The following is a 288,358-nucleotide window of genomic DNA, read 5'->3' as shown; positions in this document are numbered from 1 at the left end:
ACAGTAACCAGTTAACTTTAACCCTTTAACAGTAACTGGGCCCACCTTACAGTGACTCTGGGGGCAGGAATTTCCTGCACCCCAGGGGACAGAAGATCTGATCTCTTTTTTAGCCTAGCTCCATAAAAGAAAATTCTAGATATCGATCATTAGCATTTTTTCTGGAGCAAACTACTGACATTTGAACCCCACTAATCTTGAACACAAAATAATACATGCTAAGCGACTAATCAACCAACAGACGTGTGAGATAGTCTATATATATATTCTAGACAAGTGAAACAAAGAATTCGACTTGTCTCCAGAAATAGGGCTAATTAAGTAATTTCCTATATTATTTTCTTGGATATACACGCAACTTTCTTCTCTATATATACTGAGAGACCATCAGAAGCAACCAATTAAACATCCCCAAACCCTATAACGAACACCAGCAATTCAATCATTTATTTAAGTGAGAGAGCTACGTATGTACTCCTTCCTTTCCATGGGTGTACAATCCACAAAAGATGTGGAGATTTATTATCAATCTAGATGCTTCGACCTCTGCAGCGATGCGCTCGAAGCGGTGGTTTCGAAGATGCCAACCATTGACCTGATTCCTGCTTCAAAGGTTTCTCGTGAATGGTACCTGGCCGTGCACTCCTCCCTCCGTCGCTACCCTCGTCACCTCCCATGGCTCCTTCTCTGCCATTACCATCCCCGCAACTCTCTCAACTTCTCCATCCACGCTTTCGACCCCTTGTCTCACTCTTGGCTGTCGATCCCGGATCAGCCTTCCTCAAACAAACCCGCAAACCAGGTGACCACACGCTTCCTCAGTGGATCCAGTGGGGACAGATTACACACACTCTCGATGTCCAAGATGGTAATTTCTGAAGACCCGTTCGGTACTAGGTGGGGTTTAGATTCCGAGGCACCTAAGGTGTGGAGACAGGATTCTGTACTGGCAGAGGTGGGTCGGTGGGTGGTCGTCGCCGGTGGCGGGTGCTTGGTTCCGTTATATGATGGAGAAGAGGTCAGGTCAGTGGAGGTCTATGATAAGGCAACCGCCACTTGGCAATTAACCGAGCCAATGCCGGTGCAGTTCGATGGATCCACATCCGCCACATGGCTCTCGGTTGCGGCTTCTAACGAGAAACTTTACGTGATGGAGAGGAAAACCGGTTTGGTTACTTGGTTCGATCCGGATTGTAAGAAATGGGGACCCATGTGTCGACTACCATCCTGCCACAATGTGTCAGAATGGGCTGTCACAGTGGGGCCGGGTAAGAGGCTTCTAGTGGTGGGTGTGGGGACCACAATTCAGTCGAAGCTAAATGTTAGAATTTGGGAGGTGGATGGGGAGAACCTCCAGGTGGTGAATAACAAATGTGAGGAAATGCCTACGGAGATGGTAAAGAGGTTGTTTCTCAGTAATGTAGGCGATGATGACACGTGGCACGGTTGCGCGGTGGAGGTGTGTGGCACAGAGCGGGGAGGGTATGTGTACAATGCGTCGGAGATGAGGAACGGCGCCGTATTTTACGAGTTGGAACATGATGAGAAAGGCAAAATAGTGATGAGGTGGGAGTGGGTCCCAGTACCAGAGAGAGTTGGAGATAGTTCAATGGCCGGTAAGATTGAGTTTGGGTGTAGCAAAGTTGGTTTGGGCGATCTCTCTAATCTCATCTTTTGAAGTGCATCAATAGTTCAAATACGCATATTGCATTGTTTATCATGTAATTGCTTATTGACATGAAAAAAAGAAAAAAAAAAAAACAATTGTAATATTGTCCCTAAAAGACATGTTTAGTTGTTACGGGATTGTGCAGAATGAAATTGTTTGATTCAGAAATTCACAAATTAACAGGAACTCATATCCATGAGCATACATGGAAAGAGTTGTGAGAATGTGCCAAAATGATTGTTCAATCCGTTGTACTGTGAAAATAGTTATGGAATATCCTATTTTGCTTATAAAATGCTTGATATCAACATAATTATTCCTACTAATAATTATTAATATGATTAAATAAAATGATTAAACAATACTATAACAATAGTTATTAATTATCATTTTCTAGCGATGTTTTTGATCATAAACTTGTTTATCCAATCACTAAATTAAAGATTAAATTAGTAAATTGATGATTAATCATTTTTAATTTTCTTGAAATAAAATATAGATATGTATTTTTTTTTATAATTTTTTTATAGTGATCTTTTTCTTATTTATCAAAAAATTTGGATTCATTTTTGTATAACAAATATTATAAATTAAAATACAATTTAAAATAATTTAATTTAATGTAATAAAATTCAGAAACTGAAATTAAGAGGAGTCAACACAAAGAAATAAACTTAAATTAGAAGAGAGAGATAACACAAGAGTTTCCATCGTAAAAGAAAAAATATTTTTGTTTTTTTTCTCATCAATTTATACTAGAATAAAAAAAGATAAAAAAAAACTCAGTCCCATTTCATACAAACTGTCATACGAACGGATTATAATAAATCCCCCTTATTTCTATGAAATTTCGGACAAGCAAACCGTCCTAGACTCCTAGTTTATGACTCTGCCAAACCCGTCGAAATTTTTATTTATAAAATATTAAAAAAAATCAAATAAAACACCACAAATTATGAAATTTTTTAAAAACACCCAAACCACCAAATGATTTGGCAGCCTCATTATTGAAAGGTGCAGATTGGTTTGAAAGCCTTTCAAAATCTAAATATATTGAATAGCATAGTGTATTTTTTTAGTTTTTGGGAGTATATTGAATCAATATTTAATATTTGTATGTAATTTCCAGATACGAATTTTGATATGGACGGATATTATCTGATCCGTTTGAACCCCTAGTGTCGGGGACTCGGGTCTAAATAAAATCAGTGTCGTTTGTTATTTTAAATATTAAATATATATTTTCCAGTACAATTTAAATTAAACATGCGTCTTTTGAATCCCTACTCCATTTTCTATTTATTTTTGAAGTAATTACCTACTAATTATTTTATTAAAATAAAAGAAAAGGTTTTAAAGTGCAGGGGTTTGTGACAATATTACTCAATATATATTTTTCCAGATTCGATCTGGGTCCGGACAGGATTGGAAATTTGGAATAAGCTTGTCAGCATAGCACCTTTAATTTGACGTCAGTAGCTAATTAGAGATAAGCTATATATCTGAATTACAATTTACAAAATACACATAATAATTACCTAAGTTTGTTGGGTTAAACAGCCTAACAATATTAGGATTTAGAAAACCACAAGAATTTTAATAATTTGAAAATTACATGCCACGTAATGTACCTAGATATGGCAAAGTATATATGATATAATCCGAACTCTTAAGCTGCCTAACAAGAATTCTCTGTAAGGTGTAACAGAAAAGCTTTCTGAACTCTTTCCTGGAAGTAATTAGAACCACGGAAGGCGCATGGTACGATGATTGACTTATTGTTGTTCTATCCTTAGTATAACTAATTACTTAACAATGCGTGTCTGTCACAAACAACGAAGGGGTGTGTGATCATGGTGTGATGTGATTGGCCTGGGCTGTTTTTAATTGTAAAGAGTTTATTGGAAGGCCCAAGCAAATATCGATCTTTCTTTTACGCCTTTGTTTGGATGGAGAGCAGAGGAGGGGAGGGGAAGTGAAGAATAGGAGATAATTGAATGGAATATAAGGAAAGATTAATGGGAAAATTTCCTCCATGCCACTTCAAAACTTGGAAAATATCAAATTGCCACCCCAAAACTCAAAATTTCTTATTTGCCACTCTAAAATCATCAAATTTACCAAATTGCCACATTTATACATTTAATATACATATTTGATTAAGTTTATTCTGAAAAACATTGTATTAAAAACGTATTTTGATATTTCCAATTTTATCCCTCAATTCAACAGACTGCAAACCAAATTAACCCCTCTTCGTCTCCTCTCCTCTCCTCTCCTTTCCAATCTTTCTTCCACGGGGCCTCTGCCTTCCCGTTTGCTTCGAGAAGCGTCTCTTCAAGCACCTCGTGTCGCTCCTCTCCACCTTTTCTGTCTTTGCCGCTGCATCTCCGCCTCTTCAAGCAACACTTTAAAGTCAGCAACATTTAACCAGTTCTTGCTCCACCAGCACTGCTCTTCGCCGAACCTGCTGCCTCTAGAGCCATAGAGGCATAGAGCTCTCTTTTGTATATTTTGATAGATATAGGCATATATAGAGCTCTTTTTTTGTGTATTTTGATAGATAGAAGCATAAAGCACTCTTTTTTTGTATACAACTTTCAATACTATCTTTCGATATATGCTGGTGGTAGTACTTTGCTGGAAATTTCATGTACTTACAAATGTGTAATTGTTATTGCATAATTATAATTAGTTGAAGTTTGTTTTGATTATTTTTTTATATTGGAAACATTATCATTGTTTTTTATGTGATAATTAATACTAAATTGAGGCTTTCTGTCTTACTGTCTTAATCCATTGACATCTAGGCTTGATCAAAGCTAAAGTCTGATAAAAAAAAACCAGTAAATCATGATTTTGTATGTAACAACAAGCTTACATGGCAAAGAAATGAAATTAAGCAACTTTTAAGGCTCCTTACATAAAACCATGAAAATATGCAAGAAGAATCATTAAAATCAAGCTTAATACACTTGCTGGTAAAGAAAAATGTAGAAGGAAGGATTCTGGTACTAATCTCAGTGCTCAATCACTAGCACAGTCATACTGGCATGATGTGCAGTGCATTGATTGCATGGGATCAGTAGTTGAGCCTTTGCAAACCTCTGTTGTCATAAAAAAATGCTCAAAATGCCCTTCTGCTGAAAACTGGCAAATCAGAGGGCAAAAACTCTGATTCTGTCAAAATAAATATGACAGGCAGATAGAGGACTTCATTCCATACTGTTTAGGCCCAAATTTTGATCAAAAAGGATTTTTCTACTATTTTTAATGAATTTTTGAAGTTCAAATTTCCAAATATCTGAATTTTTTTTTTTTTATTTCTGTTGCTGGTACACTGGAAAAATGGTACTAAACCCCTTACCCACGCGATGTAGGAAAACCAGAAAAATATGAAATAAAACACACAAGTAATATGGACTAATATGGACATTTTCATGAAAAGAAATCCAAATTTCATGTAGCCAATTGCTCAAAATAAATTAATAAGTAAATGACTGAGAAAAGGACTGCTGATCCCCTTCTGTCACTAAATAAGGCGTTAAAAATATAAATAAAATTACTAAAAATGTGAAATTTGTCCCAGAAGTGCCTAACATGTCTAAGAAAGTAATTATATAATAAAAATACATGATCATATTCAAAAATTAGGATTTAAGGATCAAATCATGAACTGTCAGCATATGAACTATGCAATAAAAATTGCTAAAGTCTCTTACTTGATAATTCAATAAAGAGAAATGTACATATGCACTCCAGAACCAATATGGATGATCATGACTACATAATAAATCATTCTCTGTGTTTTAATTTGACAAAATCGAAGTTTCACATGAAGAAAATTATGTTTTAATCGAGTTCCTGTCTTCAAGTAGAGTGTGATAGTGAAGATTGCATCCAAAACCATGAAAAAAATCAGTCAAATTGTGAGGAAAAAACTCGGTACCGATATCAACATGGTTCAAACCAAAACTGGCTAGCAATCTTAAAACCCCTTCATATTTCTATAGCTTAGAGAAGAGACAACAGGGAACAAAATGAAATTAAGAGAGCGATGAGAGAAATTAAAAGAGGCGAAGGGAAGGGTATGAAGTGCGTCAGTGGAGGCGAAGGGATGAAGTGCATCAGTGGAGACCTCCATTTCTAATTTTATCTGTGTTCTTGAAGGGTAAAATGGGAAATATGAAAATACGTTTTTTATACAACACTTTTCAGAATTATTTTAATCAAATAAGTATATTAGATGTATAAATGTGGCAATTTGGTAAATTTGATGATTTTAGGGTGGCAAATAAGAAATTTTGAGTTTTGGGGTGGCAATTTGGTATTTTCCAAGTTTTGGAGTGGCATGGAGGAAATTTTCCCAAGATTAATATATTTAAGATTTTTTATGTTTAGATGATTAACGAGAGAAAATAAATTTAATTTCTTTTTGTTTTATTTTTATTTAGTTGATTAAAATTTAGAAGGTTAGAAATTTGGTGGTTGTTATAGATTTGTGATGAAGAAATTTGAATGTGAATTATATATATAAAACATAGGTTGGACATTTGTATTATTTTTTTTTAAATATTTTGCAATAAAATTTATTTTCATCCGTTACACTTCTGATTAGGTAAATCTTTTACCTCACATATAATTTTGTCAATCAAATACGATTTGAGGAAAAACAATTCTTTGTTGACTTTAGAAATGTAACATTAAATTCAGGCTTGGTATATAAAAAAGGCAACTCTAAGAAGGCATGGGTAAACCGTGTGATCTAAATTAGATGGTCCGGATCTGAATGAAACTTTTCCAATAAATTGTGTACGGTTGTTGTATCGATAACACGTACTCTCCAAATTGAACGAATCGGATGGTTATCCTATTAAATCACCGGAATCCTTGCCAACATTGAATTTGTTGGAACTGACGCTCTCTGACCATTTTTTTTTTTGTTGAAATCTCCTAGGCGATTGCATTAATCCAACGATATACAAGATAGCTATTACATAGATTTTTTTTTTGATTAAAATAGAAAAATATGAAAACCTATACATTGAGTTACTTGTAAAATCATCTAATTTGCTATGTCAGAAAATAACAGATATGTGAAGTCAAAGAATGCAAATTAGTCTATTCGCGCCCGATAAGCAAGTATGTGGGCCTTCCGACTTTCTTCTCTGAGAATGTAGACACAGCAGTAATTTTTTGAGTTGCATGGTTGGCGGAATACGCCGTATTGAGTCCTTCCTTGAGGACAAAATGTCTTCTTCTTTCCAAAATCGACGTCGTCCAGAGGAATGCACACCCGAGAGGCACTGAATCAAACTGGACCGAGACAGTCACCACTTAGAGAGGAGGAAGAGAAGGGCACTGAATCTGATCGGACCGGGACAGTCACCACTCAATCGAAAAGGCACTGAATCAAACCGGACCGGGAACTGAATCAACGGTCCAGGACAGTCACCACTCAGAGAAGTGGAAGAAGAAGAGGAAAGAAGAAGAAGAAGAGAGGAAGAAGGAAACAACTATTTGCAATATTGTCATCAGCAACAACCATAAAAACACGTACCTTATTCATATATATAGTTATAGTAGATACTACGAGATGGAAACGAATATACAAAACCCTCAGTCGAACCCAAAAAATAGAGACGAACGGACAAGGCGACGAGCGACAAAACTCTTAAACAGAGTCATATGCTCGAATGAAGCGAGACGAGATGGACTGGGCAGACAAGAAGGGATGGAGGCGAGGCGGAGCAGAGCGGCCGAACTAGTGTTGCGACTCTCAAAACGACAAATCTTGATCGCCTTCTGCGGAGCTAACAAAGTGACCTGCGGAGTTTACGAAGTTTTTAATATTCTATATTATCTCTCTGACAATTTATCTGAAAAAAACTTGAATTTTTTTTTTGGTGAACAAATTACAAACGCGATAAATCTGGTAAGAAATGTGACTAAAGCGTAAGGCTCATCCAGTACAGGCCCCTCTTTCTTGGGCCAGTATATTGTTCATTCCTTTTGGACAAGTGGATTCCCATTTTGGGCCCACATGCCCTTACTGTTAAGGAAAACAAAAACGCAGACGAAATCGCTTACCTGCCTGATATTACTGCAAAATCATCCTCTACCAGTAAAATTATAACAACCAGTACGTCAATATGACAATGAGTTGAAGCATTTATTTCTTACCATTACCTAGTAGCTAGTACTAACAAAGTACAAAGCGCGCGTACATATGCACTTATTATTTTACAACAAGAGAGGGTTGCTACTAGAATAAATAAATCCCAACCCCGATCACACTAACCAAATACGACTTATTACATCATATCACCACATAAACTGGACACAAGACACAGAATTCCAACATAAAGACACTACGAGATTAAAATGTAGATCCAACCAAATATGAGTAAACTGCCCCCATTGATCACTTGGTTGCTATGAAAAGTCCCCAGCGCTGCTCACCAAGTGAGCTCCTCTTCAGCTTTGCATTCCACCCATTAACTATGTCATCATAATCTTTCTGCAGTTTCATCAACTTTAGTAAATAAAGGTTCTACCAGACATGAACAATGGTAACCACAACAATTTCATGGTGTTGCGCGGATTTTCACTTGGTGTGCAGATAGGATTGAGAAAATTACCTCTGAGAAATCCTGAAGAAACTCATCTTTGTTCTTCGCAGTCGTATCCAGTTCCCTCTGCAATACTTCCAGAAACTGTAAGAACAATAGAAACATACCCCCTTTAGAACCATAATCCAAGAGAGTGAGTGAGCAAGAGAAAGAATACAGAGAGAAAAAAAAAAACCTGATTAGTACGGTCTTCGGCAACTACATCATGGAAACCAGCAGCCTCTATCATCTACAATTCATTTTAATAATATTAAGTATAGAAGTCCTGATTTGTAAAGTATATCAAATTGTACATATAAGATAGAATAAACATCTTATACAAGAACCCTTTCTTGAATTCTAAAATTCTTAATGTGTTTCAAAAGGGTAGAAATGTATTGGACATGTGACTATAGAACCGATTTGACCCCCTTCTATATACGTCTAGAACTAATGTCTACCAGCGAACCATCAGAAGGGTAAAACATGAACCTTTCCGTAAGTCTTGACATCATGAAGATCATAACCCCTCTGTTTAATGTAAGACACAAATTCCTCTGACGGTGTGCCCTCATTCTTGCAATAGTCACTTATCAGAAGCTTACCCCCAGGCTTCAGCCAGTTATAGAAGCTCTTGAACAATGCGGGCTTATCCTACAATTAACAAAACGCAAAGGGCTCGTCAGCATAAGTCGCACTCAGGTTTTAGCATTACAAATTAAAAAAACCAGCATACTTTTCTAAATGAAAAGGAAAAAGAAAAAGGAAATTATAAGTACCATAATATGGAGGATGGTATCACGGCTATAAATGACGTCAAAGGAATTATCAGGATAAACTTTCTTGGTACAATCAGCGACCTCAAACTCTACAGTGCAACTGCGGCCAATTGCACGCTCAAGGGCAAAAGAGACCATGTTTATGGAGAGATCTATACCGACCACATGTACATCAAAATTGTCAGCCATGTAAAAGTCACCTCCTCCAATCCCGCATCCAACATCTAGAACCTTCTGCCCTGGCTTCAGATCAAGTTTCCCCACAAACTCCTTTGTAGTTTCTGATTTAATAGGGAATGCAAGCATTGATAACAATAATCATGGCTGGTTCTTCACTTGTTCAATATGGAACTAAAGTGTGAAACACGTACCAATTCCACCAGTGCTGACATAGCCTTCACCAAAGACACGCTCGTACCGCAAAATCCCATTGGTCTTGTACTGCACATTGTCCAAGAACTGTTGGAACCCTCTGTCATTATCTGATTTCACCTTTTCCAAAAGCCAGCATATCTATGGTATTAAAACATGCGAGTGAGACTTTTTACCGCCTGCCATTCCCTCTGAATGTAGATGTCAAAGAAGGTAAAAGCAGAATCAAATGGACAGAAGTTGAAAGAAGGCGACTTACCTGGTTTTGGTTTTTCTTGTTCTTGACATATGCTCCGATGCACTTGCAAGTGTGTAAGGATAGTTCATAAGAGTTACCTTGTTCATCATAGGTGTGACATTCCTTAAAAACCTGTTATTATTAACATAAACCTATACTAGTTAGAATAATGAATTTGACAGAAAAATTGAAATTCTATAACAAGCTCATTATAGAAATAAAATATCAGGTGTATGGTCCAAAGAACTTTCAGTTACTTTATTTGTTACAAAATGTATATATGGGAAGAAGGCATGGTCCTTTTTATAGCTCCTACTATTTGGTTTCCCACAAAATTGCTAGTTGTTATTTTTTTTAAGGTCCATTGGCCAGTAGATACTGACAATTGTATTAAATAAAAAATAATAAAAACGTTTTTGTTTTTAGATCCTACTCACAGAACTAAATCACATATTACATCATTTTGATTGCTAGTTGTTGATCAATACTTGCACATTAACTTAAAATGTTTCCCTATACAGAACCACTATTTAATGAATACCAGTCCTTTCTAGTATTGAAATTAGCAAGGCTATATTTCTACCTGCAGATTGCGAGAGTAAAGGAAAGAAAACGCATCTGACCTTGGTATAAAACCTGGGCTCTCTGTAATGAGTGGGGTTAAGCTTCCTTTTGGAGTCCCCTGATTGGTGGAAGCACGACTCTCTGAAGAATAAGTAACCTCCAGGTTTTAGCCATTTTACCATCCTCTCTGCCAATTTCTCAACCTATATCACAACAATGATTTAACAAACCTGTAAGTTTTGCAACTGGAAAATTGCCAAAGTGCACGAAACATTTTATTTCTAGATTGGCAAATTTAGCTAATTATAGATCCAAGCATAAAGCTTATCACAAAAAGAATTTAACCTCAGGTGTATTTTGCGAGATTCAGGTTTATTCTGATTCACTTTATACCAAAGCCTTAAACATATTATAGAATACCACATTAACCTTACATGCATAAGCACACAGAAAGAATTGAGTATAGACGTACTATAACAATCACTTTATGGTTATACCTCTTTATCAGAAAGATACATGAGCAACCAGTTGGAGAAAATTAGATCAATTGACTCATCATCGATAGCAAGGTCAGGAGAGGTGACATCAGCACACATGAAGCTTGCATTTTTATAATGGCCATTGATGCTTTCATTCTACACAAATTCTCATAATTAGTTAAATCAGAGGAGACATCAAATCAGATGAAATAAAAAAAAATAGCAACAACATTCTACAAGCAAAAAATTGAGACTAACGGAGAAACCCTGAGGTGACCATAAACTGAAGAAAAAATCTCAGTTTCCTACAGTCCGCAGGGATGGAGCTTAGTAAGGACCAAAGTGGACCCTCCACACCCCCGCCCCGGGCTCCTTTTCATTTTTAGCAGCAATACATGTGTCAGGAAGGATCCAAAGACTAATAATGCATTATATGCTGAAAATCTATTAATTTGACTCCTCTAAGCCTTTAATTTTAGATAAAGTGCTTGGTAGATTTTGAACCTCCGGTACCATACACCGGTCACCTCTAAGAATTTACTCAAGCTCCGCTACTGCCAGCCATGTCTATAAACAATATTTTCTAGGTTTAGTCTCTCATTTTTTCCAGATTCTAATCATATTTGGAGGGTAAACTTTGTACCACTCTGTACCTCCAAATTTTTGCCATAAAAGGGGAAATCCTCAGGACTGTTTGTTGGTTATAAAAGTACACAGTTCGTCAGCAAAATCAAGGGTACTGCAGTTTTTTCAACTTCATTTCAAATTAAAAACATTCTTCAAGGAAAAAACAAACCTTCTTAATTACGCTTTCAATGAAATCTAGAGCAAGGACATGACCAGCTTCTTGAGCCAATTCTCCAGTGAAACGGCCGATTCCTGCACCCAGCTCTAAAACAGATTTCCCTTTGTAGCATGGAAGCAAGGAGAGAATCTGCATCATTTATTAACAAAATGATTATTATGCTGAATACATGCAGCCAATAAATCAAGCATGCTGTTTTGGCCCAACATCAACTCCAAGCTGATCACATCCATGTGAGAAAGGATAGTTTACCGTACCAGTCATGGCCTATCTAGCAAACAAAAATACTAAATTCTTAAAGAAGTTGTTCAAACAGCTTCTTCCCTGATTACTCGATTCACTAGTTCACTACTTCATTCCGATATAAACTTTGCAATGATTTCTTAAGCTATGGTAGGGTTAAATATACCTCTGGTCTCTCCTCCTTGTCAAGATCAGAAGCACGTGAATCAAGCATCATAGCCTCAACAGTGAGGTCTTTTGAGTGCTCCAGCCAGTAGCTCTTTTGTACCTCCCTTTCTTCTACCCCTGATTTAAATGAGTTGTTATATTAATGTTTTCCAACGAATCAAAGAGAAGAAAAAGTAAGTTAAGCTCACACATCATTTTTAAGGATATCTTTTCGCATTCTGAAAATAACAAAACTTATACTTTTCAAAGATTTTTTTTTTTCCTAAAGGTTTGTAAAATTGGATAAAAACAGCTAATTAGCACTAGAATGTGATATTTCATTGTTAGAGGTAAACCAACAGAAGAAAAAAAAAAACAGATAAGCATGAACATCATCTGTTTGACAAAATTTCTCATAAGGAAATTTCTTAATGTAGGTATAGATCTTACCAGAGTTCTTTCAGTTATAGTGTAATACCAATTGTTGGAGCGCGCCAGAGGAATCTGGGCCATCAATTAAAGATTGGATAGTCCAGAGCACACCTAAAAGATGACCAACCTGACTTGTGGATCAAGCATGATCTACACCATCCAATCGGGCAAGAACAATCCAGATTCTAGTAGCGTGCTCCAGTAATGTCATTACAATAGGGGAGGGGATATACCAGTTCGGATCAATTTAGGCTAGTAGCTCCAGAGCCACGAAAACCAAATGTCACACGTAATTTGTAACCAAAAAAAAGCAAAAATTGATCTAGCATTGGTTGCCAGTCCTCATGTTGGATAGACTTAAAATTTGGAGGATTATTAAATCAAAGTCCTCTGAGTAGAGGATACAGTAAAAAAAAGGGCGTGAACGGAAATTGTGCCAACTGCTAGGTGATTAATCATACTCAGATCAACATGAAAATGTCCAGAATCTCATTTAAACAGATAAATCAACATTATGATTGCTGTAATTTGTAGTATAATAAATGCCAGAATTAAATTGAACAATTTTGCTATAAATCTAATTTGAGGTCCATCTTACCATTGATTGCAGATGCCATTATTGTCCTTCGAGAAATTTCCTTTTTATTCTAGTTTATTGTTATTCAGTTAAAAGATTTGATGAATCTGAGGGACTAAATCACTAAGATCCCTCAATTGCAAGCCGAGCTCTAGAGAAGCTCCGAGATCTACGATTGCAAGCCCGACCTCTCTGCTGCATATACCAGTATACCTATTCTCACTTAATATATCTAAAAGAGAAACAGGCTCTAAAAGAAACGGGGGAAGAGAACTGGTTTGTAAAAGCAATGGAGGATATGAAATGAAGAATGGGTTTTGGCAGGGGTTTTCTTGGTGTTTTATAGAGGAGGGGAGAGAGGAACTGCTGAGATTTGAAAATGTTGATTACACCCGGCCTCCGTTCATCCCCTTTACACCTCTATCTTTGTGCTATTTATTTATTTTTTTCTATTTTTGATGCTCTTACTACTGTAACCAAAATAAGAGAAAATAATAGTTGTCCTGCCTGGATGGTAGATTGGTAATGGTAGGAATCTCAGGATGACCGTTGACACTTTTTTCACTTTTTGTAAATTAATTATTTGTAGATTTTAATGGTGGAGAGCCACTAAATTATAAATACAAATTTTATACTCACTCAATCTTGGTATATAGCTAATAAATTACAGGGAGAATTTCATTTATATCGCTCAAAAACTGTGTAATTACGTATTTACCATCCAAATTTCTATAATTACATATTTATCATCTAAAAATTTAATAACTCACATATTTATTCAATTAATAAAAAATAAGATTAATTAAGTTTACAATTATATAAAATATAATTAATAAGTTATTTAGTCTCTTCTCCTTCTCTACCCTTCCTCTTTTGCGCACAGATTTTCCTCTCGTCTTTTTTGACGTAACTTCTCATTTTCGCTTAAACTCTTCTCATCTTTTTCCCGCTTAAACTCAGAAAGAAGGGGTAGCAGACTAGATTTAAGAATTCAAACTCCAGCTTGATCGTCTAAAAATAAGGTAATTACTTCAACTTTTCCAACAAAATAATTCATACTAAATTCGACGATGATATCGCAACCTGTTATGAAAGTAGTAAATGAGTTTGAGAATCTGTGTTTTATTACTAACTCAGTTTGGAATATCTATTTTTTAATCTTTTATATTGAGTATAAAGAAGAACGGTTCTAAGGAAATAAAAAAAGGTGCTAAGTTAATCCTTGATTAATTATATAGTTTTAAGAGAATTAAACATAATCAATTTGAGTTTTTGATATACTTGATATATACTGAAGTTATATTGGGTAAATATGTGAGTTATGAGACTTTTAAATGGTAAATATGTAATTTTACAGTTTTTATGTGGTATATATGAAATTCTCCCTAAATTATAAGGATCCTGATAACAATCCCCGCAAAAAACCTCGCACAAACTGCCAAAAATATCATGGAGGGACCGCTCAATAATTAATACTCCGCAGAAACTGTTAGTATTTAACTTGAAGCATCAAAGTATTTATCGTGAATTTGCAAAGTGTTAATCCCTATGCAATGATCTCTATTTAAGAAAGAATAAATCAATCCATTAGTTGTCCCCGCACAAAATTTTCTTTTTTTTTGAATCATTCCCGCACAACTGGGGACCATTAAATAAACAATCCCCTCATAAATACTTGTCATTTATCCCCGCACAATTTTTCCTTTTTTTTCTGGATTGTCCCCGCACAACTGGGGACCATTAAATAAACTATCCCCTCACCCAATGATAAATACTTTATGATACATTGATAAAAACTTTATGTTACATGGATAAAAACTTATCAGACATAATTGCAACTTTCAGTACAATATCAATGATAAATATTTCTCAGACATAAGGATAAATACTTTATGATACATTGATAAATACTATATGTTACATGGATAAATACTTATCAGACATAATTGCAACTTTCAGTAAAATATCAATTATAAATATTTCTCAGACATAATGATAAATACTTTATGTTACATGAATAAATACTTAATGTTACGTGGATAAATACTTCTCAGACATAATTGCAACTTACAGTAAAACATCTGTGACAATGATAAATACTTCCCATATATAATCGTAAATACTTGTCAGAACAACGATAAATACTTTCTTGAACTTGCCAATAAGTAATGTTTAATCAAATCAAAGTATTATCATGTCAGGGACAATGATAAATATTTCTCAGACATAAGGATAAATACTTGTCAGAACAATGATAAATAATTTCTTGAACATCAATAAACAGATAAATATTTATTAGCGGGAATTGTTATTAAATGATAGTATAATTAATGCGGGGATTGTTATTAGAGGACAGTATAATTAATGCGGGGATTGTTATTAAATGGCAGTAATTAATGCGGGGATAAATGGAAATTCTTAGAGGAATTAATGCGGGGATAAAAGACAGTTAAGGGAGTTAATTTGGAGAGAGAGAGTGCGGGGTTAAATGGGGGGACAGGGGTGAGGGGATCAATATAATTATTCAAATTATAATACAAGCCGAACGTTGTGCTTAGACGGTAATAACAGAAACTAATAATTCTCTCCGTTATAACTCATGTCAGACTGTCATGGAAGGAAAAATATAAAGTACCATTAATTAAATTTAAATTATAAAGTATTTTACGAGTGATAATTTAAATAAATTTAAACTTATCACTATATAGAATCTCTAATCATTTTTGTTGTGTCAAAGTACCATAACGTACTCAATTGCTATTCCGAATAGCGTTGTTCTGATCCATCCAAACGTACTCAATTGCTATTCGGAATAGCGAGAATAGCGTTGTTCTCGTTATTCTCGCTGTTCCAACAAAAAGTAGGAATAGCATTTGTTGCAAAGAATGCATCTAAAGAATAGCGGCTCTATTCCAAAGAGTGCATCCAAACAACATTTTAGCTATTCCGAATAGCTTGAGTTAGCACTATTCTCTTTACCATGCTATTCTTATTTGCTATTCTCAACAGTAGCTATTCTATAGTGCATTCAAACGCACTCTTAAATTGACTAGAAATGATAGTATTCATGATCAAACTTGTTATAAACTTAATATACGATATGATGTCAATATTTTTAAAATTGTTGTTGTGTCATTCAAACAATGACATGTATAAAAATACTAAAGTTGAGTCATCTATTTATTATTATCTAATCTGAATGCATTTGTGTAATGGAAATCAAAATTCTTTCTTCTTTATTAAAGAAAAAAAAAACCAAGAACCGTGGGCCTAGTGCAGTGGTACAAACTTTCATCTCTCTACAAAGAGATACAGATTCAATTTTCCAGAATAAAATTTAAAAAATGTTATGATTTACAAGGGCCCTTCAATAAAAAAAAACACTATAACAGTTTTCATGCATTATTTTCAATTTTTCAATACTAGATTATTTTTCATGCGCTTTTAAACTAAGTATTTTGTTATCTTTAATATATATATATATATATATATATATATATATATTTTAAACTCTTAGCGGTGGCTTGCCAAGTATAATTTTGTTATCCTTAATATAATAAATAGAAATTTAGCGCGCTCCGCTCCTGATGAGGCAAATCCAAAGCCTAAGAGGAGACAATTAGGCCTATGGGCTTTCATAAATGTGAAGAAAAGAAAAGAAAAGAAAAAACAGAGACCAATTAGAACTTTTCGGTCGTGTGCAGTGTAGACCGGGTGCAGGAAATAAAAGTTGTCGACGAAGGGGCGTGTTTGGTGTTCATCATTAGTGGGACCTGGAAACTTAGAGTGGGTATATGGTACTATGCATATTACGATTTGACACCGTGTTACGACTCTATATTTGAGTTTTCAAATTCTAACGGTCGATCCGAACCGTTCATCTTGTTCTCCATATTAATATGTGTTTGGAGACCAAATTTTACATTTTTTTGAAATTTTTTTACTATTTTTTTTAAATTTATTGAAAATCACTGTTTTTGGATGGTCCAGAATTTTCAGATCAAGTGATTTTCTAAATATCTAAAAAAATAGTAAAAAAATTAAAAAAAATGTAAAATTTGGTCTCCAAACACATATTAATATAGAGAACAAGATGAACAGTTCGGATCGACCGTTAGGATTTGAAAACTCAAATATAGAGCCGTAGAACGGTGCCAAATCGTAATATGCATAGTACCATAGACTCACTCGGAAACTTAACAGCACCTGCCAAGCATTAAAAAGGAAAAATGTACTACAGGACTACAGCAGCGTCACTGACCCGTCATATATTAGGAAACACAAGAAAATACAGAAATGTGACTAGAAACTGATTGGGCGGCAGATCCCATGGACCCGCTCCGTATATTTCTGACAGTGATGGCACTAAAAATCGAAAGATCCAATAAAAGGGCCAGGCTTTAAATTCAGGTATCGATACGTGTCTCCTGTCAAATTCTCTGCTGGGTTTGATGGGTTTAATGTTACATAATAACACGAAGGTCCAATAATTTTTTTTCCTTTTGTTCAAAAAATTCAATGAGTTTATTGTAGATATTAAATAATTTTAAGTTCCTTTCTTTTTATTGTTACTTTGTGACATGTACAGATGTACTTTCATATTCGGTTTAATTAATAAAAACAGGACGTAACATTTAAAAATTAGAACCGGAGTTATGAAACTAAATTAGATGTCTGAATTAGTGAATTTAGTTTTTAGTTTTATTTTATGAGGAGGGTAAAATTATAAAAGACATGTAACTAAGATATTTATTTACTAGTTAGTGATATTATAAATTAGTTTACATTTTGCAATATTGTCAGGTTGATTTATTTTTCTACTATTTTTTCTATTGATAATAAGTTTTCAAGTTAAAATGTTAAATAGATTTCAGATAATTAAATTATGTGTATTCATCTAGCAAAAATATATAAAAGACCAACTAAATATTTGTTTTTAATTTAACATTGCCCCAAAAGTATTCATAAATATCCTCCCATGGCACACCTAAAATCTTCAAAGCTACCACAGATTTTAGACAAGACTATCACTAATTTGTGAAATCTTACACTCAAAGCTATTGATGAAAAGTTTGAATTATTCAACTTAATCTTTTTTTAACTATAGTCTATCAAACAAAATGGAAAAAAAATGATTAGTAAATAGTATATATAATTGTTAGCTTATGCTGAATTACGCGATAAAATGTCAAATTATTTAACACATTAAAATAATTTGTGGATTTTATTGAAGATAAATGGTACAATAATATTGGTAGTTTAAAAATGATAAGATATTAAAGTAAAGTTTACCTGACTGAAATAATGTAGAACCATTTCACACGATTTTCTCTGTGCAACGAGTGTTTTTAACTATTAACTTGTAACATTATTTATATAATATAATGCACATAATAGTCATTTTAGACAATAAGTGTGTGCTTGATTGTTAAAATAATAGTTCTATACAGATTAGTGTATGAAAACAGTGTGAAAAAAATATTAATATAAATATTGTGGAACGATGTTATTTTTTATTCAAAATGGTGTAAATATTCTTTTGAACTGTACAATTCAAAATGATACTAATTTAAATAGTGCTAATATATAATTGTAATGTATTGGGTTAGCGAAATAATACTGACTGAACATTATCTCTGACAAAGAAAAATATGTTTGAATTATATACAAATGAAAATAACAACACTAATTTGGGGTTGGGCTATTTACATATATTCAAATATACGCTAAGTAACTATTATAATCGTGTTTGATATAGTGTACTAATTATGTATACTATAAAAACATATATTTTTATTTATTACAATGATTTTTTATTCATTAAAAATTAGCTATCTAACAATTACATATTATTCTCTCACATACTAAATATGGACAATTTTTTTTTATAAAAACAAAGGAGTTAAATAATTTAATTTTAAAAAATAGATTGATTGTTTGCAATGCAATCCATATTGCTGGTAATTATTCAATAAAACAATTACATGTTTCTATGATATTTCAAATACAAAGTTTATTCATTGATATTGTACGACAAACATCTTTACTATTATCAATAATATATATGCTTCTAGTAAATTTTTGTTCTAAATACCAGCTTGTACACACACATCTTGTGCACGCACTGTTATTAATAAATGTTCTAATCCGGAACATTGTTTCTAATTTTCTTGTCCAAATTGAAACTCAAACAATGCGTTATCTTAAAAAGATCTGTACTATTTTATGACTGGGGATGTTTTAGTGCGAAAGATTTGGAGAAGGATATCATCGTAGAAAGTGGAACAAGCCGACATCACCTCCACGTGGGACTGTTCCACGAGTGAGCAGTAGGCTACGGTAGCACTCACCAAGCAAGTGGTGGTAAATTGTAAAACAATAAATTTAAATAGATTCTAAAGTTGATTGACAAAATAGAAAAGAAAAAAAATGAAGATTCTATTTTACATTCACTCCATTTAGAAGTACTGGAGAAGTTCTGATCAAAGAAAAATCTTCGGGCCTAGGTTAAAAACATCTCTATTTTTATAATTATAAAAATTAAATTTATATGTCGTATCAGTAATTTAGCAGTTTCTTTCACAATAATTACAAAATATCTTCGTCCCTACAATTTTAATTTTCCTGACATGGAAAAGTGTGTGTGTGTTTTTTTTTTTTTTTTGCAATCACAGAGAAATTCTCATACCACTAGCAAAATTATTTCAAAACTTACATGACATTTTCGTACTATTACTAAATTAAAGAGCAATCTACACTCCTATAATTAAATTTCAAGTGCAATATCAATTTTTACAATTTATTTACAAATGAGACGGAGATGTAAGAGTAAGGCTTAGGGTTTATGAATAGCATAAGGTCTTTCATGCTACGGTTTAAAAAATATATTATATAAACTTCAAATTTCAATATAAATAGTTTAGTAAATTTGTTATATAATGAACTTGTAGAATACAATTTTTTTTTATTTACTATTTTTTACGATTTATGAAAGATGATAAAAAAATATCTTAAAAATAAAATAAAATGGTCAATGTTTTAGGTCATTTTTTGTCATCTTTCATAAATAATAAAAAATAGTAAAAATTTATATTTTACAAGTTCATTATATAAACAATTTACTGAGCTACTTAAATCGAAATTTGAAGTTTATACAATAAATTATGAGTGAGTCTATGGTACTATGCATATCACGGGTTGTTACCGTGCTACGGCTCTATATTCGAGTTTTCAAATCCTAACGGTCGATCCGAACCGTTCATCTTGTTCTCCATATTAATATGTGTTTGGAGACCAAATTTTACATTTTTTGAAAAAAATTTACTATTTTTTTAGATATTTAGAAAATCACTTGATCTGAAAATTCTGGACCATCCAAAAACAGTGATTTTCAATAAATCTAAAAAAATAGTAAAAAAATTTCAAAAAATGTAAAATTTGGTCTCCAAACACATATTAATATGGAGAACAAGATGAACGATTCGGATCGACCGTTAGGATTTTAAAACTCGAATATAGAGCCGTAGCACGGTAACAAATCGTAATATGCATAGTACCATAGACTCACTCATAAATTATTGAGGCTATAGCACGAAAGGTCTTATGTTATCCATAGCATCTAAGGTTTACTCGAGATGTTATATAGAATTATGTATTGATGATACATTGTGAAATTAGAAAAAGTTTCTTCTAGATAAAATCACGAACAAGACTTTTAAAAAGGAAAATCATACGAAAGAGCTTCTATTATTTTAACTAAATAGAATGCAGAGAAGTAAGATGGTCAAGTGTAAATTTATTGCTGTTACTGATATTTTTTTATTTTATTTTACACTTTTAACAGAGTCATATGTAATATCATCCTGCACAAGTTTGGGATTCAACAAAAATAGATTTTTTTTTATTATCTCGTTTTCAATCGGAATCTTTAATTATAAATCGAGTACAATAAAGAAGATAGGGTCTAAAATTTGATGTGGATTGAAATTTCACAGAATTAAAGCTATGGCAAGTGTTGAATATTGTTCACAAAATATCACAATCGTCTAGCAATCAAGTTGAAACATTGGTTGAATTTTTTTATTATTGTTTTAAATTACAATAAAACAATGTCACTCTCATGTATTGTTTTGAATTTTTGTTGGACATGCCAAGTAATCTAGCAAGGAAGTAAGGTAAATTTGATAAAGTTTCAAATTTTCAAAATTTCTTAGTTTTTTTCTCTTATTTTTTTTTATCAAGTCTAGTTACTATGACATTCGTGTTATTTCCAGTCTCTAGTGGTGACACTGACTCCAAAATTCATCAAATAGACTTCAAGCGAGAAATTTAAACTGATTTACCTTACGAGTGATGAACTTATATGCAAAATTTATAAATCTTCGAATTGTCAATGTCACTAATAGCATCCTAATCATACAAAATTCAAACCAATCTATGGCTGAAGTAACATCATTCTCATAGTTGTTAGTGTTATAATCTAGAAGACAATCATATAATAATTGTTTTCGAAGTTTTGTTTATATAATTGAATGATCATTTTTATCATTTTGTTCCTTAAATATTTTATTACTATAGATCATTCAGGTTGAAGACTTGAAATTGTGGAACTCTATAAATGAGTTAATAAATACTCTAAAGTGTCTTTAGTCTTGGTAATTAACATGGAACATTAATTGCCGGCATAAGATTAGCATTTGGATTAGATGGTGATCATGTTCTATAGATCATATGAAAAATAGATGTCAATATAATCAAATGAATACCCGATAGAGATCAGGGGATTGGACGTGACCAAAGTAAAACATTTAATATGAATTGTATTTGTGTCTGAAATTCTAAGGTTTGAGATGATTGTTTGTCCCACATGAGAATACATATTTCTGGGTATTATCCAACACTAGCAATCATACATATTTTATCTCAGTATATGTCTCTCATGTGGAGAGATATTAATTGTCAAGAATGCCAATGTCTCTCATGTAAATGAGTGATGATATCACTCGGCTCCTCGATGAAATAATACAAGCACATACACATATAATTAAGGAGTCAATCATAATTACTAAATTATTTGGAAATCAAGAAATGAATTAATTTGCAAGGATGACACATTTCTACCTTGGATCTATTGATGATATCATGAGACATGGAACTGACACAAGGCAATTGTTGCTTAGAAATCATGATAAAGCAGGTACTTATCATCTGTGTATTTTAGGTAATTACAACGTATATTGCTAGATGTCGCTTGTAATTTATAGAATCAAAAGGATTTTCATATTACATTATCAAATGACATAGATCCCACATGGTCACTGATCGCGTGAAAGCGCAACGCAAGTTTCGGTACGCTTGGGAGCGTACCTTTTAAAACCGCGGTTACACCTTCCGATTAGGGTTGCAAGTGCACAACCCTATCGAGGAGTATAATCGGGTGTCGATCCACAGGGACGGTTTCTTTATCTAGAATCTACTTATCTCGACTAAAGACTAGAAGTGAGAAAGAAGGAGTTTTGGTACTTAATCTTCCTAAAGAATCAACTCAGGCAATCAAACAATGCGATAGAATAGTGACTGTGGAAGGAAAGGTATAAACTGTGTTTTGATTTAGGATAAAAGATGTTTCAAGGGTTTCAAACTTCATCTCTGATTTGCCTCTAGTGGTACGGGTCTTACCAAGTTGGTACGGCTAGGCCACACCAACCTTGTTCCACCAAGCCGTGTGGGCTTGGTACGGGTAGGCCGCACCACTCTTGTAAGACCCGTACTGATTTACCAGAACAGAGCTTACAAGTTCGAGTTGATGCATTTCTTGCTGGTACCTCGTATTAAACTCTTGAGAAATGTTCAATTGACCATACCTAAGGTTCCTAAACCTCAACTCTCGTTTGTTGGTTCAAGATCTAGGTTTTGGAGTCAATTCTTCACCTTCTAGGGTTTCTAAACCTCAACTCTCGTGTTTTGGTCCAGATCCTCTAGTTGATTGATTGGAGATCTAAGGTATCCTCTAATCTGTCAATTAGGGGAGAATTCAACCTTTCGGCTTCAATTCGAACAAGTCTACCTAAAGGGATTGGTTTGGTTGAGAGAAGGCAATGGTCACATGACCTTGTTAGGGTTGATCTACCACTATAGGCACACCACATGCAATCACAGAAAGACAAAACAATCAAGACAAGCAAATACACAATCAATACAATCCAAAGAGTTCATACAAGATCCAAATCAAGAAAAGCAACACAAATCAAGAAAATCCATCTACAAACCCTAGAAACAATGATCTACTACTCACAAGTCATAGATCTGTCCAGAAATACAAGTAAAGAGATAAAGAGAGGCATGATAGAACTAGATCGAAGATCGGGAGTGGAGAAGGGGTTGATCCGTCGATTTTCTCCTCTTCCTCTTCCTTCTTCTTCTCTCCTTGCTCCTTTGCTCTCTTTCTCTCTTTCTCTGAGCTCTCAATCTGGAATGGAATGGAATCGAATCCCCGAAAATGGAGAGATCCCCCGCTTTAAATAGCCTCTGCCAAGATTTGAATTATGTCAGGCGGCATCTATGTACGGCCCGTACCAAGGTGGTACGGCTAGGCCATACAAGATGGGAAAGAGCTAGATCGGCTAAGTCTGGTACGGCCCATACCAAGCCTGGTAAGGGTCGTACCAGGGAGTCCAAAAACGCCGTTTCTTCGTGTATTTTGCTCCAATCCTGCAGAAAACAAACAAACTCTCAGCAGTACCAAATTCTAAGGATATATCAATGAAATACACATGATTTTGACAATTTAGAACGTGAATTTGGTACGAAATCAAGTCAAATATAGGCTAAATATGCGAGGTATCAAATTCCCCCAAGCTTAACCTTTGCTTGTCCTCAAGCAGAGATCTAAACATTGGTACCGGTTTGGACTCTAAATGCAAGTTTAGTTCCTAAATGTGAAAATTTACATGAGTTGCTTAAATCAAGAACCTCGAGAATCTTTATGGTATGATTTGGACTTTCCTTGATCAATTTTGATTCACCCCACAAATTGACTAATCAAACTTCAAGTTCTAGAATGTTTTAATACTTGCAAAGCTGAATACTCGAATTGATCAATCTATCATTCTTTTACTAAAATCAAGCTCTCATTTGTGGAGATTTTCCCTTTTTCTCCCCCAAGCTTGGAACAAGCTTATGTTAGTAAGTCACGGACTTCGTGTGTTGATATATGCAAAAGTTATTTTTCTTTTCTAAATTTGGGAGACGAGCTCAAAGGCGTCCAATAGGACTTATTGTTAGTACTCTTATTTTCTCCATCCTTTCTTTCTTTCTTTCTTTCTTTCTTTTTTTTCTAAATTTGGGAGACGAGCTCAAAGGCGCCCAATAGGACTTATTGCCAGTACTCTTATTTTCTCCATCTTTTTATTTTTTTTATTCTTTTGCTTTTGCACATACCATGAATACACACATCCATTGGTATTCATTCATACCAATGAATATCCAAATCCTTCTTTATTTAAAATCCCCATTTTCCTATTTAAAAGGCACAGTTCAGTTTCAAAAAAAAAAAAATTGATTTTTGATACAATTCAAGTTTTCATCCTTTCAAGTTCTCAAAACATCCCTTCCTAATCAGTTCTTTGATCAATTATGAGGTTAGTTCTAATTTTTTAAAGTCATCCAAATCACAACCAAAATTGTTCAAACAAGTCCTTAACCCAAGCAATAACACAAATTTATCACCTAAAAGTGCAAATTTTGGAAAAATAGACATGACCTAAATGCAAATACAGTTTTCTTCTATTCACCCCCCCAAGCTTGAATGAAGCATTGTCCTCAATGCTTGAATTCACACAAGAAAAAGTAAATAGAAGAAAATATGGAAACTAACCAGACATGGAGTGAGGGGTGAGGCGGGGGCGCCTCACTGGTTGGTGGAAGGTGGATCAGGCGGTTCTGGGCGGAGCTCCCACTTCAGAGGTGTACAGACCGTGTGCTGGTTTGCTGGTAAAGTCCTGAGCTTGCATGTGGCTGGATGAGTGCCTATCACCTTCTCGATCAAGTCTTCAATCACAGTTTGCTGAGCTTTCAAATCCTCCAAGAATCTGAGGTTAGCTGGAAGAAGCTTGAGCTCTGGAGTCAGCGGCTCTATGTGGACCTTGACGCGGTCCGCGTCAGGTTCACTCGGGTCGCGTGAAGACCTCGCGTCAGCTTCATCAGATCCTCGTTCTCTGTTTTCTAGGCCTTCGAACTGTGGCACGCGACCCGCGTGGGATTCATCCGGTCTATATTGCCTACGAGATTGTTCTTTGGCCAATTGATCGACCACATCAAGCCAGCAGCATGTTTCTGTTTCAGAGGGGCACTTCATAGCTCGGTTGAGATTAAACTCCACTTTCTCATCTCCAATTCGCAGAGTCAGAGTTCAGTTCTCCACATCAATGAGTGTTCGAGTCGTCTTCAAGAATGGCCGTCCCAGAATGATGGGAATTTCTTTGTCCTCCTCCATCTCCATCACCACAAAATCAGCAGGGACATAGAACTTTCCGACTAGAACTGGCACATCCTCCACTATGCCGAGTGGTACCCTGACAGAAGAATCAGCAAGCTGTAGAGTCATGCGCGTGGGTTTGAGCTCGCCTACTCCCATGCGCTCAAAGATGGTGCGTGGCATGAGACTCACGCTGGCCCCTAGGTCACACAGGGCTCGCTTGATGGTAGTTTTCCCAATTTTGCAAGGAATTGAGAATTTACCTGGGTCTCCCAGTTTGGGTGGTAGCTCGCTGTTCAGAATGGCGCTGCACTGCTCCGTTAGTTTCACAGTCTCATGCCCCCCCAAGCTTCGCTTGTTGGATAGAATGTCCTTCAAGAACTTGGCATAAGTAGGCATTTGAGTCAAGGCATCGGTGAACGGGATTGTGATATGCAGTCCTTTGATCACCTCAGTGAATTTCGCGAATTGTGCGTTCAACTTGTTCTCAGCTAATCGTTGGGGAAAGGGCATAGGTGGTCTGTAAGGTGCAGGTTTCTCAACCCCTTTCCCTTTCTCCTTGTCAGATTCTTTTGATGCAGGATGCATGGTACCATTGCGGGTCGCGTTCACAGGTTCTTCAGGTGGCGTTGCTGGTTGCATTGGCTCGATGCGACCAGGTTTCACAGGTTCCTCCAAGGTTGATGCGGGTCGCATGGTTATGGTGCGGGTCGCATCAGTTGGAATCTGATCAGTTGGGAAGGCTGGTCCTTCATACTGGGTCCCACTTCGCAGTTGGATTGATTTGACCTCTCCTCTATGGTTGACCTCCGGTTGGCTAGGTAGCCTTCCAGGTAGTGGTTGGCTTGGTGCGGCTTGGTGACCCATTTGCTCCATCATCAACTTGTTTTGGGCATCTATTTGCTCCATCAGCAACTTATTCTGAGCAGCCATTTGATTCATTTGCTCAAACATCATCTGGTTCATCTTTCCTTGCTCATATATGAAATTACTCACAGCGGGAGCAATATATGGCTCAGAAGGACCGGATTGAGGTGCTCGATGGTTATGATTGGGGAAGGAAGCATTCTGGTAGAAGTTCCTGTTGTTGTTGCTAGAAGGGTTGTTGAAGGAGGGATTGTTGAATTGGGGTCTCAGAAAGTGGGATGATTCATTATTGAGATAGTTTACTTGCTCGAGTTCCTCATCCCTTTGCACTAGTGGGCAATGCTCATAAGGGTGCCTTTCATCTCCACACATGACGCATGCTTGGGGCTGCTGTTCGGCTGCTTTCACACTCAGCTTGTCCATTGTCCTCAGCATGGCGTCCATCTTGGCGGTGAGAGCCGTGATGTGGTCCACCTCGTACTTGCCACCTCCTTGGCCTCCTCTTCGTCGTGAGTTGTCACGGCCGGACCACTGCTGGTTCTGCGCCATGCTGTCTATCAAGTTCATAGCCTCTAAAGGCTCCCTTAACATCAGCGCGCCTCCCGCAACAGCGTCGACGTAAGCACGAGTGCTCTCGTTCAAGCCGTCATAAAACGTTTGGATCAAGAGCCAGTCTGGTATACCGTGGTGTGGACAAGAGTACTGCAGTTCTCTAAACCTTTCCCATGCCTCATTCAGGGGTTCATCAAAAATTTAACTAAAGCTGGTCAGGTCATGTCTTACCTTGGCAGTTCATTTATGAGGGAAAAATCTGGTCAGAAACAATTTGGACAATTCCCTCCAAGTCAAAACCGAGTCCCTAGGTAAAGATCCTAACCATTTCTTTGCTTTGTCCCTAAGAGTGAAAGGAAATAGAGCAAGCTTGGTGTAATCAGAATTCTCACCGTTGGTTTTGATGGTCGTGATGCACTCGAGGAAAGTTTGGAGATGGGAGTGCGGGTCCTCGTGGTCGAGTCCATGGAAGGTGTTCTGCTGCACCATGTTGACAACCCCTGGATTGAAGTTGGGTTGTTGTCCTGGAATGCGTGGCAGCCGGATTGCACCTCTCACATCTTCAGCCCTCGGCACATTGAACTCTCGCAAGGTTCGGGGCATGAAGTCGTCCATCTCGTGGTCAGACTGATCGGTCAGCTCTGCTTCTCTGTCTTTGTCCTCCTCTCGCTCACGCCTGTCCTCTCTGCTCGGATGTTTAGACATCTTCTCTTCAATGCGGGTCGCGTCTGATGTGACTCGAGTCGCGTCGAGGGAGGTCTGAGCAGGGACAGTGTCGTCTGGAGGAGTGTCGTCAAAGAGTGGCCCTCTGCTCCTCAGTTGGTATTTCAATCTGAACTTTCCTGCAGGAGGTTATTCGAGAGCCAGTTTTTAGTAATAAGAAAGAGTAACGTAAAGGAAAAGATACAAGTTAAAATTTATATTAGCTAAGATAAGCAAAAATCCAGAAAATGGTAGCCGTCCCCGGCAACGGCGCCAAAAACTTAATCGCGTGAAAGCGCAATGCAAGTTTCGGTACGCTTGGGAGCGTACCTTTTAAAACCGCGGTTACACCTTCCGATTAGGGTTGCAAGTGCACAACCCTATCGAGGAGTATAATCGGGTGTCGATCCACAGGGACGGTTTCTTTATCTAGAATCTACTTATCTCGACTAAAGACTAGAAGTGAGAAAGAAGGAGTTTTGGTACTTAATCTTCCTAAAGAATCAACTCAAGCAATCAAACAATGCGATAGAATAGTGACTGTGCAAGGAAATGTATAAACTGTGTTTTGATTTAGGATAAAAGATGTTTCAAGGGTTTCAGACTTCATCTCTGATTTGCCTCTAGTGGTACGGGTCTTACCAAGTTGGTACGGCTAGGCCGCACCAACCTTGTTCCACCAAGCCGTGTGGGCTTGGTACGGGTAGGCTGCACCACTCTTGTAAGACCCGTACTGATTTACCAGAACAGAGCTTACAAGTTCGAGTTGATGCATTTCTTGCTGGTACCTCGTATTAAACTCTTGAGAAAGGTTCAATTGACCATACCTAAGGTTCCTAAACCTCAACTCTCGTTTGTTGGTTCAAGATCTAGGTTTTGGAGTCAATTCTTCACCTTCTTGGGTTTCTAAACCTCAACTCTCGTGTTTTGGTCCAGATCCTCTAGTTGATTGATTGGAGATCTAAGGTATCCTCTAATCTGTCAATTAGGGGAGAATTCAACCTTTCGGCTTCAATTCGAACAAGTCTACCTAAAGGGATTGGTTTGGTTGAGAGAAGGCAATGGTCACATGACCTTGTTAGGGTTGATCTACCACTATAGGCACACCACATGCAATCACAGAAAGACAAAGCAATCAAGACAAGCAAATACACAATCAATACAATCCAAAGAGTTCATACAAGATCCAAATCAAGAAAAGCAACACAAATCAAGAAAATCCATCTACAAACCCTAGAAACAATGATCTACTACTCACAAGTCATAGATCTGTCCAGAAATACAAGTAAAGAGATAAAGAGAGGCATGATAGAACTAGATCGAAGATCGGGAGTGGAGAAGGGGTTGATCCGTCGATTTTCTCCTCTTCCTTCTTCTTCTCTCCTTGCTCCTTTACTCTCTTTCTCTCTTTCTCTGAGCTCTCAATCTGGAATGGAATGGAATCGAATCCCCGAAAATGGAGAGATCCCCCGCTTTAAATAGCCTCTGCCAAGATTTGAATTATGTCAGGCGGCATCTATGTACGGCCCGTACCAAGGTGGTACGGCTAGGCCATACAAGATGGGAAAGAGCTGGATCGGCTAAGTCTGGTACGGCCCATACCAAGCCTGGTAAGGGTCGTACCAGGGAGTCCAAAAACGCCGTTTCTTCGTGTATTTTGCTCCAATCCTGCAGAAAACAAACAAACTCTCAGCAGTACCAAATTCTAAGGATATATCAATGAAATACACATGATTTTGACAATTTAGAACGTGAATTTGGTACGAAATCAAGTCAAATATAGGCTAAATATGCGAGGTATCAGTCACATTAATAAGGAATTAATTAGAAAGTGTTACATTCCGAAATTTTAAAACTTGATTAAAATTGATAAATCGATCAATTTTGCTTAAATAAAAAGTTTAATTAACTTAACGATCGTTCAGAAATTTTCTGACCGACTAAAACGAAACTAAAATTTTGAAATAGAAATTAAAAAAATTATGTACATTAAAATTTAGAGGGTTAAAACATAAAATAAATAGTTGTATTGAGTTCTAATTAAGAGAATAAATATACAAAATTATTGTACCAGTAAGATTAATATAAAACTTACAATTTCATTCAATTATGAATTTTAGATATTCGATTTGATATTTATATATATACACTATTTGATATCAAATTTTTCGGGTTCTAAAATTGAATTATCAACACTTGAAAATATTCGTACGACATTATGGAAATTTTATGAAGCCTCGATTCGAGTCATGAAATGAAGGAATGATTTGTGGATAATTACATGATATGAATTATTAAACTTTAGAACTCATTTAGAAGAAAAAAATAAAACTTATAACAAAGGTAATTGAAAATTTATAACTTCTGATTTTCGTCAGATTTAATTCGCACCCTATAGGTATCAATTAATTTAAACTTTGTTTCTTTTGGAAAGTCTCAACCATTCAAACCTTGTAGCACGAATCTTGAAGCATCAATTAAGAAAACCTCCCTATTTCTTTTCCTCTCCTCCTCTGTCTCTGTCCGTGACCCATCCCCAACCCCCCCCTTTCCTTTCCTCTTGCTACGCCAAAGAAACAGAGGGGCTCCGCCCCCTCTTCCCTCCTCCGTCGCCGGCGAGCCGCGCCGCGCCACAGCCCCATCTCCCTCTCCTCTTCTTCTTGGTCCGACCCGCACTGGAGTCTCAGTGCGTCCGCACTGGGCTCGGACTTTTTCTGAAATTCTGTCAAAAATCTACTAAGTTCTCACTGCGGGTGAAGTGACCCGCACTGCGGGTGAAGCCACCCGCACTGCGGGTGATTTCTGTGTTAAAATTCATGCTGAAAACTGACTAAGTGCTGAGTGCGGGTGAAGTGACCCGCACTGCGGGTGGAGGACCCGCACTGCGGGTGGAGGACCCGCACCGACACCGATTTTTGCACTGGAAAGTGCTGGAAGGACCTACAAACTGCCGAGTGCGTCCGCACTCAGATCCAGTGCGGGTGAGTGATCCGCACTGGGTGATTCCAAGGGCTTATTTGCATAATTCCTGCTCTCTCTCTCTCTCCCACTTCATTCCTTTACCATTTTAAGTGAAATTTCTGCCAAGAGAGAAGAAAAAGAGCGAGAGAGTTTCCCGTTCCTCTCAAACCCCCGATTGTTGCGAGAAATCGAAACCGGAACCGAGTAAACGCCCGTGGATCTCTTCTAACTCTCCTATTCGGTATTCTTTTTTCTTTTTGTTTCTCTCTAAAATCTACGATTTCTCGATTTCTCTGGTTTTCGTTTTAAACTCGAGATTTGTGTTCGAATTGCTCGAGGACTAGTTCCTCTACACTCCTTGCTTGTTTATTTGTCAATCTTTTTCCCGATTTCCTCCGATTTGTGAATTCTGATTTCTAGGGTTTCGTGCCAAAACCCAAATTGAGTATAATCGTGAATTGACTAGTTTAATCCAACTGATTAGACTTATAATCGGTAAGGTTACCTTTTGATCTTGAATTTTTAGAACGTTTAACGGTTAATTTGAGGTTTTGACCAAATTAGGGTTTAACCAATCGGTAAATTGAATTGATCCGAGAACCAAAGTAGTGAAACGGTGATTGATTGTTACCAAAGTGAAATGGTATATGGCTAGAGGGCCTAGATGCAATTGTGCACCGCTATATGAGATTTTTAATAAGAAAGAAGGAACCGAAAAGAATTGATTTGGGACTGTACAAACCCTAAGTAAACGTATAGACCACTTAAACCGAATTAAACCAAGTATACGTATAATATAGGTGTAGGGTCAGTCGAGCAAGATATCGCGAGGCAATTCGAGACGCCTGATCTTTAAATTAAGCGGTACGCTCGTCATACTAAGGTGCGGGATTCTTGGACTTGTTTGATACTTTATTTTCAGGAATTAAACTGTGTTTTCGTTTGTCTTGTTGAATATCATTGATTGCATCATTGAATTGTGTATAGCATTTGCATAGCCCAATCAAATTAAACTCGAATTGATGTGACTTGAGTGATTTGCATGCTGGTATGGTTGTAGGTTGTGTCGATCTATTATGATCTAATTTGATTGAAAGTCACCACGATTTGATTTGATATGTATGTGAATGGATTTACGAAGTTAAGCACTTGGATCCAATGAATTTGCCAAGTCGGGCTGTATGCTGACTTGGATTCCCAGGATCCTAATGGCCTTAGGTGAACGGCCCTCGATGTTCCCAGTACCGGTTGGGACGAGGGAGGGTGATTATGTTATGAGATGTGATTGGAAATCGTGGGTGACTTGTGTAACGTCTGTGGCTCGGTGGCATTTTCCTACGTGTTAATGCATTTGAAAGGTCAATTGAATATTACGACTATTGGAATGATTCCAGAGAGGATTTTCTTTATATGATTCAAACCAGACCTTAATAAACTGTTAAGCCAAGCGATTGCAGATGGGTGTCAGATAAAGGGTCCAGCGGTTGGCCATCTGTAGGTGTCAGTAACCCTACAGATGTGGGTTTGATAATGGTTCAGCTCGAAAGAACATCTGTAATTGCTACAAGCCCTATTGAATTGAGTTATTGAATTGAGTTAAGCCAAAATATATGTTGTGTTTGAAATTCATCTTGGAAATTCCGTAAACTGTGTTTCAGGAATAATTTAAACTGTTGTCGTGCATTGGCATTATGTTATTTATGATTATATGTATCTGTTTGCATTGTTTATTGTTTGGGTTTCATTTTTGAATATAGAGTTTGATTGCAAGTCCAATAGTCTGAACTGTGGCAAATTCGCACTGAGAATTTATTCTCACCCCCACCCTCCCGATTATTTTCAGGTTTGTTACTCGGACGCAGCAGATGAGGATATTGGCAATGCATATAAAAGATCCACTGCCTTGCGTGTATATGTGACGCTTGATTTATACACGCGGCAGGCTGTCAGACCCGGTGGATTTGGGGTGTGACAGAAAGGCTTATTGATTTATTTGACATGTGTGACATTACTGACAAATTGAGTTTTCTAACTAAACATGAGATAAATAATTATGAGAATAATTATATAATGTTATGGATTTAAATAAATAGTTTAACAAAATTCAAATATCCGAAAAGATCAAAATGAAAGAAGTTTTGTGAGCCACAAAAAAAAAGTTTTTGTTGGCAGCAAAGAATTATGTATTTTCACCAAAATTTCTGTGAACACAATTTAAAACAGACATATCTCATCAACCGTAGTCCGTTTTCAGTCTTTTACGTCATTTCAGAAAGCTTGCGAGAAGATATACATGTTGTTCGTACAATAATCTTTTACGTCTATTTGACTAATTTGCAAAAACATACAATTATTGAATTTTACGATTTCTTCTATTTTTTAGAATATGTAGGTCCAAGAAGAGTAAGAACTGCTGTATAATATGCTTGGACTGAAGAAATCAGGAAGACTTTTATCAAGAATACTAATTGTAAAATCAAAAGCTTGGTAAAGTATATATGAGGTTGATTAAATTGAGATAAAACGTTATGAACGTTTTCAAAACGTTGGTAACGTTTTATAATGATCAGAAGCTTCAAAAGAATCAAGTTATAACGTTATAACGATTATACAACCGTTGTAACGTTTTTACAAACGTTATAACGGTTCACAAACGTTGTAACGTTTAACAGATACAGAACAACTGAAGAACTGCTGTTCAGTTCAAGTTATAACGTTATAACGATTATACAACCGTTGTAACGTTTTACAAACGTTATAACGGTTCACAAACGTTGTAACGTTTAACAGATACAGAACAACTGAAGAACTGCTGTTCAGTACAAACTATAAACGTTGTAACGTTTATAAATCGTTATAACGTTTTGGAAACGTTGTAACGATTATAAAACGTTATGTAACGTTTTACTAAGCTGTCAGAGAATTAAAACCCTAAAACGCATTTGAATAAAACGTTAGTAACGTTTTACAAAACGTTGGTAACGTTTTATATCAAACAGCTCATTTTTGAGCTGCCACTATAAATAGACTGAGGGGATCACTTTTCAAACCACCTCAGCCGACCCTAATTAATTCAAAAGTGATTTTCTGAGAGCTTAGCATACTCCATTGTTGTGAGAGCCTAAAACTTCAAAATCTCTCAAGCAACCTCAAACCTACTTCTCTAATCTTGATATAGATTAGGTTAGAGTGATCTATTGAGTGTTTCTCTTGTGTTCCTAGACAATCGAGACCTTGTTCTCACCTTTTTGAGTTGGCCGTTTGATTTCCCGCTTGGTGTGTAAGGGCTCAACGGTTCACAAGTTGTAATCCTTTCGTATTGGGTAATAGGAAGGCGCACCTCACAAGGTTGCGAAGCCCCGGAGACGTAGGCCTTTGTTTTGCCGAACTCCGTTATCACCCCGCGTGTCAAATTTCTCTAAACTCATCTCTTTACTTTCAATTGCAATTTAATTTCAGTTTTTGAGTAATTAAAGGTGCCCCTAAGTGCAACAAAGTGGTATCAGAGCAAGTTACTCGAATTAAGACACACTTAATTGGAGATTATATCAACTTGACAAATGACACCTTATAGATCCGTGAAAGAACCCCTAATTTTTGGTACTACTACCAAAAATTTCATGCATTGGAAGAAAACCATGATTAATTACTTGAATATCCTTGAGGTATGGTATGTGGTTGAAAAATGGTATACACCAACATACTCAAGTGTAGCTACCGATAGTTCAACCGATGTCAAAATTGAGACCGTTGATTCCAAACAAACCAAGAAAGACAATGACCTAGCAACCAATGCCATATTCAATTTGGTTAGTGAATCGGTAGCCTCACTCTTTGGTAGTGCATCAAGTGCGAAAGAAATGTTGGATGCTCTTGTAAACCGGTATGAAGGCAATACCCAAATCAAACGAACCAAAATAACCGGTTTAGAAACAAAATTTGAAACCTTTAAGGTTGAAGATGGTGAAAGCATTGAGGATATGTATAATAGACTTATGCATATCCAAAATGAGTTTACCGAATTGGGAGAACCACTTTCTAACAATAAACTTGTAGGAAAGCTATTGAGGGTGATGCTCATGAGGGATAAATGGTCCGGGTTGGTGAGTGCTCTAGAGGCAATCCAAGGCACGCACGACACATTCACACCGGATGACCTCTATGCTCATTTTAGGAGTTTTGAAGAAAAACTTCGACAATCCGGTGATTTGAAGCAAAGCTCAAAGTCCAAAACCGTAGCTTTTCCGGCACAAAACCGAAACTTTCCAAGCTCCTCAAACACCCGTCTTTCAAATGATCAATTTATCAACAAAATTGATCATGAAACATCCAAGGATGCCCTTCTCTTATCCAAAATGTTTCAAGGAATGCTTGACTTTGAAAGAAAATACAACAAAGAACGAGAAGAGAAGAACAAAAGGCTAATGTGTTTCGCTTGCCATAGAGAGGGGCATTCCATTCAAACATGCTTCAAGCTATTTCCACAATTGAAGAACACGGATGGGGAAGCACAACAAGATCGAAAACCAAGACAAAAGTATGATGGGTACAAGAAGAAGAAAGCCAAAGCTATGCAAGCTTTGTTCTCGGATAGTGAGACGGAACAATCCGATACGGAATCGGAGAATGAAGAGGAGATCAACCTTGCATTGATGGCAAGTGTAGATGAAGGTCCCTCGAAAATTGACATAGACTCAATTATAGCTAGCAAAAACATCACCGATGAAACAACCATCAACTTTCTCATGGAGCTTGTTAAATCAAGGAATGCCAAGGAGAGAGTTGATGGAGTCAACACCTCAACAAACTTCGCTAGTGAGGTACACTCAACACTTAGTCTTGATGGTTATGAGACCGAACTTGAATGTATAAATGAAGGTGGTGAAGAATATAGTGGTGAAATTGATATTGAAAATTGCATAATCACAAATGAGACCAACAATGATTTGTGTACCAATAGATTAGACACCAATGATGCAAGCACTTTCAAAAATGAAATTCTAACGCATGATGATCATGAATCTAGGTTGAAATCACTCCTTGATGAGTCCAATAGAACCTTGGTTGAGAAGGAAGGTATCATTCAAAAATTAATTGCTAAAAATGACATGTTAGAACTTGAAAATAAAAAGGTAAAAGCATCACACTTAGGTGAAATAGGCATTTTAAAAGTTAAAGTTCAAACCTTAGAAACCAAAATTCGGGCATTGAGATCTCCTAGTGAATTATCAAAAGTCACTAGTCTAGATCCCTATTATGTGAGCAAGTTGATACACGATCAATCCTATTATAAAAATGATAGAGTTGGTCTTGGATTTGAGAAGGGTAAATCCTCACTTAAATCTAATCACATGCAAGGCCCTAAAGGAAAAGGGGAACATTCTCAAACTTCAAGTATTCCAAATGCCAAACTAAAGTTTAATTGTGAACAATATTCAACTTATCAATTTTTTACTAAAAAGGGTTTAACTCCTTTGAACAAGGAGTCATCTAAATTGAAGTCTTCTCATGTTTCAAATGCTAAACAAGATCAAAAGTCACCAAATTATGCATTTAGGTATAAGTACAATAAAAGAATATCTAAGAACAAAAATGCTTCTAAAGATAGTGATAGGAACACTCTTAATCCAAAAGGGTCAAACAAAATATATTTTAAAGGACCCGATGGATGGTTTTATGAATTCAAAAATAAAATTGCTTTACAAAACCAAACTCAAAGAAATGGTTTAGCTAGAGATGTTCCCCAACATCACAATAGATTTGATTCTAATAAAACCAAGAGCATTGCATCTAAAGTTGCAAATAGGTCACATGGTAGTCATAAGAGGAGTTTGCATGAAGTGAAGTACCAACCCATTCTCAAACAAGGCTCTACTACTCAAAAGCAATCAACTACAATATGCAACTATTGTTGCAAACTTGGCCACACTTCCTTAGAATGTAGCTTTAGGAATGTAAACAACAAACATAATGTTGTTTGGGTTCCTAAAGCTATACTAGCTTAGGTTCACACTTAATCTCTCCTAAAAAGAATTATAATTGCCAAACATAAAGGGGGAGATTAAAGACAAGGTATATGTTAGTTACTAACTCAATAATAACTAATATATACTTTGTAGGTATGTTTGATTTCATCTCAAAAGGAAAGTGCTTGGATCATTGATAGTGGATGCTCACACCATATGACCGGTGACAAATCTAATTTCAAACTCTTAGAACCATATGATGGAGGTACGGTTACCTTTGGAAATAATCAAAGAAAGAGCTCTATTATTGGTATAGGCTCAATTGGTAACCAACACTTGACCATATCTAATGTATATCTTGTTGATGGATTAGATTATAACTTACTTAGTGTGAGTAAGCTATGTGATTCGGGATATTATACCAAATTTGATACTAATGCTTGTCACATAGTTAGGTCTTCGGATGATGCTCTAATTTATTCGGGTAAACGAAAGAAAAATGTTTATTACTTATATTTTACTCACTTTGATTCCGGTGAAACATGCCTAAGTGCCATATCTAATGGATCATGGTTATGGCATCGTAGATTAGGTCATGTTTCAATTGATACCATTAGGAAATTAGTGAAATTAGATCTTGTGCGTGGTTTACCAACACATAAACTAGAACTTGACGGATTATGTGAGGCATGTGTTCAAGGTAAACAAACCAAAAGTAGCTTTAAATCCAAGGATATGGTTTCAACCGATCAACCTTTGCAATTATTACATATGAACTTATTTGGACCAATAAGTGTACCAAGTTTAGCAAAGAAGAAATATGCATATGTAATTGTAGATGACTATAGTCGCTTTACTTGGGTTTTGTTCCTACAACACAAGGATGAAACAATTAGCAACTTCATTGAATTTTGCAAACGTGTTGAAAATGAAAAGGGATCAAAAATCATTAGGATTAGAAGCGACCATGGGGGGGAATTTGAAAATGCAAAATTTGACCAACTATGCTCTAAAAGGGGATATAAACGTGAATATTCGGCTCCTCACACACCTCAACAAAATGGGGTGGTTGAGAGAAAGAACCGAACCTTAGTTGAGCTTGCCCGAACCATGCTAAATGAATACTCCTTACCCAAACACTTGTGGGCCGAGGCGGTAAATACGGCATGCTACGTGGTAAATCGCGTAAGCATAAGGACCATATTGAATAAAACACCATATGAGCTATGGAAAGGGTACAAGCCTAAGATATCTCATTTTAAAGTATTTGGTTCAAAATGTTTTGTTCTTGATGAATCTCCCAAAGTAACCAAATTTGATTCTAAATCAATTGAGGGAATGTTTGTAGGATACTCAAACTCAAGTAAAGCCTATAGAATTTACATTCCATCTCAAAGAATCGTAATTGAATCCGTACATGTTAAATTTGATGAAAATGCTAATCAAAAGATCGAGAAAGGTATTGAAATTGTAGGTGTTGAAGTGCCAATTCTCGATCAAGATGAAGTTGAGATTCTCGATCAAGATGAAGTTGAGACAAGAACCGACATAATTGAGAATCAACCCGAGCAAACTCAACCCGAAATGGATACAACCAAAAATATTGAGACGGATCAACAAATTGAAGATGAAACCAATAAGGAGATGGATCCAATAGTTGAAGGAATGCAAACCGAAGAGATACAACCTACAAGAATTGAGTACCAAATCCCTCAAGACCTAAGGGAAGTACCATCTCATCCTCTTTCTAATGTTATTGGTGATCCTAGGGAAAGAGTTAAAACAAGATCCAAATTAACTCAAATGATAGGTCATTGTGCGTTTGTATCTCATATCGAACCTAAAAATTTCAAAGATGCAAATGTAGATCCTAATTGGATTTGTGCCATGCAAGAAGAACTTGCTCAATTTGAAAGGAACAAAGTTTGGGAACTCGTACCTAAGCCAAATGATAGAATGATTAATGGAACCAAATGGGTCTTTAGAAATAAAAAGGATGAAGATGGAAATGTAATTCGCAACAAAGCTAGGTTGGTAGCTCAAGGGTACAAACAACAAGAAGGTATTGACTTTGAAGAAACCTTTGCACCCGTAGCTCGTCTTGAATCCATTAGAATGCTTTTAGCATATGCCTCAAACAAAAATTTCAAATTATTTCAAATGGGTGTTAAAAGTGCATTTTTGAATGGATTCATAGATGAGGAGGTGTATGTCAATCAACCTCAAGGCTTTGCTGATCCAACATTTCCTAATCATGTGTATAGACTCACCAAAGCACTCTATGGACTCAAACAAGCCCCTAGGGCATGGTATGGTAGATTAAGTTCCTTTCTAATTGACAATGAATTCATTAGAGGCAATAATGATACAACTCTTTTCACCAAGAAGAGAGATGGATCACTTTTGGTGGTGCAAATTTATGTAGATGATATAATTTTTGGTTCACCTAATGCGGCACTTGCCGAGGAATTTTCTTCTCTTATGAGTAGTGAATTCGAGATGAGCATGATGGGTGAATTGAATTTCTTCTTGGGACTCCAAATCAAGCAACTCATGGATGGCACCTTCGTTAGTCAAACCAAGTATGCGAAGGAGTTGATCAAGAAATTTGGAATGACCGAAAGCAATACAAGCAAGACACCAATGGCTACGAATGCAAATCTTGACTCGGATCCAAATGGCACATCGGTGGACATCACTCAATACCGAGCTATGATAGGTAGCCTACTCTATTTAACTGCTAGTAGACCCGATATAATGTTTGCGGTATGTCTATGTGCTAGGTATCAAACAAATCCCAAAGAATTGCACTTGAAAGCCGTTAAAAGAATTCTTAAATATGTCAAGGGTAGTTTAAATTTGGGATTATGGTATGGCAAACAATCGGATTTAGACTTGATAGGATATGCCGATGCCGATTTTGCCGGAGACCGTATGGATAGAAAAAGCACAAGTGGTACATGCCAATTTCTTGGTGGTTCACTTGTATCTTGGTCAAGTCGCAAACAAACCTCGGTTGCCCTTTCCACAATGGAAGCCGAGTATGTAGCGGCCGGTAGTTGTTGCACACAAATTCTTTGGATGATTCAATCCCTAAATGATTATGAAATTCGCTTCCGCAACGTACCAATTATGTGTGACAATACTAGTGCCATTATGATATCCAAAAATCCGGTTCTTCATTCTAGAACCAAGCACATAGAGATAAGGCATCATTTTATTAGGGATCATATAGAAAAAGGTGAAATTGAGCTCATACATATCGATACCAAATAACAAATTGCCGATATATTCACAAAACCCCTAAATACTCAACAACACAATGAATTGAGATTTAAATTAGGCATGCTTGTACTTAGAGAATAAACATATTCATAACTCATTTCAAAATAAACCTTTGCAATCAAAATAATTCATTCAATGAGTGTTTTACAGAAATAAAACGTTATAACGTTTTTGAAAACGTTGGTAACGTTTTAGGAAACTTCAAAAAGTCCGAAAGGAGAATTAAAACGTTGGACAAACGTTATAAAAACGTCATAACGTTTGAGAAACGTCACAACGTTTTTACAAACGTTGCAACGCTTGTCTGACAAGGAGCTAACATTGTAAAAGTTTCATTCAAAACGTTGGTAACGTTTGTAAAGCGTTATAACGGTTACCTGACAAGGGACCAAAACTGCAAAAATTACCTGTGAAAACGTTGGTAACGCTTTGTGAGATTTCAAAAGTCCGAAAGGAGAATTAAAACGTTGGACAAATGTTACAAAAACGTCATAACGTTTTAAGTAAAAACCATGTATTTTTAACAAACGTTGGTAACGTTTATAAATCGTTGGTAACGATTTATAGCGAAAAGGTGTTATATTGGCTCTAAACCCGTCCCTTCCTCTTACCTTCTTCATTCTCTCTTCATTTCTTCTCCTTCTTCCTCTATTCCGCCTCTTTCTTTCTCTCTCTCTCTCTCTCTACCCATTCTAGTCATTTTCTTCACCAAATCAAGAGATTCTTCTTGATTTCTCTTCTCCTCTCTTCTCTCTACTCTATTCACCTCTCCAAATCTCATTTCTCTCTCTATCTCTCTTTCTCTCAAAACCCTAGCCAAAACCCTAGGCGCAAATCCGGCGATCCGACCGTTAGATTGACGATCCGTCTTCACCACTGCACTTCTACGATCCTCCTCTTCTCGGTTTAGCGCTTCACTTCTTAATCGGTAAACTTTCTCTCTAAACCTAATCTAATGGCTCCAAAGAAAGATGCGGTGGCGAAGGGTAGTAAGAAAAGACGTATGGAATCGGAAACTGGTCAAGGAAGTGGGGTGAATCTAGAACCAAATTGGACCATTCACCGGTCAAATAGATACCTATTCCGGAATATTGTAGCCTATGAGAACTATGTGGGTTCTTTCATGAATAGGAAGATAACCGAATGCTACCGGTTTGACAAATCCGTAGTCACCTTCTCACAACCCGAGGATGACAAGGTAATTGCTTATGTGAATCATTGGGGTTGGGAACCTATTATGACATGTTTTGAACCCTACACTCAACTTCTTACCCGCACGTTTTATGCAAACATCAAAACTAGTGATGAACCATTCATGATTACCTCTTGGGTTGGCGGGAAAGAAATCGTGCTTTCTCTGAATAATGTGGCTCAATGGCTTGGGGTTGAGAATGACGGGGAGGAAACCTACCCCTTGAGGAGTTGGCCTCTTTATGCCGATGGAACCTCAACTGATTATAAGAAATGGTTTGACCGAAATTACATATCCGGGTCTTCAATCTATGTTTCTCACCTTCCGTCTCTACATCGGTTGCTTTTTCTTTTCATCAACAACATCCTCATGCCCAAAGCCACAATCAAAACCAATCTTGAGTGGGGACCCATGTACTTTCTTCGTCATCTCATTCAAATGGATGAAAAAAAGATCAACATACCCTACTTCTTCCTTCGACACATTAATGGTGCATTTTCAACCACAAACCACTCTCTACCTTATGCCCATCTCATTCACAAAATCATCCGCCTCAACGGTATCCAATTACCTGAAGATGCAGAAGTAACCTTCCCGACCAATTTGGTTGACCACTTGACAAGGATCGGGTGGGTTTATGGTCATTCAGACTCGGGTCTGAGGCGCTACGAACCCAATGCAAGACCCATCAACCAATGGATAAACTATCAAGAGGCCCTACCCAATCAATATTGGGATCCGGAAGAAGAAGTGGCACCGGCTCAACCTCAACCACAACCTCAACCACAATATGTGCCACAAGCGGGTGAGTTTGTTCCTCCTCAAGGCCAAGAAGCGCAAATGATGTGGCTTTGTCAACAAATGTATGCTCAAAGTCTTGAGATTCAACGGAATCATCAAGCCACGCAAAAGAGGTTCGATAATTTGGAAAAGGGGCAAATGAGTATAAGGAAACAAATGCGAGCACATGCTCGAGCTCTCAATATGCTTGATGAAGCACAATCCAGTCTCTCAAATCGCTTCATTAAGCAATATGGTCCCTCGGGAAGCCCGGCACGAGCACGTGAGAATCTGGTTGAGGAAGAGGATCTAGATGATGTGGAAGAGGAGCTTGAAGGTAATGGAGGCGAAGAAGTGCCCGACGCACCAAACGACCCCATGAATGACGAATAGACCGCACTAGTTTCAAAATTAAAAACTTGCTAATTTAAAATTGTGTGTTAATTGCATGAATTGTTTGTTGATTGCATGTTTAATTTTAATTGTTTGAATTGGTTCTAATTTAGTTGTATTAGTTGAATTGTTGCTTTGAAATGGTTTAAAATTGTTTTGAATTGTTAAATTGGTGAATTTCAACTAGTTTAATTTGTTTGAATTGCATAACTTGATTGAATTGTGTTATTTGGAATTTGGTGTGGATATGTATGAGATGTAGATGTTCTTAATTGTGATGTATGAATTGCTAACTTGTTAGGGGGTATATTACAAAATTGCAAAATTGGTTGAATATGTCCAATTGGATATATTGGAGCCTTGACAAGTTGTATTAAATTGCTTGGATTGTATGAATCGAAATGTCTTATATGCATGGTTTATGCATATTGATATATATAAGTTGATATGGTGAATTGAAATTGAATTGTATTGCATGTTAAAGCTATGCCCTCAACTTTATTTTTTTATTTTTTTTATTTTTTTTATTTTTTATTTTTCTAAATTATTGTTGCTATATTACTAAATTAAGGGGGAGTGCATAATTTGAGGGGGAGCACTTTAAATTAGTGCTAATTTTTCACCCTTTCGTCGATTTCCAAAAGGGGGAGAAATTGGTACAAATGGATTGAAATGCAAAATCAAAATTGGATTAACTAATCTTTGAAAATTTTCGATTTATGCACTTACTCACATTGTATGTTTTTGCAAATCGCCAAAAGGGGGAGATTGTTGTTCGTACAATAATCTTTTACGTCTATTTGACTAATTTGCAAAAACATACAATTATTGAATTTTACGATTTCTTCTATTTTTGAGAATATGTAGGTCCAAGAAGAGTAAGAACTGCTGTATAATATGCTTGGACTGAAGAAATCAGGAAGACTTTTATCAAGAATACTAATTGTAAAATCAAAAGCTTGGTAAAGTATATATGAGGTTGATTAAATTGAGATAAAACGTTATGAACGTTTTCAAAACGTTGGTAACGTTTTATAATGATCAGAAGCTTCAAAAGAATCAAGTTATAACGTTATAACGATTATACAACCGTTGTAACATTTTTACAAACGTTATAACGGTTCACAAACGTTGTAACGTTTAACAGATACAGAACAACTGAAGAACTGCTGTTCAGTTCAAGTTATAACGTTATAACGATTATACAACCGTTGTAACGTTTTACAAACGTTATAACGGTTCACAAACGTTGTAACGTTTAACAGATACAGAACAACTGAAGAACTACTGTTCAGTACAAACTATAAACGTTGTAACGTTTATAAATCGTTATAACGTTTTGGAAACGTTGTAACGATTATAAAACGTTATGTAACGTTTTACTAAGCTGTCAGAGAATTAAAACCCTAAAACGCATTTGAATAAAACGTTAGTAACGTTTTACAAAACGTTGGTAACGTTTTATATCAAACAGCTCATTTTTGAGCTGCCACTATAAATAGACTGAGGGGATCACTTTTCAAACCACCTCAGCCGACCCTAATTAATTCAAAAGTGATTTTCTGAGAGCTTAGCATACTCCATTGTTGTGAGAGCCTAAAACTTCAAAATCTCTCAAGCAACCTCAAACCTACTTCACTAATCTTGATATAGATTAGGTTAGAGTGATCTATTGAGTGTTTCTCTTGTGTTCCTAGACAATCGAGACCTTGTTCTCACCTTTTTGAGTTGGCCGTTTGATTTCCCGCTTGGTGTGTAAGGGCTCAACGGTTCACAAGTTGTAATCCTTTCGTATTGGGTAATAGGAAGGCGCACCTCACAAGGTTGCGAAGCCCCGGAGACGTAGGCCTTTGTTTTGCCGAACTCCGTTATCACCCCGCGTGTCAAATTTCTCTAAACTCATCTCTTTACTTTCAATTGCAATTTAATTTCAGTTTTTGAGCAATTAAAGGTGCCCCTAAGTGCAACAATACAATTTTATGTAAAATATGTTATAGGTCTATGACGCATACGATATTGCACAGAGATCTATTGGGCTAGAATCGACTATTTCTGGCCCAAATTAATTATGAAAATCGTGGAGAACGTGTGAATCATGTCTAGGTCAGTGGGGACTCTTCTAAACAACATGAAAGTTATTTAAAGAGGTCCGTACTATTTAGGGTTTCAATCTAATCATTACTCATCTTTCTTAGAGAGCCAAAACTTTGTTTATCTCTTATGTGTTGAGAACCCACAAACTCTAGAATCAAAATCTAGTTCTCTTAGAGAATATAGATTCAGGAGCGACTAAATTACTACTCTCTAATAAGAGGAGACTTTGATTTCTAATTAATTTATTGGTGAATACCATAGAGTGGTTCTAATTTGAAGTCTCAACTTGGTGCAAGGTGCTGTAAGGCATCAACCACCATTAGCATCAACAAAGAAGTGAATGATCTTCAACCCTATATCGGAAGAACTTTCATTTCTTATTTGGAGACAAGAAACAAAATGTAAATGATGTTTATTGATTTGAAAAATTAATTTCTTTTTTATTTGATTTCAGTTGTACATGATTATTCTTTTGATACTTTTCTTGTTAAAATTTTAAATTTTCGTTGTCTTAAGTACCATAAAACATAAAACCCAACAATAATAACCTGACTCTTTTCTATTTTTATCAGTTGCCATGCTTGATTGCTCTCATATTCATTCCCTCATTTTCCCCTTATATCATTACAGGTTTTTCGTTGCTCATTTTATCAATTATCCATTTTTTTTTCTTTTTTCATTATAAATGTCATGTAAAAAGTGTTATTGGACTAATATAGGTCGCCATCATAAATCACCTCACGTTGCAAAATTAAAGATTCATGAAGAGTTGGTTAACGGTCAATATCTCAAATAAATTACTCGCTTTTACTTTTCTCCAAATTGATCCGGTCTTTGTCTCGACAAAAATGGTCAGTTTTATTTACATCAGACAAATATTACAATATCATATCCAGATGACCTAAAATAAGAATTGGAGACCCCAATTCGTGAGCTCGTGGATCATATGTCAGATGCACAGTTTCAAATTGCATATTGTATATGAAGTGAGGCTACGGAATGTTACAATGTACACTTATTTCGGCTATTTTTATTAATACCTAAAAAAATAGATTTTTTAAAACTGCCCCGACCGCCAGGCTCAGGAGCGGCCCAGATTCTCTAGCAGACCGCTTGGATTAGGGACGGTCCGCTAGGGATCAGACTGCCTGGGGGCCGGGCACTCCTCTATTTTTTTTTTTTTTTTTTTTACAAATCTTAATATTTTGATTTAAATAATTTTGTGAAAAAAAAATTTTCTTGTATGCCAAAAAATAAGACATTTGATATATTTATGAGTGAGATATCGTAACTCTTTCTAACTTTGATTTGATTTGTCAGTTGGATATCACAAGTCTAAAGATAACACTAATTAAAGACTTGGCATTGATTCTTAATCATTTATTTTATTCAAATATACACAAGGAAATATGGTTAGATTGCATCAATGATGTCAACTTCTTTATTTTTTTTAGAGAATAATTGGAGAGTGAGAAAGAGAATAATTGAATTATTTGATTATTGTCAATATATAGTTATATACTATTTGCTCGGAGATAGGCAAACGAACACAATAAATATTAAATGCATTTTAAAATAATTATATGGATAATTTTCTAATAATCTCTTAGGCTTTTGACTAAACAAAATACCAATCGTTGTATGCCTACCATTGAACGAAAACTTAAATTGAATTTTTGAGGCACTAAACGACGTTTTTTTTGAAATTCTGATGCTTCGGATGCTTCGGATGCTTGGGGTTTCCCCCCGGAGCGATATTCGGATCTGTCTCGTCCTCCTCTTTCTGAAAAGTGGTCATACGCTAGGGGTGTAAATGGATCTGATAATATATGATTTCGTTCGAATCCGAAAAAGTACTTAAATTATCCTATATGTATTCGTATTGGAGACTATCCGTATCTGTATCTGAAAAATTATAACGGATACGGATACCATAAGACTTTTAACTATCTGTATCTGACCGTTTACATTTTTAAACCACAACAAATGTGATATATGTTCTTAAATTTATTTACTAAATTGCATATTGTACGTATATTTTATTAAATTGCATATAGATATATATTTTGATGAATAATATAACAATATAACATAATTAGTGACTAATATTTTAATAATGTAATAGATGTTTTCTAAATAACAAGCTAATTATGAAAAATATCTGTATCCGTCCGAAATCCGATCCGTATCCGTGACATTTAATATCCGATCTGTATCCGTATCCGAGACTATATGTATCCATATCTGAAAAATTATAACGGGTACGGATACGGTAAGAACACTATCTGATCCGTATCCGGCCATTTACACCCCAATCATACGTGCAACTATGATTTTCCTAGCCAAAGTTATGGAAATTCATAACTAAACTTTGGAAATTCATAACTAACTGTAGAAAAATCCAAATAAATTGAAATTTATGTCAATTATGTGTATTTTTGAATGCTGTACATGCTGGTATAATCACTTTTGTAGTTTGGTCCCTATATCAATCCATACTTGTTGATTTACCAGCAAAGGTCAAATTTGATGTTTTTAGTCCATTGTACTATACTAGTGGCCTTTGCCTAGTGCTTGGCTGCTGAGTTTGGACTTGATACCATACCAGAGGTCAGTCTAGGGTGCTTGTGCATGGATAGAGATCTAATTTGAGGTTTGAACATACTATAGTAGCTCTAAACTACTGTTTAGTACCAGAAATAAAGAGAAGAACATCAACAAACTGTCAGAGCTTGAAAATTTTGTAATCAAGGCCAAGTCCTTAATTAGTTTTATCTTTAGACTTGTGATATCCAACTGACAAATCAAATTAAAGTTATAAAGAGTTACGACATCACTTCATAAATATATCAAATGTCTTATTTTTTGGCATACAAGGAAACTTTTTCTTCACAAAATTATTTAAATCAAAATATTAAGATCTTTAAAAAAAAAAAAATAGAGGACCGCCCCTGGCCCGGGCAGTCTGCTAGAGGATCTGGGTCGCCCGTGGGCCTGGCGGTCGAGGCAGTTTTAAAAAAAAAAAAAAATTTAGGGTATTAATTTTTTTTTTTGATAAAAGTGGGTAACCCCCACCTGTTTCTTATTGAAACAAAGACAATTCTTTTACAATAATCAATGGAACGGCAATTTCATTGTACAAAAAGAATAGAAGTAGAGTTCTTACAACAAAACATAAGCAACTACATAACAACAAAAATAAAAGACATTTGACAGCTAGATAAAGGCAAAATAGTAGCTAAGTAATACAAAACAAAGTACCAAGTGTCATTAGAGCAATAATTATTGAATGTGTTTTCATTTTCATTCAGCACATATTTTGATACAAATTCAACACTTGTTATATCAAAATACATTAAAAAAAATGTACAATGTAAAGCACTACAACCTCGCTATTGTATAAGTATATATAATTAATCAATTATGTCTAGTGTTTGGTAGAAATTCAAGGCAGTGTCACCTATGGATGTGTGAAATATGTGCAGAAGTTTTATCGCAATATTTTTTTATTTATAGAGATTAATTAAATGGTTGGATGGATGGTGGTAATATTTTAAAATCTTATAAGTAATTGAATCATTAATTCGATTTATTTTATGCGTTGTCATCGTACATATTCTGCCACAAAAAATTCTTGCAAATTTCATATTTTCATTGTAGTTCTAAATAAATTAAATTATTTATAACCGAAGAAATAAATTAACTCAATGATTTGATTTCTTCTGTAGGATCAAAATTTTCAGAAAATTAATCTATGTTCGTATATATTTTTTAAAAATAAATTTCTATAAAAAATATGCTTTTATCATGCGGACTTATAGCTAAAAATCTGAATTTGCATCCTCTGAGATATCTCATATTTTGCGTGACATATTGGAAAATCTCAACCGTTCAAATACGTTCTGCATGAATCTCAAAGCTCGAATAATACTGGCTCCCTATGCTATCCCAGAATAGGCACCGGACACGGGACACCTCAGTCACGCAAAATATGAGATATCTCAGAGGATACGCACTCCTTCCACATTCTAAATTGTGAACGGTTCTAAAACTCATCTATCGACAATCAAACACGGTTTTTCTTCTCTATTCAATAAATCTAAAACCTCTAATTTTGAATCCACGATTTGGCCATTTTTTTTAAAGGTTTATTTTATTCTCTTTTCAACTTTTGAAAAAGTTCGTGGACATTGATATATCAATCTAGGAAAATTTTGTTTTATGCATTACGTTTTATTATGCAGGGAGAATTGTTAGTATACTCATTGAAACATTTGTAAAATGATTATTAACTTTATTAAAACAATTAATTTTTTTTCTCCTCGTTTTAAATTAAAATGCTCTCTTATTTCTTCATCAAAACATCCAAACCTCTTATTTCCCGTCAAGATACTCATATTTCATATTTCCCCATTATAAAATAAGTTATTTTTCTATTTCCCCTTATGTTCTTTAAGTCTGTAATTTTTTAAATATAATTAATCATTTGAGTGTATTAATTTAAAATAAAGAAATTTCTTATGTTTTGTTGGAAAATAGTAAAATATTTAAATTTTAAATACTTTTTTTGTGTTGTTGCGCATCCTGCTTTGTATCAACTTGTATATAAAGCATCTTTGATATTTTCTACATAAAGAAGATAAAAACTTTGATAATCCTTGGGGACCGTGCCATGATGAAATTCAAAATGTTTAAGACCTGAAGTTATGGATTAGGGTTTAGGGTCGCTGGTTTTATTATATAATTCACTTATTTTATTATATATAATTTTACTCAATTATCCAAAAAAAAAAATAGCCGCGCAGATTTTTTTTTATTGAGCAAATTTCTTATGGCTTGATGGGAAATAGGAATAAATTTTGATTAAAAATGGAAAAATAAGATATTTGAGTGCTTTGACGGAGAAATATGAAATATTTTAATTAAAATTGGGATAAGGAATTTTTATTAAATTGATGAGAAAATAAGCAATTTAGAACATTTCAATTGGGGATACCAACAATTCTATCTTTATTTTTTAATGAAAGTAAAATGTAGAAAAGTAAAAAATTATGGGTGTATGTTTTTGCCAAAAAAAAAAAAACACAAAAATACTTTTTGTTTGCATATTTTTTGCGTATTGCTGAATTATATTTTTTTTTCTAACATAAAGTTGAGGATGGTTCAAATGTCTCCATTTTTTGTGCCTCCACCATGTCTTCATTTTTAAAAACATTAATAAATTAAAATTTAAATCATAAACGTCAAAATAAAACCGTTAGATGTGATCTATGTTATTTTCTCTATGCGCTCATAAAAAATATCACATTTCAATTTTGTTTTTATGTGAATCAATCATTTGAAAAATCAACGTCCATAAATTATCTGTATTAGTATGTTTTTTACAAACTCTTGATGATAACCAAAACAAAGTTGAAATGTCACAAATGTCACAAAATGATATAGATCATATCCAATGCTTTTATTTTGACTTTTTAAGTTTTAATTTTTTTATTTATTAATGTTTTTAAAAATATAGACATACTCAAGACACAAAAAATCGAGTCCTTTGAACCCTCCATAAAAGTCAGAGCTGACTTTTATTTGCAAAATTCATATATTTTTTGCGTATTGTTTCAGTTTTCTTAAAAAAAATTACAATCAGAATATAATCAATCACTCGCAAAGTGCGAAAACCAAACTCTAGTCTTAATAAAATCAAAAGCATTCAATCTACCTTCCGCGCACACACATGGCAAGATCAATGGAATAACAATTCTCTGAGCTCGAATTCTCTGTTACAAAATTTAAAAGTGTATAATAAAGTTTTGGATTCTAATTTGCAGAGATAAGGGAATCAAACAACCTGCCTGCCTCATGTGGACAGAAAATTTCTACACATTAGTTTAAGAGGAGGATTTAAATGCCTTTATTTTTGGTGCCTCCGCCATGTTTCTATTTTTAAAAGCTTAAATAGCTCAAATTTTAAAACTTAAAAATCAAAATAAAACCATTGAATATGATTTATATCATTTTATCTATGCACTTGTAAAAAATTATGACATTTCAACTTTGTTTTGGTTATCATCAAGAGCTTGTAAAAACGTACTAATGTGGATAATTTCTAGACGTTGATTTTTCAACTAATTGATTCATATAAAAAAGAAAACCGAAATGTGATAAAAAAAATTGAGCACATAGATAAAATGACATAGATCGCATCTAACGGTTTTATTTTGAAATTTATAATTTAAATTTTGAGTTATTAACGTTTTGAAAATAGAGACATGGTGGAGGAACAAAAAATGAAGGCATTTTTTAAAACTCAAATACTTTTTATTCTTTAATTATAACCGTTCAAATTAGAACATATATAAAATGAATAGATGGATTTTCCTGGGACTGTAGTCCGGGGATTATACCTTTTCTCATTTATTTATTATATATTTAATTTAATTTGTCTGTTTGTACTGTATTGGCTCGCATAGGCATCTGTTAGGAATGACCACATATGTACTGCTTTAATTTTGGGTGATGTATGTTGAACAGAATTTGTTGATAACGTCTTTTAGCAAATAATATATATATTTTTTGGAATCCAGCAAATAATATTTTTAATAGAAGGTGTTTTGAGGATTATTACAGCAGAATTATTATTTATAAAAATTAATTAAAAATAGAGTGATTCTGTCATGGATTGGAATTATTTTTCAAATTTTTGTAAAATAATATAAAAACTAAATAATTTAGTTCCTTCGATGTACCGTCGCACTTCACATGATCTGCCAAAAAATTAAAAACTTAATATTATTATTTTATTTGTAAAGGAATTGAACTATTAATTCGGTAAATCAATTATACGGTTCCTTCAATGAGATTAAAATTCTCGAACAATCCATCTATTTAATTTATATATTATTTATAATAAATTTCTATAAATAAAAAATCTAATTACAGACCTCGGGAGAGCTGTAATTTAGTAAATCTCGTTGTTTAATCAATGTGCAGGGCAGGATCTCTTCACAAATGCTACATCATCAAAATTCCAATAAACAACCGTTCAATTGTTCCAGCGAATCTTGAAAATGGAAATAATAAATAAGGAAATCGCATGGGATGCAGTGCCCTTTGCAGATCCCCAATCGCCACCTCCAACTTGTCGATTTCACTAATGTCAAAAAAAAAAAAAAAAAACTTGTCGATTTCACTGTCTCTATTTTACTTTATTGCCTCAGATATAAAGACACGTTTCCACAACGCTTCCCAATAATATGATGCGTTGGATCACGGTTATAGCGCCATGACATGACAATCCCAATCATGATGAAAAGTGCCAAAGAACAATTTTTTTTTCTTTTTTTCTGTGAATATTAAGCAACAGCTGGTCAGGTATGGGGTAACAAGTGTATCAACCAGTGTTTGTAAATAACGGTATGCGATTCTCGAACAAATGAGATATCGTTAAACGATTAATTGAGAATAATTAAGAATAATTGGTTATAATTGACACTAATTGGTTGATTAGTCGAAAAAATCTATAACAGTTTGGTCGCCGCTAACAACTAATCAAACAATTAATCGGCCTAACAACACTGATATCAACATTGAATAGAAGAAGTATTTTAATTTAAATCTGGATTGGCAAATATGTATTAATTAGTAGTCCATTAATCAAATAATAACTAATGACAACATGATTGCAATTTGACAACTATCAACAAAGATAAATATTTATTGAGATTGAAAAAGTAAACTATTATATGTATTTTTTTATAATTTAATTGGATAAATTGTCTAAAAAAAGTTGATGCCATTTGAAAATAAATCGGTCACCTATAAAATGATTTGAAAACAAAATAAAAATCAATTTCGGTGATCAATGATCAAATAAGTTCAATTTCAATATCACCGTATAGCTTATGACACTCTTTATAAAGCAAAATTAAGAAAATTAACAATTATCATATGCCAACAGAAGAATCCACAATTCTCATCCAAACGATGAATTCACCCCCACGCCGAAAAAAAATAGAGAATTAAATATAAACTTTGCCTTATTAATTTTTTTTCCCTGAGGACTTCAACAACTATTTAAAGAAACTCCATAATTTGTTAAAACAATGATTACAATAAGCCATCGCTTAAAATAATTTATCACTTGAACTACTAATCTATTTATATAACCTAAATAGAATTGATGCCTAGCTAAGTAAATCTGATGTTGATATTTAACGATCTTTCTAAAAACCTCTAAGCCTCTTTGTTTCCGTTAATGGTCATCTAATTAATTTGTCTTTCTATATGCGCGACAGCTTTGTCGTATGTAACTGACCGCCTCTTAATTTGTCCCATAGGCCATAGAAATGAGTTTAATTTTATAGTGGAGCTCATATACTTTGGTTCCGTTGCAAATAAACGCACGTTGTGGCGAGTCACTGACATGTAAGGATTCACAATCAGCTTTGGTTGCAACACAGATTAACGATATCTGCTTGCACCAGAAAATCTTATCTCAGAGAACAGGCCCAACTACTCTAGATTCCTTTTCTTCGTAGGGCCTTTATACTATTCTTCACCTGCAGCCTGCAGTGGACCATATCGACCCATTTAGACGCCTTTCAGTGAAATAATAAATACCTGCTCCATCTATCTCGTTTTAAAAGTTAAATCAGGTCCAGACACCTAACCATTTAATATTTACAAAAACTGCAGCCTCCCACAACCTAACTAGTTATTAATATTTACATAAGTTAGGAAAGCTTGCTCTTTCTCTGTAAGAAAGTAGAACGGTGATTACGGACAGTGATAATATTCGGTGAAAAGAGAAACTGGGGTTTGGGAAAATGCAAGTATCCTATCTATGAAAAGCAGCTAATAGGTGCAGCAAAACACAATCTACTAAATAGATGGTCAGACATTAATTTTAGTACACAATGAGGCATGAGCTAACATATAAAAGAGAATTTCACCAGCTCAATATTACAACACACTGCACTTAAACTATAAAATTTGCTCAGATTCAGAATAAGTTATTCAAGAAAATTTGCTCAGGTTAAAAAATCACTCTGATTCAGTCTTTCTCTTCTTAACCTCTTTGTTTTGTTTGGCTTCGCGCCTCTCTCTCTTGAGTCCTTTGATGTTATTTGATAAAGGCATATCTCCAACCTTGATTGAACACAAAAATAAGTAAACAAATGAGGCTCTTAAATGGAAAAAAGGGAGTTTTGTGAAAAGAAAAACTAAGAAATAGGTTTGAAGCAAAACCTTCTGATCAGGCATGTAGATCCTTCCAGTTTTGCCCTGGATAACATCACTCGTGACATTCTTGATCTGAAAGGTAACATAAATTATAAGACCTAGTAGCATGTGATTAGGTGCTAATACCTACAAAAATTAGGGGAAAGGAAAAGCCACTGCACATTTCTGTAAATTGGTAAAAAAAAAAAAAAACTTTGTTTCAATATACACAGAAAATTCTGTTAGATATTCAAAAGAATGTTCCCTATTAATAATGGCTGCTAATTGATGAATACACAGCTAGTGTTGGTGTCCAATGTAAATGGATTATCATAGTAGTTTACCTTCTTCGCCTGATCAGGTGTTTTCATGGCCTCTTTCAACAAGCCTTCACTAGCCGGTGCCTTCTGACGACCAAGTCCATAGAGGGGCCCACCTCAACCAACTCCATTCTTGGTATGGTTGTGCCGGATTTCTTAAAACGAATTGCACAATGCATCAACAACACGGATTTTGAGGAGATAGCAGTGCATACAAACACGTGGTCCACCCCCGTTAGGTTTAGGTTTTCAACCACCTGAGAAGCAATAATGAACACTTGATATATATAAATAAATTTTCTAATAGAAGACTATGAATGTAGCCAAAATATAAGGACCAGAAAAAAGGGAATGATCTTTGCTGAAAAAATTATTACAGCCAGAGCAATGCAAAACACAGTATATGTTTTTAGTTTGACAATATAATCACCTCTTGTGACCAAATAAATATACAGTTTACAACTTTCTGCACTGCATAGAGTTTTCACTTTTCCAAAAGTACTTGGTGTTTTGCTGAATCCTCTTTGCAGTAGTAGTTAGCTACACAAGATATGAAAAGAACAAATTTGTGTGCGCAGAGTAAACAACATAACCCTAATATTTGACCATATAGTTTTGAAAGATTTTTCAATATTTCTCATATTTGCAACTAACACCAATCATAGTTTGACTTTGCAGAAGCAGCTTGTTGAAACAAAGGTACTTTCAAGTCTGAACACAGAACACCCAATATATAAACTAACACATTAATTTTCACATCTATTCAGCTGATTTACTTCCTGACATACTAATGCAATGTCCTACATCAAAATCTAAACTCAATTGCCATCATTCGAGTACATTTGGGCCTAAAAAAGAAAGAACAGTAACAAGACACAAGAACAAGACCATCGAAGTTTCATATATACACTGGCGGATCCACATAGGCCCAGGGGTAGGCACTTGCCTACCCCTGGATTTGAATTATTTTTAGACCCAGTGTATTTTTCAGACTATGCCCACCCCTGAATTTGAATTGTGCCTAATCCTGGCCTAGAAATAAATTAAACAAAAGCCCATCCGTGAAATTAATCGTTCTGCTTTTCGCTCCGCTTCTTCGCTCCGACAAAAGATAAAAAATTAATTGTTCCGACAAAGCCCAGACCTTTGTTTGTTTTCTACGCAGGAGTCATAACTTCCAAATAAAAAAGACTTTGACTCTTTGAGCATTAAAAAATATGACCTAAAGAGATCTTAACAAATAACAAGTCAGAGAGCACAACCCTGTCCCTCACGCGAGTTCAAAAGGAAAAAAAATTATCGCTGCTTAGCGAATCAGAGAGCATAGCACAACCCTCTCGCTGAATGGTTCAGAGAGCACAGCACAACCCTCAGCCCCTCACCCTGAACAAGTCAGAGAGCACAGCATAGCCCTCAAGCCAGCACGCACACTCTTCGCCCTAATTCGTTCTCCTCCTCTTTCGACTCTTTTCATAAACTCTTAAATTCTGATTTTAATTGTCACTTGAATCAAATTGTGAATTATATATAATTTGTTGCTTGAATTGTTGAAGGGCCTGAATTATTTCTTGAATTGTGCTTTAATTGATAATTGAAATGTTGAAACCCTTGAATTGTGCTTGAATTGAATTGTAAATTATAAATAGTTTGATGCTTGATTTCACATCTTTCTCTTGAATTGTGAATTGCTTGATTTGTTTGAGTGATTGTTTGAATTGCTCGACCTAATTAATGACATTGAATTCTACATTTTAGGGTATTAAAAATGGACAAGTTCTATAAGCCTGTGCCTAAGTTACTTATATTGAGAGGGATTTATTTAAGGGTGTTAGTAATGAAAGAATTATGCAAAGATTTCAACATATGAAGAACCGCAGAGGCAACCTTGGTTCATCGTCATCGACTTGATTTCACTAGATAGGTATTATTATATTTTTTTTTTATATGTAAAACAATACTAATTTTTTTTATTTTATAGTCTTGTTAGCATTTTGTACTTTAGCTCATGAGATTATATGGTAAAATTTTTTTTTGCACTTTTATTAGTATTTTGTGCCTACCCCTGACTAAAATCCTAGATCCGCCCCTGCATATATACAATGCTTTCTTTCATGACAGTCTCATAGGCAGGCATGATTACAGCATATGACTGTATCAGAAATCCCTGCTGTATGAGAAATATAGGGTGTGTTAAGAAAAAACCAGAAAACAACGACTACAAGTTCATTACCGACTTTAAAAAAACAAGTACCATGTATAGCGGTCCTGGCAATGGCCAAAAAGCATACCTCTCCCCTAAAAATATCAAGAAGCACCTCTTTCAAGTGCTTCAACTCATCAACAGCCTCAAATTCTTCTCCAATAAAAGCAAAGAACGGTTTCGACCCGATTTTTGGTGTCAACTTCTTGTCATATTTAAATGATTCCATGGACTTGAAATTCTCGACTCCAACTTCAACAAGGTCGTAGATGTGGTGGTCATATGTTCTGCCAAGAACTAAGTTATTCAGCCTTTTCTTTGAATGTGTACCAAACTGGAACATAGATAATGTAATATTAGTCAGATTACAATCTAAATTCACTTGATTAAATTAACCATAAAGGCACAATTAGGATTGGTACCATAACTAGTCATATACCAAATTATTAAAAGTATCGATCCAGTCCTACACATAATTATGCTTCATGTTCTCAGGAGAAGTTATTAAACTAAAAATGAAAAAGAAGAACAAATAGAATAAAATAGAGAACAAAATGAGGTGATAACTTGATGTCACTGAAAATTAAACAAATAAACAATTGATTAACAAACCACAAATAGGCTGCAATCTGTTTTAAGAGAGAAAAACTCCAGAGAGATCTCGCCGCCACTCTCAAAAGGTCTAATATTTTCATTCTTTTTCGAGAATTCCACTGCATTGCCCCTTTTCAAGTGGTATAGCTCAGTCAGAACTGAATTCAATACAGCGCTTGTCTTGGTGCCATGTAGGATCAGTGTTTTCTTCCCATTCTCAACCTAAATAAAATAAGAAGTTAGTCATATCCAATTCATTGAAGATATTATTATAAATAAAAACAACAACAAAATATAAAATAGTTTTTGGCTCTTGTTAATTATAACAACTCGTGCTTATTTGAGGACCTTCTCTAATAAAATTCATGAAAACATATAAGAGGATAAACAAATATTAACCCATGATGGATCAACCACAAAGTATCAAGGCTCTATTGCCATAGGAGTATGGTAATTTATATTCAGGTAAAAGAACAACAAATAACAAAAACAAACAAAAAGGAAAAAAGAAAAGAAAAAAGAAGTGGACCTACGAGTTTAGGAGCGCGTTTCTCAAGCTCCCGCTTGGCTCTTTTTGTTTTAGGTGTCTTTATTTGCATGATGGCGGAGCGGAGTTTGGGGGACGGAGACACGGGGGAAGGATCGGCGTCGGTGGGGCGGCGAGGGTTTTGGGTTTGGTTTGGCCGTTTGGGACTTGGAAAGAAAGGGGTCACGACTATTTGAGTTTAGATCCAAACCGTCCGATCAGAATCCGGGTCAATCCGGTTCGAAAAGAAATGCATGGTATCCCTTTAATATTTGTGCCAAAGCAGATCGAACGGTCCGGATCTAACTCAATATTTCTGTTACCTCAGCTGATATGAATTCGCCACGACGAATCCGCATCCACTCCGGTACCGAGTAGTTACCTAGAGTTTGGCAAAAACCCGGGTCGGGTATACCTGCCCGGGGTACCCGTGCCTGAGCCCGGGTATGGGTCGGGTACTCGGGTACGCGGGTACGGGCAAAAACCGGACCGGACCCGTTATTTTGGAACAATACCCGACCATACCCTACCCGAGTTTACCCGTACCCGACTACCCGAGTACTGTTCATCCATTTCAAAATTCAAAAAATCTGATTTTTTCCTCCCCAAACCGGTGTCATCCCATCCGGACCCACCCAGACCGGACCGGACCGACCGGATGGGATGGTTTTTTTTTTCTTTTCTTTTTCTTTTCTGTTTCTGTTTTTTGTTTCTGTTTTTTTCTGTTACTGTTACTGTTACTGTTATTCTTTAAAAATTAAAAATTTAAATTTTATCCCTCCAACCAAAATTTCTTTAAATACCCCTCTTCCTCCCTTCATTTTCACATCTCCTTCTCAATTCTCATTCTCTCATTCTCTTATTCACTTAATCTAAATTTCTATTATTCTCAAATTTTAAATTTATTGTTAAAAAAATATATAGTTGTACATTTAATTCCTTCTACAAATACGCAAACGGAATTACGAAGGTATCGAAATTACGAAGTTCAGGACCTTCCGCAAGATTTTTCCGCGAGATTTAAAGGTTATATTTATTTCATGTTAGATTAATTTATTTTTGTAGAGTAAATTTAGTTTATGTAGATTTATTGGATGTTAAGTAATTAGATATTTAGATTTGTTAGATTTATTTTATGTTAGATTTGTTAAGTAATTAGATTTATTAGATTTATTTAGTTTATGTTAGATTTGTTAGATGTAAAGTAATTAAATTTGTCTTGATGCTAGATTTTATTTTTGAAATTTGGATTTATTTTTCATAGGTTTAAAAAATGGGTTATATTTATTTTTGAAAATATGTGAAGTAATTAGATTTATTTTGAATAGGTTAGATTTATTTTTGAAAATGTTAGATTTATTTTGAATAGGTTAGATTTAATTTCTGTTTTTTTGTTTCTGTTTTTTAATTTCTGTTTTTTTATTTCTGTTTTTTAGATTTATTTTTGTAAATGTTAGATTTATTTTGAATAGGTTAGATTTATTTTTGAAAATGTTAGATTTATTTTGAATAGGTTAGATTTAATTTCTGTTTTTTTATTTCTGTTTTTTAAATTTATTTTTGTAAATGTTAGATTTATTTTGAATAGGTTAGATTTATTTTTAAAAATGTTAGATTTATTTTGAATAGGTTAGATTTATTTTTGAAAATGTTAGATTTATTTTGAATAGGTTAGATTTAATTTCTGTTTTTTAATTTCTGTTTTTTTGTTTCTGTTTTTTAATTTCTGTTTTTTAATTTCTGTTTTTTTATTTCTGCTTTTTAGATTTATTTTTGTAAATGTTAGATTTATTTTGAATAGGTTAGATTTATTTTTGAAAATGTTAGATTTATTTTGAATAGGTTAGATTTAATTTCTGTTTTTTAATTTCTGTTTTTTTGTTTCTGTTTTTTAATTTCTGTTTTTTAGATTTATTTTTGTAAATGTTAGATTTATTTTGAATAGGTTAGATTTATTTTTGAAAATGTTAAATTTATTTTGAATAGGATCAATTGGAACAAGCTGAAATCCACGATAAATCTCTCACACCAATCGTAGATGCCATGAAACAAAAGTTTCTCAAATATTGGGAAGATGTACCGCTCGTCGCGATTATTGCGAACTGCCTCAACCCGGCATACAAGAAGTTTTACACGATCAAAGTAGTTCAAATGTACAAAGATAATCTACGTTTAGACAGTACCAGGGTGGAGGCATACGTGGATTCGAAATTCGAAGAGATGTTTAACATGTACAACTCAGGAATGAGTGCCAACCAAAACCCGTCTTCGTCCCGTGCCACCCCTAGATATGAATATAATATACATGTATTTTTTAATCTTTATTATTTATAATATATACATTATTTGTCCACTAACTTTTTAAAAAAATTTAATAGTTTCACTTCCAGGAGCACTAGCAGTGGTGGTTTGTTAGCAAATTTTCAATCGGAGATCGAACCACAAACAACAAGCGAGCTAGTGACCTATGTATCGATGATGAACGAAAGTGAACATGGACTTGACGTCATGGCATGGTGGAGGAGGCATCAAAGGGCCTTTCCAACACTGGCGATGATGGCCCGCGATGTATTTGTCATGCCCGTGTCAACCGTCCCTTCCGAAAGTTGTTTCAGTTCGGCGAACAGGATCCTCTCCGATAAACGCAGTAAGTTGGGTCCACATGTCTTTGAAAGACTTGTGTGCTTGAAAGATTGGATTCAAGCTGAAGAGCGCAGGTAACATGTGCCTGAAGCATCATCATCCGAAGTCGACACTGAAGAAAGCGGTACCGAGGCGCAGCACCAGGCTAATTCGGATTCAGATGGTGCGGAAGAGAGCGAAGAATGATATAGGAATGAGAACTTCTAGATAGGTAGTGTCGGTATAAATTTCGAACCTCTTTTAGTCTTTATCATTATTTTTTAAATTATAAATTTCTAAATATTTCAATTAGTTTTTAAATTATTCATTTTAAAGAAGAATTACTAACAAAAAAAAAAGTTAGAACTCCGCCTATGTTATTTTACATAGCCGGTCCCAAGCCCGGAATAAAGGAGGAGGGTAACTTCTATTGTTTTAAAAATTTTGAGATATAAATAAATTATGAAACTATATAATTAGAACGAGAATTTAAAAATAAAATCAAATGACTCGTGTAAAGAAATAAATAAATACATTTGTACTTAGGCGACTAAACAAACAAATTTTGGCAAGAATAATTTATATATATAAGTTACAAATTTTAATTATTTAGGAATTATAAAGATGTGACTTGATAATTTTATGTATATATACACACTATTTGATATTGAATTATTCATATTTTAAAAGTCGAATTATAAACATGTAATAACATTTATACGACATTGTTAAAAAAAAATAAAAAAACCAACAAAAAAAAATAAAAAAAAAGCAAAAAAAAAATAAAAAATTAAATAAAATACCCGTACCCGCCTTACCCGTCAAGGGTATACGGGTAAGGGTATAGGACAGGTAGGGTATGGGTTTTGAAAATTATACCCGCCATACCCGTACCCGAATACCCTTGTACCCGAGTATACCCGTACCCGAGACGTACCCGTACCCGAGACGGGTATACCCGGGGTACCCGTACCCGCCCGAGTATAAATACACTAGTTACAATGAGCTCCAGCCCAGTGATTAGAATTTATCGCTGATTTAGTTATAAGGGGTCTCTTTTGAGATTTGTTTCAGATTAAAACTGACGACTGAGATCTCATTCTACTCCGTGCTAGAAGATTACATAATCATCACCTAAAAATAGCATTTAATTTTCCCTTGAAAGGAATATATATGAAGAACAAAATTGTCTATAAAATTTAAAAATTTAAAGTTAATGTGTTAATATAAAACATTATTGCGCTAATATCAGCACCCATCTATCAACCCAACCACTTAATTTGACTCTCCCAACGCTCCATGGAATTTCAGAACTCGGGTAGATTTATTTCCCTATTTTCCTAATATGAAAATGGATAAATTCTACAAACACCGCTTAACCAAAAACAATTGCTATGCACGGTATTGCACCGAACTTTTTTGTTAGCACTATAAAATAAATTAAAATCAAACAATCAATATCCATAACTTCAAATTTTAATTCTTACCACTCTTAGGATGCACATCAAATTTTATTTATTTTTTATTTTTTGGTGCACATCTCCATGAATTGCACCAAATATATATATTTTTTAGTTTTGTTATGTTGTGTTTGAAATTTTTGAACTAATTTTTTTTGTTCTATTCTATTCTATTTTGTTATGTGGTGTTTAGAATTATGTGTACACATCAAATTTGACAGTGAAATTGTAAAGAATGAAGTACACTTATTTACTATATAATTTATTTTATTAAATTTAAGTTAAAACTTGCTACAATAAATTATACGTACAATATGAGGAGCGTTTTGTACTAAGTTGATGCGCAATTTATTACAAATTATATACACAAATCTAATCAACATTTTATACTACAAATTATACACAACAATCTCCAGCTGGCGCACCAAAAGTTTTGGTGTCCCAAGATAAACTTTTAACTAATGGAAAAGGGAACACAACCCGGAACTAATTAATCAGATCTCACTCATCTCAGCGAGAATGGTGTTTGGTGTTGCGTAATCTCATAGTGAGAGACGTAATTACTAATTACATTACAAATAACATATAATGCTTTGGTCCTTTTACAAACCATTCTTTCTTGTTCATTTATCACCTCAAACACTACAAGAACAATGACCCATTCTTGCGCTAGAAAGAGAGATTGCATACATCATACCCTCTACAACCATTCACAACATACACTAGATCAACTGCTGATGCATAACTAATCTCACACGAAAAATCAATCTAATCTCCCTCTCCCTCTCTCTCTCCCTCTCTCTCTCTCTCTCTCTCTCTCCCTCCCTCCCTCCCCTCCTCCCTCTCTGAATTCTAGATCAACTGCTGATGCACACCACCATATGGGTTGTGGGTGTTGTTGTTGTTCACTGGAAATGGGCCAAAACCAGCATCTAAAAATGGGTTGTTTGTGGCTGGAGCCGCTGCTACAGGTGCTTGCATGAATGGGTTTGGTTGATGCATCATGGGGTTCATTGTCATGGCATTGGGCATTGCCATCGGCATATTGTACTGCTGATTTGCCATAGCAGCCATCTGAACAGATGGGGGTGGGGCCACATTGGTAGACATTGCAAATGGATCAGATGACATAAACGGGTTTGAAACAGCAGGGCCAAAATATTGATTCTGAGTCTGTTGTTGTTGTTGTCTATATGCAGCCTCATCATATAAACTGTCTAGTGTGAGTTTATCAAATCCACCAGCCTACACGTAAAGTGCAAAACGCGAGTACATAGCCATAAGTTAATCTCGAAGAACAAACTTTATGAGCAACTGAGCATAATTTAGATTTTTTTTTAAAATCGGAACATATCAGGCTCACATGTGGTATAGACCAAACATTAATGAAGCAAAAGACTTTTCTTTAGCTGTCCCGAGTGGTTTTAGTGAATCAAGGAAAAACAACAGGAGAGTGATGTGCAATAAACTCCACACTTGACTTTTAAGAGAATAACAGGCTAAATTAAAGAAAAAGAGAAGGAAAAAGGACAAACCATATGGCTCTCGACAGGGGTAGAGGAGGTAGAAGAACTCGGTATAGAAACAAGGGCAAGCTCCCATCCTGTTGGATCAAATCCTTTATCTTGCACTGTGGTACTGTTATTATCCATGCTCTCTGAATTTAGATGTAAATAATTAGTGTAGCATACAAAATGAAGAATATTAGATCAGAGTGCTTCAGAGTTTGACGATGCACTCATTGAGGTGAATAAGAGAACAAATAGAAGTATAACACCAGTAGAACTAATTCAGAGAAGAAAAATAATTATACCAGTAGGAACAATTGCCAAAGCCAAGGCATTGCTCTCCTCTATTGCTGATGCAGTTGGATGTGTATCATTCAATCCCTACAGAAGCAAAAACTTCGTCAATATCTGACCCCAAAACTTTTTAATTTATACAACATCCTGAAAAGACTGCTTACAAGAAGATCGCCAGTGTTATCAACAGTTTCAGTTTTAGCCAGAGGAGTTACTGAAACCATTTCAGTCACTGTAGCTTCTATTGGCTTGGGTGCTTCTTCTTCTTCAACAGGGGGCTCATGTTCTTCTTCGTCTGGAGGGGCTGGCTCTGCATCTACTTTATATGTGAGGAGAAGCCTCTCTGGCATTTCCTGTATAACAACCAAATGAATAGCTTCAATTTTCTAGAAATAACATGTCCAAAACTTATCAAAGCAGCAGCTGGGCAATTTTTAGGCAGAAGAGTTCGCCCTACCAAAATTTAACCAAAGCATCACTATAAGCAAGGTTCAAGATTTCAAAATCCAATATATTTCCAGAACTATCCATGCCAAAAAATTGTTTTGGCTATGTTTACCATAATTTTTTCTTTCTTGCTTCATTCCGTTTTCCTGGATGAATCAGGGTTTAATTTGGCATGGCATGTGACAACTGCAGCCCACTCTGTTCTTCTAGCATCTCCACAAAGTTGCGGGGCAATTATGGGATTAAGTACATTAAATACAAAGAAAACTGCACAACTTGGGCTTTACTGGAGCTTAATTACACAAGAATTAGCTGGACTCGTGTTTGGAATTGGGGATTGCAGTACAGAATGTACCAAGCACAATAACAGTAATTAGTATACAAGGACTGATACCAAATCCTAAGACAAAACAGGGAACTTCTTAAAATTACATGCAAATGGAAGGCTAAAATGAGAGATGACATGAAAGTCAAATTTGCAACTAACCAGTTGTTGTGTAGAAATTGGCATCATACGCGGGGCCTCCCTTATGTACTCTTCCATTGTATTAAGAAACGATTGTGGGGGCTACATCATCATAAAACAAAACAATAGAAGATATCAGAATGCATATTGAGTGATTAATAGTTTTCAAATAAATTGGTGAGACCTGACACCCATCTCTCACAAGAAAAGGTTCAGGTGCAAATGAAATAGCTTACAAAATGAAGCACCCTAATAAACTTGTACAGAAAGTGGAATAGCCTATACAAAATCAAATACTTATACAAAAGAGCTACTTATAAAAAGCCCCTCCGAAGTTCCAGTAGATTACTAATGACCCTTCAAAAATAAAATAAAGCATACCCAATAAGAATAAGTTATTATCAAAATTATATCCTAGAATAATATTCCCTAGTTAAACTGGGGAAAAAGAAAGCATAACACACTACATTGGCATTTCACATTCTCTAAAGGATCCATATGCATGCTTCTAGTTTTTGTACAGGTGCACATGATCCTATGAGATTCCACATTTACAGTGTTTGATCTGTAAACTTATAAATCGACAATACACGTTAGAGCTGTGTAATACCTCTCTCAAATTAGGGAACTGGAAATTACGAGCCAGCTCTAGTCCTCTACACTCTTCGTAAAAATCAGAAAGATTACCAGCCTAAAAGATTAGAATAAAGTAGCTTGTAATTAAATAAAGAGAAAAACAATATATTTGTAATTTACTTCATTAGGTGATACAAGTGATATTAGTAAAACCTGTTGACCAGCCCTTCTGTATATCTCAAGTGCTTTGATTGCTTCATGCCTTGGCATCTCGAAGAACTACAGCAAAGGACATAATAAGAAAGCAAGATCCATAGGAAAAGTGTAACAAATACATCAAAACTAGAGTTCTGTTAGGCCAAATTTGGCAGCATTCAGAATAAAAATCTGTCTTTTTAAAGGGAGCTTTGACAAAAGCAAAATTTACAAAAAGCAAAAACATTCTGATTCAAATTACATACATTTTATTGACAAAAATATCTATTCCATTGCTTTTTAGGAACCCACAAAAAAAAGGTTCTTGCAAAATTTGGCCCTATGATTTAGAAACAAATAGTCAACCTATATGTTCACCTTCTTAGAAAGAGAATGGATGATCTGGTTAAAGAAAAACACAAACCTTATCAACAAGGTTGATAATACCATCATTAATAGCACAGTATATCTTGAAGCTTTCCTTCAGAACCTGCATGGCAGTGAAAACATCTCATCAACAATTCATTGACATGATTTGTAAAATCCGAGACCAAACAAATACAAGGAAACAAAGCTTACCAATGCAAGTGCGTATTGTACCAGGTAGTTGCTATTAGCTGCTCCTTCAGGCTGGTATATTATACAGAAAAGTTTTATATTACCAGGGAATAAGCAAGAAAATGAAAAAGAGCAGGCTCAGTATAAATTTATAGGAAAACAGAACAAAATAATTTTGGTTGATATAATACAGGAGATCAGTTCCCTTGCTTTCTACATAAGTATCCAATTCTGGTCCAATACCTGCGTAGAATGTATTGCTGTACCAGTACAAACCACCAATTACCAATGCACACGGGCAGAGTCTAGAATGTATTAATACTACATATCCAAATCTCCCCTACTAATTAACCACATCATAGAACTGGCGATATTGTTAATTTATAATCAGGTTAAAACAAATAAAAGAGCTTAAACTAAGCACCCGACAGCCGACAAGCCGATACAATAGTTGTTGCAAAGCAGGCATATGCTCCAGCAATTCCTCACTCTCCAGCTCTCTCATCCTACTGTGCCCCTGATACAATATGAAAGAACATGAACTGCCACCATCAGATAACAAGAATTTTTAGCTTTTGCTACTGAACGAAAAATATTAAAATCCCCAATTTTATGGATCAGGGAGCGTTAATTATTATAGGTTATGTCAGGCAAAAGCCTCCCACCAGATCAACATCCTACTTGTCCTTGTTAACCCGCAGTTAAACCTGACCAATTTACAGTCAACCAGACCCAGCACAACACTAACTTCAACTCCTATTGAAAAACTGGCACTGGTCATCTTGCAATGCCCAAGCTTAAGGTACTTTCAAATGCCTTTCCCAGACCACCATTTTCATAATTCAAAAACCAAGCAGTGAATTATTAACACTTATTCTAACTCTACAAGAAACTACATTTCAGCTACTATTTAAAAAACGAACCTCATTTGAATTATGATGTGCAAAAACAAATCCTGATATTCTTATGATTTAAAAAGGGCTATCATTCCAGACAAAGCATCTTAAAAATGTTACTAAATTGCATTTGCGTCAATGATTGTTGCTAATTGATAACGTTAATTGTATAAAGGCAGATAACAGACCTCCCAACTGGTAGCCGCCAATTGGTCTGTGGCAAGGCAAAACAAAAAGAAAACATAGCATCACCTTTTCAGCCCCTGGAGAGGGTTTAGACAAGCGCTCAGCTTCCATATCATACTTCAAGACCCTGAAACACTCCAATCTCTCCTCCAAGAATAGTGCATAGGTACGTACCCATGCCGAACAGTCCCATGCTGAAACAGGAGTTATTTGGTTTAAAGACGTTAATAATATGAACTAGCACTGCACTACTAGGTGCTGGGGCAGTTTTATACAATTGTTACCACTTTTTCAACTTTTGCAGTTCTACATCAAAAAACAGCAAACAACAATATCAAGCTAACAAAAGAAAAACCAATAGCAATGAAAATATGATGCAAGGTAAAAATGTGACAGCTATTATTTGCTTAATGTTACTGATGAATGGAAATCTTTTTGAGTTCAGTCAAAATGCAATTGTCATTTTTATTGAATAGTACCAATTGGACTGGACTCATCCTTGAAATTGGCAAGCTGGAGAATGTGAGCCCTTTGGGAGAAGTTTAGCAGTTCCTCACGAAAAGTAGGGTCCCCTTCCCTCAAAAGCCGGTGGATCACAATCAGCGTCTTCAATGCCACCTGTACCACCCCACAACAATTTTAAGAATATAAAAAGTGTTGTTAAATTGTTTTGACATTTATAAGCAAGTAACTATAGATCAATTGGACTACTAACTTTGTAAATCTTCATCAGAGGGTTATTTAATTTGAGCCCACTACATAATTCTCAGCAATAGCTGAACTAATTAAAATTGTTACACAATTTTAGTTTTGTTTGACATTAACAACAAACAAAGAAACACAACCAAAAGAACAAAAAATAAAATAATTCTTGGTACCGAACACGGAGTCTCAATCAGTACAGGCACCTAACGAAACATAAGATGTAATTACGTATGAAATTACATACCGTCCAATTGCGGGTCTTAGCAAGCCGTCTTGCCAGTGCATGAATACAATATGCCACATCAGCACGAGGTCTTGCAATGGATGTGGCTCCCAAAATCTCTGAAAAGATACAACACATGAGAAATCTGAATGATAATAATAGCAAATTTAATAATTTGCCCTTATCAAATTCAACTATCATTACAAATTTGCATGCCTAATTTTCGAAAGATATTCAACAAACCAAAAAAATAGAGTGGGTGAACTAAACTTCAAAATAGTAAAAAAAAAATCACCAACAGATTTTGAGAAATTTATTAAGGACATCTACGAAACAAGAAAAAATGCCCCAAAATAACTGTCTAAAAATGAGCACCCTTCCCCCTTTTCTGTGGTCCGCAGAGAGAAAACCTAAAATAGGAACAGAAGTTCCAAATAAAAGATAGAGAAAAAAGCAGTGAAGCCTTACTCCTAAGATGACGCTCTTTAGGCGGGATCTCGAAATGATTAGTTGCCTTCACGATCGCTACATCCAAATCCTACCATATAAAAAAAATTCAAACATATTTAATAAGAAAACGAACAAATCGAGATCTAATCCAGTTAGTTAGCTCAGCAAACTCTACTGAACATATAGGTTATAATCGCTAATAAGATCAACCACAACCAAAGTAGTGAAGAATAATCGATAGATCCGGATTAAAAAAAAAGACCTTGAAATCGCTGTTGAGATTAGCAAGTCCGACAGAGGTGTGGTCTTTCATGGCGCCATACGCCTTCCTCCAACTCTGTAGCGCCGACATCTCCGCCCCCTTTCTTTCTCTCTGCAACTCTCTATCGCTATGTGACTTCTCTCTTTCTCTTTTTCTCGGCGAGAGTATCGTTCGCTTGGTCCGAGTGACAAAGGCGTTTTCCACTTGGGTCCTCTTTTATTTTTGATAGAAAGTTCTTCGTAGATTTTTCTTACGAAATATGTTGTGTGTCTAATAAATGAGAAAGTGACGCTTTTGCATATATATCCTTGTAGCCGTGACTTTCTTGCTTCGTCTTTGACATTATATATTTCTATACTTCTATTTTTATATTATGTTAATTTATAAAATAATTTTCTATAATGATATTATTATGTACAAGGTAATAGGAATTTTTCATTTTCTTATTTTTATTATCAGAGCATGTTATTGTTGCAATTAGTTTGTAAATGTAAAAAAAGTTTTTTAATATCACATTAATAAATTAACAATTATTTCTTGAATAATTTCAAACTATATTTATACTAATTTATTATGTTTTCAATTTATGAAATCAATGCAATATACAATAAAATTTACTAAATTTTATTATTTTACATCGGTACATTGATAATTACCACTTGTTTTTAGGACTTATTGGAGCAAGTTGCTAAAATTAAAAAAAAAAATACTATATTGATAACATTTTTACATTTTATACAACAAATGTTGCAACGGTCATATCACTAATAAAGTAATAATTATATGTTACAAGCAAGAATTTCGGCATTCACAATTAACATTTACAATTTAAATACAATTTCTATTATGTAAATATATTTTTTTGCAAGGGTGCATGTACAAGATTTATTATACTATTTCGACGAGGAACATACGACTCTGGAAAGTGTCTCCGCCAATCCTTTCAGTTGCTTTTCTGTAGTTTTTCTGATGCTTTCGATCTATTTATTTTTCCTGGTCTCTTATTTTATTTTTGTTTAAACTGTGGTCCAAATCGTATTTGATTTTATTAAATACATAATGATAAATGATTGAAGTATAATTTCGCTTTGGCCCCTCGTATTCAACTATTTGTGAAGACTGGAGAGCCGCCATCCAGTCTCTCTCTCTTTCTGTTGCTTTGCGCCTTTCCAGAATTGGTAGGAGCAATTGGTAAATAGCTGTCCTGAGACCCGGTCTTATACGTCATATTATAGACCGTGACATAGTCTTGCATTGTACTATCCGTCGCATAATTTTTACGAAGTCATCACAAGTTGCCACTTACCACCCTGGCTATTAAACAGTGTCTTCACTTCGCATGGACCGGGCCTATGTGGAAATTTGGCAATGTGGGCCCATTTGCTCCGCTGGCAGTCGCTGGATCACTTCCTCCTTTTAGTTCGCAATAAAAAGATTGATTCTCTTAACGTGCTCCACGCACCGGATCTATACATTTAATGCGGTAACCATTAATTAAATTTAATGGGGTGTCAATGGCACCATTTTTATTCGTTTATCCGATCCGTACAGTATTCGATAACGTACCGTATTCGATAAGACAGATCCAACTAACAACCAAGTCTTTAGTCCCAAACAAGTTGGGGTAGACTGAAAATGAAACTCAATCACAATCATAAAATAAAGATAAGTAATAATAACATAGTAAAAAAATAAAAATACTAGAATAAAAGCGAAAGTGAAAGTAATAGTGATAGTAATAATACTAATATTAACTATATTCTATCTAACCTATCAATCGTAGTGGTCAAAGTCCTAAGCTCATCCTCGACTCCAAATTCCTAATCCAATAATCTAAGACCTATAATACTATCCCTAAATAATCCCTAACTACTACTAGGTCATGGTTCTGGTACGTAAAAGCTTCCACGCACTCCTGTCCGAGACCCACTCCTTAGATACATTTCACTCCTTCAAGTCCCTTTTTACTGCTTCGTCCCATGTCAATCGTGACCGACTTTTGCCTCTCCTTTCATTTTTGATACGCCTTATAATTCCAATACGCACCGGTGCTTCAGGCAGCCTCCGTTGGAGATGTCCAAACCATCTCAAACGGTGTTGGATGATCTTTTCTTCAATCGGTGCTACTCCAAGTCTATCACGTATATTATTATTTCTAATGCGGTCTCATCTTGTATGACCACAACTCCACCGCAACATACGCATCTCTGCTACACTTATCTTCTGAACATGTTGTCTTTTACTAACCCAACATTCTGTACTATATAACATCGCAGGTCTGATAGTCATCCTGTAGAACTTGCCTTTGAGCTTGTGTGGGACTTTTCTGTCACATAGGATGCCAGATGTATGTTGCCATTTGACCTACCCCGCTCGTATCCTATGGCTAACATCTTCACCAATCTCACCATCACTCTACAACATCGACCCCAAATATCGAAATGTGTCCTTCATAGGCACAATTTGTCAGTGGGAACGATAAATACCTCATACTGTAGAACGTGACACTGAATGAAAACATAAATGACACGAACACAATTCTATTTAATGTCTCATTCGGGGTCTGTCAAATACCATGTTCCTAGAACATGTATCTATGTGATTAAAATGACATCTCGTGTCAGGTGGTTTGTAAAACTTAACCATCTTTTAATCCACATACTAACCTTATAGCGGTAATTAGTGTTCCTGCTAATTACCTTGGTCAGTGACCTTTTAAGAGTATATATCATCTATATTATGGAGTTTCACAATTTCAGTCATGAACTCGAAATGATCCATAAATGCAATAATACTCAAGGCAACAAAATGATATAAACATTCAATTCATGAACAAAGCTTTATGATAACTTATCGTATTATTGACTTCTAGATTATTACAAACTAACACTTATTGGTTACAGATACAGATAAAATATATTTCTTACCCGTTATCTAATCAGATAATTATATATATATATATAGTATGGCTAACGCGCTTCCTCTAGTATATTAACAATATGCTTCCGGTCTCTAAAATCTATCGAATCGGCTTCAAATGACAAATCTAAACCATTCAAACCCCTTAACGAGAGCTTCATTTCTATATAAAAAAATTTTAAGTTTCGAATTTATTTACTATCAAGTCAAGCGGTCAAAAGATGAAGGATTTTATGCGCATTTTAATGCACTATTTTGGTCATTTTTTTGACCGCTTGACTTGATAGTAAATAAATTCGAAACTTAAATTTTTTTATATGGAAACGAAGCTCTCGTTAAAGACATTGGTTTGAACGGTTTAGATTTGTCATTTGAAGCCGATTCGATAGATTTTAGAGACCGGAAGAATATTGTTAATATACTAGAGGAAGCGCATTAGCCGTACTCTATATATATATATATAGAGTTAGGCTGGGGTGCTATGGATAACATAGTGGCCTCTATGCTACGGCTCAATATTCGAGTTTTCAAAATCCAAACGGTCGATTCGAACCGTTCATCTTATTCTCCATATTAATATCTGCTTGGAGACCAAATTTTACATTTTTCTGAATTTTTTTACTATTTATTAAGTATTTTACAAAATTGTTGATCCAACGGTGGCTGCACAAAACAGTAAAACCGTTGGATTAGCGATTTTCAAAGTGGCTTAATAAATAGTAAAAAAATTCAGAAAATTATAAAATTTGGTCTCCAAGCAGATATTAATATGGAGAATAAGATGAACGGTTCGGATCGACCGTTTGGATTTTGAAAACTCGAATATTGAGCCGTAGCATAGAGGCCACTATGCTATCCATAGCACCCCAGCCTAACTCTATATATATATATATATATATATATATAGAGGAGGGATCAAGTTACAACAATTTTTGAGTTACAACAAGTTACAACAAGCATTTTCTACATTTTCAAAGTCCAAATCGTCGATCCAAACCGTTAGATGTGATCTCTACAATAAAATATGCTTGGAGACCAAATTTTACATTTTTTGGAATTTTTTTACTATTTATTAAGATAGGTACAAAATTTAATGGTTTGAATTTGACTAGTTTTTGTACCCATTTTAATAAATAGTAAAAAAATTCCCAAAAATGTAAAATTTGGTCTCCAAGCACATTTTATTGTAGAGATCACATTTAACGGTTTGGATCGACAATTTGAACTTTGAAAATGTAGAAAATGCTTGTTGTAACTTGTTGTAACTCAAAAATTGTTGTAACTTGATCTCTCCTCATATGTATATATAAAGTTACCACAACCTTTTTTACATTTTCAAAGTCCAAATCGTTTAACATGATCTCCACAATAAAATGTACTTCCAGATCAAATTTTATATTTTTTGAAATTTTTTTACTATTTATTAAGATGGGTACAAAATTCAATGGTCTAAAATTGACTAGTTTTTGTAAAATACGTAATAAATAGTAAAAAAATTTCAAAAAATATAAAATTTGATCTGCAAGCACATTTTATTGTGGAGATCATGTTGAACGGTTTGGATCGACGATTTGGATTTTGAAAATGTAAAAAATGGTTGTGGTAACTTTGTTGTAACTCGATCCCTCCTCTATATATATATAGAGAGAGAGAGAGTGACTAATGTGCATTCGTATGCATATGGCCCGATATGCATACGGTCCAAATTTACAATTTCAAAATCCAAAACGTCGATCCGAACCGTTCATCTTGTTCTCCATATTAATATGTGCTTGGAGACCAAATTTTACATTTTTCTAATTTTTTTTACTATTTATTAAGCCACTTTGAAAATTGTTGATCCCACGATGGCTAAACAAAACAGTAAAATCAGCAGCCACCGTTGGATCAGTAATTTTCAAAGTGGCTTAATAAATAGTAAAAAAATTCAAAAAAAATGTAAAATTTGGTCTCCAAGCACATATTAATATGGAGAACAAGATGAACGGTTCGGATCGACGTTTTGGATTTTGAAATTGTAAATTTGGACCGTATGCATATCGGGCCATATGCATACGAATGCACATTAGTCACTCTCTCTCTGTATATATATAATTATCTGATTAGATAACGGGTAACAAATAGATTTTATCTGTATCCGTAAATGAATATTTATTTTTTAAATTATTTTTAGTAGTTGTGTTGTGCTAAATTAATCATTAAAACAACTACCGAGAGTTTTAACACGTATATATATCTAAAATGAATTTTTTATATTTTAAATAATAAATAATAAAAATTATTATTATATTAGTATTATCTATTATTTATCAGCTACCGTTTTGTTAGCCGACAATTATAATTAATAAAGATAAGATACATATAAAATAATTTGTAATAAATAAAAGTAAAATGTAAATAAGAATAATTGTAACAGGTACATATATAAAAATACTTCCATCCGGCTCTTATCGTAGTTGTTGACATTTGACAACCTCTATTCTCTTTCTTTTATTTACTTGCGCAGTTGCGCTGGTGATGTTCTAGAAATGAAATTTAGACCGGGTGTAGCGTAATGCAGCAACGTGTACCTATATTTCTGGCATATACAGCAACGTGTACCTATAGGAATATATTATGAGTGGGAATCCTAGGAAAAGACCATGGTATTTTACAATATTTATTTATTATTCGAGAGGATGAATAATTAAATATATTAGATTTGCTTTCGTGCACCATAGGAAACGAATGAATGAAAAATCCAACAGTCACGCTATTTTTCAGACAAGAAGAATCTAGGCTTACGCTTTAAGATATGAATGTGATTTTAAGGAGCATCATCCTTGTAATTTACAATCATAGATGAATGTGATTTATAAGGAGTTTTAAATGAGTAAAAATTGAAGAAAAAAATAACAAAATTAGAGAAGAGATTAAAAAAAAACAAATAAAAATGGATTATTGATAATCTCTTCTCTTACATCAAGCACGTAGATGTCTTGATCCGTCAACAGTTGTGATTAAAAGATAAAATTTTCAGATTGATAGCAACCATCCGATCAAATAGTATGCCCTTTTTTTTATTATATGCATCTTTTTGATGTTTTGTTTACATATAGAATAAATCTATTTAGAGGTGCTACTTTTACCCGATTACCCGGATCCGACCCGGAACCTACTCGGATCCGATTAATTTGGATAGGGTATGGTTTAAAAAATATAACCGGTTAAATTATGGGTATGGTTACAAAATTAATAATTTAATATCCGACCCAGATGCGAACCGGAACCGATACTGTAATGGGTAGAATATGGGTTTCATTTAATTATCCGACCCATAACCGAACCCGATCCGATACCCATATAAATACCCGATAAAACATATATTAATAACTATTAATATATAAAAATACAACTTTGCATATTAATTTTTGCATAAGTCATGGTGAGCCCAGTACTTTTTTAAATATGAGAAAATAGAATGCAGTGACATATTCGCTATGTTTATACACATAGATGGATGCCAAATTTATTCCTTCTATAATAGTCTCATTAATTTTTTAAATAAAATTTATTACTATGGATATATCCTTCAATATTTGCCTTGATATCCTCTGCATAATAATGGAAATTTATTGCTCTCATTGATATGTCATTTCTACAAATTATTAGTATTTCATTCATAGATTTTTTAACCCATAGAAAATGAAATCGTCATCTCTAATATTTTACTTTTTTTAAATTATATCTCTTCTTCAATATTTTTTTTTCAAAAGTTATTTTCTCTCTATCCTCCTGATTTTTTTGTGACATATACCCGCTCTAGATCCAGAACCGCCCCGTATCCGAACCGGACCCGATAATCTACAAACAAGTTAAGGGTATATATCTACCCGGAACCGAAAGACTGGACCCAAAATATTTACGGGTAGATAGGTACCCGGATCTGGATCCTATCCGAATTGAAACAGATAAGTGTATGGATCAAAATTTGGACCCGAATACTTTTAGAGTACGGATCCAAATATAATAGTATCCGGACCCGACCGACCCGATAGCACCTCTAAATCTATTTAGGCACGTACTCACTACACGAACTTGTCGATGCCTCTCCAGCGCTCTCTATCTTACAAAATATATGCTTCCTCCTCTTTCCCTAATTTGTTTGAAAACTTTCTTAAACTCCCTTAATTTATTGTGAGATACTCGATTTTATGATTGGTCCTAATTCTTTTTCTATTTTTTAAATGTCACTTAAGAAATTTTGATTGATTGATAATTAATTGGTTATGTCTTCGTTTCTTGCCATTTTTTTATATCATTTAAAGAATGTTATTTGTCATTTAATGATATCATTCAAGTAAACATGATTATATTCTCTATTTTAGTAACACAAATGCATATAAATCTTAGGATGAAGAGGATAACCTTTATAACAGTAATAAGAGCCATAGTATGATAACAGAAGATGTCTTGATTGTTGATTTTAAATCTCATGTGAATGAAGATGTCACTGATAGAGGTGCTACTTTTACTCGATTACCCGGAATAGACCTGGATCCGATTAATTTGGATAGGGTATGATTTAAAAAATATAACCGGTTAAATTATGCGTACAATTACAAAATTAATAATTTAATATCCGACCTGGATCCGAACCGGAACCGATACTGTAATGGGTAGGATATGGATATCATTTAATTATCCGACCCATAATTGTGTTGGGGTTTTACGCGGTGCTAACCAAAACCCATTTTAGGCTTAAGTTGCGGAATGACCGTAGAACAAAAATTTCTACGGCCAACTTAAGCTCAGGATTAAACGGGGTATGTCAGGAAACTTTCCAAGGTGGTCCACCTTCAGTATTCCTTTGGCATCAAAACTCAATTTAATTCTTTTTACAGATCTACTCCATGATTGATTTCTAAAACTTTAATCTACTTACAAATTAAATAGATTAATATAACATATTTATACCTTGTTTCCAAATCACAGTTGGAATGCAGACCGAGCGAGTAGAGCCTCACCAGGGAAGGAATCGACTCGGAACGGAGCATCAGACGTCTGATGCCTCTATCGGTTATCCACCAGGACTAACCGGAGAGCGGTTTATTTCTTCTGCCAGAAATACCGTAAACCGCGGAATTCTGCAAAAACACTATTCATGGGGAAAAGACGAAAACCCGTAAACACGAATTTTCGGTTGCTCAGTTTCATCAATATGCAAAACTGACATACCGCTAAATTCGGTAAAACACTATTCATCAATCCCGTAAATATACTCTACAACAACCCGCAAGATTATACGTCAAGTACGTATAACTTTCTTTTCTCAACCAAAACACTATTTGGGAGAGAAACCGAGAAAGAGAGAAAATACCGATCCGTTTCGACACGAAACCGGTATGAGTGAATTAGCGATTTTCTCTCTACCCCTCCACCCCTATTTATAGGGTTTAGGGTCGGTTGCCAAATGACCAAAATGCCCTCTAAGTTCGGCCTATTTACAAGATATGCCATCGAATGGATAAGGATGATGACATGTGGATAAGATCGATGACGTGTCATCTGGATAGGATCGATGACATGTTATGCGGATAAGCACGAATCTGAAAAGACCCGAATGCCCTCGGCCCGAACACAAATAATGTTTGTATAATTATTCTGAACAATTATATATATTTTTCTGCGGTTGTTTGTTTCGGTATCGATGACGTGTCATCTGGATAGGATCGATGACATGTCATGCGGATAAGACGAATCTGAAAAGACCCGAATGCCCTCGGCCCGAACACAAATAATATTCGTATAATTATTCTGAACAATTATATATATATTTTTCTTGCGGTTTGTTGTTTCGGTAATTTATACAACGTGTCCTGCACATTTATAAATTAACCGGTTAACTTTTATACAACGTGTCACACACGTTTATAAATTAACCAATGTTTTTGCTTGTTATTTTTTACATAACATTTATAATTTAATTATAACACGTATAATTAATTATAACCATCTTACTAATGATCATAACCAATTTATAATCAATCACAATAAGATTCTCCGATTAACTCATATATGGTGTGACCCAATAGGATCTGTGTTATGTTGGTAAATAGAGTTAAAACTGTTTTAACTTCTATAATCATGGGTGGCATCTGGCAACACATCATGACCATCCAATTACACAGATGATGCTGTACTGTACAATATCACGATCCAGTAAACAATTTACTTGTGTCTGTTCTTCTGTCTCATAGCTATCAGATCAGTTTCAAGGTAAATGTGTGTCATCCTTGCTAACTGAATTTTTTCTTGATCTTGAGCAGATTATCAAATATAATTACTCTTGTAATTATACCGCTAGCAGATAATCTAACTCTACCAAGGGGCCCAGTGATGCTATAGCTCGTATAGAGATACGAGGGACAAATAGTATTCTTGGTAAACTATCACTTCCTCAGCTAAGCTATACATATGGAAAAGCTACCGTTATGATTGCTTTTTACGAACAGCGGTGGATAACAATCACACATACATATTTCTCAGTGGGAACGATAAATACCTCATACTGTAGAACGTGACACTGAATGAAAACATAAATGACACGAACACAATTCTATTTAATGTTTCATTCGGGATCTGTCAAATAGCATGTTTCTAGAACATGTATCTATATGATTAAAATGACATCTCGTGTCAGGTGGTTTGTAAAACTTAACCATCTTTTAATCCACATACTAACCTTATCGCGGTAATTAGTGTTCCTGCTAATTACCTTGGTCAGTGACCTTTTAAGAGTATATATTATCTATATTATGGAGTTTCACAATTTCAGTCATGAACTCGAAATGATCCATAAATTCAATAATACTCAAGGCAACAAAATGATATTAATCATCCAATTCATGAACAAAGTTTTATGATAAATTATCGTATTATTGACTTCTAGATTATTACACTAACAATCTCCCACTTAAGCTAGGAGTCAATCATCATAGGCCCTACTTATATACAAAACTCTATATTCTCTAAGATCTCGTAGATCCTGAGAAAATCTCACAGCCAATCTTCTATGTGTTCCAGACTCATAGAAGCATTAAGCATCTCGTGCTTGGCTTGAGGAAGAGATTTTGTGAGTGGATCAGATGTGTTGCTGACTGTGTCAACTCTACATATCTTTACATCACCTTTATATTAATTATATCTTTTATAATTAAATTATAAGCATCTTATGATGTTTACGATCTCTCGTATTAGGTGATAACGTTGTAGACGAGAAACATATCCTTAGTTCTCCTCAAGAACTTAAGGATATTATTTACAGCATTTCAGTGCTTGATGCCTGGATTAGCCTGATATCTACTCGTCACACTCAAAGCGTACGAGACATCAGGGCGAGTGCACAACATGGCATTTATGATAGAGCCAATAGCCGAAGCGTATGGTACTCTACTCATAGTGCTTTGCTCATCAGTTGTCGAAAGACACTGAGTCTTGCTAAGCTGTGTACCATGATTCATTGGCAGGAATCCTCTCTTAGAATCCTGCATGCTGAACCGATTCAGCACTTTGTCAATGTACGTGCTTTGACTTAATCCTATAAGTCTCTTTGATCTACCTCGGTAGATCTTTATGCCTAGTATATAGACATCCTCGCCCAAGTCCTTCATCGAGAAAACTTTTCTTTAATGAAGACTTGGCTAATTGTTATAGAGGAATATCGTTTCCTATTTAGAGTATGTCATCTACATATAAGATTAAGAAAGGCGATGGCACTCCCACTAGTTTTTCTGTACACATAAGATTCTTCTTCGCATCTGACGAAGTCAAGCTTTTTGACTTCTTTGCCAAATCGAAGATTCCAACTCCGTGATGCATGCTTCAATCCATAAATGGATTCAAGAAGCTTGCATACCTTCCCAGCATTCTCTGGATCTTCAAAACCCGTAGGCTGTGTCATGTACACATCCTCTTCTTAAATTTTCATTTAAGAATGCGGTTTTGACATCCATTTGCCATATTTCATCATCATGAAATGCGGCAATTGCTAGGAGTATCCGAATTGACTTAAACATAGCCACGGGTGAAAAAGTTTCATCAATTCCCAGAATTTGTTTGAAACTTTTTCGCTACTAGCCGTGCTTTGTAAATAGTCATATTGTCATCAATGTCTGTTTTCCTTTTGAAAACCCACTTGTTAGCTATGGGTTTCACCCCATCAAGTGGTACAACTAGGTTCCAGACCGTGTTGTCATATATGGACTATATTTCGGATCTCATGGCCTCCAGCCATTTATCAGAGTCAAGCCTATCCATTGCTTCCGCATAGGTCAGAGGATCTTCAGTGTCAAAAACTGAGACCTCGTGCAGTCCCAAGTACCTCTCGGGTGCATGGACTGTTCTCATTGACCTACGTAGCACTTGTTCTTCAGGCTGTCGAACTTGATCCACAACTGTCTGCGGATCCAGTTCTACTTCAACTTGCATTGAAGCACTTGAGCTCGAGACTAGAACCTCATCCACAACTACTTGTGGACTTGGTACTTCCAGATGCTCATCAGCCAAAAAATCAAGAGGTGGGTTAATCTGATCTAGTTCAGATATTGTATTGTGTGATGTATCTTGAATTTCTTCAAGTATTACATTACTCCCACTACTTCCTTTTGCAAGAAACTCGTTCTCCAAAAGTATACCATGACGAGCAACAACTAATTTGTTCTCGGACTGGTAATAGAAGTAATATCCTTTCGTTTCCTTAGGATACCCTACGAAAAAACACTTGTCAGATTTGGGATCAAGTTTGTCAGACGTCTGGCGTTTGACAAATACTTCGCAACCCTATTTTTAAGATAAGACATATTTGGGATTTCCTAAACCATAACTCGTATGGAGTCTTTTCAACTGACTTGGATGGAACCATATTTATCGTTAGTGCGGCAGTATCTAGTGCGTGTCCCCAAAATAATTTTGGAAGGATGGCGTCACTCATCATGGAACGAATCATGTCCAACATGGTTTGTTTCATTTTCTTGGCAACACTGTAACATTGCGGTGTTCCTAGAGGTGTGAGTTGTGAGACTATCTCACATTCCTTTAAGTACGTTTTGAAAACCATAACTCAAGTATTCGCCTCCACGGTCCTACCGTAATGCCTTAATACTTTTGTTCAGTTGATTTTCTACTTTGGTCTTAAATTCCTTGAACTCGTCAAAGGATTCAGACTTATGTCTCATGTAAGTCAATACTTTCATGAAACGTTTTGAGTCTTTTGTTATTGATGTTAAACACGGGGTTTTCCATTTCTAGCATATAGAGACCATTTAACAAGTAAGATGATCCATAATATGTCTCATATTTATAAATTGAACATCTATTGTCCTTTATAACAAACGAGAAACCATTCATCTCTAAACACGAGATTGATATGATATTTCTAGAAATGGTAGGAACAAAATAGACATTTTCTAGTTCCAGAATAAACCCTCTAGGCAAGTACAATTCTATCCTACCGACTGTAACGGCTGAAACTTGTGCTCCGTTTCCAACTCGGAGTTGTACTTCCTTATTGCGTAACTTTCTTTTAGTGCGTGCATATTCGTGCAAATATGAGCACATGATCCGGTATCCAGTACCCAATCATTAAGAGAGGTCGCAACATTAATTTCAATAACATAAATACTTGAGACTGAGACTTTTGAGACATTCTCAAACTTCATATCTCCAAGATACTCCGGGCAATTTCTCTTCCAGTGACCTTTGCTATTGCTAAAATAGCAGTCAGAGTTAGCAGAAACATTTATCTTGGGAGAGTTCGTTCCTGGACCAACTTCCCTTTGCCTTTGTACTTAATAACCATTTTTCTCTTTTGCTTTCTTGATCTTCCTCCCACCTTCTTGGATCATGAGGACATGAGAGCTATTCTCGATGTCTTTATCAGTGATCCTCAGCATCCCTTGGGGCTCCTGCAAGCTCTTATCCAACTCTTGCTTATGGGAGTTCACAATGAACTCCGAATAACTGAGAGGAAATGAGTTCAGGATAACTTCCGTGGCCAACTCGTGGCTCAACGGACAGTTAAGCTTCTCCAGTTTCTCATCATCACTTGTCATACGAAGTGTGTGAGTACTGACAGAGCTGCTCTCTATTATTTAAGCAGGGACCGGTGTATTTAGGATATATTCTCTTTTCTCATGTATGTCTACCTTTTTGAGTAGGGTGCGTAAAGAGAAAGACGTTTATTTAGCCATATTTCTACAACGTTTAATGTAAAGATTTTAGCTTTGTTCATGTAATGTTTTATTCCAGTAATAAAACTCCCACTGCAAATTTATTCTATTCCCGTTTTGCAGTAGGACCAAGATCCATGTTTTCACCAATAACCAAGGCAGTGTATGCATATCATGGCTATCAGTTATCTTAGGTAAGCAAACTTGCTAATCACATCTCTTTGTGATTCTTAGTTTCGTTAAAACATCACGTGTATTTAACGAAGACTTTGCCCCAAGCCTAAAACTCTTTTAGAAATCATCGGTAAGTAACCTCACTCTATTTTGTTTTGTTATGTCTCACATAACCCTCGACCACCAAAGGTAAAAGGCGATGCCTACTGAGTAGGTTTCAATCATCAACCAATGAACAACGATGTGAGGAGGATAGAGTAGGAAGGGCATACTACTTAATATTTAATGGGTTGGTGTTTATGCTTAATAGTGTTAGCAATCTCCAAAGGGGTATGTGAGAAAGAACGACTAATGTGATTCTATTCGTATCTTTATAACGACCTCTTTCATATGCTTCATTAAGCAGTCGTGGAAAGGAAGTCTTGAATACGAAATGTGATCTCCATTAGTTTCTGTTCTTATCAGTACCTCTTTGATACGCTTAGCTTTGTTAAGCAGCCAGTTCTTGTAACTGACTTTAGCTACCGTCTATCTTGTAGAGGTAGTTTATATGGTTTCTTATAAAAACGGTAAATCTAATCTATACATTTTTATATGATAGCAGTAAATCTGATTTACCTATATATGTGACCGAGTCGCGTATATTTCTTTCAGTTCGTAATTTTGACCTTGGTCAGCGTTACGGACACGTGAAAGTTGCTTGTCAGAAAAATACCGATTGTGATTCAATTTCTATGTTCCTGAGAGACCTCTTTCATATGCTTCAGTAAGCAGTCGTGGAAAGGAAGTCAGACAGAAAGAATAGTGAATATGATCGCATTTCCATTTTCTTAAAAGACCTCTTTCATATGCTTCAGCAAGCAGTCGTGGAAAGGAAGTCAGAAAGAAAACAATGCCAAATGTGATCCCACATTCGTATTTTTCTTCAAAGAAAATTTTCTTTCACGGTTCTTTGGAAAGACGGTAAATCTAGTTTTACTCATTTTCATTTTAAAGCAGTAAATCCAATTTACTATAAGCTGTAAATCTAATTTACTTATATACGGGACCAAGTCGGGTATATAATTTATCAGTTACCAATTCTTTATTTTGCAGCTATGCTCAGTTCTTATTTATACCATTTAAATCACATAAACAATTTATATGTTTTAAAATCAGATATTCTTTTCGGTCCATAAAGCAATTTGGTAACGTGACAAAGTTCCTTTTGGGCCAGTCATTAGGACACGTGAAAGGGGCTCCCAGGAAAGATCGGGGTCACAAGGACCGCTAGACTCAATCTTTCCTAGACAGAACCATCTCTTTCTTGTGTGGAAATGACAGTTCTTACTCAGGTACTTTATTGCTTCATCACATTCTTCGATAAACTTTACTTATCCGAAGGTTTTCGAAAAGGCGAAAAACTTACACTAAATTTTGCCATTTCAAAAGCATAGAGTAATTTGGTAACGTGACAAAGTTCCCTTTGGGCCAGCTATCAGGACACGTAAACGAGGGTTAGACGAAAAGTCAAGACTTTTCTTGTCATTAACCTTGTCGTTTACGGGTGGAGATTAGCAGTTCTTACTTGGGTACTTTATTGCTTCATCACATTCTTAGATATACTCAAACGTAGTTGAAAGTTTTGAAAACGAAAACATAAAGAAAGCATAAAATCCTATTTTATCTTTCTCGGTCGGAAAACCGATCCAAGAAATGTAAAAGTTTACATTTCATAAGAAAGCATAAAGAAAGCTTAAATCTAATTTAACTTTCTTAGTCGGTATAACCGATCCAAGAAAATCTCATTTCTAATCGGTTTTGGACTTAAGCTGCAAATGTAAGAATTAAACTGATATGCGGTATATGCATCTAATTTGCATAAGTTATAACTTTTAGAAAATCAATCAGCGGGAGAGCCTTGTGCTCTGATACCACTGTTGGGGTTTTACGCGGTGCTAACCAAAACCCTTTTTAGGCTTAAGTTGCGGAATGACCGTAGAACAAAAATTTCTACGGCCAACTTAAGCTCAGGATTAAACGGGGTATGTCAGGAAACTTTCCAAGGCGGTCCACCTTCAGTATTCCTTTGGCATCAAAACCCAATTTAATCCTTTTTACAGATCTACTCCATGATTGATTTCTAAAACTTTAATCTACTTACAAATTAAATAGATTAATATAACATATTTATACCTTGTTTCCAAATCACAGTTGGAATGCAGACCGAGCGAGTAGAGCCTCACCAGGGAAGGAATCGACTCGGAACGGAGCATCAGACGTCTGATGCCTCTATCGGTTATCCACCAGGACTAACCGGAGAGCGGTTTATTTCTTCTGCCAGAAATACCGTAAACCGCGGAATTCTGCAAAAACACTATTCATGGGGAAAAGACAAAAACCCGTAAACACGAATTTTCGGTTGCTCAGTTTCATCAATATGCAAAACTGACATACCGCTAAATTCGATAAAACACTATTCATCAATCCCGTAAATATACTCCACAACAACCCGCAAGATTATACGTCAAGTACGTATAACTTTCTTTTCTCAACCGAAATACTATTTGGGAGAGAAACCGAGAAAGAGAGAAAATACCGATCCGTTTCGACACGAAACCGGTATGAGTGAATTAGCGATTTTCTCTCTACCCCTCCACCCCTATTTATAGGGTTTAGGGTCGGTTGCCAAATGACCAAAATGCCCTCCAAGTTCGGCCTATTTACAAGATATGCCATCGAATGGATAAGGATGATGACATGTGGATAAGATCGATGACGTGTCATCTGGATAGGATCGATGACATGTTATGCGGATAAGCACGAATCTGAAAAGACCCGAATGCCCTCGGCCTGAACACAAATAATGTTTGTATAATTATTCTGAACAATTATATATATTTTTCTGCGGTTGTTTGTTTCGGTATCGATGACGTGTCATCTGGATAGGATCGATGACATGTCATGCGGATAAGACGAATCTGAAAAGACCCGAATGCCCTCGGCCCGAACACAAATAATATTCGTATAATTATTCTGAACAATTATATATATATTTTTCTTGCGGTTTGTTGTTTCGGTAATTTATACAACGTGTCCTGCACATTTATAAATTAACCGGTTAACTTTTATACAACGTGTCACACACGTTTATAAATTAACCAATGTTTTTGCTTGTTATTTTTTACATAACATTTATAATTTAATTATAACACGTATAATTAATTATAACCATCTTACTATTGATCATAACCAATTTATAATCAATCACAATAAGATTCTCCGATTAACTCCTATATGGTGTGACCCAATAGGATCTGTGTTATGTTGGTAAATAGAGTTAAAACTGTTTTAACTTCTATAATCATGGGTGGCATCTGGCAACACATCATGACCATCCAATTACACAGATGATGCTGTACTGTACAATATCACGATCCAGTAAACAATTTACTTGTGTCTGTTCTTCTGTCTCATAGCTATCAGATCAGTTTCAAGGTAGATGTGTGTCATCTTTGCTAACTGAATCTTTTCTTGATCTTGAGCAGATTATCAAATATAATTACTCTTGTAATTATACCGCTAGCAGATAATCTAACTCTACCAAGGGGCCCAGTGATGCTATAGCTCGTATAGAGATACGAGGGACAAATAGTATTCTTGGTAAACTATCACTTCCTCAGCTAAGCTATACATATGGAAAAGCTACCGTTATGACTGCTTTTTACGGACAGCGGTGGATAACAATCACACATACATATTTCTCAGTGGGAACGATAAATACCTCATACTGTAGAACGTGACACTGAATGAAAACATAAATGACACGAACACAATTCTATTTAATGTTTCATTCGAGGTCTGTCAAATACCATGTTTCTAGAACATGTATCTATGTGATTAAAATGACATCTCGTGTCAGGTGGTTTGTAAAACTTAACCATCTTTTAATCCACATACTAACCTTATCGCGGTAATTAGTGTTCCTGCTAATTACCTTGGTCAGTGACCTTTTAAGAGTATATATTATCTATATTATGGAGTTTCACAATTTCAGTCATGAACTCGAAATGATCCATAAATTCAATAATACTCAAGGCAACAAAATGATATTAATCATCCAATTCATGAACAAAGCTTTATGATAAATTATCGTATTATTGACTTCTAGATTATTACACTAACAAATTGAACCCGACCCGATACCCATATAAATACCCGATAAAATATATATTAATAACTCTGCATCAAGTTTTTGTGTTATATAATATATTTTAGTTGTGTTATAGCTTGGTAAAACTTAACCAGGTTTATGCTGTTGTTTTACACTAGCTTTTTAATTACAGCCTTAACAAGCTCGGTTCTTCTGTGCTATATTTTACTAATATAAAAAAAAAATCTGCTCATATGACTAATCTAATATGTGATACTTCCAATTCAATTTGTTATGTTTATACACACATGAGCTTTAGAATCCGCTTTTAGCACAAGTAACAGAGTAATTGATGACAAACGAGCAAGTTTGGAGGCATCAACAATTGAAGCTCTCATTTGTTACAACGATTGTCAAAATAGTAATTGAGATAATGTACTTGCAAATGTTGAATCAATAGGATAGTATTTTTTTTAATTTAGATAGATAACTAATAATTTAGAGTTATTATTTTTATTTTGCTATGTAGCATGATATATTTTATTATGAACAAGATTAATAGTGTAATTTTTATTTTGTAGCAGTTTTTAATTTATATTATATGAGATGTTTAAGAAATTATAATTATATTTAAATGTAAATAATTTCTCAAATGCTTTGGAGTTGTAACCTATACCCGCTCTGGATCCGAAACCGCTCCGTATCCGAATCGGACTCGATAATTCACAAACAAGTTATGGGTATCTATCAACCTGGAACCGAAAGACTGGACCCGAAATATCTACGAGTAGATAGGTATCCGGATCCGGACCCGACCCAGTTTGAAACAAATAAGTATATGGATCGATGTTCGGACCCGAACACTTTTAGGATACGGGTCCAAATATAATAGTACCCGGACCCGACCTAACTCGATAACACCTCTAGTCACTGATAGCAAACTACAAAGTCATTAGTCTTGACTATTATAATTAGTAAAAGTTTACTACGATGAACAAATAACTGTCATTATTTCTAATTAACTTTTTATTTATAATTTAGATTTATGATTAATTTATTTTAATATTATTCATAAATATTGTTGAATAATTTTTCCTTTCATTGGTCTATTCTTTTGATGGAAAATATGTCATTTTGTATGAAAAAAATTTCGTTGTTCTCTTATGTCCTTGTTGTAACACTCAAACACAGCACTACTATATTATATTATTACGTGCAATGTAGCATTTTAAGTGTAATTACAGTAGTTATGATGGTTTTGTGTGGAACAAACACGGTCAATAATAATACAAGCTATATATAATATACATTGGTCGGTTATAATAATAATAATAATATGTCTATACTAGTTCCTACTATGGATCAATATTTTATTTTTAAAGTCCAAACAATTGATCTGAACTGTTTAATATTATCTCTATATCAAAATGTACTTGTAAATCAAATTTACATTTTTTTTACTATTTTTTAAAATAGGTTGAAAATCACTTAATTTAGAAACTCCAGATCATTCAAAAATAGTGATATTTAATCTATCTAAAAAAAATAGTAAAAAAATTAAAAATATAAAATTTAGTCCGTAAATATATTTTCATACAAAAATCATACTGCATGCTTTAGATCGACTATTTGAATATTGAAAACAAAAATATGATCCGTAGTATGGACCAATCCGCACTATGCATACTTGCATAGTATTGTAGCCTCACTCATAATAATAATAATAATATAATTAATAAAATAAATAAATGATTAACAGGTCTAACGTAGATAGTGAGAGATTCAATCTCTATACAGAGAATCGGAATGACACATTAATTTTCGAGTAAAAATATCCACGGAATATCTAAATTAATGAGTCTCATATAAAAAAATAATAATGATGTATTAATAAATTGTACACGTTATACTGAGTCTCGTTCCCCTCACATGTTTTCGTGTCGATGGATTTAAAAAAAAAAAAACTCAACTCGACCTAAAATATACATGCCATGCATGCATGTATACATATTTACACTCGAGTCCAAATTAAAGAAAATGGAAGATTTTTCTCATAATAAAATGCAAGACAGACCAAGGTCGCAGTTGGGGGTGTTCATCCGCTCGTAGGCAAACTAAAGTTATAATTCGGTTTTAAAAATAGAATTAAATTGAACCAATTTAGCATTGCAATTGAATCAAACTGAATTAAAGTTTTATTTTGGTTTGTTCAGATTGTTCAGTTTATTCGGTTTAAACCGAAATATATATTTTTATTTAAAGCAATTGATTTATAATAAATCAAAGTATATTAAAAAATACAATCAGATTAACGTTAGTTACAAAGAACAAGCATATCGTTGATTCTGACTACTTGGCAAATTAAGCATTTTAATTAATATTTTCTTTGTTTCAAATTTGTTTTGTATAAGATCAAGATAATTCTATTATTGAAAAATAAATGCGACAAAATAATTCATTTCTCGACCTCTTAATCCTATAAGAAATATACTCAAGAACTGAAAATTTGTGTAAATAGTTGACTTGTCAAATAGAGCAAGATTTTTGAATTTGTAGTCTATAACTGGTCAGTTGGTTCTTGAGATTAACTTCATACTCTCTTGATGAACTTGATCTCATGTGCTCTACTCCTAATATTGCAACTTTTTTCTCATAAGTTAGACTGACAATTCAGCAGAGCTTTTTTTTTTTTTTATAAAAAAAGGAGAGTGGAAGTTTCAGATTTTCAGTTGACAAAAAAAAAAAAGTTGAGGTTTTATTTCATTTTGCGGTCCTTTATATTTAGAGAGAAATTTGTACTACAGATAAATATAGCTTTGTGTAACTGGTAAATGGTAATATGCAGAGGCGGATGCATATGTTGCATAAAATTCATATCCTCTCAGGTACCTAAAAAGAGAATATTTTACAATTAGTGGATCTAAACTATTTTTGTTAACTTGGCATGAATCTCAAAGCCCAATAATACTGTCTCATGCGTTAGTCCGAATCTCAAACTGACTGAGAGTTGATCTTTAACCGTGAAGTGAGAAAAATCTTCTATGGTACCTGGGAGGATATTGATCATGTCGCATAACGAGGTGAATCAATTCTCCTTTATTTTTAAAATTGTGTAATTATGTATGATTATTTATATTGTTTAGAGTAAAATGTTATGAGTACTGTAAAATTAACTATTATACGCATAATCAGTATTTGATCTAATGAAAAAAGCAATATCCTTTGTGTGAGAGGTCGCGCACAGGTTTGAAATCCAAATAAGATTCTTTGTGGTTTAAACTAGTTAGATGGCGCTGCCCAGTTTAGCTTGCTAAGGTATATGTTTTGTTACGGGAGAACCTATGTTTGAATCCTGCAGGAGTAGAGGATTTTTTTTTTAAATAGAATTCATTTAAATTATTTAAACAGAACAAGCCTAGTTTGATCGGATTTTCGAAAACTAGCCTCCACCGATCTCTAGGATCGGTGGAGCAAAAAAAACTCATTCTACACCGGTCCTAGGGACCGGTGGAGCCAACATTTACCCCGCCACAAATATGATGCACCAAAGGCCACACCAAAACCTCCACCGATCCACAGGATCGGTGTAGCTTCAAAAAACGTCTCCACTGGTCCTGTGGACCAGTGTAGGTTTAGGTTCTAAAAATTGTCAGTTCTCGGAGGTAACCTTTATACTCTTCTCTTTCTTCTCTATTCTTTTTACATGTATTTTTGGGGAAAGAGAAACACATAGGTCACCACATTATTCAGTTCATATTCAAATGTTTCGTACTCCAGAACATCTAAATCTGATTAGTTTCTCGGTTCAGTATAAAAGATGTCATATATATTCAATTTCTAATAGGTAAATATTTCCACACAACTGCTGTTTTTTTGTGTGCAGGATTCGTGTCAAAGTGTGAGTAATTTGGCTAGCACCTTGGAAGTTGTTGGTTATGACTTCGAGAATTTTAACTCGAGGTCAATCTTGGAATCTATGAAAAATCTTCAAGGTCGAGCTAATTAACAAGCCCAGTGATACTTGCTATGCCTTTTGGTATATTCTTAAATAATATTCATATATTAGTCATTACAGTTACAATTACCAGTATTGCTGTTGATTATTATCATGACTATTAGAACAATGCTAATGGTGATTATTTTCATTGTTGTTATATAAACTAAAATTATATAAAAAGTTAATCCCATGTTTTAAGCCTAACTGACTCTTGCTCTTTCTATCTCTAGGGTTGGAGGTGCACTGTGATTATTTTCATTGTTGTTATATAAACTCAAATTATATAAAAAGTTAATCCCATGTTTTAAGCCTAACTGACTCTTGCTCTTTCTATCTCTAGGGTTAGAGGTGCACTGAAAATGTTAGGGTTATATCACTTATCAACCAATCAGCACTTCGTGACTTTTTGTTATCTTGCCAATCACCGGTAATAATCCATTCTTTCATGTATATTTTTCTACACCTGTAATCAAAAGTTTTTTATGTTTGATACTTTGATTTGATAATATATTACTTCCTTTCATTACTTTACTTTTCAGTGTGGTGGGTTCACAAAATGTCAGTACGAGGCAATACCTGATCTATATCACTCCTACTACGGCTTTGCAGCTCTCAGCTTGTTAGAGACGGAACTTGACCCCCTTTGTGTCAAGCTGGGCCTGGCTACATTTAGTCAATTGTAGAGGTTATGCTGAACTTCCAAAACAAGGATACCATTCAAACGGAGAGCTCGGTTTGGAAGGAAGAGGAAGGAGGAGGAAGTAGAGGAAAGGGAGAGAGATGAACCACGGGCTGCAAAATGTGGAAATCAAGCCTCCACCGATCCCTAGGATCAGTGGAGGGGTAGTATGAGATCTTCTGTGGCTACATTCTCTCCAGGTGCGAAAGTTGGCTCTACCGGTCCGTAGGACCGGTGTAGAATGGTTTTTTTTTGCTCCACCGATTCTAGGGATCGGTGGAGGTTAGTTTTAGAAAATCCAATCAAACTAGGCTTGTTCTGTTTAAATAATTTAAATGAATTCTATTTAAAAAAAAAAAATGGAGTAGAGTGTGCGTGTTATGTGCCTACGGCATTAATAAATAAATAAAACTAGTTGGATGGTTTCACTTCAAACTTTACTTAAAAAGAAAAAAAAAATTAATCCTCATAAGGAGCATGAATGTTTTTTATAATTGATTCTCATTTATTAAAATTCTAATTCATCCTCTAATAATATGGTTCAAGATCTAAGTATGTTGATAAGAAGTCAGGTAAAGTTGAAAGATTCTCTTTTCTACTGGCGAGACATTTCAGGGAATTCGTATCTCTGAGATATCTCGAACTTTGCGTGACTTCATGGAAAATCCCAACCGTTTAAATACATTCTGCACGAATCTCAAAGCACGCATAATACTGAACCCTACATCACCTCCGAATAGGCACAGAACACGTCGGTCACGCAAAAGTTGAGATATCTCAGAGGATACGCACTCCATTTCAGGTTATATGCATTTATTGAGGGATATACAAGGAAATCGGTAACGATCTGAGATTGATTTTTGATATGACATTTAGAATGGTAAGTATGGCAAATCTTGTATCAATGAAGCCCGTCTAGCCCTTCTTCAAAGAAAAGAAGAAAAAAGAAATAAGTGCGGTAAATCAATTTTCTTTACTTTACGCAAAGACTTAAGAGGGACAGTATAATAGCAGCACAAGTTTCGAATAAAAAAACTTCGGAAAAAAAAAAAATTGGGACGGGTGGGGGAGCTAGCAGGACTTTTAAGGGATATTTTTTCTTTTAGCATTTCCTAAAAAATATTAAAAAAATGGGTACCGTTTTGGTGAAATGTCAAAAAAACAACACGAACGCTTTCTCGTGAAGCGTTTTTCACCGTTTTTTTTTAAGTTAAGAAATTACGTATTTACATAATAAGTTTGTTTTGTACTGCGTACTGCGTAGCAATGTTTTGATACTTTTTCGACAAATAATATTACTATATTAGGTAACTTCTCAATAACAACGACCAATATAAATAATGTTGTAGAATAATTATTTGAGTACTTTCAGAGATGGATTTAGTTGAGATGAATGGGGGTCGATCTAGGGATGGCAATATATGGGCCGAGCTCACGGGTATTTTACTAAGCTCATGCCCGACCTGCCCGTTAAAAACTGATAGCCCACTTGCCTGGCCTAATCTGATGGACTTGAAAATCTATGCCCGGCCCGCCCATGGGCCTTTCCCCCAAGCCCATGCCTTCTCATCCTTGCCTATCCCAGTCCATGGATCTACCTGGCCCACCCATACCCGCTGGCCCATCTATATTCAACCACATCAAATGAATCGTACAAAAAACAAAACAATTCATAATATGATTTTTCTAATGGAAAAAAATAATTCATAGTTTAATAACAAACAACAATGTCATTTTGCTACTAGAGCAACAAAATAATTTATAGTTTAATAGCAAATAAAGGCGACTAGTCTGCTTATTTTTTTAACATAAAGGCCCATGGGCTGCCTGTGGACTTCGATATAAGCCCAAACCCAGCCCGGCCCGTCTCTAGGCCCACCCTTACCTGACCCATCACAGTGTCGGACCGACCAAGCCGCCGAGCCAATTGGACTTTTTTGCCATCCCTAGGTTGACCCCCATTTATACTTGAAATAATTATGTTTAAACATGCTATTTATAATATTTAGAAAAATATTATAATTTCAACCATAATAAATTCCCATATAATTTACTAATTGTATTCAGTGTTTATCTCCATATTATATTTTCTTCTCCAATTTAAAAGTTTGCTAATATTGACCTCTAACAATAAATTTTTGGCTCCGCCCTTGAGTACCTTCACTCTAGTATCTCAAAATTTACACACCTCATTTAGAGAAATTATGTATTATGATTTCCACTATTGATTATTCTAAAAATATATTATATGGTCCCCACTAATTATTATTCTAAAATCCCTGCAACACTCTTCTTCTATGGTCCCCACTAACTATATACCCCCTCCCTTTTTAGTTTCCGCAATCGTTCTTTCGTCAACCTTCACAAATATAAATACTTAGAAGATAAAATATTAACACTTGAAAAATGAATACTTTGATGCGTAACTTGTTATGATCATTCTTTTTTTTCCAGCTCCCCAATCGTCCCCGCGTCAATCTTTCTTTAATGAAGTAGTGGGGACTCCATATCCCCGCATCAACATTTTTCAATCGTCTCCATGTCAACATTCCTCTAACAAAAATAATTTACCACATAGGTCTAGATACTTCAGTGCATATGTATAAAATACTTGCAATACTTAATATTATTACTTTTAAATGTCATCTAATGTCATATGTAAAAAATACTTGCACGACGAGGTATAAATATTTGTGTGATGACAAGTCCGAAAATATGTCATCGTGAATCTCATTTTGAAAGAGAAAATTATGTAGAAGATGTTCGTGGTTTTAGATTCGCAAAATTATTCGCAAATCGTCATAAATATGGACGAGGTTGAAAGGAGAAAAAAAAACCCACCTCTAAAACGTGCATGGATCCCCATGTAGTTTGAGTGGTCTCCACATGTACTTATGGTACGGGTACGTTTGAGAGATATGGTTGGAACGATAATTGTTTATATTAAAATTATTTGCCTCACATGTATAAATACTTCCGTTCATAAATATAAATACTTTCGCACATAGGTATTCATACTTTAGAAAATAATTCAGTGCTAGAATTTTTGTAATTTTTCCAAATAATTATTGTAGTTAGCACAGATCAGTTATCAGCTCTCAATGTTTTAACATCATAAAAAAAATCGCAAAGACGTTTCACATTACGAGGGAAGCACTTCCTTAAAGAAAAAAAAATCGAGCTATTTTTCAACATTTCACCAAAATGGTGCCGTACTTTTAATATATATATATATTTTTTTGGAAATGCTATAAAAAGTCAGTGAAATAAACGAGGCTTTTAGTGTTGAAGATCAATGTTTTTAATATTTTCCGTTCCTAATATTTGCTTGTATAATATTTTTGTACAAATTTTTTGCTCTCATTTCAAACATCTTATATTTTATTAACAGTTAATTTTCCTCTCAGAATGAAACCCGAGTAACACTCCAGTGGAGCATAGATTTCGATCTGAAATAGTCAGCAACCAAGAGGAGAACATTGAAAACACTGATCAAGACTTACTCGGTGAACGGTTGAATTAGTTTTTTAATATTCTAATTTGTTGGTTGTATTTTGATGATTGTATGCGATGCAAAAATGGCGGCATCTTGGTTGAATTAGGGTCTGCAGGAACAAATTCCTTTTGTTTTAATATCAACTTCAATAAACTGAAAGCTTGCGCATTTTGTTGGCTTTCGAAAGAAGAAATGAAAGCAAGAATCCTGTTTGAATGGCCTTTTTTTTTTTTTTTTGTTTAGAACAACAAGAGAACAATTCAAATCTTTGTTCTATCCATAGCCAATATTAGCCATCATTTTTTTTTTCAGTCGCAACTGTTCATCTATAATTTAGAAACACTATGCCTTATTCTGCCTTGAGCTGGAAGGGCTCTTTCACCACCATGGCACCATCTCATTTCAATCCCAGTTCACCGAGACTTTCTAACACCTTGTGTATATACGATACTAAATCATTGATCTTTCTCCCCATTGGCCTTTCCCTCCATCACATGCAGATGTGTAACACGCCAGTTGGCATTTAGCCGGAATTTACATATAATTCTGATTTCAAGGAATTTACAAAGGACTTGTATTTAGCTTTGGCAAATCAGCCAATCTAATCCAATATTGATAATCTTGCAGAAAAAATATATACATCTGCTTGGTTCAGAGTTAAATGATTTACACTATAATTGTACTGCACAAAATTTCCAGTTCAAGTTAATGTACGCATGTTTATATTATTCACACCCAACTCAATCCTCCCTGGGAATCCAACGGCTCCACCAGAGGCTTTTTCGTTGCTGTGTAAGTTCATCCATGCTCTCATTCAGTGTTTTTATGATCTTCCTTTGTACACGCAAAAGAGAGGCAAGCACATTCCTCTGTGCACTCCCCTTCTTTGGCTCAATTTCCTACAAGATACACAAAATCAAATATTAGCGCACTTGAAAAGGCCGGTGACCAGCTCTCCCTTCCAAAAAAAAATGGATATAAACTCTTAAATAGCTCCTGAGCTTTTAAATTTAATGCAATGTATATCCTGAAGATGCGAACTTCATTTAGTTTAAAATTGTCAGATCCTATGGTAATACTATAGTGCCAGAGCCAGATGTTAATGAAGGAACAATATTTTCATATTAAAAATTGTCAAATCTGTAGAATGGTAAGGTATACATACCAAAAGTTGTTGGAGCTGAGCTTCAGTGAAACCCCCAACAGACTCAGTGCCAGATCTGGCCATCAACCCTGTAACCCATTTGGCCGCCTCACTATAATCCTTCTGGGTTGCTCTGAACAGGAGGAGCCTCAAATTTTGCATGACAGAGAGCCCCAAAAGACCTTCCCTGTTGAAGTATGGGTGCGCCAAGGCAGCCTTTGCACTTACCCTTTGCCTCGCCTTATATCTTGGAGGAATATACAAAAAGTACATACAAGAAAATAATTAATATCCACTCACTAGTAGTAGACAGGATGCAACTCTAGCATCTGGTACCAGCTAGAGGATATCCGATCTGCTACCATATAGTTCACAATATCTTAACTAAATTGGATGGCATATGTATAAATACCTGATCATCGAGGTCAAAAGCTCCCAGCCGATACCACCGTCTAAATCCAGTATTTCGAACCCCTTGCGGAGATCAGGTGCAGCACGTGGTTCAACTGTTCTACGCCAGGCCTCCAAATCATAATTGACCCGTTTGAGCTGGCGGTTGAATTGGATCAAGCTGCTATCAGTGCGCAATGCAGGAAATGCCTAAATTTAAAGAACTTCGAGATGCTTGTTAGTATGGACTCAGGAATTTTGCACAATATTAAGAGATTTTAATCTATTCTTCCTCAACATTATACCGATTACCTTACCAGATGGAAATAATATTACAAATTACCCCCCAAAAATGGCATGAGAAGCATCTCCATGCAATCCATTTAACCACTTTTTTTTAAACAAAAAAAGTTGGCCAAATTACCCTTGTGTTCCACTAATCTATGTTTGAGAGTGAAATCTGAAATAAGAGCTTTAGCAATTATACCCATGATATTCTTGTTCGGGTAGACATTGTAATAATTTGTTCTATAGAATGGAGTACACAAGAAGTCCAAAGGCTATAGAAACTAAAAATTTAACTTCAATAGTCAAACTCACCATTTGAAGAAAAATCAGGCCAAGGCTGTATATATCAAATCTATCAGGAAGGTTCATCTGTTAAACAAACAATTACTATCAATAAACTGACATAATGAAAATTTCGTGAAACTAAAACAGGAAGTCCCTTTAATACAGACAAATTATGAAAACAAACCTGCCAAAGGACTGGTGATAAAGCAGTTGCAACAGGAGCAGAAGGTGCTGATGGAGTTTGCGTACTCATTATATATTGCTCTGGTGCTGTATACCTGAATGGAAGCGTAAATGCAACAGTCTTATCATGCCCATACAATACATTAAGTGTCATGTGCATTAAATTTATATATTGCTCTGGTGCTGTATACCTGAATGGAAGCGTAAATGCAACAGTCTTATCATGCCCATACAATACATTAAGTGTCATGTGCATTAAATATTAAATATACGACCTATATCTCTCCTATCTCATGATCATTGAAAATGCCTGAATTGCCCATATTTCCTCATTTGTGTAGAAAGAATCAGTGAGCATGGTGGCACACTTTGTGTGCATTGTGAAGTAATGAGCAAGATAATACGTGGTCCATTCACAATTCCAGGAAATAGGCAGTGGTGGAGACACACTTGGGCAGGGGCAGGCATTTGCCACCCCCGATCCAAAAGAATTTAAAAAATATGCAGTGTGCTATGTTTTTCTGTAAAAAAGTTGTAAAAATAAGCCTTCGGTACAAATTAATTATAAAGTTATGCCCTATCCTGATACTCCCTGGCTCAGCCCCTGGATTAGGTGATATAAAAGATTACCGTGGGTCTAGAAGGAACTCCTTTGGAATATAGTTGATGCCAACCCTCAAATCAGCTGCAGCTCCGAGATCAATTATTTTGAAGGAACGAGACGCTACAGATTTACAAAAAAAAAACCAAGCAATTTAAATACATGCCTTAGATAGTTTGTGTTGTAATTTTTGATTGAAATGGAGGAAATACATCCCTCCTTGAACCAATTTCTATTTGTTTTTGGTAGTAATGTAGTGTGCTTGTCCCAAGTCCTAACAAAGTTCTGAAACATATATGCGATTTAAAAAATGTATTTGATATACACTGGTTGCTGAAAACCAGTTTTTGAGTTACAATAATTCCAGGGTCAAAATTTATAAGGTACATGGGCATTGCACATATTTCAGTATGTATGATCAACTTAGGCTGTACCTTCAGAGAAGATGAGATTTTGTGGTTTAATGTCTCTATGCACAATCCCAGTCGAGTGGAGCCCGTCTAAGGCAAACAAGAGCTGCCTCAGGACAGTCTGAATGATTCTATTTTCTCTATCTACCCCCTTTGGCAAGTCTTGCACATCTCCTAAGATCTTTGTCTCTACCTAATTCATACCTAAACATTAGTAATTGTGCATTTCTAAATGTTACATAGATTCTATTATAAGAAGGTCCACGAATACCATAATAAAAAGATCCTTTAACAACCATCATTTCTGTGATAACAATGCAAAATGACATGCTTACATTATAAGGGAACTCTTTGCTTTGCATAAGGCCAAATAGGGTTTCTTCTCCCTCATACCGCCAGATCAGCCAATACTCTTCGGCCCCTTTACCTTTTGATTTGCTCTACAATTAGAAAAATACACAAAGATATAAATTCGTAAAGTGCGAAAAAATATGGTTTGAATCATTAAATAACAAATATACAGATTTGATCATGTACCATTTTTAGCATTACCAGTAAAATTCTGATCATAATTTCGGTTGCATTTGTATTCCAAAATGTATATAGGAGCACTAAGAAAACAATAGCTATCTTCAATATCATTTTTTTTAAAGGTTGAGGATACTTTAAAGGGATACCATAAATAAATTCCCATGAAATAAAGAGAAGCACCTGATCCACAATTTCTAATGACGGAGAAAAGTTTCAAATTCTCAGATTATAGACAACATCATTTTGCAATTTTGGTGAAGAAATTCCTTGCGAATTTTCCATAATTCAGGTAAGATTCTTAATTTTCCAATATTGACAAACTATAGTTTTAATTTAACAATAACAGCCAAGAAATCAACTCAAAAACATTTGTTTTAAAGATATGTACATACAGATTTCGCAAATGAACTTAATCATCTCGATTTTTACCAGGCTGGTGCAATTGGAATTCTCAAAAAGCGAGAAGGGTCTCGATTACAGATCCTAACGAGGGAGGGACATTTTGCGATATTTTCTTAAATAGGTAGACAGGAACTATTTTGCAAACTTCTCACTATGATAATGGCATTTACACAATCATTAAATATATAAAGTTAAATTTCTATAAAAGACCTCCAGAAAGCCATAGACAAAGTCGGCACAGCTGCTGGCGCAGGCCCTGCGCACCCTCTCATTCATCCAAATCTCTACTGCTCCATATTCTGTCGCCTTCTTCAGCACAAGATCTCCTAGCTTTCATTTTTATCACCAAAAGCAACTTTTATTCATTGTTTTCAAAAAAGAGAAAACTTATATATCTGTTCAAACAACATCTGATCCCCTAGCTTTCATTTTTCATTTGGGTATCACCTGTGATCAATGTGATGGGTGGTGTGTCAAGTATAATATTGAAAATTTTACCCCCAAAAAGTGAACCCCATTTTCACTGGGTACCAAAACGAACTAAAGCTAAGGGTTGTTGGCAATGACAACACTTACTTTACAACTAATAGTTTTAACTAGTAAGCAAATGATTCCCAGTATTTCCCTAAGTTGTCGGTGATAGCCAAGAATTTTTCAGTTATCTGCAGATGGTAGCAAATACTATAATTAACACAACAAAATCTGTACCTTGACAGCAGGTTTGGGCTTTGACAAGGAGGCCTTGTAAACAACTCCAAATGCACCTTCTCCCAGCTTTTTACCAAGTACAAAATCATCCTAGATATAAAATTACTAAATTAGTGAATACGAAACTTAGTCAAATTTTCCATAGTTAGTGATTCTGCATTAGTTAACAAAAACATCGTCTCATTGGTACCTGCTGCCTAGTCAGGTACCACTAACTGGTACCAGTATTCCCTTGCAACGGAGGTGGTACTTGCAACCTGGTGCACGTATTATATGGTTCATGCTGCAATGAACAACCCAATATTGATGAAAAGTGGAAACTCACTAGGCGCCACACAGTTTCTGAACAGTAGTACAACACAGGTGCCTGACCTGCCAGGTGAGGATTGGTACCAGAAAAATGCACCGGACACTACAGGTGATTACTATTGATTAAACTGTAACTATAATAACAACCTGGAACCACCTCGTGCCAGTCAGGATAGGTACGGGCACTAATAATCTGATACCTTGCGGAAGGAAGGTCTGAATACTCTCTCCCAAAAAGCCAAGACAAACATATCAAAAAAACCAGGTGCGACACCTGGCGTTGCCCAGAGATACGAAGCTGCGGCAGCCAGCAGTGCAGCCCCCTGTATTGTCACTGTCAAACCCTCATTTCTTGGAAGCGTGCTTCGGTATATAATATCCCCACACTCCATTACTGTGCATGGGAGCCCCACACCGACCCCAACCACCAGATGCTGCAGGAGATCCGAGACTGTGTCTGGGGAGACGGCCGCACGAGGAGATGGCGAGAGGGGTTTAATTTTCCTTCTGTTGTACCGCTGGAGCAGGTTAATGTTCGAAAGAAAAGGTGAGGTAGAGGAGAGGCGGAGGCCACCGGTGGTGGTGGCCATTTTTCTTCTTCTTTTTCTTTTATGGTTTTTTCTTTACCTCTGCTGCTTGGAGACTGATCTTTGTAGCGGGAATGAAAATAAAGAGTTTTCTTTTGTTTTCTTTCCAGGGGAGTGTCACTGATATGTGGGACCGAAAATATTTCTATTGTTATCCATTTTTATTTTTCTGTATATTAGTGATTCCAAGGGGAGAAAGAAAATTATTTGTGGCTGAGGTGAGAAGCTAGGCGGAGGATGCTCGTGGCTGCCATTTGTCCGGACTAATTAAAGAGGAATTTCTTAATTATCATCCAGAATATTTTAAATACTAGATTAATTATTATTACATCAACGTGGAAAAATTAATTCACTGTATAAAATAAATTATTTTATTGCGTGATCATATATTTAAATTTGATAATAATTATTAATTAATTCAACAGAAATGCTTGATGACACGTCTCAGTGAAAAATATTTAACTTTGTTATTCATTTTCGATATTGTATTCTATTTGATCAATATTTGTATCAAGTAGAATTCAATTCTTCCTCTAATAAGTAAATTTATTTTCGAGATGAAACATGAACAAAAGTTATAATCTTCATTCTTATATTAAGCACGTAGATGTTCAGATCCGTCAACGGGTTTGACTAAAACATGAAATTTCAAATTGAATATTAGTCCTCTGATCAGGTATTATGATTTTATAAATCATGTTTATGTTTTTTTATGCATAGAAGTCTAAATTTATTTAGACACCTACTCTTCACACGCAAATTGTATTATCTTTCTGATTGGTCATGATTTTTTTTCTATTTTTTAAATTTCATTTAACGATTTTTTAATTGATTGGTCATGCCTTCATTTTTTTAAGAAGTTTTTATATTATTTAAGATTTAAGAAATGTTATTAGTCATTTAATATGGCATTTTGTTTGAGATTTTTTTATGAAACTATGTCAAAAAGATTAAAAAAAATGTTATTTAATATTCATTTAAAAAATATTATTTATGTGCATATGTCATTTAATCTAATATTTTTATGAAAATATAGCATTTTGTATGAGTTTATTTATTTTCTTATAATATGTTTCCTTTATGGCTCACGAACACGACAATAGTTCTGATAAAGGGTGAAAACAATCTAGCAAGCTGCCCTATTTTGAGGAAGACTTTCAGTGATTGAATTTTCGATTTTATTTTTAGACTAAATTACGGCAAATGGTTTATAAATATAACTTGGTTATTAATTTTTTTAATTTAAGAGTAATATATTAACTCTTAAAATTTGCAGTTTGTTCAGAATTATTCATAATTATTCATAATTTTAACATCCCGCAATTTTTATTTATACAAAAAGCAAAAAAAAAATATATTAAAAATGAGAACGCTTGCGGAGAAATTTCAAAAATAGAAAGGCAGGATCGGCCCATGGCGTCCCTGCGAGACGCCATGCCAAACCTCAGCTCTGAAAATATATATTATAGTGGAACGGCATGGCATATCCTTCTCCAAATCTTAAAAAAAAATATATATATATATTATAGTGGGACGCCATAAACCATTCCAACCAACAAAAAGAAAAAAAAAATGAGATGCCATAAGCCCGTGGCGTCCCATATTAATTTTTTTTTTTCCTATAGAACTGAAGTTTGGCATGGCATCCCGCAGGGATGCCATGGGCCAATCCTGCCTTCCTGTTTTTGAAATTTCTTTGCAACCATTCTCATTTTTTTTTTTTTTGCTTTTCCTATGAATAAAAATTGCGGACTATTGAAAAAATAATAATTTATCTTATTATAGTATAAATTTTAGCATTGTTGCTAGCGTCGATGTAATCGAACAATTAATGTGAAAATGAATATAATTATTCATGAAATCATATATCAATTAAATTGAACATATCATAGATGTTTGGGTCGCCATTGATTAACTATAAAGAATATGAGCCAGGCTATGGTACTATGCGCGCATAGCGCATATTGGCTTACACTGTAAATTAAAATTTTTTGTTTGAAAGTTTTAGAGGTAGGGGTGCAAACGGATCGGATAGTGCTTAACTCATATCCGTATCCGTATTTTTTTTCGGATACGGATACGAATTGGATATTAATCAGATACGGATCAGATATTAATTGGATACGGATCGGATATTTTCATATACAAATACGGATTCGGATATAATTCGGATTTCTAATTTAAAATATATGTCTAATTAACTTGTTACGGTATTACAAAATATATATCTATTTAACTAAAATTCACCAACATAACCATAATTTCAATCAAAATATAACAGCACAAAAGATATTCTCTCTAAACATATATAATTCTAAAACAAAAAATATTCTCTTAACACATCAATCACTATCACCATCTTCAAAGCAAGATCCATCTTCTTCTGTTTCCTTAATAAATTAAAAAATTGATGTCGTACGACCTGAAATTAAAATATTAATTGAAATTAATATATGATTTTTAAAATTAAGAATCCATATTGGTGTCTCTTATCCAAATAACATGAACTTAATACCTATAACATATGAATTCAGAAAGTGTAAATGTAATCCAAAAAATCGAAGTACATCATTTTTTACCGAACAAAGATATTTATTTTAACTCTAAGCATCTATCAAAGTATAAAAGTAAAATAATACAACTACATATTTCATGTATGAAATGAGCATGTCTCAACCCACGTACCAGTTTACCAGTAACCTAAAGAAATCAAATAACTACATTGTAGTGGTACCCAAGCTTGCAATCTCAATTTAAATTAACATAACTTCAACCATAAAGCAACTTCTCTCTGAATCCGATTGTTATCATTTTTTTCAGTACAACTAAATATTCTAGATTGTTATCATTTTTTTTTCAATCTTTCCCTAGATAATCTAAAGAACCTAAGTATGCAATATTTATGTGATTAAAGAAGCATATTACTAGTATATTTGTATTTTGACCTATATGGGATATTATGCCAACATTATTTTCAAAAGGTAGATCACATCTAAGTGTATTATCAATTAGGATATGCATAGCACAAACATGAGTGTGTTATCAGTTTTTCTGCACTTAATTACTAGAGCCTCAACATAACAACAATAGACCAAGTTAGAAAAATAGAAAAATAATAAAGTCTCAACAGAATAACAGTAGAGCCTCAACATTACTATATATGATTTTAGTTTTGAATTTAAGACAGTTTTATTAAGTTAATAGAAAAATGATATAATTAAGAAAATAATACTTTTTTTAATTATCATCTCTGACCCAGTCTTGTACGCACACTAACACTTCAACAGCTTCTGATACAATTATGTATAGCACAATCGCATTATTAAAATGCATGGAATTTCATACCTGTTTGTTGCTTGAGACTTCTCCGTGAGAGAAATGAAGAAATAGCTGCTTGATAGCTTGAGATAAGTCAAAGAATTAGGGCTTGGGAGTTGGGAAACACGAAATTAGGTGAACTCCGTGAGTCGTGTGAGAGAAGTCAGAAGTCGAACGGGTGCGACGTGCGAAACGAGAAATTAAATTAGAAGTGAAAGACGTCGGATCCGAGAGGTGGGATTATTATCGGATATCCGAAAAATTAAAATATCCGGATACGGATAATTATCCGTATCCGATTCCGAAACTCAATCCGTATCTGTATCTGAATTTGCATAAAAAAAATCTGTATCCGAATCCGCAACTATCCGTATCCAAATATCCGAATACAAACAGGTAATATCCGACCCGTTTGCACCCCTATTTAGAGGTCGATCCGAATTGTTCAACGTGATCTCTATGATCATGGGTCATATTTTTATTGTGGAGAAAGAGGTGAAGCCATAGAGCAAACCCTTTACTCCATACTTAAGCCGCTAAATAAGAAGTAAAATAGAAATAAGATGGAGCGAGAGATGAGTTGATATGGAGCAACTTATTCTTCCTTTCCATGTGGATTAACTTATTCCACACTTACTATACCTGTAAAACTCATTGTATGAGTATATGTTCATTTTCCAACATCTTACTCTTTCAAATAGATTAATTTAAGTCACGACTTCAACTATCAAACAAGGTGTAAAATATAAAGAATAACATAAGTAAGCACAGGGCGAAACTAGAAAATTTATTTAGAGGGGGTTGAAAAATTAAAATGCATAATTATTAATTGTAGTTAGTGAGATTTGAACTCAAGACCTCACAGGTATAAAATAGAGCTTTAACCACTAGACTATAAGCACACATTTGATATTTTATGAGGGAGGCTAAACTATATAAAAACTATAAGAAAATAAAAATTCAATTAAATTTCAACTTACGTGATTAAAAATTTCAAAATCATGGGGTGGCTTAGCACCTCCTAGACGTAAATCCACCCCTGAGTGAGCACCTAATCTTCATTGAATTTACTGAATATGTACTTGTAAATTAAAATTCATATTTTTTTAAAGAAAATTTACTATTCTTGATTTCTTGTAGATGGATAGAAAATCACTTGGATTTGAAAATTTCAGATCATTCAAAAACAAAAAAAGAATTATCCATTTAAAAAATAGTATCTTTTTTTAAAATATAAAATTTAATTTATCAGTGCATATTCATGTAAATATTATGTCAGACGGATTCACCAATAAAAATACTGATTTGTGATATAAATCAATTCACGCTGTACATAGTACCATAGCCTCACTCATAGGATATTTACACGCATCTATTTGTTGTCCCTGTATGCAACCTAAGGGGGTTAAGTGGTTGTCTTGATCGAAATTTGAACCCTTCCTTTTTAATTCTCAATTTGCAATATAAGACAGAATAAAATACAACAAAACAAACAAGTCTTCATGCACAAATAAGTTCGTAAACAAGAGCGAGTAGATAAAGATAGAAATCTAATAATATTAAAAGTGTTACGACGATTTATTCAAATTGCATAATATTGTCGTTTGCTTGTCAGTAGACTGGAGAAATTCAACAAATATTTAATAAGAATTTATCTATACAACAATGGATTCTCGTGATTAGTAATTGTTGGAACTGTTTATAAATATAAAATATCATTGGCGGGTTTAACATTCAAAGAGAGGTTGGTGAGCACAACTCTAAAAATTTATCGGATTGTTTTCAAATGACAAATTCAAATCGTTAAATTTTATCTATTTTATGAATGATGCATGCATATAGTTTTTTTTTAATCCATTTAATACAAGATCAAGCAGTAAAAAAAATAAACACATAAAACAACTTATAACTTAACTTATAAAATGTTTATTTTTTTTACTACTTGACTTTGTACTAAATGAATTTGAAACTTTTAAAAAATTTCATATATATGCATCACTCATAAAGTAGATAGATTTCAACGGTTTGAATTTGTCATTTGAAAACAATCCGATAGACTTTTAGTATTGTGCTCACCAACTCCTATTGGTGAATACATCACACCCCTCTCTGAGTGAACTCGCATTCTCTGAGATATCTCATATTTTGCATGACTTTTTGAAAAATCTCAGATGTTCAAATATGTTCTGCACGAATCTTAAGACTCAAATAATACTGACCCCTGCTCCATCCCCAAATAGGCACCGGACACATCGGTCACGCAAAATATGAGATATCTCAGAGGATACGCACTCTCTTTGAGTGGAGTGAAGTTATGGTAATTAATATGTACAATACACATTGAATTCACAATGTCTTGTAATTTAGAGTCCATCACTTAACATGTTATTTAAATATAATACTTTAAATTCGACAAATCAAAAGTCCACACTCTACATGATTACATGTCACATTAATGCTTAATTAATATGTAATAAATTGCAATCATCGCTTTTAATTGAATATAAATTGACAATATATAATACATAATTATTTTATACATTAGTTCAATGTTTCAATTAGTAATTCAATATGCCCTAACTTTGATTAAAAAAAGAAATCGATCGAACTCCAGAGTCCAGACCCTCTATCCGAGAAGTTGTATTTATTTGTCAAACCAACACCCTGTTTGGATGGAGAAGGGAATGAAATGAAATAGAAGATCATGTTTGGATGATTAACGAGAGAAATACATTTAATTTTCGTTTCCGTTTTATTTTTGTTTGGTTGATTAAAATTTAGAAGGTTAATGAGAAATTCGGTGGCTGTTGTAGGATTGCGAAAAAAATTGTATGAGAATTATATATGTGAGATATAAAATTGGATATTTGTGCAGCGAGACTGGATCTCAACTACAGGTGAGAACGAATCAAATCGTATCTCTCAAAGAAAGGAACTAATTTGGTGGAAATTGAGAAAACGAAAGAACGGGACATAGAACAGAATAGAGCGAAATTCAGGAAATCTGATTATTCATTTCATAAAATCTGTTCAATGAATACACTAGCCTTATATAGGCGATTACAAGGAAACAAGAATAACAGAAAACGGTTGAGTAAATCCTTCTCTTGATTTCTCGTTCATCAGCTCACTCTTCATTCTTCAACGCTACTGATTGAATCTAACGATTGCTTCCTTCTAACGGAACTGTTGCTTCTGTTTAGGTGGGTCCCTATTTTCAGTCTCTACTTCCTTTAACGGCTGGAATCCACTTAACAGAGGGAACCGTTTCCCTTCTTCTTCTTCTTCTCTTTAATTCCAACGGCCATTCCCAATTCAATTTTATTTTGCTGCACACCTCCCCCCTTAAACAAATTCATGTCCTCATGAATAAATGCAGGGAATTTCTGAGCGACATCTTCATAATATTCCCAGGTAGCATCATCACGAGATTGGTTTTGCCACTTCACTAAAATTTGTGCTGTTGCAGCATTTCCTCGTTTAACCATTCGCCTCGCCAAAATCAATTCTGGCACTTGAGTCACAATCACCTCTGGTCCCATCACTGGCAACTTAGGAGAAGGTATCTGATTCTCTCCAATCCTTGCCTTTAGTTGTGAAACATGAAATACTGGGTGGATTTGCGAATTAGGTGGTAGATTCAGTTTGTAAGCCATAGTACCAATTCGTTGTAGCACCTCAAAAGGACCATAATACTTCGAATTTAGCTTTTGATTCCCCCTTCCAGCTACTGTTATCTGACGATATGGTTGCAGTTTGAGATAAACCCAATCCCCTTTCTCGAATTTCCTTTCGCTCCTATGTTTATCATCGTGCCTCTTCATTCTTTCTTGTGCCTTCACCAAATTGGCTTTTAGTTGAACAAGGGCAGCTTGGCGATCTCGTAGGAATACGTTGACAGAATCCACTTGACTCTTTGGTGTGCTACCTAACCCAAGCTGAGGAGGTGAATACCCATATAAAGCTTCAAAAGGTGAAGTTTTTATGGCACTGTGATACGTTGAGTTATACCACCATTCTGCCAGGGATAAGTAACTCGACCATTTCTTTTGTTTGTCATACACCATAGCTCGTAAATAAGATTCTAAGCACTGATTCACCTTCTCGGTTTGGCCATCGGACTGAGGGTGATATGCGGTGCTCATATTGAGCTTGACCTCCAAGATGGCCATTAGTTCTTGCCAAAACCGACTTGTGAAGATAGGGTCACGATCTGATACAATATCAGTGGGAAGTCCATGCAACTTGTACACTTGGTCAACAAAGGATTTGGCAACAGTAGATGCTGTGTAAGGGTGTGACAAGGCAATGAAGTGTGAGTATTTGGTTAAGCGGTCAACTACCACCATTATAACCTCATATCCTTTTGACTTAGGCAAGCCCGTTATAAAATCCATTCCGATACTACTCTAGGCCTCCTTAGGTATGGGTAATGGCTGCAACAATCCAGCTGGGGCTAAGAAATCAGGTTTGTTTAGTTGGCAGTTATCACAGTACCTTATGAACTGATGCACTGATTCTTTCAAATTCGGCCAGCAAAATTGTTTTTTAATTCTCTGGTATGTTGCAGTAATTCCAGAGTGCCCCCCAATAGTAGAATCATGCATTGCCTTCAGGATTGAATTTCTCCACTGGCCATGATCACCCACACATACCCGACCTTTGTAAAATAGCACTCCTTGATGTTCTGAGAGATGGTGAGTTGCATCTACCCCTTCAGTATCATTTAATTTCTTCTTTAACCCTTCAATCCATTCATCCTCCGAGTAACTCTCTTTGATTTCTTGAACCCATTTAGGAGTCAGCTCACTCACAGCTAGTACTTCCCCTTCTTCACTTTTCTGTTCTCCAAATTGCCCTTCTCTTCTAGATAAAGCATCTGCTACCTTATTTTCAATGCCCTTTTTGTATTCAATCTTGTACTTCAGGCCCAGCAACTTGCTTAATCCCTTATGCTGCATAGGTGTATTTATTCTTTGCTCAAGGAGGTATTTTAGGCTGATCTGATCCGTTTTAATAACGAATTCGCCCCCCAATAGATAATGTCTCCATCTTGAGACAGCTGTGAAAAGAGCTAATAGTTCTTTCTCGTAGGTTGAAAGGCTTTGGTTTCTAACCCCTGATTTCTTGCTTAAAAAGGCTATCGGTCTGTGGCATTGCATAAGAACTGCTCCTATACCCCCTTAGCTTGCATCTGTCTCTATGACAAAGGGCTGATTAAAGTCGGGTAATTTCAAAACTGGAGCCTTCACCATTGCTTGCTTCAATTGATCAAATGCTTGTTGAGCTTCTTGGTTCCAATGGAAAGCATCTTTCTTGAGCAATTCAGTAAGTGGTTTTGAAATAATGCCATAATGTTTGATAAATTTCCGGTAGTAGCCAGTAAGTCCAAGGAAACCCCTCAAACTCTTGATATTTCTAGGTATAGGCCACTTAGTCATTGCCTCCACCTTGGTTGAATCAGTGGCAACACCTTCTCTGGATATGACATGCCCGAGGTATTGGATCTGATGCACACCAAATTCACACTTCGATTTCTTCACAAACAGCCTGTGCTCTTCTAGGGTTTGTAATGCTAGCTTGAGATGTTTAATATGCGAATCCAAGTCCCTGCTATACACTAGAATATCATCAAAGAAAACTACAATAAATTTTCTGAGAAAAGGTTTGAATGTACTGTTCATAAGCTGCTGGAATGTGGCTGGTGCGTTTGTGAGGCCAAACGGCATGACCCGAAATTCATAGAGCCCTTCATGAGTACTAAATGCTGTTTTTTGAACATCTTCTTCAGCCATCAGAATTTGGTGGTAGCCCGAACGTAAATCCAGCTTAGAGAAATAATGGGCTCCATCTAGTTCATCCAGCAGGTCTTCTATTATTGGAATAGGGAATTTATTCTTCACTGTGTCCTCATTTAACCTCCTATAATCGATACACATTCGCCATGACCCATCTTTCTTCTTAACCAGCAACACAGGTGACGAATATGGACTGGTGCTCGGTTGGATGAGAGAATTCTGAAGCAACTCTTGTACTATCTTCTCAATCTCTAGCTTCTGATAATAAGAGAAACGATAAGGTCTTTGGCTAAAGGGTTTAGAACCTGATTTGAGTTCAATTATGTGGTCTACAGTTCTTTTAGGAGGCAATGATTTAGGCTCTTCAAATACATATCTGAACTCTTGCAATAGAGAGCTGATTTGAGGTTCTAGGTTTGGCTCTTTGTCCCCTTGGTTATCAGCCCCTTCCTCCAATATAAAAATCTCTGCATACATGACAGAATTTCCCTTCTTAGCCTCCTTCTCCACATCCATTTCTTCCTCACAGAATTGTATCTCAGCTTTTTCTTTCTCAGTGGTCAATTGAATCTCACTGCCATTCAGATTTATAGCCATCATCCCTTCACCTAAATTCATCCTAATAGTACCAAGACTAGAAATCCAATCAACCCCCAAGATAATGTCATACCCCTGTACTTCCAAAACTCTCAAATTAGATTCAAAAGGATGCCCTTGCAAGGTGAACACTACCCCTCGACACACAGTTTTCGATATAGATCTTGGGCCAGTAGCAACCTTCACATACAATGGTTTTATGGGTGCTGTTGGAAGATTTAATGCTTGCACTAAGTTTGGATGTATGAATGAATGGGAAGCCCCCGTATCAATCAAGGCTAAAATAGGTATATCTTTTATGGAGCCTTTGTATTTCAAGGTTTGGTTGCTTGAGAAGTTATTAATGCTGTTCAAGGTAATGATGTACCCTTCTGCCACTTCCTCTTCACTTCCTTCATTGTTCACTACAGGTTCCCTCTCTTCTTGAAATTCTCTTTGTTGCTCATCCTCCTCTTCATCGCCATCCATGGCATGTATTCCTTTATTACATTTATGCCCTTGGTGCCACTTTTCTTCACACTTATAACACAACCCCAACTTCCTTTTTTGATCAAGACTCATGCTTGTTTGAGGGTTTACAGTTGGAAATTTGAATCTAGGCTCTTCATTCCACCTCCTGTTTTGGTTGTCAAGTGTTCTGTTGTTCTTGAGTACTGGGTTGTTTTGAGGTTTGTAATTGACTGAAGCTTGAGTTTTGAGAAAAGGCACTTTCTTGTCAGAGGTTCCCATGACCACCTCTAATTCTAAGGCAATATCCATTGCAGCTTCTAATGTTTGGGGTTTGAACAAGTTTATGGTGTTTTGTAACTCTTCTCTCAACCCACCAATGAAATTCCACACAAAAAAATTCTCATGCTTAATACCGGTATCAGCCAACAACCTAGATTTGGCTTTCTCAAATTCTTGGATGTACTCTTCTACTGAACCGGTCTGATGAGTCTTCCTGAATTGTACTATCGGGTTACCAGCAGCTCTGGTTTTAAATCTCACAAACACCTTTTCTACTAACACAGGCCAAGATGGGTTTGGGTGTTCAACCCGATAACAACTAAACCATTCCTTTGCTACTCCCACAAAATTCATAGTAGCCATGCGGGATTTGTAATCTTCAGGTATTTGGTAAGCCTCAAAGTAAAATTTACATTTCTCCAACCAATCTACTGGGTTCTTCCCATCAAAACTTGGGAAATCGATACAAGGTAGAAATACCTTTTGAGAGCCATAATTGCGATCATGACCCTCCCTTCTGGTTTCTTGCCTGTCAGGAGACACACTCCTATTTTGATGGTGGTCTCTATGCATGGCAGAGTTGCTACCCTCCTCTCGCTGTTTTCCCGCGATGGCATCAGCTAGCATTTTTGTCATTGCCGCAAATCGGGCATCTAACCCTTCCTCCAACTGATTGAACCTCTCATCTTGGGCCTGGATGGAAGTTTGGGTGTCTCTCGCAACCTGAGAGATCCTCTCATTGATTGCAACAACATCTAGCTGGTAATCTTCCTCAGGGGGGTCATTTCTCCTTGACTTTGCCATTTCTTGCAATTCTTGATAGCTCGAACTGCTACTTCCCTGCTGATGGAAACCTGGCTCTGATACCAAAAATGCAGCGAGACTGGATCTCAACTACAGGTGAGAACGAATCAAATCGTATCTCTCAAAGAAAGGAACTAATTTGGTGGAAATTGAGAAAACGAAAGAACGGGACATAGAACAGAATAGAGCGAAATTCAGGAAATATGATTATTCATTTCATAAAATATGTTCAATGAATACACTAGCCTTTAGGGGTGATCAAACGGTCAGTTCGGTTTAAACCGAACTAAAATAATCAAACCGAACTTAAAACCGAAGTTTGAAAATCCAACCGAACCGACCGAACTAAAATAGCAAACCGAATTAAAACCGAACCATTTAAACCGATTTAAACTTCGGTTTGTTCGGTTGAACCGAACCTTCTCAAAAATCAAAACTCAATACATCTATAATACTCAATTTAAACTTTAGTTTTGATTAATGAACCAATTTAAACTTCGGTTTTGATTAATGAACCAAAATAATACTAGAAGTCTTGACCCTATCAATAAAATCGGCCGGTTCGGTTTAATCGGTTTTGAGAAATCAAAACCGAACCGAACCATTTAAACCGAACTAAGTCACAAAATCAACCGAACCGAACCAATTCAACCGAACAACCGAACCATTTAAATCGAATCTTACCGGTTCGGTTCAAAACCAAATAAACCGAACCATTTGAACACCCCTACTAGCCTTATATAGGCGATTACAAGGAAACAAGAATAACAGAAAACGGTTGAGTAAATCCTTCTCTTGATTTCTCGTTCATCAGCTCACTCTTCATTCTTCAACGCTACTGATTGAATCTAACGATTGCTTCCTTCTAACGGAACTGTTGCTTCTGTTTAGGTGGGTCCCTATTTTCAGTCTCTACTTCCTTTAACGGCTGGAATCCACTTAACAGAGGGAACCGTTTCCCTTCTTCTTCTTCTTCTCTTTAATTCCAACGGCCATTCCCAATTCAATTTTATTTTGCTGCAATTTGTGTTATTTTTTTCTAAAAATACTTGCAATAAAATTTATTTCCAACCGTTACACTCCAAATTCGAAGGAAAACCGATTCTATTGATAATAATGGTACAAGGTTAAAATCTTTTACATCCTCTACCTTTCACCTCCGACGTTATTTTATCAATCAAACACAATTCAAGAGAAAATTTTATTTTATTTCCGTTCCCTCCCTTCATCTACTCTCCATCCAAACAAGGTGAGTACAACTCCTGCATGTTTTCATATTTCCATGTTTTCCAATTTCTCAAAAGAGAAAACGGAAGAAAGGGTAATGATGGAAATCAAAGAGAAATTATAACCGGACTTTCGTAAATGACACATAAAATGAATACTGCAATATTGATTACTAAAATAATAGTTATTGATTTTGCTTTAATTGATAAATTAGAGATTTACGTGTCAAATGAAACAATTTACTTAATTTCTCCTAAAAACTAAAAGTGATTAATTTAATTTAAAAAAATTAGAATTAAATTGATGCCTGATGCAAATAAAATCTCGAGAACGAACTTGATATTTAAAAAAAAAGCTATTAAAATCTGAATTTTTCTTAGAGGTGTCAACGGGTACGATACGGATCGGGTGGAGACATTTCCATATTCGTATTAATGATAACGAAAAAAATCTTTACCCTTGTATTTTCAAATACGGTAAACGGATAAAAAAAGTCATTAACATTTCGATTTATGTTTTCGATACAATATTTTTCAAAACAAAAAAGAAAGAAAAAAATAATAATGAATACAACTCATTTTATTTGAAAATTTAATAAAATACAAAACTTTATTATACCGTATTATCTTTATACAAATATATATCTAGAGTAGAACTAGGGTGCTCTTAAGCTCACCAAAGTTTTGGTGAGCTTAACTCTAAAACTCATAAAATTAATTTCAAATGACGAATCCGAACCGTTGAAGCCCGCCTACTTTACGTGTGATGCATCTATATATTAAAATTTTAAACATTCAAATTAATTTAGTATAAAGTCAAGTGGTCAAAATTAGAAGGTTAATAAATTAATTTGAGTGCATTCATTTTTGAACGTTTTTTGACTGCTTGACTTTATACTAAATTAATTCGAATGTTTAAAAATTTCACATATAGATGCATCACACGTAAGGTAGGCGGGTTTCAACGGTTCGGATTCGTAATTTGAAATCGATTTGATAAATTTTAGAGTTAAGCTCACCAAAACTCTGGTGAGCATAAGAGCACCCTAGTTCTACTCTATATATCTATATATAATTTTATTTTATACAAAAAGATAAGATAACAAGAAAACAATTATTACTTCTTATTCGAAACTAAGAAGTAATAATTGTTTGGATACGATTACAAATCGGATAAACGGGTAAAAGGATGTCATTGACATCTCTAATTTTCCGAGTCTGTATCCAACCAGGTACCTGAGATGCAATTTAAAAAAACGAACGATTCAGATTAAAGTCAATTCGGTAGGTGCTGTGACTGTAGGGGCTACTTTAAGATTTGTGCCAGGCTAAAAGAACGGCTCTAATTTTCAGCTTGCACCGTGATACGGATTCTAATTTTCCTCTGTTTTATCTGCTGGTATCACGAGCTTGGCACGTGACCTTCGTCCCTCTCGTCTCTCACGAGTCGCGAGAAACCCCGCTTATATAATTTCACGAACCCTAGATTAAAATTTATTTCTCTTCTGAAACCTAATTCACGGAGTTGGTCCAGTTGGAGAAGTGGCGAGGCGGAGGATTGCCGATGGCCGACAGTTCTTCGCGCTTCGATTCCTCCCGCGCATTGAGGTAAATGCACTCTTCCATGAATTAATTAGTGAAATTGGGGGTGGAAACGGGATTTCTAAAATACGGTGCCCGCGATGCATGTTAGTTTATTTTTTGCCGGAAGGTTTGGGGATTCTAGGATCTAATTTGAATTTGTGTGTGTATGTGTCTCTCTCTCGCTCGCGTTCGGTTTGGCGGATAGAACTAGCGCATGGCTCGTGTTGATAGCTCATGCTAAAATCCTCGGAAATTGTACCTTTTTTCATTTATTCAACCATTTTTGTAATGACCCTCAACTCAATCAAGAATATAGAGTGCGAATATAAGTGATAAAAGGAATTTATTTGATTAACTAGTAAAGAGTACAAAGGAAAGAACAGCAAAGTAAGAATGAGAAATTGTAAAATTCAGACAACATATTTCATAAAATCAGAATCTCTAGACTAATTCTCTTTATATAGACGAAGCTTTTTGAGTTGGAATCAATCCAATCCGTTGATTGGATCTCTCAAACGAATATCCTCCTTACAACTCAGTGTCTTCATAGCAAAAGTGTCGCTTTCCCTCTCTGTTTGATGTTGAAGCGGCTTCCTCCAGTTCTGACCTCTTGTGAAATACTTATTTTGAAATTGGAACTTTAATGTTGTGCAGCTTGCTTTAGAAAGGATTTCATTTTTGGGAATTGAAAGGAGGACTTATTATAGTTTGTATTGCTCAATAAGTATTTCACAAGCTAGGTGGTTTTGATCTTTACAGTCTGTTCTTATCTGCACCTGAGCTTATTGGCATGTATGTAATGATTAGAGTTCATAGAAATCCCAATAAAATCACCCAGAAGTCCCTTCTGACAAAAGTAAGACGAAGAGAACCAAACATTATTTGTGAAATGATTTTGTTCAGCTGCTGGAGTGGTGTGAAACCTGTGATATCTTCTAAACATGAAGCCCGTTCATACCTTTTTGTGAAAAAGATTTTTTTTTTTGGTTTTAGAAAAAAGGGTAGAAATGTCATTAGTTGACTAAATTGACTTTGGTTGCTACTGAACTTGATGGCATTAGTTAGCTTTACCTTTCTTTTTGGTTGACTTTTCAAAAGGAAATTCCTGTTAGAGATCACTAGGCTTGAATTGATCCGAGAAACCAAAATTCTATGCCATTAGAGTACACAGATGTACTTGCTTAGAAAGAATTTTGGTCTTTCCCTTTTCGGTCGGTTTCACCCGCCTTAACTTACATTTCATTATGCCAGTCTGGTCTGGTTGTACCAGTAGTACCAGCTCGTAGGCACATATTTTTCCTACGTTTATACTTCCAAATATTTTAGCTTATTTCATTCTTAGTAAATCAGTTTATTTTTTTTCTTAGTCCATATTGTGATTCTCCTGCATCCTTTTTCTTTATATGTTTCCTGTGATTAAGTACCTGATGTTGGCATTCTTGTCCAATATAATGGAATTGTGCCGCTCTTCTCTAAAGAATTGGTTGAAGCCAAAACAAGGAAAAAGAAAGAGAACCAGGACACATACATAAAAAAAGTAAAATTATGGTATATAGTTTTACATGACTATTCCTGACATGGTAGGACACATACATAAAAAAAGTAAAATTGGGAAGAAACATTTCTAATGTTTAATGAAATCTTTTTCAGATTGCTGGAAGATGTCGGTACAGAGTTATCAGAAGACCTAGTGGTTCTAATGCCAACCCTAATTTCGTTTCTCCGTCATGCTGAGCCGCTGGTTGTAAAGAAAGCAATCACATGTGGCACAGTTTTAATTGCGGGTGTCTTACAAGAAATTGCATTTCAGGTCTTTTTCTATTGTTGTAACCAACAAACAGCTACAAGATATAATGATATGATTTTTTTGTTGTTACTGTTTAATAAATGTTGGCTCTTTTTTGTCTGTGTAAAGATCTTCTCTTTGTTGGTGATGTGGTTTCCTTTGGTTCTTGTTTGCATGTTGATTGTGATCTTTAGGTTTTCTTTCTGTTTGTTTGACGAGTAAGCTAAAGATAATGTGAGAAAATATGTATGTATTTCAAATATCCAATGAATAACTGGCTTCCTTGAAGCGAACTATTTGTAAAAAGCCCTATAATCTCAATTTTGAAATTATTTTCAGTGGTAAATGATAACAGAATTTTCTTTTTATCGAAGTTCAATTTGCAATGTCATCTTCCAGTTTTTCTGAAAGGGGGAGTCATCATCAGTATATATTTTTTTTTCAAACGGATCTCAAGTGTAGGTTCTTCAAAGTGGATAATAGACTTAATTTGAAAAATAATACGAAAAACATCACGCTAGAATTTCACAGGAAGTACCCACAATTATACACATGCAAACTATATCACCTGCCCTACAGAAACAACATGTCAGATAACAGATTGTGGGCAGGTCCTTTTTTTTCCCCCACCCATCAAGATCGAAGTTACCCTTCTGGCTTGAACTTAGTAACAGTACAATCAAGGGTTTCTATCAATTCTCAGTTTGACAATCTTAATCTCTTACATTTATATGTACATGGTAAACAAAGGGATTTAGTATGCAGGTTAGAGTGACTAATGAATATTTTCATACTAATGCAGAAATTAATATGGTATCATATACAGAATATAAATTTAATTAAATTGTTATTATCAAATAATCTAACACATGTTTAATTTTTGCTTATTCTTTGTGTTATTCTTTTAAAATCTTATTATGCATTGTTCTAGATCTTTCTTATAGTTTTTTACTGATATTTGTTTGAGCTCTTAATATTTGCTTTGTTTCTTATTGCAGTATTTTCTGTTTCTGGCTTTTTAAAAACTGATTTCATGGTAGATTGTTTTGAGTTTTAGTGTTAAGATGACATTTTTTTTTTGCCAGAAAGATGCCAGTTATAACTTACCAGTCCACCAGTTTTATCATTTGCATTTCCATTTACATTTTGAATTTGGCACTCCCCACTCCAGCTAATTCTTTGTTTGGAATCATACAGCATTTTATCAATTTAATGCTTTAGTATGATTTTATTGATCTATGGTGTAGAATCTTTATATTTCTATAAAAGGCTAAATGATTTTTTTGAAGTGCAATATTTTGCAAAGTTGTCTTAAAGCATGTCTCTTAAAAACCCAGCTTGAAGTTGTTTAGTATTGTTTCATTTATGCTGCACTAGCTTGATTATGTATCAGTACATAAAAGTCTTGTATTAATGACATTTATTACAGCACTGGTTCATGTATTTCACACATTAACAATGAGTTCTAAGTTTGGACATTCTACTTTTTTATAATCAATCTGACTTTTTTTTTATCTTGCATAATGCAGATTAACTCATTTGGAAAAGTAGAACGATGGCTTGATGAGTTGTGGTCATGGATGGTGCAGTTTAAAGATTTGATACCGGGTCTCTTGTTGGAGGCATGTTTGCATTCTTTTTATCTTGCATATTGTCTGCCTTGTTATCATTTCTGTAAAGCCTAATACTGGCTCAAAATGAGTTGTGTCTGTGTGTGTTATTTCCAGTGTTGATCTTTGTTTGCTTGTTATTTATTTTGGCTTATTAAGGGTTTAATAGGTCTTTCCAGTATTGGTACACTGCTAGGTAAACAGACCCCTGCATCTGGTATACTTCTGTGTTGATATCAGTATGAACAAAGAAAAGGATATTGGAGTATACCGGTACATTGTACCACATATTAGCACCAATACCAATTATGATTGGTAATAACCACTGCCTGGCAATGAAATTGTTTAGTCAAAAGCAAGTCACCAAGTTTTTTGTCTCAATTAGATTTGCTTCTTTCACCATACCCTTTTTGATCACATGTCTTATATGGAAAAAAATTGCAACAGTCGGTTCCAGTTGGTACGAAGACAGCTACTTTAAAGTTCCTTGAGACGTGTGCTTCGTTATTCACACCGCACTTAGATGCCACAGGCTCACCTGGTATGCTTTTTTATGTTTCTTCGCATTTATTTGAATATAACTGAATAAGGACCATATCATGCATATTTTCATGCCTCATAACAGGGAAGGGATTTAATATTGTAAATATACCACGAGGCTACTGTAGATTTCTTGACCCTGTTATTCTGGAATCTGATGGGATTAAAGCTTTGAATCTCCTGCTCGATACCTTGCACTCTTCCTATTCGCTACGTGGAGCACTCACCATCACCTCCATCAATTGGTAAGCCTTGAGATATACCTAACTTTCAGTTGGTACAGTATGCTGATTTATTGAAGGTATATCCCTGTCCGATAATGATTATTACAGAAGAATCAAGTAAGCACCATACCGGAATTGTACCTGACCAGGCATTTTTGCTACTGGCATTATACTCTGTCAACCATTGCACTACTTGTCTGATGCAAGCTCACTCGTAGTCTCTCGTAACTAATAATTGCAGCTTAGTTGCAATTGCAAAGAAGAGGCCGGCATACTATGAGCGAATACTCTCTGAACTACTTAGTTTTGATCCGAGTATAAATTCAGTACAAGGCGCTCATGCTTCAAGCATCAGGTACAACTTACGAGCTGGATTTTTAGGGTTTCTGAGGAGTACAAACCCTTCCATGGTCGAGGTATTATCCAACAACTTTTTGTATTGTTGCCATTTTACATAACTTCCTTTTTTGGGGGGGGCAGGGTTGTGGTGGGTGTTTGTCCTTGAGGAAGGTGGGATGGTTCCACCTCTGTTTCTCTCTCTTCTTTTTTCATTAGTTTAGGTGCTGTGGATGGTGGTTGGGGGGAGGGGGACTAGGATTGAGGTCCTTGATTTGTGGCAGGGTTACTGGGCCAATGGGAATGGTATGGTACACGGAACAGGTACTGGAACCAGAACATGGTGTACAATATCTTGGAATGAGTAATGTTCTTCTGGTAGTGAAGAGTTGTGAGATTCAGAGTGACTGGGTTGGAACAAATACAAAATTTAGGAACTAAATAACATACCAGACTGGTGACCCGCAATTGGAATGGCTGTACCAATTAGGAGATCAAACCCCACTGGAAACTTCTGGTAACCTCGAATTAGGGTATCACGTTTTGTTAGCTTGTTGCATCCTTTCCCTTTATTTTGTTTTCTTGGTTGCTTACAAGTTTGCTTCTTATATCAGTCAAGGGATAAGCTCATTATGGCATTAAGAGGGATTAGTCCAGGTGAATCAACCGAGCAAATAATACGTCAAGTTGAGAAAATGTCACGGAACATGGAGCGATCCTCTCGTGATAATTTTAGATCTTACAAGGTCATTCTCTCTCTTGCTAATTATTTAGGAAGCTCGCACAAGTTATTGGCATTTGCTCCAAATCATCACCATTAAGCCTTGATCGTACACAATAAGGGTTGATTAATTCTAATTAAGTTTCTGTTGTGCACAAGAGTTTCAGTTTCATCCAGCTTTTGCAATGAGGCCTCATTGAGGAGTCAGTGTGGCTTTTAATTTACTCTTTTTTTACCTATTATGCACAAAAAAACCAATATAAGAAATATTAACTGAAACCATAATAAAAATGGCACTGGATCTTCCAAAAAAGATGTACAATTAGACAAAAGGTACAATTTCTAATTAATGATATCTTATATATATAATTTGAATTAATGAAAGCCTTATTTTATATATGATTCTTACGTTTATTCTTTGCAGGACGAGCATCCTCCACCTTCAGAAGATTCTATCAGCCGAAAAAGAGGTTCTGCAGTCTTGGTCCTTGAGGACCTGCCTTCAAAGCGTTCTCGGTCTGATGAGTCAGATCAGAGTGAAACCAACAGCGAGTTGACCCCGGCTGGTAAAATGATAGCTGTTATTGGTGCTTTAATTGCCGAAGGAGAGAGAGGAGTTGGCCCACTCGAGCTTCTCATCTCCAACATACATGCAGATTTATTGGCAGATATTGTCATAGAGACAATGCAACAGCTACCAAAATCACTTCCTGTCTCCAGTCCACGTACACAGGTCCCCTCTGGTGCTTTGACAGAGAACCCAGTTAGCACGGGAGATGGCACTGATGGGAAGCGTGATCCCAGAAGGGTATTGTTTAAAGTTCCTTGGTCAATTTCATTTGTCACCTTTCGAAAACTCAAAATATCATGCATAATTTTGAGAAACCAGAAATATCATGTTTAATCCTAGCAAAAAAGCAGAACTATCAATTCTACTACAAACTGAGAGGTATCTGTAGTATATTTTCCTTCTCTAGATTTCAAAGGATGCTCAAAGCACCCTAAATTGTTATTGCCAGAAATGAAGGAAATGAGAGGCAATTAGGTAGTTTAACGATGTTATGACGTCTTCAATGTTTTGTTAGATGAGACGGGAATATACTTATTTTGTACTTTTTTTAATGAAGAAAGAGAGAGAGAGAGAGAGCATCTTCTTTTACTTTCTCTCAATTGAACCAATGATGGGACTGCTGACCTTTGTACCTCTTTTCTTTTCAGGACCCTCGTCGCCTTGATCCACGGCGGCCGGTCGGGCCCATCGGCTCACCAGGCACAAGCCACATCCAATCACAAGTGAGCACAGATACCACCTCTGTCGACTCACGCACTGTACCATCACCATCACTCCAATCTACTAGGCTGCCACCTCCTCTGCCCTTCCCAGAGCCAAACTTTGCAGAAACTGCACCAGAAGTTGAAATGAAAGTTGAACCAGAATCAAAACCTCCACATGATATCAAATTGACTGATGTCACTGAAACACTGACAAAAGAGTGGACTGAAATAAAAACTGAACTAGAAAGTCGTACAGCTCCACCTCCTGATTCAACTTTCATTGACCAAGATGCAGCCGAATCTACACCTGATGATCATAATTCTGTGGAGTCTTATCAGCCTTCTTTTCAAGCTGAGAACAAAGATTCTTTGATGGAGGATGCAAGTGCAAGTAGTGGTGAATTGCCAGTGTTTCCACTTTGCTTCGAGTTGTGCGAGAGGGAGAAGAGAGAGGCTTGTCAGATGGCAATTAAGCGAATAATTGATGGAAAGAGTGATTCCTGCCTGCAGCTTCTTGCTCGTATGGTTGCTCTGGTACAGCATTTCTTATCATACAGTTTGTACATTATCTATAATATGACAGAAGAATCAGCTCTATGCATGTTAACACAAGTATTTTATTCACATGCTTAGGAAAAGCGTGACATTTGAGGTTACCTAGTTTTATATTTTGAAACTGTTGCAACAAGTACTTGAAGAAATGAAAGATGATAATTAATTATAGTTAGATCCATTTTTTTTTTTAATGGATTCAGATGCTGAGATGGTTCCTTTTATTCTAATTTTTTTTTTTCTTTTTGTAATTTTGAGCAGAATGATCCAGATGATGAAATTCTTGAGCAGATACAGAAACACATATCTGTTGACTTCCACCGAGATAAGGTGTTGATTTTGACCAACATCATCATAAATTGGCCAATGGTTTCTATTTTGTACTAGTTGTAAAGATTGCCTTACAGTTTGCTTAGTCCTTTATGCACCATACACCTTTACTGTATTGCTTGGATTCAGTTTTCTCTCTTTTGATAATTTGGAGTAATGATATTGTAATATTGAGATTATTTTATTTTATTTTTTTAGTTACTTTCTCTTTGTCCTTAATTTTTATAGGGTCATGAGTTGGCAATGCATTTGCTTTATCACCTAAAAGCTGTGATAGTAATGGATTCTTCTTCTGCTGCTTTGGATCGCTATGAGAAGTTCCTCACTTCACTGGTCAGTATAGTCTTTTATCATTTTTATAGAATACCATTCTACCTGTTACTGGATGTTTGGCCTCACATGGTGTCCCAGTTCAAACCATGCATACTAAGAAAGCAAAGCATTGTCCTTTAAAAGATGCCTCTCTTTTCCCCACTTCAAGATCGGGCTTTGATAGAACATTGATAGAAGATTGGTGTGGACTGATACTTGTCAACTATCCCTTTCTTTCCCACTCAAAGCTAGGTCTCTGGTACTGGTAGGGCACCGGTAAAAACACAACATCAAAATTGGCACATGGCTAAAACATCTCTCTATCTTCTCTCTCTAGGCAAGGGCATTACTGGACAACCTGCCTTCAACTGACAAGTCCTTCAGCCGGTTGCTTAGTGATGCGCCTCTCTTGCCAGATTCTGCTTTTCATCTGCTTGAGGAGCTGTGTGGCATGTCTGATGGCGGGACTCAGAAGGAGAGGGAGATTGATGGCGGAGATCGTATTACTCAAGGCCTAGGTACTGTCTGGAGCCTTATATTAGGCCGGCCATCTGCCAGAATGTCATGTCTAGATATCGCCCTAAAGGTAGCCTTTTCTTTTATTTAGTGAGGAATGGTTGGGAATAGACTTAGACTTGTTCATTATTCTGATAACACTTTAGAATTGAAACATAAAAATGGAAAGAGAAGGAATTCGTCCTCATATAGACACAAAAAACTACTGGCACACTCAAGTAAACAAAAAGAGAATCAAAAGGTACAGCAGGGTATACTTTTGGTGCAATATGGCCTGTTAGTGGAAGCTCTTATTGGGAAGCCTTTGACAAATTCTTATTTTTTGCAGTGTTGTGTCCACTCTCAAGATGAGGTTAGGTCGAAGGCTATTAGACTTGTATGCATCTCTACCTCTATCTGAAATAAATGGAAAGAAGTACAAAAACAAATATTAAATTTGCTGATTGTTGATAATTTTTTAAGGTTGTGAACAAGCTATTCCTCCTAAGCTATGCATCAGTGAGGATTGAGGAATTTGCAACCAACAAGCTCCTCTCAGTTGTGTGTGACCAAACCCTAGAAATGGAAGTCGACCAAACATCATCTAGAGACGTAAAAGTAGAGGTGAATTGGACAGATAATTTAAATTTTGCAATTTTATACTAAAGGTTACCCGGTGGTCATGTTTAACGTTACTGACCATACCCTGACGAGGTCTCCAAAAAACGAATTAAATTTTTCTTGTGTCTGGTTGAGCTGTTGTTGGATTTGCCTGTCCGCTTGTGTTGTGTGTGCATATTTGTGTTTCTATTCCATTCTCTGCTCTGCTTTAAAATGGTTATCATTATTTTTTTTTAACACCATCTGCTTTTTAATATTTCCTTGCAATAGCTGGATGTAAAAACTGAGAAAGGTTTTTACTTGTTTATCCGTTTATTTCTTGAGTGGCTAAAACAATACTGCTTTATGTATAAACTAAAGAATTTTTTTCGTTTTTACTTTGTTTAATTGCTTTCAGATGATGAACCAAGAAATGTCAGTTACAAGCTCTCAGAGTTCTGAACCGGGTTTGTCAGAAAATGAGTCTGGTCTGGTCTTGGCAAGGCCATCAGGCCCGTCTCTATCTCAGGCCCAGACCCAAATATCTCTCTTCTTTGCGCTTTGTTCAAAGGCATACAAATTTATTAATTCCATTATCAATTTTATTTGTCTATTATACTTTTTGCCCATTTGAAATCACTTTTTAAAAAAAAAAAAAATTGTTTTATGCAGAAACCAAGTCTTCTCCGTGTTGTATTCGATGTTTATGGAAAGACACCGAAGGTTGTCAAACAGGTGATTCTTTTATGCAATTACGGTGCTAACCGTTACATGTAGGTGACAGGTTCTGTACTATGGTTTGACCTGCATGAACCTCAACTTATACACTGAAACAAATTTAAATTAAGAAAAGCTGATATTAGCTGAGCCTGGATGGTACCAACTGCTACAGGTTCCTGTACCTTCTCTTCATCGAAAGAATATTCTGACTTATATTAGCTTTACATCAAACCCATGCAGGCTATACACCGGCACATACCAGTGCTCTTGAGAAACCTTGGTTCATGTTCTGAGCTACTTGATATCATTTACAATTTACCAGAAGGAAGTGAAAATCTCGTCACTTTGGTATCTTCTCATTTCTATTTCAGAAGTTTCTGCAAATATAAAATCAATAAATCGGATATTTGCTCTTATTAATTGTCATTTTTTTCTTTCAGGTATTGCAAGTTCTGACAGAAGAGTCAACTCCTCCAGCTGACCTTATAGGGGCTGTTAAGCATCTGTATTATACTAAGCTCAAGGTTAATTTTAACTGCTGTTGTCTAATTCTGCATCAGTTGTTTTTCTGATTGAGATCAATTTTGGTCAGCCATAACATATATTATGTATATGTGTGTGCACATTGTTTGTTCTTCTTTAAAATCCAAATGGTCAAGCAACCAGATGAGGGCATGCATATAGTTCTTTTCTTTTGTTTCTAAATTGCAAGCTGTCTTGTGTTGTAGATTATAAAACATAATTAAGATAAAACATCTGTTCCCTATTTCAGGATCCGGTTATTCTAATTCCGATGCTCTCTTCTCTATCCAAGGAAGAGGTATTGTGCTTTACATGGTCTCCTTGGCCTTCATTTTTTCAATTACTTTCTCAAAAGATTAACTTGATTGGTATCTTGTTAGGTGTTGCCGATTTTCCCAAGGCTTTTAGAGCTTCCTCTTGAAAAATTCCAAGCTGCTTTGGCTCGAATTCTACAGGTGACATTGTGTATGACTTGCTGATTTTAGTGAATTAATTCATATTTTATCTAGTTGCATAAGACCCTCATCTTTTCCTTTGATTTTCTTGGTTGTAGGGTTCTGCTCACACAGGTCCAGCACTGACCCCGGCTGAGGTTTTAGTTGCCATACATGATATAAATCCTGAGAAAGACCGGGTTGCTTTGAAAAAAGTATGCTTATTACTTCTGTATTTTTCTAAAGGCCAGGTTGTTTTGAAAAAAATATACTTGCTTTCTGCTTTTTTTTTTTAATTGCCAAGTACAATTTCATGCTTGCTTCTGCCATTTGTGTTTGGGCTTTTATCATATTTGAATCTCATCTGGTATAACACCGCTTGTAGGTTACAGACCACCTTTTTCAGAAAAGCACGTGATTTTTGGTACTGTATAGTAGATATAGTAGATATGTACAGGGAGATAGCTATTATATGTAAGGAGATATCATGTAGAGCTTATGAAAACGTGGATTGTAACATTTTATAACTTTATTCAGGTGACAGATGCATGCACGGCTTGCTTTGAGCAGCGCACTGTGTTCACGCAACAAGTTTTGGCAAAAGCTCTGAACCAAATGGTGCTGCCTATAAACTGCATATACTTTCTTTTAAATATATATATACTTTTGCAAAAAGGCATCAATTGTTCATTCCTATCTTAGATATTTTGATTTGCAGTATTGCCCAAAAAAAATGAATTGCAAAGCTAACCCGATGTTAAAGGAATTAAGGAATAACTTTTTTGCCCTTAATCTCACATTGCATGATAGAAGTCCGTTTTTCGTATGCTCCTGTATTTTAACCAATTGAATCGGCCTCTATCAAACACTCTAATTCAACCAGTTTATTAATTTGTTTAAAATCTTCTGTTGGCTGGCCAGATGGGAAGAAAATTACTGTTAAATAATACTTATTTCAATACAGGTGATTTTGTCTAAAATCAAAATATTGTGGAGTCAAATAGAAATTCTGTTATGTTATTCCCTGTCCATTTAAAATGGGTTTTGTTTGGCAAATACAAAAGCCATGGTACATTTGAAAATGCGGAGAAATAGTGGGTGCAAAAGTAGCCCTTTTTGTTCTCTAAATAGCATTCAAACTTTCCATTTTTTTTTTATTGCTATCTATAGGTGGAGAAAGTACCACTTCCTCTTCTTTTCATGAGGACTGTCATTCAAACAATAGATGCATTTCCTTCTCTGGTACTTTGGTTTAGTACTTATTGTTTATTATCTATTTTAAACTTTGTCAAACCCTGGCTAGCACTTGGACATGATCTGATTACACGGTTGATATTTCTCTTTTATTTCCATTTTAGGTTGATTTTGTCATGAGCTTACTTTCAAAGCTTGTTAGCAAGCAGGTTCTCTCTCTCTCTCTCTCTATTTGTTTGGGGGGATGGGAAACGTTAATATTTGTTATATTTTGCCTTGTAATGCAAAGAGTAATAATTTGATTGCCTCTTATATTAGTAGGCAATTGCTTGCTACTTCAGAAAGAACATTAACTGTTTGATCACTTTGTTTCTATTTTAATGCATTTTTTAAGTATATAAGAGAACTTATAGCTGCTGTGTTATTCTACCAAATATGCTAGATTTGGAAAATGCCCAAACTGTATGCTGGATTTATGAAGTTGGTGTCCCAGACACAGCCTCATTCTTTTCCTGTCCTATTGGAGGTACCCCCCCCCCCCCCCCCCCCCCCCAATCTCTCTCTCTCTCATGCTAGGAGTTGGGTTCTGTATAAAATCTAACCCCTTGTTTGGGTCAAATTCAGTGTTCTTTGCAAACCAATTTGATCTAAAATAATCTTATAGGTGATGTATACATTTTACCAAAAATTGAGCTGGTATGATGGTCATCTTTAGGGTTTGTTATTTGCAATGTTCTTGATTTGGCAACTTGAAGGAAAAGATGAAAGCTTTGATTTTTTTTTTATTAATGACTTTGAAATGCGGTGCTTGCAGTTACCTTCCACGCAACTTGAGAATGTATTGACGAAGCATACAAATCTACGGGCCCCGCTTGCTTCTTATGTTATTAATAAGAACATTCATCCAACATTACCTAGGTAAGTCGTACTTGCGGTTTATTTAAATGTCTCACTTTCAACGACTTGTGATCTTTTTTTCTTTGTTTCAAGTTGTTATTTACACACAAAAATGGAGGGATGCTTGAGTTCTTAGTTCCATACAACAAAAGATGAATTTTTGGGCAAGTCTGGGATACTTGTTTCTCCTCCTTTGACACAGTCTTTCTTCATACAGCCAAACACTAAAGGTGCTAGGTCTTCTAAATGAGTCGCAACAAACAACGACAAGACCATTTGATTCAGGTGCATCAATTCAAGGTGCAACACTTACGTGATCTATACTTGCCCGTAATGATGACATTCCTTTTGGTCCAAACAGAAGAGGCGTGATTGTGGTTTTGCTTGACTGGAGAAGAAATTAAAGCCACAGCAAGCTGCCTAAATACCCCTGGCTGATTGAATCGGCCCGTTGCTTGCTGCTATACAGCCATTTTCTTCCAGCAGGGTGACCTCTGTAGAAATTTGATTATGAGGATGTAGATGATTGTGTAATTTATGTAGATTTAGGAAGATGGGAAAAGAAATTGGGTTCCAATAGTTTTCAATTTATTTTGGATAGGGGAAACAAACAGAAAACAGTCGAGAAAGCACTTGACATTGATTTTTTTTTTTTTTAATTTAATTCTTGTTTCTTTCTTTGTTGTGACTTGTGAGGAGTGTTATTCTTTGTAAATCGTGGCAATTAATCGTCACCCATTTAACTCCTGTTTTCCAATTTACTAAAAGCCAAGAAGAATTGTTTGTGAAATTGGTATTAGGTTACTAGTGCAATAAATCCAGCATGTAAGCATTTATTAATAGACTTGTAAAACAAAGGTGATCGCTAGTTCGCTACTATGAGTAATGGTAGCAAAATAAGTAAAGGCATCATCGACTAAGAGGTTATTGAAAGCAATTAAAGTGGAGGATCAACTCCGTTTATCGAAGCCCATCCAGACATCGAGTGCTTCAAATAAAATATAAAGACAAATATTGTTCCGAGACTACTAGTTATATAATATGGAAGGGAAGGAAAACAGCCACTAAGAACAAGCACAGAAAAAAGGTCGTTTAGTTAATGCATTATATTTTGTTAGCCATTCAACTTTAGACAATAGTTTAGTCACTGTTCATCTATTATACGAGCATAGAAGACTTTCTTAAATAGCTAATCAGTAACCACCAGTCTGACTCTGACCCCTTGCATGGTTATATAATCGACTCTTCGAAGGGCTTTGCGTAATTTATGGGATAGAAATTGGGTAGTTACTTGTCTTCGAATTTCACATTTTATAAATTGCATGAATAAGAAAAGTTCACTAGTTTTTAGATTCCACAGTACTCGTCAGAAATGAACTATCATTGTTTCTTTTGGTTTGAATTTGTTGTTTGAAATTTAGTTGATAAGTTTTGAAGCGGTGACGTTTAGAATGAAATGCTATTGATATTATAGTAGGACTAATTTTTAATTTAAATTCACAATATTAAAGCATATTGTACTGAATTGTACTGTTATAGGCAGTGTTTTAAAATGCGGTCGCATGGAACGCATATGCTTATGTAGTGGTCTTCTGCATACAAAAACTCATGCAATCAAGTTCATGCGGTTTTGAATATACGAGCACATATACAGTCCATGCAGACTTGAAAAAAGTCTAAAAATTATTTTGCAGTGGAGGAGAGCACAAACCACTAGACTAAACAAGTCAATTAGTTTTATTTTATCTATATTTCTTTAACAAAGCATAGTAAAACCGCATATGTACTTCCGCATATCGGTATGCAGTGACCTTCTGCATGTATAAACAAAACCACATTTTAAAACACTGGTTTTAAGTATAGGTATATCTCATAAAAAACAATAAAATCAGTAGAATTTCATGGGTGAGTTTGACAAAAAATTGATCTGAGAAGCAAAATATTCTGCTCAATTTTTTTTTACTATCAAAGTGAACTTTTTCTCAAAATTAAAAAAAAAAAAAGAAAAAGAAAAAGAAATTCAAACAGCTGCAGAAGGCAGAAGCAGACCACGGTCAAAACGACTCTTTCTCTTCTCCTCCTCCCAAACGAAACCAAGCAAAACCAAATCTCCATGCCGCCCCCCTCCTCCCCTCCTGCCCCTGCTGCCCCTTCCTCTACCCTCCATGCAACTACCCTCCAGTCCCCTCCCTTCCCCTCGCCTCACTCCATATCTTCCATCGTCCCCTCCCCTCCCCCTTTCACCTCTCTCGCTGTCTTCCTCTCCGACTCCACGGCGCTCCTCTATCCTTCCCTTCCCCTTCTTAGTCCTTCCTTTCCTTCAACACCCATTACCCTCCCCTCCCCTTCCCTTCCATCCCTCTCCACCTTCTCCTTTATCCAACCCTCCAACGCCCTCCTCTTCATCTCCTTCTCCTCGCCTGCACCAATCGCTTACCAACTCATTTCGCATCAGTTCATTCCCACTCCTCTCCAGTTCAAACCCTCCATCTTCTCTCCATTGCTCCCGTTTGGTGTCGGCCTTGGTTTTCGTGTCAAGTCATTTCAAAATCTGCTGGCAATTCACTCCATTGCTGCTTCTCAGATCTGGCTGTTGTTTGTTAGTTTGAGGGAGGAGGGTGGGGCAATGGTGGTTGAATTGAAAAAATGTGCAGTCCTTGAGCTGGTGGACCCTGTATATGAGATGTGTGTGGGTTTGGGGTGTTTAGTTTTAGGGGAGAGAGGCGGGGTTAGGGTTTTTCACCTTAGGTCGATGATTAAGGGGAAGGAGGGAGAGGAGGGAAAGGGAGGTGACGGGACTGTGAAGAAAGGGAAGGGCTTGATTAATGGGATGGTGGATTTTTCAGCCAATAAGAAAAAATGTAAGCAGCTTTCTCATAATAGTTTTTTGGTTACAGAATGTTCAGTCTTTTCCATGATATATTTCCTTTCACAACCACACACGTCTCAGTGACCTAAAATTACCAGCAACAGAGATGACTATAATAAAACATCTTTACTGGTACCCAGTGTACTGTAACAGTAGCAGCAGTACTGGAAAGTTAGTCTAGTGGACTGTAGTGTACCAATTTGTTGTCAGTATGTAAACAGAAATAGTCTCAATTTTAATTTTACTTTACTTAATAATGACAATGCTTAATTGGTTGGATTACCTCATACTGCTACATGCTGTGTTTCTCTATGTTTTTCAAAATTTGAGCAGTATGAATTATTGTTTCAGGCAAGTTGAGAACTGTGAAAGTAAAACAGAACTCAGGAGAATATTATCCGTTTTTTGTTTCCTTTAACGAGGGTAGTTCCATGAAGTCAGAAAATGAAAATAAAAGTCCACAGCTAGCGAAAGCAGTCTCCATCCATCCATTTTCCAAGAAAACCTTCATGGTGCTCGACTCTGCTGGAGATCTCCATTTCTTTAATCTCGTCAACAATTCTGGCATGGTACCCAATTCTCAGTGTAACATGAAGTCAAGGGATTTTTGCACCAATCAGTTGGATGTTACCATCAAAGTGCGATTACTAGCTGTTCCTCCCAATTTCTCCACAAGTACGGCTTTTTTTTTCATTGTTGGTTATGAGAGGCCTATATATCCTAGTAATCTTTGTAAATATTTAGAATCTATCCTCATTTTGTTACATACTACTATCAACTGGAGGTTTCTTTTCCTCTCAAAATGTCTTTGCCTTTTGAGTTTTTATTTTTTATTTTTGTTGATAGCTCGTAGGCTCTATCCACTCACACACTCACCCCCCCCCCCCCTTCCTGCACATGCAGGATTTGAACCCTTGTCCTCCCGTAGGACTTATGCTAGTACCAACTGTACTAAGCAGCGGTGGCAGATAACTGTGTATTCCTAACATTTTTACATGATTGGATAATTTGACCTTTTATTGTTTGTCTGGTTTCATTTGTTTTATATACTGTGTGATTATACTTTATTTATAGTGGTTTTTCAGAGGCGCAGATAATCTGGTTATCAGACGGGCATCATTTATTAAATATGGTTTCAGCATCTTGTATGGAAATCGGTACCGGTGATAGTGACACAACTGAAAGGAAACAAAAATCAGTTGCAATCTTAGGTAGGATAATGTTATTATTTAATTTTAACCGTAAGTGTATACTTAAAAATTAGAGAGTGAGGCTACGGTACTATGCATACCGCATATTGATTGATTATCTTCATTTTCAAAGTTCAAACAATCAATGTGAACCGTTTAACATGATCTCCGTATAAGAATGTACTTGTAGATCAAATTTTATATTTTTTACCATTTTTTTATAGGTATTAAATTACATGACCTAAAGATTCTAGACCATTCAAAACTAGTAATGTTCTACCTATAAAAAAATAGTAAAAAAGTTATAAAGTTATAAAATTTAGTCTGCATGTACATTTTCTTAGGGAAATCACGATAAACTGTTCAAATCGACTATTTGAACTTCAAAAATGAAAATATTGATCCGTAGTACGGGTCAATCTGCGCTAGATAGATATAACTAACCAGGCAGCTACCAGTATTGTATATATAGTGCTGGTAGTTTAATGCGTAACATGGTTCCAGAAATGGCTGTGCACCAAGAACTGCAGTCTCATTAGATATATAGTAGTACAGGTGCCAAGCTTTTCTAAAACTTGTACCATTACAGGTACGGAACCAAGTTTTTAGATGAGGCAATCTCTTGCTTGTAACTATATTTGTGGGTTAGGTCTGATTGACAAATAAGGACATTAGTAAGAGTCAGATTTTTTACTTGCTTCTGTCTGAATTTTTGTGCTTTGCTTGTAGCTACTGAAACAATATTCACGAGTGAAAAGATTCGAGATATAGTGCCTATTTTAAGCAGTACAGTTCTTGTTCTCACCCAAGGTAATAGAGAACTGTTCTTTTTTGCTTATATATATATATATTTTTTTTTTACTACTTACCTCTCTCTCCCACACTCTTTTCCTTCCTTTCCTCTCCTCTAGAAAGCCTTCTATGTGTGTGTTGGAATTATAATTTAACTCGAGTTTATTTTTCCAGAGAACATTTATGCCTATGGTACAGTTTGATGCTGTTGGTATCACATTCTTATTGCTTGTCATGGTACACATTTGTTTAATCTCTAATTTATGTACTTCTTTTTCTTACTCTTAATGCAATTATTATCTTCCAATTTGTGCAATGAATAGCAATATGTTCGAAAATAATGTCTGACATATGTTATTTGGTAGTGTAGGTACTAAGAGGAGTACCTGTTTAGAACTAAAACATGCTTTTAAAAGTATACAATATGGAGCTTTCTGTTTTGGAATTGACATGAGACGAGGCTGGGTATTGTTTCACCTTTTATGATAATTTAATCCTTGTTAGGTTTGCAATGTACTGCCACCACTATTTGTAGCCTCATATGTTTTCTGGTATTGTCCCGCAAACCACAGACTCACAAATAAATGAGAACCTCAAAGGCATACATGATGTGGCATGCCCATTCTTATACTGTGCCATTCATGGTGGCATGCCAGTAGATGTTTGTAGCTTCTGTGACGATTTCTTTATGATGGATCCAGAATAGTGCGATATCTTGGTTGTCTCATCACTTTGTTTAGGTAACTGAATGCTTGCTTTGGATTTTAGGTTAACAATTACAATGGCTTGTGACTTCAGGAACGGTGCAGATATGCTCAACAAAGTAAGCAAATTTGTAACCATTATTCTTTGTACTCTTACGTCATCTGTAGCTTAATTGTTTTTTTTTAGACTTATTAGATTGCAAAGGAATTCCAGGTAAAATGTATCTTTCATTGGTTAAGGAACTTGAAGTTGGCAAAGAATTTTTTTTGTTTCCTTTTTCCTTTTTTGTGGTGCGGGTGGGGGTGGGGGGGGGGGGTTGGTGACATAAGAATATTAATAATATTAGTTAATCCATTATATTTTTTTTATCAGGCTGGGTCTGGCATGTATGCATGCATTTGTGGAAAATGGAAGTGACTAATTTCCAATGCCAAGGCCACCTGAATTGCTCGTCTTTGTTCTAGATGGAGAAATTCAGCAAATCAAAGAGAAAAGGCTCCAAGCATGATGTGATGCTCTCGTAAAATAAAAACAATGGTATCTTCATGAATATTTGGGTTTTAATGTCTGTGTTAATCTTCTGCAACAGAGAACTCAGTATGAGAAGGTTTTATTTAATATATTTATTATCGTACCTGTTGCTTTTCTTGTTGTGCCCCTGGAGATTTTGTTTCTCCTTGCCTCCTCAAAAGTGGTATCATTTATTTTTAGTTTCATTCTCATGCAAAGAAAAATCCATACAAGCAGCTGTGGGCGCCATCATGTAGAAATAAAAAACAGGATCTGGAACCACATCAGATTCAGTTCGGATAAAAGATCCAATAGCATGTAAACCGGAAAAAAAAATTGAAAACCGGGTGGTGTTTCAGAAAACCGATGAACAAAAAAAAGTCCTTTTTTTTAATTTGTAACCAACACAAAATATTAGAAACCCGTCATATTATTTTATTTTGAGAGAGAAAAGTTAGAAACTTTGAGGAAAAAAGCTAGCACATAGAAAATATTATTTTGTGGACAAATATGTATTGTTATGTAACATTTTTTTAATATGTGTTTGTGTATGATTAAATAGTCGTCAGAATATTATTTTTTTGTACCAAATTTTTTGAAATGCTGAATTTTAATATGATCGTCTGTAGTTTGTTTCATCTGAAAATTTGAAGAACTTTTTATGTATTTATTGATTTTATTCAATTCTAAATAAAGTATAAAATTATAGAATTTATTAGATGTAAAAGAAAGTATTTCAACAGTGTCTTATTTTAATAATTATAAGGATAAGTTCTACGTATTTTGAGCATAAAAATACATTTTATTGCATTTTTAATTATTTATAAATTATTTTTAAAATATATTATTCACACTACGTTAAAATTCTATAAAATATGATAATTTTTATAATAGCACTTATATCTCATAAATACATAAGTATATTAAAAAATCAGCGATCGGATATGTTGATTTAGCAGTCCTACCAATGAACCGTTATTTTAGAGTTTTATCGGTTTAACATCTGGTTCAATTATGATAACATTGCTATATATACAAAAAGAGTGAGATTCAGATGTCGTAAGGTAACCACCGTGTAAAATAAGAAATATGTATTATCCGTTTTAACGTGCACAAATCTCAAATTACTTGACACAAATTTTAAAGAACTCCGTACTACGATTAGCCCGAAAAATATCACCCGGCTTGAATTGTGTATCATTTTCCTCGAAATTTTTTTTTTGTGTGTACCGTACTCAAGGAGGACACGCTTCCAAAAGTGTGACAGATCCCTGCAGCCTGCATGCAGGCGATCTTTTTGAACGTAGCAAAAATGAATGCGTATCCTCTGCGTTAACTCAAAAAGGGAATCTTTTGAGTTGCAGAATCTCAAATTGTAAATGGACATTCGGCACTTGCTTATAACATAGAGGTTTTCAATATTAATGCAGATTTAATTCACACGAATCTTAAAATATATTGGACGATTGACATTCATTACCTCAAAAGATTCCCTTTTGAGTTAATGCAGACGATAGGAATTCAGCGAAAATATAGTTCTCATGTATAATTTTCTCTTGATTCTGGAAAATTATTGTTTACGGAACTTGCAGGATCCTTTTCACAAGTTTATATTGAAAATTTCTTTAAGGCTCCCGTTAAAGTGGATTGTCCATCCCCGACTCCAAGGGTCGGCGATTTAGAATCAAGCTGAAGAAAAGCTCAAACTAACAAGGAAAAACTTTGAGATATCTAGGAAGGTGCTATCTGGCGTCGGCAGTTTTTCTGGTCCCACAGTACTATTTAATATATCTCAAAGTTTCGAGTTCATCTAAAGCCGGGCCAAATATTTTTTGGTGCCCTATTCGGAATTCGGGGAGACAATAGTGCAGAAAAAAATTTAACGGTCTAGATTTAATATAATTCCGTACTATTTATCATGGACGAGATTAGAGAAAAAAAAAAAAAAAAAAATCAACCGCAGAAGGAAAGGCGACCATATGTGATGGATTTGAATTCGGGCTGCTGCTTGCATTTGGACCGGGCATTTCTGTGGAGGCTCTTGTCCAATTTAATCAGCAAACTTTGTTCTGAAATAATAAAATATCATTTACTTGTAACAATGATTTAATGGAGTAAATAAGGTATCATCTTTGAAGGTTGGAACTTCTACAATGCTTTTAATAATGGTACTCATTCAAGAGTTAGATATATCAAATTTGAAGTTTGGGAAGTGAAATACTGGTCATTCGCCTCTAACCTTCTCAAGAATATATGTGCATAATTTATGTTTTGTCTTTCAAACTAATCATAAAAGCCATTCCAGTGTTTCCTTTTCTTCAAGTGAAAGATCGAGTGCCAAGCCACCAGATTTTACTGAAGAAGTTGAATTTATATAGTTGTGCGTAGAATAAATAAAGAATAAAGAAATAGGTTTGCATACGATCCTAATAAAAATGAAGGATGGGCTAAAATTGAGCAGTTCTATTGAGTTGAGTCGGTATCAACAAACAAACTTCAGGTGCTATTCACTCCTTGTTATATTGTTGTACAAGTACAATAATTCAAGTTTATTCAGGTGATTTCTCTGTTTGTTAATTCTTTGCTTTGTACATCCTCGTTATACCAACGAGAATCGGTGCATAACCTAAATTAATTATCATTACTCTAATAGCGACAAAAATAAACTAATTTATTCCAGTGAGCAATATTTGACTAGCCTAATCATTCGAATGCACAATTTGTCCATCCTAGAAAGGTTCCTTTTTCCATTGTTAATACATTTTAAAAAATAAGAATTCACCCATAGACAGACTTTGCACTCATGGGTACAGTAAAGAACATGAAACCAATCGTATATCGTGCCCATTGGATGCTTGTAAAGAATTAATAATATCACAATGGGACGCTCGACACATATCATACCAGATTGCACATAAGTTGAAACAAATTGAATTTTGGTGCAGAATTTAGTTTCCCGTCATAGAGAAAGAATCATACTCAACTAGGGGTGGCAACAAACTGAACCGAACTGAACTTACCTTAAGTTTGAGTTTGGTTTGAATTAATTTCGAACCGAACCTGGTTTGATTCGTTTCGAACCGAACCTGGTTTGATTCGTTTCGAACCGAACCTGGTTTGATTCGTTTCGAACCGAACCTGGTTTGATTCGAAACGAACCGAACCTGGTTTGATTCGTTTCGAACCAAACCCATTTCGAATCGAATTAATTGCAAACTACACATTTTTCGAATCGAACCCGAATCGAACCACGAACTAAATTATTTTTTAACAGTCTTAGTTATACCGGTAGTTTATACATTAATTTTTTCTCGCGGGACAATTCACATGGCTTCCTTTTACCGGTATGAACTATGAAATGAGTGTTTTTAAGTTGAAAAATTGTTTATGAAAAAATACATCAGAGACGGCTTTCCTGGTATAAACTACGAGAGACGACCGAAGAGAGAGAAGAGACAGTCATCTAGGCCGGAGAGAGGAGTGACAGCCGGAGAGACAGCTAGTTGCCGAGAGTGTCAGCTAGATTTTAGAGCTAGAGGGAGAGTGAGTTAGGGAGAGGTGGAGAGAGAACTAGGTTATTGAGATTTGAGAGCGAGGAAGTATCGGCTAAGTTAAATTATGACTCTCTATCTTGGATTTTAATTTCATCAGTAAATGGACGGCCGATGTTATTATGAGATTCGAACTATAAAAATGATCGAACCCATTTCAATCGAACCAGGCTAGGTTTGAATTTGATTTGAATTAATTCCGAACCAAACCTGATTTGGTTTGTTTCAATTCGAACCCATTTCAAATCGAATTAAACTCGAATTAAACCCGAATCAAACCCAAATCGAATCACGAACCTCGAATTTTTTTGCCAGCCCTATACTCAACCATGACAAAGAAGACGGTGCTCTAAAATTATTCAAAAAACGGATGAAAACAGTACAACATTTAAGAAAAGAAAAAAAAAAGGCATATAACAGTACGAGTTGCCAGTGAATTAACTAGACATGCTTTCTAAGAGGTAAACTGAAAGTTAAAAGATACAAGATCCCATTATTGTAATCCTCTTCACTCTAAAATGTAAATCAAGAAAGCAAATTATTTGCTAAATCACAGAATTTACGGTTCGCACTATTATCGCAAGGTATGGTTGACTTTGGATGTCCTACCTGATCGATCCATCAAAATAAAACCGGTAAAGAAACTACCACACTGAGCTCTTAAGACATCACCATACTGAGGGATCATAACAAAAATCAATGGGACAAGCCATATTGAATACTACAAACAAGGTACAATCAAACCAGAAACTTCTGTTCACCAACAAAAGTGTGGAAGATCAAAACAACTCAATTGTGGCCATTGTTGAGACTCTTCCTCAACACATCCATGACCGCTCCAAAGCTGGCCTTGACACTTATTGGCGGGTTCTTGTACCGGCATGCCATGTCAGCAATGGTCCCTGAGTGGTAGTCCACCTTTGATTGTGCAAACTTTAAACCGTGCGCTGTACTAATCACCACCGTCCGATCGTTAGCTTTAATAACCCTTGAATCCCTTAATTTGAAAAGTGCTGCAAGTGCGACGCCAGTATGTGGGCATGCAAACATGCCAGTACGATCTGCTAGCGACATGGCATCCATCAATTCCTCCTCAGTAGCCTCTTCTACAATCCCATTTGTCGCTTGAAGCGCGAACACTGCTCGGTCAATTGAGACAGGGTCCCCAATTTGGATCGCTGAGGCAAAGGTAGTTTCTGCTGTTATTGGGTTAAAATCTTTCCACCCGGATTTGTAGTACCGGTACAGCGGATTCGCATTGGCTGCTTGTGCGCAGACAAGGCGCGGAAGCCGGTCAACTAGGCCCAGTGCACGACACATTTCAAAACCTTTATAGAAGGCATAAATGTTACCCAGGTTGCCACCTGGCACTATGATCCAATCAGGTACCTATAACAAAGAACAAAATAGGAAAATAAAATTACCAACAGTATAGATTTAATCACCTGGAAAAAAAAAAGCACATTATAGATGTCATAAAAAAATAACAAAATATCAAAATCTCAACACTATTCTACTTCCATAACCAGGGGCGGAAATAGAAAATTTGAAGGGGGGGGGGCTAGCTAATCCATAAAATGTAATATGTGAAAAAGACAAAAATAGTATGTTTAGTGGGAATTGAACCCATGACCTTACACATACCATCTAGAACTCAAACCACTAGACTACCAACACTTATTTGTTATTTTAAGAGGGGGGCTACATTATATAAAAGTTCAAAAAACTCAAAAGTTTAATTAAATTTTAATATACATAATTAAGAATTTTAAAATCATAGGGTGGCTTAGCACCCCCTGACATATACGTAGATCCACCCGTCCATAACTCCAGCTTCTTGATTAATAAAGAACAAACAGTTCATGCTACAGTAAATAAATCTGACCCAAGAGGGAGATAACTTGTAATGGGACCAGTTAAAATATTTTGGATTTTTCTGGTTTGCCGGTGAAGCTGCCTTTCAGAAAGTTCTTAAATATGGAGAAAAAAAGAGACTAATTTGCAAAAATTCAGCCACGACAAGTGAAGAAAACAACAGATGAACTCAGAAACTCATATCAAATCTGATTTTTACTTACTAAATACTATATCCATACCTCCCAGTCAAACTGTTGTAAGATTTCAATGGCTGCAGTTTTCTGACCCTCAAGACGAAGAGAGTTGAGCGAGTTGGCAAGGTAGATGGGGAGCTCGGCAGTGACTTCTCTGATAAGTCGCATGCACCCATCGAAATCTGTGTCGAGTGACAGCACGGTTGCACCGTTTGACACGGGTTGAATGAGCTGAGCTATTGATATCCTGTCTGCTGGCAAGAACACTATTGCAGGGATGCCAGCGGCTGCACAGTAGGCTGAGAGCGCAGCTGAGGTGTCACCAGTGGAGGCACAGCCAACTCCAGCAATTGGCCGAGACAGAGGCACCTTCCGCAACCTGTTCACCTATTGGAGTAGAAAGAGAAATACATATAAATCAGGCCTAAAAAAGGGGCAATAAATTTTGAAAACAGATGAATGAGAAAGAAATCCTCTGGCAACAGCAAAATTGGATGAAGAATGGACCAAGGATCATCCTTTCCAAATTTGACATTATAAAAAGCAGGATGGTAAGATCCACAGAGATTGGATCCTCGTTTCAATCACCTTTCTTTTATCATGCTCTTATTTTTCAACTAATGTTCAATGGATACACGAGTTAAAGCTCAAGTCACTTAACAGTGACTCTAATATACAGATAGCGTCCATTTTGGATGGAACAGGGTTGGTAAATCTGGTGGTGTCCCTTGCCTATTAGTAGATTGCCAACCCCAGCAGCTTATCTGAGACCAGTAGAACAATGAGCTATATGACCACTATTAATCAAAGAGTTTCTACAAAAACCTAACATAGTAATGAATGCACTGTCATATATTTCACATGCTCGGCTCACATTACAATAAGATATTGCAATGAGGATGTAAAAGATGGGCAAGAACAGGTACATGAACATATCAATGGGTGTCCAGCTTGCTAAAAAAACAACTCAGCTTGACATTTTTACGAACGAAGTATGTGCAATACCAGTGGCCTCATGATAGCATCCTTAAAATCGCCATCCCACAATGCATATGGACAATTCATGCAAATGACAATCAACAGCAAAAATCCTGGCATAGTTCTGCAGTAGGGTATAGTACCCCATACCTATGACTACACCTTTTAACTAGGATTTAAAATGACTACCTAGCATAAGAAAATTAGCCAAATTAGGATTTACTGTACCTGTGATACCAGAACTGTCATACCGAGATCCTTAAAGCTACCAGTGTGAGAAATCCCACAATGCTTAACCCATAAATCAGGCATCCCACCTAGATGCTCTTTCCCGAGCCTCTCGGCCCAGAACAAATTCGAATTCCCTTCAAAAAGGGACACAATTTGGTCAGGGCTGATACTAGGCAACACAAATTCCTTCTTGGACCACACACCTGACCCATATGGCCATGTGGTGCGCCCAACCCGTGAGTCAAACAGCTCCCTCCAGTACGACCCTGGATACTTTGCTAGTGCCTCCATGTCATGTTTTACATCCAAGAGGCCTCCTGATTTGCTACGGTACACTATTTCATCTAAAGAGTATTTCTCGTTCGGGTCTTCTTTGTTTGAAGGAAAGGGCTCGTACCTTGCAACAGAACAAGAAACCTTTTGAACTTAATTTACAAGGAGATAAATAAGTTACAATGGTTACCATTTTAACTGCATCTTAATGGCAGACCTTTGGATTTTAGATGCAGATATACCACTTACAGCAAAACTCCTAGAAATGATTAGAGTACTTATTTGAACGCTTCAAATAAAAAAGACACAATGTGTGTTTCAGAGATGATTCTGTTGGCTCTTTAAAATAAACAGGGACAAAAATAATTTCTCTAGCTTATTTTTGGTGTAAACAGAGAGGAGATAAATCCTTTTTAAAACTTTCATTAATGTTGCTCTGTGATGTGAGGGATCTCCCAATGCAGGTCCAAACAGATATGAAGGAGATGGCAGAGCAGGTGGCACCACAGCCTGGGTGTGGACCAGACCTGAATGACTTTTCAGTTTGTTGCAATTCTACATTAAAAGATAAAGGGTACTACTGATTTCCTGGATTGCTTGTCAATCTGGATACTGCTAGAATCTTCACTTAGTTCTTTTCTTTAAAACTGCTGTGACGTTGGTATATTTTATTTTGATGTAATTCAGTTTTTTCAAGGCTTCTCTGCCAATTCTTTGATGTCAGGGTCTGTTTTGTAAGTTCAACGTTCTTAGGGTTAGTAAGTCTACTGTTTTTAGGGCCTGATTCTGTCTACCAGTAGTTGTAATGAATTGTTTTTGTTTCAATGGAAACAGGTGGGCATTTTTCCACTTTTATGAAAAAAAAAGGAGATAAATTAATTATAAGCAGAAGGGAGAGTACCAGGCCGAGAATTCGGAGTTACAATGAGGGTGGAGGCGGGAGGCCTCCTGGCGAATGTTCTCTTCAGCTGGTCGGCGGTTCTTCGCGGCTGGAGAACTGGCGGAGAGTTCGGTCGTAGAGCTGGTGGCGCAGTGGAGTCGCGTTAGATTGTTATGTCTGGGAAGATGAAGAGAAGGGGATAGAGAGGAAGGGGTGGTTTTAGCGTTTTGCGGGTGGGAAATGAGGAAGGAGAGTGGTGAAGTGGCGGTCGCCATGGCTAGGTTTGTCGAGTGAGAGAGTGCGGCGGTTACTGTACGATTGGAGAGGAAGGAGACTACGAGAGAGACAGAAATGGTCAGGTGTAAGTGATGGATGTGAATGAGGGATGTTCTTGTATGTATTCCTCTCCAGTTTAATTAGAACGATATGCCTCCGTTTACAAAGAGTGCTATAGCTAGACTGGATGATGGACTCAAGTTTGTAAATAATGGAGATGAATTAAAGTCGTCCAGTTTTAGGGCTGAAAAGGATTCGCTGTCTCATGCCGAAGAAGAGGGATCAAAATACTGATTTTATGTGTTTCCAAATTTGTACTAAATCAGTTATCAGAGTAGCTGGACGTGTCAAAAATGGACATGTTTTTTTTTTAAATAAATGACGAAATTTTAAACTCCCGCATCAAAGAATTTAAAAATTACATTAGAAATTCTGTTAAATTTGTTAATTTTCTTTGTTAAAATTTATATTACTGATATCATCGAGTTTTTTTTTTTTTCCAAAACCACACAAACATAAAAAAATGTCACTACACAATTTATTATATTTTTTAGACTAATTATAATTTGATTTACTATCTGTTTACAATAAGAAAAAACTACAATTACTATCCTTTCGGCCTTTTTGTTATATTTATATTATTAGGACTTAGGAGCGTAAATATGACACTGATCCAAAACAATAGAAGGTGCAAGTTACGGACGACAGGAGAGTATATACGTCAAGTGTTCTTTTCTGTTTAACAATCACAGGAAGTAGGAAAAAAAATCAGTGTGTTCATCTGAATTTTTGAAATAGCTAATTTTTTCATTAAAAGTTGGGGTATAAACGGATCGGATATTATTCTATTTTGTTTGGATCCAAATTCAAAAAGTTACTTAAATTATCTAATTCGTGTATGTATTTGAGACTATCCGTAGCCATATCCAAAAGGATCTGTATCTATATTTGTAACAATCTGTATTCAATTATTTACATCCCCTTAATAGCTAAACCACAATAAATATATATTCTTAAATTGATTTATTAAATTGCATACACATACTAATAATTTATTAAACTACATATGCATATATTCTGATGAATGTACTTGATATCACACAAACAAAAGATCTTGAAGGTTTATATTCAAATGCTTCTATCAATAATTCTGGATTTTAAATTAATTTTTTCTAATCCTCGAACATTCTCCCATGAGATATCTGTTTTAAGATTTTCAGCAATGTAACCTAAAAATAATAATTAGTAATTAGTAAATACCCAACTTAATTTCCAACGTAACCTATCAAAGTGATTAGTAATTAGCAATTAATCAATTAAAGAAGAGCTGAATGCATGGATGATAATTGTGTTGATTTGCATTATTATTTTCATAGTAAGAATTTTACAATCGTCCCCTTATATGGGTCACTTGAATAACCAATTTAGGAGCTACAATCGTCGAACATTGTTCATGAGAAAAGAAAAAGCGAAAATATATATTTCCCCAACAAATAAGTTTAGTAAGGAGCTTTCAAAGTTCTCATGAGCTAACAGCCCGTTAAAAGCCCGGCCCAGAAAATATCAGACATTAGATGCCCCGTCCGGTTTGTTTCTCAAGACAGAACAGAAGTCGTAAGTCGGAACGAAAAGGCGCATGATTAGTCCCATACGGAAAAGTTATCAAGCGATGCGCTCTTGGCTACGCTATAAATAGAGGAGCATAGCACCGTTTCAATTCATACCTTTCTCGGCCTTTTGGCTAAGATCAAGTGTAGTATCTGTTCTTATCAGTTTAATATCTGATATGTGGGCCATGTGCTCACAACGATATTAAATTTATTTTTTGTGGGGAAGGTTTCACCACGGTAGCTTGCTGCCGGGGACCTTGAGCGTCGCCTTTGCGCTGCACTATTGCATTGGCTGGCGCACCCCTACCAGTTATAATTATAAATGTTTATTAACTGCCAACTGTTAAGTTTTAGAGCTTAATGATCCAGGGGACTAAATGGAAAACAAATGTCCTTCCACTACAGCAACAAGTTCTGGTTTTTCTTTCTTATTTGCAAGAAAGCAATGAACGAAAATAATCAATGAACGAATTGCAGCAAACAAGCACATCCTATTTTTTTTTGTTAGAAAGGAAGAATTGAAACAATAATCAATGGGAGATCTAAAGATGTAAAGATAAATTTATTAAATGTCTCTTTGATTTCAACCATCTTAATCGATCGAATAGTTCCAAACAAAAAGGTTATTTAGCAAAGATGGGATTAGTACATTTTGTATTTTCTAAAAACCTATTATTCTTTTGATGAATGCAATAACGTCTTCACCACTGAAATTCTCACTTGTACAGTCATACGAAATTCTAATGAAATTTCTCATGAATGCATTTTAGTGTTAAGCGTGTTTTGCAAAAAGCTATTTTTCTTCCAAAAAAGAGGTTTTACATTGAGTTTCAAATAAAATTATTTCTCTATCCAATAACAAGAATAAAATAATGTTACATGTAATTCACTCTTGTTAAAGAAGAATCAAAATAGGCAACTACAAAAATGGTTTCGCTTTCTGCAAAATTAGCGGCTGTCCTTGGTGCCTTTAGTTTCATCCGGTTTAATGTTTAAATTTTCTCAGCTTCTAATTTTATTTGTTCAAAAGCTTAGATGATTGTGACGTGTTCACAAAAGTAGCACTCTTGTTGAACCCCTCAAGTACCAGTAACCGCATGGCATCAACTCCCCTCTGAAATGCAAAGTCCAACTGCACCCAAGATAAAATATTTAATCATGTCATCCACATTGGAGCAAGACTGAAATACAGTCTCATTCATTGATAATTAGAAATACATAAGCTTTCTGATATTGTTGTGATAAAATCACAAATGTCCCACAAAGAAACAATTAAGATCTCTTGAAAAATATTTCTTGGATAAAACCTCCTACTGTATGTGGTTTCATCAAAATAAGGGTAGCAGGTGTACCTCTTCACGTTCTTGCCTGTTAAATTGCCGCAAAACAAAGTTGGCAGAATCCATTTTCCCAGGTGGTCGTCCTATTCCTGGTATAAATATTCATTAAATCAATGTAAGATGCAGTTCCAAAAATATTCAAGGCTGAAACTCAAAGAAAGAAACTTGTAAAAATTTCATAACTTATAAATAAGTGGGGTGCAAATTACCAATTCTTAAACGGGGGAAATCACGATTCTCCTTGAGATGCTTTATAACACTTCTCATCCTACAATGCACAATTGAACATATATCATTACAATCAGAAACAAGTACTTCACATCATTGTGTACAGCCCTGGTTCAGAATAGTACCACTATCATAACAGTTGAATATACTTTCACTCTTATGTTCATTGACACTTTCACTTGGAGATGAACTATCTAACAATTAAACATAGATATCAGCCCAGATTACTCCTTTAATTACCTTGAACTATTGGCTGTTACGAACAATACCATACACGTAAACAAAGTAAATACTTTCACACAGATCACCTTGGATACAGGAGAGAGAGAGAGAGAGATTTATGTTTAATTAATGAAAATTATAATTGGCAACCACTGCCAAGGATTTCAAAAGAGAGAGAGAGCACTTGGCAGCCGCTGCCAAAGTTTTCAAGAGAGTAAGAGTACCCATTATGCCCACCATGACCTCCTTTTGGTAAGAGACGCAACTTTGCAAAAGGCAAGTCCAAGTCATCATACGTCTTCGAAAGCAAAAACAACAATAAAATTTAAATTAGAGAAACAGTATCTCAAATTAACTACAGACTATACAAAATGTCTAAAACAATAATTCAAAATCGAGAAACTACCAGAAGTACTTGATTTGGTGGAATTTTGTAGTATGAAACAAGTGGACCCACCTACATGAAATTTCGCAATTAGTCTTAAAAATTAACTCATTTTTTCCCATAAGATGTAACAAAACTAGGAATATTCTAGCAAATAAATAATACTTACAGACTCACCACTTGCATTCATGAAAGTTTGTGGTTTGGCTAGAATGATAGGCACATCACCAATTTGACCTAATATTTAGAGAAATAATTGTTAAGAATTACATAGAAAAAAATACAAACTGACACCGCATCAAATGTGATGTAACTACTCAATCGTATTATACCATGAAACTCGACTAGAAGCTGGCCTTCTGATACTTTCATAATTGAATTTTGCTTATATTGGGGATTTTATTATTGAATACACATTACATTATATGAAGGCTGCAATTTATTTAATTTGGTTCTGTGTCAGAAAAATCCAATCGAATTACTCTTTAGTAAAAGGTGTGTAGTAATAAGGTGAATAAGAAGTTCCTAAAGGGGTACCTTTACCAAACAGAGCCTTGAATTGCATTTTGCTCAAAGAAATGCCTTCTGCCTCTGCTATTGCATCTACCATTTCAAACCCTACCTGGGATATCATAAATATAGGATACCTCTTTACAATTACATCGTCTATTTTTGTTTTCAGAAGCACAAAAAAGAAACAAACTCTTCATATTTGGAATTCTATACCTTAGCAAAATTAAATTGAGAAAAGTATAATCAACACAGTTAAAAAAATAAAAATAGAAAGTTTACATTATGGCGGGTACCCTGATAGAGCTTTCCAGGGTTGCCGAGACCAACAATCAGCCAGGGGAGCTTCTTGTGGGTCCCACCGTCCACATCGGTCGCTGACGTGGCGATGGACGACCCTGCCGATAAAATACGCATCCTCGCAGGAGCCCTTAGGCAGGAGCGAAGCGTCGAGGTAAGAGGTAGGCGCGCTACGCCACTGGTTGCGACGGAGAACCCGTGCATTTCCCTCCTGAGCGTGGCGTGTGGCGATGAGTGTTTGTGTGCGCTTCAGTTACCGTGCTTCGATTTTGGTAAAGAATTGGATATACGGGCTAACGGATTATTGGGCTTCGGCCTGTTTTACAATAGAAATCCTAGCCCCATGTTGTTCTGTCAGATCAATCAATTCCATTCAATTTGGTTACATCCAACTTTGGGAACCTGGAGCCTGGGCCCTGGAGGCATGGCAATGCAGTGTTTTCCGAGTGCGTATCCTCTAAGATATCTCAACTTTTGCGTGACCGACGTGTCGGGTGCCTATTCGGAGGTGATGTAGGGGGTCAGTATTATGTGTGCGTTGAGATTCGTGTATAACGTATTTAAACGGTTGAGATTTTCCAAAAAGTCACGCAAAGTTTGAGATATCTCAGAGGATACGAATTCGTGTTTTCCACGTGACCTAGCGCCGCACAATAAGTTGAGAGACCACAATAGAAATTCATAAACAATTATAAGTTCCTCTGTTTACCTACGGGTTTATACTAAAAAAAAAAAAAAGTTCCTCTGTTCCTGACAGACCTTTTATTCATAAAAGCATTTTTTTTTGGAACAATCAATAACGGGACGTGACGTGATGGAGACAGAAGAACTTACCATGCTTTGTTGCTAATGACTAATGTCTGCATCAACCAGTTGTACACAGTGTCCGACTCTCAAGCCGCCATAACTCTTACGTAACAATTTTATACACACATGTTTTCAGAAAGCTCCGGTATTTTTCGAGTTCAGATTCAATGAAGTAACTCAATTTTTGAATTTTAAATTGAAACTGTCGGATTCGAATTCATAATAATCTATTCAAAGTAGAGCGCACACATCTCAAGAGATGAATTTGAATCTCGATTCAAAACTCAAAGATTGGGTTACTTTAGGGGATTCGGATACGTATTTTCCAGTGTTCTAAAAAAAATGTTTGTTTAGACTAATTAATTGGCCGATAAGTCGTTAACGGTAATTAAATCATCACAGATTTTTCTGACTAATCAGTCAATTATTCTTGATTAATTAATTGACGGTAACACTTACTATTTCCATAGTATGAACTATGAAGTCCCTTATTTTCAAAAATGCAAAGTAGTCCCTATATTGTTGAAGTATTACTTATCCTTGCTAAAATTAGTTACAAGTTCATATAGAAGTCAATATATTATGTGGGCGGGATTTGAATTATATTATTTTTCATACGTCAGATTTGGAAAAAAAAAATCAATTTATGATTACTCATTAGACTCCTACAACCCCCTTGGTGACCGATACGTCCTCGGAGGAAGGCAGCAGCTGGGATTCCGAGGCCGATCCATGTCATGGACTCGAGGGGTCAGACCTTTCGGCTTACCTCTGAGACAGGGCTGATTTGGAAGCACTGGAAAATGTGGGAGTGATAATGATATCCTTTGATCCTTCTCACTCTTATTCTTCTTCTTCTGACGATGGTTCATATGCTGACTCCTCGCCTACATCTTAAACTCACCTTTAAGACTTACTTTTGCTACTTTCGCTGATTTGTTTGTTTTGTACCAGTGATATGTCTATCTTTGCTATGTAGATAACACCTAGTTGCTTAACATCTAGTGTGTTCCTTTTGTTTGTAACTCAATACTTGCCTATGGTGCTTGCTAAACTTTGTAAGACAATTTAGTTTCTAATGAAACTGGTGGTAATCCCACTTTTACTCAAAAAAAAAATGAATACTCATTAGAATTTAGATCTGCATAACTAAATTTTAAATAAATATTTATATAAATCTCTATTTAATTATCTAGGAACCAATTATGCTATTACCTTATACGCCTATTGGTGTTACTGAAAAGCTTATTTTTGTATTTTTTTTTTTTTTCTGAAGTAGGTATTAACTGCTAGCTAGGCCATTTATTTACAAGAACCAAGGTCAACTGCCTTTCATTGGGCAATTAATCAAGAATTTCAAGTCAGTCAATGATTAAACTTAAAGTAGAAACAATGCTCGTGATTCTAGCGCTACTTGCAGAAGTAGTCACTAAAGTCGTCATTGTTAATTTGTTTTATTACAATATTACGCTAAGCGAGGTAATCTGAATTAAATATTTGCAGGATCCAAACTTCCATGAGTTTCACTTCACAGCTTTTATTTTGTACAACAAAAATGTGGTTGAATTGAAAACTTAATTTTTAAAGCCAAAACGTTATTTTGCCTAAAGTGCTTTAATTTAAATTATGATTCTATAATTCAGCTCTTTCTTATTTTGGTGCAATGCCACAAAAAGATTCATGTTTATAATCTGAAAGAACAAGAAGAAGAAGACATAACTAATACTTTGACATTTACTAATAAAAAAGTAACAAAAAATATCTCATATATAGCTCTAATCCAAAAAAAAAAAATGTCCAATGGTTAGGCAGGAGACTTGTGGCTTGACTTCAAAAGCCGGGTGATTGATGCAAGAGCATGTGCACATCAATGTTTTCAAAATTCAAAGTTTTGAAGGAGTCATAGATCCAAACAGCACAAAGTTGAAATTTGAACCAACTTGTTAATTTGTCAGAAATTATTGCTATGGCCATCTGAACAATCAACTTTTGAAATTGTTGTACAAGGGCCAAATAGTCAGGACTCAGGAGCTGCAGATTTAAAATAGTGTAAGGACGCTTACCGATCTCTATGATAAAAAAAAAATTCATCATGTATATAAAAATTTGATTAAATTTTCTGTTTTTTATTTTTAAGTTTTTATATAGTTTAACTCTCTTTGTATTTACATATATCATGTATATTTACGTCTCGACTCCTTTTTCTAAATTTAAAACTTCTAGTTCCGTCCTTCAAAATAAAATTAATAGAACGGATGACAGTTTTGAAAACCCCCACAAATTGTCTTCAAAATTCAACTGCGCGCTCGCTCTCCGAAACGCAAGGACCTATATATTAAGTCTTTCAATTAAGTGTTGATTCACAATTTTTTTTGACATTGATAAAACATTATTAGAAAAATTATTGCGCTCTGCATGATGAATGCAATACTGCATGCAACATGTTTGTTTGAATGCATCTCACACAGAGAGCATTACCTCTGTCACTAAATTAAATCCTCGTTCTTCAATAAAGAACTTTAGTCAAACGGTAATAATACTAAATTGTTCCGTTTGACACACATTTATATAATTAAAGATAATGTCATTGATAGCGATTACCTAGGTAGAAATGAGTTGGCACGCACAAAAGCTTGTAATTAATATTATTAATAACAGAATTAGATGCGGATCAGTGGATCTTTTGATGCCTCATCAGCCTTGTAATTAATTTTACTTGGTACATTTTCATATTGGAATTGAATTGTTAATATGACCTGTGGAATTTATGAACATCGTGTTAATTAAGACGCTACGTGAGTTGCATTAATTGTGGCCTTTTGTTTTCTAGTAAAAGATAGCAGGGAATATGTTATTGACCCGTTGGCGTCTTCTCTGCTTAGATGGTCTGCTGAACCAGTTGGGAAACAGTGATATTGGATGTGATTGCTAAGTATTTTCTAATTTTTTTTGTGTGCCTCCTATATATCAAGAACTTTGTGTTTCTATTTTTTTCTTAAGAAAAAATAATATTTATTTTTCAGACCAAATAGGAAAACAGTGGGTTTAATTAATTTGGTCTTTGAGTTTTTATGGATAATAATTATATTCGTTTTAGCGCATATATTATGTAAAATCACAACTGCAAGAATTACATTTTATCTGGTAGAGAACCGCAGCTGATTTCTCAGGAGCAAAATAAGGATGGAATTAATGATAGTAAGACGGTCTGGTAGATATTAGATCAAATTTGATGTGATGTACGGTTCGAATAGTTCACCACATTAAGATTTGTGCATACTTAATATGCACATATGATAAAGTTTTCGGACAAATTTTAATGTTAATTGAATGGTTCTTAACGGATATTAAGTCAAATATAATCGGAAATAAATATGTTGTTATTTTGATCTCTTTTTTTTAGGGTTAGGTGGCAAGTTGTCATCTTACGATTTTCATTGATAAGGAAAATTATACAACCCAAATGGACTTAAAGTTTGAAACTTAATTACAATTAATTACATTATCTCAAATTTCATCTACCAACTAGTCTATCATTGTATCAATTATTCTCGTCATCTAACTATGGTTAATCCATTGCTAGTATATAGCCGTATAGGCACATTCCCAGGAAAGGTGTGTTGTAATAAGGAGCACCGCTAATTAGCTCGAAAACTGAAATTAAATTGCAATTAAAAGTAAAAGAGATGAGTTTAGAGAAATTGACACGCGGGATGATAACGGAGTTCGGCAAAACAAAGGCCTACGTCTCCGGGGCGTCGCAACCTCTTTCTAGGTGCGCCTTTCTATTACCCAATATGAAAGGATTACAATTGTGAACCGTGAGCCCTTACAAAACGGGAAGTCACGGCCAACGAGAGATGAGCGCCGGCGAGCCCTTACAACCAAGGGAAGTCACACGAGCAACTCGAGGTTTGAGCCGGCGAGCCCTTACAAACAAGGGAAGTCACACAAGCTACTCAAGAACAAGAGAAACACTCAATAGACCACTCTAACCTAATCTAATTAGAGATTAGTGAAGTGGATTTGAGGTTGTTTGAGATTAATTGAGATATATTGAAGTTTTAAGCTCAATCAACAATGGTGGAACCAAGCTCTCAGAAAATCACCTCTTTTGAAGTTTAGGGACGGCTAGATTAAGTGGGGAAGAGACCTCACTGCTCTATTTATAGAGACAGCTCCAGAAAGAGCAAATTGAGCTAAAACGTTACAACGTTTTCTAAAAACGTTACAACGTTTTATCTTATAATGCGATTTTAGGTTTTCAATTTTATGACAGCTCAGCTAATCGATCCAAAACGTTACATAACGTTTTGCTCTGTAAAATCTTGATCAAAAACAGGAATTGTTTGAAGGCTGGATTTAATTAAAACGTTACAGAAAACGTTATAACTTTTTAAAACGTTACAGCACAATTTCTAAAACGTTACAGAAAACGTTGTAACTTTTTAAAACGTTACAGCATAATTTCTAAAACGTTACAGAAAACGTTGTAACTTTTTAAAACGTTACAGCATATTTTTTTTTATTCCTTTGCCTTTGATCAAGTTGTTTCACAGCGTTTTCTTAAGGTATAATCGTTATAACGTTTTACAAATGTTTTTATCCTGTTGAAACAACATCAAAAACACTTTACCAAGTTTAGATTTTACAATTTACATTCTTGAGAAGTCTTCATGATTTCTTCAGTTCAAGTATTCCATATTGCAATTCCATTTGACTTGAACCTGCATAATTCTAAAATAGAAGAAATCGTAAAATTCAATAATTTTATGTTTTTGCAAATTAGTCAAATAGACTAAAAAGATTATTGCTAGAACAACAAGGTGCACATCGTTTCCGTTACCGTGTCTCCACACAATACACAATCTCCAGGCACTTGACATTCTCTGCGTAAGAGTACCCCCTAGTTAATAGTTTGTTCTGTAATAGAACCCATAGAAAAACCTTCACTTTAGGCGGTGCCCTAATCTTCCATAATCTCTTTTGGTAGCCGCAAATCATCCCCGTGTTGTGTAGCATCATATAGGTGGAAGCTGTTGTGAACCTACCACTTCCTTCCCATCTCCACATGAGTTGTAGGGAATTTGGATCCTGCTTGGTTGAGACCCTATAGAATGGTGCTAGTTGCTGGAGATCTTTGAGGAAGAAAGAAAACCGCTGTTGCAACGGTTCCTCAGATAAATCTTGAATACCATATAGGTCCATCAAAGTGGCGACCCAATTACCCTGTCTATCCGAGTAGCATATCCAGATCCATTTCGTCAGAAGAGCATCATTTTGAGTTTTTAAATCCATAATCCCCAAACCTCCATTCTCCTTGAGCACACAAGTTTTTTCCCAATTAACCAAACAATTGATCGGTTTGCACATTTGGTGACCCTTCCATAGAAAGTTTCGTCTCACTTTATCAATAGCCTGAAATACCCATTTTGGTATTTTCAGAGCCTGCATGTAGTGAAGCGGAACCGCTGATAAGACCGATTTAATGAGTATCAACCTCCCTCCATAGGACAGAAGAGCCGATTTCCAGCTCGCTACTCTAGCCTCGACCGCCGCAATTAGTGGAAGGAAGTCACTTCTCTTGGGTTTTCTATCTGAAAGCGGAAGTCCCAGAAATTTAATCGGCAGTTCAGTTGCGGGACATCCCAGAATTCTCTCAATTACCTCCTTGAGGCCGCCTGGAATAGCTATCGGAACAAAGGCGCTTTTCATTTTATTGATCTTCAATCCCGTAATCTTCTCGTAAATTGCCAGTATGAGAGCAATTATTTTAAGAGTTTTCGGGTGTGCCTCGGCTATGATAATTGTATCATCTGCATACTGTATGAGTTTCGGTGGGATATGAATGGGTTGATACATCAAACTTAGTGAGTTTTTTATCAGCCAGTTTAAGGAATCCGCGACAATTATGAACAACATCGGTGAGAGAGGATTCCCTTGTCTCAAGCCTCTTGAGTGGGTGAAGTATTCTGTTAAGTTTCCATTGACGCATATCGTTGATGATGAAGTTCTTAGAATCAAAAGTACTGCCGATATCCATTTTGGCAGAAAATCGCGCTCTATGAGTAGGTTAATTAGAAATGTCCAACTTGTTGTATCAAATGCCTTAGCAAAATCTACCTTGAAGAGAATTGATAGGATCTTCCTTTTACTACATGAGTTCAGGAATTCCCGCGCCACCAAAAAGGATTCGTTAATTGATCTTTCTTTCACAAAAGTTGTCTGGTTGTTGGAAACCAGAGCCTTTAAATGTGGTTGCAGTATATTAGCCAGGAACTTCGTGATGATTTTAACCGAAGTGTTTATCACACTAATGGGTCTAAAGTCCGCAATTTCCACTGGGTTCTGTTTTTTCTTGATCAAGGTTACTGCTACTCTGTTTATGCTTGATATGTCAATCCTTCCCATTTGAACTCTCGTTATCACCTGCATGAGGTTAGGTGCAATGATTTCCCAGAAATGTTGATAGAACTCAGTAGAGAATCCATCAGGCCCGTTGGCCTTATTCTTCGGTAACTGCATGACCACCTATTGTACCTCCTGTGCTGAAATCGGGTCATCCAAACCCGCTAATTCGGCTGTCATATCGGGCCCTACCCGGCCTGATATAGGCCTTTATAGAAGTTGAGAATTGTTCCTTCCAGGAGCTCCGATTGAATTTCAGAGCCGTCTTGATTTTTGAGACCCGCAATAAAATTGTTGTTTTTTCTCACATTAGCATAAGCATGGAAATACTTAGTATTTTTATTTCCCAGTTGTAGCCACCTGCAACCCGATCTCTGTTTTCATTTGGACTCAGTGATTGAAACCAAATGAAAGATGTGTTTCTTGAGTCGAATTCTTGGACTCAGTTGTTATTTTGATCTCAATCATTGATCTTTGTTGAGATTCACGTATGAAAAAAATTTCAATAGTTGAAATCGGAATAACAGGTTCATGCTATTTCTTTGAAATAACAACATATATATTTTTTTTCAATTTGATCCGATGCTCATCAGACTGTCTGATTCTCAAAAATAAATATAACTAAAATTAGAAAAAAGTGAACGACAATATACTTAAAAGTGTGATTTTTGTTTTAATCTTGAAGGAACACTCAGAGAACTGCAAATTCCGAAATTTTTATTTATACCTTTTCCAAAAAAAAAAAAAAACCAAAACATCCTAGAATTTGAGGGATTTGCACATTTATCCGGGCTGCAAAGTCAATTTGTGGCTCATTTATGGAGGGCTGCAAATTGGCTTAGAGGTCCCTCAAAACTTAAATATATTCAATATGACAATGCATTTTTTGTACTTTCCGGGGACCTTTAAGTCAATCTGCGTCCCTCCATAAATGGGCCACGGATTGGCTTTGTGGCCTGAATAAATGTAAAAATCCCTCAAATCTAAATTTTTTTTTTTGCGCGCTATAATAAAAATTTCGGTTGCAAATCCTTTGTCTCCAGATCAAATCTGAGTGCCCAGCAAAATGAGTAAAAGTTCTTGTTCAATATCTTATCAATAAAATTTGACAAATCCTTGTCATGCAATTGACTCACCCTGTTGTGTAATCTGTATATATCTTAATTTGAGGGTTGCAATTTTCAAACTTCACGGTTTGTACTTCATAGTGTTTGCTATTGTTGTGCGTGTCATTGACAGCTCAGTTGGATAAACCTGAGATCATGCAAATGCATTATACATGGAACTGTTCTGCAGTGCTAAATTGCTAATTGAACACCCTTCTTGAATACACTTTGGCAATTCCAACTAGGAACACAAAACTTACTCATCAGCACTCAACGAGATCTATTTGAAGTATTTGTATCATCAAATTATGTTTAATGTAAAATTCAGAAAATTCTGGATGATTCTTTTTTAGCACTTTTTTTTTGTCATTTAATTTATTTAAAATTTTAGATTGTTTTATCATCTGATCTGTGTTAAAAATTTCGGGGAGGAGGAGAGTGTATAATAATTGTGTTTCTGAATTATCCATTAAATTCTATACTTTTATTGTTATATTATGCTTTTGTAATACCTCACCATCAAGATAAACGACAATTTTAGTCATGATTGGTTGAATTAATGGACAAACTTAACAATTACAAATTTATAATTAAATTAAAAACTAGTACATAATTTTAAAAATTTAAAGGACAAAACTGTAAAAATCTTACAAGTTTTGCTCTTGGAACCAAGAGAGAGAAGACTTGAACGGGGTAAATGAAAAGAATCCGCATCACTCCAGTTACCTGAGGTGCAAGTGGTGAATCTAAACTGTTCATTTCACTTGGCACGAATCTCAAAGCAACCCCCTACAGCCTCAACATGCACCGGATTGAGTTTGATATGAATGAAATTGATCTGAGCCGTTAATTATTTTCAATTGCACCTCCGGTACCTGGGGGGATACGTACTCAAATGAAAAATGATGCTCATTTGGCCTATTTCTATCACAGATCACGAAGGGTGCGTAGATCAGTATGATGCACAAATCAAATTGGTGCGCAGATTAGTCTAGCGTCCATGGTAACCTATGAATTTTGGAAAAATTCATGATAATGTCAGAATTTTGAAAGATTGGGAGTGGTAACTAAAAAAATTCGGTAAGTTCACTGAAGCGCTAATCAGTACATTGAGATATACCAGGGTGTATTTTGGGTAAGTGTAAACATTACCCTCTGGCCTCTGCTCTACAGAAATATTCTCAGAGTCAGACTAAAGTTACCGAACGAAAGATACAAGAAAAACATGCCAAAAGAAAGAAAGAAAAAAAAAGAATAAGAGAAAAAGGTAAGAAATAACGTGCTAATTAGATAAGGATGATTATGAGATGGAATTATCTAAATAAAGGTTGTGAGTTCATTTGCTGGCTGTATGAACCTGAGTTGATATCAATCTAAAATTCAAGTCACTTTATCTGTAGCCAATGATTAAAGTTGCATATATTAATACCAAATAATTTATACCTTCTTCGATTGGGGAAGGAAGTAATTTTGGTGATTGATTTTCTCTTAACAGGAACACCTAATTAGTAATGATGAATTGCAAGCTTTATGACATCAAATGAAAAAGAACATATTTTATGAATGTTATTTACTTGATTGTTTAAATATATTATTTTCAAACCAAATTTTATATTTTTGGAGGATTTTTTTTCTATTTTTTTTAGATTTTTTGAAAATGGTTGTTTGTTAATAGTCTAGAATTTTCTGAAAAACAATACTTTTCAAACATTCTAAAAAATAGTAAAAAACTCAAAAATAAATGTAAAATTTGATCTCCCAACACATTCCAATATGGAGTTCATGTTAAGCAGTTTGGATCGACTATTTGAATTTTGAATACGAAGATAAGAGCGTAAAGTACAAGAGAGTGTTGAATGTTAGATGGCTTGACCTTCAACCTTAACTTCATATTTACAATTAAGATTTCTAATTGATTATCAAAATTTATGTATTTTTTTCTTAATAAGATTCACTCTTAATATGTATGTATTGGTGGATAAAAAAAAGGTTGAGATAGTATTTAAAAAGCAACATTGAACAGGCGCAACAAAAAACAAATTTGGAGAAACCAGATGAGGCTTCATGAATATGCTTTATTAGGACTTTGTTTGGTATCTGCTTTATTAATTCCTTGATTTTGTTATTCTATCCGCATTCAACACGGCAATACCTAAACAATCAAGCACACAAGACAACATAGAACCAGCAGATTTCTCATTCACCTTCCAGGCTTCCAGCTGGAATTCAATAATTTGTGGCAGATGCAGTCATGCAGATCAGTATTTTGTGGTAATTACATACTATGGGACCCCTGCATTTCATTTTTTTTTTAATGAATTAATGTGCTTAATAATTATTAAGAAACCTAATTGTCAGTAAACTGTCACACAATTTGATGTGTCCATATTGGCCCCATGAAATCTGAGCCCACTTGTGGTACTCTCTGGCCAGATCACTCTCATGTTTAGCACACTCTGTGTGCTATACTGCTATGAATCAATGAGTGTGAGACCATGCCTGTAATTGAATGCTAGGAGCCTAGGAGCCTATGAGGGAGATTCATGAACCTCTTTTATTGACTTGTTGCAGTAATCTCTGTAGTGACTTATGAAACGAGTTTATGTTGCTTGCTTTATTGATCATCTTTGAAATTTGATCTGTGTGTCATCAAGTATGTTATTATTGTGTTTGATTGGTAATTTATCATATATATGTATTATGTTACAAAGAAAAATATGTATGATATGAAAGAACTATATTAACTACCACAAATGTAACTCCTCAATATATTCAATTAATTAACTGAGTATGGGTGTAAAATCTTAAAATTGGTAATTAATACCTCAGTTATGATGGTTTTATTATAATAAATCAAATAGTTTATAAGTCCTCAGCTCTTAATTATATGTTTGCTTAGTAAAGGTAAATTCCCAAACCATTTTTCGACACACATGTATACATGATTATATATAGAAATAAAAATAACTATCTGATCTAGCTAGTAAGTCGATCAGGTACTAAGTAGTCATGTTTTGACACAATTAGTGAACTAATTGTGAATGGAAAAATCAGATTAAATTCAACATATATATCTATTATTCCTTTTCTTTTTTAATATATAAAAAGATTAGTTATAGGTTTTCAAATTTCTGTTCACCTGAATGGACTTGCAACACAAATGCAACAGCAAAAATACAACAAGTTTCAGACAATGGGAGTAAATATATTCGTCTTCGCCTTTACCTTCTGATCCAGCTTATCTGAATACAATTGGCAGATCAAACCAGCAGCCATATCCCAGTAGAAATAGAATATACTAAATCAAACAAATAAAGTTAATTATAATATATCTATCTCTCTCTCTCTCTCTCTCTCTCTATATATATATATATATATATATATGAGTTAGGCTGGGGTGCTATGGATAGCATAGTGGCTTCTATGCTACGGCTCAATATTCGAGTTTTCAAAATTCAAACGGTCGATCCGAACCGTTCATCTTATTCTACATATTAATATCTGCTTGGAGACCAAATTTTACATTTTTCTGAATTTTTTTACTATTTATTAAGTATTTTACAAAATTGTTGATCCAACGGTGGCTGCACAAAACAGTAAAACCGTTGGATTAGCGATTTTCAAAGTGGCTTAATAAATAGTAAAACACTTCAGAAAATTATAAAATTTGGTCTCCAAGCAGATATTAATATGGAGAATAAGATGAACGGTTCGGATTGACCGTTTGGATTTTGAAAACTCGAATATTGAACCGTAGCATAGAAGCCACTATGCTATCCATAGCACCCAGCCTAACTCTATATATATATATATATATACACACACACCCATGCATGCATGGAGATATATTCCTTTGTTTTCTCTGTTCCTTTGTCCTGGAACCACAGTATCAGTATGGCATGGTTGCTTGTCATACATGACAACCTGTTCCAATAATATCATTGTCAATAAACTAATTTAGGCACCCCCTCTTTGCACCCATTATTCGTACCTCTAAAAATGTACGTAGTTTATGTTAGTCAAAGATTTGATAATGTCATGCATTAATTATATATCAGTCTTATATATTAAGCTTAATTTTATCTCTAACTATACACATACATCCCATCATCTTTTTGACCTAAATACAAATAAACAATTAATGTTGTGGTGTGTACTATTGTGCTCGAATAAAAACATGCATGCTACTAAAATCTATACAAAATTATTTATGGAATACAGTTAATGTACTCGTAGTGAAAATAAAAATAAAAATGTATCAACTTAATTATATATCAAACCCAAAGACAGATGACAAGACATATTGTGCTATTATATTAGTTCAGAACACAGTAACGTTATTAATATTTTTCTTAGTACAACAGAAAGGTTACTTGATAATTTAGTGGATATGGATGACAGTCCAAATTATCCAAAGGAAACGCAAAAAGTAATTAATTAGAGTATCCAAGGAAGGAGCCAAGTTGGAAACAACACTTCTATCCTACTAAGCATGAATCAGATCTCTCCAGTCTAAAATCCACCGGAATACCATTTTTTTTTTAATATCCGCATTGCACATTAGCACTCTTCACTCTTCAGTATAACACTAAAGAAATAGTTTGAACTCATCGAGTCCTTAAAAAAAATTATCTCTAAATATAATTTATTGGATTCTAACTGCCCAAATGGGCCACAATAAACCAGGCTATGTTGAATTTCTGCTTAACATTAAAATTCTTAATTAACTCCGCCTTTGTAGTTTTTGCACAGTCTGTCCCAAGCCAGAATAAAGAAGGAGGGTTGTGATAGGCGTGGCGAGCCAACGTAAAAAAAAACATTTATTTTCTTATGAAATGAAACCCATAGATTGTGATTTGGTTTCATTTCTAACCTACCCCAACTTGTTTGGGACTAAAGACTTGATTGTTTTTGTTGTTGTATTAAATTTCTAATTACTAGTAGGGAAATTTAATTATCTGTTTTTCATAACCTGCACATAGAAAGAAATTACCATACTACATTTTAGCCTCTAGCGCACTTATATATATTATATTTGTTGCTAATAATATGACTGATATTTAATATAATTAACTATCACATATACTAATTTCACTGTATGCTTAAAAAAATTAACACTTGGTCCAAAAAATATACATAAAGGTAAATTGGTCTTGTGCATAATAATAACAAAGATGCAAATCCCATTTGCATCATATGTGCACGTAAATTGACATAATATAAAATAAAGTAACCTTCAATTTTCACCTATCATAAGAAACCCTTAGGGCCTATTCGGCAGTAGATTAATTTTTACTGTTTATGTGGGAAAAAAAAATTTAGTCTGACTGAATTTTTTTTTCCCACGTAAACAGTAAAAATCAGTTCAATATTTTGGCAGCCCATTCCTATTCACTTTCCCTTGTACTTTGCCGAACAGACCCTTATATTTTTATTTTTATTAAAAAAAAGAACACTATTAACTTTTTTCAATTGAACCCTATACTTACCTTTCAATAAAAGATAAAAATAAACTTATATAATCATCGAGGACAACATTTTTTAAAATGTATTTTAGGACTCTTAATATCTTTATTATTCTATAATATCTTGATTCCAGAAAGAGAAATGCCGAAAGTTGCAAAAGTTCTTAACTAAACTATGGAGGTCTCAAGTGTTAGTAAAACTGGAGACGGCGAATCTGACCTAAGCCAATGGTCAGGAGCAGCAAGTTTCAGGGGGGGATGAATTTCTACGGTTTGGACCACACTTTTGTCATGTGAACGCACACACGGCATCCAATCCACTTCGCCATTTGCTTTGTGGGTCCCAACACCTTGTTACTATTCATTTCACCGGGCCCCACCCCCACGCTATTCTTCTACCACATTTCAACATTCAAGGGTTAATCGGTGCATGCCTTGATGGCCGTTGACATGGTAGACCTGTTCCACCACGTGCCAACTTGATTCTTGCCTTCTTAGGAATAGTTGGTACATCACGAGATATCTGAATATGAATTCGTTGCTCCAAAAGAAGATAAAGAAGGGTGAGAATGCGATTTTTCGCTGAAAAAACGAAATCGTATCCTCTTCATTAATTAATTTTTTTTTTAAAAGTTAATGTATCTAGAATTAGTTTTAAAATTTATGTGAATTAAATCTGCACTAATATTAAAGATTTCTATATTTTAGACAAAAATAAGATGAACTTTGTTTATAATCGAACGACTGATATGGATTAACTCAAAAGAGCAACTTTTGAGTTAATGCAGACGATGCGGACTCCTGAAAAAACAGAGAGATGTGATTTTTATAATGTCTTTGCTCGTATGTTAGGCCTTTTTTGGCTATGCAGTCACATGAGTTTTTCAAATATATTTCGCGTTAAATTGAAATTTCACATGTTGTGAACAATGAAACTTCAGTACAAGTATTGTCTATAGATCTAACAAGGTTTTGGATAAAGATTAAATATATAAACTAATTAGGAAGGTGTGGATTTTGATCATCGTAGAGATACTTTACATGTCATAAAAATAGTAAGATATTTGTTTTCTGATGGGTCCCATGCACCTTGTGGATCATCAGTTTAATTATGTCGGAAAGTCTAAAAATAAAACTAGGAACTGTAGACATGGTCTAAACAAAAAAACCAGGCCCATTAGTTTCCGTTTTTGACCACCACACCAGTGACCAGACCCATGATTTACAAGATGGATATTTATATTATCATACTATTATAAGCAAAATCAATAAAATATTAGTCCACATTTCCCCTCTCTCAACGCCCAACCAGCAAATACTGCAGATATGAGATAACTACTACAGTCCCCCTTATTAATCTCCATCTATATAACCTTCCTTCCTTAGCTTCACACACTACAAAATCAACCCCAATTATAAAGACCAACCAAAAACTTCCATTTGTGACATCTCAAATAGTAAGCAGGTATGACTACAACTCTCATCCTTGACAACAAATCCTCAAGTACCACATCACTAGACCCTTCTTCCACTTCATCCTCTCAATCACCACTGGAACTGCCGGTTCCCGCAGCGCCGCATCCGCCGATGCCTCCACGGCGACTACCTTCGTCACAGTACAAAGGAGTAGTGCCGCAACCGAATGGTCGTTGGGGCGCTCAAATTTATGAGCGGCATAGTCGTGTGTGGCTCGGAACATTCGACTCGGAAACCGCGGCTGCAAAGGCTTACGATGTTGCAGCACAACGGTTCCGAGGTCGTGACGCCACCACTAATTTTTGCCCGCTATCTGAATCCAACCCCTCCGATCTCCAACAACTTCAATTCCTCAAGTCACATTCCAAATCTGAGATAGTTGACATGCTGAGAAAGCACACGTACAATGACGAACTCGGTGCGTTCTCCATGTCTGCTGCTTCCACTTCTTCTGCTACATCTGTTGTTACTGCTGCTCAAATGGCTGCTTCTACTTCCACTGGTAAAAGCAATGTTCCTTACTATGAACATTTATTTGATAAAACCGTAACTCCGAGTGACGTAGGGAAGTTGAACCGGTTAGTGGTACCAAAACAGTATGCCGAAAAACACTTCCCCTTGAGTCCAACAATACTGGGTGCAACCGCGGGTACCGGGGAAGGGGACGGCCAAAGCAAAGGGATTCTTTTAAGCTTTGAGGATAAAGGAGGCAAGGTTTGGAGGTTTAGGTACTCGTATTGGAACAGTAGCCAAAGTTATGTTCTAACAAAAGGGTGGAGTAGGTTTGTGAAAGAGAAGGGGTTGCGTGCCGGAGATGTGATCAGCTTTCATCGCACGATGGGACCCGACAAACGGCTTTTCATAGATTGGAAGTTGCGACATGTAAATGCTCTTGCTGTAGAGACACCGGACAGGCTGCCGGTAAAAGGAGTCGTGCGGTTATTTGGGGTGAACTTGATGATGAATAGCGAAATCGCAGTGGCTGTAGGAAAGGTTGAGGAGTCTAGTGTTGTAGAGGATCCAGGATATAGTTTGAAGAGGAGTAGAGGCATGGAGATTGATTCACTTGTAATCAAGAAGCAATGTGTAGAAGCTTAGTGTAGAGGGCATGCTTGCAATATGCATAACATGTTTTTGGTCCATTTGTTCGTTCCTAATTAAACTATTAGGCTTCTTGTGATTTTTGAAAATGTAAATTTTTGATGAATTTGACAATTTGTATACCAAATCAGAACTAGGTAATGAGACAAATTATTTAGAGTGTTCATATTTGTTTTGCCCTGGAAATTCCTCAAGTGAAGAAATCCATAGTGTAATACCTGAGGGCTGAGGATTTAATTCTGTTGGTTGAATAACTTAAACAGCATGGTCAAATCTGAATTTTGTTGTTTAGCTTAGCCAAGTGCCGACGATAAACTATTGGCTAATCTGGATTAGGTTTCATCACTGGCCTGCTGTCAAACTTTTCAACGTAAGAGCTGGTAAGGTGCCTAACTATGACAAAATATCTACTGTCTAGTCAGTTAATTATATTCTTGGATATAGACCAGGAATGCTAGCCTCACAAGTCATTTGACCATTCCTTTTAAACTTCTGTTGCAAGAAAATGCTTCCAGCACAAATCCAGAAACCAAAGTTTTCTAGAATATACTAAATCCGGATAAAGGCCAAAGAAAAGTAAACGTTCCGGGACAACCGTTGAGTACACAAAAAGATCTTGCTGATTTGTCAATCTTTCAATTGTAGAAATAGGAACGACTCATAGACCGAAATTTTTATTAATACCAATGTCAAAAAAAAAAAAAACACAAATTATGGAGAATTCAAAAAATACTAGCGCCTCCAAAAGATCAAAAATGCACTGCAATATATTGATATTTAAGTTTTTGGAGGGCTTCCAATTCAATTTGAGCCCTCCAGAATGAGGCAACAGATTGAATTAATTAGAAACTCTAATATTTTTTGAATTCCTCAATTTCAGTGGTATTTTAGTTTTTTTTTTCTTTTGAAATGGTATTAATAAAAATTTTGGGCTCATGGAGCTGTGATGATGATGTGTTCAGTATACTAGTTAAAAACATTTTAATCGTCTGCAATATTAATTTCATCGGTTAAATGTGATTTAATTAGACAATTTACTGTTATGGGAAGAAATTTTTTATATACAAAAAATGCAGAATATATGTTTGAAGAAATTTATTTACATATGATAATTAACTTAACAAGGACTGATTATATGAAGAAAAGTAAGGAAATTCAATATAAGATTTGGTAACAAAAGAAGATAGAAACTAAATCTATTTATTTTCTTATATTATCCTTGGTCAATTGAAGGGATTGAGTCAATTTAAATATTTTTCTTAGTATAAGGTAATGTAATGGAGCAAATTTTAAATTGTATTATATAAATTACAAGTACAATTACATTAAGCAGCATGTATAGATATGATATGTTTAACTAGAATGTTGAATATTATAATTTAAATATTTTCAAAAGATTTTGCAATCAAGTTAGTTTGATTTGCACATATTTCTTACGATGAGAACTGTGATAATTATTTTTAAAAAAAATACAAATAGAGATGAGGGAGAAAGAAGCAATCTATGACTTTCGAAAAAAGAGAGGTATGACTGAATTAGGACTAGAACGAATAAAAAGAGTGATATATAGAAGAGTTAATCTTAAAATGAAAAAAAAAAGTTATTTTAGTGGAATGTCTGAAATATAGATATATTTGACCGTTTTTAAATTTTAAAATGATCAATAAACAGTTTCACTTTTGAATGAAAATAAAAATAAATTTAGAGTTATAAAAGTGTATGTATAAACTTTTATATTAAAAGCAAGTTTTTTATTTTTTTTTGTTTTTTTAATTGTTAGTGGGTTTAAATGCTTACTAAAGATTTCATTGATGAAAGTTATATTTTCAACAAGTCAAATAACTTTTATTCTTAGATCTACTCTTATATTTTCATGAAATTCTCCAAACTATTATAATCCTCTAATCATACTTGTATACACTCTTACTTACTCTATTTACTTAATTCTCATCTTTTTTTAACGACTAGATCCACTCTTTTTCGACCACCACCGCGCTCCAATTGACATAAAGGTAGATATTCTACGCTCTGAACTTTGACATACTGCTCTCTTGGCTCCGGTCCACCCTCTACATATTCACTGCTCATTGAAAAACTTTTATATTTTGACTTTGTATGTATGATAGAATAGCCTCGGATTTGAAATGAGTTTACTATTGTTGTAATACACAATAAAAATAACTATTTATTCTTATCTATACTATAATTCTCTCTTATATTATGAGATGAAAAGATTTGAATTCTTCAATAGTAGATTAGTTAGTCCAGATTGAATTATAATATGTTCGAATCATAATAATAATGAATTATAAGGTAGAGATTTCATATCCTAATTTGCAATTAATTAATGATACGATTCGATAATAAACATGTTTATACAAACAAACGATGAAACACGGTATATAACTAATACAATTATTGGAGCAAAGCTAGGGTGTGATGTGCTCACTAAGAGAGTTTGGTGAGCACAACTCCAAAAGAATATCGGATCGACGTCAAATATCGAATCCAAACCGTTGAAATTCATATACTTCATGAGTGATGCATATGCATGCAAAATTTTCGAAGTTTCGAGTTTATTTGCTACAGTCAAAGAAATAATAAAAATTGAATATATAAAACAACTTATAAATTAACTTATAAAATGTTAATTTTTTTGACCGCTTGACCTTGTAACAAATAAACTCAAAAGTTTCAAAATTTTGCATGTGCATGCATCACGCATAAAGTACAAGGATTTCAACGGTTTGGATTCGATATTTGAAGTCTATCCGATAAACTTTTAGAGTTATGCTCACCAAACTCTCTTGGTGAGTACATCACACCCTAGCTTTACTCCAATTATTGTATGTTATTTTGCTCAAGGTTGATAAATTGGAGTGCGCATAGCAATATGAAAAGCCACTTAGTTTGGCACAGTCAAAGAACCCCATGCCACTTGCCAGAAAGAATAGTGTGTTGATATATATAATGTCTCTAACGATATTTTTCTATTTATTCACTTGTTATCACTACGCGCGGGCTTACGTAGTTAATCTCATTTGTCAATTTTATTGAAGCATAAGGATAATATTGATTTTGAACACTAAATTTTTCCATACATATATCAGTAACGAGGTGAACGGGATTGAATGATACTTTACATTCCATGATGTCACAAAAACAAATCTGACTTAAAAAATCTTGTTAGTGACTAAGCCAATATATAATTCTAAAATTTTAATTATGTATACAAAAATTTAATTGAATTTTTTTTCTTACTTTTTATATAGTTCAACTCCTCTCATTAAATAACAAGGATAAGTCTTCTCTTATCAAAGCACGCGCCACGCAGACAATGATTTTTTTTTTTTGCTCATTAGCATTGATTCTTGGATTTTTCTCAAAAAATATAGAAGAAACGAAAAGGAATGTTGATTCTTGGAAGTTTCCATTTGTAAAGCAATTTAAAGCATCTATGAATGATGAGTAGGGGAGATAAGATCGCCAGGTTTATCTAATTTGTAAGACTGATCGAGTAAGCAAATTACAAGGTAGTCATAAATATCCTAAACGGCTAATTAAAAAAACAAGTTGGTGGCAACTGTCTAAGGGGCATGAATTTATCATCCCCTTTTAGACTTCCAGTTTCAGATTTTTAAGTACTAGTATTCAGTTGATCAGATATTATTTATTGATCAATCGCATGTCTGATATAGATTTTAATGATTTTTGTTTTTTTTTTTAAAGTTAATACTTTAGTGTATTGTTGAAAAATGTAATTAGTTCGAGTAAGCCTCAAAGCCACATGAAAATTTTATCATTGGCTAATTAGAAAAATAGAGAGTTACTACTTTTGGTTAAAAAAACAACTCAACCTTTATTATCATAAATATAAAGTTACTGTAACGCAGGCAACCGTTATTTTTTTTTGTTATATATAGGCTCATATATCTATCACAAATAGATTAGCAATAAATTAACAATTTACAATGTCTTCCGCAATACAACTCTCTGGTTCATAGAAAATGATGAACATGTAGGGCTCAAATTAAAATCAATCCCATTTTCTATATTTTATTGCATTTTTATATCTTTATTTCACTTTCATTTCGGATTTTAGTTCAAAATCTGAACTTGTATTTGAAACTAATTGTTGATGAATGCAAACAGGGACTCGATCCTCTGTTTTTCCTCGAGAAGATATGTAATACTATGCAATTTTGTATGAATATTATAGATTTGAAGCAAATGAATGCAAGAAACTGCGTGTATATATGGAAGAATTTATACCTCAAATCATCTCTTTTGTTACATTACGTTAGTTATTAGTCTAAAAACAAGCTCTCATTATTTTAAAAGTTTATTTTTGAATAAAGGTTGGAGGCCAAGCCACTAAATTATTTAATATTTTAATATCTATAAGTGATTGTTTATTTCGAATTTCGAACATGTAACCTTCCACACGGAGAGTATTATCGTTACCACTAAACTAAAAATTGGATCTCATTATTTTAAAAGTTGCCAAACTATACTCTTTTATACTGTCGATTTTAATAATACGGCACTAGCATGGCCGGATCTACACATAGCCCATGGGTGCTAAGTCACCTTATGATTTAGAAAATTTTAATTACGTATGTTAAAATTTAATAGGATTTTTATTTTCTTCAGTTTTTATATAGTTCAGTCTCCTCATAAAATATTATAATATGTGTGTTTGTAGTCTAGTGGTCAAGACTCTATTTTATACTTGAGAGGTTTTGAATTAAAATTTCAATAACCACAAATTAATAATTATACATTTTAAGTGTCAACTCCCATAATCTAATTTTCTAGTTCACCCATAAACACTAGTTGATTTGAAAAAACGGATATTATTAATTAAAAATATGTAATACATTACGAAAAATCTATATATTTATACCAGAGAGGCAAGGACCGCGTATTTGAATTTTGAAAAATGATAATTGAAACATTGACATGTACGTACTCCGTAGAGAAGAACGGTTATATAATAATATTCCAAAGAGAAGACTATTATTTGTAGCATGCAGTTGAATAGGTATGTAGTACTACATAAAGAGAACTTACAAGGTGTCGTACAATAGGTCTAATAATAGCCGTACAATATGTGTGGCAGCTGTTATGGATCTGACTTTGTTGTTCTCTAGATGGAATAATCGGATTCTGTTATTTTAAATTTAACTGTTTATTTGTATTGATATTCGCGCATGGAAAAAAAATCTAACGATTAAATTTGAAACAACAGAGTTGGATCCAGCTGTTATAAGTCGTTTTGATCTGAAATAATCAAACGTTCAATTTAATTCAAAAATATGTATTTTGACAAAATCAAGCATTATTTAGTTGTACGAATTATGCATTTCCAATACATAAAGAACTGCGTAAAATAAAATTTTACTTCGTCGGAGTAACCCATATGCAAAGAATAAAATAAAGGAAAAATAATAAAATTTTTTGACTCGTGAAGTCGTGGATCGAAATTTTTATTAAAAAAAATAATAATAATAGTAGTCAAGTCATCACCAGTCTCAAAGTCACAATGATATTTTTAAGTATATGCATGGTGGATCCTTAAGTCAATTTATTTTGAGAAATTTACTCGGACAATTCATTGGCACAAGAGATATTCACATGACATACCGTGAGTAGCATTTTCAAATTAGCGTGTATCACGGAGAAGTTACTGTTTAAAAAAAACTAGAAGTATGCCTCGCTTTGCTTCGGCAATGGTAATTGAGATCAATTATATAAGTTGTTAGCAATTGAATATTTAGAACAGATTTACAATGAACTTAAAAAAAAAAAAAAAGTATAGACTACATAAAAATCAAAGTCTTAAATGAATATTGTGGAATCTTGATGGAGATCAATTTAAAAAGGTACAATATTTGTGTTCATTGCGAGATAATGGAGTAAATGATTTCAGTGGTATATATGAACCTAATTTTTACAATTTGTGTTTGAGTTATCAGAAGAAATTGAACAATAGCTATCAGATTCAAATCTGACAAGGGTTAAAGAGACAAAAAATAGCTATCAATCAAATCCTTCAATTATCTATTACAAAGCAAGCTTTAAGGATTCAAATAACAAATCAAACTTTCTGCTAAAGAAATCCCAAATGTAGAAATGGCCTCTTCTTCTTCCTCCACAGCACAGCAGCCCCAGCTCCAACCACTGTGGAGGGGCTTCCTTTTATAAAATAAAAATCTTTGGCAGAAATAACTAATGATATGTATAGGTATTCTTTTGTATATTACGAAGTGTGAGTTTTTTTTTTTGGTTAAAAAGGCCGAAATTCAGTTTTATTACGAAACAAAGTTAACTTACAACTGGAGGTGTTTTGAGAGTTCACCATACGCAAAAGCTCTCAAAATTAAGCATCATCCTGATATAATATAAACACAAAAACAGAAACCTCTTGCACACCAGCAACAAATTATGAGTTTTTTATGCACATATTGATAGAGGTTAATTACTCATTGAAAAAAAAACTTGCTAAGATTTTACAATTACATGATTTAAATAAGAAAATACTAATAAGCCTCATCTTACCCCCCACATAAGTGCATTTGCCTCTCTTTCCAACTCATATTTCTTGCTTTCTGATCTTGCCGTATTGTCCCTTTAAACTCCACAAAAGCTCTAGAAATGAAGATAAAATAGTAGGAACAACATGATAAAATTATTTTTCTCTTTTCGCAATCAAATTCTAAAAATGATAAAATTAGGCATATCAATCAGATTGAAGATATGATCGAGAGCGACATTCCTCATGCATATATCCAAGAAATGACCAGTTGACTGCAGCCTTAATTAATTATAAAATTATTGGATCAGTAAACAAACATCAAAAGCATTTTCGATTCTGATTAGTAATCTTAGGAAATGGCAGTTGTGTACCATGAATTGAGGTTGCACTTCTTTCCATTTACTTGCAAGTTAACTTGGTTTCCTCTTCTGATATTAGACTCGGACTGATGTTGAATTCCTTCAAAAATACTGTAATGAAAAACCTAAAAAAATGTTATTGAAGTTGGAAAAATTTAATACAATGCACCATTGTCATGTATAATCCTAATAAAATGTTGTTGGTCTAAATTCTTATTTAAACCCTAATGCAGCCTCAATCCACATATAAAAAAAAGAACCAGTCCAGCGAGAAACCTAAACAAATCATATAGTAGATTTGCATTACTGAACTTGAATGATAAGATAATAAAAATGTAAATTTCTCACCATACCATCTATTGATATGACATCTTCAACTAAGAATCTAGCTTCTCCATCTGCATCATCTCCAGTTGAAACAATAAATCCCAGTATCAATCGGGTTGACTCCTACCCTGTGGATGCAATATTGTCGCATTAAGAATCACTACTTGGCAGGTCCCATCCTCCTTTTTAGAGAACATAAAATTCAGAAATTATTTAATAAAGTTTTGTACCAAAGACTTGAGCCAATGTTTCAACATCTTGCAATAGTACAATAAAAAATTTATGAGAAGATTTAAAATATTCATTTCTTGCTAATATATTTTATAATCAAAATAGAAGATAGAAGTAGCCAAATGGCCTAGTGCAATTGGATTCAAAAGTGGACATGGCATTGTATTGGATGCTGGTATAAGACATGTCTAGGTTAGGTTAATGCAAGATTAAAGGAGATATTTTTATTAGTTTCTTATATATGTTGGTTTTCAATCCATCCTAATTGATATCCATATCTGTCCATGTCTCTATGCAATTTAAATTGAATTCAAGATTGAACTAAGCCACTATCTCTCGAAATAATTAACTATTCAAATATCACAAAAGGTTGTTAATAACAACAACAAAAAATCAATCTACGGTAATTGGTGTGTGATACGCTTTAGGATTTTTCTTAGGTTAAGCTACTATTTGTTAACCATTTAAATAAGTTCAAACAAATCATTTTTAGTAAAAATCTACCTCAAAGTATTAGCTTCGGCCTGGGTGTATCTTTCTATCTTCTCCTCTACAATCTGCAAAAACAATGGCTAAGGCCTTAATAAACAAAGATAATTGATAAAAAAACAATGGATTTGAATTTCTAGCGGATTGTTCTACCTCTTTGCTGTCAAAATACCCTAAGTGAATCATATGCTTTCTACAATTTTTCAACAACATGCATCTTCAAATCCACACAAACACATGATCAACTGAACCCCGATTTTAGTCTCAACTCATCCTAAACCCTATTCAAGAAATCAAGGAATCACAATTAGGCTACAAAAGTGTCAATGATTTGAAGTTGTTAAGCCATCTATCAATATACATAAGTATTAATTAATAATTTGCAAATAAGTAGTCGTATCAATCCATTTTCCGTTGTGTAAGCTTTGGTTCTTTTGATGATGATGCATACTCTAAGCCCACTTCAAGTGTTTTGAAAACAATAGCAAAATCTGAAATTCCGAAATCTGAATTTAAAAGCTTACTCCTATTTTTTATAAACAGACTGATACACTATACATCGATATAGATGAGTTGAGAGAGAGAGAGAGAGACCTTGAGCGGCATATGATGAAGCTTTGACAATGATCTTGACAGCTTGATTGGAGAATCGATCTGTTTTGTTTTACTTTATTCTTCCTTCTCGTTTATGGTCGAGAGGAAAAAGGGTTGGGGTCTGGTCTAATTTGGGAGAGGAGAAGAGAGTCGAATCTGTCTGATTTGGAAGATGAGAAGAGGAGGCGAAGGGAGGAGAGGGGGGAGTGGTGGGAATGAGGTTGAGGTGTAGAGCCATGGAACGGAGGTGGAGAAGAAAGGGAAGAAGGGGCTACAATCCGAAAACGAAAGGAGGTTCGAGTGAGAGGAGAGTATTACAGCAAGGGTGAACTTCCGAGAGATACATGGAAGAGTCCTGGGTTTAAAGGTTCTGGAAGAGCTGAGCTGGAAGAGAGAAGAAGAGAAGGAACGAAATTTCGAGAGAGGCGGAGGAAGAGATGAAGTTTCGAGAGAGAAAGGAGAAGGGCGCTCTCTGACCGTGGGACCCGTGGGCCCATCTGTCAGTCTCACTGTAGTTATCACTGTTGCAGTACTGTAGCGGACTCCATCAAGATTATATATATATAATAGATATGAACAACAAAAGTGAAGTTATATCAGAATGGTAAATAATGATTCAAGAAAACGGTGCTTTATGCATGACGGTCGACGGATGTGTGATGGTCTATCGTTGTAATATTATCAACATAAATAATGAAAGAAGAAATAAAAGGCCTTAGTAATTTGGGCCCTGGAGAAAAATGGGCCGTATTTTTTCCAACCAATTTTTATTTGCGTCACCTGGGGTTGTTATTTACTAAGAACTATTTTAAGTTTTTAACAAACGCTGAGAAGCCGAGGTTAGCATACTCAGCACTAATGAAACTGAATTACAAAGAGTTTTAACCAAAACTTTAGATTACAACATGCATGAGCAAGATTTTTTGCTTTTTAAGTTTAGGATTAGCTTTCATGAAAAACATTCTCTTTTGTGTGTGTGTTTTTTTTTTTTTTTTTTCTTTTTTCTTTCCCTTATACAGGCACATACATTTAGATCACAACATTTTGTGATCTGAGATAGAAAGTGCGATGGTTATCGGCATTTTTTTTACAATAATATATAATATATTACTTACGGTTTCAGTTAAAAAAATTAATTATTTTAAGGCTTCATTAATATGAAATACTGGCTGAAATTGATCACTCACCGACCACTTTTATTGTCCTTTGAGGCTTTTGAAGCAATAAACAAAAAACCTGCTATCATTTACAAAACAAAAAAAATATTTACAGAAGTGGTGGCCGCAAGATATAGTAACAAAAAAAAGAGAAAAAAAGATTAGAAAGAAATGAGTAAACTGGTAGCAAAAAGAAGGAAAACATCATCAATTCAACAACAAATTTTAGCCAGATAGATACAAATTCAAATCTGACTCAATATGCATGTGTTCCGGTCTACAACCCAATGTCTCGAAGAGAAAATTTAGTGTTATGTTCTTGTAGCTAGTAACCCGAGACATGGCAATATAGATGGTGCCTGATGTAGTCTAATCTGGAGGCGATAGAAGGAAGCATGCTCCTTCACAGAGAACCGTAAGTGAATCCGTATCCCCTCAGGTACCTAGCGGAATTGCAGGAAAAAGAACAGTCTGGATTAATTAGTCTCAGCCGGGCCAAAAGGAAATCAGTGCCTATTTTAAATATAGGAGATCTGTTTTGATATTGTGCCAGAGTTAAACAGCAGCCTGAATTCAGTAATTCTACCTCCGGTATCTAGGGGGACGTGAATGATGTTTGTCTAAACTGGTGCATAAAAAGAGCAAGAGATAAAATTTCACAAGGCATCTTGTGGGAAGTGCATCTGGTATCTGATAAAATTTCACAAGGCATTTTAGGGGGTATGTACTGAGGTTTTGATTTACTGGTAGTAGTTTGTTTGAATGCTTGTAATTAGGGGTTGTATACGATGCTAGTTAATCAGTGTATGGCTGTTTCATGCAATGAAATGGATGATAATTGTTTCAGTGCTTTCTTTTTAATTCCAGTGTGAAAATATTGCTCTGCTTTTTTTAATTCCATAATAAAAGGATTTCTTTTCTTAGCTCAAGGACTCAAGGTGAGTGTCAAATTTTCAAATCACTTTTAGTGAAAGATAATAAATTTCCAACATGTTAGTGTTTTCACGAACTGTTTTAGGCAAAATTCTCGGAGAAAAAGTTGTTGATTATAATTGCAATAGATTAAATGAAATTTTCACTGGCAAAAACTTTCAGATTGGATTGTGATAGATGTTGGTTTCCAAAATCAAGTTGGTGTTTTGGGTCAAGATTCAAGCAATTGGGGAAGCACCGTAGAGTGGCACACTAGCGTTAGATTCCTTTACTTCCATGATACAGAAATGAAAAAAAAAATATATATATATATTCAAATTATGATTGATTAGAATTTGAGGGGTTAATGTAATTTTGTTTCTTCTACTTGGTACTGGTAGGTTACAATTTCATTAAAAAAAATGGACATTTTTATGGTTAATACAAAGAAAAAGAATTTTAACTAAAGCAAATCTATCCAAAAAATGTTCGCGAAGCCAAAACCCTAGTGTATTTTTTATCAAGATGATGGAACAAAATTCAGTGTATTTTTGTTTTGTTTTGTCAAAATGATGAAACAGTGGACCATTTATTTACGAATGATCCTTTCCAAAATGAATATTAAGCTGGATAGCTAATTTTTATTTTATTTCTCTTATTCCGTTAGTAGCAGTGACAGAGCCAAAAAATATTTATAATAGGGAGAGCCAATAATATATATGATTGTAGAGAAAGTATTTGATAGGTCTAAATTATATACATATTCGATCTAATTTTTATTACAAAATAATATTAAATATCTTGTATTTTGAATATAAAGTGAATATAATACACCTAGAATCAAGTTACTACGTTTGTTTGGTTTTAATTTGCAGAAAATGAAGAAAAATGATAAAAAACGAAGAAAAATGTCCAGTGCAGATGCACGGTTTGCGATATGGCCGCACTAAGTACTTAGATGGATTTCTGAACGCGTGCCAATTTTAAAAATGTATAATATGCTATTCATCAAAATCCGTGCGGATGCACGGATTTCGATGCGGCCGAAATCTGGACGCACAGGAACAACCGAGCCTAGTGCGGACGGACTGTAGCACCAGTGCGGGTGGCCTGGCCGCACTGTAGCAGAACGCATAACTGGAGCCTAAACTTAAAATAGCCATAACTTTTGACTCGTAACTCCGTTTTGGGCATACGACCACTTTTTGGAAATCTAGCAAGAAGATCTACAACTTGAGAACTAAAAAAAGAAATTTGGAGTCAATCGGACGCACTAAACTCGTAGACAGCCAGAAATACGTGTTTTCAACACGGTTTCTATTTTTGGCGCACCAATGACACATTTTTACAGCTAAAATTGGACAAGACAACCTGGAAAACAATCCAAATATAACATCCACTAACTCCACTTCCTAGTCTCTTAATTGGGCATAGCCCTTGGCTATAAAAGAGGGGGTTCGTTCTCATTCAAAACAAAGCATCCATTCCTATCTCTCTCTCCATTAGTGCATGTCTATTTCCATCAAATATAGCGATAAATCTGCAGTAATTTCTGGAGTTCCTGAAGCTTTTCTCGGAAGGAGAAGAAGGTCCAAGCAAGATTTCGGCAAGTTTGGGGTTCTTAATTCAATAAAGGGTGTAATTATTTCTTTATTTCATTTCTTCTTATTTTTATCAATTTTTGTAATGGATCTCTTCATGAGGGAATAGATCTCTCTTTAGGGGTTTAGATCAATACATGAACTTGTTTAATTGTATCTTATTCGGTTATTTGTTTTTGTTATAATTGTTTTTATGGGATTTGATATTAATTTCTGTGATTTATCATTTGTGTTAATTACATAATTAGTATTTGAATTGTAGTTATCCCGTTTTGGATTCGAAAGAACCAAAATTGACTTGGATTCAAAATAACCAAAATCGGGTATTGGTATTATCCTATTGATCCTAGTCAATTTTGGTTCTTTTGAATCCAAAACGGGATAACTACAATTCAAGTACTAATTATGTAATTAACACAAATGATAAATCACAGAAATTAACATCAAATCCCATAAAAACAATCATAACAAAAACAAATAACTGAATAAGATACAATTAAACAAGTTCATGCATTGACCTAAACCCCTAGAGAGAGATCTACTCCCTCATGAAGAGATCCATTACAAAAATTAGCAAAAATAAGAAGAAATGAAATAAAGAAATGATTAGACCCTTTATTGAATCAACAACCTCAAACTTGCCGAAATCTTGCTTGGACCTTCTTCTCCTTCCTAGAAAAGCTTCAGGAACTCCAGAAATTACCGCAGATTTATCGCTATATTTGATGGAAATGGACATGCACTAAGGGAGAGAGAGATAGGAATGGATGTTTTGTTTTGAATGGGAACGAATCCCCTCTTTTATAGCCAAGGGCTATGCCTAATTAAGAGGCTATGAAGTGGAGTTAGTGGGTGCTATATTTGGATTGTTTCCCAGGTTCCCTTGTCCAATTTTAGCTGTAAAAACGTGTCCTTGGTGCGCCAAAAATAGAAACCGTGTTGAAAACGCGTATTTCTGGCAATCTGCGAGTTTAGTGCATCCGACTAACTCCAAATTTCTTTTTTTAGTTTCTCATGTTGTAGATCTTCTTGCTAGCTTTCCAAAAAGTGGTCGTATGCCCAAAACAGAGTTACGAGTCAAAAGTTATGGCTATTTTAAGTTCAGGCTCCAGTTATGTGTTCTGCTACAGTGCGGCCAGGCCACCCGCACTGGGCTCGGTTTTTCCTGTGAGTCCAGATTTCGGCTGCATCGAAATCCGTGCATCCGCACGGATTTTGATGAATAGCTTATTATACTTTTTTTTAAAATTGGTGTGCGTTCAGAAATCCATCTAAGTACTTAGTGCGGCCATATCACAAACCGTGCGTCCGCACTGGGCATTTTTCTTTGTTTTTCATCCTTTTTCTTCATTTTCTGCAAATTAAAATCAAACAAACGCAGTAACTTGATCCTAAGTGTATTATATTCACTTTATATTCAAAATACAAGATATTTGATATTATTTCGTGATAAAAATTAGATCGAATATGTATATAATTTAGGCCTATCAAATTTCCCCAAGCTTGAACATTGCTTGTCCCCAAGCAACATCTAAACTTGGACTACAATTCGATCTCAAATTAACATCATATCAAGTATACATTTCTCAAACTTTCAAAAAATTTGTATGATCTTGACAAAGTTTAAAAATCTCAATGTAATTTTTTACAAATCTAAAGTTCAACCCTTGGCTAAATCATGCTTCACCCCACAATTTGCTTACTCTAACTTTTATTTCTTTAAAGACTTAGAATTTGTAAACTTTAGATATCTAAATTTGTTACAAAAAATGCACTCTTATTTGTGCAAATTCTTTTAAAATCCCCCAAGCTTGAGTCCAACTTAGGTTAGAAAGTCGTGCACTTTATGTGTTGATATATGCAAAAGTTTTTGAAAAAATTTCGAGCTCAAAGGCATTCGGTAGGATTGTACCAGTACTCTTTTTTTTTTTACTTTGGGAGATGAACTCAAAGGCATCCCATAGGATTTATTGTGCTAGTACTCTTATTTATCTCCATCTTTTCTTTTGTTTCACTTTTTTTTTATTTGCATATATCATGAATACACACATCCCTAGGCATTAAATCATACCCATGGATATCCCGTTCTTTCTAAATCCATTTTTCACAAACAAATTACATTTTCAAAATAAATTTATATCCTAAGTTTTCATTTTCATAAATCTTTATTTCCACAAAGTTTTTCGCCAAATTATGTAGTTATTTTAAATTATTCCAAGGGTATTACTAAAAACTCGTTAAAATTCGCATCAAAATTTCTAATTTCCATCAATCACTCAAATTTATCAAATGTTTTATTTTTGCCAATTTTTAACACAAAAATTAAACATGATTTTATACTTTATGCATTTTCAAACAATTAAGTATAATTATGCAAGACTCTATTTTTCATAACCTCGTAAAACATCTTGACACCAAGCAATTAAGTTCAAAATCACAAATCCTATTCATTGTCAAGTAAAAAACAAGGTTATAAATTCTAAATATTTTGAAAAACTGGAAAAAAAATAAACATGCATGCAAATACAATTTCTTCCCATCCCCCAAACTTAAATTAAGCATTGTCCCCCAATGCGTAAAAATAAACAAAAGTAAATAGGAAGAAACATGGACTACTATATTGGCGGAAGGTGGTGGTGGTGTGCGCGGCCTCAATGCTTGGGTGGAGGATCGGGACGGCGGCTTCCCCATTGCTCCATTTTGTGTCGATTTTCTCGTTTTTTGGTATTGCTCAACTTCTTCTTGCTCCTGTTTTTGAATTTTTCCATCAATTTTATGGATTTTGCTTTTGGGAGCCAAGCTTGTTTCGTCTTGTCGACTTCTCGAGGTTTGTCGGTTTCAGATATTGCCACCGACTTGTTTTGCACAAATTCTCTATTAACCTGTGAAATTTCTATCATACAAACTGAATTTTTGTTATGAGGTATCAATGGCTTATGAAAATAAAAATTTTCTTTCTTCTTCCCAACGGAGAAAGAAAGCTCCCCCTCTTTGACTTTGTTGTGTACATCCGCCGTTGTTAAGATAATTAGACTTAAAAGATTATTTGATTGAACATCTTTCTCATTTTTAAGTACAACAAAATCGGCGGGGATCTCAATTTTCTCATTTTTGAAGACCACATTTTTCAAAACACCAAGTGGAGATTGTATTGATCTATCTTCTAGAATTAATTTCGCATTGGTCGACTCAAAATTACCGAACTCAAGTTGGTCAAATATCTTTTTGGGCAAGGGATTTGCATTTGCTTCGAAATCACATGTTGGCTTTTCAATTGTTGTATTCTCTTTTGAGTATGGTGATGAGAAGCTTTCGGGTTCTTCTAATGTGAATAAAAGAGGTAAATCATATGAAAAAATTTCGCTATCTTCTTCATTTAATGTGGTATTTTCACTCTCACTTTTGTTGGTTGAAAATTTTGAAAAAAATCTGGTCAATTTGGCATTTTTTTTCAATTTTTGGTTGCCTTATTTGATTTGTAAAATTACAAATTTGATCATTTAGATTTAGTCCAACCGAATTTTGTGAAAAGAAAATAGATCTATGATGAGAGTTATAACTTTCCCTTTTTTGAGGTGGGATATACCTTTCCTTTGTAGATTTGCATTCCTTTTGAGAGATTTACCTTCCTCCTTTTGAGGTTTGTTGGATTCTTGCCCTTTTAGAGATTCACCTTCCTTTTTCAGAGATTCTTTCTCGATTTGCTCGTCCTCCCTACTTTGCCCTTCATGCACAATTTTGACTTCCATGGCTATGGCATGATCGTGCTCCCTTGAGTTGCTTTCCGGCTTGATTGGGATTTTGTCATATTGGTGCAAGGATGACATGGTTACAAGTTGTTGTTCAGTGTCGTCAAGTGTTGTGATAGAATCCATCATGGCGTTCCATGCTTCGCGCTCTTTGCGGAGCCTATCATTTTGTTGTCTTAGTTCCATATCGAGTTGCTCTGTAAATGCAATGAAATTTTCCAGCTTTTTCTCTATCCGATCAATTTGAGATGGACCTTGGTTTTGTCGGTTTTGGTATGGGTTTTGACTTTTGATAATATTGGTCATAAGTATTTGGATGGTTTCTCCAATCAAGATTGTAGGTGTTTGAAAAAGAATTATTTTGGTATTGGGGGTTATGCCATTGGTAGGTTTCATAGTCGTAGAATTGTGCCATTGTCCTTCTATCTCGTCGGAATAAGACCTCACACAAGAAAAAATAAATCGTGAGAATCAACTAATCACAAAAAATATATAAAATAAAAATGAAGAAAACTAAAAATCTGAAATAAATTTCTAAAGCAAAAACTTAGTATTTAACTTATACTCTCCGGCAACGGCGCTAAAAACTTGTTGCACAAAAAAGGTACATCTAATTGTATTAAAACTTAGTACTATACCTTTTTTGGTATAACAGTATTATATTCTCAATTCAATCTAAATTAATTTAGTTATATAGATTTCTTTTTTAACCGTTAAATATTTGCACGTAATATATTGAATGCTTAGTGACTATATTATTTTTTTCCTAAATTGTTGGACTATACAATTACTAATTTGACTATCAAAGATACTAGTGCGAAAGAAGACTTGTGCAATAAAATGGCTTCAATTTGTTTTCTTGTCGGTAAATATGATCATTTTCAAATTATGCAGATAAGATATAATTTGCAATAAGTTAATTGTTATTTTCTTAAATAATGTAAACTTTGTTCTAATAAAAAAATAGGTACAAATAAATGAAAAAACTAAGCATAATTAATTTATCAATTTTATTACAGTAATAAATCAATGGCCAAAAATATTTATATAAGGAATTTTGTTAGACTGAGAATAATTACATTGATGCTCAAATAGTCTATCGACTAGTTGAAGTTGGACCCGCACCTGAAATGAGATACTCTAAAAGTTGGTAAATCAAACCAACACTAGTTCTACCTGAATATCCGACCAAACCTAATGGCAAACTTATGTGAACATATCAACTGCGCAACAAATGTAGTCTTGATCTCAGTAAATATAAGTGGAGTATTTTTAATAATTAGGGATTTAGGTTATAGCAGTCCTAGGGAATTGCTTTTGTGCATCGGAGTTTTCATATTCCTTTTAGAAAAGAGCACCTAAAATAGATTAGAAAATAAACCTGTAATAGCACCATAATAAAATCAAGGCAATGATGTGTTTTAGATAATTTGTTGCCTATGACTTCTTTCTAGTTCTATACCTTTTCTTGATGACTTATATATTACCGTAAGTTATATTATTATAAATAGAAGGAAATGTATGACTTATTAGTTCTTCTTGGTTAAGCAGATAATCTGGTTCGATATTTTCCAGAAAATTGGAAGGATTATTCGGAAAAAATTAATATCATTTTTATTTAATAGAGAAATATGATTTTAAAACTAATAATCTCAATCATTATTTTGTATTTTATTGTAGTCCCTGGAGATGTCGATTCAGTTTTATATCCTAAAATCCGTATAAAGGTGGAAGTTAAGCTCACTGATGGATGCAGTAGCTTAATCTAAATAATTATTTTGTATCTTATTGTAGTCCCTGGAGATGTCGATCCGGTTAATATAACATTTGTAATTTGATTTTCTCTAATATTTTATATTTTATATAAGTAAAATTAAATGTTAGAATTATGAGAATTTTATTTATGACATGTAGTTATCAAGTAGTTTACAATTTGTACAAGATAATAAGCACGAAAATTTGTTTATATCATACTACCTTTAGTCACAAAAAATGCGTTTATACATCCAAAAAGTGTGTTGTTATCCTCTTCATCATTATATTCCGTAACTGTAACCCGGCAACCTGTTTTTACATAATTGAAAACCTGATGTACATACACAAAGTGTGTAAATGGAACCATCAAGTTGAATCTTCATGTTAGATTCATGATATAGTTACAATTTTGCTTTCTTATTATCTACTTCCATTTAGAAATTTGCATTTTTTATAGGGTATTGATTAAATTTAAAAACAATTAATCAGACATCTCCTTTTAAACCCTCCTTAAAAAACAAACTAGCATCGTACCCGTGTGTTGCAACGGAAACAGATTATTTCATTATAAAATATTACAAAATGAAGAAGATCAAGCGTTTCATTATTTCATTATTTGCGTGACCTTTTTGAAAATCAACCGTTCAAATACGTGCTGCACAAATCTCAAAGCAATAATAATACTGATACGATACGGATACGGCGATACGGCAATTTTCAAAAATGAAGGAATTGATATATATATATATATATTTTATTATTTTATATATGATATTTATATAATTATAATTTAAATCAAATTTGTAGAGAAAAATAGTTATATATTAAATTTATCTACAAGATAACACATTTGAACTCTAGTGTAGTGGTAAGAATTTTGGCACCAACAGAACCCAATTGGGTTCGAATCCCGCCTTCAGCAGAAAAAAAAAGGGTGCGCGGTGCACAGGTTCGGTCCGCAGGCGCCGTGCGTTGTTCAGAGGCGTGGTCCACGGGTGCGGCGCGCGGTCTACGGGCGCTGGGATCATATGCGGCCCGACCAGTGCATGCTTAAGTTCCTTCCGAAAAAAAATTAATAAATCAGGGTCTTTGCAGGATTTAGACATTAAGCTCCTTAATAAGGAAGAGAGATAACAAGTCGAAAAATAGATTTCATTGAACAAACTTCGGTTTTTCATTTTATTTTATTGTAAGAAGCTAAAATCCATTTCTTTTTTTTAAGGAACTCGTTTTAAATTTGACCTCTTTCAAACAAAGTATTTCTTTCCATTCCCTTAAATAAGTATTAATTTATCCTTACATTATATTTTATATGTAGAAGTCACTTGAAATCTTAAAAAGGTCGCACGTTAAAAAGCATTTCAGATTTATGTGATGAAAAGGGTTTGACCCGTTGATTTCCTACATAGAAGAAAAGTACAAACTTTCAATGTCTCACAAATAGAATTGAACTATTGGAAAGACAATTGCTTAATAGTTTACATAATATGTCATTTAGTACTGTAGAGGATGATGTTGTTTGATAGGATATTTAATTACAGTTAGATCCTTTATGATTTCGGAAATTGCTGTGTGTGTTGGTGGGTGGGTGGGGGATGCCATTTAAATAAAACTATCGTGACACCTTAAAATATATTTGAAAATCAAACTTTTTTTATGGTTAGCATGAACAAAAATAATTAACAAGAGATAAATTTATTTAAAAAGGGAATGAAGAGGTTTATAGAAATATGTAGTTACGTTTGTGACAATTATAAATATGTGAGTCATTTATTTTCTACATGTTCTTTGATCCTTTAATTTCATCATTTTAGCCATTTTTTTTAATAATAGCAGTGTTCAGGATTTAAACGTTACAGTGTCTCTCTTGCAAGAGTTTTGGGATTCTTGTTTAGTTCCGGTAAAAGTTGACAGGCTGTAATGTTTGATAATAATGATTGCTTTTATGTGTATTATTTGGATAGAACGAAATAGAAAGTGTTTTGGATGGATATGCAGCTAATACTCAATACTATTTTGCTCTTGACTTTTTTTAAAAAAAAATTGTGGATAAGTGTCTCAAGTGAATTAGTTTTTTTTTTTTTTTTTTTTTTTATAAAAAATGTGTGTTAACTGTTGAAGACGATGTTGAAGGGCAGAAGCGTATCCTCTGCGGAGTTTTTCCGTGCGGAGCTTTTAATCTGGTCTGTTCGTTTTGGATCGGACGGATCAGATTAGATCTTACCCGAATTGAAAAAAAAATTCTCAAAATTTGCGGAACTTTTAATCTGGTTCGTCTGATCCGAAACAAACGGACCAGATTAAAAGCTCCGCACGGAAAAACTCCGCAAAGAATATGCTTCCGTTGAAGGGCAGCAGTATGAGGTGCAAATGATTAAAACTTCTATAATATTGTACCGCTGTACTTGTATTTGATGAATTAATATTGATAAAATTATGTGTTGCTGAATGGTAGAATTAGGGAAAGGGTTGGGATATGTGGTTTGTTGTTTGCTTTCAAACTATATACAGATTATAGTGATAGTTCTGCGAGTTTCTTCTCCTTTAATTGATCTGCAGCGTACAACTGCAATCAAGATTCGTGCATGTTCTTAATTGAAGGCTTCGCATTGGCAATATGGTGTGCTGAGTCGTTTCTATATAAAAACGGATTTTTTTTTTTTTTTTTTTTGATGGCAAGGAGGCAAACTGCCATCCCTACGGTTTTGCATTAATAAAAAGATATTTAAAAACGGGTTTTAAAAAAAGCCTCACAGAACGCTGCATAAACAACTTCAAAACTATCTATATAATTTTTTTATTATTTACATAGACTTTGTATCGACTTTGAATTTATTTAGTCAACCACCAAAGGACTTGGAAAATTTAATCCTTTAGGAATTCTTCAAATTCTTTGGTGGGGTGAAAACTGACATTCAAATTAAGCCAGATTTGATTTATTGCATATCTAAATGATAGACAAATAAGTTTCGTAATTTGAATTTTATACAAATACAGACAGTAAACGAACATGATCATGAGATGAAATGTATACTAGAATTACATCAAAAGAAAAATCCAGTAAAGATGCATAGGACTACAGCAAGAAAAAAAATATACTCTTAAGCAAGTTTTGGATCACAAAATCAATGTTGCCTCCGGCCAGTTTCCATATTTTCCAAGATGGGGTTTGTATCTCTTTCATCGTGCTGAGACCCACTATCGGAAAAATAAGGAGTGCTCTCCCCGATCTCGACAGTGTTCACAATGAATGGGTTTGTTCCAGTTTGCACAGCTCCATTGCTCACAGTGAGTGGAATCATTCCAGTTTGCACATCTCCATTGCTGTTCCGTGTCAAGATTTCAACGTGGTATGCATGTGGCCATAAAGCTACAAGAGAAAGAAGTATATATATATATATTTTTATAGCATGCAACTTGATGTCTTAATCTATGCAGCAGCATATTTAGGTACATTAATAATTATGCAAAAAACTTGCAAAATTACGAAATGCAGCCCACAGTTTGTATGGAATGTAAATTAACATGGCATGTACAATAGGTGGTTTGCACCAACCAACTTAGATAACAATGCATCATATGATCATAGTTACCAAATTTGAGACTAATGAAAAATAGATCAGTCAAATACCAATTAATATTAACGTTCATAGCAAAAGATTTTTGATTGCTGAGTAACATACCACTATCATCAGAAGGAAGTGGGAAGAACTGTAGATAGCAAACTGTGGCAACTGTCAGTCCTGCGAATGAAAAAACAAATAAATATAACAGACCATAATAATGTGGAAAAGGTGTCCAAAGGCCTACATCTTTTGTGCTTCTATCATGCCTCTAATTTCACGAGTTAAAAAGAATAAAGTTTAAAACTCAAATAGAAATGTCAAATTTTTAAGTTACTAACTTCTAAAATGAAGGCTTAGAGGAGAATATGATATATGAATCCTCAAAAGTCGGATGTTTTGTAAAGACAAAGCAATGTAATCGGGTACTGATTGCAAATTTTCAAATAGCTATTGATGAAAGTCATTGAAAATGTGAGTTGCCTGAACTGACAATTTTTTTTTTTTTTTTTAATTTTGGCATGCATGTCCCATGGTAAATTTTTCTGGCAGCAGCACAATTTCCATAAATTTTCAATCTCTTGCTTTATTTAGTTCCCTCTGGCTCTCTGCTACCTGTTTTGGTAAAATTGGCATCTAGTGGATACTTCAGTAGGGACCGGAGGCATTTATTACAGAATGATGTATTGCTTTTACATTTTCTTGGAACAGGTAACAGGGAGCAAGGCTAAAAATTGTTTTCTTAAAAATTTGTATATAATAAAGTTTAGATGATATCACATAAGAATCTGACAGAACAGCTGAAATGTGAAATACACCTAAAAAGCCACCAGTAAAGACATCTTGCCAGTGGTGCCAGTAATCATCAACTCGAGATACTGCAACCATGGCTGCAAGAAGCAAAGGGGCAATGACTACGCATAATTTGCCAACATGACCTCTTCGGTCAAAAGCCTTCAGTTTCCCTGCCAGATACCACGAACAAAAACCGAGACCCGCAAATGACCCTGCATAATACATAGGTCAATCAAAATAAGTATCAACAGAAACAACATCATTGTTATTATTATTTCAAAAAATTATTTGAAATTGAAGACATTTGTATCTGAATTAAATACAAACTTGAATTTAGAACTGAAGATTTTGCTTTCAATCAACCTGAACTTTTACATTCTCTGTTGAAAGTGATACATTGAATCCCAAAAGTTTTCTACCTCCTAAAGGACAGTATTTTTTGTTGTTGTGTAGCAAAACAGCGTACCAACATAAACAAACAAACTCAATTGCTAATATATGTACTTTTAATGAGAGGTAGCTGGTCAACGCACATGAAGTATGACCACTTGGAAAGCTCTTGTGACCTTCTTTAATGACACTCTTTTCTCCATGGCATATCACACCTAATGTCACATTATCATATTTCTAAGAAGCAAAAGTTCATTATTAGATTAGAAAAACAAGAAAAGTAACATTGATCAAGCAATATCATTGCAGTTGAAAGGATTGATTGTGGTATTCTTCGCTCCGGAGTATACTTCCATTTTTTTTTCTTTGGTGCTTTTCTTTGCTTCTATAGCATTTAGTTCAACTTGTATTATCAATCAATAATGTGTTTTGCATACGGACAAGTTTCTTCCACAGATCTAGAAACCTCATAAAAAGGTCAGCAATTACATTTCAGTCTAGCTTTGTAGGTTACAGCCAGTAGTGGGGTACACTGAGCGATAAAGTAATCCTTTCTTGAAAATATGGTCAGATAAGATGGCCCGCAATTACAGATGCAAAATGTAACTAGTATTCCAGGACAGCAGCAAAAGTGAAAGCTTTATTAACAGGGAAAAAAGTGTACATCAATTCCATCGGGGAAACAGCGCCAGAAGAAATCAGGCCGGGGCCGTCCCACACCATCTTTAATCGCATCAGTTAGGACAGCTGTTATAAGCACTGAAAAGAGGAGGCCTGTTTTGCAAATGTATCCCAATTATAGATTTCTTTTCAACAGAGTTATCTAAAGTGGGGTCATGGTACCAAACTGATAAGGCTTGGTACCCACAACCCACAATAAAAAGAAGAAAAAGAGTAACAAAATGAATGTAGGAGTCACAAACCAAGAATAGCATGGTGAAAATCATACACATTTTTCTTCTTGAAGTATATTCCAGTAATTATCAATATGGGTCCAATTACAGCATATATCTACAATTACATAAATGCAAGCACAAAATAAGAAAATATCTAGATAATTATACCAAAATCACAGTTAGAAGTCCCTTTTTATTTTATTTTTGGAATAAATAGAGAAGTCTCAAGGTTCCACATGCATCATTGTACAACTTGCAGTGGCTGCCACAAAAATGATGGCGGCATGATAGGCCATTATGATAATATCCATCCAATCAAAGTCCAACCAAAATTGGATGGTTCAGATCAGTGACAAAATTTCCCTAGAAAAAACAAAGGTGTAATCTAGTTGTTCGATTTTGATCAGATGGCTACCATAAAAAATGGCACATCTGCTGCATCAAAATGATGGCCGATGCAGACTCGTGCTAACGGTCTGACACTCATGACCTCTCAAGTACGAAACCTCCTTGAAAGAGTTCCATTTTAAAAAGCTAGGAACCCACTGATATTGAAATTTTCACAGGTACTAGTAAAATAAAGGTAAATAAGTTACTTCTGTTAATGTGTTATATTAGGGGGAGAAGATAGAGAGGTGTACCGGCACAGCCCAAATGGGTACAGTGTTGCTTTTCATGGGGTACCTGAGATCGGTCATCATGTCTCTTCCAACAAATCGGTGATATGGCTCAATCACATTCAACAAAACATCAGTGACAATTAAAGCCACTAATATTACCCAGTCGTACAAATGGATTCGTGCTACCCTAGCACCATGTGATCTTAGAGTCAAGCAGGCCGGATCACTCATTTTCTTCTCTTTCAGTAACAAAGACTCTCTGCATTTTATGATAAATTAATAGGGAATATATATTGACAATGTTCAGGAGTCAGGACCTTAAATTTGACCAAAATAATCCATTTGTCTGTATGAACTTTGAAAATTTTGCATGTTTCTTCAGAAGGCATATGTAAATTCCGTGTTTTTATTTGACCAAGAAGGTCAATTTTGTTTGATTTGACTTCTGACCAAGGAAGAAAGAATCAGGAACAGTATATTTGTGATGGCAGGTACAATACGAAGCAGTTGTACAGTAGTCGTTGATTTTGACCCTGAAGTTAAAACCCAAAACAAACTCATCTGATTCATACCAGAAACAAGCCCAATTAGATTTCTAGTATATTCATTAAAAGTCAGTATTTTAGGCATCATTTAAGCCCTTGTATTACTAGAAACTCCAATAGACAAATTGATTAAATAAAATTCTATAATTGGAGGTCAAAATTATTTGTCAGAATGCTCTAGAACCAAAGCCTAAATCAAACAAAATAAAAGAAAACTAATCTGATAGTTTAATTGGGATTAAGGCTATCTCATCCCGAAGCTGCAATTCTTTCCAGTACTCCATATTTCCTTTACTTTTGCTTCTAAGTTATGTTTAAATAACAATGAAATTGAAACTGTTGTCCTTGCTCCAGGAATAATGATTATGGTAATAGTTTCCATTCCAATTGCAATATATATATATTAAATATAGGCCCTAAAACATAATGGCTAGTTTATATGTGGCTTTACTTAGTTTAATGGGCCAATCCGAAGTATTATTTGATTAGGTACTTCAAGTGTGCGTCCATGGCCTCAAGCTTTATGGCACATCCAAGTATAACGAATTAACAATACACCCAAAATCATTCCCATTGATTTTTTTTTTTTGGTATTAGAGCTATTTACATGGCAGTACTGATGCACCAAATCTGAATCTTATTGGGTAACTGGTATAATGACAACTCGACCTGAAGTTTAACCCATAGCTCAACATGAAGACCTAAAACTAGTTTTTATGATTTGTTTAATAGTTGCTGGAATGCTCCCCGTTCTACCATGATTCATACCAAACTTGCTATCGCACAGCACTTTGAGAGTTGGCATTGATTGTTAATTTGGATAAGAAGTTCGTCAACACCAGCTGAAACTAGCTCATTAACCTATCTTTTTCTTTGATTGAAAACTTGACGTCTTTTATTTAAGGAATTATAAATCTGAATTGCTTTAATTAATTCAAATTTTGGTTCCCAAATCTTACTACTCTGATAAGAGGAACAATTTATGCTTCCCTTTTAAAACTATTGAGAGGCAAAACTTGATTAGTAGTTCAGCAAAAGAAAAATTACGGACTAATGAACTTTGCTTAAGATTTTTTGAGACTTTTAGACAAGTGTGAAAGCTGAAAACATTATATTACTTTTTTTTCAAAAGAGAAATGTCAAAAGAGAGAATGGCTGAAAAAGCTATTCTTAAATTTGTGAAATTTAATAAGAAATGAAAGAGAAATAAACGAAAAGGAGAAGATTCTTAATTTACCGGGCAATGCAGAGGTGTGAAGAGGCTGTAACTTCAGTTGTAGAACTAAAGCTCATGCATCCCTTTGAGACAAAGCTAGCTCTGCTCAGGCCTTAATTTTTCTTCCTTTTCTTTCAGACTGGGAAAATGGCCTTTTTTTTCTTTTATGGCGTACAGAATAAGAATAAAAAATGGCCTTTTTTTTCTTTTACCAACCGCGTCTTGTTCGTCGCGGCGTGCGGGATTCAGAGAAATTGGTCGGGGGAAGGATTTGCGAAACCAACACGCAGAAATGTTGTTCTTCGAGATGGGAGTTGGAGATGCCAAACTTGTTTTAAATATCTCGTTGGGGAAGAAGTCAAAGTTCAAAAATTGAATAGAATCCTAGTTATCGGTCCAGAACCCTAGTATATCTCTCGGGGCCGAAATTTTTATTAATAGGAAATATAATAAAAAAATATTCAGATTAGATTAGAGAACACTTTTGATTTTTTTCGAGATATAGGAAACGTTTTGATTTATCACGGCCTCAGGTCGTTATGACTTATCACGGCCAAGATTAGCACTAATTACTGCACTTATTAAAATAAAAAATAAAAAAAAATTTCATGCCCGTGATTGATAATCACGGCCAGTATATATGCCATATTAAAATGGACAAACTCAGATCTCATTCTACACGTGTCCATATCTCATTCTACACGGTCAGATATTGCACTGGATTTGAATTCTGGCCGTGATTATCAATCACGGCCAGGAACTCTTTTTTTTTTTTTTTTTAATAAGTGCGGTAATTAGTGTTAATCCTGGCCGTGATAAGCCATAACGGCCAGAGGCTGTGATAAATCAAAACGTTTTCCCTATATCTCGAAAAAAATCAAAAGTGTTCTCTAATCTGGATATTATTTAATATATTTCCTATTAATAAAAATTTCGGTCTCTCGGGGTGGATTCTGGTCAGGGATGGAAAGGAAAATAAAGAATCAGATTTGAATAATTAATTAGTTCAAATACATAAACTAATCTAATTGAGTGCTTGATTAAAAAATAATGTTCTAATTTTAAATTTTTAATAATTTGACTTCTAATTTTTAATACTCTGATTTTTAATTCTAATTACCAATTAGAATTCAAAAATTATAATAATTGTAACTCTGACCTTAACATTAATTACAAATAAAAAATTCAGATGGACAAATAAAATTTTAGATGAGACAAAGTCGGTTCAAACCTATAAATTTGTATAAATTTAAAAAAAAAAAAAAAACAATTGACTCTCCTAAACTAAACTTGATCCGCAATAATAGTATAAAGTGAAGTGGTGAAAAAACAATTGTACTAAATAAATTTTAAAAGTTTACTTGTACATGCACTACACACGTATTTGTGAAATAGATTGATTTTAAAAGTGTAAATTTATCATTTTAATATATCACACAATAATTTTATTTCTGCAATTATAACTTGGATAATATTATCATGATGGACGATCCATGGCACACGTTCCAGAAGAAATGTCTTCATAGTAGGGCCGCCTGCCCAACGAGAACCAACCATAAGTTTGAATGTTCGTCAGAATATTAAATAAGAACAAAAAAAGTAACAAAAATAACGACAAGAGTGTCAACTGTCAAGAGTGTAACTTTGGATGCTCGGAAAGTTTTATAATGAATAACATGCGGCTCATTAATATTCACATTTTCACAAGAATTTTGAACATATTCGGATTTAGCGGACCAGTATTCAAGTTATTTTGTAGCAGAATTATACAAATGGTTCGCTAGAAATTCAGCATACCAAATCAGATATGGTCCGTTAGATTATTGAGCAGGCAGTATAATATTCAATTCTTACACTCATTTTTACAAAAAAATTGAACATATTCGGCTCGCTAAATAATTTAGCAAGTCAGTATTCAAGCTATTTTGTGAAAGAATTATATAAATGTTTCACTAGAAATTCAGCATACCAAATCAGATATGGTCCGTTAGATTATTGAGTGGGCAGTATAATATTCAATTCTTACGCTCATTTTTACAATAATTTTAAACATATTCGGCTCGCTAAATGATTTAGCAGGAGAGTATTCAAGCTATTTTGAGAAAATTATATAAATGGTCCAATAGAAATTCAGCAGACCAAATCAGATCTGATCCGTTAGATTATTGAGCAGGCCGTATAATGTTCAATTCTTACGCTCATTTTTACTATAATTTTAAACATATTCAGCTCACCAAATGTTTTAGAGGATCAGTATTCAAGCTATTTTGTGAGAGAATTATATAAATGGTCCGCTAGAAATTCAGCGGACCAAATCAAACCTGGTCCGTTAGATTATTAAACAGGCTGTGTATATATAATTTTTTTACAAAAATGAATGTATAATTTAAATTTTCAATTGGCTTGATATTATAGATAAAAATTTCTGCTTGATGCATGTCACTTGCGGTAGTTAGTTTTCCCACTTGACAACAAGCTTAATATTTAGAAGCAATTAACAGTTGAACTTCTCTTGACATTTCCTTTGGTTCATAAATTTGAAAGTAATTAATAATATTTTTAGATGCTATAGTTCCGCATAATAGAGAAAAACACAATATTAGCTACATAAAAGTTATGTTGAGTAACCAAAATGAAATCATGTTAAGAATTATATAGCAATTCAGACACATCAAACTTAAACCAAGAGAGCAAAATAAATAATTTATGAGCTCATCAATCAAAATAAACAAAAAAAATAGATGTAAATTAATTAGACGGTTAGGAATCAGCGTCACACTGCATTATATAAAAAGTTTCCAAACCCAACAATAATTTATGCAGTATAAATTTAGTATCTTATTTTTTATTATAGAAGACTATACACTCACACAGATTCAAATCTGCTTCTTTTTTTAAGAAAAAAAGAAGCACCATCTTTTTCTTTAGACGCTTGTATAAATGAATTAGATGCTTGTATAGATCAATTAAGTGCTTATATAAAAGACTTAGGTTGCTATTTTTCAATGATCTCAGTGAACTCCGCTTTTTTAGCATAATGAACCTCATTCTTGAGTGAGTCTATGGTACTATGCATAACACGGGTTGTTACCGTGCTACGGCTCTATATTCCAGTTTTCAAATTCTAACGGTCGATCCGAACCGTTCATCTTGTTCTCCATATTAATATGTGTTTGGAGACCAAATTTTACATTTTTTTAAATTTTTTTACTATTTGTTTAGATATTTAGAAAATCACTTGATCTGAAAATTCTGGACCATCCAAAAACAGTGATTTTCAATAAATCTAAAAAAATAGTAAAAAAATTTCAAAAAATGTAAAATTTGGTCTCCAAACACATATTAATATAGAGAACAAGATGAACGGTTCGGATCGACCGTTAGGATTTGAAAACTCGAATATAGAGTCGTAGCACGGTAACAAATCGTAATATGCATAGTACCATAGACTCACTCCTCATTCTTTGTTGTTATTGAAGAAAGATAGGGAGAAGAGAGAAAGAGGAGGATCCACATTCTCAAGAATAGAAACAGATTTGGATCCCACAAGCTAGCTCTCAACCGTCTTTAGATCGTAACCTCAATGGTGAATTTTCTAAATGTTTATATTATAAATCTTATAATACAACAAATGTTAAAAGCATAGTTGAATACACTTTGTTTGTTATTACTTATTGCAAAACATATATACTGAACTATCAATGTGCTGCACTGAATATGGAGCAAGAGACCCGGTACGCGGTAGAATCCAGAAAGACCTTCCTCGCATAGATACTGGACTGATTAACTACGCTCAACAGAAAACACCGTCCCCAGCTCAGCTCCCTGATAAATCTTACCTAGCTAGCACCGTTTTTTTGAAAATTAAGTTAATAAACAGATATCTCGTCTACAACCAATCAAGTATCAACGTCAACCAAACTGCGTTTTTTTAAAGTTCCTATATACAAAAAAAAAATATTTACAAGTTGACATATTGTTTAAAAAAATTATATTTTTATCCGGTATGCAAGTATTATCTGCATACCTCAAAAGGCACCATCTAGTCATTATAATTTGTGTCCCTCTTTGTTTTTTTTTTGTTTTTTTCCATACGAGAGACTCTTTTATATGTTATCTGTGTCAACTATATATGTATACATCTTCTTCTTTTTTAAATAGTAGCTAAAAAAAATTCGGCCAACTAATAAGTATTATTATTTAATATGATAGGCGCGTCAAATTTGAATACATTTTTTTTTTCTTTTGTATTTGGTACAGTCAGAAATCATATGATATATAATTAAGCAAGTCAAATTTGAAATGGTATATAAACTGCGTCACATATGCCGTACGACTCTGTTAACAATATTAGTTTAGAAACATAAGTATTTTCATCGCTTCACGTGTCCTTTTCTTTTGTCTTAAAACTAGTTATTATCTGCTTGTTGACATGGACAGACAGTAATTGATTGGAGGACTTATGGGGAGGTGTTTGAAATCTGAAAAAATTTCAAAGGGACCCTACTTATAGGTGTTTTCATGTTCTAAGAGGCCAAAATTCTTTGACTGATTGATTGGAGAACTTATGGTGAGGTGTTTGAAATCTGAAAAAATTTCAAAGAAACCCTACTCATAGATGTTTTCATGTTCCAAGAGGCCAAATTCTTTGACTGATTATCCAGCAAAGAAGGATAGACAAGGAGACTGGAGAAACATAGAATATACATATCCAGGGTCGGATTTATGTATGTTGTAAAGGGTGCTAAGCCACTCTATGATTTTAAAATTAGTAATTATGTATATTAAAATTTAGTCGAACTTTTGAGTTTTTTGAATTTTTATATAATATAGCTCCCCTCATAAAATAACAAATATGTGATGGTAGTCTAGTGGTTTGACCTCTAATTAGTATGTGAAAGATTATGGGTTTAATTTTCACTAACCACAATTTTTTTTCCCTTTTTTACAATATTATATTTTATAAATTAGCCCCCCTTATTCAAATTTTCTAGTTCCACCCATGTACATATCCAATTTAATTTCATCCCATAGGATTGCAGTTGAAGTGAATCCAACTGTTTTTGTAATATCTGGAAGGCTTATAAGTTGTAACTGTACATGTTGGTGTTAATGAAGCCTAAGGGCATTTTTCCGAAAGAAAAAAAATACAAGTGAATCTTATTACTCAATTTCTTTTGTTTTAAGATAAATTTTAACTTCGAGAAGTTTGAAATTTTCTATGTTTTTAAATATACAAGAAATTCAGTTCCAATCCACAATCTCCTTCCAGTACATTGATTATAGCATTTCAGTCACGTGTTAACTTGATTTTTTTTACTGGCGCTAATTCACAGTTTTTTCATGCTTTAATTTGGTGGCATGTATTTGTTTTTTCAAATATATTTATCATTCAAAAAACATTTGCTCATAATATACTTGACATTTGTAACAACAATTCTTTTTTGTGATGTAGTTTCACATACAGAAATCTCACTCAAATTCTATTTATTACACATGCTACATTACCAAGAAAAACATTCATTTGTTCCTTATACAAAGACCTTTTTAATTAAATTTGTTTAACTATGTGATTTCCATTGAGGAACTAACTATTGATTTCTTGGGATTATTCCTTCAGAGATGACTCAAAATCCAAACAGTAGATGTGCAAGATTTTGTCATTGAATTTTGACATCAGTTGTTCAAAGCATAAATCCTTGCTGATTATTTTCGCACTTGTTCACACAAATATTGATTATTTTTTTCATCAGCTTATCTTCTCCATGGACTTGTTTTTTGAGAAAAAAATGTGAGTCAGTGCTCATGTATGATTCCATTGATAATGGTAGCGTTACAAGATGTTTATAACAGCTTGAAAAAAAAAAACGAAATTTAAATTGCTCAAACATCTAAGCAGTTGAACAGTAAAAATAGCAAAGAAAAAAATCAAAAGAAAAGGAGAATTGACTTCAAATAAAAACAAGAAATTGTGGCTTCAAGAATTCGTCTAATGGCATCCACTGCACAACAAACCAAAAGAATTGTTATTTGTACTTTTAACTAAAACATAAAACTATAGTGTAGTTCAAAATTGACCCCTCAATCTTTAACAAGCATCTCATGTGGGCTGATGGAAAAATAAATAGGTATTGCTTTAAAAATATAAAATACAGTAAGATGTACAAAATGTCTTCCTCAATTTTTGCGTTATAATTCAATTAAATTAAATGTGAAAAGTTGCAGGGAATAAATCAATAATATGCCCTTTTTGTTCTCTTCCAAAAATGAATAAGAGGTAGGCAATTTGAAAATGAGATATGATATCTGTCAAAATCAGATATTAATCTCTTTATGCGCAATCAAAGCTGGAGAAATATGTAGGGGCGGACTCAGGATTTTTGTCAGGGGGCAAAAAAAAATCGAACCGGGTTTAAATAGCTAATTGGATTTAGATCCATTAACTAATTAGGTATTCGATAAAAAACATTACTTTAACTTGTACTTTCCAATACTCTAACTTGTAATTTCTGATTCTCTGGCCTATAATTCTAATTATCAATCATAATTTAAGAAATTTATTTTAATTTTAACTTCAAATTTAGCCCGAATTACAATTCAAACATTCAGAGGGAGGCAAAAAAAATTTCGGGGGGGTGGGACACAAGGTCGATCGGAACATCCCGAACACCACTAAAACTCAAAATCTAGGGGGGGCAGCTGCCCCCCTGGAGTACTATAGATCCGCCCTTGGAGATATGGTAACAAAAATTTAATGTTAATTCCAATTGCTCAATTCTTGATATTATGTATGGCAATACGTGTGGCGAGTACATCTCTAACTAAATTTAGACTTCTACACGTAAAAAAGAAGCCAGATAATTTGATTGAAGGGCTGATATTCAATCTAAAAATTAATTTTTCAATCACAGATGTTGACGGATCATAACATCTACGTGTATAATATAAGAATGTGCATATTATAAGAATGGAGATGCTCAACTTTCATACCTATATTTTCTCAAAATAAAAAAAACTTGCATACCTGTATAGTATATTTAACTTTAAAATAACATAAATGACATTAAAGCTGGCAGATTTACTCTTATTACGGAAAAGATATTATTAAACCATTAAAGCTGGCAGATTCACCCCTTGATCGGAACGGGTAATTTTCTTTCAAACAAGAAATAGAATTAGAATTCATTTTCAATTTGCTGATCGGAACACAAAGAGAAGAGAAAATAGAAATGATTTGACGGGATTTCAAGAGCTCTAAATCCCGTGGAGAAATCACATGAAAAAGGAAGGTATTTTACGAGAATTGAATTTGCTGATGTGATAAGTCTTTTATACCCTTGTCTTCTCTAACCTGGGGTGAGTGCTGGAGCAGAGCAATGAAGAGAGAAAGTTTGAACGAGAGAACAATAGATTTTTTGAGAAAACTAGAAGAGTACTTGAGAGAGGGAGAGAGATCTTGAGCAGGAAAGGAGGGGAGAAGTGGAGAGGAAAAGGTACAGAGAGAGAACAGGGAAGAGATGAGTCGAATGGAAAGGAGGCAGGAAACTACTCAATGGCATCACTGTAAATGAGATGAACTTTATGACTATTTTATTTTATTTTCAAATCAATTTTATTTTTTAATTGAACCATTCCAATCATCAAAATTCAATTTAAAATCGTTTCTTTTGAACTCTATTCTACTATATTATACTGAAATGAATTGAATTTTTATCGGTAGTGTTCGGCAATGGTAGCTTAGGCTTCCTTAGAGCTCCTTAGTGCTCTAAGGAGTTTTAAGCTTGCCAAACATTTGCTCCTTTGCAAAGCTTAAAACCACTTTCTTAAGCCTTCTTTTGCCCACTTTCTTAAGCTTGCCCCAATTTTTAAGCCACCATTCTACATGGCTTAAGGCATTAAGCCTCCTTAAGAAAGCTAAAGATTCATTTTCTTAAATTTATCTTGCCAAACACCTCCTCCTTAGTGGAGCTTAAAAGTTAAGCCAAACCAACTTGCCGAACACTACCATCATGCTTCCATTCCGATCACAGTGTCAATCTTTTAAAACGTCAAAATATTATAATGAAATAGAGACGACTACGTACAACATAATAAAGAATGTACTATTTATTTTTCACAAAAATAAGAGCAGCTGCTGATGACCAAATAAAAAATTATAATTATATACTCAGTTAAAAGTTCGCAATTTTTTTAGCAAGAGATCAAGGTTAAATATTTAATTATTTTTAGTGTAAGGCACTAAAATTCAAAATTATATTTTTCTGGACGGAAAACAATACGTTAATTAATTATACTAACATGGTTCTAAGAAAACAATAAAAAAAAAAAAATAGAGGCATGTCCAAAAAATTATCACAATTAGATACTCAATTGACAGATGTATACCACGACGAGAAAAGGTAGCCCTGTGAAAAAACGGTTATACCTAGAAGACTTATCTTTGGCAGTTTGTATTGGTTAAGTAGTATAAATTTTTATTGAGAGATGACAACTTATTTTGATAATTTTAATAATATATTTTCAAATTAATTTAATAATATTGCAAATTAATATATAAGGTTTTGTAGGCACGTCGTTGTTGGATATATTGATAAGTATGAATCAAATTTTACACAATTTAATTATCATTTGATGATTCATCAAGAAGTTAACTCGTTGAAAAATCAAATCAGTTAATCAATAATACAACATCCATTAAATCTCATCAATTTACTATGACATGTGCATCAATATAATCATGTCATGTGGACAAAATACAATATTTAATTAGATAAGTGTGAACAAGAGAAAACTGAATTAGGGTCACACTTACATCGACATATTGTACATATTTATATACGTGACAGTGTCTCATTGATTGGCGATCCGTAGACGAAATATCCTGGGCTAAAAAAATATCCTTAATTAAATATCTGACATCTAATAATAAGAAGACAAAAGAAAACGAATACAAAATACATGTAAGAGTAGAACTACTGAGCTAGGGGTTCCTAAGTTAACTGAGTTTTTTTTTTAACTCAACTTTAAAATCTATTGAATTGACTTCAAATGATGAATTCAAACAGTTAAAATTTGTTTATCTTATGAGTGATGCGTCAACATGTAAAAAATTTAAACTTTTGAATTAATTTAGTACAAAGTCAAGTAATCAAATATTAAAATATTTATAAATTAATTTTAATGCATTTTTTAGACGCCTTTTGACTACTTGACTATATACAAAATTAATTTAAAATTTTAAAATTTTCGCATGTAGATGCATTACTCGTAAGATAGAAGAATTTTAACGGTTTGAATTCGTCGTTGAAGCTAATCTGATAGATTTTAAAATTGAGTTCATAAAAAAGATTTGATGAACTTAAAAACACAGTTCTATTCTCAACATAATATCTGAGGTACTGTCATACTATGGCAGATGACAAAATGGGCTTTAATTCCTTACTTAAATTTAAAGGACCTTTTATATGGGCCACAATTGTAGGGTCCTCTAAACGGGCTATACCGGCCCATCAGTAATGGCACTTAATTCTGAACCATGAACTGTTTGGAGTACATAATAATGGTACTTAATTCTGAACCATGACCTTTTACCTGATGATGGTATGATTAGCAATATAAGAAATAATAAAACAATGAATAACTGACGCACAATTATAAAACGCTTCAGAGTAAAGTGAATGTCATAAAGGATTAACTCTTTCTGGTACAAATAAATACAATCAAAAGCTACCAAAAGAAGGGTCCAGTTGGTTGCACAAGGTGAGATAGGTTAGATACAGCACATGGCTCTTTGATCCGGTCCGATGATTGTTACTATGTTTGCAGAAGTACTTGAGTTGATCCAAGTTGCAACAACCCAAGGTTTGGCCAAGAAGCAAGAACAACCAATTGATATGTCTCTTTTTAACAGCTATGACTGGACGCATGAAACCCTGCCTACCGCATGCATGGCAATCAGGAAGTGCTGGTGGAAAGAGCCACTCTGGCGGGGCCCGATTGAACATCGTGTTTCGGTTGGTGATTATGTAGTTGGTTACTTCATTATATTTCTCAAGGATGTTGTACATAACTGGAGTCACAGAATCACACCTACAAAGAAAGGAACATCGTAATTTATAATGAAAATAATTACAAGAATCTGTTTTATAGGTGAACAACACAAAATGACTATTATCAAGGGTAAGACCACACAAATTGCTATTTCCGAGGGTATCGCTATTACTGATAGGAGTATCGATCCATGAGGGTACCGATACTATCAAGTGATATTACCCTCGCCAATAAACAGATTCTTGCAGATGCAAATTTGTAAAAAAAAAATCATAAAGAAAATGAACATTGAAAATCATACGCGTGTGTAGGAGTATTTACTGGTATTGAACTACTTTCGCGCTTACAACTCCGTCTTCATTAGCAGATAGAATTCAGAACCCAGGTGCTTTTTTGTGTAACCAAAATTGTATTCGATTACTACTAGGTACAAACTACTTTGTCAAGGAAAAAAAAAAAATTCTACTATATACAAACTCTAATAGTAACTCCGGAAAAAAAAAGAGGTCACAAATCAACGTATTGCTCCAACATTACATTACATAATTTTAAAAGAGTGTCAAAGACGAGAAAAAAAATTATGTTAATTAACTCGAGTTACAAAGTCTCGTACCTGCGACACCTGAAGTTTTCTGTAATTGTAGTTATGTTGAGAGCGAGGATGTGGCAGAGAGTATGGAGGGTGGCGCGACGGGTGGTTGCCCATGGGTAGGGTTGAGGAATTGTTTCTGGTTTAGTACTAGAGTTAGGGTTTGGATAGGAAGGGAATAACCTAGAAGAAGGTGATGGTGTACCAAGTGTTAGGCTTAGGTTTACAGAATGATCTTCATTCATGTTGGTGTCATTATTTTGATCCATATAGAAGTAGTTGTTAGGTTTAGGTGTGTTCTTTTTGGAGATAAAAGGGGGAACAGATGATATGATGAAGACTACACTAGAGAAAGTCAGAAAGATAAAGACATAACCAAGGACAATAATTAATGATAGATAGATATCTAGACATTAGAGAGATTAGACTGGATTAATTGCGTACGTAACTTGTTAATTTCTAGTTGGTAGTAAAGTTTGTGCATGCAAGCGCATTAATTACTGCAACAAATAGCGAACCTTGAATTTTGCTCAAAATTTGACCGAGGCGTTGTATTAATTTCATTTGGGACCGAAATCAAAATTAATGTGAACTGAAGTATGGTTCGTTGACTGTATCTGAATTTGTATTTGGTCGCATATATATATAGTTACAATTTACGAAGTGTTCGGAGTATGTCATGGATCATGCATCTTAAATAAATGCTGTCAAATTTTGATAAGTCCATGCATGTAACCTTGCCTTATTTTAATTATTAATGTTGTCTTAAAACAGATTCTCTCATCCTAATTAAAATACTTCCAACACTTGAAATGTCAAAAGCATTTTCATACAAGTTTTGTTTCCGCCATTTATGCAGCATCCTTTCAGTTCTAAGTTCTAACAGTGCAATGGTTTGTTTCTAACACAATGCAATTGTCATTGTATATACCGATTGTTTGTGACAGACGCTTTTGAAGCATTACCAGTAAATAACTAGAAAATCTCCCCGGTTTCAATCTCACGTTCCTTGACATTTTCCGAGTGTAATCATATCCAATTGTTCTCAATTTTGATCCGTGGCCCACGGATTGTAATTTCCGACATATTTGGGCCTTTCTAAGCCCAAATTGGTCTATAATTGTGGTCTGACTTTTCCTTCTTCTTTTTTTTTCTTTTTAAGGGGCAAAAGGAGGTCCTTGGACAATGTTGAACATGAACAGATACAAAGACATGTAAATTTGTTCATTTTAAAAAGAAATTTGGCACATTAAATACTTCGAGTTCTGGCAATAAATTATTTTAGGTATATTAATTTTTTTGTTGCCAAGGGCGTTCATGTACGACTTATTTTTTGATTAACTTAACCATTATTTTTTTTATTAATTAAAGCTCTTCCTTTTAAAATCTCCACGTGAATATAAAATCTTTTATTTTTAATTTTCTTGAGAGAAAGATGAAGATTTATCCTTCCAAATTGTATTTTAATTTTGAACCCGCATCTCCTATTTGAGTTGCTTTCGAGGAAATTTTGCTTTTATTTCCCTCAACAGTAAACGTATATATCAGGTCGCTTGTAAGTGTCTGTTATATTCTGTTGATGTCAATCATGTCGATCTTTTATAAGCCTTAAAAAAATGAATTGAATAAACTAGTCAACGTAGCTTGAATTAGATAAATAAGCATTCTATTGGCGGTTCTTACAATAATAAACATGAGTAGTAGATTTGGCATTTGAATAAGATTAAAATATATCCATTCAATTTACAGACGTCATCAAAATATTAAAACATTTTTAAGCAGTGTTTTCAAATGCAGCCATATGGACTGTATATGTGTATGCGGTACTCTTTTGTATACAAAATTTTATGCAGTTTTGAATATGCAACCGCATATGTGACCATGCGGTCCATACGAATTTGAAAAAAGAACAAAAATTATTTTGCATTGATTGAGATTAGAATCCATAATTTTTAGAATATGATAAAGATCACAAACTAAGGCTAGACAACTCTTGTGATATAAATTAGTTTTATTTTATCAATATTTCATTAACAATGCATAATAAAACTGCATATGTATTTCTACATACAAATTCACATATGCAGTATGAAGTGGTTTTCTGTATATATGAACAAAATCGCATTTTAAATGACTGTTTTTAACTGGATCAAGTGTAGCATACTTGGTTCTGTGTATATGACTAGAAATAACAAATATATGCTTTTTTTAAATAATCAAAGTTACTTAAATCGAACTTGAAACCATTGAGACAAAATATTCAAATTAAGCATTGTATTTGGGAAAAATAAAGAATTTTTATGAACTTATATATTTTTTTAAAACAATAAAATAATAATTTAAAACATAATAATTTATTAGATTATGACAAAACTAAAAGGCGTCGAGAGAGCTTTCTAATAAATTGAATTCATGCAAATCATATTAAAATCGATAACAATATAAGCATTCAAATTAATACCCATCTTAAGAAAAGAAAAATGACTACTATAGGAAAAAAAAAAAAATAGAGAACTTGAAATTTTGGATTTATATGGAGCGCCATCAACATATAGTAATATATAGTACAACATGCAAGACAAAGTGTGCAGGTGCTTAATTGTGACATCTAGCTAACGTTTTTGTATTTGAGTGATATACTAAATGACTGGAGTTGTCCAGTTCAAAATTCACCCAATTGATAAATAGTTTAGCGAGGGGTTGGTTATTTCACCAACCACTAACAATTTTATGAGAATGTTTATTTTTTTTCAATGCCGACCAAGATGCATTTTTATTAGGCTTATAAAATGGGAAATAAATCTGCTGATCTAAAGGAATTGCAAGGTTTCTATTATTTCAAATTTATATTTTTTTTTTCGGAATGAACGAATTTTAATTTCTTTTTTATTCATGAATATAAAATAAATGAAAAGTTGAATTTAAAATAACAGAATTCCTGCAATTTCTTTGGATCATAGCAGATTTATTTCTTATAAAATAACTGTACTCATCATGGATAAATTTAATAAAAATAAAATTGCTACTTCCATATAATATATTTTGCATCTTACTATGAGTGGAGCGAAACCAAATCTGTTGTACTTCTCTCAAAAAATATATTTTTTTTAAATCACGATTATTTAAATACTTTCAGCCGTCTAGATTTGTTTTCAACAAATGCAAATCTGAATTGCTGAAAATATTTGAACGGTTGAAATAAAAAAACGGAAATCAAAACCATTTCACCAAAAATTTAACATGGACCATTGGAAAACGCAAATTTGACGCAAAACTTAGTCGTTTATTCAACTCAACACTTAATTTGTACGCTATTAATAAATAATCGAATAAGGTGTCTGCTGTTCATTAGTATATGCAAATGATATCTTCAAGAGATTATTTTCTTATAAAAGAGAAAAGTATTAAACGGGTAATAAACAGTTTTACTTTACCTTGAATATATAAATATTTATTCCATAACGAAAACAAATGTTAAATACAGTTTGTATATGCTGCTCTTTCAAAAATGTTAATAAAAGATATTTATATATTTTCAATGTACAGAGCATAGTGACAAATGAATAGTTCGGGTTTTGTTCGACAGAGTCAAAAATTTGTAATTCAGATATAATTTGGAAATGATTCGGTATAGCAAGGAAGCAAAAAAAAAATCCTAAAAAACCCTAAAAAAGCAAATTAAAAAAAAATCGCGTTTTTATCGTGAATAATTCATAATTCTTGTTTTATTCCCGAATAAAACGTATTATACGTTTTTTTTCATTTTATTCGGAGTTCAGTTCAGTAATATCAAAAAACCGAATAATACACAAATAAAACACGAACTTCTCGCGAATCTTATCACTATGTTTCAGAGTGTATTTAAAATTTTAAATCCGTAATGCAAGAATAGTGGCACTGCCACAATGATAATTAAATCAAAGAATAAGCAAATTTCTCGGAGAAAAGTGCTGAAGTTGTGGTCATTACTCATTTGGAAGCAACATGGCATAAATAATTAAATACCAGAAATTTTTTTCTTCGATATCATCATTTTATATCTTTTTAATCCCAATGAGATTTGTTTGTTAGTAAGCGGTAACATGTCAAAGAGTGTGTTATACACATCATTTTTGTTATTATCACTGTCGTAAAACGAGACGGTAAGACTATTTTTAAAAAAAATTCAGTGGACCAATCTATTCAACGGGAGTTTCCTACAGATGTGGAAGCGACAAAAAAAAAATTCATATAAAAATTGAAAAAAGTATCTTTCATATTTTGTACGATAAATTTAGTGTCCAATTGTTTAGTATTTTCAATTAAGCAAAAAAAATTAGTTCCTCATTTTATTATTTTATAGGCCGTCCCATGCATCTCCATTCGCCGCATAGCTTATTCCAGCTTAAAGATTCAAACTAGCAACGCAATCTATTATGTTTTTTTTTAAGTACTTTATAAAAAATCTAGCCTTACAAAGTAATTAAGTTTTATACCTCCTAAATTATGATGTACTATTCGTAATATATAAGATTTCAGTTATTCATAACAAGAGCTTCCTATACTTGTATATTGGATTTGGAAGAACAAAATGAAAAAAAGAAGAAAAGATGGGTGATCATGTTTTGGGAAGTACAGTTTTTGTTTTACTTCATGTTTATATTTTTATTTTTAAAATTCAAACTGTCGATTCGAACATTTCAACATGATCTCCGTATTCAAATGTGTTTGGAGATCAAATTGTACATTATTTTGAATTTATTTTTACTATTTATTTTTAAATTACTGGTTTTAGAATTATTTTACTATTTTTAATCATATTAAAATAGTGATTTTCAAAAATTCTAAAAAATATTTCAAAAAATATAAAAATTAATCTTCAAACATATTTTATTATGAAGATCATATTGATACATGCGGGATGATACATGCATAGACTGTTCTGCAGTTTATACACGCATAACACAGTTTATGCATGGAGATCATGTTGATACATGCATTAAAATAACCAGCAGCCTGATTCCGCATGCATAGCATGTAAAAATGAAATTTTTTTAAAAAAAAGGTGGTTAAATTATTATTATTATTATTGTTGTTGTTGGTAGAAAAAAAATCCGGGCTTGGCCTTTAACACTAACTGATTTATAAAAGAGAAAAGGTAACGTTCCCCGGACTACAGTCTCCCAAAAATTCCCGTGTATAAAAGCCTTCTCTTTTTAGCTTAGTTCTGACGCGCTTTCAACTGCCACAACTGCCATAATTTCAAGTACAATATGTATGTTTACTGGATAATATGTGTATGTTTATAGGATAATATGTGTATGTTTACAGGATAATATGTGTATGTTCACATGATACTATGTGTATGTTCACAGAAGGTGGTCCCCAACAGCTGTCACGTGTTTTCAACAGCTGTCACGCGTTTTTAACAGCTTTCACGTGTTTTTATGTTGACAGGATTTGTTGAATTAGTTTACAGGATTTAGTATTGATATTTATAGGATTTAGTATTGATGTTTACATAATTAGTTGAAAACATCCGGAGATTTTTAGAGGACTGGAGTTGGGAGATTGTTAGCTGCTTCCTTTATAAAAAGCTTAACTAAGAAATATTAGAGGGGATTTTGTTTCGGAGAATAGTTTTCTCACAACAAAATTATAATAAAAATGATATGCCACTGTACTTTATAAAAACTTGTTATATTGGAGAGTACCCTTCCAATGTTCCAATGTTTAAATAAGATATTTAGATCTCCAGGTGTTCATATGTTCAATGGGTGAAATTTTTCATCAAAGGATTTTGAACAAAGTCTTATTTAATATTGAACATGAACCGTTTGATTGGCATCAAAATTAGCATAGACAATTTAAATTCATAGAATTGCTTAAAATTCATTAGCACAAATTGTAAAACTGGCCTAACGGTCTGATTTCGGCTTTGGATAAAATTTGTCCAAAATTATTTGGACAAAACTCAATTCCAAAAAATTATTGTACTTCTTGGAAATTAGACTTGGAAGGAGAAAATGTTTAACGCTTTTAAGTTTCATAATATTTTCTTCGTCATTACTGGTACTGATCATTTTGAGTTCTGACATTGCGATTTTGACAGCAAATCTGGATTCAATTTCCATAGTTTGCATTCAATCATACTGCGGCCAGCGGCCTTAGGCTGTGAGTTATTGACTTCTTGTGTACTTGTGCGTAAAAGACAAATTGATACAGACACGCACGGAACTCGATACCAGAAAGAAGCAAAGAGAAGCGAAGAGAACCGACACGCTTAGAGCCCCGGACTTGTCTTCTTTTTCAACACAGCTGTTGGCTGTATTGGTATTTATTTCATGAGCAGTTAGCGAGTCATCTGAATTAAGATAGTTCGGTGAGTACAACTTCAAAAGTGTATCGGATTGATGTTAAATGTCGAATTTAAACTGTTGAAATTTATGTATTTTATGAGTGATGCATATATATGCAAAATTTTGAAAGTTTCGAATTTATTTACTACAAGGTATAAAATGTTTATTTCTTTGACCGCTTTACCGTGTAGCAAAAAAACTTGAAATTTATAAAAATTTTGCATGTACATGCATCACTCATGAAGTACATGAATTTTAACAGTTTGAATTTTGCATTTGAAATTGATTCGATAAATTTTTAAAATTGTGTTCACCAAATTTTCTTGGTGAGCACGGTACACCCTAACTTTACTCTTATTTGATAACCATTGATCATTTTTGTAGTCAACATAGACCTTAGACCAGATCAGTGTTTGCATTGTTGCAGCCTTATTCTGAACAGTACAGATGAAAAAGATATTTGTTTCTTTTATTTTTCTTTATCTCGGAAATTACAAAGAAAAATTATGAAGTTAGACACCTGCATCCATATAAATTAAAAAATTGTGTTGTTTATCATTAAGTACATGTTCAATGTTTAGAAAAAAAAAAATTCGTGTCTAATATTTTTTTTTTAATGAAAGATAATTACCTCATTTTAAAGTTAATATTTTCTTCATAAATATTTTTTTTCAAAATAAAGTTAAAATGAATATAGAACAGATTTGATTTATAATAATGATAATAAGTTCATTCTTTCAAAAAATAATGATCATGAGTTCCACCCATAATAGAATATCCTCACTGCATGTAGCAAACTCCATTTATATCTACATACTACATTAAAGATTTGTTCGGACGTCATGGGATTACACGGGAGAGATGTGATGGGAATGAGAGCTTATTTTTAAAAAAATGGGAACCCATAGACACAGGTACGCATGTGATTTATTATGAAAATATCTTGAAATTAATGTTCAGTTGCACCACTAAATTAGTTACGAAAAATCATTTTTTTTTCTTTTTAAAATGTTTGATATTGTACGATTTTCTTTATTAATAAAATTATCAATGATGCAATTAAATAAATAGATTAGATAATAACATAACATTACTTATTAATTGTTATTTTATAAATATAAATAATTTTTATTATTAAACAAGAAGTATTTAATAATAAGAATATGCACTTTCTTTGTTTTTTCTATTATGAATAAACTCAAGACATGATATATATAATTCAGTTACAAAATTGGAACTTTCATCTCTAGAGAAGGAACCAAAACTATCCACAAAGAATATTTAACAAAATGATAATTTTATTTCTATTTTATCTTTATTGAACATGACATCATCGATTATTGAAAAAATGGTTAATATCAAACATATCCGGAGAATTCCAGATTTCATTGCATCTAGGTGAAATATGCTCACAAAAAAAACTAAACTCAAGTTACATAAAAAGAAATTCTTTTGAACAAATAACAATCAAAGAGAGATTAAAGTAGCACCTCAAGTGTTTGAAAAAAAATAGAGATGGACTAGATAAATTTATTCTCACCATTTTAACCAAATGTTCCCAACAAATGGAATAAAAATGGGAAGACTTTGGGAAAATTTCATCCCAAGACTCACTTGTTCCCATAAAAAAACTAACGTCTGAACACGCTCTAATGAAATTGACTAGTTGAATATTTTGAGGAAGGCGGTTTTTAATTCATGCAGTGCAATAATAATAAGAGTAAAGTTAAAGTGTGATGTGCTTATCAAGAAGAGTTGGTGAGAACGTCAAAAATTTATTGGATTAATGGATTATACAAAATTATTTTTGAAATTTTTAATTTATTTTGATACAAAAATAAACTGTAAAAAAAAATAATTAAGTTTTATAGTTATTCTATGCTTTCTTCTTTCATCATTTCTTTGAAACAACTCTGCGTGGTGCGTACGATTCATGCATTGCATGAATGAAAAAAACTTCGGCCCGCCCCGTATCCAAGCGGTCAGGGCATATATATATATAAAAAAAAACGGAGGTTATTTTTATATATATATATATTTTTTTTGGGTATTAAAAAAAAAGGCCGAAATACGTACCCAATCTGACCTCTTTCCAAATGGGAGGGAATGCCGACCAGATGCTTTCGTATGAACTTAGATTCTGACTACTTCCGCAAACCATGACATGTTCGAACTTAATTGCCAAAAAAAAAAACGGAGAGACATGTGCGAACTTATCGCATGTCCAGTTATATTTATTTCAGGGAATTCTCCTAAATAAATAAATTTTGGACTATACTAAATAAATTCATTATTCATTTCAGATTGATTGATTAGGTGACGACTCATCGGATGCGCTGTTATCTGTCTATTCCATCAGTTCGTCACGCTCAATATCATTGAATTCAAGATTGCTTCGTACCGAAACGCGGAAACGGAACCATTAATATGTATCAAAATTCGTGTTAGCAAACATCTCAAAAACTGTCCCTACGGATCCATGGCATTAATCTATGTCAGTGTTGTAAAAAACGTCCGTTTAGACCGATTAATTGACTGATTAATTATTGAGAGTGATTAAATCGTTATGAATTTTTTTGACTAATCAACCGATTATTTTCAATTATTCATGATTAATCGTTTGGCGGTACCCTGTCCGTCCGACGACCGCATGCTGTTATTTACAACACTGGTCTGTGTAGGAAGAGAATACGGACTCCAATAGGATCCGGATCTTCAAAAGTAAATCAAGATTTGAGTTTGGATCTAGATGGTCCAATCAGAATCTGAATCAATTTGATAGAGAAGTTTCTTCAATATTCACAAAGATTTTGATTGGACGGTGCAGATCTAAACTCAAATTTTAGGTTACCTCGGATTCGGAAGATGCGAACTTAAGATAAAGATTTTAACGGAGCAACTCTGGCTTTGTTCAACACATATACCTTATGCCGCTATGGAATGGTTCTATAGTCCGTGCGCTGTATGGAACCAAAAATGCTCTGCTAATATATAACCCCTAATTCACTCCAACCGAATGATAGAAAAAAAGTAATCGCTTTCTTGCCGACTTGGGAAGGCAACGAAGGTCAACGGGTTCGGTCGGATTTAAAAAAGAATTGGGTTTTGGACAATTTAAAATTCAAATAATCTCGGCTGTTATTTATTAACTTTTTTTATTTTTATTTTTATTTTATACCGAAATCTAAGCATTTGAAAAAGGTGGAATCAGTTGTTACACAATTGAGTCAACAAATTTGAGGTCTCCAAATTTAAGTACTTCGGGTAATAAATAATTGGATTTGGATTTTTTTACAATTAATATTTTGATAATTTAGCAATACAATTGTAAACTAATTTTTAAAATATTTGTAAAAATTTAAAGAAAAGAAAATTATAGACATGTTGTTGGCTTCTAAATTGACCGTGTTGTAAGTTTCGTATAATTATTTAGTATCACATTTAATCGAATATCGTTTAATATAGACTATTTAAGTTTTGATCGACTGGAAAACGGTAAAGATTTACATTAAAATTCATATCTTTCGTTTTTCATGCGCATCGTACAAATATAGTATAGATTATATTTAAAGGTCAGATTTGAAAATTATAAACTATTTCATTGTCGAGATTGTTAACAAATTATCATGCTTAATAATTAGTTCCGTAAAATTATTTACATCATTTAAATATGAAACGGACAATTCAAGTTTGCTTGAGACAATTTAATGGATTCAAATTCGCTCTCTTTTTTTTGAGAAAAGGAGCACCCTTCTATTTTTCCATCTGAGCCGTTCATAATCAATGATGCGGCTCAATTACTTTTTCTTTTATATTAATATAATTTATCAAAATGAATCAAATGTAATTAAAGCCATGTGATCGATTTTGAACGGCTCGAATAGAAAAATATAAGGTGCTCATTTTCTTGAGAAAATGAACATATTTGAATCTCAATGGAGTCTGCACAAAAAGTGAAGCACGGAATTCCACATCAATTAGATATTCACACAAAAATGTTAAAAATCAATAAGTGCAAAAAATTGAACCGTCGTAAAAATTATATAACGATGTTATTCTTGTCAATGTTATTGTTTTCTACAAGTACACAAGTGCATAATATAAAAATCACATTATAAATATTGGATTTAAAAATTATAAATTATGCTTACAGTTATGAAAATTATTAATAAGTGCAAAAAATTACATATTCACACAAAATGTTAAAAATCAATATGTGCAAAAAAATTATTTAACGATGTTATTCGTGTCAATGTTATTGTTTTCTACAAGTACACAAGTGCATAATATAAAAATCACATTATAAATATTGGATTTAAAAATTATAAATTATACTTACAGTTATGAAAATTATTAATAAATGCAAAAAATTACATATTCACACAAAATGTTAAAAATCAATAAGTGCAAATTAACGATGTTATTCGTGTCAATGTTATTGTTTTCTACAAGTACACAAGTGCATAATATAAAAATCACATTATAAATATTGGATTTAAAAATTATAAATTATACTTACAGTTATGAAAATTATTAATAAATGCAAAAAATTACATATTCACACAAAATGTTAAAAATCAATAAGTGCAAAAAATTATTTAACGATGTTATTCGTGTCAATGTTATTGTTTTCTACAAGTACACAAGTGCATAATATAAAAATCACATTATAAATATTGGATTTAAAAATTATAAATTATACTTACAGTTATGAAAATTATTAATAAATGCAAAAAATTACATATTCACACAAAATGTTAAAAATCAATAAGTGCAAAAAATTATTTAACGATGTTATTCGTGTCAATGTTATTGTTTTATACAAGTACACAAGTGCATAATATAAAAATCACTTTCTCATTATTGGATTTTGAAATTATAAATTATATTCACAGACTCACAGTTATGAAATTTTTTAATACAATTATCAATGCATCCAGCCAAAAATATTAAAGATAGAATACAGTATCTAGAAAAAGAGACGTAAAAGCATGGCTTGTCTTGTTTGGCTTTACAGAAAGTTGTTACTGATAACTACAACGCCCTTTTCTCCTCTGTGCTATGATTCACCTACAAGTTTCCGTAACATAAGAGGACTCATATATTCCATCCTATCCCTATAATACTTTATACTTTATAGTGGAAATTACTTCGACAAACATTATTCCATTCCCCCCATTGCCCCCAAGAATTCACATCCTCTCCAATACCTGATAAGGGAATCTTTTACAATTACTAGATCTGAACCGTAATTTTTAACTTGGCACGAATCTCAAAGCCAAAAAATGGGGCCCCCTACAGTGACCCGAATCCCAAGCCGGTTGAGATTTAATCTCAAACCGTAAATTAAGTGATCCTCTGCAATAATGGTGCAATACCTGAGAGGATACGGGTTCTTGCCCCCAAGGCCCCAAGTCATTACATCATTATACTTAAATAGTTATTATGATTGTAGGTTTGTAGCCTACTATCTCTGATAGCGGTACAATTGGCGACCAGCCCATGGTAAGGAACGATTTTAAATCCCGTGCCGAACTGGAACTTTTTAGAAGGGATCTCGAAATACATTGAGATTCGTGCTCGCACAGATTTTGATGCATATTAATGGACTAGATCTAATAAATTCCAGCTTACACAGTCCGCAACACAAAAGTTGTCTCGGAAGATCAGGGTTCCCTTATTCTTGGAGTGGGGATCTTCTAATTCTCCTTAGCGCGTCATTAATTATTACCCGAAATATTAAAATGTACCATACTTGTCATGATCTTCTGAAGGAATTATAAATTCTCTTATGAGAAATTTATTTAAATTCACGAGAAAATGCAAAACTTATATTAAAAGGTTTGCTATTCCTCATAAAAGCAAACATTGAATTCATATTCAGAATTGCGCAGTCGCTTTTATTGCTATCCAGTTGGAAAGACATTTTAAATTGTAAGACGCTTTGACAGTTTGACCACTTGACTTTGAGGCTACCTATTGTTTCTTTTTTTTTCTTTTTTTTTTTGCAATTTATTGTTTCTTTTCCTCCTCTTTGAAGCCAAGCTACTGTTTTGATACAACAAAAACAGTCAAATTTGGGTAGAACTACCTCCTTTTAGATATTAAAAAGAAGTGAACAACACACAAATTGATTAGCAGTACAGCCACATAAGATCCATTTTACCCAATTTTGACTCTTTTCATTCTTTTCTTGTTAAATACAAACACTACTCTTTTCTCTCTTTAAGCACCGGAAAGAACCAAAATCCACCATCGCCACACACTCTCTCTCTCTCTCCTCAATAATTTCTCTCATACCCACCACCAAACCCTTCCGCTGAGAGTATAAAATACGAAATAAAATACATGTCATCGCCGGAACAGCACCAGAGCCGCAACCAGGTCAGCACTCTCCGTCGCCTCCTCCGGCGGCGCTCCGAACCCGATCAGTCCGAACATCAGAGACCTCTCATCGATACTACGCAAAGGAAAACCAACCTCGCCTCGTCCATGCTTCTTCGAGGTCTTGGTTGTGCCTCGGCAGCTGCAGCACACGTGCCATCTAACAGTGTCGGCGGTGGTGGTGGGGCCCAGGTCGCCACTTCAGCTGTACGAGAGGCGGCGGATTGGGACGGGAAGAGGAGACGCAGCAAGAAGAAAAAGAAGGAGAAGAAGAAGGTCGCCACGTCAACTGGCGGTGGGGCCACGTCAGCGGATGTGTGGTGCGTGGAGGCCTCGGTTGATTGTGTGGTGGAGAGAGCTCATCGGGAGGTTAGATTCTCGCACTAGATCTGTTTGTTACTTTGTTTTTCCTTTTTTGGTTGTTAGTCCCTCAATTTTTGTTATATATTGAACGATGTTAACTGACTCCTTTTGTATATGTATCACATGCCTTGGCTACTTTAAACAGATAAAATTATGCCTTTCGTTGTTTTTAGGTTAGCCCCTCAATTTTGGTAATTCTCTACGGCTTTCCTCAAAAAAGTACTTGTTAATTTTTTCCTTTTATATATTTCTAAAAATTGATCAGAGGGCATATAATTTAAATGTTCCCGATAGAAAACTCCATATTATACAAGTATTATTCAAGATTAACTTAACCTAAATTACAGTGTGTAAAACGGTGGTCACAATTACTAACAAATATGCTAAAAAAAATAGTATGAACTTAGAATACCAGTACCATAGTGTACGCTATCTTGCATAGTGAGAGTATAGTAATTGGAGTATATGGTACCCAGTCAGCACACTATCTGCATTCTCAAATTATGTGGTATTTCAGAAATCTAGTAAAACACACTGACATTATTGGTTCTTTGTTTCAGAGGCCATGTATTTCAAGAAGAGTGACTGTGCAAGAGCAGATAGCAGCATACATGGATTCACCCCTTGATGCACACTTCTTTGGGCCTGAACTTACACCACCTGGAAGGCTCCACCGTGCCAGAGCATATCACCACCATCGTCATCACTCTCCTCCGGATCTTGAAGAGGAGGTATCAAGCAATTCTCTCTTTTTTTATCATTGGTATAAAGCTCAATCAGTTGTGTGCCAACTTGAACATTGCCCTGGTGATTTGGTAGTAAGATTGCTTTATTATCTTTGGTATTATCATCATCTTTGTCACTAACTGTTGGTATTATCATCTTTGGTATAATGTGTATATAGATTATGATGTATAGTACACGAATGCTATTTGGCGGCTCAAATTTATATGACAGGCATCGAGACTGGCGCCTCGATGTTGACCACATGTCTTATGAGGTATGTATCATGTACTAATCTGGAGAGGTACTGCTATTGGATCTTACTGGTTTTTCCAGTTGTCAAGTCTAAAAGGATTGTACTGATTTGCAATTGACAGGAATTGCTGGATTTGGGAGAGAAAATCGGGTATGTGAACACAGGATTAAGAGAAGAAGAGATACTAGGCAAAGTTAGAGCCTATGTCTTCAACCCATCAGCTCTCCATTTTTCCTCACCGGAATCTGAGAAGAAATGCTCCATTTGTCAAGTACAGCCCTAAAGTTCTCTTACTATGGCATTTCTTTTTGAGTTTTTTCTCTCTTAATTACCTGACTTTGCAGTTGGATCAAAACTCAAATTATAATTATGTGCAACCTATGCTGACATGAACATTTGCGCTTTTGTTGATTTCTATTGTGCATTTTGCTTTAAATATCTTACATTTTTATTTAAATTTCTGTAGGAAGAGTACGAAGCAAATGAAGAAATGGGAAAGTTAGAATGCGGTCATGGATATCACGGGTATTGCATCAAACAATGGCTTTCTCGCAAGAACTCTTGCCCTGTTTGCAAGACATCTATTTCCAAATCTTAGATTTATTACAAGGATAGAATATAGTATATTGGCATGAATCCTGATAACCAACCAATCTTCTTCTTCATTTGTGTATGTACAGCCCTTTTTCTTTTGTTCCATGTTTTTCTCGATTGCAATATGTACGACCAAAAGGCAACAGATTCTTTGGCATTATGTGCTCTTGTCAAGTATGTACAAAGATTCTTTTATTTTTTGCCAACCTGTTATTGTTTGATAGTTCAGTTGTGCCCGTAATTTGTTATTGTTTTTGTAGCTTTAGTCTGTTAGTACTTGGCCAATTGTTATTAGTATTAGACGGTTTGGTACTTGTTCCCTTTTCATTGGATCTCAGACCCTGACAAATTAAGTCTGTTACGGATTAATTATATATAAAATATAGAGAGGCCACTGCTAAGATTTCAAGAGAGAAAATTCTTAAAAGTTTATCTTGTTTTATAGAATCCGGCTAGTAAATTTATTTGATAAATTATTCAAATCGATTTATTGTAAGAGTGACGCGTTTACAAGTTGAATTTTTGGTAAATTCGATGCCTAGCTTTGCTTTAACCAGAAGGATCCGCTATCTCTTTTGCTGGGCTTGGCCCACCTACTAGTAGTTGAGCTACATGAATGAAGTGAGAGGAAAGGGGTCTACGAAAAAGTATGAGAAAACGTTGACGGTTGTTGGCTTATTTAAATGTAAAATTTATATTTGTTTCCAACTATTTTAGTACCTGATCAAATAATAGTTTTTTTTTTTTTGCAATCAAAGCCCGTAGGCATTTATTGATAATCACCACAAAAACGTAGCATTACAGGATTGTTATAATAGCACTAGGTGACTCAAAAAGAAAAACATAACATTTCTTTATCTAAACAAAGGAAAGGTGAACCCTGTGTAACTCCATCCTTCTAGTCTGCCCCTCTTGGCGAGATAGTCAGCCAAATCATTTTGACTTCTCTCAACATGCATGCAACTGTACGCTTCTACATTTGATTAGTTAAAAATATTGAAAAATGAATGCATTTAAATTAGTTAAAAGTTTCTACATTTGATTGATTCGATAGTAAATAAATTAGAAAAATTATATATCAATGCACAATTAATTAAGTAAATTGGTTTGAATAGTTTGGATTTGTCGTTTGAAGTCGATTCAATAGGTTTTGGAGTTGGTGTTATATATACTGAAATGATACTGATGTTATATTAGTCAGACTCTATTTTATGTGTTTAACTTAAAATTTTATCGGTTTGACTTAAAATGACAGATACAAATCATTAAAATCAAACCAATTCATGTGTGATATCTTTACAAACAAAATTATAAATTTTCATAATACTTTAGTATTAGTTGAGTGTTAAAAAAGAAGAAGATTTATAAGTTATTTTAATATATTTCTTTTTCTTTTTTTGATTGGTTGAATATTTATTATATAAAATTAAAATTTATAAATTTAGTATGTAAATATATAATTTTTGGAGTAGATTGGTTTCAACACTGCATTTATTGTTTGAAGCGGATTTAATAAGTCTTAAAATTAAGAAGCTCAGTGGATTTAAATATTCAACAGCCAAATTGCATATGCAAAATTAATATTTCATTTTCATTTTTTTTATGTCGGGTGTATTGCATTTATGTTAAAATTTATTATTGAAGTTAAGTCTGTCTTGTACAAAATGCATTTAACTAGATACAACATGGGGTTAATTTTTGACATATTCATAATACAAAATTACTTTTAGGCAATGTTGTAAAAAACGTCCGTTTAGACCGATTAGTTGTTGGCAGTGATCAAACTGTAACGAATTTTTCTAATCAATCAGCCAATTATTTTTAATTATTCTTGATTATTCTCAATTAATCGCTTAGTGATATTCTATCCATCCGACGCCCGTATACTATTATTTACAACACTGCTTTTAAGACATTACATAGTTCGTCTCACTTTTTGCCCTATTTCCTATTTTCCTAGCATCAATGTACGGCCTTTTTCTTAATTTCCTTTTAGTTATCTCATTGATGCTAGTCAAATTACACGCCATATCTAAAAGAAATATCATTTGCTCAAATTATTAGATTTAACCTTAAAACTTCATGAACGAAACTCGATTTAAACCTCCATAACCATAATTGCTTAACAATGATTTTGTTCCAGATTGGGTCATCTTATTTATTTTAAAATTAATTACCATGTCATTAGACCCATTTATTGCAATTGCAATGGGATAATTGTTTTGGAAACCCTAGTGATAATTTGTAAAGAGACGTGCATTATTTGAATGTAAAAATAATAAAATACTAGTATCATACCATGCATTGCAACGGACATACTATAAAAAAAAAATCAATACAAATAATAATAATTATTCAAAAATTAAGAGTTAATAGAAAATTTATTGATTCTATATTTTTAATTAACTTTAATCGTGATATCTGATAACAATTTGATGATGTAATGATTCTTTATTTTTAAGTACCAATGATATCAAATAATAGCTCAATTTGAATCTAATATTAAATATCGTACAACAATTTAATATTGACATATAATATGATATCAAAAAACATAAATAAAAAATGTTATCGTGTGTATGTATATGATACACACACACACACACACATATTCTAAGAGAAATATATATTCACACACACGTTCCAATTTATATTCTTCTTCTTCTTCTTTGTTTTCAATTTATAATTTATACACACACACATATTATAAGAGAAATATATATTCACACACGCATTCCAATTTATATTATTCTTCTTCTTTGTTTCTAATTTAGAATATACACACATACATACATTGATATATTATATATTGAAAATATATTCTAAATTGCCTACAACAATATGTATAGAAATGAAGAAAGAAACAAAGAAATAATAAAATGAAAGGTGGGGTCTTCTCAAATCTCAATTGAAGAGGAGAAATATGGAAACAAATAAATATATCGCTAAATTTAAGAGTTTGTTCAATTTTAATTGTAACGTATTGTGTGGCGGCACATGTAGTGAGTATGTTTTTAACTAAATTTAGATTTCTATACATAAAACACATGTATTTAATTAAAAGAAGAAAAATTATATAATTGGAGAGCTGAGATCAAATCCGAAATTTCATCTTTCAATCGTAGCCGTTGGCGAATCGAACACCCAACGTACTTAATAATAGAATGGGGAGGAGATATATAAGCGGGTTTTCTAGTGATGACATGGCACCTTTATCTTTTAATGCATGGTCCTTTTCTTGTGATAAAATCTTCACTGGATTTTTTCCTTCTAAATATAAAATCCTTTGAAGTAAACATAGGACGTGTTATCCGATTCATCAAAGTAACAGGGCCCAAACTTAGTATCTAATATTTTTGAGAAAAGGTTCGGGTCTAAGTCAAGGTATTTTTTCTATTTGAATTTCGAACTTGTAATTTTTTATATAAAAAATTATTGCCTTTATTACTAAATTAAATACTGATTTACTTATTGTATCCAACATTTAACCTGTATAATATATTTTTTACGATCTCTTTAAATTATTTCTAAATTTACTGAATTATACGCATAATATAGTTTATATAATATTATTAATGGTGGCCCCACAGGTTTAATTAAGCCACAAGTTGTCACAACAACTATTTTCCATTAGTATTCAAGATTTGAAGTTTAAGTAACAAATTCCAATGTTAATCTTATTCCTTTAAAAAATTGTCATGTGTCGGCAAGAATCAATTTTTGTAGATAGTACTAACTCTTTCTTAGAATAAAATATTGACATTATATAACGTGCTAATCAGTTAATTTCATTAGTGTAAAAAAGTCCATCTTAAATATTTAAAGCTGAATTATATATATATTTTTAATAATAGTGGAGATTTTCACCGATTTCATATAAAAATCAAATATACTTTTAATCTGGTACCCAAAATAGATACTAAAACCAAATACAGTAAATCTTAAATATATTCAAACAACAAAAGTACATAACAATATCTAATACTCAAAATAAACATCCTATATCAAACAAACTAGTTTCCACAAACCAACAAAACACTAATAAATCTAAACCGTCCAATAGACCACAATCAAGTTAATATATCCCAATTAACTTGATCTTCTTCAGACATTGAATTTGGAGGTTACTAGCTCCATAAACCTGAGTAGTTATGTTCTCACTGGACTCCTCTCTGGCAATGGATAACAGTAGATCCATTACCTGAGCTGTATCCTAGCTACTGTTCTCTTTATCTATGATTAGGTTTGGAAAATATTTAACATCAGAAAGAAGTATTAGAGTTAATTTGAAAAAAAAATTATCAGATTTAGATTGACACCAGAAAACAGCTAAAGAAATAATCTTAGACCCACTTGCCTTAATAGAGAGAGGATGAGAATTATTAAAACATATTATATTTTTTTCTAATCAAATAGTCTATAGTGTAGCTAATCTTACCTGAATTATAATTGATTGTTTATCCTATATATGTATGTGTCAATGTTACATTCAACAAGTACTAATCTAGTTCGAGCAGATGGATGATGCAGACAGATTATATATTATTGAAACAAATATATAGGACGATCCGTGTCAATATTGTATATTTGTATGGAGATAAATTAAAAGAGGAAATTTCTAGTGTGTCCGTAGAAACTTCTAAAATAGTTAATATTACTATTTGAACATTTTATTAGATATTTCTAAAAATTGAATTGACAAATATATTTTCTCAATTTAATTCTCCTCTTTCAAAAAGTTTGTGTCATTCTAATAATCTCAAAGTTATGATTTTGCCGGGGAACTACTTATTCGGTCTGATTTCATCGTTGCTTCCTACTGTGCTACCTGGGAATTGAAGCCTAAATAGGATCATATTCTTTGAAAATTGTTGCACATCTTTTTAATTTCACTTGTCATATAAATGCAAAATGTTCTACTTATCTTTCGAAAATTTTATTTATACCATATTAAAAAAAATAATCCAATTTCAAAAATACCCACGATGCCAGTTCAATTTGTGACTCTATTCTTGAGAGAACACTGATTGAATTGGAGGTCCTCCAAAAATCTAAAAATACACTATAATATACTAATATTTAGGTTTTTGAAGTTCTCCAATTCAATCTGTACCCTCCAAAAATGAGAGTATTTTTAGAATTTCTCAATTTCAAATGTGTTTTGGATTTTTTTTTTTTTTTGAAATGGTATTAATAAAAATTTCGGACTTATCTTTATCGGCCATCTCACCATTCTGCTATATGTGAGAAAATACTTCTTTGATTTTACTAATTAATTAAGTCGAACCCTTTAAAGTTATGGCTGTTTATACCAAGTATCCGTTGTATTCACTGGACCATTGCACTCTCTTGTATTCACTTGGTCAAATATCGATTTTGCTGGTATGAATTAGGTACCGAGTGATACAACTGTTGCAGCCGGTCGTTGCTATTACCTTCTCAAGTTCTTTGAAACCAGATGAAATAAAAAAATCTCCAACAAAATCATAACTTTGAAATTATTGAACTGACACAAATAATTTAGGAGAGATAAGGATTAAAATAAAAGAGTATATTTGTTAATTAAAATTTTAAATTAACTAAATAAAATATTAAATGAGTAAAAGAGAATGGAAGGAAAAATATTTAAGTTTTCATGAAAATATAAGATACTATGATGTTTTTATAGAAATATTTGCTATGTTAGAAACTTGCATAGTACACTGAAAACTTTTCCAATTAAAAGTGGGGAAAGAATAACATAAAAAATAGAAATATATTTTTTCCAAATTCCTACAATCAAATTTCTCATCCACCTTGTTTTTTTTTTGCAACATTATTTTGTCCAACACCGAATAAAAGAGCCAATTTTTATTAATAAAAAATAAAAAAATATCTCGAAAGGAATCGTTTTGTTGAAAAATCAAAATTTAGAAAAAAAACGGGATGGTTTATCCCGTCCAGACATTGTACCTGGACGGGATAAACCATCCTGTCCCGTGAATCTTGACCTTAATTAGCGATCTAACTAAAAAAGAAAAAAAAAATCTAAACAGTATAGAACATCATGTCCAGCACTATAGTATTTTTTTTTCATTCTCTTTTATGAAACCAAACTCAAAAAAAAAAAAAAATATTACAATGATGAACAAGATAATCTATCTCCTCCAAAAAATTTTTTTCTACACAGCGAAGAACATTAATCTGAACGGAAAATATTGTACCGTCCGACAAACAATGTATTCAATTCCGTTTTTTTATATTTCGACTTTCCAAATTTCTTTTTTCCATTTGCGATATTTATTTTGTTAATATATCCGCAAGTTAATATTTATTCCAAATCTCTAGTAGAGTCGAGAAGACGAGAACCAGACTACTAAACTACAGATTCTAAACATTGCTCCAACAGGATTGCAGAGTTGAACTTCTTCTCCAGTCAGGCAGTCGCAACTTGCCGTTTACGGTTTACCAACTCTAAATAGAAGGAAAGTCTTAAACGAAAACAAAAAACAAAAAAAAAATTAGTTAGATCCCATGCTTCTCCACGCCGACGCTCGCGCCGCTCTGGCGGCCACCGCTGTCGCATCCAACACCTTCCATCGGCGCCGTCGCAGCGGGCCTTATCCTTTCTTATCCTTCCCCGTTGTGTCGTCCCGCTTCGACACCTCGCTCTTCTTCTCCTTGCAACAGGATGGGAACAGCTCATCCTCCTCCTGTTCACCACAGGATTCTGCGATTGCATCATTTGTAAAAGAGGGTAAACCGACCATTTGCACGGCGGATGAGTTGCATTATGCGCCTGTACCCGGTACCGACTGGCGTCTTGCTTTGTGGCGGTACACTCCACCCCCTGAGGTGAGTCATTTCAGTGTCGCATTGGTCTAGCACAAATAATTGAAATGTTTGATTTCTGTACACATTCCATCACACGGTTGGGTGAGGGTCCACTGTTGGTAGATAGTCTCTGTCTCTGTATGTATCAATTTCAGTAAGATGCATCAAATACCATGCATTGCAATTATAGAAATGGAGACTGTTGGGTTGTTACGTACCAGGAAGGAAGTGCAATCATCAGGAATCTAGACCCCTGATCTACTTTTGGGCGTTTATGCTGACAGTTGGATTCTCATACTTTGGTGCCTTCCTTGTTAGGTCCAGGAAAATCTATGTTTAGAAATTTTAAAAAGCAAAATAATCAGAAATGGAATTGTTAATTTTTCAAAGATAGCCTGTTCATAGATAGAATGATCTGGAGTTAATGCAGGTTCTCAGTAATGAAATGGGTAACGAATTTATAGAACTGGTTGGAAAAGAAATTACCAGGGTTTTGTACTGAGGAAGTACCCCTCAACATTCTTTATAGTTATTAACTGACTTTGCTTATTAATCAACACATGAGGGCCACTTGTAGGTAAAAAGAGTTTAGGCAGTATTGAAAGGTAATGGTCCAAAACTCTCTCAAATGATGCATTGTTGTATGTTTGTTTCTTCAAACCCTTTCCACTAAACTCCAATTAGGTCAAACAAAATTGGAATTTCTCAGAAAGACCTAACTTTTCCTTTGGGCAACATCCTTAGCTAACGAGATACAATCATTGTGATTTTGTAACTACATTTTCACTTGTACGAAATTTTGTTTTAAATGTTTGCAAACATAAAATTTTTCCCAGATCAACCAAATGGCAAATTGCATTGCTCATTTATTATTGTATATTAATAAGGAAAACAAGCATTTTTTTAATATCCTATCAAGTACCACATCTTGATTTCAGTACTCATACCAGGCACAACGAGCCAAACTACCAAGATTACTGTCCCAAAATTGAGGCTTGTTAAAGGCACAAAAAGGTTCTGGCTATGCTTACAGAAGTACCATGCACAGTTGCTGTTCGATTTAAATTTCTTTCTTTCTCTATTTTACAACCTTTTTGAGTATAGGCACCAAAGAGAAATCACCCTTTGATGCTGCTGTCAGGTGTTGGTACCAATGCCATTGGGTTTGACCTCTCTCCTGCTGTAAGTTCTTTATTTTCCTCGTGATATGTATGTGCTTATGCTGTAGGTACATTGTTTAATCCTATAAGGTCAGTGAGCTAAAAAAAAATGTTACAGGCCTCATTTGCGCGCCACATGTCAAGCCAAGGCTTTGACACTTGGGTAGTAGAAGTACGCGGTGCGGGTCTAAGCGTGCGAAATCAGCCCCAACAGAAGATAGCAGAGCACGTTTCAGCACCTACCACAGATCCAACACCAACCAACACCAAGTCAAATGGTGCCATGTCATTAGTTGCTCCAGCTTGGGATGAGCACGAATATGTCACAAAGCTAACTGTTGCCTTTACACGTGTAGCTGAAACACTGACTGGATATGTGAACAAGAGCCAACTAAAGGGCCTTTATGAAAGCTTCTTTGACCAGGTTGCCAAGCTTCTGGAAGACACACAGTTGACCAAGAGGCTGAATGACATAGCAGATCGGATATCTGGTCTGGTGGAGGCTGGTCAAGGATCTGCAGTCACTGAACAGGTTCTTTATTAAAGGAGTAATGCTATCTTATTGACTGGAGGTTAAGAATGGATTGATTAGGCTAATGCTGACTTCAAATGTTAATTCTTAACCAGAGCAATAGATTTTGTTTAAGATATTACTAGTTCCTTGTTTTGGATATTAATAAATCCAGTGAAATTAAGAACTTATCTTCATTTCATCACAGGTGGCGGATCTGAGTCAGAGGATGGTGAAGGTTCTGGAAGAAAGTCAGAAGACAGTTTCACCCCCACTGTTTGATCTTCAAGAGAAGTTTGCAGCTACCATAGAGGATTTCCAGAAGCAACTTGATTTAATTTTGACCTATGATTGGGATTTTGACCACTATTTGGAGGAGGATATTCCAGCTGCTGTAGGTTCAGTTTGAATCATAAGTTTCATAGTTCAAAATCTTGTGCCTATTGAATTTTAAACTTCATACTTCCAGAATTTTTAAATTTTCTCAATCCTGTTGGTTTTGGTTGCAAACAGATCAAAACAATTCTATGAAAAGAACAAATGAAAGGTTGCATATGATCAGCAATGGACTGATACATGTCAGATATGTACCGTTTATTTAATTGTTCTGATACCAGGCCTGACCTGACTTGTATGGTGCCTGATAAAAGTTACAAACAAATCAAAATTTTATGAAAAGAACAAATGAAAGGTTGCATATGATCAGCAATGGACTGATATGTGTCAGATATGTACTGTTTAGTTAATTGTTCTGATACCAGGCCTGACCTGACTTGTATGGTGCCTGATAAAAGTTGTTAAACTTGGATAGAACAATGGTTCTAAGCAGTAACAACTTTTTCAAAATATGGTGAAACGTTCCTGTATTTTTAAATATTACTATTGTTTTTGTAGATGAGTTACATAAGTCTACATAGTGGCAGAAGGGATGGAAAGCTTCTTGCAATTGGCCACTCTATGGGTGGAATTCTCTTATATGCTATGGTTGCAAAATGCTGTAATATACTCTCCCAAGTTTTCCTTTTATTTTTGTACTTGTTTATATATTTTAGTTATGTTCTTCTATCTTTTTCTTGCTTATTATTAATCTATTTGAAAATTAGGCCATGAAAAGGTGGAACCCAGATTGGCGGCTATTGTTACAATCGCATCATCAGTTGACTACACAACCTCCAACTCTTCTCTGAAGTTGTTCTTGCCTCTTGTAATAAGTTGATCTCTTTTACTTTTTTAAAACTTGTACCAAAGAAATCTTAAAAATATCTTGTAGCATAATCCAAATCTTGAGAAACATCCTTGATATTAAGTTAAAATGGAACTGGTTGTACGTGCGTGTGGGATGATAAGAAAAATACTTGAACTCTGGTGGAATCTAAGTTTTGTTTTGTTTTTATTAATAGGCGGATCCAGCACAGGCACTTAACGTGCCAGCTGTACCTCTAGGTGCGCTGCTAAGTGCAGCATACAGGCCGTACCTCTCATCTGGTCCACCGTATTTGCTTTCATGGCTTAATGGTCAGATAACAGCTCAAGATATGATGCATCCTGAACTGTTTTCTAAGCTTGTATTAAATAACTTCTGTAAGTTGCCCGATCTCTTTTCTTCAGTTATTATGTAGGTTAAATATTTATTTTCTAGATGTTATTATCAATTCCAACTCCTGTCTAGGGAAACCAATAATAACTGTCATGGCAAGCAGTTCCTGTATAGCCAAGTAGTAACTAATTAGTGGTGCTAGACTACACCACAGCCTGGCTACTTTGTGCTGGCTCCAGACCTGATTAGTACAAACCATACTTACCCAAAAAATCTGCCATTAGATGTACTCTTTGGCACATAACTAGTTCAGATATAGGAGCAAACCACTGTCAATTTCAATTTTTTCCAGGCCCTTTATACTGTTGCCTGACCCTGGATGTTATTCCCGGGTCCAGTATTGTAAGCTAGTATTAGTTTGCTTTTCTTTTCTTTTCTCTTCTTTTCTGTGTTTATATGACTTATCGACAGTAACTGTTTATTACATTTGCCAAATAAATAGGTACTGTACCAGCAAAGGTACTTCTGCAACTGACTACTGCATTTCGTGAAGGTGGGCTCTGCAACCGCACTGGTGAATTTTATGTTAAGGAGCATCTTCCAAACTGTAATATTCCAGTTCTTGCTCTGGCAGGTGATAAAGACTTCATTTGCCCTCCTGAAGCTGTCTATGGTAATTCTCAACTGTTACTGCTCTTGTTGCAAATGTATCCTTTTAAATCTTGGTATTTACTCAGGATTAGAAATTTAGAATATTCTCTGAATGCACATTTGTTTTGCTTGTCAGAAACGATAAAGTTGCTTCCTCAGAACATGGTGACATATAAGGTGTTTGGGAAGCAGGGCGGGCCCCACTATGCACATTACGACTTGGTTGGCGGCCGATTGGTATGCTTAGTTTTAAATTGATATGAGTTGTCTCTGCTTGACTTGTACCTGTCCTACAAACCGAACAAGTCAACCAAGTGACATAAAACTCAAGCTAGTGGTTCAATGCACTGAGTTTATGATACCAATTGATGACTTGACTGGCTCCAATGCACAGTATAAATTAAATAAACATTTAAACCTTGAAAATATCATTAGAAATTTGCCTATGCACTTCCCTTTACTATCTTCTAGAAATAAGCTTCTAGTTAAATCTAGCATGTGTTTCCTGATCTTTTTTTAGTTCCAAAAGTTTGAGAGAGGTAGGTAAAGGGTATTTCCTGTATCTCTAGAGATGCATTAGAAATCTTTGTGCATGGGTATGCATAAAATATTCTCTCTTTCTTAAACATTAAGTTTTGACATGATGTTGAACAATTGCTTATGTAGGCTGTAAAGGAAGTATATCCCTGTATTGTGGAATTTCTCACACGTCATGATGAAGTGCCCTCTTAGAAGAACAGTGTAATTTTTGGATTTTTGGAGAACAAAGCGATCATAGGTTTTTCCTGGCCATGTCATCTCTTAATTTTTTTTGGAGATGTGAGCTACATTATGAAACAATTTTTACTTTCTCTTGCCCAAGTAAAAAAGGTTCACAAATAGCGAGACTCGTGACCTTTTTGTTTGTAGTGTTGCTCCTTGTGTGATGTAAATCTTGTCTATAGTTTAAATTCCACAGTGGTTCATTTTTCCACTTCCAATATTGTAAAATCTAAACTGTTGGGGTTTTGTAAGGGTAAAGAGTCTTCTTTCGGATATTAAATCTAGAGCGATCATTTTGATTGCCCACCCAATATTTTTACAGCAATTGTTCTTTAATAATAAACATGTATTTGCATATATTGACAATGAGTGACATGTTAAATCATTCTTTTCTAATTTATACTTATTATCATGCATCCTTAAACTATTTTTTCTTTATAAATTGAGATTATTGATCAGTGCTTCTGTCACTTCTTCAAGGCCAATTCAAAACATCATTTGTGTCTTTCATGATCGAGCAAACTGTTATGTAAATTATGTTAATTTGTCTTGAATTATTCTTCATATTTCTCTAAGACACATTGTGTACGTTAAGATATCTCTCACAGTTGGATACTTTTCATTCGAAACACAATTTCGGATAAAAAAAACAGAGAGGAAATAATAAGTGAATCAGAGTGTTCCGATAACCGTCCGATCTGTATAAAGAGTTGCATGGACAACTTTAAGATTCGTGCAGAGCAAGAGCACACAAATCTTGATGTGAATAGGAGACATTTATGACCGGACATCTTACCGAATTTGGTCCGAATAATAAAGGCCTACAAACCGGGGAAGGGAATATGAATGGACGATTTTTATGGCTATGGTTTCTGGTACGTGTATGCAATGTAGATAAGAGACTTGGAAGTATTTCATGCTCATACCCAATACAACGACCTTTTGTCTCTTTCTATACAAAAATAAATGTCGGAATAGTGATGTTTCAAGTGAGACAAATGATGTCCACTTAATTTTTTGAAGGATTGTTCTCTGGTTGAAAAAATAAGATAAGGCTTTTGAGCACTCGCACCCCTTCCTCCCTTTTTGTTCTCACTTTACTCCATAATGGAAACCATGAAATCTAATAACCCAGAGTCCATTGGATCAGTCAAGGCTGCCATTAGCCTCTTTGGGGAAAGAATCAATGGCAAGAAACTGGAGAAGAACAAATATCAAGAGGTAAGTGCAAAAACTTAGTAATACAAATAAATAAAAGAATTTATTTTATTCATTAATTTTGTTTTTACCATCTACTGATGTATTGAATCCAATATACTACCATATAGGGAATTGAAAGGACACATGAAGAGAAACTCACAAGCCAAATTGAGGTAGCAAACACAAAAGCAACTGAATTTCATATAGCTGGGAATCAAAGTACCAGAAAACCCATGAAAAGTATTTCAACCAACAACCGCAGCGACGAAGATGTCATAATTCAATTGGATAAAATGAAGAGAGAGTTGAGAAATCTCCAACTCGAATTAAAAAATGTATTTGAAGCAAAGAAAAGATCAGAAAGAGAAGCTGAGGCATCGGCCTTGCGAGCTCAGTTGGCTGCTTTGAAGGTTGAGGAGATAAAAAGGAAGTTAGAGGAAGCAAATGAAGAACATGTCATAGTTGAGCTGGCACGTATCGAGGCAGAGAGAGAAACACGAGAAATTGAAGGGAAGAGAGAAGCCGAGGCTGAGAAGTACAAAAGAGAGATTGAATCCATGAAAAAGAAGATAGATAAGCTTCAAAAGGAAACAGGTCGGGCCAGTGTGTTAGAAGAGCGGTTAGCGGTTACTAATTCGGATGTAGCCGTGTTACAAAATGAGATGGAACTTGTAAGAGCAATGGAGACTAACACCAGTAAGACAAGAAAAGACGAAGTCGATAAAATTGCTGAATTGAAAAAAACTGAGGCTGAGTTACAATCGGTAAAGAAAGAGCTGGAAACAGTTAAAGAAGAGGGGTTTCAGTACATGGCATATATGGATCGTACGCGTGGTGAAATGATGAAAATAAGGGGAGAGGTAGCATTGTTGAAAGAGAAAGAAAAGAAGGCCAATTCCATAGTGCAAAATCTAAACTCAAAGCTTGTGAAGGCCAAGTCTAAACTGGAATCTGCTTTGGCCAGTGAAGAGAGGACCAGAACCATTGTCGCGAGTCTTCAATCGGGATTAGATCAAATGCTGACCGAAATTGAGAATGCCAATAAAGAGAAGGAATCGATTATTGAAGAGACCGATCGGATTAGAACTGAAACTGAGAAAATTCTTAGTCAAAAAGATTTGTGCGAGGAGAGAACACGACAACTGGTCCAAGAGCTTCAAACAGTGAAGGCATCTGAAAGAATTGCAATTAAAAGCCTAAAGAGTGCTGTAGAGAGAACAGTAGTAGACAGGTTTTACAAACTGGATCGAAGGAAGAGTGGCAATACTGTAACTATATCAAAATCAGAGTACAATTATTTGATCCACAGTGCTAATGGTGCGAAATTAGTTGCTGACAAGAAGGTAGAAGCATGTCGGGCTTGGGTCGAGGCACTACGATCAGGAGAGAAGGAGATTAAACTGAGAACAGAGTTGATGCGTAAAGAAATCGAAAGGCTAAAGGTAATCGAAGATAAAGTTCATGAGGCAGAGAAAGATTTCGACCTGGAGAGGGAGATGGAGATGGAGATGTATGAAAACATGAATGCTTGTGTGCTGGAACCAAAAAATGCTTGTTTGTTGACCAATAGGAGGAGGGAGAACCGAGTTTCAAGTACATCTAAAGGGGTGAAGGTGAGACGGGTTTCGGTATCGTCCGTGTCTCGGGTTAATACCCGGTCACCGTCAGTTACCATCAAAAGGAAGAAGAAGAAGAAGAAGATAGTGCCAAATTTGATCAAGTTTATTAAAGATCAGACGAGACAGCCGGCTGAGGGCGAGCCATAAAAATAGGTGAAATTGTTTTATTGCATCTTTTGTTGTAGAATGTTAGATATAGAAAACGGTTATATGGTTAGTTCTTATTGAATGTTCAATTGTTTTTTATGTGTGTTATCCGCGAACTATGGCTATTGCTCTGGTGCTATTGAGTTGTTTGTACAAAAGATTAATAGCGGTTATCATTCATAATCAAGTTCATCCAATACAAGATTCACCTTTCTTTCTTTGGTTTGTCTATGTTTGATTGAATCATGATAAATAAGAGAAAAAAAAAGATTCAATTTTATGCAAATGCTAGAGTCCTTAAAAAAAGATTAAATGTAATTTAATGGACCTGAAGAATTTGAGTGTCAAGGGAAGACAAGCTTTGAATTGGCACTTTATGAACCTTTTCTTTTCATAGTTATCATGTTATATATGGCTGTACTTATAAATGGTTCTGATTGATTTGACAATATTGTTGAGCTCAAATTTTTTGTCATGGCAACCGTAATCGAGCAATAGAAAAACAATAAGGAAAATATTATTATTACCTCCACGTTATGCATGCTTGACTACTTATTAGTTCCAATACAGCAGGTTGGTACCACATTCTGTTCCCCCTATCTTTGATCAAGCTAATTACATGTTGATCTTATATCTAGCACAAGAGTGATGGCTATATGACAATATTTATATTACGGATCAATTAGTGCTATAAATTTCTATTTCTATTTTCAATATTTAATTTGTTGATCTAAACTATTAATTTTATAATCATATAAAAATATATCTGTAGATCAAATTTTATATTTTTTTTTTTTGGAATGTTTTACTAATTTTACAGACATGTAGCAAATCATTCACATCATTCGAAAGTCATGATTTTCCACATATTTAAAAAATAGTTATTCTTCAAGTATATTTTCACATGAAAATTATTTTTAATAATTCAGATCAACTGTTTGAATTTTAAAAATATACAAGTGAATTCACAATACAAATGTACATTATCATACCCTCACTCCTGGAACAAATATAGGTAACCTTTTGCTCGGTAGGTCGAAATGTTTAAATATACAATTTGAAAAAAAAATGATAAACAAAAAAATCACGAATTTTGTGGAATTCCATATTTACTACGGACGCAACTTCAAATTGTGTCTATGGACGCAACTCCAAGTTGCATCCATTAAACCATATTAATATGGAATTTACATTAAGATTTAATAGATTTTTTATTAATTTTAAAAAATTAAAGGAGAAACTTATAATTTAAATGTACTAAAAGGACTACAAAACATTTTTCAAATAAAATAAATAAACAACTTATAATTTATATATTTTAATAGATTTTAAATATACTAGAAGTACTACGAAATATTTTTTGGGCACGATTTTTTGCGACTGTAAAAAAAAATAAACTATTTCTTGATGTGCTACTAGAAAAATTAAAAATATTTTGAATCTCAGTTATTGATCGCGGTTCAAAAATAACTTTTGGGTATTAAAAAATATTATCATGGTCCTTCTAGTACATTCAAATTATAAGTAGCTTCTTCTATTTTTGAAAATTAATTAAATAAACTAAATTTTGGAATGATGTCAGATAAAAAAAATGAAAATAAATGGAGTAACTTAGAATTTGAATGTACTAGAAGGACCATGATAATATTTTTAATACCCAAAAGTTGTTTTTGAACTGGAATCAATAATTGAGATTCAATTTTTTTTTGTAGCCGCAAAAAAATTTGCATGGAAAATATTTCGCAGTACTTCTAGCACATTTAAATTATAAGATGTTTTATATATTTTGTTTGATGTTCCTTCTAGTACATTCAAATTATAAGTTTCTTTATTTGTTTTTGAAAATGAATAAAAAGATATATTTTCAATGAAATTATTACTTTTAGGTTGAATTCCATATTAACTAATGGACGCAACTTGAAGTTGCGTCCATGGTGTCCACCAATATTTGGATGCAACTTGAGGTTGCTTCGGTGATAAATAAGAAATTCTACATAATTCGTGATTTTTTTGTTTATCATATTTTTTTTTTCAAATGGTATATTTAAAAATTTCAGTTCGGTAGGGGTGCATTATTTATGAATGATATCGTTTTTTCCCTCGCTCTTATTTTATTCGATAACTCAACAATTTTGCTATGGAATTCCACCTTTAGCAAAAATAGAAACTAATTTATTAAATGCTTAGCCTGAAATAATAAATCCATAATAATTTATGAAGTTTGTGTGTATAATAAATCCATAAAATGCTTAGGCTGAAATAATGCCACACAATTGGTATAAGCATCTGCAATCCGCCAAGCTGATGCAGACAAATGACTTATTGGCAGATGCAAATTTAGTACTGTGGCAGCAAAACATCTGCATCGGCTTAGAAGACTCAGAAAATGTCTCTTTGCATCGATTTGGCAGACGCGAAAACGAAGCTGCATCGGTTTTCTTCAAAAGCCGACTCCAATGAAAACAACTTATAATAATGTGAATAGCTATTTGCTGATGCAAAAATCATGTTTCTTGTAGTTGTAGCGGATGTATCATTTGCTATTATATATTTACAGGTAAATCTATTCTTTGATTTGAGAATTTGGCAACAGCATCAATAACAACAACTTGACGAAAATTTGTTCTCTGTATAATATTTTATTGTTTCTTAACTAATTTATCATTTATTAAATTAATGGTTCGAATATTTATATAAATAATCAACAATTATGATGATAGGGACATCACAACAATTATACTTAAAACAAGATGCTATATCACCACCACCAGAGATAACTAAAAACATTTTAATTACCTTAGTTCTTGCTACCGAAGTTTAAATCCACATATTACGCTCTTTTCAGATATTTCAGAAGGTCGCGAGCGATGCAAATTCTGTCAGGAAAATCTCTAAGATCTTCTCATGCGTTGCCAGGAGGTGACAGGAGTTGTTGATTTATGCTAGTCTAATTATACCGGTGACTGTACTTCAGGGTCCGGATCAAAATTAAAATCTTTTTCTCTCGTACCCATTTGCCTCAACTCAATTTATTCTGTGGTTGAAAAGAAAGAAACTTCATTTATCATATGAAGCTGCCCTCGTGAAAAATCCTAACAAAGAAAGGCTCCTGAACTTCGTACCTTTGTGAGTATGGCAATCGATAAAGATGCTTCATCAAAAAAAAGAGAAAAAGATGTGTGCTGATATTTTCAGGTTTTCAAGCTGGACAGCGAACACGTGCTAGACAGTGATTGGAGCGCGCACGGTTTATGGACAGCGAGAAAGCTGTATTTTGGCAGCACTTTAGGTGGATTCTTTTATTAGTTCTGAAATAAATTATACAGTTTATTGATAAGGGCAGAAAGTGTACAGTGATGAAGCAGAGCTGTGAGGTTTGATTGAGTCTTGGAAGCGAAATCTTGATAGACTAGTAGCGTGCGGCTAGAAGTTTATGCAATAATTAATACTAATTGACTTTATTTATTTTTAATTTAAAAATGCTTTACTACTGTCCTGATTATTTTGATATACACGGTCAAAAAATTTTCATATTTAGTTGAGGATTAACATTTGTAAATAGTTACTGACAGTGAGTTTGGAACATAACACAAAATAAAAGTATTTTGAGATATGGTTTAATGTAAGTCAATTTAGATCCGTCTAACTTTAGACTTACGTCATTAACGTCAGTCTATTTAATGCTCATTTGGTGAAACCCTGAAACTTAAATCTCTTATTTCATAATTTAGACCTTAAATCACACATAGGGTACAATTATCTGTTTGTTGCATGGGATACTTTAAATTGTGGTGGTTTGAGTGTTTATAAAAAAGTTGTTATTTTTGGCATATATTTCTCACTAAAATTAGCTATTGTATGCTAAAATAATAGTATGGCCACCTTATAATAAATATCAAACAGGTCATAGATCTAATACTCATAAACCGCAATCTAAAGTAACGTGACGGGACTAATATATTATGACTTAGTCATGATATGTAATCAAAATATATTTTCACGTAACATGACTAATTATATTTTTGTTTAGTTTTAAGTTAGTTCATAGAAAATAATAATAAATATATTAAAAATAAGAAACTATTACAAAATAAATTATAATAATAAAATAATAATGAAAGAATTAGTCACATAACGTGTCGTGACGTAATCAGATCAATTGGATGACGGACGTGCAATTTTTTTTCGAAAAAAAACATATCATGCGACATGTGAATTACATTATGTGACTGATACACATGGCATGGTGTGACTTGCTGTGACAAAACTGATAACAACATGACTAATTTTCTTTACTAGACCAAACACAATAGTTTATGGGGATTAATTTGGGTTTGACGCTGATGGGTTCCGTTTTCGTCCAATCTGCTTCAAAATCTGTGCGCACAGCTTCAATATTTGTGCATGTCCACATGCACGGATCCTAAACCAAATTAGACAGATACGGAACCCATCAAACTCAAATACGAGTCTGATGAATGTAGGATCCAAATTGTTCCCTGGTTTATGTTACATAACATTTTAGACACTAGAGGCCATGTTCGGTGACAGCAGTTTTCATTGGTTCCATTGAATAAAGTAACTTTTTTGGTATCTTTATCTATGAACCGTTCGGAATTTTTGGTATTTTTTGGTATTTTTTTGGTTTTATTGGGTAAAACTCATTCTCAAAACCTCAAAGATTTTTTCCCTATCTATTTCCTTGTTGTGTCGGAAAAATAAAATTTACTCCAAGTTCCGTTTTTTTTTCTCCCAAAAGCTGAAGCTCACGGTTTTTCATTTTTTTTTTCTTCTCTCAAAGTTTTGTTTAATTGCAATAGCACAACACATGGTTCATATAATTTTTTTCTTCAAAGTGCAGCTAATCATATAAACTATTTCTTTTTATTTACTTTTTTTCAAATTTTTGTTTAATCACTACCACCAATCATTAATGATACCTATATAAAATTTATTCAGACTACTCAAAAGTACTAACAAGCACAATTAAATAAATATAATTTAATAATATAATAAAATAAATACAATTTAAACAAGCCTAAAAACTAAAATTAATTAAACAAACACAACTTAATAATACAAGAAATTAATTAAACAAGCATAATTAAACTTAATATAGTTTAAACAAGCTCATTTAATTTTTTTTTAGAATCTGAGATATACAATTATATTGATCATAATTAGTGATTAGTATCAATACATTTAATATAGTTTAATTTTACTATTACATCTTCCATAAAAAGGAAAAGGAAAATAACGTCCTAACAAATTTCTCATGCATTTACTGAATACCTATATTTAAAAAAAAAATCATGAATTAAATATCTTTAATTTTGCCAAATTAAAATTTCTCTTCGCATATTAAAATTTCTTATTCTCACAAAATTCTTATGTTGCCCAACAAGCCTAGACTAGAATCTTGGCAAGTGGCGACAATGATTGGCCACCCAGTGGTTACAGAAGACCTTGGTCCACAAGGAATCGGTATGCAGAGGAGGAAATAAAGGAATTAAAATCTCGGACATATTCAAAATTTGAATGTGGAAGTTCGTTATAAACTTGTGCTTTTAAAATAATCTTTTGAATTTTTAAATTAATCTGATTCTAATGAGATTTTGATGGGATGGTTGAGATGTCAAACTCAGCATCCTTTGAGTTTCTCAGCCTATAATCAAGACCGTTGGGAGATGTGACGTGGCGGAATGTGTGAACACGTAAGATAGAAAACCATCCGTTAATATTGGAGTGCGTATCCACTGAGATATCTCAACTTTTGCGTGACCGACGTGTCCGGTGCCTATTCGGGGGTGATGCAGGGGTCAGTATTATGTGTGCTTTGAGATTCGTGCAGAACGTATTTAAACGATTAGGATTTTCCATAAAGTCACTCAAAGTTTGAGATATCTCAGAGGATACGAATTCGTTTATATTGTCCGTGTGGAGCCTCCATTGTAAGAACTTTTCAATAATTCAATGCTGATACTCTGCCTATGAGCTTTGTATTAAGAAAATGCTGAAAATCTATATTAACCTCCACATTGTTAGCATAAGTTAAATTAAATAATTAAATTTATTAAATGGCACCGAGGCACTAATTTGGCCTATAAATTATAAAACAAAATGGAGAGGAAAGAAATATGTTAAGGAAGTTGAGAACTGAGAGGGGCTTGATAATTTAATTTCTTTAAAAAACAAATTTTCAAATTAAAATTTAATATTGTAAGCATAATTTATATTATTCATATTTTACCTATATAAAACGATAAGACTTGATGCAAATTTTGCCGTATATTAAATAATTTATATTTCGACGGTTCGAAATTTAACAAATTTTAATACATATCATGCAATACAAATTAAATAAAATTTAATGGCTTGATATAGATCTAGTAAATACTTATAACTTTACTTAATAATTTTATTTAAATTTTAGTAAAAAAATTAGTATTGAAAATTTCAAAATAATCATTTTCAATGCAACAATGCAAGTAACATCTCCTTTTAAAGACTGTTTATAATTGAAGAAGCGTAAAGCTTCTCTTTGCCCCTCCCTCTCTCTCAGTCGGCCTCTCAAATGGGACCACCACTCCTGCCAGATCCTCCTCCTCCTCCACAAAACAATACTGGCGAGTGTGGTCAGGCTGTGGCGGAGTGTGGCGCGAGCGCCTGTGTGCTCTGCGTGTGTTGTCCCTTGGCCATGGCGTGGTACTGCATCCGCCTCCCCTTCCGTCTTACGCGGAAGTGCCTCCGCCTCAGAGATCGCCGGCGAGGCCACCACCACTACACATTCTCTTCATCTCCTTCTTCATCTGAGGTCGAGCTGGTCGGTGGCGAACTCCTATGGAGACCTCAACATAGAAGAGAGTAGGAAATACTACATCTCCTCTCATTCCCTGAAGTAGGATTGATTAGAGCCATTTTTCTGTAGAAATTTTATTTTTTTCTATTTTCTTTTCTGAGGAAATTTTCAGAATTGCCATTAGTATTTCTCGTGATGATATGAGGAATTTAGGATCGAGCAAGTCAAATTGACAATTGCTAATAACTGGAACAAGTGATTTCCAATTAGAAATGGTTAGATCGTATTTCTATAATGAATTTGTACTTTTCTCGTAATTTTCTACTGTATAGCGGGCATATGCAAAACATAGTTTACTTGCTGAAGCGTCAAGCTCAATATTGGAATTTTGCTAGGATTGATGTAAAAGAACTCCAAGTTCTGAAGCTTTCTTTCCTCGATCAATTGACAATTGGGGAAAAGAGACTTTTTTTTTTAGTTAAAGCCCTTAGGCAGGGGAAAGAGACTTTGTTCTGGCACAGCCACACGAAATGGAGAGTGAATCTCATGTGGTAAGAAGAGATAACACTACAGGCAAAGTGTTGTACCGACAGCCACATGTCCACATACGATTCAATATCTGTGACAGGCTGACAGCAGTATTGAAATGTACAAAGCATCTTTCGAGTTCAAGTATAGAATATAGCAAAGCTAGAATAAACTTAGCTCGTCAGTAATATTTGAGAGACGGCAAATGAATACCATTCATACACACATATATTTTCTAAGGGTGTGTTTTGATGGTTAAGAATAGCACAAGGTTAGCATTGTTTTTGGATTAGTGATTCTTTTTTTCCACCAGCTTACATTTGAATCATTCTAAGAATAGAGTTATTTATGAAGTGTTAGCGTTGTTCTTGCTAACCCATTAAAAAAATTGAATAGCGCTAAGCCAGGTTAGCACTATTTTTGCTATTTACAGGATTGCATCAAACGCACCCTAAGAATTTATTTTTATACCCCATATTCTACATCTCTTATTTGCACTGCTAAAATGCTTATAGTTAACATAAGTTACTTTTTAAAAAATTGAAACTGTTTATATTTAATATATATAAATTATTTATCAATTATTTTTCTTAATGATCATAAAAATTCCAAGTTAAAAACTTTGTTCAATAAGCAAGAGATTAACCATTTTAAGTTTTTTATTACTCGTAATGTAAGATATAAACATTTTTCAAAATATATATATTTTTTGAAAAATGTTTACATCTCACCGTAGCTTTATTTCGCAACTCACCATAGCTCATCTCTCTCTATATAGAGAGAGAGAGAGAATGGCTAAGCTCAAATCGTTTGTTCTTGGACTCAGAAACAAACGACTCAATTCTCCAATTTTTGAAGTTCAAACGGCCGATCCAAACCGTTAGATGTTTAATCTATATTAAAATGTGCTTGGAGACAAAATTTTATATTTTTTGAAATTTTTTTACTATTTATTAAGATGGTTTGAAAGTCATTGTTTTTTTATGGTGCAGAATTTTAATAAAAACAGTGATTGTCAAACCATCTTAATAAATAGTAAAAAAATTTTCAAAAAATATAAAATTGTCTCCAAGCATATTTTAATATAGATTAAACATCTAACGGTTTGGATCAACCGTTTGAACTTCAGAAATCAGAGAATCGAGTAGTTTGTTCCTGAGTCCAGGAACAAACGATTTGAGCTTAGCCATTCTCTCTCTCTATATATAGAGAGAGATAGGCTAATATACAATCGATTATTCCTAGCCTCTCGTGCAACTAAATCGTTTTTTGATTTTTAAAGTCCAAATGATCGATCCAAACCGTTAGATGTGATCTCCATATTAAAACGTGCTAGGAGACAAAAATTTTATATTTTTTGGAATTTTTTTACTATTTATTAAACCACTTTGAAAATCGCTGATCCAACAGTGGCTTAACCAAACAGTAAAATTAGAAGCTACCGTTGGATCAGCGATTTTCAAAGTGACTTAATAAATAGTAAAAAAAATTTCAAAAAATGTAAAATTTGGTCTCCTAGCACATTTTAATATGGAGATCACATCTAACGGTTTGTATCAATCACTTGGACTTTAAAAATCAGAAAATAACTTGGTTGCACGGGAGGCTAGGAACAATTGTATATTAACCTTATCTCTATTGGGAAAATTTAAGGTACAGCTAAGTGATGCATCTATCACTTATTGTTTATTGTCTAACTCTATCATGGAGACATGGCAGATGAAACATAATTATGATTTTGATTTCCAAATTAATGAGCTCTATCGGTGCGGCGATTTAGTCCATTCGGCCATGTGATTTAATTTTGTTACTAAATCATGCTTAATTTGAAATATTTTTTTTATAAATTAAATTTTCATAGCTACGTTAGTATCAGAAAGGGAATGTGATGGCTGGATGGAAATTTCTTCAGTGTGATTTTAGAGAAATTATAACCAAACTTGAATTTTCAGCAGCGTATCCAAATATATAATAATTGCATGAATACAATACCCGTATGCCAGCAATTTAAAAAAATAGAAAAATAACCACCAGCAATTTGACAGACAACATGACAAGTTTATTGAATGCCCGTACACTTTACCGAGCGACATCGAATATAAAATAAACCAATTCGTATTCACAACTAGAAGAGACAGGTGACAACACTAATACTCTTTTAAGTTTAAAAAAACAGTGCTAGCTAGGCAGCATCACACAAAATTGAAGTAGCCCTGACCTAACATGAGATAATTAAACAGATTAAATTATCTGGTTACACCCAACACTTGTTACACAAAATGAGATTAAATGATAAGTTAAAATTGTACAAGTGGAACAAACAATCAAGACAAAAAAATAAAACATAAATAATCTAGAGAAAATAGGGAACAGCAGTACGTGGACCCCGCATCTGGTTGTTCTCTTCAGTCTCTGTGAAGAACTTGACCTCTCTCTCCTATAAGATAAAATTAAAATATCATTACAATTGGATGACACTAGTGTTATTTTCCTGCTTATAGAACAACTGTGGAGAGTCCGGCTAGTATAACATCAGTGTCATATAACACTAACTTCAAAATCAATTGAATAGACTTCAAACGACTAATCCAAACCGTTCAAACCGATTTACTTTATGAGTGATAAATGTTAAAAAATGTTAAAAAATGTTAAAAAATGTTAAAAAATGTTAAAAAATGAATGTATTAAAATTAACTTAAAAACTCACACATTTGACCGCTTGACTTGATACTAAATAAATTCGAAAAATTATAAATTTTGATGTAAACACACAACTAATGAAGTAGATCGGTTTGAATGGTTTGGATTCACCGCTTGAACTCAATTCAATAGATTTTGGAGTTAGTGTTATATAGGTTGAAATGACACCGATGTTATACTAGCCACACTCAATTGTGGATACATCTAGATTAGAAAGAAAACAATACAATACCATGTTTTCGCTGAAGCTTAAAATAGAAGCAACATTGCCACACCTGTAGCAATAATTAGGTGCCGACCACACCTGATAGAAACACAAAGAGCTCATTAATATGCAGAGTTGAAGACCAGACAAATTAATAGAACCGGTATTGCCAGTTCCCCATAATTTCTGAATTAATAGACTTGGACTTTAGATAGGACCAGTTCAGCTTGATACTAGTTCAATTATACTATGTCTAAATTTATTGTGTTTGTTGCATTTATAGATCTCCCAGTATATCTGCAATCAGTTCCAAATTCAAGATCAAACTATATTCAGCCAGTTCAAGTAGAGCCCTAATTCTAAACTTCATGTAGCCCTAACTCTAAAATTAAAGCACTGAACATGTTAAGACAATAATAAAGATAAGGAAAATTATTTTGGTACCAATGAATACTACTGACACAACAAATACAGCACAACAAACTAGTGTAGCATTTTTACAGGATATAACTAAAATAATAAGTTTCAACAGTAGATATGCAATCATAACTCCGCCTGTGTAGTTTCTACACAGCCTGTCCCAAGCCAGGAAAAAGGAGAGTTCGTATGGAAATGAAACCCTCACGAATTGGGCAGTAGTACTAGGATGGATGACCTCCTGGGAAGTCCCTGTGTTGTTGATTCCGGTTGGGTTTCATTTCTATCCTACCCCAACTTGTTTGGGAATAAAGGCTTTGAAGAAGAAGAAGATATGCAATCATAATGAATTGTACTCCTATCCTTCTGTAGGACTGCAGGTAAAGAATTTCCAGTGAAAAACCAAACTACTAGATAAATAACAAATAAAACTCACCGTGACAAGACCTTTGTCCTGAAACATGTATTTAAGACCCTCCTGTACCAGCTGGTGTGCCCGGCATACCAAATCCAGATTATTTATGTGATTGAACTGCATAAAAACATAAGAAATAAATGAAATTCATCACAGAATCCAAAATTATAATTATTTTTGGAGTTGGCCTTCAAAAAATAAAAAATAAAAGGTAATACAGAAGAAATTTCTACAAAGTAAAATATTTGTCAGCCGAAGTACAAAAAAATCACTGCTACCTCATTTTACCTTAAAATAAGTCCAGAACCACAAATTCCTTGTTTTCCACATAAAAGAAAAGGCAAGAGGGTAACTTCAGTACTTTTGCAGAACTGACAGATGGCTGCTTGTAAATTATAATTTTACAGTAATCTAGAGGCATATGTGAGATAAATCTCATTATACTCTGGAGAGGAGAAACCAATAAAAGTTTTTCTATGTATACCTCAGCGGTAACTCTAGAGCCAAACAGCCAGCCAGCTCCACGGGGACTGACAGCCCAGGTTTCAATCTCTTCAGGATCACTCCACATCAAATCACAAAAAGGCCCCTCATGTGGTATCTCGCAGTTCCTGTCTATCGTCCTTATCTGCTCCATGTTAACACACAAGTTCAATAACAAAAATTACAGACGTTAAAAATTTCCCAAGGATAAAGCTGCAAATTTCTTATTCAAATCATAAAGCAAGAGAATAAAAAGTACCTGATCAATCGTACGAACATCAGGGGACAGCCCACCATGCACACAAAGAACCTAATCATTCACCCAAAATCCCAAATAAATAATTATTTCCAAGCTTAAAAAGTAAAGATTTTTGGAAAAACTAAATTGGAGAAAATTCTTTACGGTGCCATTTATGATCGCTGAAAGAGTAAGGTAGTCGAAGACATCAGTACAGTACCGCCATGCATTGGCATTTCCATACTTTCTCTGGCACTCGTCATAAAATCCATAAACCTGAGAACACAATGAGTTACATCTCCATTTTATGACGCATTGACAAAACACTTTTGTTAAACAAATTAATTAGGAACCATCTCATGAGAAATTAATAATAGAAAATTCGGTCTTATGATCATCACATCCAAAATAAATGCAATAGTGAGGACAACAATACATTCTTGTAAAAATACAACAGGGATTATTGCAAAACGTAGTTAAGTCCAAGGTCTTTCAGTAATTTGTTTAATACTTTAGAGGTGCTTCAAAAATTAACAAAAGCATTGCCTGTGCTTAGAAACTTACTATTTGGTTTACAATAACAAAATGCTTTGTGGTGAAATAATTATGGAACAACTAGGATTATTTATTTCAGCTATGATAACTAAACAAAGTGAAACTATTTCTTACAATACTTTCAGTCTTAAAATGAATGAAATATACAAGACAGGAATCAATTAATTTCTTAAAAATAGAAGGGACCAATTCAAGGCATCCTACTGCCAGGTTAGCAGTGACCTATGGTAATTCGGACTCTTTAAAAACTTCCATAGATAATTTCAAGGCCTATTTTATTTGGTTCCTTCACTACTATATAGAACTCCATTCAAGGTACTGATTACAGACTCTGCTCATGTGCGCTGTCAAAAATAAACAAAGAAAAGAAAATATATCATGAAGAATAGCACCAAGAATAACTCTTACCTGAGTTAATTGTCGGCTCTCATGGTTTCCACGCAACAGGGTAATATGTGCGGGGTACCTGATACTCATTAAAAGAAACAATACATAAGAAAAAACGATTCCAATTCAGTGGGTCATGTCAGAAGAGTACTATAGTAAGAAGCTTTGAAGAATCATACCTCGCTTTAAGAAGCAAAAGAATGGTAAAGACCTCTAAACTGTTAAAGCCGCGGTCCACAAAATCCCCCTATAAATTGACACACACAGAGAGGGAGAGGGAGAGGGAGAGAGAGGGGGGGTGGAGGGGAGTTCGCACAATATGAGTATGGTACCAGTAATTACTAATCAGAAACACATAAATTGCCAAGTTGTATGTTAGTCAAGACAGAATCTAGGCACTCCTTTTATTTTACTTCAACAGTAGTTATCATTCACAAAGATTATTTAGTACAGGAACATCACAAGCTCCTACCTTAAAAAGAAGGAAAGGATTGTCAAAATACATACCATAAAAATATAGTTCGTCTCAGGAACATGACCACCAGTCTGAAAGAGCTTCATCAAATCATGAAACTGGCCATGTATATCTCCACAAACCGTCACGGGGCTATTTACCGGTTGCACATTTGATTCCTCTATAAGTATCTCCTTCACCTGAAAGGATTCATCCATGGGATAAACTATCATAAAGTAACATTTCCAAATTGTATGTAGGCAGTTGGGTTCCATTCTACCCTAAACAATTCCCTGAGCAGGTATTTTTCTGTAATTTTCAACCTTCTTTCATGTAGTAACCAATTAAGCGATTTATTGGTGCTGTGAATTTTTGAGTGGGGAAATAAAATAGCCTCATCCAAGAAAGACTTATTTACCAAGAAACCCTAGAAACGAAATGGTAAATGAAACAATAGACAGTAAACAAGAGGGAAAACAAAGCGAAAGAACGCACATATTCGCAGAGAGATTGGAGCTCGTGCTCGGCGAGATGTTGACCCTCCTTGACCTTTGAGATCCATAGATCTAAATCCATGGTGAAAAGAGTACCGGTATAGAAATAAATAGAAAAGAGGATGAATAGAAGAGGAGCAGAGATGTACTCCGGGAGAGAAGGAGAGGTCGGAGATCTAGGGTTTTGCTGGTTCTCACCTCGATCGAGGGAGAGAGAAGGGGGGGCTGCGGGTGATTGTTATTTCTTTTAGAGCGACGGGGATCGGAAACTAGCTACAATAATTGAATGGTAAAAGCGAATAGATAATAGTTGAATTCGGATGGAAAAAAGTTTGTGTTGTTTTAAAAATACTATTTAATTAAAAGAAAACTTATTTATGTCCGTTAAAAAAATTATATTATATATTTTTCTATCAAATTTATAAGATATGTTATCCTTTTTTCTAAAATAAAATAAAATAAGATAAGAGGTCAGGATTCATATATGAGATGCGTTGTTGATCCATCCAGAAAATTAAATGTTTATTTTGTTTATTTTATTGATGAATACTAATTAAAAAGAGATATAACAATTATAAGTTTTCCTTTTACTTTTGTCCTCCTAAGCATGCCAACTAGAGTGGAAAAAATGGCATGGTGGAGCCGGCTCTGTCACGAAACGGTACGATTACAGTACGAAACAGCATAGCACGTGTGTTGGTTATGTGTCGTGATCATTCGCATGTCGTGATAATCTTTAGAAAATTTGGCACGACACGACATGCGAAAGATTTAGTCACAGTATAGCACGTAGTCATGCGAGTCACGTGTAATTAGAACCATTAGATTTTTGACCAAATGGTGAATATTGAATAAACTAACATAAATTATGATTAAATGATCATACGAGTCACGTTTGGTCATGTACGTTTAGGTACAGTGTGACTCGCATGACGTGACTATTCGCGTACCGTGATCATCCCTTGACATTTTAGTTATAACACGGCACATGAAAAATTAATTTAATTACGACATAATACAACACAAAATCAAAATCACAATCACAATGTGGTAATCACAAACTCGCAGCACAGCATGACACAATGCTTTTTTTTTTCCAATCTACTGCCAACTGACTACCTTCTTCCTTTTCCATTCTTCTCTTACATTGGTTTCACATATTTTCGTATCTTCATCTTTTTTTTAAGTACATGAAATATGGAGACTAATCAAAACATGCCAGGTATAGATGGAATCTGTATCCTCTCTTATTACCTCGCCGAATTATAAATAAACATGGCACGAATCCAACCGAGTGATTTGAATTCAGTGGCTATTGTAGATATATGAGATCTGTTTTGAGATTCGTATCAGGTTAAAGAACTATTTGGATTTAGAAATTTTTAATAGAAAAAAAATATCGACAATGAAATACGAATTCACAAAATATGAAATATAGAATGAACGGAATGGTTTATCCCGTCCAATTAATTGTAGTTAGTTAACTAAATAGATTGTTAATTAATTAAATTGAAAAAATATCTTAGACGTGATAGACCATTCTGCCCAACACCGTAATATTTTTTTGTTTCATTTTCTACTGGTCTTTTATAATAGTGTAAAGAGGATTATAAATACCACCACTAGATGTTTGTCTTTTTACATTTTACATTTTTAAAAGATAAAACGGTTGTTCACAAAGAAATCATTAATTTGTATCGTTATTCTCTTAATTTAGACAATTCTATGTTTTTTTTTTTGGTTTCTTTTTCGCTTTCTGGATTTTGAATTTCTTTGTCGCACTATGGCTCTATTATTTTGAGCAATTTTTATCCTTTGTACTTTTTTTTGTTACAAATATTTTTGTAACAGTTTCTTTGGAAATCAAATATGAGCATGACATCTCTTTTTGCTGAAAAATACATCATCTTTTCTCCATGTGAAACCGAAGATAAATACATTAGGTGCTCTATCTTTTATTTTATTTTTATGTTTCGAGGAAGTCAAATAAGTAAGTTATATTAAATTGTCTTTGTATTCAGATAAATATTAAGTTCAGATTTAATCAGATTAATTAATTTAAAATTCAGTATAATTTTGAAATTTTAATGATTATATGAATTAGATCATGCACATTTGAATTTTATGAGATATCAGACTGATCTTGATATGAGTTAAATCAAGTGTTGATTTGTTTTCAATATTAATTTTAGTAAGTTACCTGTAATTTATGTGCGAGCCTCAAAGATAAACCGAGCATGTCAAATTATTTTTTGAATTAGATTCATATTATTTAAATAATTATTATTGGCACTTTTGCTCAAATAATAAATTTATTCGGATTCAATAATTTTAAATTTTAAATTTCAGTAGGTCTAATTTAGGTTACGATGTTAGATTTATATAAAAAAAAATCCATCTTATGAGATTTTGTCACGTGTGACAACACCTTTCCTAATTGAAATCGGTCATGGTATTTACAAAAGAATAAAACAATGATAACTATTTTTAATTCAAAATGTAAGCTAGACACCTTATCTATATTATATTCTGTTGGTAACAATTCATTCCTTCCACAATATCCACAAATTCGTTAAACACTGTTTCAAAGTAAAATTAATGAAACATGAGAGAATTAAATTAAATTAAATTAATATAACATAACATAACAGTAAACAACACATGTCAGTATATTACCAACACAAAATATAAGATAAACAATCATCACAACTATACTACAACTTTACACAATTACAGTTATGTGCTAGACAAAAGATTGCTGCCAATTCCAATTTGGAATTTATTTATGCTATGCAGTGACTATTTATTTCGTTATTAAAATAGATAAAATGCGTGTTTACATATTATTTTGTGAAATAACTTTTGCCAATATTAATTTTTCGAGGCCATTTGATTAGGAGTGCCAAATCATTATCAAATAAAAGAAATAATTTTGTATAGAACATGCAATTAATAACACATGCAACCTTAAAAAATAAAAGAAAATTGTATTACGGAGCATATATTTTTCAAAAATAAAATCTCAAGAAACGGAAAATGGATCCAAACAAGAAACCTTTCAGTATAAACAACTTCAAAAAAAAGACTTAACGATTTTTCAGTTTTCTGAAAATTTTGAGAATTAGACAATTTAAATCTGAAAAGAAAAGTTTATACTTTATCTTCTTCTTTCATATTTAACGAGTCCGTATAAACAACTTTTAAAAATAATAATAATAGGATTATATTATTTCAATTCGGATTATCTGATTTATAATGTACGAATTGATCTGAAATTTCTAAAACTCTCTTTATGTAAATATAATTCGTTCAGTTAATTATACGATAATAGAATGCCTGTCTTTTCTTCTTAGGCAGCAATTCCATTCCATTAATTATCGATTTTTTTAATCTGACGTGGCGATTTTTATTTCAATTTTAAAGATGTACACTATCTTTTTATTTAGAAATTATTCAGAATTTTTTTTATTAAGAAATCGTTTCTAATCGCTACGTTAGCAAAATAATTCGTTCAAATTCTTTCTTTCCTATTTATGTGACGATATCTATCTTCTAACAAAAATTCAAAATTAATTCAAGATATGTGAAGGTTTAGAAATTAAGAGAAACTTTATTTTCTAAACAGTGGTTTAGAAAATAATTTTAATAGTTATTTAGAAATTAATTTCAATTGTTAATATAAAGATGCTATGTAACGACTAACAAGAGTAAAATTAAACTCATCAAGTTTTTTTTGATGAACTTACCTTAAATTTATTACATTGGTCTCAAACTAGAAATTCAAATTGTTGAAATTAATTTAGTTTTATCTGGTGATATATTTTTTATGTAAAAATTTATAATTTATATATTAATTAATATGAAGTCAAACGGTAAACCAGTAAAATTTGAGAGCAAGCTTACGGTGGAGAGACCGGACTTGCGTAAACCTTCTAGAAGAGATTTTTGTTTTGGCAAATTGTTCGTAGGCTATTCGAGAAGAGATTTCGAAGAGGGAGAGTGGGAATTACCAGAATGGAGAGCTGGATCAGAGCTCTAGTCGAGGCCATCCATTCCACCACTTTTCAATCCGTCATCTACCTCTCCGGTGGCGCTTCTCAGGTCTCTCTCTCTTTCTCTCCCTGTCACAAACTTCGCATTTCAACCCTGTAAAACCTCCTATTTACAGGAGTCATTTGATCCTATTTTCTTTGTGGTCCTTCTAACGAATTGGCAAATTAATGATCCTGAAAGTTTACACGCGGCAGGCGCTGGGATGGTTGATGTCCGTACCAGGTGCTTCTAACACAATCCTTGAAGCAGTTGTGCCTTACTCCAGACACTCCATGGCTCATCTACTTGGCAAGGTGTTCTACTATCACCTCTTATTCAGGTTCAATTTCTTTTCAGTAAATAAGACTATAAGAGCTCTGTTTACAGAATTTTTCTTTTGTTAGATCCCCACACAGTTTACCAGCCAAAAGACAGCAGAGGAAATGGCACTGGTTGCTTATAATCGTGCTTTGAAGCTTTCTACACCAGGTGCATGCAAAATTTTGTTGTAATTCAAGAGAAATATTATAAATTAATGTGCAGTTACTGATATTTACCTTTACTGACAAAATGCAGTACTAGTGTGCCTTTGAAGCTAACTAATTTCTTAACCTGACAGACTACTGGTATAAGCATGCTTGTACTGATTTAATTACCAGTCGGATTACCAGTTTGGGAGAATGATTTCTACTATATGACGACCTGAAATTATTTGTAGTCCCTTTAGGTGCTTATAAATATGGTTCTTCTTGGTTACAGTTGGGGTTAATTTATAATGGATTGAGTTTGTTTTTAGGAAGACAAGTATTTGGCGTTGGATTTACTGGTTCATTAGCTAGCTCACAACCAAAGCACGGGGATCACCGGTATGTGCTTCTTTATGAGTTCCATGGGGGTTAAATTTGGTTAATTAAAGCTGTTTTGACTCACTGTTCCACAATAAGGTCAATGCAGTCAAACTTGGGTTACTTAAAATTGAGTTGAACTGATTGGGAACCTGAAAGTGATGAACTCCACTGGAAAATAGTTGATTGTTTTTTAATCCTTAATTAGGTCAAGGTATTGATATTTTATTCAATTTTTGAAAAGAGTAGCTGAACCAAATGTGGAAAATGTTCAAATTGAGGAAAGTTGGGCAAGTTAAGTTTGTAGAAAGGCCTTCAATATATACAAAATTAAGAATTGCTTTTGTAAATATTTTTGTATGAGGTGCCATTAGTAATCAGTGCATATGCTTTTCAAATATCATTTTGGACTGACAATTTAGGTTTGTAAATTGGTTTGCCTTTTTTCTTGCCTTTTGCTTTCTACAAATGTTTTCAAACCACCGGCAACCCAAACAAAGGTGTTTGATCCTTTTTCTTGGGGCCTGTTCGGCAGCATGCAAAATAGTGAAAGAATAGAAGAATTGTGGAATTGAGAATTGATCACTATTCTAGTGTATTCCAATTGTGTTCGGGAATCTCAACATTTGGAATAGTGAAAGTTAATATTTAATAAAATACTAAAATAGTAGAAAATCACTCTTATACCCTTGTTGAATTTTGATTAATGGACAATAACGTAATGAATACTAGTATGAATAAAATGCTGAATTTTAACACTCTAGATAAAATTATGAATTTACAAAATAATAATATAGCCAAAATATTCTAATTCAATATTAAATTAGTATTAACAACAATACAAAATTTGTTTCCAAATAAATATTAAATTGCAAGCATCAGCTGCCATTATAAATTCTTAAAATAACAACAAATGTAAATGTCAGGATGAAGTATCTGAATGGGAAAAATCTAAAAAACCAAAAACAAAATTTAAAATTTGAAGCCAAGGGTCTCTGGGTCATCACCCCTTTGTACCAGCACCAGTTCATACCAGTCCGGTACGCTCTTTCTTCTCTGTCCATGCAGCAGTTTCTTTTTACCAGCACCAGTCCGGTATGTTCGTACCAGCACTGGCCCGGTACGCAATTGTGCTTAATGAACTTGTATTTGAATCCATAAAACTTGTCCTTTCGACCAAGAGTATTTTAATAACCATGCAAGACAATCTAATATGCATATGGGCATATATAAATTAGCTCATATAAAAAAAAAAAGCAAAAAACGAACGATAAATAAATTGCTTTTCAATTTATGTTTGATAGAAACTAACATGTGGGTGTTGTTTGGAAAGGAGGGATTAAGCCTCCTTTAGCTTAGCCACTTATCCTGCCAAACACTGGTTCCTTAACGCGGATTGAGATCACCTCCTTTAGCATCCTGTTGCCCGAATCTTAATCCCTGCCCGGGCCTCACCCACGGATTAAGACAACCGAACATCGGTTCCTTAGCGCCAATTATGATTTAATCCTAGTTCTAGTTGTGTTGCCTAACTAATTTAATTCACAGTATATGAATGCTTGATCAACTAGACCAATCTCAGTAAACAAACATTCTTTTAATAAAAATAAATTACTCAGGTTCAAATGGTTTACTCAAGTACTTAGTATTGAGTATGTTTCATTAATATATTGGATTGTACCGGTACATATAGGTCTTGGTACAAGCTGGTACTAAATCTAAGTTGCTGAGTGACCTAAAAATAAATTTACTGATACTGGTAAATTAATATTAAGTGCTTTCCACTAGAAACACACTTTATTTTGGTTTGCAAAGTTCTAATCTATAATTTAAAAGAAACAACAGTAAAGTGGAAGTGCTGAGACAAATAACACAATTGAATCAGAGAACAAATTAGAAGAAACAAACAAAATGAATTTGTTACTTTGGACAATTTCTATTTGCAATAGAATATAGTAAAAAAGGTATTGCATTTCGCTTCATACATTTAGGTTTTTTGCAATAGAATGGAGTATATTCAGGTTCGAGCAAGCTCTTCAACCCGATACCTCTTCAGCCTGACCAATTTCAAGAGGAAAATTCATACAACAAACAAAAGGGTATTGTATTAAAATGGAATAAAAAACATACACTGACCAATTTCTTCAAATTGGTCAGTGTCAGCCTGATAACCGATAGCCTCCTTAGACTCACGATTTAGGTATGAGCAAGTGTTAATGGCGGATTTTAAAAAATCTCTTGGCAAGAGGGATCTCATTTGAAAAAGAAATTTGCATCTATCGAGTTTGTAGTCTTAGTTTATCAAATCTCCTGGCAGGTTGACAAAAATTTGGTCAGAGTAAAACGGAGGAAAAAGGGTTTTCCTCCTCTGAAAATGTGCACGAAGAAGAAAGGTGGGAGGAGGTTGGTGGAGTACTAAATTATAGTGGGATTGCCACATCAGCGAAACAAGGGTAAAAATAGTCATTTTTCATCTCTATTCTGTCCCAATTCTCAATTCCAGCTCCCCATTGGAATTGAAAAGGCTGGAATAGAACCTTAATTCCGTCCAATTCCTCTATTCTAATGTTGCCGAACAGGCCCTTGGGGAACTCATCAAATTTCTTTCCAGATGCTTTTGCTTGCCAAATCACTCTCCTTTTGTTGCAATGATGGAGTGATATTGTTCTTCTTTTCCTAATTTTTTTTATCATAGATATGTCTTTTTGACAAGCACATAGTTCTAGTCAGATTTGTGAGAATTGACCTGCAATTTCTAATACTACTGACCAGAATCACATTAGTGTGACTTCATTCTACTTCTTTTTCCACTCGCTGAGCATAGATTGCAAACATAAACTTAACATTTTTTTTTTTTCAATTGGAATATTCTTTTTTTTTCTGAAGTTCCTGATCTCTTTCAATGACGGTTAATTGAATGTATGAAATCTCACCATATTGAAATATATGAAGTCTATGCCATGACATGGGCCTTTACCTTTCTGGTTTTTACTGATATAACTACTTATTTTGTTGTGCTGTCCTTCTTAATTTGACCATTTTTAAGCTTTCAGGTTTACATTAAGCTAAACAAACATGGGTCCAAGTAAGATTACTTGACACATTGAACCTCTCTGCAATGTGAGGATTGAAGGGCTAGTTACTTGAGTCAATGATTGTTAATTTTGATTTTATTGTGCAAGTCATGACAAACAGGAGGGACTCAATTGGGTAAAATTGGTCTATGATAACAGCATATTTTCTTGTAATCTTGTGATAGGTTTTTCCTTTCAATAAGGACACAGAAGTGCCTTAAGACATCACAAATCACTTTGCTAAAGGTTTACCACTATTTTCTCTTTTTTTTCCTTTTTTCTTTTGTCAATCTGTTAAACTTATGTCGAGGACCTTTTAGGATACTTATTGTGTGAACTATATGTAACATTTTTCAGGGCTTGAGGAGTAGAGAAGAGGAAGACAAAATTTCTAGCCAATTCTTGGTCAAGGTAAATCTAGAGTATACAAACCAAAATTTAATATTATTATCATTTCTGGTGCTAAATTGATATCATATTGTAAGAAGCCCATTCTACTAAAGACAATAGGAAAGAGAAACCACTGGTCAATAACAACTGATGATGGTACAAATTTGCTAGGTTTTGATACCTTGTAGTTAGGTCCAGCAATATTCTATGACCAGTTGCATCTAGCCAATTTTTTTCAAGTTTTCTTTTGTTGTTCAAGGCTGTTGGTGATGCATGTGGAGTTTCCAGAACAGTGAATGTGGAGTTGAAGGACTCTGAGTTACCACAAGAAACACAAAGTAAATTTGATGAAGATGACGAGCTTCAACAGCTTATTGATGGTCAGATTTGTGCGAAAATATACGACTTTTCTACAGGTACTTTTTAGCATATTCTATCAATGCTCCTTTTGAACTTTTATGCCTATACCAAATTTCATAAAGAAGAACAACAATATCCCTGTTTTCTACCAAAAAGCAAAATTATGCTTGATATATGAATGCAGGCATATAAAAGTGTTTGCTGAATGCACGTGTTCAGATGCCGGAATTCAAAGAACCCAAAAATCTGAACATGTGTATATAAAGATCTGGATGCATCAGCGTATGTTTTGCTGGCACTTCTAAACATGTGTTTTTATCTTTGGAATTAGTTAGCTATTTCTAAAAAAATAGGGATGTTGTTTTAGTGCTTCATAAAATCTGGTTTAGATATAAAAGAAATTGATCCTTGTGATTGTTTTCCTTGGGTAAATACAAACAACTTTCTGGTATCTTTCTTAGGCCAGTACCTATTAAGCCTAAATAATCCTTGGCAAACCTTCATTTTGCAGAAAATTAACAATCAATCGCGCACAAAGGAACATACAAGAAGCCCCACAATGTATATATTAGTATCATATTTATAGCATATAACTTAGGTTGTGAGCAATGTTCAAAATAGCGCACTGTATCTCTCTATGAGCCCATATTCTACAAAGCCAAAAAACCATGAAAATAGACTCTTTTGCCCCTGTAATGACACATCACAGTGATATGTTTAGCTCCGAGCAAAATTAGCAGGTCCAATGTTCATTTCTTGTAGCACTGGGCTTTGGGCCTGGAACTTTATCAATTTTTTTGAAGATTTTGACCCGAACCAGACAGAATTAATGAAAATAATTAAAAGCTGCGTTGAAGCGAAAGTTTTTTACTCATCACCTCCCTCTCTGACTCATGTTCTTACTTCATAGTTGTTTCTTCTCAGGCAGCTAGTATACTACTGCAGTATGGTGTACTGGTACCAAAACATGTTTTATGATGCAGTGTTATGCTTTGGAACTTTTGATGTTAAATTGTTTATTATAATTTTGAAGATATTATATTTTTAACATATCTTGCTATAGGGAGTTATAAATCATAGAGTCTTCTGTATTTACCACCACTATCTGATATTCACTAAACTGATCTGACCCCCGGCACTGAACTGCTATTTAGTATTTAATAGGTTCACTGCAAGTGCAGCTGAGCTAGGTTCAGATTTTAGTAATATTAAACTGTCAAGTGCTTATATGGTGCATAATTTACAAAATATAGATTCTGGTAACATGTTGCAATGAAAGAGATTATGGTTTGTATATGAAAATTAGATTGGAAGCACTAACATATCCTTTATTTGTTAAACATTGTAGATAAAATAAAAGGGAATGCTGAAAGGAGAGTCATATTGCCTGGTTCATTCAATCCACTGCATGAAGGTCACCTAAGATTGCTTGAAATTGCAGGGAGGTGTAATTTTGACCTAATACATATTTCAAGCTTGAATCCTTTAAATGATGATTCAAATGCCTTCTTCATGCTTTCGCCCTTTAAATGCACACTACTAGAATTCTACAGCTTAAGGAACAAAATTAAACCATTAAATGTGTTCTATATCACTTTCTCTACGGCTTGTAAAAATATGGTGTTTCGGCTTTATTGCAGTGGACATGAAGAGCATGAAATACAAATACATAGAAATCTTATACATGCACGTAGAGAAAATCTTTTACATGCACGTGAAATCCAAGACTACAAACTTTATTTTAATTATTACAGATTTAAAAACTGGAAACATATGATTGCACAAATAGTTGAGGTGTTGAATGCTCATAGTGGAATTAAGTGGAGAAGGGACCAACTTACAAATGTTATTGTAAGACATTATGATAACACTTTTTGTTGCATTAACAGTATAAATTTCACGAAACAAAACTAAACTGTTTTTCTTGCTCTATATCACGAGAAGTATTTGTTCACCGTAAATTGTAAAATTCAGAGTTCATTTAATATCGATCAAGATGTGAAAAAAAAAAATCACAGAGCATTAAATGCAATCAGCTGTTGATTTTCAACATTTGTTCTTATACTAAATGAACTCTTAAATTTTATAATTCATTATGCATATTTTTTGCTTGTGAAATAGAACAAAGATCAATGGTTTACATTTGTCATTTGGAATTATAAAATTAAATTATTAATATAACAAATACTGATGTGATTATGTGTCACCGAGTTGTAAGTGGATTCGTCAGTTATTAGACGTTAGATTGTTTAACCATGCACATTGTATGCAATTGTAGCCTTTAATCTCATGTTGAATGTTTGAATTAGATCACAGTTAGCATCTTTTTTGTTATTATAATGTTTTTTCAATTGTTTATGCAGCATGTTGGACAATGCAGTACAATACTTTGAGATATCAGCAATTAATGCTGACAAACCACCTCTATCTGTAAATGAAATCAATAGGCGAGTTGACCAATTTAGAAAAGCAGGTGTTATTTTCTTTCTTATTTGATAAATATATACTTATGCTTGGTTTGTTCGTGACTTCCCAAACTTCTTAGTGCTTGTTTCAATACTATTCTTCATTTATTTTAGGGAAGAATGTGATAATTTCAAATCAGCCTTACTTTTACAAGAAAGCAAAATTATTCCCTGGCAGTGCTTTTGTAATTGGTGCAGATACCGTAATAAGACTTGTCAATGTAAGATTGTCATGACCTATTTAAGTCTTACAAATTGTTTAGATCATACAACTGACATATTTGTTTAAGTGCAACATAACTGCACACCTGATATACTATGTAAAGTTTTATAGTTGGCTCGTGACATAACCACAGTTTTATGGCCAACACCAATTATCCATATTTTGTGCAAGTTTCTTAATGAGGTCATGTACCATTTTTTCAATTCATTTTCTATGTAACATAATGTTACCAATTTGGAGGAGCCATCAAAAATGTTAGACAAGAATTCAGAAGTTTTCTTTATCCTGCTCATTGAAAAAGTTGGTTTTTTTATCTTTTAGCCAAAATATTACGGAGGTGACTACAATAAAATGATAGAGATACTACTGGACTGCAAAAGGACAGGTACAACTTTTCTTGTAGGAGGCCGAAAGGTAGACGGAATTTTCAAGGTATATATGCATTCTATAGACCCTATTTTAATATCTTAATTTTTTTTTTTGTATGGGAAAATCTCATGTTTGCTGTGACTAAACATAAAAAAGATAATGTATGATCGTACAAAAGTGAGGAACACCTGTTATGTCACTATAAGACATGCGAATATCTCAGCTATATCTCTTGGGAAACATTTTCTTGAAGAAACCAAAACTAAGCCTCCTTTCTTGTCAATGACATTGAAAGAAATGAAGGGAAGGATAGTCTGGGCGTCTTTTGATCAGAGGAAAATTTTCTTTTTTGAGCATAAACGGCAGTGTCTTATGCTCTGCATTATTCATGATATTTCATTCCTTTCTAATTATGTGCGAGTTTACACTAGAGTTTCAATTCCTACCTGATTGGCCAACCTGACTACTCAACCTGCATGAGGCTGATCTCATGGGTTAATGGGTCGGGACTTGGGGCAGGGTATAGACTTTTTTGAGCTGCCACATATTAGTGGGGGTATGGGCTAACAGGTCACGACCTGACTGGAGCTGTTTTGATGATTACCCGACCCGAGTTGGCCTATTTTAATGACATTTGAATGGTTGTACCATTTTTTTTTTTTTTAACTTCACTGAGGCTGCGAAGTGGGGTTGTACCATTGGTAGTGGCCCATTGGATAAAGATGGAAGATTGAAGTTAAATAGCCACAGGTGGGAGTCCCTAGTATGGTTATTCTTTGTGCAGTGTGTGGATAAAGATGGAAGTTAAATAGCCACAGGTGGGAGTCCCTAGTGACCCATTGGGCCTGATGCTGGTTGGGTTCAACATAGCTTGTGGCGTGTCCGGTGCTCACAAGAATATAGTAATTACGTAATCTGATGCATTTTTAATTCTGCCCAAGACCCAACAATATTACAACCTCTACTCTGTACTACTATTGTAAAATTGCACCTTTATTGATCTGTGGTATTAAAATCTGAAATCGGGCAGGTACTAGGCGACATTGAAATTCCCGAAGAATTGAGAGATATGTTTATCTCTATACCAGAGGATAAGTTCCGCGTGGATATTTCTTCGACAGACATAAGACAAAACATGAAGTAAGACAAAAATAATTATGACAGAAACAGATTTGTACAAATTTTCAGACTTGTAAGTGCTTTTAAAAGCGGAACAAATATCGGATCATTTTTTCAGTTGATTTCCTATCTGGCCTCTTGGCATTTATTAGTATTTTGTCTTGTTACTAGAAGATGAGGGCAAATAAACACTGCAAACCTATTGGTATCAGTGGTTACTTTAATTACAAATAAACAATGCAAATACAAATTTCCTGTATTTGATTCACAAATGGTTGTTTACTGAGCATCTCATTAGTTGAACTTCTTAATCTTGGTGGGGCCTCTTGGTATTTTGTTGAGAACCTTTGAATCAAACTTGCTGTAGAATTTCCCGAGATCTTCATGGCCCCTAGCTACCAGATGATCAACTTCTGCTTGATACCGCTCATACAAGGCCGGTAAGGTATGAATACACAAAAACCCTACAAAAAAGAAAGAGAACTAATATTTACTTCATATTTTTTTGTAATTTGTTTCATGTTGCAAAATGGAGCCTGCAATATTAGCAACGACATACTAGAACCCGTTTAATAAAATAACAGAAAATAACATGAAAGTAAACTCCAAGAGAAAGTTTGCTTCCTACCGAGATATAAGAGAGATGTGAAGCTACAACTGCTTCCGATTATTGACACGATCCATAGACAACCAATTACCTAGATAAACCAAAAAATTAATTTAATATTCCAAACTGGGTTATAAACCATGGTCAAACAAGGCTTGGAAAAGAATTAAGTTACCGTGAGAAACATTCTGAGGTCTTTTCCTGATGCAATATATAGAAGGGTTGATATGAAGTGAGCAAGTCTTGAATGAAAAGCCCATGCGACTTCTCTGAAGGTCTGTTCAGACACGATTGTTTCTGGTATTTGGGGTGGATTTCTAATTATAAAAAAAATTGTTTGCTGTTAGTTCATTTATGCACGTCATTTTTCATTTATTCAAGTAATTTTTAATTTGCAGTAGCTATATATTCTTAATTCTCTTCAACAAAATTTACACTTAAAATCTGTACACATGGCATATGAAACTACTGAATTCCTTGAAAGATCACGTTTTAATTATTTTACTAAAGTTAGCTGATGAAATTGAACAATTTTGAGTTCTAAAAATCAATAACATGACTGCTGGTACTGAATTGCATCCTTAGGATTTTTTTTTTATTAGTCAACTTCTGCTGAACTCATGTGTTTTGGTGTTTAAAAACTTGGATTTCATGTTAAATGCATCCGTAAAATTTGCGGCACTTGTATTCTTAATGATGAGAATATTGAATTAGTTTGCAAATATAAATGAAATCAACTATACCTATCAATTAGTTGTGCAGCCCATGAGCATACAAGGAGAGAAAGCATCGCAAGGAGGGAAATGTGCGTGAGGAGCTCGATGAGGTTATATTCAACAACATCAAACAGAAACCATACTATTGTTGCCCCTGCAAGAAGCCCAGCTGATAAATTCCTGTTCCTCCATAGCAGTATATCAGCAACTGGAAAATCGACAAATCTAACCAGTCAGAAGGATATAAATAATGGAAGAAAGGGGGTTCATGACATATATATATATATAGCGTACCTTTTCCACCACCTAATGCTGCATGAACTGATCTCTTTCTGCTAAATGGTTTTCTAATAGAGCTTGAAGAGCTCGTGGCTGCAGTAGGGGTGGTGGTTCGTCTAATCTTTGGTTCATCATCGGAGTCCGAAGAGTGTATCAATCGAGGCATTTCTTGTTACTCAAAGAGACTTTTCAGCTACAAATTAAACACTAACGACAATGTCAAGGATTGATCCTCTTATATGAAATTACCAACATACAATGTTAGAGTTCTTTTATAGAATTAGTGAAGAAAAAGGGAGAAGAAAAGGATAACCTTTTACTAGAGAGAACTGGTTGGGAATAAAGGATAATTCTTGCTTGCAATATCAGTTTCAGACTTTCAGCTCTAAGAGGACAGAAGGAAGTTTGGGGTGCATGTAAATTCTCTCCGTAGTAGATTTTGAATGCAACACTCTATGATGGTTGGAAATATGGATGCACATGTGATTATTACACTAACACGCGATACGTGATCACGTAGTCTCTGTATGAGAGATCATGGGTTTGAAATCTGAATGAAAAAAATCCTTTATTATAATAACTAAGATATTAAATAGTTGAATGGTTTGATTTCCAATCTTTACTCAAAAAACATATGATACGTGATACGCCACTTATAATTTGTAATAATATTTTTCACATTAATTTTTTTTATTTGTAATAATATTATACTAACATGCGATACGTCACTTAGAAATTAGCACATGCGATTATCTTCATTATTTTTTTAAAAAATTTATAATTCAATGCGTGATTTTCTTTTTTGTCAATTTGCGTAATGTGCTAGAATTTCATAATAAGCAAATTTTTTTTAAGGAAGTAACTTTCTAATTCTCAAAATTTAATAATTAACAATCTTGATTATCAGAAAGAAATCATTTTCTAATTCTCACGTTGGGTAAATTATGGATTCTCATTCACTAATTTTGTAAATTGCTAATTTTATATTGATTTTCAGTTCTAATTTGTAATCCAACATAGCAATTTTTAATTAGTTTTTGAAATGAAGATACTCTTTAAGTTTTAGAATGTTTATTTTTTTAATTCTCACGTTGGGTAAATTATGGATTCTCATTCACTAATTTTGTAAATTGCTAATTTTAGATTGATTTTTCAGTTCTGATTTTGTAATCCAACATAGCAATTTTTAATTAGTTTTTGAAATGAAGATACTCTTTAAGTTTTAGAATGTTTATTTTTTTATGACAAGTATATTTAATTTATTTTTAATTTCATGTTCTGAGATCTCATGTTAACTACAGTTACATTGGAAAAAATAATTCTTGGAGTAACTATTGGGCGAACAATTGCCTTTCGAAGCCAGCAAGGAATCTCTAGAAGTCAAGTCATGACAACAAGAAATTAATATGTTCAAGCCAGGTGATTCTTGGGATGACAAGGAAGATTAGTCAGTTTTAAAGATTTCACGGTCAAATAAGATCGGGAAGTAGATCAGAATTTGATCCATTAATAAATAATAGAGGATCTACTTACACCATTTTTGATGACACCAGATTATACTCTACATTTTAAAGTCTAAACAGTCGATCCAAACTGTTCAACATGATAGATATATTAAAATGTGCCTGTTGATCAAATTTTACATTTTTTTTTATTTTTTTTTACTATTTATTAAGATGGGTATAAAAATTCAATGGTCTGAAAATAACGATTTTGTAAAATACTTAATAAATAGTAAATTTAAAAAAAAAAATATAAAATTTGATATGCAAGCACATTTTAATATATCAATTATGTTGAACGATTTGGATTGACTGTTTAGATTTTGAAAACTTTGAAAATGTAAAGTGTAATCGGGTGTCAACAAAAACAGTGTAAGTGGATCCCTCGTAATAATAATATTATGACTTGATTGATTGTAACTTTTGCGACTACTGCTAAAATGAATAAAATTAAATAGTACATGCAAGTGTAGGGGTGTCAATGGCACCCTTTTACTCGTTTATCCGACCCATATCGTATCCGAAAACACGGATAAAGGTAAGATTTTTTTTCCGTTAGCTAATCGGGTACAAGTAAGAGTAATGATTTTTTTTTCGTTATCTTACCCGTTTTCATATAAGATAATTTAAAAAAAAATAAAATTATATATAGATATATATTTGTATGAAGATGATACATGATACAATAAAGTTTTTGTATCTTATTAAATTTTCATAATACAAATTAGTTATATTCATTATTATTTTTTTCTTATTTTGAAAAATATTTTATCGAAAACACAAATCGAAATGTTAATGACACTTTTTTATCTGTTTACCCGACCCGTATCGTATTTGAAAATACGGATAAGGGTAAATTTTTTTTTTTGTTATCATAATGGATATGGATATGAAAATATCTCCACCCGACCCGTATCATACCCGTTGACACCCCATGCAAGTGAGGTTGAAATTGAATACTTATAGGATCAAACAACGGGAATGATAATGATATCACTATGCCATCGAAACAGTGTGTAATTTTGACATCATTTTTTTTTTCTAATTAAAAGTACGATTCAAAATGAAAAAAATATGTTCTTCATAAAAAAATTTATACAATTTGGTGATTTTCTTATGGATGGTTTGATAAATACTTCAATTGAAACAAAATTTATTTTCGGTATCTAACTGATAAAAGACACAACTACAGCTATTTCTTTTAGAATAACAGTTTTTGACAGCAGCTGTAATTTTTTAAATAAATTATAGCTGATGTAGGCTAAATCCGCTCTTAGAATAAAGATGCACCACAATGTCTCATAATATTAATTACTTTATTACAAGGTTCTAAATAGCGATTATAGCGGCATAGCGGGGAGACCAAAAAAAAAGCTATTGCGAATAGCGTAGCTATAGCGGAAGCTATCACACATAGCGATTTTTCCTTTTCAAACTTTATATTCTATATTTCTACTAATTATCAACATAATCAATATTAGAGAATTGATGTAACAACTAAACGACAACTAATCTAAGTCTATACTTTTTATCAATTATGCAAATAAGAATGAAAAAATCTAAAAAGTAACATTATTTAATAGTTTATACTTCATAGTATTACATATTATAATAGACAAAGAGTAATTAATTTTATAAGGTAAATGAAGTCAATATACATATTTAAACATTTTTAATAATAATCAAAATCAGCTTTCAATTGAAACGAACGATAATAATTTTACAAATGAATACTATAAAAAGAGTAATCAAAATGAATAATTAGTATTTGAATATTTCTCGATATAGAATGATAGAATAAATCACAAATAAAAATAGAAGCATATAGTTTGGTTTAGTATAATTATTGTAGAAGACCATGTAGCATTAGAAATAAGAATAGAAGTACAGAAGTCCATATAAATTGCAAAAAAAAAAATCATGTAGCATAGCGGTAGCTATAGCGGGTCTCATATAGCGGTAATAGCGGTCAGCTATTATAGCTATAGCGGTCGTAGCTGAGTTAGCGCAATTTTATCTCATAGCTTAGCGTTTATGGTCCGGAAAAGCTATAGCGCCGCTATAGCTAGCTATTTAGAAGCCTGCTTTATTATGAAGATACTAGTAATCGTGACCGTGCACAGCAACGGAAGCAAATTATGTAGTAGAAATCATTAAGCTCCTTAATAAGGAGGAGAGATAATTTAAATCAAATTTGTAGAGAAAAAAGTTAAATACTATATTTATCTACAAGATAACACATGTGAACTCTAGTGTAGTGGTAAGAATTTTGGCACCAACAGAACCCAACTGGGTTCGAATCCCGCCTTTAGCAGAAAAAAAAGAAAAAGGGTGCGCGGTGCACAGGCTCGGTCCGCAGGTGCCGTGCATGGTTCAGAGGAGCGTTCCACGGGTTCGGCGCGCGGTCTACGGACACTGGGATCATATGCGGCGTGACCAGTGCATACTTAAGTGTTGAAGCTCATAATTTGGAAAATTCATCTATGTGTGATCTGAAAATTCAACGGCTGAGCATCATTTAAAAAAAAAGAAAAGTAAATCAGGGCCCTTACAAGATCTAGACATTAAGCTCTTTAATAAGGAGGAGAGATAAGAGGCCGATAAATTTTTTAATTCCAAGTTTCTTAAGTCTTAGTCACGCTTATATCATTTGTGTCCATCGGTTTGATCATATTTAGCAGTGTTCTAAATAGCGCGCTATAGCGTTTTTGGACCCTAAATGCTAAGCTATGCATAATAACGCGCTATTTGAGCTACGGACGCTATAGCGGTAATAGCGGTCCGCTATAGCGCATAGCGTATAGCGCAAATAGCGTTCGCTATGCAACATTTGCTGTTTTTTTTTTTTTCAATTTATATGAGCTTTAAAATAAATAAATGGTGAAGATATTGTTTAATTTTGATGAATATTATATTATATTAAATTCAGGTCCGCTATAATAATTTTTTCATTTTGCTCTTGGTTTTTTTTTAACTGATGATAAATCAAATAAATAATTGCTAAATTATGAAAATTTTAGGGACTAACAAGAATTTCTTCAAGGATCATCTGTTTATTTTACTAGAAGTATGATTTTTTTTTCTTTTCAATTTCTAGGTTATTTTGAAATTTAAATAGAAAAAAGATAAATTATGTTATGATGTTGAAGATATTTTAAATAGACAAAGATCGATAGTTTATGATATTAGTATTACTATAGATATTTTGAGTCACAATTTAGACTTTGTATTGGTTCAATATTAATAGGACTTGGCTACGGTGCTATGAGTAGCTAAGAGGCCTCCCGTGCTACGGCTCAATATTCGACTTTTTAAAATTCTAACGGTCGATCCGAACCGTTCATCTTGTTCTCCATATTAATATGTGCTTGGAGACCAAATTTTACATTTTTTGAAAAAATTTTACTATTTTTTTAGATTTATTGAAAATCGCTGTTTTTCAGACAAATCTGGACCATAAAAAACAGCGATATTCAATAAATCTAAAAAAATAGTAAAAAATTTCCAAAAAAATGTAAAATTTGGTCTCCAAACACATTAATATGGAGAACAAGATGAATGGTTCGGATTGATAGTTAGGATTTTAAAAAGTCGAATATTAAGCCGTAGCACGGGAGGCCTCTTAGCTACCCATAGCATATTAGCCAAATCCATATTAATATTATAATTTTTTAATCAATTTGATATTATTTATTGTTCTATGAGACTAAATAATGTTGATATTTAGTACAAATATATAATATAAATTTTATAAAAATAAAAAAACGCTATTTGGGATAGCTTTCGCTATAACGTCGCTATTCGCTATAGCTTTTTTTGGAGGCTCCCCGCTATGACGCGATAAACGCTATTTAGAACCTTGATATTTAGAGGTGGAGTTAAGTACAAGCAATGAGGATTTTTTTTTAAATAGCATCAAATTTAAATATTTTAATGAAACAAGTATACTAAATATGATTTTTATAAAAAGTAATTCCACCGATTGCAGTTTACTTCATTGAAATATTTAAATTTGACTCTATTTAAAAAAAATCAGCGATAAAAGCCAATTGACTCTTAATTTTTGGTACTGTTAAATTGACTCATATTATTTACATAAAAATTTTATATGATTAATTACTATATGTCAAAAGTCTGACGTTGTCCTGATCATGTTATTATTTTCTGATTTATTTTGATTGGACGAATTCTTGTGGTCTCATACTTTTTCTCACTAAAATAGAAATGCAACGTATATATGTAAGGTAAAAAAAATGCTCTCAAAATAATACATATATTTTGTATTCTTCTGCAGAAAATGTTGCACAGCTTATTGTTTTATTTTCTATTGAGCAGACACTATTATTTGTGTCCGAATTTTGTTGATATACAAGATTATTTTAATTTTCTATACTCGTGTGTTTTCACACACACCTCTTGCAAATTACATAGTATATTTTTTTACGTGCATCATTTTTTCTTAAAAACATAATGGAGTTTTTAATGGGATCAATTTTCATTTTTCAAAATTTAATCAATTCCCATATCTCTTCGAATCAGACTTACTTTTTGATGAATCCCATAATATATTGGAAATATAATGGAATATACATAACATAACGAAATAACAATATAACTTATATATAACTTGAATAAATACATTTTTTTCTACAGGCTGTTATAGCAAGAAATTTTTTTTTTTTTTTTCATTTACATATCTTACATTGAGGATTATCAATAATCCTCTGAAATATTTTCGTTCCGAACTAATCTATTACTTAGAACACACTATGTCGTCCTGTATATTTTTCCATATAATACAAATTCTGCATAAATATAAGAGTAGAACTAGAGTGTTTCTATATTCATCGAGTCTCTTTGTAAATTCAATTCTAAAATTTATTAAATTAATTTCAAATGACAAATTTAAATAATTAAAATTCTTCTATCTTACAAGTAATGTATCTACATGTGAAAATTATACAACATTTATATTTAATTTCGTACTTGGAGAAAAAATTATCTCTGAAGCGACGTAAACGAGTCTGCATCGTAATTCAAATTTTAAATTTAGATCCGGACGGTTCCGTCAGAAAATGCACGGACAAAAAAGATCGAACTATCTAGATTCAACCTCAAAATTTGAGGTAGCTCAGGCGATAACAATTCGAAGTAATGAGCGAACGAACCGGGACGAAGATCGCCGTAGAACACTTCTCTTTCACATTCATATCCAGTTATTGAAATTCAGATCCTCTCAGATATCTTACATTTTGCGTGACTTTTTGGAAAATCTCAACCGTTCAAATACGTTTTGCACGAATCTCAAAGCTCAAATAATACTGGCCCCTGCGGTATCCCCGAATAGGCACCGGACACGTCGGTCACGCAAAATATGAGATATCTCAGTGAATACGCAGTCGGTGGATTGTAGTTCCCGTGATGAATCTGATGACAAGTCTGCAATGATATGTACATCTCCGACAATGTTCCACTGTTGTATGCGCGTAATTTCAGGTCAACAGTTCAATATTTGTACTCTTGCCTTCTCATTTTCACGATCTACAGCAAAAATTGCTGTTCAAATCCTCTCCATTTCTCTACGGAGATAATTGCTCCGGTCGAAGTTAATTAAGGTCTTAAGCACGGAAATAATATACAATAATGCAAACATATATCATCTGTACAGGAGATTTATGGAATTACGTGAATGGTTTACTAACCCTATTTTATCAATATATATGACTTTTTATTATTATTATTTTTTAAATGAAAACTTCATTACTTATGATATTTATTCTTTCTCAAATGTTTCTAGAGAAATGTATTTGTTGTGTCACTATATAAAGAGTAAAGAGAGAAGACATATATTAGTATACATATAAATTCTAGTGTTTATAAAAATTAATATGATAGACAATAATGTTGTATATAATAAAAACCAAAATTTTTATTAATAGCAAAAAAAAATCAATTTTTAAAAAAATACTCCAGTATTCAATAAAATTCCAAAAGTAACCAAACCGCTGAATAATCCAATGGTTTTTCTTTTAATTTCTGCTAGATTATCCAACGGTTTTGGAGATCTCCATTCGCTGGATAATCTAGCGGTTTTGGAGTTTTTTTTTCCTTTTGTTTACTTTTTGTTTTAGATGTTTTAATTATTTGAAGACAAATAATTAAAGTTTATTTCTTGAAATATTACCTTTAATCCTATAAAACTGAAATATCATAAATATTTTAAAACATAACACATATTACATAATTTTTTTTTTCCAAAACTGCTGAATAATCCCTGTTTTTTTTTCTGTGAATTTGAGTTTTTAAATGTTTTAAGACAAATAATTTTATTATATCACAATATTAATCTTTATAATATTTTTACTAGTATCGTGTGTCCGTTGCAACGATATATTATGAGAGAATATAAAGAATTTCCTACAGAATGATATATTTTCATAAAAAAACAAGACTAAATGACAAATAAATTCCTTATATGACATCTACATGTAAATAACATAATAAATGACATATATTTTCTGATCTTTTTGACATATTTTTATAAAAAAAAATCTCAAACAAAATAGCATACAACATTCCTTAATGATGTAAAAAAAATAGTAAGAAATGAAGACATGACCAATCAATTATCAATCAATTCAAAATTTTGTAAATGACATAGAAAAATAGCAATAAATCTGGACCAATAAAAAAGAGGATACAGTTTTGCATATGGAGAATATGTGTGGCGAGTACGTGTCTAACTAAATTAGACTTCTACACGTAAAAAAAAACATAAAAGAAGATGCATAAAATAAGAATATTTGATCGGATGGCTGGTATTCAATCTGAAATTTCATTTTTTAAACAAACCTGTTAAGCGGATCAGGATATCTACGTGCTTAATATAAGAATGGAGATATAATTTTCTCCCAATTATTCTATTTTTTTTTAGCAAAAGACACTTAGTGCAAAAATAGATCGATAAATTAATTGAAGTGTTATTATGTAAAGTTTAAATATTTTATGTCAAAATTTAATATTGAAAATTTGAAATACTACGAATCTCTTACAGATTGAATAAATATCACCAGTATATACTTGCATTATCACTAGTATTATTATGTCTAATTTATATTACGTAGCTAGTAAACTAAACTAAATCGCCTGAATGAGGTAAAGGATGCCTCCAATTTGTATACAATTGGGATAGAAACCTATTCATACCCTCTACAAATATTACTTCTCCCTTCCCTTCCCTTGCATTTCCTTCACACTACAAACCACTGAACTAGTACACTTCCCCATCTCTCATCTCCATGAAGCCTTCTCTCTTTACATTCTTCCTCTTATCCTTAATCTTCCTCTATACAGCTCCATCTGCGTTCTCTCTGACATGTAGGGCCACAGAACTGACACCGTGCGCTGGTGCAATACTATACTCCTTGCCTCCCTCCAGTGCATGCTGCACCAAGCTGAGGGAACAGAGACCATGCCTTTGTCAGTACAAAAAAGACCCCTCTCTCCAAGGCTATGTCAACTCTAAGAATAGCAAGAAGGTTGCCACTACTTGTGGGGTCCCCACTCCTTCCTGTTGATTTCATGTGGTCGATGATCGATCGTGCGTGCCTTTAGTTTCTTGATTTGTGAAGTTATGGTCGTGTAACAGAACCTACTCTTCTCCGGCGTAGTCTAGGTAGTTTATTATATGTATTCTCTGTTGCTGTAGTTGATAATCTTCAAGCTTAAAATCTTTGAGGTATCCATTGAAATGTATGGATGTTTCTTTAATAAAAAGTTTATCCAGATAAATTAAAACTTAACCTTTAGTTTTCGTTGTTTGAAGTCAATGCAATAGTTTTTTGAAAGTGTGTTTACTAATCTCTCTTGGTGAACACATCACACTCTAATTTTGCTCTTTTTAAAAAAAAGTTAACTTAAATTTGAAATTAATAATTAAACACCATCAGTTATTTCATGTGAATAATCACGTTACGTGTAGTCACAAAATGGTGACATGACTTAAACAGTGGATTACAACCACGTCACGCAAATAGTTACGTCACTTAGTCATGTCGTGACATAAAAATTCACATGATGTAACCAAGTTATAATGCGATAGTCACGTCACGTTTAGTTTTTCTTTTTCTATTCCCCTCCACAAAATAGTAGGTGAGGGTAGTCAACTTAAGTTTTATGGACAACACGTTTTTAATCTTCAAGCGAACACGATACGTTTATAAAACGGATTATAAATTTATAATAAAGCATGCAGATAAAATTTGAGGTCGGCATTTAAGCAGGAATACTTTCTTATTCCCTTGTAAAATGCTCGTTAGGGTTCCGTTATTCTCCTGCTCATTCAATTTGGTGACTAGATCGCTGCAGTTCTATTAGTTTGCAAAAAGGACCTAGGCAGCAGAGAACCGATATAACTTACAAAGCCAATGGTCACACCATCCTTCCTAGCAGTACTTGTGTTGTAACATTCTCATTCAGCAACGATAGAACAGCTCTTCTAGAGCTTTGTACCGGCAATAAGATATGAAAGAACAATTATTAACCCAAAAGGTCCACAAAAAGACCAAAACCAACATAATACTATTATGATAATTCAGCTGAGATCAAGCTGTCACAATGCTTGATAGAACACCAACTTCGAGAGCACCTTGATTGTTACTAAATCACTTCCTAAAAGATGGCGATAAATCCACAATCTCATAGAAATTAACGTAAATAAAAGATGGGGGCCGAAATCAATATTAAAAAGAAATTTAAATGCCAATTGTGATCAAAGGTAAAAACATCAAAATAGACAATAGCATAACAATATCACTTGACGCTTGCAAGAAAAATATAGGAGCTCATAAGTTAATACAAAACATTTGCTCATGTGCTCGGAGCTGTTTGCGTTTTAGCCCCCTCATCCTTTGGATTCTCTGCTTCATCCAATTGAGGCTTCTCTGCTTCTTCTGATCAAACGGTAAATGAAACCAATGTGAGAATAAAATTGAGCAAAGTCATTTTGCTTAAATTCAAATCTTTGTTATACTTCTTCCTTCTATTCAAGAGGACGAGATTAAAAAAAAAGGTGACTGTCAGAAAGTAATATTTTCTCAGTTCTCAAGATGAGAAAAAATAACTTGCTATAACAACTTACTTCCTACCTTGTACCATTATCAGTATATTACAGCCCAAAGAAAATAAAATAAAATAAGGTGACTAGTCATTCCACTTTTGACCCGGAAAAGACCTATTTAGAATTCTCAATATTGGTTTTGTGAGTACAGGGAGCAATACTCATTGAGAGTTGGTTAAATACCTTCATCCTCGCTTCCTTCAAGATCATCATCCATGCCTTCAGCTCCCATTCCTCCCATCATATTTGCCATTCCACCCATTCCCCCCATCATATTTGCCATTCCACCCATTCCTCCCATCATATTCGCCATCCCTCCCATTCCTCCCATTCCGCCCATCATTCCCTCCATTCCCTCCATTCCACCCATTCCCCCCATTCCCCCCATTCCTCCCATTCCCCCCATTCCACCCATTCCCTCCATTCCTCCAAGATTCTGCAAATAACATAAACAGTAAAAGATCAGAAAAAGAAAATAATAGATGGACGTACAAAGGAAAAAGGTCAAAATATCAGCGTACTGAGAAGTCCATTCCTCCCACGTCCACATCACCTCCTGTAAAAAAGAACAAAAAACGAAACAACAATAAGCTAATTATATTCAATAAAGAGATGATATGTACAATAAGCTTCCAAAAGCATAGATTACATCACTCACACCCATGTCCTTATCAGTGCCCAAACTAAATTCCACTTCTTATTTAAAAACATTAGAAGAGAATTATCCAAAATTAACTACAGTTTGTGATCCGTTGCAGTGAGATTCAAAAAAGAGCTATAGCAGATAGCGGCTATCTCGAAAGCTACCCTATATAGTGGTTTATATAGTTTGCATTAATAAACCATGGTAGACTAAAATGTTTTCTAATCCTTACCAACTTTGGCAGTAAATATTGTACAAAATCATAAAACTGCTATAAAAATGAATACAAAATAAGTATTTGACCCTTTCACTCATCAAATTTACTTATGTTTTTGAATCTAAACATTAAAATAAATATAATTATTGACTGGTATATATATGTTAGCAGGGGCAGACCTAAAGCCATAGCCAAAGGTGGTGAAGCCACCCCTATGATTTTATAATTTTAATTATGTATATTGAAATTTAATTAAATTTTCGTTTGTTTAAAGTTTTAATATAGTTTAGCTCCCCTCATAAAATGATGAATGTGTGCTTGTAGCCTAGCGGTTAGAGTTCTGCTTGGTGTTTGCAAAATTAATAAATCAATAACTGATATGCTGTTAATTCAAGTTATATGTTCATATTAGTTGTTGCTGTTAAGTGTCATGAGAAATTGATCAAGTTAATTGACAATTCTCAAGTATTATATTCACTTATGTATAGTGGAGAGCTAAATGGTTATAGAAAATAGCAGGATAATGACTTTAGTCGGTCGCTCTAACGACATTTCCTCAATTTTCTTCAATCAGCTTCACGTATAATGTCCGTAAAAAAAAATCTATTGCAGGGGTATTAAAAACTATGTTGGAGTATATCAAAGAAATGATGATCATTTTTCTAAGATAAAAAGTTTACATGCCACATATATTTCAAAAATAAAATAAAACTGAAAATAAGAAATATTACCCTCCTCATCTTCATCGGCCCACTTGTCCCAATCAACCTTGATGTAGTGTGGTGTCTTGCCATCCCCCCGCAACAGCTTTTTCCACCAGCAAGGCTCTTCTTTTACCAACACGCAAAAAATTGATCGCATTCCCTTGTTTATCTTGCTCTCCTTCATTAAAAAAAACAACAATAAGAGCATGAAACAAAGGGGGAGATGAGGACTCCAATTGGTTAGATATTAAAATAAGATGTTCATTTTCTTTTTCCAAATTACACCTTACATTTATCTAGCTTGTGAAAAGTACTCGGGAATCCTTATATGATGCAACCAAAATTCAACCTTTAAAGAAAAGCTGACTAAATTTCTCGTGACATACCATCATGCCAGAACCAAATAGCTTTCTATCTAGTATGTTTGAACAACCAAAATTCCTGCTTAATCTCACCTTGATTGAGAGTTAGTCATACACACTGACAAAGTTGTACCTCCCAATCATAATAATCTAATGGCTGTATCAAATTAGCAATCATCTAGAAACAGCTATTGCCAGTTGACACCCTAAGAATTACATACATTATATGCAAGAACAGCACTAGGGATAATAAGAAAAAGAAAATAAAAAAGCACTCAGATCTTTCTTAAACTATAATTATTGTACCTCCTTGTTGATTTTGTCGTGAAGAGTCAACTCGAGCTCATACTTGTTATTAGCAGAACCGGCACTGCCAGAGAAGGTGAAGGTGCCATCAGGTTGCACATCAACATTAGCATCCTTAGCATCGGGCAATTGTATTGTCAGATAAACCTTGTCAAGTCTCTCGGCCCACTTAACCTCTGGGTGGCGGCTAAGAAATTACAAAATAATAATTAAAAAGTAAATTATAAAAGGTTTCTGTTGAATTGTACTTGTAATAATCACCATGAATTGTACTTGTAAGAATTCAATCAAAATTGTACCCTTTCATGTTTCTTTAGTTGTTTTGGATTTTCTGGTGATCAATTCATTTGCATAAGTGAAGTTACAAAGGGTAGTGTTGTGGAAATTTAAAGCTTTGGGGCTAATTAGTGCAAAATAAGGGCTTATTGGAGGCTCTATATTGGGTTAACTTGAAGATAATTCAAATTGTTCCTGTTTTGCAGTTCAAATTCCCAACTCATGGACCTTCTACAAAACATAAACACACAAAAGAGTACAAGTTAACAGCTGAACATGCAGCAATTAGAAACAAATTTGTTCTAAGCTAATACTCTAGAACAGACCTAAAGTCAACAAGGGATTAAAAAGTCTACATAAAGGTGTATATTTCAACAAACTCAACAGGACTGGATTTTGAGATTTCAAATAATGTAAAACTGCTTTTAGGTATTAACAAAAAGCAGCTCATCTGCTCATTTCCACCACTAAGAAAAGGCAAAATCATAAGATCCACAGATTAATTATACATATAAGAAAGAAATCTTGGGGCAAAATAAGTAGACAGAGAAAAAGGAAGAGTGAGTTTCTGTTGATAGTTCCAACAAATAATTGATTAATTAATTTACTGTTGAATCAACACAACCACTGAGTAATTTGTATTTTATTCCCGATACACACAAATAAACAAAAATAACGCAAAGTTATGATGTAACTTGACAATAGGAATATGCAAAAGACAGAATCCTCAAAAATCAAAGTTTTTCAGATAACTAAATCAACAGACAACCCTAAACCCTAAACCCTAAACGAAATCGACAGAATCCCGTCTATAAACCGTAAACCCTAACCTTAACAAATTGATCATCTCCCTAATATAAGATCAAACTAACCGAAAACCATTAAAGAACTCTAACGATAAATCGATCATTAAATTGTGAGTGCACACAGACAGCGCAAAAAGTAACCCGACTGGACAAGGGTAAAAGGGAAAAGAAGAGATCCTTACCTCATCTTTGTGGAAGAAGTCGAAGAACCTTCTAGAGGAAGAGAAAGACCAAGCGTGAACTGGAGAAGTGAAAGAGGTGCTCGATTTTATTAGGGTTTCAAAAAAGAACGATTAGCAGGAAGACTTGAGTTCAACTCCGAGCTCCATATTTAGACATAAATAGCAAATTAGGCCCAAAATAGATCTGATATTGGGCTTAAGGCCCTAAAAGGCCTATTTGGTTTCTAAAAGAAACAGTAATTGTCACATGGCCTTGTTGGAGCGGAGACTGCGAGTCAGAAAATCCGGGCTACACTTTTTATTTGAATTGTATCAAATTCAATAAGTAATTTATTTGAATCATAAAGATTATTCTGTAATTATTTTATTTTGGTAGAAATAACTTCTAGAGCCCCCGATTTCATTAGAATTAGTTAGTTTTGTAACAACTAGTTCAACAAAATATAAAACAACCAACGAGCATTTAATATCCAGATAGGGGGAGCAAATGGATCGAATATGAGTGAGATGCTAGATATATGGTCTTAAATATGAAATCAGATACGCATCATACGGATGCGGATCCGGATATTATCTGGTATCCAGTATCTCACTTGAATCGGATATCCGACTTTTATTTGCATCTCAGCGTCTCCCATTTTATACGGTCCATCCTACATGGGTCAATTAATTTTGAACTCGGAACTAGTATATAGATGTATATCATTTAGTTTAAAGTTTTTTTTTTTTTGGAACTAATACTCCAAGACTCAATTTTAATTGAGGGTACACGAAGGAAGGAAAAGAATAAATCACTGTGTGGAGGGAGAATTTTATCAGACTACGTTTCACCGGATATGTTCATCTGATTCAGAAAAAAATAAAATGGAAGTAAAATAAAGAGGTGAACGGAGGGGAGCGATACTGTGTGGAGGGCCATGCTATGTGAATTTTGACAAAATTCATCACCCACAAATCGAAATGGCGCTTGCTTTATGTCCCTTTTCTTTCTATTAATAAGGTTTTATCTCTTTTGTGAAGCACAGATTAAACTTCCGGATCGCTATCCAATTTTAATTTTACTTTTTTACATTACTAACTTCAAAATGGTTTTAGTTACGATCACAATATTATAAAATTCGGACTTTACCATTTATTTATGCCAAACTAAAAAGTTACATTACCATAAGACCAATATGCACATCAAACTAAATCTGAGATCGTATGCAGATTGAGTTGGCGCACCCATTTGGTGCCGATTTTTTTATATATATCCAAAACTTCAATCAAATTACAAAAAATAACCGATGCACCGTTGAAATTCGATTTTTACCCAATCCGGTTATCCAATAACCGGATTTTATAGAAATGTCCGGTTAACCACTCCCCGGACTCAAAATGCACAAATCCGGTTAATGGTTAACCGGATTTGTGCATTTTGCCTTTTTTTTTTTTTTTTTTTTTGAAAACAGAAATTTTTTATTTTTTGTATTAAAATATTAGAAATATTGAATATATTTCTTTGAAAACAGATATAATACAATATAATTTGATTTATTAGAAAGACTGCAACAAATAACCCGGATCAATATTTTTCAGATCCGATTTTTCGCGGCTGTAAGAAAAATTAATATATTTCTTTATGTGTTATTGGAAAAAAATAAAAATAATTAGATTCCGAGTTATTGATCCCGGTTCAAAAGTCACTTCTAAGTAATTCAGAAAATATTGTGACCTTTCTAGTACATTTAATTAATAAAAAGTTGTATCTATTTTTGAAAAAAATCAAAAACTTTAATTTATTTAATTATTGTTTTTCAAAAAGAATTCTCAAAATAGATACAACTTTTTATTAATTAAATGTACTAGAAAGGTCACAATATTTTCTGGATTACCTAGAAGTGAATTTTGAACCGGGATCAATAACTCGGAATCTAATTATTTTTATTTTTTTCCAATAACACATAAAGAAATATATTAATTTTTCTTACAGCCGCGAAAAATCAGATCTGAAAAATATTGATCCGGGTTATTTGTTGCAGTCTTTCTAATAAATCAAATTATATTGTATTATATCTGTTTTCAAAGAAATATATTCAATATTTCTAATATTTTAATACAAAAAATACAAAAAATAAAAAATTTCTGTTTAAAAAAAAAAAAAAAAAAAAAAAAAAAAAAGGCAAAATGCACAAATCCGGTTAACCATTAACCGGATTTGTGCATTTTGAGTCCGGGGAGTGGTTAACCGGACATTTCTATAAATTCCGGTTATTGGATAACCGGATTGGGTAAAAATCGAATTTCAACGGTGCATCGGTTATTTTTTGTAATTTGATTGAAGTTTTGGATATATATAAAAAAATCGGCATTTGGTGCATAGATCAGTCTAGTACACTAAATTCCTGTAAATTATATACTAATTCCTGTCGCAGATTGGTCTATGCTGTAGTATGCACATTATAAATCCAAAGAAACAACACCTAATAACTTGAGCTAAAATTAGTAATAGAAACCAAAAGATGGAAATAAATATGCTGTTATTTCAAAGGAATAGGTTTCTGTTATTTCAATCTAAAATGTTGATTTTTTTGTCGAAATTTGTGGATAAAAAAAGTTTTTTCCGTTGAGATTTGTCCATAAAAAGTTTAAACGGTTGAAATAAGAATAATTTGTTGAGTCTTTGACAGCAGATTTATCTTTCCAAAAGGAGACTTCATTCTTAGTTTGTGCCCCCCTCCCTTCCACCCCCCACGTGATTTGATGCGTAAGATTAATCTGTGCATTAAATGGATGCGTAAGATTAATTTGTGCACGACTTCAAATTGGTGTGCATATTGATCTGGAATCATGCTTACATTTTAATTTTATAGAAATAGATGATAATATGAGAATTCTGAAATATTAGAGTAGTAACTAAAAAAATTTCGATTACTAACCACAGTTATCTCTCGGGCTGCTTTAGGTTCACCCATAATAATTAACCACATATTAGCAACTGTATGAATCAGGTATATTCTTCAAACTATTTAGATTCATGTGGGGTCCCATAATTCAGTCAAATAATATACTTACTACAATTAGTTTAAACTCTCTTGCTAGCTCTCTCGGAGACTCAACTAACGTGATTTTTTTTTTCTTATTTTGTAATAAACTAATAATTGTATAATATTGAGTTAATATATTTTCTTATCATAATTTTTTGCCAAATTAATTTTTAACCAATTTTTTTTCTATATTTTCGTACAAAATAATATATTTTTTTTAATTTTGAGTTTCCGATCTGATTTTGATTCATGATCAAGTAATTTATTTTTAATTATCCAAAATGTATTCATATCCGTATTCGTATTCGTTCATAAGTATGTCTATATGTTTAACTTCTAGTCCGTATCTGTATTCGAAAAATTATAACGGATAAGGATACGATTTGATCACTATCTGATCCGTCTCCCTCCGTTTAACCCCCCCCCCCCCCCCCCCCCCAGCTTGGAGACCAAAATTTTTATATATTTTTGGAAATATTTTACTATTTTTTTAGATAGATACAAAATCACAGTTTTTCAGAAAACAATAATTTGGTACCTATCTAAAAAAATAATAAATATTTTTCATAAAATATAAAATTTGATCTCTGAGTACGTTTCAATATGGATGTCACATTGAACAGTTCGGATCAATAATTTGAACTTTAAAAACAGAAATGTAAAATATGAGATATGATGAGACATAAAAAATATATGAAACATTTAAACCTTACTCTTACAAAATATATATCTTGTTAAAAAAATTAATCACCAACATAACATTATCTTTAATAAAAAGTACCGAAAAAAGATAGCATTCTCTCTAAACATACATGATTCTAAAATAAACAGTTATTCGAAAAATTAAAACATTTGAATATGAATAATTATACAAATTCATATCATATTAGCATAAACTTAATTATATGTATTTGTATATGTATTCACAATTATATTTATCCGAATATTTGAATCCATAAAATTTAAAATACTAATATTAATATGGACAGATAAGTTTTTTTTTAAATAGAATTGTTTTTAAAAAAATTAACAGAACAAGTACTATACGTGAGAAAGCTATAAAAAAAGACTCCACTGATCTCTAGAATCAGTGAAGACAAAAACCATTTTCTCTCGAGGGAGCAAAAAACTTCACATTTATCACTATCGATTAGGGGTGAAAACGGAGCGGATAATGCTGATACCATATCTGCATCCGTCGGATAATGAGTGGATACGAATACAGATACGGATAGTAAACGGATATCAAAATTCAAAACCAAATCCGCCTTAAACGAATACGGATACGGATTCGAATACGGATATAAAACGAATAATGGTCGGATAATTAAGATATATGAACTTCTAAGATACAAATATTAATTAAAACATTAAATATAAATATTAATGAACTTATAAGAGATGGGAGATAATCTATTCATATAATATATATATCAAATAAATGAATGATAACAAAAGATGTTGTGGTCTAATGGTAACAAAAGCTTAGTCCCACCTATAGCAAATATTAATTCCTCTTTTATATGGGTCCGGTCAAACTATTCGAATCCGGATAATCCAGATATCCGCTCTGTATCCGAATCCGGATCTTCTATGGATTTCCAATAATTATCCGAATCCGGATAATTCGGATTCGGATTATATGTAGATGCAGAGCGGATATCTGCCTTATCCGGCTCCGTTTTCACCCCTACTATCGATGGTCGAAAAATGGCTCCACCGATCCTAGAGATCGGTGGAGAAAATATTTTTTTTGCCTCGACCGATCCTTAAGATCGGTGGAGTCTTTTTTTATAATTTTACCGCAAACAGTGCTTGTTTTGTTAAAAAGATTAAAACAGTTCTATTTAAAAAAAAAAAATCGACAGATAGCTAGTGTCCAATCCATTTGCAACCCATTATGTAGCTTGCAAAACACAATCATGTAGCTATATTCCGTACACTCATACCTCAGTCAGGGCCCAAAATGAGAGAAAATGTACAAAATCAACCCCGTGTTTTAAAGTTATTAAAACATCTTGAGTAGAATTAGGATGTTCTTAAACTTATAAAATTCTTTAATGACAACTCTAATGATGAATGCAAACCGTTAATACCGATCTATTTTACGAGTGACATGTTTATATATCAAATTTATAAAATTTTGAATTAATTTAGTATAAAAATTAAAAATCAAACAGTAAAAAATAATAAAAAATAAACATTGAGGTGGTTGTAATGTAATCTTAATGTTATAAAGTTTCAAAAAAAATTTAATTTTTTAATTTTGGAAGATACTAAATCGCAGGGCCAGTTTTGAAGATTTTGGGTCATTTATATATATACTATTTTTATGAGACCGGCTAATACACTTCCATAAATACTTCAACACCATATGTTTATTAGTCATTTTTGCATTTTCAAAGTCCAAACAGTCAATCCGAGCTGTTCAACATGATATCCATATTAAAACATGCTTAGAAACCAAATTTTACATTTTTGGGATTCTTTTTACTATTTTTTAAGATAGGTAGAAAATCTATCGATTCAGAAGATTTAGAGATTAATAAAAACAATAATTTTCTACCAATCTTAAAAAGATAGTAAAAAAATGTAAAATTTAGTCTCCAAGCACGTTTAAATATAGATATTATGTTGAATTGTTTGGATCGATTATATGGATTTTTAAAACGCAAAAATAATTTATAAGCATATCGTGTTAAAGTACTTATGGAAGCGTATTAGCAGGTCTCATTTTTTATTGATATGTCAATAAATTATATCTATTTATAGAAAATTTTGGACCAATTTGAATTCTAATATATACAGATTAATTTTTTTCTTTTTATATATGCATTTTTTTTTTTTGAACCCTTGAATCTTCAAGCCAGAGCAGTCACCTGAATGTTCTGTACCAGTGCCGGCCCTCGATTATTGACTAATTGAAGCAAGTAAACTACACGGAATTTACATCCTTGACTAATCAAAATTGGAAATTAAATAAAAAAACCGGAAGCTCGCAAGTCTGAGTCCACGGGAATGAAATCTGCTGAAATCCTTGAGGATTTCAGGGACCCTGAAATTCCAAATCCAACCATCTAAATTTTTTTATACACGAATCTCAAAGCAGACAGTTTTTTATGCATAAATCTCAAAACATATAAATGGTTGAATTCAGAATTTCAGACTCCTGAAATCCCTGAGAATTCCCACATATTTGTTTCCGAGTCGGCGGCCCACCCACCCAAAAGAAATTTTCCCGAGTCCGAGTGCATATTCATTAATTAATACGACTTTAGCTCTTTTAATTGGACCTTTTTGCGTCCATGACGCGTACAAAATTAATGACTGATGTGGAATATCTACGGTCAGAGTAAACATTACCAAAGATGCTATAAATAACTTTGAATCATTTTACATTAAATGAAGTAATTGATTAAGTCAATAAAGTTCAGCAGCTTGATTAAAAAAATTTAGGTTTTCTCTTAATGAAAATAGTATCAAAGGATAATGATAAAAAAATAATGTCCAAAGGAAATAATAAAAGTTGTTTTAGTAAAATTAGACTGATACCTTTGCAAAAGCTGATGATAATAATATTATAGGTGGTATAGCATGTTATGAATTTTTTTTCTCTATCTGACTGAATGAGTTATGTTATAATACTTTTCACTAAATTTTGTTTTGTGTCATGCTGTATAAACAAGCTAGAAAATAAAAAAAATATAAACAATAACCTGCATTATATAATAATATATGAGATATCAAAAGAAAAGGCCACATATGATATTATCAAAGAGAAAATGTCTTTATCCACTGATCTTTGTCCACCATTTGTCCACAGAGTCTTATCTACTTCCGTTTAACTAATTTTAACGGATTTACAGTATACATGATATTATTTTATGGTTTAGATTTAGAAATTTTATAGTATACAAGATTCAATTAAAAATTTACAGTATTATTTGAAAATTTTGCAATATACAAGATTCAATTGAAAATTTTACTGTATACAAGATTCAATTTTACAGTATACAAGATTCAATTTTACAGTATACAAGATTCAATTTTACAGTATACAAGATTCAATTTTACAGTATACAAGATTCAACCCAGTGCAGACGCTAATAACTAACTCTAACTGCCAATAACCGCTAATAACCGCTAACAACTAACTCTAACTGCCAATAACTTCCTATAACTGCAATTTCCGAAAGTACAGTTTGAAAGTACATTTCTTTTCTTGTTGCAATCTTTTTCTAACTATCATGAGACCACTTCAAATAGTTGCTGGATGTTTTTTGATTAACTGATATTTTTTATGTGATATAATGTATAATTATACAGCATGTAGAAGTAATTTTACAGTATTCGCGCAAGTCAAAACTGTGGACAAATAGTGGACAAAAGGCTGTGGTGCTTCCATTTTTTTAAATATAGTAGCTGCGTACAATTAAAAAATAGAAACAAATTAAAATGTGCAAAACTCGGTGTCCACTTTCTTAAGAAAGAAATTCACCCGTGACGGTTAAATAAATACTCGTTCAAATGTTTATACTCAAGAACTGATGACCCTTAAAAGCGGTGTATACGAATCTTAAAGCAAATTGGACAATTCTGACCAGACATCAAACCGATTTTGGCTGACCATCTGAGCCCCATCTTCCTTGTACCCAACGAGAGAGTCACATATTTGCAGAGGGAGACATTGTCTCCAAAATTTTGGTACATATAAAATTCAAAACTATACTCGTAAAACCAAATTTAAAAAAAAATAATTTTATGTGTCAAAAAATTATAAAATTACTTTTTTTTTTTTTTTTGAAAACCTTCATAGATACTACGAAGTCATGAGGGGAAATTGAACTCTCGACCTTTGAGTACAACAATTCTAGGACATTTTTCTAGCCAATTATGCTACCTCCCCTTTCTCTATAAAATTACTTCACACTATATATCCTACATCCAAGCTCGCCCTCTGCTTGTACCTACATTTTCTGGTACATATACAATATACTATTTATATCTATTTTTTTAGAAATTATTATTATAATAGTGTTTTACTCGTTTTTTTTATATATGCATTAATTATAAAATGATTTGATAGAATATTTCATTCATAGCATCCGCTAGGAGCACACATAAAGTCATACATCAATTGGACCTCATTTATGTATCTTGAATTAACAAAATCATCAAGTTAAAATCCTACAAATTTTTATACAAATATAACTTAGATGATATAAAACGTAACCGATGGTTTAGTTTTTTTTAATTTAAACACAATTATAATTATAAAGTTAGCGATGTTTGACATAACAAATATTGGCATTAAAAAAGACAAAATATTAAAACTAACACTAAAAAAAGCAGATTATAACTCAGAAGGCATTGCAAAATAAATAAATAATGTAATGTGGTTACTCTAAGCAGAGACGCTGAAAAGACACGTGAAATTAAGTGTGTCAATTTAGTAAAGTTATAAATAGTGCATTATAGCGTTTTTTTTAGCCATTTTGATGCGATAAATGCTATTTAAACCTTCACAATTTACCGATAGCATCAATTGATCCTGCAAGTTTTACAAATACTTAGGCATGGAGATTCATTTAAATTTTTCTGTATGTTCATCTAAATGGCGCCGATTGATCCCAGCGGCTAATTTTCCCTCTAGCACTGATGAACAGACTGGAACTTGAGAGAATTGAGCCTTGTCATTTCAAGTGATTTAACAGTTACCCCTTAAATATTATTTATTACTAAATTATATATGTAATTTTATTAGAGTAATTTGATCTTAATACATCAATAATTCTTATGCTACTAAAATCTCTACAATAGTTCCAAATGCTTTTGCTGTTTGAGGGTTGTAACAAGGTCGAAAACATTTAACGCAAACAAATTAGCAGCAGGTAGATAACAAGAGAAGTTAAGATCTCCGTTATGAACTATTGTATTGAATTCAAAAATGTTGCCGAGTTCACACTTACTATTCTCATATCTTTTTCTCTAAATTAATAACGTGTCCACATTATCATTAGAGCGGATCGAGTGTGGTTATATCAATTTAATTTTTGGTCAGACTATAAAGTACCTTTTGTGTTATATTCCAAAATTTAAAAACGTGATTTATTGCTAAACTGATCTTTACACTAAATAAAATTTTCTAACTAAATTAATGACTGATCAGAAATATCTGATTAATCTGAAACGAATCTAAAAATTCAAAATATAAACGAAATATGATATTATGTATATTAAAAATATTATTATTATAGACCTAAAATAATTTTTATAACTACTTGCGGAAATTCATTACCAGACGTAAGATTAGAAAAGAAGAATAAAAACAAAATAAAATGATACGATTCGTATAAATAAATAAAATATAAGAATTGAATAGATAAATATTTATATAAAAACATACATGATTAATATCGAATCATTCAAAATTATAGTTGAGATTAAACACGAGAAATATTTGAAAACATAATATTATAAAATTGATAAATGTCGATTTATTAAAAATTCTAGAAGTATGACTAAATGGGTATTTATATACGTGTGTGTATATATATATATATATATCCTAATTGATTCGAATTTATAAAACAAACTTGATATTTAAAGGAGACTTAATGTTAATAAACAAATTTTATTTTTATACTAGTTCCTCCGAGATTTTTATTTTTACTCAAAAAATAAATAATTTTATTATAAATAACCACGTTTTTTGAAAAATTATATTTATGTCCAAACCGCATATATTCCTGGCGGGCTGAATTTTGAATTCGGACCGCATATATTCTAGGCGGTCCGAATCGAATTTTTTTTTTTTTTCTTCTTCTTCCTTAAGCACTATAACTAAAATGCAAGTTAGCAATAGTTATGCCAATACACCAATTATTAAGGTTAGGAACTTTAAACTTCGAAGTAGATAGGTAATTATAATAGGTTAGTTAAATAAAACACGTTTAATTTATCGTCTCACGAATAATTAGGGTGTTCTAGGATGAAACTTGGCAGTGTTGTTCTAGGATATCGAGACTGTATGTCGGTAAATTTTCATTATTTTTGGAGATGTTTTGCTAAGGAAACCAGAGCTGCAAAGTTGGACCCTGGATGAAACATTCATCGGTTGGGGCTATTTTTACGAGCTTATATCTCACGTTCTGTTCAGAGATTCTGCATGAAACTTGGTAGTGCTGTTCTAGAATGTCGAGACTATATGTCGGTAAATTTTCACGATTTTTGGAGCTGTTATGCTAAGAAAACCAGAGGTGCAAAGTTGGACCCCGGATGAAACATTCATCGGTTGGGGCTATTTTTGCGAGCTTATATCTCCCGTTCTGTTCGGATATTCTGTATGAAACTTGGCAGTACTGTTCTAGGATGTCGAGACTATATGTCGGTACATTTTCATGATTTTTGGAGCTGTTTTGCTAAGGAAACCAGAGGTGCAAAGTTGGACCCCGGATAAAACATTCATCGGTTGGGGCTATTTTTGCGAACTTATATCTCCCATTCTGTTTTGAGACTATATGTCGGTACATTTTCATCCTTTACTTCCCGTCGAAATGAATTCACACCATATGCAACCATATATGAATATTTGTTTCTTTTGAAAAATCTTGACCATTCATTGTTCATCTTACACGAATCTTGAAGCAACCTCATGCCTTGATCTTTGGAATCATTTGAAAATGGGATTTAAACCCATTTGATAAAACTGTCGGGTCCGCCTAGGAGATTTTCTCCCCGTCTCCTTCTTCTCTGTTTCGCGCAAGAAGGGAGAAACCCTCCCTGTCTCTCTTCTCTCACTGCAGCCCTAGCCCACTCTCCCTCTCCTTCCGCTGACAGCCCGACCCCACCTATGACTTTGATTCTCCTTCATGGAGAAGGCAGCGGCGAGAAATCCCGCCTATTTTGAGTTGGTTGCTGTGTCGTTTCGCTTGTCAGAGGCCCTGTACGGGCGACACTCCGTTCACCTGCTCTTGGTGACTTTCGTGCCTTGGCGTGCCTACCCTGTCAGAGGGCTTGGCCGTACCCCTCTATTGCTGCCTTGCTTGGGTATAAGTCCCTCTGTCTCTCTCTCGTGTGGTTTGCCTTTTCTCTTTCCCTCATGTGTTGAGATTTCTGCCTTGCTCCCCCTATTTCGCCTTTCCCTCTAATTTTCTTGAGAATCTGAAAACCTTAAAAATTTGGGGGTTTTCCATTGATTGATTTGAGTGGTTCTTGTTACTCGTGGTGCTGTTTTGCTGGTCTCTAGAGGTGCTGGATTCTCGCTAATTCATCGGACTTGCAAAGCCGTGACGTGAGACCAACTCTTGGAACCGGCTTTCTCGTAACTACCTCTTTGCTGATTGCTCTTTCCGGTTAGTCTAGCACGTCTTAATTCCCTCTCTTGGTTGTGTGATTGAATTGCTAGTCGGCTCGGGTTGTTGATTTTCCCGGCCGACCAGTAGAATGATTGAGGCCGGTACACCCTTGAATTGTTGTTGTGACGTTTGTGCTTCTATATCGAATTGGTACCGGCCTTTTTAGAGAAATTGAGGTTTGCTTGAATCGTGCCGTTATGCGGTGAATTTTCGCCTTGTGCTGCCTTTCCTGGTGTGTTGCCTCTGTCTGGTATATGTACATGTGTGTTTGTGTGCTTGTGTGTTTTGCTGACCTGCGTACCCGTAGCATTCTTTGTATTGTCCCCTGTTCCTTTTGTCTCTGTTTCTTTTATCTCTGTCTGGTATATGCGTGTGTGTGCTTGGATACTGGTTTACCAGTATATGGTTTACAAGGGGCCTTGTTGTTAATTTGTCAGAATTAGGGGTTGTTATGCTAATTACCCCTAAATAGTGTAAATAATGTAAGTGAAGGGGCCAAATTGTAAATGTGGTGAAATTTATGTATAAGGCCGGCCATATGTATGTATTTATGTGAATTATAGGTCTTTAAATCAAATGGAGTTGGATTAAAAATAATTGATAAGTCAAATGGGCCGGAAGGTATAAAGGAATTGACGGATTAAATGACGGCTTTTAAAAATTTAGGTTTTAATAATGTAACCGAATAAAACCGGATGCTTATGTAAACTTAAATTTAAATTCGGGAAATGATTATACCGTCCAGGGTCTTGATGCCTCGATGATAGCTCACAACATAATTTGAGCAGATACCAAAATAACCCGATTGGACACCTGTATGATCCCGAAACAAACCAAATTAAAACACCCAACACATTAAACAAAAATAAAAGTTTGATAAAAAAGTTTTAAAGTTAAAATAATTCTTTTAAATATTTTTCGAACTTGTACAAAAATTTGTTGCTAATTAATAAAGGACAATTAGATTCGAAACGACTAACTAAACAACGTAAAAATTTGATTAGTGATAAAAATAACGAATTGCGCGACTTAGAAATAAAATTAGTTAGAAAACACGTAAAATAATTAAAGGTCCTATTTTTAAAATTTTATAAACGAATAACACTTCTAGAATATAAAATAACTTAACTATATTAAAACGGATTATAAAATTCGCAATAATCATATAATTAATAGGTTATATCTAAATAATTGCCTTAGGGATTTTAATTGTAAATTAACGTTCGAAACCGAATTTCGAACCTTTTTTAAAATTTATTATAGTCTGATTCAAATAAATCAAGTAGATAGGAAATTAAAATATATTAGTTAAGTGAAAACACGTATAATTTACCATAACTCTCGAAAAATTATTTTTATTACGAATAATTCGACATTTGAATTTATACAAGCAATATATCTTCAAATTAAATCATTAGAATATAAATTTAATTAGGATTAAATTAGATTAAATTAGACCAAAGTGAATGATCAATAGTTGACGAACTTATAAATTAAGATTAATGCTAAGCTCGATGACATGAAATTAATTAATTAACATATGCCTAATCGGATCAGTCCGACTGACTGAACCGATAATTTTATAAAATCGAAGTAATCGAGAAATCGACTTGTACATTAATTGGGACGAAGGTTAGAATAAAATTAGCGTAGATTTTAATTAGTTTAAATTTCGTGATCACAGATCAGTCGACTCCGTACGAGTCCGACCCGTGGACCGATCCGACTGACCCGCAGTTCGGAGCATACGCGGAGCACGCTGATTATTAGCGACAGAGACTCCAGCCCTACAGGTGAGGGATATCTTAATTATTCTTTTCGTGGGCGTACTCTTACCAGTCGTTCCATCTGACCTGACATCCGCACTTTATTTTTAAGTAGTTGCATTAAAACTTTAGAGCATGTTTATCCTTTTCTGCACTATAGGTAGAATTGCATAAGCCCCAAAAAACCTGAATTTACTGTATTGTAGGAGTAGAGTAATTAAATAATACTATATTTATATTATTAGACTATTAGGATACTAGTTTGCCTTCTTCTCGTGGAGACAATATATTATTATTATATTACGTGCATACGCATGCATTGGTGAGAGCTGAGCAGAGTCGAGTGACTTCGTTCCGTCTTGGTGTCACTTGGCATGGGACGGCCCGACAGCCACTGAGCTGAGGGTCACTTGATCCTTGGATGGCTTTAGGATTTATATTATATGTATAAACTTTGATTATGTATCATTTTCGATCATTTTACTATTTGACATGAGCAGTTCCGGACTCAAGTTCTGTGGCACGATACCATTCGGGATTTATTCCTTCCCTACATTAGGAGCTACTTTGCCTAGAACGGGATTCCAAGCCGGGTAGTGTTGGGTAGAATCTTGTGCGGGGTTCCAGCACCGGTTTGGGTAGAATCCATGTGTTAGAACGGGATTCCAAGCCGGGTAGTGTTGGGTAGAATCTCGTACGGGGTTCCAGCACCGGTTTGGGTAGAATCCATGTGTGGTGTCCTATTGGTCTGGCCGGACGGTAGAGTTCTCTCCTGCTCATGAGGGAAGAGATTAACTTTTTACGACCTGCATTGTATGATTTCTCCTATTGGATATGTTTGGGTGATGAATCGTTAGGCGAGATGACACATTGGATTTGATATAACCATCGGCTAGTGTGCTATTATCTTGTGGAGCAATGCTCGATGTCACTAGGCAACGTGTATCATTGCACTCTGATCACAGTCCTTGGATTATATTGTTTGGATCTTTTTGATCCTATTGGCACGGCACGGGGTGATTACTTATCCATATTATTATTATTGTTATTGTATTTGGGCACACAGTACAAGGAGTACTGGATTCCGACTTGATTTATATCTGATATTACACCTTGATTTTATTTTGGGTTTATTTTGCATGTTGGCATAATAGAATAATAGCATCATGGCATCATTCAAAAGTATTGTAAATTCTATTAGCTATTAATATAGGTTCACACATGTGCACATTTTTAATTGTATTCATTTTATATATAAAAGTGCTTTGATCGTAGAGGATCCCTGAGGGGATAATTCTGGGTCACATACTGAGTGATTCGTCGCTCACCCACAAGTTGTTTCGTGGGTTTTAGGTACAGGTTCTGGCGGTCCGCAACAGGAGATGTCAGGAGCTGTCCCCGAGGGCCACACCCCTTGACCTAGTTAGGGTTAGGTTTTTGATTAGGTTTACGAGTCCCGTATTTCCTGTGTTATATATACGGGCTCGATAGATCATGTATCTCCTTCTATAGATGGTGTTATTTGGATCCGAGATGGATTGAATTATATGTTATGTATGTGTATGTTTATTTATTTGCTATGTGACTGATGCTTGATATTTATATTATTTTGCTTCCGCTGCTATTTGATTTATTATTTATGATTAGCCTTGCGTGCTTAATGATTAATTAAGCACGAGGCGAGGTTCATCACACCTTAATCTAGAATTCATGGTTTGGGGTGTGACATTTTGTGTTTAGTATGGTTAAATTAAATAAGCTTGGAGAAGATTTCTCCGGTATATTTAATATTTTGATTGGAATTAGAATTTCATTTTTATACATACAAGACTAAAAGTATTACATAGTGTAACCATTATTAAGGCGTAATTCGAGCTAGAAAGGATACCTCCATTTAATCAGAGAAATCCATTAAAAAATATGTCTCGGGTTCAACTTTTTTGAATGCATTAAAACTTACAAAAATTTAATAAATCACTTCCATTCGTTGTTATTCAAATGAGATTGACTCAGTTACATCAGTAGGCCCCTGGTCCAGTACTGGAGGCAGGGAAACGTTCAATGGCGGTGGCAAAGTCAGACCATCAATGCTTCTACCCAACATATCGAGTACTGCACTCATTGTAGGTCGTGCATGTGGCATCACCTGAATACACCACAAGCCAACAATAGTAACTTTTCGAACAAGTTCTTCACTTAAATCTGATACACCATACACAGAGCATATGTTGTTTTGCTCCACACACTTGTATATATAGTCTGGAAAATAGGTCTCACTGATACTGTCTGATGATTCCGTTTTGCCTTGCTTTGCTCCAAACATTTCAAGCACCATCATTCCATAACTATAAACATCAGATTTACTCGATACAACACCAAAGTTCCTTGAAAACACTTCTGGTGCTATGTATCCTATTGTTCCCCTCATTCCACTCATTGATATTATGCTCTCTTTTGGCTGACAAAACTTGGCTAAACCAAAATCTGATATTTTAGGGCAGTAATCTTGATCAAGTAGAATGTTATGCGGTTTGATATCGAAATGAACAATGCGAGTGTTGCAACCTCGGTGCAAGTATTCCAATCCCCGAGCTATCCCAACCGTTATTTCGAATCGCCTCGTACATTCTTCATTACTCAATGCTGAATTTTGACTTTCACGAAGGTACTTGTCTAGGGATCCATTTGGCATGAATTCGTAAATAAGAGCTCTCTTAGATCCCTTCATGGAAAACCCTAATAGCCTGACTATGTTAACGTGTGAAGTTCTTGCGATGGACACCACCTCACTGGTAAACTCGACCCCATTACTTTCACGGTCTTTAAATACCTTGACAGCAATGGGACTTCCGTTCATGAGGTTTCCCTTGAACACATTAGCATATCCCCCTTGTCCTATTTTGTGATTAAAAGATTTGGTTATCTTTCCGATTTCAGAGAAAGTGTACCTTTTGGGGGCCAGAAATCCAAAATTATGCAGAGTAACCTCTATAAGTTTTTCTCTCTTCCTTTCTTCGATCTTTTTATCTCTCCTAGAATAAAAGAGCAAGCAGATACAGAGAAAGCAGATGCAGGCTACAAACAAACCACTGAATAAGATGCCTACAATGGAGAACAAAACAACTCAATTAGTAAACAAATTACTTAAAAGAACACATTTTTTTTAACTGTGTACCACTTAATTAATTGCATTACCTATAATAACTCCGCTGTGACTCTTCTTAACTGCAGCACAAACAGAATGGAAAAGAAAAATTAGATGGACCACAGAAGTTCTCAAATTTTTAATTACTCACTGCAATTCTTGTTTTCCCTTTGAAATGCTTCATTACATTTTTTTGACGAATGTTTCATTCAATTGGACTTGAACGCTCTTATTGCAGAGCAGAAGAAAACACTTTTCTTTTATTATTTTTCCTTTTTTTTTTTTGGAAGTAGCTCCGTTTTTGTTGAAGGACAGCTGTTTTTATTCTCCCTTTAATCGGAGAAAGAGACCCTATATATCAAATGACGACACAATGGGTCTATGTTTGAAAGAGCAGCAAGTGGTGGAATCATTTACTTCCATTTCCTTTTCTCATGACCTCAATTTGTTTTGTCTACATTGCAATCTTTCGGGGCTGTGTGTACGACCATTTAAGTGCTAACAAAAAGATTAATGGAGAAATACAGGGATGTTTTACTGATTTTACCAACTCAGCGTGAATATTTGACGTCATATAAAGAAAATGATACTTTCTGGATCGTTGGTTGAAAGTTGAAACATATACATATAAGAATACTATGATGTGCAAGTTGTGAAGCTGCTTCTTCATTTAAACAAAATAAATAAATATTAAAGAGTAAAACTGGGGTGTTGATAAGTTCATCGAACTCCTTTGTAAACTTAACTCTAAAATCTATCAAATTGATTACAACAAATTCAAAACGTTAAAACCGATATACCTTTATACATACAAAATATTTAAATATTTGAATTAATTTTGCCTAGAGTCAAGTGGTAAAAAAATGTTCAAAAAATGAATGCATTAAAATTAATTTATAAGCATTCTAATTTTCACCTCTTGACTTTATACTAAACTAATTATAATTTTTTTTTTCATATAGGTGTATCACTCATAAGCTAGATCGGTTTTTATAGTTTGAATTTGTCCTTTGAAACTAATTTGATAAGCATTAGAGTTTAGTTCACAAAGAAACTAGTGAACTTAAGAACACTAGTTCAACTTAATTAGATTTCTTTGTCATAAAAAATAATTTAAAGCTATCGGCGATTAAACTTTCAGGATCTTCAGTGAAAAATAACTATAAAATAAAATAATATAAACTTTGAAATCTAATAAATAAGAAGAAAGAAGGGCTTCCAAATGTGACAGTAAGGTCATGTGCAGCCTATTAGCGTGTAGATATCGAATTGGTTCACAAAATAAATAAATAAAATTCAAACCGCAACATAATTTTACGGTTTGAAATTTTTATTCCAAACCGCAAAATTATATTGAAATTTGTGTAAATTTTACAAAAACTTTGGATTATGAATATAATTGGATATTTATATTTAGAGTTCGATATTAATAAAAATGTTGGCAAATGAGCTCATGAAGTGGAAACACTATTTTATTTTATTTTTTTAGAAAAAGTGGAGAACACTAATGAAAATCAACTTTCGCGAAAAAAATATGAGTAAAGAAAAAAGAGGAGGTTCAAATGTTTTTATTTTTTGTGTCTCCATCATGTCTTTATTTTTTAAAACTATAATAACTCAAAATTTAAAACTTAAAAGTCAAAATAAACCATTAGATGTGATATATGTTATTTTCTCTATGTGCTAATAAAAAATTATCGCATTTTAATTTTATTTTTATGTGAATCAATAAGTTGAAAATTCAATGTCTAGAAATTATTTACATTAGTACGTTTTTTATAAGCTCTTGATGATAACCAAAATAAAATTAAAATGTGATGATTTTTTATGAGTACATAGAAAAAATAACATAGATCACATTTAATAGTTTTGTTTTGACCTTTAAGTTTTAAATTTTGAGATATTAAAATTTTAAAAAATAGAGGCAAGACATTTGAATCATCCTCAAGAAATAAATGCGAGTAAAAAAAATTAAACTAAAGGTAAAACATACCGCAGGAACCGTTGCCGCAAAAACAGGTGAAATTATAGGTATAATTGTCGGCCAACAGAGTATACGCGCATTGTCCACCCCTTTTCTGGCATTCGGTACAATTATCGGTCTGTTTCCATCCCAATTGAAATCCATTCTTCAGCACCTGGCCGAACGCAGTGCTGAGATTGTTGTGATACTCTTCCACGGAGTATTTCAGCACTGGCACCACCACGGTCAACCGGCACCCAGTCATGAAGTCGGCATACTGAGAGGTTTGTAAGGGGTCGGCAACTAACACGTAGGAATCTCCGGCACCGGTGAAACATGTTATAGGGCTATAATTCTCCGCAGCAGAGAGGTTGCAACCAAAGAAGAACATGAGGTTCACATCAGAGCTTGTGTAGTTTACCCCAGAGTTGGCGAAGAAAGAGACGTTGTGTTGGACTTTCGGGCAAGTGTCACCTTGTTCAAGGACATCAGTGTCGACCAGAGTTATCATGTTATTATTATAGTCAATCGACAGCACAGTGTAATTGTCAGATTGGAGATGGAGGATCGCTGTCTCGTTTTCACAAGAGATGAGGAAGCCCGGCAAGCCACAGTTCTGGGTGGTGTTATCATAAAGAGAGAAGGGATACTGTATGATGAGATCCCCACACTTGAAAGATTTACATGTGGAGGAGCTGTAGGTTTGAATACAGAGGAGAAGAAGGGAGAGGGAGAGAAGGGGAAGAAGAGACATGGAGGAGGAGAGGAGAGGAGGATTTGGTCAATGAGTTGTGGGATTTGGGATTCTTCTATGGAGAGATTTTCCACACTTGAAAGATTTACAAGTGCGGGAGCTGAAGGTGTGAAGAGAGAGAAGAACAAGAAGAGAGAAGAAGAGAAGGGGAGTGAGAGACATGGAAGCGGAGAGAAGGAGGATTGGGTCAGTAGTTTCTGATTTTGCAGTTTGACGAGGAGGGAGGGGATCAGAGAGTGGACACCACTACAGCAATGCAGCAAGGTAGACTGCTTGACTTCCCGTGGAAAAACAATTAAGAGTTAACAAGTCAACAAAAACTCTCTCTGGATCTGCTGTTGCATGTTGAACTGTTTCGCGTGAGACCTTTTGTTTCCTTGTAATTGTTACAACCATGTCGGTAATAGACCTACATAAACCTGCAAGTTTCAGGTGTATTATTTCA

General features: G+C 34.1%; 20 protein-coding genes, 3 long non-coding RNA genes, 1 other non-coding gene and 1 pseudogene across 57 annotated transcripts; 12 read left to right on the top strand and 13 right to left on the bottom strand.

The window, feature by feature from the left end:
- The first annotated feature begins 448 nt into the window (after positions 1-448).
- Positions 449-1,697, top strand: LOC144559484 (F-box/kelch-repeat protein At1g23390-like). The gene has a single exon (XM_078308507.1). It carries the CDS (start codon positions 470-472, stop codon positions 1,676-1,678), a length of 1,209 nt encoding a protein of 402 aa, XP_078164633.1. The 5' UTR covers positions 449-469; the 3' UTR covers positions 1,679-1,697.
- A 6,135-nt stretch (positions 1,698-7,832) lies between these two features.
- LOC144558955 (phosphoethanolamine N-methyltransferase-like) lies at positions 7,833-13,231 on the bottom strand. The gene is made up of 12 exons (XM_078307835.1): positions 12,938-13,231; positions 11,927-12,045; positions 11,509-11,646; positions 10,731-10,868; positions 10,293-10,436; positions 9,691-9,801; positions 9,431-9,572; positions 9,060-9,340; positions 8,773-8,934; positions 8,477-8,530; positions 8,311-8,385; positions 7,833-8,189 (listed from the first exon to the last, which is right to left on the bottom strand). Exons 1-12 carry the CDS (start codon positions 12,954-12,956, stop codon positions 8,094-8,096), a joined length of 1,479 nt encoding a protein of 492 aa, XP_078163961.1. The 5' UTR covers positions 12,957-13,231; the 3' UTR covers positions 7,833-8,093.
- Positions 13,232-53,074: 39,843 nt separating this feature from the next.
- On the bottom strand, positions 53,075-57,382 carry LOC144559897 (ribosome production factor 2 homolog; annotated as a pseudogene). Its single transcript, XR_013513283.1, has 6 exons — positions 57,047-57,382; positions 56,532-56,735; positions 56,008-56,253; positions 53,744-53,976; positions 53,427-53,492; positions 53,075-53,327 (listed from the first exon to the last, which is right to left on the bottom strand). The product of XR_013513283.1 is annotated as a ribosome production factor 2 homolog (transcript).
- A 4,299-nt stretch (positions 57,383-61,681) lies between these two features.
- LOC144558954 (putative clathrin assembly protein At2g01600) lies at positions 61,682-68,157 on the bottom strand. The gene is made up of 15 exons (XM_078307834.1): positions 67,888-68,157; positions 67,644-67,713; positions 67,197-67,294; positions 66,727-66,865; positions 66,314-66,441; positions 65,590-65,682; positions 65,187-65,237; positions 65,032-65,097; positions 64,626-64,691; positions 64,447-64,527; positions 63,858-63,938; positions 63,088-63,276; positions 62,935-63,010; positions 62,657-62,778; positions 61,682-62,366 (listed from the first exon to the last, which is right to left on the bottom strand). The coding sequence occupies exons 1-15, from the start codon at positions 67,975-67,977 to the stop codon at positions 61,974-61,976; spliced, it is 1,743 nt and encodes a 580-aa protein (XP_078163960.1). The 5' UTR covers positions 67,978-68,157; the 3' UTR covers positions 61,682-61,973.
- A 21,166-nt stretch (positions 68,158-89,323) lies between these two features.
- On the top strand, positions 89,324-90,002 carry LOC144558939 (uncharacterized). The gene is made up of 3 exons (XR_013513060.1): positions 89,324-89,356; positions 89,658-89,744; positions 89,857-90,002. It is a non-coding gene; the product is annotated as an uncharacterized LOC144558939 (long non-coding RNA).
- Positions 90,003-94,020: 4,018 nt separating this feature from the next.
- Positions 94,021-99,511, bottom strand: STN7 (Serine/Threonine kinase domain protein). The gene is made up of 11 exons (XM_078307833.1): positions 98,944-99,511; positions 98,435-98,524; positions 97,937-98,056; positions 97,129-97,233; positions 96,818-96,986; positions 96,413-96,506; positions 95,784-95,877; positions 95,627-95,683; positions 95,049-95,236; positions 94,658-94,883; positions 94,021-94,391 (listed from the first exon to the last, which is right to left on the bottom strand). The coding sequence occupies exons 1-11, from the start codon at positions 99,331-99,333 to the stop codon at positions 94,233-94,235; spliced, it is 1,692 nt and encodes a 563-aa protein (XP_078163959.1). The 5' UTR covers positions 99,334-99,511; the 3' UTR covers positions 94,021-94,232.
- Positions 99,512-113,188: 13,677 nt separating this feature from the next.
- Positions 113,189-126,706, top strand: LOC144559340 (symplekin). Of its 3 annotated transcripts, XM_078308355.1 has the most exons (27): positions 113,189-113,410; positions 115,037-115,196; positions 116,702-116,794; positions 117,230-117,323; positions 117,408-117,567; positions 117,788-117,962; positions 118,497-118,628; positions 119,028-119,411; positions 119,822-120,412; positions 120,692-120,760; positions 120,989-121,093; positions 121,410-121,658; positions 121,917-121,964; positions 122,051-122,191; positions 122,586-122,738; positions 122,840-122,902; positions 123,128-123,235; positions 123,328-123,411; positions 123,660-123,707; positions 123,790-123,864; positions 123,963-124,058; positions 124,381-124,461; positions 125,014-125,085; positions 125,202-125,246; positions 125,480-125,563; positions 125,852-125,955; positions 126,152-126,706. In XM_078308355.1, the coding sequence occupies exons 1-27, from the start codon at positions 113,367-113,369 to the stop codon at positions 126,249-126,251; spliced, it is 3,558 nt and encodes a 1,185-aa protein (XP_078164481.1). In that variant the 5' UTR covers positions 113,189-113,366; the 3' UTR covers positions 126,252-126,706. The 3 variants fall into 3 exon arrangements, with proteins under 3 accessions (XP_078164481.1, XP_078164483.1, XP_078164482.1); XM_078308357.1 differs by lacking the exons at positions 113,189-113,410; positions 115,037-115,196; positions 116,702-116,794; positions 117,230-117,323; positions 117,408-117,567 and having other exon boundaries at positions 117,795-117,901; XM_078308356.1 differs by lacking the exons at positions 113,189-113,410; positions 115,037-115,196; positions 116,702-116,794; ... (1 more) ...; positions 117,408-117,567; positions 117,788-117,962 and adding an exon at positions 118,274-118,415.
- Positions 126,707-127,967: 1,261 nt separating this feature from the next.
- On the top strand, positions 127,968-132,122 carry LOC144559636 (uncharacterized). 10 transcript variants are annotated; one of them, XM_078308719.1, is made up of 8 exons: positions 127,968-128,795; positions 129,155-129,478; positions 129,889-130,014; positions 130,723-130,803; positions 130,960-131,022; positions 131,151-131,250; positions 131,554-131,608; positions 131,863-132,122. In XM_078308719.1, the coding sequence occupies exons 1-5, from the start codon at positions 128,048-128,050 to the stop codon at positions 130,986-130,988; spliced, it is 1,308 nt and encodes a 435-aa protein (XP_078164845.1). In that variant the 5' UTR covers positions 127,968-128,047; the 3' UTR covers positions 130,989-131,022; positions 131,151-131,250; positions 131,554-131,608; positions 131,863-132,122. The 10 variants fall into 10 exon arrangements, with proteins under 10 accessions (XP_078164845.1, XP_078164839.1, XP_078164838.1 ...); XM_078308717.1 differs by having other exon boundaries at positions 127,974-128,795; positions 129,878-130,014; positions 131,156-131,250; XM_078308715.1 differs by having other exon boundaries at positions 127,974-128,795; positions 129,878-130,014.
- A 3,928-nt stretch (positions 132,123-136,050) lies between these two features.
- LOC144558945 (threonine synthase, chloroplastic-like) lies at positions 136,051-140,392 on the bottom strand. Its single transcript, XM_078307820.1, has 4 exons — positions 139,986-140,392; positions 138,809-139,208; positions 137,648-137,989; positions 136,051-136,940 (listed from the first exon to the last, which is right to left on the bottom strand). Exons 1-4 carry the CDS (start codon positions 140,237-140,239, stop codon positions 136,341-136,343), a joined length of 1,596 nt encoding a protein of 531 aa, XP_078163946.1. The 5' UTR covers positions 140,240-140,392; the 3' UTR covers positions 136,051-136,340.
- A 1,568-nt stretch (positions 140,393-141,960) lies between these two features.
- Positions 141,961-142,156, top strand: LOC144560040 (U2 spliceosomal RNA). The gene has a single exon (XR_013513305.1). It is a non-coding gene; the product is annotated as a U2 spliceosomal RNA (small nuclear RNA).
- A 475-nt stretch (positions 142,157-142,631) lies between these two features.
- Positions 142,632-145,066, bottom strand: LOC144559614 (peptidyl-tRNA hydrolase, mitochondrial-like). Its single transcript, XM_078308679.1, has 8 exons — positions 144,818-145,066; positions 144,563-144,647; positions 144,195-144,262; positions 144,047-144,097; positions 143,865-143,938; positions 143,400-143,458; positions 143,203-143,279; positions 142,632-142,982 (listed from the first exon to the last, which is right to left on the bottom strand). Exons 1-8 carry the CDS (start codon positions 145,037-145,039, stop codon positions 142,866-142,868), a joined length of 753 nt encoding a protein of 250 aa, XP_078164805.1. The 5' UTR covers positions 145,040-145,066; the 3' UTR covers positions 142,632-142,865.
- A 14,820-nt stretch (positions 145,067-159,886) lies between these two features.
- LOC144559276 (AP2/ERF and B3 domain-containing transcription factor ARF14-like) lies at positions 159,887-161,349 on the top strand. Its single transcript, XM_078308293.1, has one exon. The coding sequence runs from the start codon at positions 160,089-160,091 to the stop codon at positions 161,193-161,195; it is 1,107 nt and encodes a 368-aa protein (XP_078164419.1). The 5' UTR covers positions 159,887-160,088; the 3' UTR covers positions 161,196-161,349.
- A 5,703-nt stretch (positions 161,350-167,052) lies between these two features.
- Positions 167,053-170,308, bottom strand: LOC144559813 (uncharacterized). 11 transcript variants are annotated; one of them, XR_013513260.1, is made up of 5 exons: positions 169,737-170,308; positions 169,296-169,633; positions 169,158-169,210; positions 168,444-168,604; positions 167,054-168,206 (listed from the first exon to the last, which is right to left on the bottom strand). It is a non-coding gene; the product is annotated as an uncharacterized LOC144559813 (long non-coding RNA). The 11 variants fall into 11 exon arrangements; XR_013513264.1 differs by having other exon boundaries at positions 167,055-168,015; positions 168,108-168,220; positions 168,449-168,604; positions 169,296-170,305; XR_013513259.1 differs by having other exon boundaries at positions 167,055-168,015; positions 168,108-168,220; positions 169,296-170,303.
- An 11,560-nt stretch (positions 170,309-181,868) lies between these two features.
- LOC144559160 (lipid phosphate phosphatase 2-like) lies at positions 181,869-187,257 on the bottom strand. Its single transcript, XM_078308139.1, has 8 exons — positions 186,957-187,257; positions 185,196-185,433; positions 184,582-184,669; positions 184,323-184,432; positions 183,802-183,895; positions 183,292-183,480; positions 182,594-182,653; positions 181,869-182,280 (listed from the first exon to the last, which is right to left on the bottom strand). Exons 1-8 carry the CDS (start codon positions 187,010-187,012, stop codon positions 182,036-182,038), a joined length of 1,080 nt encoding a protein of 359 aa, XP_078164265.1. The 5' UTR covers positions 187,013-187,257; the 3' UTR covers positions 181,869-182,035.
- A 9,354-nt stretch (positions 187,258-196,611) lies between these two features.
- On the bottom strand, positions 196,612-197,939 carry LOC144559706 (uncharacterized). Its single transcript, XM_078308810.1, has 2 exons — positions 197,599-197,939; positions 196,612-197,024 (listed from the first exon to the last, which is right to left on the bottom strand). The coding sequence occupies exons 1-2, from the start codon at positions 197,841-197,843 to the stop codon at positions 196,655-196,657; spliced, it is 615 nt and encodes a 204-aa protein (XP_078164936.1). The 5' UTR covers positions 197,844-197,939; the 3' UTR covers positions 196,612-196,654.
- A 12,139-nt stretch (positions 197,940-210,078) lies between these two features.
- Positions 210,079-212,455, top strand: LOC144559146 (uncharacterized). The gene is made up of 5 exons (XM_078308118.1): positions 210,079-210,665; positions 211,220-211,390; positions 211,564-211,659; positions 211,760-211,909; positions 212,105-212,455. Exons 1-5 carry the CDS (start codon positions 210,261-210,263, stop codon positions 212,234-212,236), a joined length of 954 nt encoding a protein of 317 aa, XP_078164244.1. The 5' UTR covers positions 210,079-210,260; the 3' UTR covers positions 212,237-212,455.
- Positions 212,456-218,619: 6,164 nt separating this feature from the next.
- Positions 218,620-224,090, top strand: LOC144559101 (uncharacterized). The gene is made up of 10 exons (XM_078308046.1): positions 218,620-219,066; positions 220,150-220,227; positions 220,324-220,737; positions 220,925-221,110; positions 221,611-221,713; positions 221,820-221,920; positions 222,117-222,297; positions 222,756-222,926; positions 223,041-223,141; positions 223,571-224,090. The coding sequence occupies exons 1-10, from the start codon at positions 218,746-218,748 to the stop codon at positions 223,634-223,636; spliced, it is 1,722 nt and encodes a 573-aa protein (XP_078164172.1). The 5' UTR covers positions 218,620-218,745; the 3' UTR covers positions 223,637-224,090.
- A 441-nt stretch (positions 224,091-224,531) lies between these two features.
- PMI2 (PLASTID MOVEMENT IMPAIRED protein (DUF827)) lies at positions 224,532-226,827 on the top strand. The gene is made up of 2 exons (XM_078308148.1): positions 224,532-224,887; positions 224,995-226,827. Exons 1-2 carry the CDS (start codon positions 224,774-224,776, stop codon positions 226,630-226,632), a joined length of 1,752 nt encoding a protein of 583 aa, XP_078164274.1. The 5' UTR covers positions 224,532-224,773; the 3' UTR covers positions 226,633-226,827.
- A 9,172-nt stretch (positions 226,828-235,999) lies between these two features.
- Positions 236,000-240,598, bottom strand: LOC144559023 (phytochrome-associated serine/threonine-protein phosphatase). Of its 2 annotated transcripts, XM_078307927.1 has the most exons (10): positions 240,309-240,598; positions 239,867-240,013; positions 239,539-239,606; positions 239,381-239,438; positions 238,583-238,693; positions 238,439-238,489; positions 238,181-238,324; positions 237,718-237,813; positions 236,892-236,963; positions 236,000-236,396 (listed from the first exon to the last, which is right to left on the bottom strand). In XM_078307927.1, exons 1-10 carry the CDS (start codon positions 240,387-240,389, stop codon positions 236,313-236,315), a joined length of 912 nt encoding a protein of 303 aa, XP_078164053.1. In that variant the 5' UTR covers positions 240,390-240,598; the 3' UTR covers positions 236,000-236,312. The 2 variants fall into 2 exon arrangements, with proteins under 2 accessions (XP_078164053.1, XP_078164055.1); XM_078307929.1 differs by lacking the exons at positions 236,000-236,396; positions 236,892-236,963 and adding an exon at positions 237,985-238,012.
- Positions 240,599-244,198: 3,600 nt separating this feature from the next.
- On the top strand, positions 244,199-253,456 carry LOC144559088 (uncharacterized). Of its 2 annotated transcripts, XM_078308028.1 has the most exons (12): positions 244,206-244,408; positions 244,555-244,653; positions 244,744-244,828; positions 245,136-245,205; positions 248,444-248,504; positions 248,616-248,669; positions 248,908-249,064; positions 250,357-250,453; positions 251,372-251,481; positions 251,588-251,694; positions 252,018-252,128; positions 253,096-253,456. In XM_078308028.1, the coding sequence occupies exons 1-12, from the start codon at positions 244,322-244,324 to the stop codon at positions 253,207-253,209; spliced, it is 1,152 nt and encodes a 383-aa protein (XP_078164154.1). In that variant the 5' UTR covers positions 244,206-244,321; the 3' UTR covers positions 253,210-253,456. The 2 variants fall into 2 exon arrangements, with proteins under 2 accessions (XP_078164153.1, XP_078164154.1); XM_078308027.1 differs by lacking the exons at positions 251,372-251,481; positions 251,588-251,694; positions 252,018-252,128; positions 253,096-253,456 and having other exon boundaries at positions 244,199-244,408; positions 250,357-251,059.
- Positions 253,236-255,102, bottom strand: LOC144559089 (reticulon-like protein B9). The gene is made up of 5 exons (XM_078308029.1): positions 254,802-255,102; positions 254,535-254,715; positions 253,967-254,108; positions 253,813-253,882; positions 253,236-253,648 (listed from the first exon to the last, which is right to left on the bottom strand). Exons 1-5 carry the CDS (start codon positions 254,950-254,952, stop codon positions 253,479-253,481), a joined length of 714 nt encoding a protein of 237 aa, XP_078164155.1. The 5' UTR covers positions 254,953-255,102; the 3' UTR covers positions 253,236-253,478.
- An 8,422-nt stretch (positions 255,103-263,524) lies between these two features.
- Positions 263,525-264,085, top strand: LOC144559476 (non-specific lipid-transfer protein 2-like). The gene has a single exon (XM_078308499.1). The coding sequence runs from the start codon at positions 263,587-263,589 to the stop codon at positions 263,863-263,865; it is 279 nt and encodes a 92-aa protein (XP_078164625.1). The 5' UTR covers positions 263,525-263,586; the 3' UTR covers positions 263,866-264,085.
- Positions 264,086-265,011: 926 nt separating this feature from the next.
- On the bottom strand, positions 265,012-269,045 carry LOC144559143 (HSP20-like chaperones superfamily protein). Of its 10 annotated transcripts, none has more exons than XM_078308108.1 (7): positions 268,903-269,045; positions 267,639-267,825; positions 266,998-267,148; positions 265,928-265,962; positions 265,762-265,842; positions 265,590-265,662; positions 265,012-265,239 (listed from the first exon to the last, which is right to left on the bottom strand). In XM_078308108.1, exons 1-7 carry the CDS (start codon positions 268,905-268,907, stop codon positions 265,157-265,159), a joined length of 615 nt encoding a protein of 204 aa, XP_078164234.1. In that variant the 5' UTR covers positions 268,908-269,045; the 3' UTR covers positions 265,012-265,156. The 10 variants fall into 10 exon arrangements, with proteins under 10 accessions (XP_078164234.1, XP_078164237.1, XP_078164233.1 ...); XM_078308111.1 differs by having other exon boundaries at positions 265,789-265,842; XM_078308107.1 differs by having other exon boundaries at positions 265,590-265,707; positions 265,795-265,842.
- A 12,923-nt stretch (positions 269,046-281,968) lies between these two features.
- LOC144558950 (uncharacterized) lies at positions 281,969-283,655 on the top strand. The gene is made up of 2 exons (XR_013513066.1): positions 281,969-282,078; positions 283,405-283,655. It is a non-coding gene; the product is annotated as an uncharacterized LOC144558950 (long non-coding RNA).
- A 319-nt stretch (positions 283,656-283,974) lies between these two features.
- LOC144559142 (LEAF RUST 10 DISEASE-RESISTANCE LOCUS RECEPTOR-LIKE PROTEIN KINASE-like 2.1) lies at positions 283,975-288,098 on the bottom strand. Its single transcript, XM_078308103.1, has 3 exons — positions 287,190-288,098; positions 285,247-285,276; positions 283,975-285,153 (listed from the first exon to the last, which is right to left on the bottom strand). Exons 1-3 carry the CDS (start codon positions 287,911-287,913, stop codon positions 284,042-284,044), a joined length of 1,866 nt encoding a protein of 621 aa, XP_078164229.1. The 5' UTR covers positions 287,914-288,098; the 3' UTR covers positions 283,975-284,041.
- Between the last annotated feature and the right edge of the window lie 260 nt (positions 288,099-288,358).

Source organism: Carex rostrata, chromosome 9 (genome assembly GCF_964058835.1).
Source record: "Carex rostrata chromosome 9, lpCarRost1.2, whole genome shotgun sequence".
NCBI classification, from domain to species: Eukaryota; Viridiplantae; Streptophyta; class Magnoliopsida; order Poales; family Cyperaceae; genus Carex; species Carex rostrata.
The sequence above is the reverse complement of the archived record's forward strand: the minus strand, read 5'-3'. Positions and strand labels throughout refer to the sequence as shown.

Excerpts from the sequence above, each read along its gene's own strand:
- LOC144559614 (XM_078308679.1), bottom strand. The coding sequence starts at position 145,039 with ATGCACGGGTTCTCCGTCGCAACCAGTGGCGTAGCGCGCCTACCTCTT. Across the intron at positions 143,459-143,864 it reads GGTCATGGTGGGCATAATGG|GATGAGAAGTGTTATAAAGC; the intron begins GTACTCTTACTC and ends TGTGCATTGTAG. Across the intron at positions 142,983-143,202 it reads ACAGGCAAGAACGTGAAGAG|TTGGACTTTGCATTTCAGAG; the intron begins GTACACCTGCTA and ends TCTTGGGTGCAG.
- LOC144559484 (XM_078308507.1), top strand. The coding sequence starts at position 470 with ATGTACTCCTTCCTTTCCATGGGTGTACAATCCACAAAAGATGTGGAG.
- LOC144559340 (XM_078308355.1), top strand. The coding sequence starts at position 113,367 with ATGGCCGACAGTTCTTCGCGCTTCGATTCCTCCCGCGCATTGAG. Across the intron at positions 117,568-117,787 it reads ACCATCACCTCCATCAATTG|CTTAGTTGCAATTGCAAAGA; the intron begins GTAAGCCTTGAG and ends TAATAATTGCAG. Across the intron at positions 121,965-122,050 it reads GGTCGAAGGCTATTAGACTT|GTTGTGAACAAGCTATTCCT; the intron begins GTATGCATCTCT and ends TAATTTTTTAAG.
- LOC144558954 (XM_078307834.1), bottom strand. The coding sequence starts at position 67,977 with ATGTCGGCGCTACAGAGTTGGAGGAAGGCGTATGGCGCCATGAAAGAC. Across the intron at positions 64,692-65,031 it reads TTATCAACCTTGTTGATAAG|TTCTTCGAGATGCCAAGGCA; the intron begins GTTTGTGTTTTT and ends CCTTTGCTGTAG. Across the intron at positions 62,367-62,656 it reads CCCCTGTCGAGAGCCATATG|GCTGGTGGATTTGATAAACT; the intron begins GTTTGTCCTTTT and ends CTTTACGTGTAG.
- PMI2 (XM_078308148.1), top strand. The coding sequence starts at position 224,774 with ATGGAAACCATGAAATCTAATAACCCAGAGTCCATTGGATCAGTCAAG. Across the intron at positions 224,888-224,994 it reads AGAAGAACAAATATCAAGAG|GGAATTGAAAGGACACATGA; the intron begins GTAAGTGCAAAA and ends ACTACCATATAG.
- LOC144559101 (XM_078308046.1), top strand. The coding sequence starts at position 218,746 with ATGCTTCTCCACGCCGACGCTCGCGCCGCTCTGGCGGCCACCGCTGTC. Across the intron at positions 219,067-220,149 it reads GGTACACTCCACCCCCTGAG|GCACCAAAGAGAAATCACCC; the intron begins GTGAGTCATTTC and ends TTTTGAGTATAG. Across the intron at positions 220,228-220,323 it reads GGTTTGACCTCTCTCCTGCT|GCCTCATTTGCGCGCCACAT; the intron begins GTAAGTTCTTTA and ends AAAATGTTACAG.
- LOC144559146 (XM_078308118.1), top strand. The coding sequence starts at position 210,261 with ATGTCATCGCCGGAACAGCACCAGAGCCGCAACCAGGTCAGCACTCTC. Across the intron at positions 210,666-211,219 it reads TGGAGAGAGCTCATCGGGAG|AGGCCATGTATTTCAAGAAG; the intron begins GTTAGATTCTCG and ends TCTTTGTTTCAG. Across the intron at positions 211,391-211,563 it reads CTCCGGATCTTGAAGAGGAG|ATTATGATGTATAGTACACG; the intron begins GTATCAAGCAAT and ends ATGTGTATATAG.
- LOC144559143 (XM_078308104.1), bottom strand. Across the intron at positions 267,149-267,638 it reads ACGACAAAATCAACAAGGAG|GAGAGCAAGATAAACAAGGG; the intron begins GTACAATAATTA and ends TTTTTAATGAAG. Across the intron at positions 265,843-265,927 it reads TGGGAGGAATGGACTTCTCA|AATCTTGGAGGAATGGAGGG; the intron begins GTACGCTGATAT and ends TGTTATTTGCAG.
- LOC144559088 (XM_078308027.1), top strand. The coding sequence starts at position 244,322 with ATGGAGAGCTGGATCAGAGCTCTAGTCGAGGCCATCCATTCCACCACT. Across the intron at positions 245,206-248,443 it reads CCAAAGCACGGGGATCACCG|GTTTTTCCTTTCAATAAGGA; the intron begins GTATGTGCTTCT and ends ATCTTGTGATAG. Across the intron at positions 249,065-250,356 it reads AATATACGACTTTTCTACAG|ATAAAATAAAAGGGAATGCT; the intron begins GTACTTTTTAGC and ends TAAACATTGTAG.
- LOC144559089 (XM_078308029.1), bottom strand. The coding sequence starts at position 254,952 with ATGCCTCGATTGATACACTCTTCGGACTCCGATGATGAACCAAAGATT. Across the intron at positions 254,716-254,801 it reads AGCATTAGGTGGTGGAAAAG|TTGCTGATATACTGCTATGG; the intron begins GTACGCTATATA and ends TCGATTTTCCAG. Across the intron at positions 253,883-253,966 it reads ACCTCAGAATGTTTCTCACG|GTAATTGGTTGTCTATGGAT; the intron begins GTAACTTAATTC and ends TGGTTTATCTAG.
- LOC144559636 (XM_078308719.1), top strand. The coding sequence starts at position 128,048 with ATGCCGCCCCCCTCCTCCCCTCCTGCCCCTGCTGCCCCTTCCTCTACC. Across the intron at positions 128,796-129,154 it reads TTCAGCCAATAAGAAAAAAT|GCAAGTTGAGAACTGTGAAA; the intron begins GTAAGCAGCTTT and ends TTATTGTTTCAG. Across the intron at positions 129,479-129,888 it reads TCCTCCCAATTTCTCCACAA|AGGCGCAGATAATCTGGTTA; the intron begins GTACGGCTTTTT and ends GTGGTTTTTCAG.
- LOC144559142 (XM_078308103.1), bottom strand. The coding sequence starts at position 287,913 with ATGTCTCTTCTTCCCCTTCTCTCCCTCTCCCTTCTTCTCCTCTGTATT. Across the intron at positions 285,277-287,189 it reads TTGCGGCAACGGTTCCTGCG|TTAAGAAGAGTCACAGCGGA; the intron begins GTATGTTTTACC and ends TTTGTGCTGCAG. Across the intron at positions 285,154-285,246 it reads TCACAGCGGAGTTATTATAG|GCATCTTATTCAGTGGTTTG; the intron begins GTAATGCAATTA and ends TCTCCATTGTAG.
- LOC144558945 (XM_078307820.1), bottom strand. The coding sequence starts at position 140,239 with ATGGCGACCGCCACTTCACCACTCTCCTTCCTCATTTCCCACCCGCAA. Across the intron at positions 139,209-139,985 it reads AACTCCGAATTCTCGGCCTG|GTACGAGCCCTTTCCTTCAA; the intron begins GTACTCTCCCTT and ends TTCTGTTGCAAG. Across the intron at positions 136,941-137,647 it reads TACAACAGTTTGACTGGGAG|GTACCTGATTGGATCATAGT; the intron begins GTATGGATATAG and ends TCTTTGTTATAG.
- LOC144559023 (XM_078307927.1), bottom strand. The coding sequence starts at position 240,389 with ATGGATTTAGATCTATGGATCTCAAAGGTCAAGGAGGGTCAACATCTC. Across the intron at positions 240,014-240,308 it reads TCCAATCTCTCTGCGAATAT|GTGAAGGAGATACTTATAGA; the intron begins GTGCGTTCTTTC and ends GAATCCTTTCAG. Across the intron at positions 236,397-236,891 it reads TAAGCTTCAGCGAAAACATG|GAGAGAGAGGTCAAGTTCTT; the intron begins GTATTGTATTGT and ends TTTATCTTATAG.
- LOC144559276 (XM_078308293.1), top strand. The coding sequence starts at position 160,089 with ATGACTACAACTCTCATCCTTGACAACAAATCCTCAAGTACCACATCA.
- LOC144559160 (XM_078308139.1), bottom strand. The coding sequence starts at position 187,012 with ATGAGCTTTAGTTCTACAACTGAAGTTACAGCCTCTTCACACCTCTGC. Across the intron at positions 184,670-185,195 it reads TACCCATTTGGGCTGTGCCG|ATATATGCTGTAATTGGACC; the intron begins GTACACCTCTCT and ends ATGTAATTGTAG. Across the intron at positions 184,433-184,581 it reads TTTTCACCATGCTATTCTTG|GCCTCCTCTTTTCAGTGCTT; the intron begins GTTTGTGACTCC and ends TTTGCAAAACAG.
- LOC144559476 (XM_078308499.1), top strand. The coding sequence starts at position 263,587 with ATGAAGCCTTCTCTCTTTACATTCTTCCTCTTATCCTTAATCTTCCTC.
- STN7 (XM_078307833.1), bottom strand. The coding sequence starts at position 99,333 with ATGGCCACCACCACCGGTGGCCTCCGCCTCTCCTCTACCTCACCTTTT. Across the intron at positions 98,525-98,943 it reads TCAGACCTTCCTTCCGCAAG|GATGATTTTGTACTTGGTAA; the intron begins GTATCAGATTAT and ends TTTTATATCTAG. Across the intron at positions 95,684-95,783 it reads TATCACCAGTCCTTTGGCAG|ATGAACCTTCCTGATAGATT; the intron begins GTTTGTTTTCAT and ends TTTGTTTAACAG.
- LOC144559706 (XM_078308810.1), bottom strand. The coding sequence starts at position 197,843 with ATGGATCAAAATAATGACACCAACATGAATGAAGATCATTCTGTAAAC. Across the intron at positions 197,025-197,598 it reads GAAAACTTCAGGTGTCGCAG|GTGTGATTCTGTGACTCCAG; the intron begins GTACGAGACTTT and ends CTTTCTTTGTAG.
- LOC144558955 (XM_078307835.1), bottom strand. Across the intron at positions 9,341-9,430 it reads TGTCAGCACTGGTGGAATTG|AAACTACAAAGGAGTTTGTG; the intron begins GTACGTGTTTCA and ends CTATTAAATCAG. Across the intron at positions 8,935-9,059 it reads ATACCATCCTCCATATTATG|GATAAGCCCGCATTGTTCAA; the intron begins GTACTTATAATT and ends TGTTAATTGTAG.